We start from the raw sequence: 240,333 nt of genomic DNA, 5'->3' as shown, positions 1-240,333 counted from the left end.
CCACACTGATTCTACAGTGGGCCAAGCTTCTTGTCTCTTGCTAGGATCACTGCAGTAGCTACCTATCTGTTCCCTTGCTCCCATTCTTGCCCCTTTCCAGCCTTCAACCCAGCATTCAGGGTGGTTCTGACAAATGGGGTTAGAGCATGTTACTTCTTTGCTCAGTATCCTCCAGTGACTTCCCAAGTCATTCCAGGTAGGGGCTGACAAGGCCCTTGACAATGCTTATTTCTCTAAACTCATCCAGTACTCTTCAACACCTGCCTCCCCATATGCACACACACTCTGATCCAGCCACACTGGCCTCTGGCTTTCCCTTGGACAAATCTACTCCTGCCTCAGGGTCTTTGCACTTCTGTTCTCTCTGCCTGGAACACTTGTCCTCCAGATATCTGTAGGGCGCATTCCCCATCTTCTTAAGGTCCTTGCTGAAATGTTACCTTTTTAATGAGGTCTTCCTTGACCTGACCCTCTCTGCCTTGTCCTATATTCCTTATTTCCTCATACTGCTTAATTTTTCTTTGTAGTACTTATCAGCATCCAACATACCTGTATTTTACTAGCTTATTTATTTTTATTATATCTCTCAACAAAAATAAAAGCTCTCCAAGGACAGAGATTACCTGCTTTGTTTACTGCTTTTTCTCTTTGTGCCTGGAACTGAGCTTGGCCCAGAATGATCAGCCCGCAAATATTTGTTAAATGAATAAACCAAATGAATGAATGTAACTGATGTTAGCTTTACCTACTATAGCCGACCTTGTAGGACTCAGTGAAATTGAAAATAAGTAATAAAGATACAGCTCTTGGCATAGAACAGGGGCTTGTGCACGCATAGGTGTGTGTAGCAGGGAGGAGATGTGAGCGGGCAGGAAACAGCTCATCAGCCCGGTTAGTGTCTTCCCCTTTGGATAGGTGCTCCTCTCCTGGCTCCTAAAGCGCCAGGTAGGGGTGCCTGGGTGGCTCAGTTGCTTAAGCATCTGACTCTTGATTTCCACTGGGATCATGATCTCGGGGTCGTGGAATGGGGCTCTGTGCTCGGACCTGTGGGGTCTTCTTTCTTGTCCCTCTCCCTCTGCTCCTCTGCCACCCCCCCGACCCTGCTCTGCTCATGCTCTCTCTTTTGCTATCTTTCTCTCTCAAATAAATAAAATCTTAAAAAAAAAAAAAAAAAGGACCCAGATAAGCTGTCATGAGCTTGCGTTTCTGGTTCAAGATCACCAGGGTGTTGGCTTTTTTCTAGGGAATTCTGGGTAGGGATTGATTTGGGCCAAATACATCACATACCACTTGAAACTTACCACTTTTCTAAGCAAAAATCATACCTGAATCCAAGTTCTTATAAGCTCTCCCTGCCATCTCTCTGAATTATCACTTAATCCAACGACTCTCAGTCTTTTTTATGCATTTAATGTAATTTTTTAAAAATTATTTTTTAATGATTGTTTTTTGCTTTTAGACCTCAGAAGCAGAGCTGGCTTTCCAACCATTCATAATCGTTACCCTCAGAGGTCCATACTAGACCCCACTCCTCTTTTTGTCTGTCTTTTCCTCTTTATCCTCATCCTCTTGCCAGTTCCCCTGCGACCCCAGTCAGCCTCTCTCTCATGTATTTGCAGTTTTTTATTATTTATGGGTCCATGTAAAACATGTAGGGTGGTTTTGTATATAGATTTTAAATTTATATAGAGTGTTGTGTATAAATTCCTTCCTTCTCTTCTTTTTCTACTCAAAACTATTTTAAAGGCCTCTCTTCGGGCGCCTGGGTGGCTCAGTGGGTTAAGCTGCTGCCTTTGGCTCAGGTCATGATCTCAGGGTCCTGGGATCGAGTCCCGCATCGGGCTCTCTGCTCAGCGGGGAGCCTGCTTCCCTCTCTCTCTTTCTGCCTGCCTCTCCGTCTACTTGTGATTTCTCTCTGTCAAATAAATAAATAAATAAATAAATAAATAAATGTCTCTCTTCAGTGCTGTATGTGCAGAAGTTTCATTGTTTCTAATACCTGTTTTCTAGAATTTCACATTGTGAATGAAAGTCTGTTGTTAGGTTAATTTTTATCTGTGGAAAACCTTCTCTGTTGTTGAAAAGCTTAGAGGATGATTTCCTTATCATCAATGTTCAAAAGTCTCAACAAGACACTTGGAGGTATATTTTATCTCCACACGTCTTTACAGCAGAGGGCAGCCAGCAATTGGAGGGGGGAGTTTTGGATGTCTTGAAGATGAGGTGTCTGAACAGCCTCCCAGTGGAGACACCAGACAAGATGTTGGATGAGAGCAGGTGTCTGGACTGGACATAGATTTGAGGGTCATGTGCATGTGGATTCTAGTTGGAAAAGAAAAACACCAGTGCATGAGATGAAAGATGGAGGAGGTTGGGCAGGTGGGGAGAGGAGCAGGCTGAGCTCCTGAAAACAGGTGTTGGAGGTCTTATTTTTAGGTAAGCAATTGTTTTCCTCCCCTTCGTTTACAAAATTCTAATCAAATATTTCAAACACTAAGAAAATTATAGATGAAAACACAATAAATACCTAAGAGGCCACCATCCAACTCTATTGACTGTATCTTTTGCCGTGCTTATTTCAGGCCCTTTATATAGGAGCCTTTTCTTTCTTTCTTTTTTTTTTTTTTAAAGATTTTATTTATTTGATAGACAGTGATCACAAGTAGGCAGAGAGGCAGGCAGAGAGAGGGGAAGCAGGCTCCCCGCTGAGCAGAGAGCCTGATGTGGGGCTCGATCCTAGGACCCTGGGATCATGACCTGAGCCGAAGGCAGAGGCTTTAACCCACTGAGCCACCCAGGTGCCCTGGAGCCTTTTCTTTTTAAAAAAATGTTATTTATTTATTTAACAGAGAGAGACACAGCAAGAGAGGGAACATAAGCAGGGTGAGTGGGAGAGGGAGAAGCAGGCTCCCCGTGGAGCAGAGAGCCTGAAATGGGGCTCGATCCCAGGACCCCAGAATCATGACCTGAGGTGAAGGCAGACACCTAACGACTGAGCCACCCGGGTGCCCCAAGTTTTTATTCTTTAAAGCATATTACAGATGCATACGCAAAACCCTTCTAGCCTCTCTCCAGTCCAAATCACTGGAGTTAATGATCATTCTACTTTGGGGTTATCATTTCCAGTCATGGTTTCATACAATTTCTCCATAGTTACTTACCTATAAGCAACATATTATAGCATGAGGTGTTTTGCATGCTTCTAAACTTGAGATACTGTGGCATCGTACTGTTCTTCATCATTCTTCAGCTTGCCTCTTTCACACAGCACTGTTTGCAAGCTTTGTATATGTAGCCCTGGTTTATTACTCTTGGTTGCTGTAGAGTACTCCAAAGATGAATATGCTACAATGTACCCATTATACTGTTGAAGGACATTTGTGTTGTGTCCAGTTTTTGGTTATTCAGACAGTCCCGCAAGAGACTGCACCTGTGGTTTTGGGCTACTGGTCACACTTGGGTCACTCTGGGGACTCACTGGAGAGGCTTCAGGGATGTAATGAGCATCTGCTGTCTGCTGGGTATGGCGAAATCCTAGCAGGGAATCCTCGTCACAACCCACAGAAAATTAATACTTCTTTACAAATAAGGAACGCAAGGCTCAGAAAGGAGGGTGAGTCACTTATCCACAGGATACAGGTAGTACATGGCCAAGCAGAAGGGCATTCTTTCCTGCCTCTAAGCTCCTCTGGCCTTGACCCTGTCCCTTCTTCCTCAGGGAACTCACAGCCTCAGCCTTGGGGGTGAGGGTGCAACTAGAGCTTTCCTGGGCTGGCGTTTCCGCTGGCTGGAACCACACCTGGACTTGGTGCTGCAAAGGGTCCTGTCTGTGCTCACTGTCTGGACTGGCTTGGCCCAGAGACAGAACAGATAGGTGTATGACGCTGGCCACTGGGCTGTTTGTGCTGAACATAGAGTCAGGCTTGTACCTGCTCTGGGGCTAGAGGTTCCTGGGAGGCAGGACCCAGTTTTCTCAGGCTTGGCAGAGCTCCTGTTCTGGCAGGGGTTTGTAGGGGCCTGGACTTGCTGTCAGGAAACCTAGGCTCTGGGCAGGTCCTATATCTAACTTGCTGTGTGACAAGACCCAGGAAAGTCACTTAGACCCCTTGTGAAGTGAGATGATAGCCTCAGGGGGTGCTTATCTCATTCATGGAGGCAGCATTTTCCTTTTTACGTACCTGTCCCTCCTGGGCACCGTCCCAGGGAGGCTGTGAGAACACACCAGGTCTAGGGGGCTCTGGAACCTACATACTGAAGGGCTGGGCAGACGGAAAGTGTCGTCTCTCCAGGCAGACACCAGGGGGCGCGCTCATACCGTGTGATGCGGCCCGCCAGGAATTGGGCTGCCGGTGACACCCCAATCCCTGGTGTCTGGGCAGCCCGGGCAAACGCGCGGGAGGCAGCAAGGCTCTTTTTATGGGAGTTTAAGCTTTAAGATCAGTTTGGTATGCAGGCACCTCAGAAGCTCCAGGTAATGAAGCCCGAGCCGAGGAGGAGGAGGGGCGCAACACTGTGTCCCAAGGGGCTGTAGAGCACGGGTGGGGAAGGGAAGGAAGAAGGGATGCTGTGTGGGTGCCCACCAATGCTGCTCTCGGGCTGATGGCGTCAACACTTTCTAACCCCGGGGAAAAACAAGCATTTTCCACCTCCCAGGCGAAAGAGTATAATGTAGAGTCAACTGCAGGAGATCCCCAAATGTCAAAAGGAAAAATACTTCATTTTTCCTCTGATTCCTCTCCAGACCTTGGAGAGGTGGGAACAAGGAAAGCGACCCTACCCCTACCCCAGCTGGGAAGTAGCAGTGCTTGTATAGGGGACCCATTCTTCTGCTCCTAGATCATAACATTTTCCAACCTCAAGTATCCAAGGTCCTTCTGTCCTGACAGTGTAGGTCCTTTTCTGATTCTAAAATTAATATATACATGAGGCATAAAAATAAAGCAATACTGAAATTACCATTAAGAAAATGAAAGCCCTCCCATAATTGCTTAACAAAATAGTCACCGTGAACGGCACTTTTCACATTTATTTCTATTCTATACATACACTAACACACATATTTATTACAATGATCTTTACAAAAATCATTGACTCAAACAATAGCACTATTCTTTAACTTGCTTTATTTCTCACTTAGACATTGGACATACTTAAAGTCCATATTATCTCTCTGCCTTATTTATTTATTTATTCATGATAGAGAATGCAGGGGGAGGGGTAGAGAGAGAATCCTAAGTAGGCTCCACACCCAGTGAAAAGCCTGATGCTGTGCTCGATCTCATGACCCTGAGATCGTGACCTACGCTGAATCAAGAGTTGGTTGCTCAATGGACTGAGCCACCCAGGTAGCTCAGCTCTGCCCTACTTTTAATACTGGTTGTACAGCGCACTGATACACTTAACTGAGCCAGCCCACCACTGATGGACCTTAAGTTGTTTTTCCATTTCTCCTCATGACAAGTATTCTTACAGGCATTGTGCTCCCTGCAAGTTACTCTTTAGGAGAGATTCTTAAATGAGCACTTTCTAGGATGAGAGAGACACTCGTGTGAATGTTGGCTGATGCTGCACTGTGCTCCACAAGCTGACTATCTGGCCCGTGTGTCCACCCACAGTGCGGCCGAGTTCCTGATGGGTTTCGCCACAACCTCCCTGGAGGTGAGGCTGGAACCCTTCAACTCTTGGAACTGATGGTTGCCTGACGTGGTCACTTCTGGAGGTCCCGGCAGCTCGCTAAGGAACCTTAGGGGAGGGTGAAGAGGAAGGAGGGCCCACAGGTCAGGGAAGAGGATTTGTTTGTTGAATTCAACAATATCAATGGCATGAGAAAGGACTTCATAACTCCAACAAGAGCAGTGATTCTAAAGCGGCTTTACCTTCCAAGGGGTGGGGGTGGAGCAGAGGGTCTAGTTATTGGAGTGAGGCACCAGTGAGGGTCCCTGGGAGGGGAACCGTGTTACTCTTGAGGGAAAGGGGCCATGTCAGCACAGATGCCTCAGGGACCAGTCCACTGCTTTTTTCAAACTCTAGCATCTGTCTGGAGGTGGAGGGAAATTCTATGCTTGGCCATACCTCCCAGTTCCAAAGGAACATATAACCTGTCTTCGAAGGAGAAGACAGATGGCTAAGGCCCTTCACAGAGGATCCTAAGACCAAATCAGATGCTGAATTGGTTCAAAGGGCCTCTGAGCTGGAGAAACCCTGGGGGCTTTCTGGAGGAAGTGGTTGAAACATACATGTACCTTGGTAAATGAGCAGGATTTGGACGCTCTGAGAAGCTTGAGCAAAGGTCCGGGAACAGGAAAGAGCAGGGATTGAAGGTAAGTTGGGTGCGCAGGGCAGGAGAAGCTTTAGCTGGGGATGTGGCAGAGGCTGGTGTGGGGGGTGTCCTACGGACCGGGGTGCCTCCCCCACTGCGCAGGCCCGGGGTGCTCCGCCCTGGAACTACTGGCGCAGCCGCAAAGCTGCCAGCCCTCCGGGTGAGGGGCCCATCACTCTCGTCTTCACAACTCCACCTTTGGCTCTTTTTCCTTCTCCAAACCTGAGGTTCCTCACCTCACCTGGCAGACGGTGAACTAGGGGTGCGGGAGACGCGAGGGTTAGTACCAGCCCTGGGAGGCAAATCAGGGAGGGTCAGGGTGTTGGTGCCTAGGGTTCCTCCACTCCCCTTTCCTCTTCCCCTTCCTCTGCCCTTTTCTTGCCTCGCGACCCCTCTCCGGGCCTGCTCTCTCCCGTACCCTCTTTCTCTCCCTTCTCGCCCCGTGACCTTTTGTTCCAAGCCAGTTTTCCGGGAGTTGGTCCTCCACGTGTGCGCTCATTAAGGAAAGGGTGCAAAATTCCTAACACGGGAAGAATTTAAAAATGCTTTGCTCCGTCTCCGGGTGCCTGTCTCCTCGGAGCGGCCCCCTCCTGCTGGCGGCCCTGGCTGCCAAGCCTCTCCTGGGCGGGGCGCAGAGGTCCCGGTCGGCGGGGGAGGGGGCCCGGGCTCCCCCAGACCCCAACCCGCCCCGCCCCTCCGCCCAGCCGCAAGCGGCAGAGTCACGGCCAGACCCGCGCCGCCGCGGGCTGAATCGAGCACGGGGGATTGAGGCTGCCGCCCCGTGTTTGTCCAGCGTCCGCCCCCGCCGCCGCAGGCCCTAATCTCTGATACACTTGCGAGTTGGTTTCCTGCCCCGGGGCCCCGGCTCCCCGAGCAAACAGGCCGAGCGCGGCGCTGCATCCGAAATGTGGCATTTGAGTCGCTCCGCGGGAGGAAAGCGGGAGCGCGGCCTGTCGGGGGTAATTGCCCTTCTCCGCCCCTAATCCTCCTGCCCGGCCCCTCCCGCCCGCTGCGGCCCATTGATTAGCGCCGTAGCCGCGGGCTCAGCCCAGTCCCGGGAGGAGCGCCCCCGCTCCGCACCCCGGGCCTAGGAGGCGGCAGGACCAGCTCCCCGCCCCTCACTCCCCGCGGCCTCACTCTCTAGCGGGGCTGTCTGGACTCGGAGGCGGAGAATGTCCCTGGAAAGGGCATTGAGGTTGCGGGGGTGGATAGGGGAGAGTGAGGTGGAGAGAGGAGAGGATCAGCCTCAACCTTGCCCAGGCACACCCCAGTCTGGGGAGGTGATACACCCCCTCACCTCCAGACCACGCTGTCCGAAGCATGGTAAGGGAGGATCCGCAGGGGCTTGGCTGGACTTGATCCCCCGAGAGCTGACTGTGGAGCTGGGGGTTGACAGGTCCCTATGCACCCCAAACCACTGTCAGGCTCCCAGGGCTTCTGCGGGTGGCCAGGGCCCACTTCCTGTGGGTTGCCCCGAGGTGCGGGGGAGGGGGGGGTCTTGCAGCGGCCTCCTTCCAACCGTTCAGTCACTGAACCTGGTGGTAGAGATGAAAGGAGTCCTGAGCCCAGAGCGCGCCAAGCGGAAAAACACCTCTCCTATTCGCCTATTCTGAAGTCCCTGAAAACGCCAGTGCAGTGGAAGAGAGAAATAGGGTCATATGGGAGCCTTTGGGGGCAAACCCACTGAAGCCTGAGAGATGGCCTCACAGGGACAGGACTGTTCTCAGCTGGGGAGAGTTTTCTTCCCTTTCACTTTCCAGCCTCCCATGCAGGCCTCCAGGATGCACCTCTTTCTCTCCCAGAACAGCCACCCCAGGCCAGGAAACCTGAGGCTTGACCTTCTGGTCTAGGCCCCTGTCTGGGCCTAGCAGACAGTTGGAAGCTTGGCTTCTCTGTGTCCTGGCAAGCCTTGTTGCTGTAGCCCTTTGGTGGGGATGGGGTCCAGGGAGCAGGGCCTCCTCCCACACCCTGAGGCCCAGAGAAGGAAAGCCAGCGCTGGGGGCAGATGCTGGGCTGGGGTAAGTAGAAGGCTGCAGGAATGGACACAAAAGCAGCAATGGAGGAGAGAAAGCAGGTGAAGAGGGCCAGACAGTGACCAAGCACCTCATGCCTACAGACCTCCCTTACTGTTAACACCCTTGTACAGAGCTGGGACCAGGGTGAGGGAGGTGAGGCACCCCAGAGGGCACAAATTTAAGTAGGTGCTCCCTTTCAACATTGTGCAAAGGCAGGGTCAGCACCCTGGAGGGAGCGCCTCCTTGCCTTACCCTGATCTCTAGCCTTCCCTCATTGCCCTAAGGGAGCACTCCCCCCAGCCACAGGGAGCCCCAGTCACTGCCTATCACCTGCTGATTTGCCTCCTAGCCAGGCACCACCTTGACATCATCCTCACTCTTCACCTGGTTGGCTTCGGCTGTCTCCCAGAGCTGCCCAAGATGGGGATTTCACCCCTCTGAGACAGTGCCCAGGCAGTCTACTGTGTGCCAAACAAAAATATTGCTGATGATTGAATAAATGACCCAGAATCTTCCATATTCCTCGCCCTAAGTCTGAAATTTTCCCTCTGGACATGGCCAGCCGCAGTGGCCACCCTGAGCTTGCTTGCTTTACCTTGAACCCCATTTAATCCTCAGGCCTTCTGCCTGAGCGTGAATTTGCACAACTGGTGTGTTTGTTCTCACATCCTCTGTTACTAAGCCCTGCTTCTCTCTCTAGCCAGACACTGACTCCCTGAGGACAGGGCGCAAGGCTGGCCTGGAATTCCTTATGTGGCCTGCAGCACTCCGCCCAGGGTGGCACTCAGTGTATGTGACATGGTGAGCACCTGGGGCCCTCCCACCCATCCGAAGACAGGACAAGTCCTCACGCCTTATTTCTGGTTGAGGCGAGGGTGATCAAGGTCACATGTCTCTACAGTGACAGAGCTGGGCTGAAGCCCGGAGCCTGTGTCCCAGGAGCAGGGGAATCTCCACCTGGTGTTGAATAATTGCATCAGGCATATTACGAGGGTGTAGTACTGCCTCATGTGTGTAGGTGGGGCTGGGGAGCCTCAACTTTCTCCTGTCATACCAGGTGCATGGCCACCAACTGCAGGGAATGTGATAGAGCACGCGCGAATGGGTGGGCGTGTATGTGATATCTGCTAGGGGTGCGTGTGTGGTGTCTGCTGTGTACGGATGTGTGTGTGTGCCTGGGGACGTGTGTGTGTGGTGTCAGTGGAGGGTGTGTGAGGATTCTGTTGGATCTGAGTGTAGGTTGGTGTGGGGGGGGTGTTGGCTGTGTGTGTGTGTGTGTGTCTGCTGAGTGTGGGCGTGTAAGTAGTATCTCTTGGGTTCTGTCTGTGTGTTTGTAGTGTTTGCTAAGGGTGAGGGTAAGTGGTATCTGTGGGGTGTGTCTGCAGAGTGTGTGCAGTGCTGGCTGGGAAGTCTGTGTGTAGTGTCTGCTCTGTGTGCATGTGGGTGGCTGTCGTGCCTGTAGGCTGTATTGTGATGCTGCCTTCCGGAAACTTCTGTGTAAAATGCCTGATGATATCCCCTGACCAGTTAGTTACCTTATGCCTGGGCAGAGGCTGCTGCCCCTGTGCCTGGGCTGGCTAGGGAGACATGCCCGGGGGGGCTGGGGGTCCAGTGACTCAGGAGGTCAGGAAGCTGAAGGACAGCAGTAATTGACATGACCAGGGTGCATGGAAACCCTAGCGAGGACAGGCACTGGCTTCAGTGAGTGGACAGAGGCAGCGCCTGAAGTCTCAACTCTATTGAATACAGAGGGCAAGGCCCCTGCACCACACAGATGCTGGGCAGGGAAGTGGACAGTACATGTCAAGTCTGGATCTCAATCCAGGCCACACATTCAGTCTCAGCACAATTCAGAAGGAGAAAGTGCTAGGAGAAGGCTGCACTCAGATGGTTGGGCAGGCAGGGTAGAGACGTGAGCCAGCTCTGGATGGGTAGCCCTATTGGCATCCTTCCATGCAGAGGTGGCTCCATGCCCTGCTGGGCACAGGACTCAGTAAAGAAAGCAAGAGCAGGATCTCAGCCCCACTGCCCACCTGACCATGTACCCTTGTGCCATGTACAACCTGCCCAACCATACACAGTGACCCTGGGGCTTGGCCTGGGAACCTGCAACTTCTGCTTCTTCTGGAGCAAAGAAGATGTCCTCTGGGCTTTGGAGGGGAGGGAAAGCCTGACTGACTGGGGTGGGGATGGCTTTGCAGCAGGATAGCTGGAGGCCAGCTGCCTGGGCATACTCTCTTCTGGACTAGTCTTCACAGTGAAGGCAGGGCAGAAGGTACCAGCAATCCAGATACTTACTGCTCCACAGAGCGCCAGAATGGCCATTCATTGCCCACGGAAGACCTATGACAGGGAGGAGACTACAAAAGAAAGTAGCAAGATGGCTGACCAAAAAGAGCATTCAGAAAGGAGTCTGGTAGAGGAGAGAAGCCTCCCAACAGTAAACTGAGTCACCAAGATGACCCAGAACTAGATTTGTCACCCCTGACTACTAACTTCTTTCTGGTCTCATTTCTGTCATCCAGTTCAGAGGGTTGGGATAAAATGACTTTAAGGTTCTTTTCCCCATGACTTTGACACAGACATAACTTGCCCGGCCTGGGGCTAACCAGATGAGGGTCACACTAGCCCTGTCCCCATTCACAGGGAAATTGGAGGTGGGGTGGGGGTGAAGAAGGTGGATGGCTCAGGACAGCCTACGCCCAGACAGAAAACCCAGCCCAGAGTCCCATCTTGCCCTCTGGAATACTATGCTCCTGTGTGAACAAAGACTTGAAAGGACTGTTATGGACTTTTAGCTCCAGGGAAGGCTATGCCTTTCTAACTCAATTCTAGGACTAAATTTGGAGCTGACATCTATAGACTTTCAGGGCTGAGATTCTGGGAAACTCTGGCCAAACTCCAGAGCTGATGAGAATAGTAGCCTGTGACTATTGTTTTGGTTATTGGGGCCTGGAGGACAGAGAAGGGCAAGAGGCAGAGAATTCGGGCCTTTGGAGGTGAGAGGAAAGTGGAGGAGAACAAGCTGACAGCCTTAGCGCCGAGGAGGGAGGAGGGAGCGAAGCAAGATTTTTCACCCCTTCAGTAAAACAAACAAAAAAATTATTTCTATTTCCTTCTCTGAGATTAATGATAAACTGTCTGTCCCCTAAAAGAAAATGATAAAGACTCTAATTTTACTTGGAGGCTTAGAAATGCCATTTCTACGCAAAACAGGGAACCCATAATCAGACTTGAGCGGGGCAGAGCTTTGATGGAAAATGTTTTCCTCTCTCCCTCTATTTCTTCCCCTCCTTCCCCTCGCAAAGCAAGATGCCCGACAGCTAAGAACAATGCTCAATAAAGTGAAATAATATTTTAGTCAAAATAGGCCGAGACTGCTCCCAGCCAACTGTAAATTAGCATTTTGAGGGCAAATATGCAGACAATTTGAGATAATGAAGCCTGATTATTCAATCCAATGAATGTTAACTAGGGAGCAGAGGCTCCACTGCCTTATCTCACTCCCTTCGATTTATTTTTTTTAATCGTTTCACATTTGAACTCTTTATTTGTTTCTGTTTTATGCACCTCCTCCTTCACACACACACACACACACACACACACACACACACACACACACACTCCCCCTGCCTTCTTCCCCTCCTGTGCTCCTGCCTAGGCTGCTGAAGAGGACCGTGGGAGATGGCCTGTCTGTGCACCTGGGATCCCAGCCTGGCCTTCCGATCACCTCAGCAAGCCCCACGGAGCACCCATTGTGTGCATGGCCCTTTGTGGAGTCAGAGGGGACTGGGGGGGGGGGGCAGGGGCGACAGGCACTGAACAGATGGATGACAAAGACCCTGCTTCTCTGAGCTTAGAGTGGGCCCAGGCTGTGGGGAAATCACACAGGTATATAAAGGAATGGGTCTTTAGTGTGTGAGGTGCAGGAATCTGGGATAGACAGGAAATCCAAAGAGCAGGAGGAATTCCTTTTGAGGTCTTCCACCCACCCTCCCTGAAAAAGGCCCAGAGGGAGCTTCCTGCTGCCCATCCCCAGGAGTCGTGCATGACACTTTCCTTAAATTAGTCTTCATTCCGGGTGGGACTAACTTCATAGTTTGCTGGGACCAGTGCAGAATGAAAAGCCAGAGCCCCTGGTTAAAAAAATCATTGAGCATTTCCAGATGGAGACAGCAGAGCATTAAACCAAACATGGGGGCCTTCTTCTGAGCCTGGAGCCTGGGCAACTGTGCAGGCCATCCACCCATGCCACAGGCCCTGGCTCTAGGAGCGCCAGGTGGAGGTAATCTAAGCAGACTTTCTGGAGGAGGAGTGAGGCGGGAACCCCCAGTTCCTGAATACAGTGGCTGTTCTCCAGCCCAGATATTATGTTTACTTAGTGGTGGAGAAAACAGCTCCCAGCTGGGCGAGGAACCTTTCAGGCTCTAGTGCTTACCTGGGCCTCAGCTTTCCTCTTCGGCCTCGGCCCTGCTCTTTCCCTCACCAGTGCCTGCCTCCCCCTTCCGGCCTCTTTTCCTATGGGCTCCAGCCTCTGTGCGGGCCCTGCAGCTCCCCTTCCCTCTGTGCCCACTGAGCATCCCTCACAGTGTGTGCGCAGGAAGCCTCCTCCCAAACATGGCCTTACCCTGGTCTGCCCTCCTCCTCAGAATGCCCACTGCCACCACACCTCCTGCTCACAGCGGGCCTCGTTCACTATGTCCAGACCATTCAGTGTGTCTGTTCGTGCTGGGATCCTCACCTGGAGGCTCTTCTTTCAGCCCCCTCCTACCCCTCTGTGCCCCGCCCCCCGCCCCATCAACTCTGTTTCCTTCTCTCTCTTCACACTCAGCCAAAGAGCTCTGCTCTCAAGCAGCCTGGTTCTTCTGCCAGCTCTGCCCTTTACTGCCATGTGCTGTCGGGCGGGTTATTTCTGAGCCTTTGTTTTACCTGTGAGTATAGGGGGATGGACTCAACCCTGTCCCCTGAGGTGCACGGGAGGGGGGAGTGAGCTGGTACAGGGGGCCGGCCCTCTTAAATGTGCACATGTTAGCTTACCGCTCTGGGAGGCCAAAGCGTGTGCTGCCCATCTCAGAACTGCTGTGCCCTTTGGAGTCCTCGACACGTATGGTGTCCTGCAGTCTTGTACAGTTTCTTCCACCTGGCTGAGTTTTCCCCAAGTGGTGTGGTGGGCACTGAGAACGGGCTCCTTCAGGCTCCCATGTCATCTCTTTTTTGGCTGGAGAGGTTGGAAAAGGAAAAACTGCATTTCCCAGAATCCCTTGCAGCTAGGGTTCTGGAAGTGAATAGGATTCCACCTCTCAGTTATACCATGGTATCTGGAAGGTAGGGTATGAGAGCGAGGCTGTTTCCTGCCTCTGGTTGTTTCTGGTTCTTTGTTTTCTGCAGCAGCTTCCCATAATCCATGCTCTAGCTTCTGGGTGGCAGAAGGCAAAGGCAGTGGTGACAATGGCAGTCGCAGCTCAATTCTGATTTTGTGATCTCTGCACTGCAGATACAGTGGTTTTAATACAGTGGTTTTAAACCAGGTTCAAACCAGCTCAAGGGATGGTTTCAGAGGGGGTAGTGCCACCAGGGTCAGTTCAGAATTCTTCTGGAAATCATTCCTGGGTGTTCAGGTTAGAACCCACTATTCCGGCCCCTCCAACAATGTTGAAAGTACCTGATTCTCTGTATTAAATATCTCCTTATTTAAAATGCCCAGAGGGGTTTTCTATAGAGCCTTGATAGGCACAGGTTCAAACCAGGCCTTTTTTTCCTCCTAGACACTCACAGCATACCACCTAATGTAGGTCTCCTTCTCCTAAAGAAAACATCATACCAGCAGACCTAGCCTCATGATCGGCCTCTGAGCTGCCCAGCTCATGTGCTGGTCACTGGCATTCATTCCCTGCCCTTCCCTGCTCTGTTCTGCATGCAGGGAGCACCCCCACCCAACCATGGGTTACATGTCTCAGGCTTCTCTGTCCCCTGGTTTCCTGTTGGGTCCAGCCAAGGCAAGACACTGGAGGGCAGGAAGAAGGAAAAGGCCAGAGTATTTCATGTCTTCTCTCTTTTTGCTGACAGTGGCATCTAATCTGTGCAGCCAGCTTCTGCCAGACACTCCCCGCAGATGGCTCCAGCCCCCAGTTCTTGGCCCTTCCAAGTCATAGCTCTGGCCTGACGGGTCCCAGCTCTGGGCTCTGGGCTCTGGGAGTCACCCTCCCCTCCAGTGTCCGGGTCCAGGAGTAGGAGCAGCTTCTTGCAACCTTTCTCCTTGAAGTTGCCTTACCTTCCGCTTCCCAGTTCTCCCCACATTCCTGTGACTGGATTATCAAATTAAATCCCCTCCAAAGTGAGCTACCTGGTGTGAGTGGGTTTCCTGACACTGTGCTCCCCAGACGTGCCACGCCAGTAGTGGGGCCCCTGAGCCACATCTGCCCTCCTCACCGAAGCAGCCTGCCCTGGCCCAGCCTGAGGAAACATCTGGGCAGAGTCCTTCAGGGTCCCATTCCCCTGCTGGGGAGTGGGGGGGTGGGGGAGGAGCCAGGGTGAATGGCAGCTTTCGCCAACACCTCACTCTTCTCTTCTCTTCTCGACATGTTTACTCACAGGCTGTCTGGAAAGTGAGAATCCTCCCTAATGGATGTTTCACCCAATTAAATAATTAACTCAGAGTGTTGCTAAGCATCCTTAGCAAATGTCTTCCAGTCCTGGAGGCTTCCTCATGCCAGGCCGTGGCTGCTGCCAGCCGGGGCCTGGCCAATACCCACACAGAAGAGGCTGGCAGGAGGAGCCAGGAGGCTGTTTCCAGACCCTGAGGGAGACAAGTGCCCTGGGGAGGGAAGGGCAGGAGGGGTGCTTAGAATAGGGAGGCTGAAGCTCATAGGAGGGGCAGTAGGCCATGGCGTAAGGTGTCTATAGGGGAGAGGCTAAGTATGTTAAGGTTTATTCATACAGGTTCTATGAACCTGAACCAGAACCGAATCATTGCCTACTACCCACTCAGTCCTTAAAAGAGATGAATGTGGGATGGGTAGCAAAAGATCCAAGATATGATAAGTGGGAAAAAATGTAGATACCAATGCATACAGTTTAACTCAGTATTAGTAAAAATAACATGCACATGAATGCACGTACCTGCATGTCTATGAAAGAGAGCCAGAAGGAAGCACACCACACTGCTTCCGGTGGGGGGTGGGGGGCTGAGCCCGGAGTGGAGTGAGGAGAGGTGAGCGTTCCCTCCTACTCTCTGTGCTCCTGAAATGCTGGACTCTTACAACCAGAATATATTCTTCTTTCATTTCTACAATTAAAACAAACAAACAAACAAAAAATGTAATAAGGACTACTGTTAGAAATAAAAAAAAAAAAGCTATGTTTAAAAATATGGCACAGAGGGAGGATGTAGGGGTTATTATAAATCGAAGACAATGGATTCTTAACCTTAGATTACTGAATCAGTATTTCCCAATCATTTTGGCCTCATGTCGTAGTGAGAAGTTCATTTTTAGCAGATCCCAGTACGTGTGTGTGTGTGTGTGTGTGTGTGTGTGTATATATATATTTGAAATAGAAATTCCACAAAATGATGTTTGCATTTGGTACATATCCTGCAGCTTAGTATTTTCTATTCTTTCCTAATTTTCTTTTAGAAATACTAGTTGTGAGCCTCCAAATAGGTTTCGTGAGTATTAATGGGTTCCAGGCTAGTGTGGAAAACACAGCCTAAACTGATGGGTCTCTTAGGAAAGACTTGGCCATCAGGTCCTCTGGCACCCCTTCCCCCAGGGAGAGATTTTCTTCACTGGCAGGACCACGAGAAGGAGGAAGGCCACGCTGGCTGGGTATGCTACCAGCCCACGGGTCTGTCTTGGACCCGTTATGAACCAGAATTAAACCATTATGAACCAGAACCAAATCACTGCCTACTACCCACCTAAGAAAGACAGGAAGAAATGAGGAAGGAAGGAAGAAAGGAAGGAAGGAGAAAAATGAGGGAGGAAGGAAAGAGGTAGGCAGGGTGGGAGAGAGAGAGAGAATCAAAAATTTCCACATGAGGGAGATCATCTCCACTGGAATAGCCCAGTCTTGAAGATGGAAACCAAATCCTACCAAAGTTCAAAACTCAAGTCCTCAGTGCTAGCAGTGTGGCCTTGGTCAAGTTTCTTAATCTCTCTGCCTCTCAGTTTCTTCATCTGTAAAGTGGGCCTAGATAAAAATACCTCCTTCCCTCAAGGAGTTGTAAAGCCCAAATGGGTGAGTACATACAGAGCCCTAAGAACAGTGCCAGTGGTAAGTGTAGGCTTTTACTGTTCTGCTTTCCCTCTTGACTGCTCCTGCTATGGAGGTGGGGCAGGGGGGAAGTGCTTTGGAGGTCAACTGCCTGCAGAAATGAATGAAATCTGGGAGAGCCCATTTCCACCCTCTCCCCTTGGCAGGGCAGTGGGCTGGAGCCGTGGGGTTGAGGGGAGATGGAGTGTGGCAGGCTCTGATGGGGCTGATAAGCCACGGCTCCCGCTCCCTTGTGATTGCGCCGTGGGGGCTTGGCCCCTGCCCTTGACTCCACCGCTCCCACACACTCCCAGAGCCAGAATTATCTCTGCCATCACCGCCCCCAAGCCAGTCCCACCTGCCCCCTGACCTCAGTGGCAGGGGTGGGAGACAGACATCCGCTGTGGATTCCGGAATGGCTCACCCCACCCTCTGGCTACCAACCCAAAACCATCACGAAAGTGGGGCTACTGCTTCTCACCTGGTCTGCACCTGGGCACTCCTCCCCTGCAGCAGGTGTGCAGCTGTGGCCAGCCTCCCTCCTCCCTTCTCCAGCCCAGGGAAAACCTCCTTGAAGCACCTGGCTCCCTGAAAGCCCTTTCTGTGACCCAGGTTCCTACGCACAATCCGCACCAGTCCTATCTCGGCCATCACTGGGCCAAGGCCAGCGTCTTCAACTTGGTCATCCAAATATCAGGGCATGGTGCTATCTATTTAGAAACCTGGAAACCGCATCCAGAAGTGTTAAAAGTAACCTTCTGAGCAGCCATGTTTCTTCTTTTAGAATTAGAGCGGAGCAAAACAGTATACAGTAAATGGATAATTTCTGATATACAGTTGTATGAGTTTTGGCAAATGGACAGAGCCTGGAGTCAAGATATAGAACACTCCCATTGCCCTCCAAAATTTCCTCCTTCTGTCTTCTTTTAATGAGCTTCCCCTCCACCCAACCCCTTACAATCACTCTTTTGTACTTCTTCCCTGAAGTATTGCCTTTTCCTTAAATGCCCTGTACTTAGAATACTAGAGCAGGTAGCCTTTGACGGTGTCTTCTTGCACCCAGCATAATGCACGGGAGGTTATTCGTGTGGTTGCGTGCGTCAACAGTGTGTTCTTTTTGATGGCTAAATAGTATTCTATGGCATGGGTGGACCACAGCTCACCTATCCCTTAGAAGTTCATAGGTATTTGGACACTTTCTGATTGGGGCTATAATTTAAAAAGCTGCTATTTGGACATTGGTGTACAGGTTTTTGTAAGAGTGTGTTTTCACTTCTCTTGGGTAAATACCTAGGAGTTGGGTGGCTAGGTCATATGCAATTTATTTCAAAATAAAGAGAGAAAATCTCCTTCTTAGTCCTCTGGCTCTCCAGGAAACCTCCCTTAACTTTTTCTTTGTGTTTTTCCAAAAGGGTGTATGAGTGTGTGTGTGCATGCATGAGAAAGAGAGAGAGAGAGAGAGAGAGAGAGAGGGAGGGAGGGAGAGAGGACATACAATCTTTAAAAAAAAAAAACCCACAAATGATCAGATAATACACATAATTTGCTTTTGTTGCCTTTTTCACTTAATGGATCTCAAAGATTTTTACTTTCTTAATTCATATGCTTGATTCATTCTTTTCTGTAGCTACATAGTGTTCCATACCTGGGTGTACCCTACTTTATTTAGCAAACACGTATTGATGATTTCTGTCTTTGAAATTACCATGTTGTCATGAACATCCATGAATGTGTTTCTTGTGCCAGTGTTGAGGCAACTGTAGGATAACTCACAGGTTGGGTTCTTTAAAAGAACACTATACACCGCAGTCACTGGTGGCTCCCTTCCTCGGCCCATAGCATTATGACCTGTGTCCCCACACCACCAGGGAAACTGCTCTCACCAAGGCCGCCACTGGCCTTCATCCCTCGACCTCCTGGATTCTCTGAGGCAGATAATGTTGCTGACTCCATCCTTCTGTTTCAAACATTCCTTTCCAGGGCTTCTGGTCTCTCTTGGTTCCCCACCTCTCTCATGGTATCTTTCCTGTTTTCACTCCCGCCAGCCCTGCTGCAGACATTCAGCGGGATCCACTGGTGTCTCTCCTGCCCCCACATCTTCGGCCGCACTTGCTTCCAGGTAGCTCCCACTTTCTGTCTGCAGTCCTGACCTCTGTTCTCAGTTGTCAGTTTCCGGACCACACTGTGCGATGGACACCCCAGACCTAACGCAGCATCTCACAACTCTCCAAAGCTTGTCCTAACCTGCCTGCCCTGGCTTTATATATGGGTCTGCTATGCTGCCAGGAAACTGGGAGATCTAGTGTCCCCCTTTCATGCACAGACATGCACTGTATCCCCTCTACTCTTTTCTTCCATTAATTATTCACCAAAAGTTGTCCTTCTCATAGTTCTTCCTCTTCTAATCCGAGGACTGATTACACCCTGCATCTGTGCTTCTCATAACAATGTGCCAGGGACTGTGCAAGAATTACCAGTCAGATGCACACTCCACCCCATAGCATCTTATAAGAAAGATGCTATTAGCCTTTTAAAGCTCAGATTCAGTAACACATCTAGGAAGTAGTGGACCCGGGGTTTGGCCCGCCACCCCACCAGCCATCCAGAGCCTGTGCTTGTGACTATACCACTGTACCTTCTTACTCACCGAGACTGTCTTATTATGGATCATCTGGCCCCCAGACCTTACCAAGTCCAACTGTCACTCAGCTCACAGACTGATCTTCCTAAAATACTGCTCTAATTACACCACAGCTCTGATCAAATAAGTGACTTCACTGCCTCTAAATAGAGCCCTGATGCCAGGCTTGCCACTCAAGGCCCTCTGCGCCCTGGGCCCAATCTGCCCATCCCCACCCCCCACGTGCACACAAACCTCCAGCTGTTCTGGTGTATCTTCTCATTCCCACATGTCCATCCTGGCTCACACATGACCTTGCTGGGGGTGTCATCACCCCTCTTCTCAACCAGATCTGTCCCCTCCCTTATGGCTTAGGTAAATGCCACCTCTTCCAAAGTTCCCCACATCACAGAGAAAATACTACCTTAAAAAGGGAATGCCCTCAACACTTGCCCCAGAACTTCTTCTCTCCTTTAACTTCTCTCCTCTTTAACATGAATTCCAGCCTCTGCTCCCACTCCAACCGGTCTTATCTTCCCAGAGATCTCATTTTAGAAATTATGCTGGACTGAAACCAGTTTGACCAAAATCAATCTGAACAGAATACCTATTTTTTTAAAAAAGATTTTTATTTATTTATTTCACAGACAGAGATCACAAGTAGGCAGAGAGCAGACAGAGAGAGAGGAGGAAGCAGGCTCCCTGCTGAGCAGAGAGCCCGATGTGGGGCTCAATCCCAGGACCCCGGGACCATGACCCAAGCTGAAGGCAGAGGCTTTAACCTGCTGAGCCACCCAGGCACCCCCAGCATAACTATTTTGTCAAAAAAAAAAAAAAAGAATATTCCAGAGTCATTTAAAACTCAATTTCTTTATGTTTGGATAATGAATAGGTTTACATTGTTAAAAATTCTAAAGATAAAAAGGATACAAAGTAAAATCCCCCCCTTCCATCTCCCAGTCACCTGATTTTTTTTTTTCTCACAGGAAACAAACATTATTAGTATCTTTTTTTTTTTTTTCAGATCTATTTTGTGGGGGGACTTTCTCCTCGAGTGTGGGCTGGACTTCAGGGCTTATTTGTGGTGTAGACTTCCAGGACTAGGGAAGCCTCCCCCCTTGCCATGCTCTCACAACACACTTGAGTTGCCATGTCGCAAGCACCCTCAAGTAGCCTCTGGAGAGACAAGGAACCGAGGCCTCCTGCCAACAGCCACATGAGGGAGCCATCCTGGAAGAAGAACCTCCAGCCTCGGGTGAGCTTTCAGATAATCACAGTGCCCACCAATATTTGACGGCAACCTTGTGAGATACCATGAGCCAAAACCTCCCCAGCTGAGCTATTCCCAAATTTCTGGCCTACAGAAATGGTGTGATAACACAGAAGTTGCTTGTGTCTCCCAGCAGTCACCAAGAACTCTGACTTCTCTAATACTGAACCATTGTTCCCAGGGGAGAGATACGTATTTAGGTCTTGTGAGCCTCTGGTCACATTTTCAACTGATCAGTATATAACCTTGTTCCATGTGTGTTTCTGTTTAAGAACACCATATTTAATATATATATTATCAATTTGTTAACGTTGAACTCATGGCCAACAGCACTATAATTTATGGATGAACAAGGGTTATCTAACACACATTTTTTCTGTAAGCTTCCTCGTGCTGAAGACCGTTAGATGGAGCCTAAGCACCATACTTGGGGGCTATTTTGTTGGAAATCACCCATAAAAAGTACAAAAATGTGAAGAACATGGCACTAAGAAGACTGTGACAAGGGTACCCGTTTACAGTAGGAGAGCTGAAACAAGAAGGGGGAGCATCAGCTGGTTCAGTCTCAGCTGGGAAGGTGAGTATAAATTTCTCCTTGCTCAGAGCCTAGCTGCTGAAAAGTATTTTCTTTTTTTCTTTTTTTTTTTTTTTAAAGATTTTATTTATTTGACAGAGCGAAATCACAAGTAGATGGAGAGGCAGGCAGAGAGAGAGAGAGAGGGAAGCAGGCTCCCTGCTGAGCAGAGAGCCCGATGCGGGACTCGATCCCAGGACTCTGAGATCATGACCTGAGCCGAAGGCAGCGGCTTAACCCACTGAGCCACCCAGGCGCCCTGAAAAGTATTTTCAAGTATTGATTTTGGGCTTATAAATTAATTTTAGCAAGTGGGTAAGTTCACAAATACAGAATACATGAATAATGAGGACTAACTGTAAATATCTGTTGTTTGAGGCTATTAAGAACTGGGGTACTTTGCTCTGCAGCAGGAGGGATATAAAACACTTACCCTAATATACATGCTGTGATCCCAGTTCTTGCCAAATAATGATATAAGCATAGAAAAGGATTTGGAACCAAAAATACAAATATGAGTGACTTTGGGTAAGTGGAATTATGGGTGTTTTTTGAGAGCCATTGTTTGATGGTATATTCTGATTTCTCCTGAAGTAAGTATGTATTACTTTATGATAAGAAAACATAGCAAGACATTTAAAATTATCTTGTTACAGGTTGTGTTTGTTTCAATTAGTTACCTATTATCAGACAATGATTTTGCAGTAAATCCCATATTGTTAGACATTCATATGACATAACCAATCCCTTCTTGGATATTTAAGTAGTTCCATCCCATCTCAAACCAGATTACTTTTGGATCAAAATTTTTGGGGCCACATGTTATAGTTCCTATTCTATCACTCTCTGTGGTCCTTTATCTTTAACCTCCACTCTTTGATTCCTTCCCAATCCTTGCTCTGGTTTTTCCCATTAAAACAAACAACCCTCTTCTTTCCCCAAAAAGCTACATTCACAGCTTCCCTTTCCTTACCCCCAAACTCTTGGTCCACTGTGGTACACCTTGTGCTGTATCCATTCAGCAAAAGTGTTCCCCCATGTCCTGTGGCTACGTCTAATAGATACTCCTTGGGTCCTTTATTGCCCTAGGATTTTCTGCTTTTGCTCCCTCCCTGTCTCTTCTGGGTTTCCACACACTGCCTCCCTTTCTCCCTGTCTTCCTGCTCCTCGGTGGCCCCTTTAGAGCCAGCGCTCTTGGGCCTTGGTCCTCTTCCCTCCTCATTCTACACCCCTCCCCGAGGAGCTCCCTTCCCCCCTCGGCTTCAGTTACACCTGTATGTTGAGGGCTTCCATCAGGCCCCGTCAGCTGTCTGGTGTCGAGCCTGAACTCCCACCTGTAGGTCAGCTGTCCTCCGGGCCTCTCACTTGGATGTCTCAGAGTCACGACACCCGGCTCGCCCCCACAAGGCCCATCATCCCCTTCCCCTAGTCTCTTCAGCTTCTTCTTCCCTGTCGCCATTCCAGTCTCTCATGTGAGGAGCTTGGGAGTTACTTCCTGTTCCTCAGACTCCTCAAAAGTGCCTGACACTCAGGAGCGTTCAATTCGTATTAATTTTATGACTTAATCAACCACCAAGCCCAGCTGATTCCACCTTTTGAGTGACTGTAAAAACTGTGGGCCTCCCTCCACCACCTTCTATTGTCTGTTATTTCTGTTTCTCCATTACTCTGTGGGCCCTATCTCGGAGGCGGCAGAGCTGTGAACCCAGGACACCGGAATAAGATGCTGTGAGAGTGTGAAGTCCAGCCTGCTCTCTGGGCACCAGGCAGTGGGACCTGGCACAGAGCAGCCCCATCCTCCTCCATCCAAGGGGAAGGGGTGCCATTGAAGCTGCCTATCCTCAGGGCTGCCTCCAAAGGGGCATTTCTTTCTAGACACTGAAAAGCAAGATGAGATCCATCCCTGTCCAGTGTCTGGTCCAGCAGGATGCACATCCACCTTACACTGGGTCTGGATGACTGAGCCCAAGAGAAAAGGGACTCCTGCCTTCGGGAGGTCCCATGCCAGCTGTGAGCTCGGACAGGAGGGAGAAGCAGCGAGGGAGAGGAGTGGAGGAGCGGTGTGCATGGTGAAAACAGGGCGGCAATGAGGATGGTCAGGGTCTGCTCGCCGACCTCCCCAAAGGGCAGCCATTGCTGACTGGGGCAAAGCGACCTTATCCCACCAACACACACGTCCAAGAAGCCCCGCGTTCAGGCCAGCCACTCTGGGAACGTAGCCGCTGGAAGGAATTGTAGTTCTCCAAATGACCAGCAGAGGGCGAGCTCAGTTCGCCTCTGCTCCGTGCGGGGCGGGGTGTGTGAGGTAAGCTCTGAGGGGAAGGTTCCCAGAAGCCACAGAATGTGGGGAGCGAGTATGAGGGAGATATGAGCTGACTTCCACGCTTCTCTCATGTATGACGTCCCAAACTCATGAATAGAGGAGAGGAGAGGTGGGGTGGTAGTCAGGCAAAGCGAGTGGGTTTTGAACCTGTGGAATGTGACCTCCTGTGGGAGATGTGTACTGGGAAATTAGGACACAGTTCTGGAGCGATGAGGGAAGACTGGAGTTAAATAAGCAGATTTGGGGTCACAGGGCAATGGTGCAATGCCTGAAGTATTGCCCATGGAGCATGAGCAAGAATTATTTATTTATTTGACAGACAGAGATTACAAGGAGGCAGAGAGAGAGAGAGGAGGAAGCAGGCTCCCTGCTGAGCAGAGAGACCGATGTGGGGCTCGATCCTGGGACCCTGAGATCATGACCCGAGCCGAAGGCAGAGGCTTTAACCCACTGAGCCATCCAGGTGCCCCAAAATATACTATTTCTGATGAAAACTAGAAACTATAAAATACAGTGCATATACACTTAAAATAGTTAAAATGGTAAATTTTATGTTATGTATATTTTATATAATAAAAAATAAGAAATACTATAGGATTTAAATTAATTTTTTTTAAAAGTTGCACCACCCATGAAGAAAACTCTTAAGCATTGCTTGAAAGAAGAAAAGTGAAATAAATGAAGAGACACACCATGTTCCCAGATGCTGTTATTGTTTGGTATTTTAAGTCTGTTTTTACGCCCTGCGACCTAGACATGACTGGAATTATTTTATATGGGCCACATGACCCACATGTTTACCGATTTCTCTGTTCACCTTTCCTTCTTAAGTCTCTGCCTTTCCTTCTAGGATTATTTTCCTTCTTCCTGAAAGAACATTCTTCAGCAGTCTCATAGTACAGATTTACTAGTGCTGAACTCGGTTTTTGTTTATCTAGAGATGTCCCTAGTTCACCTGGTTCTTCTTTTTTTTAAAAAAAGATTTTATTTATTTGTCAGAGAGAGAGAGAGCACAAACAAGAGGAGCGGCAGGCGGAAAGAGAAACAGTCTCCCCGCCGAGCAAGAAGCCCAACGTGGAACTCCATCCCAGGACCCCAGGACCATGACACCGAGCGGAATGGCAGACGCCTAACTGACTGAGCCACTCAGACATCCCTCACCTGGTTCTTCAAAGGTAGTTTTGCTGAATATATAACTATTGTGACCGTTACTTCCTCCTAATCCTTCAGTATATTATATTGCTATCTTCTCTATTCCACTCTTGCTGTTAACAAATCTTTGTCAGCTTAACTGCTGTTTATTTGTGCGTGATATGACTTTCCTTTCTGATGGCCTTTAAAAAGTTGTTTTTTTTTTTTTGTTTTTTTTTTTTTAAGGAAAATTTCAAATGCACCCCAAAGTAGAGAGAAGAGTTTAATGAACTTCCACATTTCTAACACCTGGCATCAAAATTTAACAATATTTTGTCAACAGTGTTTCCTCTAATCTATCTCCCCTCCCTGAGGCATATTTTGGTTTTGTTTATTCTGGAGCCTTTAAAGCAAATTCCATGGGTGCCTGGCTGACTTAGGCGGTAAAACATGTGACTCTTGATCTCAGGGTGGTGAGTTCAAGCACCATGTTGGATGTAGAGATTACTTAAAAAAAAAAAAAGTTAAAAAAAGAAAGCAAGGGCGCCTGGGTGGCTCAGTGGGTTAAGCCGCTGCCTTCGGCTCGGGTCATGATCTCAGGGTCCTGGGATTGAGGCCCGCATCGGGCTCTCTGCTCAGCGGGGAGCCTGCTTCCTCCTCTCTCTCTCCGCCTGCCTCTCTGCCTACTTGTGACCTCTGTCTGTCAAATAAAAATAAATAAAATCTTAAAAAAAAAAAAAGAAAGCAAATTCCAGATATATCTATATCTATATCTATATCTATATATATATATATCAGACTGTGTCCTTGATAGTTAATGATCTTTTGCTTTATTTCTATGTTAATCTCTTAATATCATCTAATTCCTCATGCATGTTCAAATTTCTCTGATTGTCCCTGAACTTTTTACAGTTGGTTTGCTTGACTCAGCATTCTGGCAAAATGCTGTCATAGCTGCACTCCTATTGCATTATGCTAAGAGGCACATTGTGTTTGGGTTATTGTGCTTTGATGTTAAATGCATCCATTACTGAATTAGAGGGTGTGAAGTGGTGATTTCCTTCTAATTCTGTTATTCCTTATCCATTTATTAGATGGTATTAATCTATTAGAAATTTCTCATCAACTCGTTGATTGAAATGCAGTTGATGTATCAAGGTAATTATTGAGGGTGTGTGTGTGAGATTATCAAATTATGGAAGTTTGTATATTTCACGTGCTCAATATGCAATCATTATTACTTATTATGATTTCTTTTTTTTTTTAAAGATTTTATTTATTTATTTGACAGAGAGAGATCACAAGTAGGCAGAGAGGCAGGCAGAGAGAGAGGAAGGGAAGCAGGCTCCCTGCTGAGCAGAGAGCCTGATGCGGGACTCGATCCCAGAACCCTGAAATCATGACCTGAGCCGAAGGCAGCGGCTTAACACACTGAGCCACCCAGGCGCCCCACTTATTATGATTTCTGATGTGAGATTATCCCATCTTTAGCAAGTATTCCTTCAGGTTGGCTTCTGTATCTTTTAACATTACTCTGGTAGTTATTGACAATTTTATTACTTTAAGAGTTAATGAAATCTCCCAGGTACATCTTGTATATTTCCTGTCCTAGAACTGGAATCAGCCATTTCTCCGGGGAACCTCATTCTTTTTAGTGAGAAATGGTATTTAGAGAGCAAACTTTGGTTGTTGAGGGTGCTTATTGCTGCTGGGTTGTCACATCTACAGAGAACAGAGCTGGAAAATGCCTATTGTACCTATTATTTAGAAAGAAAAATAAGGCATGAGTTCATATTGATGTTTCCAATTCAATTTTAAGATTACAAAGGTTTTTAACCAAACTTAAAACAATTTTTTCAGGGGCGCCTGGGTGGCTCAGTGGGTTAAATCCTCTGCCTTTGGCTTGGGTCATGATCCCAGGGTCTTGGGATGGAGCCCCACATAGGGCTCTCTGCTCAGCAGGGAGCCTGATTCCTCCTTTCTCTCTCTGCCTGCCTCTCTGCCTAGTTCTGATCTCTATCTGTTAAATAAATAAAATATTTAAAACAAAACAAAACAATCTTTTCATCTCTGGCTGCTTTTACAACTCTCCCTTTGTCTTTAGTATTCTTCAGTGTCCTTATAAGCATTTGGGGCAGATTTCTTCTTATTTATCCTGTTTGCTATTATGTTGTGCATCATGTATTGTAAGTTCATTTATTTCATCAGTTCTGGAACACTCTTCCTTTTTCTCTTCCTATATTGCTTCTATTGCATTCTTTCCATAATGCCCTCCTGCAATTTTAATTAGACAGATGACAGGCTTTTTCATTCTGTTCTCCATAGCTCTTAAATCTTCTGCCACAGTTTTCTTCTCCCATTTCTATTTGTTGTGTTTTAAGTAATTCCTTCAGCATTTTTTGTCACTATTTCTCTTTTCAGCTGTGTCTAATCTGTGTTTAATTGTCAGTGTTCTCAATGAGGTGCTTTTTTAATGGTGGTGTTAATATATGTTTATTTATGAGAAACCAGAGGAAGATTACATTTCATCACCAGCTGAGAGATTAATTAAGTTATTTTATGTACATAAAAAGAATATTATGAAGTCTTTTACTGGTATTCATGAAAAAATACAATGTATTAAAAATAATGTATAAATAAAAACAACAACAAAAAAAAGAGGGATTGCTCTAGACTAAGAGAAATTTAAGAGACACAATTACCAAAGGCAATATGTGGGTCCTAATGCAAATAGACTTTTTTTTTTTTGAAAGCAGAAGGGTAAAGGTGCCTGGGTGTCTCAGTGGGTTAAGCCTCTGCCTTCAGCTCAGGTCATGATCTCAGGGTCCTGGGATGGAGCCCTGCTTCGGGCTCTCTGCTTAGCAGGGAGTCTGCTTCTCTTTCTCTCTCTCTGCCTGCCTCTCTGCCTACTTTTGATCTTTCTCTGTCAAACAAATAAATAAAATCTTAAAAAAAGAGAGAGAGAGAGAGAGGAAGAGTGGGGAGAGGCAGATGGGGAGGGAGAGAGGGTCTTATGAAGGCTCCCTGTTGAGCATGGAGCCCAACGCAGAGCACAGTCTCACAATCTGAGATCACGACCTGAGCCAAAATTAAGAGTCAGATGCTTAACCAACTGAACCACCCAGGCACCTCCCCAGCAAGAAAGACAATTTTGAGACAGTTGGGGAAATTTGAATATGATTCTAGTATTAGGGAATTCCCAGGAATTATTGTTAATTTTGTTAAATGTGATAATGGCATTATGTGTGTATAAGAAAACAGCTACATATTTTAGAGATGTATTAAGTATAGAATTTATTTAAAAATATTTCAGCAGCAGCAAACATGCACCACATACAAGAGGTAAAGATGATGCAAGTTTGACAAAATTTTGGTGATTGTTGAATCTGGGTAAGAACCGTATGGGAATTCATTGAACTCTTCTTCCCACTTTTTGAGTATATTTGAAATTGTCCAAGGTAAGTTATTTCTTAAATCTTTAGGGAAAGGCTATTATACTATATCCTGTTAATATCTACAAAATCTCCCAAGTCTTACTGTGATAGAATACTTTACAAATTCTGTCTGAACATTTTTTTTAAAGACTTTATTTATTTATTTGACAGACAGAGATCACAAGTAGGAGGGAGGCAGGCAGAGGGAGAGGAGGAAGCAGGCTCCCTGCTGAGCAGAGAGTCCATGTGGGGCTCGATCCCAGGACCTTGAGATCATGACCCAAGCTGAAGACAGAGGCTTTAACCCACTGAGACACCCAGGTGCCCCTGTCTGAACAATTTTTGATTAGTCTTTTTTATTTATCTCTCACAGTAATAATCAATAAAAATGCTGTGTAAGATTCTCAAAATGTCATTACTTTGGGATCACTGCAGTAGCATATATGGTAGATGTCACCACCATCACCCAAACAAAACAAAACATGCTGCCTTCTTCTATGTGAAGACTAGTAAAACATCTCACCTAAATTTTCTTGATTTTTTTTATTTTCCAATATGAGGCTCATTTCTGAAAATATTAATGCTTTTGCTGCCAACCTTCCAACTCAGCTATAAGATTTTTTTTCTGATATATGTGATAACAGTGATATATGTTCACTATGCAAAATGTTTACGACACATAAAAAGATAGACGAGGGAGAAAAAGCACATTTAGTCAAAATGCCCATATGCTGCACTGAGTATTACTGAAATATATTTCCTATCATCCTTTCAAATATATGGTCTTACTAAATACTAACTGAATACAGGAGAATATGCATTACATATGTGTAAAACGCAAGGAATAAAAGCAAAATGAACATCAGGGGATCCACCACTTAGTTAGTAAACCACAGCTTTTGAAATCCTTACTGCTCTTTCCAGATCCCTGTTCCTTTTCTTCCCAAGGACATTAAGGTGTTTGAACTTTTGTGTTTTCATTTCTCTACTTTTCTTTAGAGCTTATCACATATATATTAAGCAGTTTCATATGGTCCAAACTGGTATCCACTCTTAGGCAATATATATTTTTTTATTTAGTTTGGCTTTGTTATAAATCACACTGAAGTTGTTTTTCTGCAGTTTGCTTTTTAATGGTCATGAGACTTGTTCCTGTTGGTTTGTATAGCTCTATGTCTTTCTTCTCCCCACTCAAATGTGTTGCATGGGCTGCCGTCTTCTCTATTTTTATTTTTTCTTCCACTGACACAGGATTACACTCTTATTTCTGTGCATAATTTGTATAATTGAGAGAAGAGTATGGATATAACCGATATTTCTATTTGTTTGTTTTCTTTTTTCTTCTTTTTTGAGATTTTTCTCATTTCCACTGAGCCCAGCAAAAACGTCATGTTTTGTGTGGTCTCTTATTATTTTGTAGTGGGGGGCCCTTCCTCAGGGCCCTTCCAGGCTATACTCCTGGAAGCGGGAGCCTGTAGCACAATTTGTAGAATTCAGATGTGGAACAAACTGAACGTCCATTGGTAGGGCAACAATTGAATGAACTATGGATTACTGGTACAGTGGGCCACTCTGGAAGAGTTTAAATCAAGAACAGATGGATCTGTGTGTAATGACATGGAGAACTGCTAATACAGTGAAATGAATAAAATAAGCCAGAACTCTATGTGGCATGATCCAATTTATATGTTAGAAAAATTCCCAAGTCAGGGATGCCTGGCTGACTCAGTCGGTTATGTCCGACTCTTGGTTTTGGCGCAGATCATGATCTCAGGGTTGTAAGACTGAGCCCCACATGGACCTCTGTGCTCAGCAGAGAGTCTGCTTGGAATTCTCTCTCCCCCTCCCCTTAGGCCCCTCCCCACCACTGGTGTGCTTGTGCACTCTCTAAAATGAATAAATAAATCCTTTTTAAAAAATGCAAAAGTCTAAGTCAATATACATGGAGGCAAATAAATAGAAACAGGCCTTGAAGAGTCCCTAGCCATGTGTTAATAATAGTTACCTCTGGGAGCAGGAGGAAGCTCAAATAGGAGTGGGGGGCTAAAGGCTGAGTTTTTATATACATCGGTGTGCTCGCCTCGGCAGCACATATACTAAAATTTATATACATCGGTATGGTTTGATTTCTCCTTTTTTTTCTGGTACAAGAATACACTTACATATTACTTCTGCAAATTCACTGTTAAAAGGGAAGTTGTCTGCAGTGTCAATTGCCTCAGAGAGGCCAAGGCAGGACTGCAGAGTCCACTGAATTCGGCACCAGAGGCTACTGGTGACTTCATGAAGAGCTGCTGCTGAGGTGGATGGCAGGCTGCAGGGGTGAGGAGAGAGCCAGAAGCAGCATCGAGATGGGAAGTGCACCTGTGTAAAGGGGCAGTGGGGCAGAGAGGAGGAGCAGGTGAGTAAAGGTTCTTAGAAGATAGAGTTTGGGAGCAAAGACATCTGCCTGAACCAGGTGTGAAGGATGAGATGTGGCTCTGAACAGGAAAACAGGAAACTAGTGACAGAGTCCTGAAGGATCAGGAACAGGGTGCCTGGGTGGCTCAGTGGGTTAAGCCTCTGCCTTCGGCTCAGGTCATGATCTCAGGGCCCTGGGATCCAGCCCCACATCAGGCTCTCTGCTCAGTGGGGATCTTGCTTCCTCCTCTCTCTCTCTACCTACTTGTGATCTCTGTGTCAAATAATAAATAACATCTTTTAAAAAAGAAGGATCAGGAACAGGTTGAGAATGGTAGATGGGTCAGGATGGTTTGTTCAGGGAGCAGCCCATGCTTATTATTCCAGGACATCTGTGGCTCATTTATCTGAGTGTGTGTGCTTGCATGTGATGCCTTGTGTGTGTCGGTCAAGGAACCTTGCAGAGTAGGATTGCTGAGGTTGAATGGTGGACCCTTGTTTGGGGCAGGGGCAGAGGAGGTTGCTGGGCCAGCTTGAGAGTGTGCTGTCAGAGGCAAGTTAAGTGATGCCTCGTGGGTTCCAGTTGCATCCGGCTGAATAAGGAAGAGAATGAGGAAAGGAAGCACCCGATACCATGCCCGGCGCATTTGTAGATGGTCTGTCAGTACTCCTTGACTGTTGTCAAGGGATTAGAAGGCTCAGCAAGATTGAAGAGCACCCGTGTTGTGAGACTAAGGGTGTAAAAACTGGAGGGGTAGGAGGTCATGGTCAGAAAGTGGGATATTGAGAGGTTGTGATTTAGACAGTGGGATGGTTTTGGTCATGACCAAAGCTCAGCTAGGGCTGGATGGGCTGGGTTAGGGGACAAGGTCTGTTTAGGAAATCACAGAACAGGAGGGTTTTATGAGTGTTGGGAGATCTTAAGAATTGGAGTGTCCTCCCCTTCCTAAGAGTTCTCAGCTTTTCTAGTTTTTGTCTCTGACCTCCCTCCTCATTGGTCTTTGATTGCACATTCTCCTTTCCCTGTGCCTTCCCTTGCCATTTGGTTAACTTCCTGGCTGAGTTGGAGAGTGCCTGAGCTCCTGGGCACACCTACTGCCAAGTACTTACAACACCTCCAGATCTGCTGCCTCCTGATTCCTAGATCTTCATCCTGTGCGTGGGCTGTTCCTCAAGTCCTTGAGATTCTTGTGATGACGGGAGCACCTATTCGCCTGCTCAGAGAGAGAGAAACTATTACAGTTAGAATGATTAGGTATTTTACAGTTGTTCAGAACCTGTGACTTGCCAAAACGTTTTCAGAAGCACCATTTCTTTCTACTCGCATTATCTCAGGAAGTTAACATGATACAGCAAATATGAGCTGAGGGAGTCTGGTGGGTGGGGCAGGAGATGGCACCTGACTGTGGAGACCTTAGAGGTTGGAGTCTGAGCTTTAGATATGCTGGGCCAGACAATTGAATTTTGTGGGACCCCCAAAGTGAAGAGTCTCACCAGGACTGACTCATACTGACCAAACCGATGAGAAATTGGTACACACGCCAGATCTAAATTTTTATTTACAGTAAGGACTATATGTGCCTTGTATATCTACAATCCTGCCCTGGGAGATCTCATCCAGGCTCATGGCTTGAAAAAGCACGTATGCCCTGATGTTCCCAAGTATGTATCTCTAGGCCTAGTCTGTTCTCTTCCTTATCTATCCAACGGCCTAGTTTATCTCTCCTTTGAGTTGACTACTAGGCATCTCTTGGCTGCTCCAATTCCTGCCAAGATGAGAATTCACTTGGGCTGCTGGCTTCCTCCCTGAACTAAACACAGGAGGAATTATAGAGGGCAATGCAGAATCCAGGAAATAGCAACAAAGAAGAAATGCCTGGGGAGCTAAAAGGCTGTTTAGAACTAGACTGTGTGCGTGTGTGTATGTGTGTGTGGGTGTGTGTGTGTGCGCGCGCACGCACATGCTTGCACACAGAGTAGCTACAGCCTGAGGCAGAGGTGACAGTAATCGTAAGGACACAAGAAAAATGGACTTTCAGCTCTTGCTTCTCCCACACCTTTGCACTAGACAGACATTGCTTGCCTTCACTGCAGAACTGCAGAGACAGTGGCTCAGACCATGGTCAGGGTGTCTGTGGGGAGGAACTTAGAGCAGCATGAAAGCCCTTTCAGGGTCAAGAGTTGATAAATTAGGGGAACAACTTTTTTTTTTTTTTAAAGATTTTATTTATTTGACAGAGAGAAATCACAAGTAGATGGAGAGGCAGGCAGAGAGAGAGAGGGAAGCAGGCTCCCCATGGAGCAGAGAGTCCGATGCGGGACTCGATCCCAGGACCCTGAGATCATGACCTGAGCCGAAGGCAGCGGCTTAATCCACTGAGCCACCCAGGCACCCCAGGGGAACAACTGTTTTTGAGTATATCTTCACTACCTCACCCTTTGTCCTCTAAATATTGAGGCTGGCCCTCCCAATCACTGCAGGCAGCTTCCTTTCAGCACAGGTTGGAAAGTAAAATTGAGGCCCCAAGTAGTTTTTGGCTAGGTGAAGTCAGTTAGAACTGATGCCATGCGCTTGTTTGATGCCTACGGTGCCCCACTCGAGATCTGAGTCCCTGTTCTCTCCTTGAACTTGACAGCCTAACTGATACTGAGTGGCCCTCAGTCCCTCCCCAAAAGGCAGTATGGAGCAGAGTAGACAATACCCTTGGGGAATATGGACTCACAAGCCTAACTAGTGGGACACTCAAAGCATAAAATTAAACCGAAAGGAAAGTAAAATGCATCATGCATAACATCAGAAACAGGAGGATGAAAGCAGGTGTATTAGTACACATGGACCAAGAAGTTCACATCAGCTCTATAAATATACAAGTCATATTAGCAGGGGGAAAAATTTTTTAAAAGAGCCAAATGAAAATATTAGGAATGAAGAAGGTAATATTTGAAATAAAGAACACAAAAAGTGAGATATATAACAGGTGAAAACTAAATTAATTGGAGATGATCATATTGAGAAACACTCCAAGAAAGACTCATTAAATACTGAGGAGATGAAAACTAAAAGTTAGGGTGAGGAAGGTAGAGTTAGAAAGCCCACATCTGTAGCAGAGTTCAGAAGGAAAAAAAATGAAAAGGGATAGAAGAGTATATTTGAAGAAACAATAGACACACATTTTTCAGGTTTAAAAAAAGGTGAATGATCAAACAAATAAATAAAACTAAAAAAAAGAAGAAGAAGAAGAAGGATGAATGACCTCACCTTGAAAGGGCTGTAGAGTGGAAAATGAAGGAGAGAAGGGAAAACCCACACAAGGTACCAGATGGTAAAATCTAAAAACACCAAAGAGAAAACTTTGAAAGTACTAGATCAACATTAGATCTCTCATTGACAACACTAGGTGTAAGAAGATAGTGGAATAATATTTCTTAAGTACTTAAAAAAATAACTTTGAACTGATGCTTTTACATCCAGTCAGGTTGTCATTCATATATGAAAAAAATTCTGAGGCAGCCAGGCCTCAAAATGCTCACCATAAAAAGACCCACATTGAAAAGCATCTCTGGAGGGCCAGAAAGCAAGGACACATGAAAAGATAAATGGAGTGACTTCAGATGGTTTAACCTAATATATAAAGCAAACTGTTCAACAGACATTAACAATTGTTAAATCGAAGTGGAGGGATATATTGCTGTTCATTGTATCATTTCTACTTCTCTGGAAATTTGGAAACTTTCATGGTGAAAAAATTTTTAAAACATTTGGAGGCAATACACAAATAAGAAGAGACACAAACCCAGGAGACTTTTCAAGAAATATATAGAGTAAGAGTGATTTGATACGTTGGTAAAATTTTCTGTCATCTAAACAACAGAAACAACAGAACAACAAACTTAAGATTAAAAAAAGGAAAAAGAGGAAATATATTCACGATAGTCCCAAATTAATATTCGAGACAATACTAAATTGATAGTGGATTGGAAGTATAGATAGAAATTTGGCATTTTGATATATAACCCATGGGTCAAAGAAGAAGCCACAAAGAAAATTATTAATCTTTTGAACTGAATAAAAAAGAAATTTTGACATATTGAAATTTATGAGATGTGGCAAAAGCTTTTATAAGGAAATGTATAGCTTTAAACATCTATATTAAATAAGAAAAATGGTCTCATATCAATAACTTAAGCTTCTACTTTAAGATCCTGGGAAAAGGGATCCAATTAAATCCAAAGCAAGCAGAAGGAGGAAAATAATAAGGATTAGAGTGTAAATAAGTGAAACAAAAATAACAGAGACAAAAATCGATAAAACAAAAGGTTGTTTTTTTTTAAAAAAAAGAGTAACAAAATTGACAGATCTTTAATTAGGATGACAAAGATAAAAAAAAGAAGAAGAAAAATATAAATTATAAAATCACTATTGACTTTACAGAAATAAAAAGAATATGAGGGAACATTACAAATTCAGTAACTTGGTTTAAGTAGACAAATTCCTAGCAAGATATAGATTATGAAAATTGAAACAAGAAGAAAGAAAATCTGAATAGATCTATAACAACAATAGTACTTAAAATCTTCTATTAAAAAAAGAAGCTCATTCCCAAAATATTTCACAGGTGAATTCTATCAGATATTTAAAGATGACATAGTACCCATTTTTCATAAATTCTTTTATAAAGTGGAGGAGAAGGGAATACTTCCCAACTCACTGTATGAAACTGTATGTTCTTTATGAACATAGATATGAAAATCCTTAACACAATATTAGCAAATAAAATTCCACAATATATAAATAGAATTCTATTTCGTGACCAAATGGCCTTTATCCCAAGAGTGCAAGGTCAGTTTAACATCTGAAAATCAATTAGGGTAAGTCACCATTTAATAAAATACGGGACAAAAACCATATGATCCTCTCAATAGATGTAGAAAAAAACATTCAACAAAATCCAAAATCCATTAATGGTAACAGTTCTTAAGCTAGGAATGAAAGAGGACTTCCTCAACTTGATAAAGTATATCTAACCAAAACCTACAGTCAATGTTATATATAATGGTGAAAGACTGAATATTTCCCCATAGAAACAAGGCAAGGATGTCAGCTTTTGCCATTTTTTTTAAAAGATTTTATTTATTTATTTGTCAGAGAGAGAGCAAGCGAGAGCGAGCACAGGCAGACAGAGTGGAAGGCAGAGTCAGAGGGAGAAGCAGGCTCCCTGCGGAGCAAGGAGCCTGATGTGGGAGCCGAAGGCAGCTGCTTAACCAACTGAGCCACCCAGGCGTCCCGCTTTTGCCATTTTTAATCAACATTGTACTGGGGGTCTTAGTGTGACAAGGCCAAAAAGCGAAAAATAAAAAAAGGTATCCACATTGGAAAAGAAATTTTAAAAACTGTATTCACAGGTGACATGGTCCTGTATATAGAAAATCCTAAAAAAATCACAAAAAACTGCAATTGTTAAGATGGTAATACTGCCCAAATTGATCTACAAATTTAATGCAATCCCTATCCAAGTTCCAGCTGCCTTTTTTTTTGGTAGAAATTGTCAAACTAATTCTTTTTTTTTTTTTTAAGGCTTTATTCATTTGACAGACAGAGATCACAAGTAGGCAGAGAAGCAGGCAGAGAGAGAGGAGGAAGCAGGCTCCCAGCTGAGCAGAGAGCCCGGTATGGGGCTCCATCCCAAGACCCCGGGATCACAACCTGAGCCAAAGGCGGAGGCTTTAACCCACTGAGCCACCCAGCCGCCCCTGTCAAACTAATTCTATAACTAATGTGGAAATACAAAGGATTCAGAATAGCCAAAAAATTTTTGAAAAACAACAAAGTTGGAGGACTCACACTTTCTGAGTGCTAAACTTACTACAAAACTACAGTAATCTCAACAATGTGGTATAGGTAGTAAGATGGATATATAGACCAATGGACTAGAACTGAGATTCAGAAATAAGCCCTCACATGTAAGGTCAATTTATTTTTTGCAGTGGTTCCAAGGGTATTCAATGGGAAAAAAGTATTCTATACAAGTGCTGGAAAGGATGTGGAGAAACTGGATCCCTCATACATTCCTGATAGGAGTGTAAATTGGTACAGCCACTTTGGAGAACAGTTGGGCAGTTTCTTAAAAAGTTAAAAATAAACCTACTCTTTGACCCAGCAATTCCATTCCTAGGTATCTACTGAAAGAAATGAAAACAGGTCTACACAAAGACTTGTACATGAATATTCATAGCAGCGTTATTCATCATACCAAAGCCAGGAGTCGATCCAAACGTTCATCAACAGGTTAATGGATAAACCAGATGTGCTGTATTCACACTGGAACACCACTCAACAATAAAAAGGAATAATTACTGAGTACTGATACACACATGACCTAGATAAACCTCAAAAACATTATACTAAGTGAAAGCTAGGCACAAAAGACTATATACTGTATGATCCCATTTATATGACGTATACAGAAAAGGCAAATCTATACAAATGGAAGAAGAGCATTTGCCTGATCTGGATTTGGGGGTAGGGACTGACTATAAGTGAGCACAAGGGAGCTTTTTGGGATGATGGAAATGTTCTAAATCTGGATTGTTGGATAATTGCAGAACTCTATAAATTTACTAAAAATAATTGAATTGTATACTTGTAAAAGGTGAATATTATTTTATGATATATACATTAAACTCCAATAAAGTGAGCAGCCAATTATATAAGCCAATTAATAACAAAATCAAAGAAACACACTGATATAACAGAATAATATTAGGGGACTTTAACACCCCCTCACTGCCATAGACAGGTCATCTAAGCAGAAGCGCAACAAGGAAATAAGGGCTTTGGATGACACACTGGACCAGATGGATTTCACAGATAGGTTCAGAACATTCCATCCATCCCAAAGCAACAGAATACACATTCTTTTCGAATGCACATGGAACATTCTCCAGAATAGATCACATCCTGGATCACAAATCAGGTCTCAACTGGTACTAAAAGATTGAGATCTTCCCCTGCATATTTTCAGAGTACAGTGCTTTGAAACTGGAACTCAATCACAAGAGGAAAGTTGGAAAGAACTTGAATACATGGAAGCTAAAGAGTATCCTACTAAAAAAAATGAATGGGTCAATCAGGAAATTAAAGAAGAATTTTTAAAAATTCATGGAAACAAATGAAAATGAAAACACAACTGTTTAAAATCTTTGGGATACAGCAAAGGCGGTCCTAAGAGGGAAATATTTAACACTATAAGCCTTTCTCAAGAAACAAGAAATGTCTCAAATATACAACCTAATTCTACACCTAAAGGAGCTGGAGAAGGAACAGCAAATAAGGTCAAACCCAGCAGGAGAAGAGAAATAATACAGATCAAAGCAGAAATCAATGAAATAGAAACCAGAACAGTAGAACAAATCAATGAAACTAGGAGCTTGTTCTTGAAAAGAATTAATAAGATTGATAAACCCCTCATGAGACTTCTCAAAAAAGAAAAGAGAAAGGATCCAAATAAAAAAAATCATAAATGAAAGAGAAGAGATCACAACCAACAACACAGGAGAAATGCAAACAATTATAAGAACATATTATGAGCCACTATATGCCAACAAATTAGATAATCTGGAAGAAATGGATGCATTCCTCGAGATGTATAAACTACCCAAACTGAACCAGGAAGAAATGGAAAACTTGAACAGACCTATAACCAGCAAAGAGATTGAAGCAGTCATCAAAAATCCCCCCCTCCAAAAATCTCCGAACAAACAAGAGCCCAGGGGCAGATGGCTTCCCAGAGGAATTCTACCAAACATTTAAAGAAGAATTAATACCTATTCTGAATGTCTTTCAAAAAATTGAAATGGAAGGAAAACTTCCAGCTCTTTCTATGAGGCCAGCATTACCTTGATCCCAAAACCAGACAAAGACCCCACCAAAAAGGAGAATTCCAGAACAATAACCCTGATGAACATGAATGCAAAAATTCTCACCAAGATACTAGCCAGTAGGATCCAACAGTACATCAAAAGGAGTATTTACCATGGCCAAGTGGGATTTATTCCTGGGCTGCAAGGGTGGTTCAACAAAGGGTGGTATCAGTCAATGTGATACATTACATTATTAACAGAAAGAACAAGAACCATATGATCCTCTCAATAGATGCAGAAATAGCATTTGACAAAGTACAGCATTCTTTCTTGATTAAAACTTTTCACAGTGTAGGGATAGAGGGTACATACCTCAATATCATAAAAGCCATATACAAAAAGCCCACAGTGAATATCATTCTCAATGTGGAAAAACAGAGCTTTTCCCTTAAGGTCAGGAACATGGCAGGGATGTCCACGATTACCACTGCTGTTCAACATAGTGCTAGAAGTCCTAGCCTCAGCAATCAGGCAACAAAAAGAAATAAAAGCACCCAAATTGGCAAAGAAGAAGTCAAACTCTTACTCTTTGCAGATGTATGATACTCTATGTGGAAAACCCAAAATACTCCACCCTAAAATTGTCAGAACTCATACAGGAATTCAGTAAAGTGACAAGATATAAAATCAGTGTACAGAAGTCAGTTGCATTTCTATACACTAACAATGAGATAGAAGAAAGAGAAATTAAAGAGTCGATCCCATTTACAATTTCACCAAAAACCATAGGATGCCTAGGAATAAATCTAATCAAAGAGGCAAAGGATCTGTACTCAGAAAACTATAGAACACTCATGAAAGAAATTGAGGAAGACACAAAGAAATGAAAAAATGTTCCATGCTCATGGATTGGAAGAACAACTATTGTTAAAGTGTCTATGCTACCTAGAGCAAGCTACATATTCAATGTAATCCCTATCAAAATGCCATCAACTTTTTTCACAGAGTTGGGACAAATAATCCTAAAATTTGTATGGAACCAGAAAAGACCCCGAATAGCCAAAAGAAAACCATAGCTGGTGGCCTCATAATCCCAGACTTCAAGCTCTATTACAAAGCTGTAATCATCAAGACAGTACGATACTGGCACAAAAACAGACATATAGGAGCGCCTGGGTTGCTCAGTGGGTTAAAGCCTCTGCCCTTGGCTCGAGTCATGATCCCAGGGTCATGGGATCCAGGCCCACATCGGGCTCTGTGCCAGCGGGAAACCTGCTTCCCTTCCTCTCTCTGTCTGCCTGCCTCTCTGCCTACTTGTGATCTCTGTCTGTCAAATAAATAAATAAAATCTTTAAAAAAAAAAACAAAACCCAGACATATAGATCAATGGAACAGAATAGAGAACCCAGAAATGGACCCTCAACTCTATGGTCAACTAATCTTCAACAAAGCAGGAAAGAATGTCTAATGGAAAAAAGACCGTCTCTTCAACAAATGGTGTTAGGAAAATTGGACAGCCAGAAGCAGAAGAATGAAACTGGACCATTCCTTTACACCATACACAAAAACAGACTCAAATTGGATGAATGACCTAAATGTGAGACAGGAATCCATCAAAATCCTTAAGGAGAACACAGGCAGCAACCTCTATGACCTCAGCTGCAGCAACATCTTACAAAACATGTCTTTAAAGGCAAGGGAGGGGCGCCTGGGTGGCTCAGTGGGTTAAGCCACTGCCTTCCGCTCAGGTCATGATCTCAGGGTCCTGGGATCGAGTCCCGCATCGGGCTCTCTGCTCAGCAGGGAGTCTGCTTCCTTCTCTCTCTCTCTCTGCCTGCCTCTCTGCCTACTTGTGATCTCTCTCTGTCAAATAAATAAATAAAATCTTAAAAAAAAGTAAAGGCAAGGGAAACAAAGGCAAAAATGAACTATTGGGAGTTCATCAAGATAAAAAGCTTTTGCACAGCAAAGGAAACAGTCAACAAAACCAAAAGACCACCAACAAAATGGGAAAAGGTATTTGCAAATGATGTATCAGATAAAGGGCTAGTATCCAAAATCTATAAAGAACTTATCAAACTCAACACCCAAAGAACAAATAATCCAGTCAAGAAATGGGCAGAAGACATGAACAAACATTTCTGCAAAGAAGACAGGCAAATGGCCAACAGACACAAAAAATGCTCAACATCACTTGGCATCAGGGAAATAAAAATCACAACCACAATGAGATACTATCTGACACCAGTAAGCGTGGCTAAAATTAACAAGTCAGGAAACGACAGGTGTTGGTGAGGATGCAGAAAAAGGAGAACCCTCCTGTTGGTGGGAATGCAAGCTGGTGCAGCTTCTCTGAAAGACAATATGGAGGTTCCTCAAAAAGTTGAAAATAGAGCTGCCCTACAATCTAGCAGTTGCACTACTAGGGATTTACCTCAAAGATACAAATGTGGTGATCTGAAGGGGCACATGCACCTCAATGTTTATAGCAGCAATGTCTACAATAGCTAAACGATGTAGAGTCCAGATGTCCATTGACAGATGAATGGATAAAGAAGATGAGGTATACATATACAATGGAATACTACTCAGCCATCAAAAAATGAAATCTTGCCATTTGCAGTGACATGGATGGAACCAGAGGATATTATGCTAAGCAAAATAAGTCAATCAGAGAAAGACAATTATCATATGATCTCACTGATATGTGGAATTTAAGAAACAAGGCAGAGGATCATAGAGAAAGAGAAGAAGAAAGGAAACAAGATAAAACGAGAGAGGGAGACAAAGCACAAGAGACTCTTAATCTTAGGAAACAAGGTTCCTGGAGGAGAGAGGGTAGGGGCATAGGGTAACTGGGTGATGAAGGGGGAGGGTATATGCTGTAGTAAGCACTGGGTATTATATAAGACTGATGAATCAGAGACTTGTATCCCTGAAACAAGTGATACATTATATGTCAATTAAAAAATAAATAAACTCCAATAAAGCTGTTAAAAACAAAAAGGATCATGGGTTCAGGGACCAGAGAATTGGGATAATTTAGGGATATTTTATTCTAGCTGGGGGAAAATCTGTTATAGGTTCAAATCTGAGGGCTCTATCTACCTGCAAACCTGTGATGGGCTGAATAATGGCTCTAAAGATACTCAGATCCTAATCCCCGGAACCTGTGAGTATAATCTTAAACGGCAGAAGAGACTTTACAGATATGATTAAGTTAAAGGTTAGAAATGGGAAGGTTATTCTGGGTTATCCAGATAGGTAAGCCTTCCATGTAATCACAAGTGCTTTTGTAAGATGGAGATAGAGGGAGTTTTGACACAGAGCTAAGAGCGAATATGGAAGCAAGAGGTGGTGGAAGGAGTCATGAGCCCCGGAACACAGGCTTCCTCCAAAAGCTAGGCAATGCAAGGAAGTGGAGTCTCCCCTAGGGCCTTCGAAAGGAAGGTGCCCCTGCTGACAGCCTGACTTTAGCCCAGTGAAACCGAGGGCAGACTCCTGGCCTCCAGAACAGTAAGGGAAAACATCTGCTGCTTAGGGTCCCCAAGTTTCTGGTAATTTGTTACAGTGTCATAGGACACTGTATAATAGCCAACGCTAAACAGATTTCATATATATTCTATACATTTTGAATTAGTTGGAGAAAAACTTTTAAATTTCATATTATATCTGGATTTATGTTTTTCATTTTTTTTTTTATGGGAAAACGAGGCAGCATCGATCTTTCCTGTCAGCATAATAGTGATCGCCCCAAACCGGGTCATGTTCCATCAGCTTCGCTGTCTTCCCATGATCCGCTTTCTCCTCTGTCTGCCTGGCTCCTACAGGCTTATGAGAGTTTGTGCCTCTGACTTTAGAATGATTGCCGTAGCTTTCTGCATCTGAGGACACTGCCCTGAGTGTGGTATCTTCCTCACTAGCATGGATTATAATGCTGTCCTTTTTGAGAGGGTCAAGAAGGAAAGAGGGGTCACTTATGAAGCTGCCTAATTAGTTCACCCTGTGTCACTTAGCACATCTGCTGACCGTGAAGCTCTTGTCCACATTATCCTAGGAGCTCATCTTATCAAGCTTCTGGCCTTTCTAGACTAGAAAGGGTGGGGGAGTCTCTCACGTTCACACAGCCGGGTTTTTCCACTTTAGTAAGGACTGATCCATTACCTCTTGGGGTTCCAGGACCACTACCCTCTCTTGAAAGGTGTTGTTAGCATCTTGGAGGCCTCTTAAGGGAGGCAGGAGGGGGCCACTGGGGAAGCTGTTCTTGAATCTGAGATGTGAACACAGACCCTCTCAGTGATTCGCTTCAGCACAGGGGAGAGGTTGGCAGACCTCGCTGAAATCTTGGGTGAATTACAAGGCACAAAAAAGAAATCTTAAAAGTAGGTATTATCTTTTTAAAAAATTAACATATAATGTATTATTTGCTTGAGAGGTACAGGTCTGTGAATCATCAGTCTTACACAATTCACAGTACTCACCACAGCAATACCCTCCCTAGTGTCTATTACCCAGCCACCCTATCCCTCCCTGCCACCACCCAGCAACCCTCAGTTTATTTCCTGAGATTAAGAGTCTCTCATGGTTTATCACCCTCCCTACCCCTCATGACCCCTCCCCCTGCCTCTCAAATTCCTCATATCAGAGAGAACATATGATGATTGTCTTTCTCTGACTGACTTATTTTGCTTAGCATAATACCCTCTAGTTCTATCTGTGTCCTTGTAAATGGCAGGATTTCTTTTTTTTGATGGTTCTATAGTATTCCATTGTATATATATACCACATCTTAAAAGAAGGGTTTAGAACACTCCAGTATTCAAAAGCCAAGTATCTCCACTTCAGCTCCTTTCTGGGCACTCCCGCTCTCCTATCCCTCCAGAAGATGAGCCAGACAGCAGTGCCAAGCACCATGAAGGCCTGGGCTCCTGCAGACCTTTCTCAGGTCAGATGCTAATATCCATCTTTCCACACTCTGACCTTGCCTCTTCCAGAAAGACTCACAACTTTCCAGAAACCTACCCATTTGCTGCACCCGTGCCCTACCCAACAACACTCTAGCCCTCACCAGCGCACCTTCCAGCATCTGGACTATAGCTTGTGCACAGCCTCGTGAAGCAGCCCCACAAAGGTTTCGGCACTGCCAGTGGAGGCCGCTCAGAGGTCTCCATTCTGAAGAGGAAATTCACCTCAGGACCTTTTTGGCTGCTTTCCTCCTTCCAATGTCCTGTGGGCAACCACTTTGACCAGGTTATACCACCCTGTTGCCCAAAACATGGCCACAGACACTGCCTGGTGTGAATATCATTTGTTAAAAAGAAACATATTCCTAATCCATGAATTGTTTTGCGTTGGCCATAGTACAAAATTCCAGCTCATTAAAGTGACCCACAAATCCTGGCAAGGTAGCTTCTGCCTTTTCCTCTTGCCATCCCACTCAGGGCTCAGGCCACACCAGCCTTAATACTCATAATGGCATAAATACTCCCAGCTATGCCCTGTCTTGGGCCTTTGCACAAACCCTTCCTTCTTCTTCTTTTTTTTTTTTTTTTAAAGATTTTATTTATTTATTTGAGAGAGAGACAGTGAGAGAGAGCATGAGCGAGGAGAAGGTCAGAGGAAGAAGCAGACTCCCCATGGAGCTGGGAGCCTGATGCGGGACTCGATCCTGAGACTCCCGGATCATGACCTGAGCCGAAGGCAGTCGTCCAACCAACTGAGCCACCCAGGCGTCCCCAAACCCTTCCTTCTTTATGCAAACTCTCATGGGATTCTTTTCCACTTCTCATCTTTCTCTGGTCTTTCCTAATGTAATTTCCTCAGGGAAACCTTCCCTGACCTCCCAGCCTGACTGAAGTTTCCCTACATTCCCTGTACAGTTCCCTACCTAGAACCATATACTGCGGATTTGTATAAGCCCACACTCTCCCTTCTCAGCACTTACTGTCATTTGAAGTTTTATGTGTTTGGTGTGATGTAGTTATGGCGTCCCTCTGAGAGTTCCTCCCCTCATGAGAGGAGCTTCTTGAGAGTCCATGTCATCTGTCCCACAATTGTTGAAGCAATAGATGAACGAAAGGGAGCCATTTACAAAGACACTTTCTCCCCCTCCAACTCCAACAATTTAAAATAAAATTAGAGCTTCTTACTGTTTTGAACCTTTATATATATTTTTTAAAGATTTTATTTATTTATCAGAGAGAGAGAGCACAGGCAGACAGAATGGCAGGCAGAGGCAGAGGGAGAAGCAGGCTCCCCGCTGAGCAAGGAGCCCGATGTGGGACTCGATCCCAGGACGCTGGGATCATGACCTGAGCCGAAGGCAGCTGCTTAACCAACTGAGCCACCCAGGCGTCCCTGAACCTTTATATTTAAAATAGGATGCTGGATGTATCTTTATAATTTCCCTAACCAAAAGGCCCAAAGCTCAAGTGTCTTTCTCAAAATAAAGGTGAAGTCAGTCAGCAGAGATGATGTCCAGGAACACAAAGAAAGCCCGATGTTAGAAGACCACAGCTCCTTCCAGATGGGTGCTGAGGGGCTGAGTCCTCTGGGACTTCGAGGCCAAGGTCTCTGCAGAGGAACATTTTCTTCAGCACAGGGGCCAGGGTGGGGAGGCTGGCTCTGAGATGAGGGATGCCAAACGTGTAGCTCTCCTTTCCTCAGCAGCCCACAGAGTGCTGTGACCTCTTCATCTGTTAGTGGATAGTTAGTCTCCACCCCAAGTGGTTTGCTGTTTTGAATCATCCAGAAATGAACATCTTTATACAAAGATCTTTGAACACTTGTTTTATTTTTAATTAATTAATTTATTTGAGAGAGAAAGAGAGAGTGAGTGAGCAAGGGGGCATGGAGGGAGAGGGAGAGAGACTCTCAGGCTGACTCTGAGCTGAGTGTGGAACCCGATGTGGGGCTTGATCTCAAGACCCTAAGATCACAACCCTAGCCGAAACCAAGAGTCAGATGCTTAACTGACTGAGCCCCCCAGGCCCCCCAGATCTTTGAACATTTGTGTGAGGATTTCCACAGGGTAAGTTCCTAGAAATGGAATTGCCAGATTAAAGGGATGACCCATTTGTTGATAGGTATCACTGAATTGATTTTCAAAAAGGCTGTACCAGTTCAAACTGACACCAAGGGTATCCTTTGGCTACCCAAGCTGGATACCACTATTGTGTTAATTTGTAATTTTAAACTAGTAGTGAGGTTAGACATTTTTTCATATGTTTAATTATCCTTTGTATTTCCCTGTGAACTGTTTATTTAAATTATTTGAGCAGTTCTGGTAGAGCCTGAATATATACATTTTAAAAATACTCCTATGTTTTATTCTATTACTTGAATGAGGTTTTATTTATTTATTTAATAAAGGTTTTATTTATTTATTTGACAGAGATCACAAGTAGGCAGAGAGGCAGGCAGAGAGAGAGAGGGAAGCAGGCTTCCCGCCGAGCAGAGAACCTGATGCGGGACTCGATCTCAGGACCCCGAGATCATGACCTGAGCTGAAGGCAGCGGCTCAACCTACTGAGCCATCCAGGCATCCCATATTTTTGCATTTTTAAACCCTATCTGAAAGTATTTGCTTTGAGTCAGCAAGTTTCTCCCATTCAGTTATTGTTATATGGATAGATAGATTTTCTCTTGTCATCTTTTATAATTTCAGATTGTTTTTAATACTCCCTTGCTGCTTTCTATCATTTGCTTTCTGGTTTTTTTCTTTATTGTTTCCCCCTACTCCCCCCAAATTTGAAAAACGTATCTTTTAAATATTAATCTTCATTTTTTTGACTTTTAAATAAATATCCTTAGGTCTGTATAACTGCAAAGTCACTACTCTCAGAAACCAAGAGAGCAAACAGAGAAAAAATAGAGATATTGAAGATCTAAAAATACAACTAATACATTTGATGTATTATGTTTGGTATTCCACACCCAGGAGAGAATTCATATTCTTTTTGAGCACAGGAGGAACATTTGCATTGGCCATAAAAGGAGCTGTAATAAATTTCACAGAATCAATTACATATCGGTCATGTCATCTACCCATAATGCACAAAATTATAAATTAATAACAAAAGCGAGGCTTAAAAGCACATGCCTCTTGCAATTTTGCTCACTCCACTCTCCACTCAGATCTCTCCTACCTGCCCTTCCCTCCTGGATTGGTAGATGACTCTGGGAAACTTGTAATTCTCACTCTACTCAGCCATTCAGGTTCTACAGGTCTCCTTAAATGTCCAGTTCCTAGGCTAATTTTCTTCATCTGGAACTCCTCCAGGTACCCAGCAGAAACAAAAGGGTCATTTTCTGAATTACTGGGATCTTCCCTCCTAAGAATTTTTTTAATGGCAACTTCACACACAGCCGCCATCTATTGGCTTTCATCCCCATCTCCATGAAAAAGAAATAAGTAAGCTACAAATACTGTGTAAATACCCTTTTTCTCTCTCCCTACCTCCCCTACCTTTGGGGCATGTTTTATGCTTTTTGTTCATTTCTGAAATCAACAAATATGATTGAGCACCTACTACATGCCTGGTACTGTGGAGGAAGCAGAGGATAGAAATAAATTAGCCAGTGTGGTCCCTGCTCTCAAGGACCTTATGGTCAAGCAGAAAGAGTGATGTGAAAGCAAATAGCATTTGTATTGCAAATTAGCATTGCCCCTGTGGACAGTAATGAGAGCCTGTGGTAAGGAGATTTTACCTAGCTAGGGAGGCCAGGCAAGCCAGGCAAGGCTAGAGTGACAGAGGGATGCTGGAATGATATCAACAGAGGAATAGGAGCTACTTTGGCAAAGAGGAGAGGAGAGTGTGCCAGGCAGAAGAAAAAGGAGGTGCAAAGGCCCTGTGGCAGAAGAGAGCAAGGTAAACTACAAGAGACTGAAAGGACAACTTGACTAGACCACTGTAAAGCAAGGAGAGGCTGTATAGGTGGGTCATTTGGGTCTTGCTGGCCCGGCAGAGATGGCTGCCCTTATTCTAAAAGCAACGAGAAACGATTACAGTTTTGTTTTATTTTTAATTTGTTATTGTTAAATATAACACAAATTTTGAAAATCAAATAAAGCAAATGTATCCTTTAAAGAATTGTTATTAAGTAAACATCACAGATAGGAGGAGACTAATGAAACATGATGAGCAAATGCAGTGTGGGATCTTGGATTGGAACCTGGGACAGAAAAATTATGTTAGTGGAAAAATTGGTGAAATCTGAATAAAGTTTGTAGCCCAATTAAGGATATTGTTGGTTTCTGTTGGTTTTTTAGTTTGGACAAATGTATCTGTAAAATGTTAACATCAATGGAAGCTAGGTGAGGGGTGTATGGGAACTCTCTGTACTATCTTGGCAACTTCTCTATAAAATCTGATGTTATCCCAAAATTTAAAACAAAATTTTAAACCATTGACAGCCCAGGCTGAATTGAATGTTTATTATCACACTGAAGCCTTCTCTCTTCCATTTGGTTTCCTCCTTCTTTCCCAGACTCTTCTATGACTCCAAACAGACCACCTGGTGCCCACATCCAAATTCCTACTATCTAATCTGTCCTCCCTGGGCACCAGGAGCTGGGAATGAAACCTAGACGTGTCCCCAGCCGGAGACCAAAGTGGTCAGAGGCTTCATTCCTGCTTGGCCACTTTCAAACTATAGGATTTTTTTTTTTAAGATTTTATTTATTTATTTGACAGAGAGAGATCACAAGTAGGCAGAGAGGCAGGCAGAGAGAGAGAGAGGAGGAAGCAGACTCCCTGCTGAGCAGAGAGCCCGATGCGGGACTAGATCCCAGGACCCTGAGATCATGACCTGAGCTGAAGGCAGCAGCTTAACCCACTGAGCCACCCAGGCACCCATCAAACTATAGGATTTTGAACAAAACTCTTCCTTGCCTTGGTTTTAGTCATCTGTAAAATAAGCAAACCATTCTCATGTATGTTCATGATTTTTAATTGCCTTAGTCCTGGAATCACTTCTCAAAGGAGTCTGATTCTTTTCCCTGAAGAATGATACTTAGAAACCATAATCTGAGTGGTGAATGGGCTCACAGTTATTGGTGTGTTTACTAATTTTTTAAAAAAGATTTTATTTATTTATTTTTGAGAGAGAGAGAGAGAGAGAGAGTGAGCGAGCAGGGGGAGGAGCAGAGGGAGAGGGACAAGCCGACTGCAAGCTGGGTGCACAGCCCGACATGTGGCTGTATCTCACAACCCCAAGATCATGACCTGAGCTGCAAGAGCCAGATGCTTAAACCAACAGAGCCATCCAGGCACCCCAGGTTTACTTATTTTTTAAAATGTATTTTGCTTGTTTCTAGGGTTTTCTTCTTTTTTCTTCCTTGCATTGTTCTTTTTGAAAAACAAAACAAAACAAAACAAAACTGGGTTGTTTATCCTGTGGTTTCCTACAGGCTGGTTTTTGTTGATTGTATCTCTGAGTTGTTCACATTTTTCTCTGTCCATATAGTTCCTGTAAAGAGGCTTGATCAGATTCTGGTTAGATTTTTTTGGACAAGACTACTACATAGTCTTGAAGAACACATACTACATGTGTTCTTCTATTAGGAGGCATGTAATTCCTGGTTTTCTCTTTTGGTGTGATTCAGCAGCCATTGATAATCACTGCCTAGATCTATTTATTCATTAAGGGTCGGACATGGTGATACTCCAATCCAATCATTTCTTCCCCATTCATTTGCTGGAACACTTCTATTAAGAGAGTCTTCTCCTCACTTACTATTTTGTTACAGTTCCTATAGAAGTGGAGAAGCAGGGGCGCCTGGGTGGCTCAGTGGGTTAAAGCCTCTGCCTTCGGCTCAGGTCATGATCCCAGGGTTCTGGGATGGAGCCCCGCATTAGGCTCTCTGCTCAGCGGGGAGCCTGTTTCCTCCTCTCTCTCTCTCTGCCTGCCTCTCTGCCTGCTTGTGATCTCTGTCAAATAAATAAATAAAATCTTAAAAAAAAAAGAAGTGGAGAAGCAGCAGGATTCTTTCCCTTTATTTAGCAGCTTTCAAAATAAAGCAACATCTGTCACCCCATTTTTCACCAGGGTTGATTTTTCTAATCTAGTCAGGTAGATGGGTGACCCCTTCTTCCCAACCACTACATGTGTGTGCTTCCTGAAGCTGTGCTCTTGGTCTCTCAGTAGAATAGTATGACCTTCCCTGACAGAGGAGGACCATCCTTCTGTCGAAGGTATATGAGTAGCTGTGCTAGAATCTCCAAACGAATTTTCTTAGCATCTTCTAATGATAAGAAATGTAACTTTAAAAAAATCAGTATAAAGTCATAGATTTAAATATATTTAATGTATTTCAATCCATTGATTATTATCCTTGGCCATTCTCTATTTGTTGCACCTTTGGGAAGTAGAAGTTTCTCAAGTTGGCTTCTGAGTCCTTTCTGACAATCTTAGTAGTCTGATGGCTTTCTTCCAATATGGCATCTGGAAAGCAGGCAAGAGGAGGATGCCATCTGTAGCCTTTAGGTTTGGTGGGAGCAACTCTGCTTAGGCCCACCTTTGAAGAAGAAACCCTGTACCTTCTAGGTTTCTGGTTAGAGCCTTGACTGGTACAACAAGAGAGGAACTACAGAAGATGGAGGTGGGTAAGATGATGAGTACAACTTTTAACTTTGTCATGGTTTGAATTCCCAAGTTGAAGTCCTTACTCCCATTACCTCAGATTGTGACTGTATTTGGAGATGGGGCCTTTACAGAGGCAATTAAGGTAAAATGCAGTCATATGGATGGGTCCTACCAAATATCAAGTGACAGGGGTCCTTTATGAGGACAGAAGATTAGGACACAGACAACACAGAGACCAAGGGACAGCCTTGTGAGAATGCAGCAAGAAAACAGCCACCTGCATGCCAAGGAGAGAGGCCTCAGAAGAAACTAACTTGTCAGCACCTTGATCTTGGACTTGTAGCCTCCAGAACTGTGAGAAAATAAGTTTGTGTGGTTTAAGCCACCCAGTATGAGGCATTTTGTTATGACAGCCTTAGCAAATTTATATGAGCTTGTTGAGTTTGAAGCATCTGTGGATGTTGGAAATGTGGATCTGGGGTTCAGGAAAGAGGACTGCGCTGGAAGTAGACATGTGAGAGTTGGGAACACATATATAAGTGTGGATAAAGCCATGTGTGTAAAGGTGAATCTCTAGGGAGAATCTGAAGAAAAGGGAAGAGGGCTGAGAAACCAATGCTAACAAATGGAGAAGAGAAGCCCTTGAAGGAGACCCAGAGGTGGTGGGTTGAGGGAAAGGCAAGAGCAAAATCATGAAAGAATGGAGCCCTGAGGCAGAGCGTGGGGTTGAGGGAGTTTGGAGAAGGTGGTGGTTAACTACTAAATGCCAAAGAGAGGTCAAGTAAGATAAGGGCTGAGGGATGGCCTTGGGATTTTGCAGTTAGGAATGGGAGGAAGCACAGAGAGCCAGGCTGTAGCCAGGCTACCCTCCATGTAGGGTTGTGAATGGAGAAGTGAAGCAATAGAAACCAGGAGGGTAAATCATCTTCAGGAAACCTTATGGAAAGGGGGGACATGGCAGAAGCTGATAGTGAGAAGGAATCTGATATTTCTCTGTTTTTCTTGGGAGGGATTTGATCTTGTTTATATGATGAGCAGAAGGAGCCAGTGGATAAGAAATACCAAAATGGAGAAGGAGATGGAAACTGGACTTCCCCAAGGCAAAGAGGGAAATTAAGCACATAGGGACAGCTCTTCCCCTGAGATTGGAGACATATAGGTGGTTTTTTGTTTGTAGGTTTGGGGTAGGGACCTGGAAATGAATATTCATGTACAATTTTTTATGCGGATGCCTGTTTTCATTTCTCTTGGGTATATATGTGTATATTTCTATTCTGATGAAATTCCTGGGTCATATGGTAACTCCCATATTTAACTATTTGAGGAGCTGCCAAACTGTTTTGCATAGCGGCTGTACCCTTTTACATTCTCACCAGTAATGTATGAGGGCTCCAGTGTCTCCACATCCTGACAACACTTGTTATTATCTGTCTTTTTTGTTATATCCATTCTAGTGGGTATGAAGTGGTCTCTCATTGTGGTTTTGATTTCCATTTCCTAATTGCTAATGTTTTTGGTTTCTTTTCATGTGCATATTAGCCATATGTCATAATAGCCATTTGTCTATCTTCTTTAGGGAATATCTATTAAAATCATTTGCCCTTTTTAAAGTTGGGTTACCCTTCTATTGTTGAATTGTGAGAGACTTCTTTATATATTCTAGATACTCGTCTCTCATTAGATTTATGATTTACAGATATTTCCCTCTGTCCTGCAAATTGTCTCTTTATTTTCTTACTGGTGTTCTTTGAAGCACAAAAGCTTTTAGTTTTGATGAGGTCTAGTTTATGTATTTTTTTCAATTTTTTCCCCCTTGGTTGCCTGTGCTTTTGGTGTTCTATCTAGGAAGGCTTTGCCTAACCCAAGGTCATGAAGATTTACTCCCTTCTCTTCTGAGGGTTTTATTGTTTTAGTGCTTCCATTAAGTCTATGATCTATTTTGAGTTAATTTTTGTGTATGGTGTAAGGAAGGGGTTCAACTTAATTATTTTGCATGTGAATTTCTAGCTGCCCTACCACCAGTTGTTGAAAAGGCTCATCAAATAATCTTTGCACCTTTGTGGAAAAATGAATCGACCATAAATATAAGTGTTTATTTCTGGACTCTCAATTCCATTCCATCGCTCTATATGTCTTCCCTTATTCCAGTACCATACTGTCCTGATGTATAGTGTGTTTTGAAATCAGGAAGTATGAGTCCCCCAACTTTTCTTTCTTTTTCAAGATTTATTTGACAATTCCAGGTACGTTGCATTTCCATATGATTTTTAAGACCAACTAGTCACTTTCTACAAAAATAGCAACTGGAATTTTGGGGGGAAATGTGTTGAATCTGTAGATCAATTGGAAGAGTATTGCCATTTTAACAATGTTGCCTTCCATCCGTGAACATGGAATGTCTTTCCATTTATTTAGGTCTTTGTTAATTTCTTGAATGATGTTTTATAGTTTTCAGTGTATAAGTTTTATTTTACTTTTGTTAAATTCATTTTTTAGAATTTTATTTTTTGATGCTGTTACAAATGAATTCTTTTTTTTTTTTAAAGATTGAGAGAGAGAGTATGAGGTGGGGGGGGTAGGGACAGAGGGAGGGGGAGAGAGAATCCCAAGCAGACTCCATGTAGGGTGTGGAGCACAATGAAGGGCTCGGTCCCAGGACTCTGACATCACTACCTGAGCTAAAACCAAGTTGGAGGCTTAACTAACTATGCCACCCAGGCACCCCTGAAATTGTTTTCTTAGATTATTTTCAATTGTTTATTGCTATTGTATAGAAATACAATTGATTTTAGTATTTTCAGCCTGTATCCTGTAACCTTGCTGAACCCATTTATTAGTTCTAATAGTTTCTTAGTGGGGTCCTTAGTATTTTCTATTTATAAGATAATCTGCAAATAGAGATAGTTTTATCCTTTCTTTCCTATCTGGATAGCTTTTTTAAATTTTTCTTGCCTAATTGCTCTTGCTACAACCTCTAGCATAATGTTGAATAGAAGTGGAGAGAGGACATCTTTGTCTTATTCCACATTTTAGGGAGTATACCATGATTTTAAATGGATGTTGTTTGTAATGATGCCAATTTTTCTCATAAAAGTTTCTCTTACAATTCCAAAAAGCATTAGATTTTAGGTGGAGGAATACACAGGTGAGAGTAACAATAAAATCTTTGAAATAAAGAAGGGAGTGAAGATTTTCTCTTCTATTGTAACAATGCGTTAAAAAGGCAATGGCAATTAGAATGGCACTGGCAGCAAGAAAGAAATCTTGGAATAGAATACAAAGTTCAGACTCTGCCTACAGTATATATAAGAATGTATATGAGAAAACTAATGGCAAAGGTATAGTGTTTTATAATAAGTATTGGGAAGCATGGACTGCTATTGAGGGAGAGAGGATTAGGTTTTCAAATCATTAAGATAGCATGTAGAAAAATTTAAAGATAATGAAAAACAAAGAAAAAGCCAAACAACTTAAAAGCTAGAGAAAATATAAGTGGATATTATTGTACCTATGAGTGTGGAAGAACTTACTTGAAATAATAGAGGAAATTTGAGATTTGACCACATAACTTATTTTGTCAAACTTATTTGCAAAAAATGTAAGAGATAAAGTGTTATTCTTTTTTTTTTTAAAGATAATTATTTATTTGAGAGAGAGCGAGCATGAAGGGGGGAGGGAGGGGCAGAGGCAGAGGGAGAGCAAGGAACATGACAATGCAGGGCTTGATCCCAGGACCCCAGGACCCCAAGACCATGAATGAACCGAAAGCAGACACTTCATTGACTGAGGCACCCAGGCGCCCAAGACAAAGTGTTAGTCTTAACATAGAAAATGTTAATATAAATTAATAGGAAATTAAGAATTCAAAGAAAAATGAGCACAGAAAATAGATAATTCAGAGAACAGACAATTCAGTAAAAAGAAATATAAATGACTAATAACTGAAAAAATGTTCAATCTCATTGGCAATCAGAGGAATCCAAAAGAAAGAAGGATATACAAGCTTGTGATTTCAGCCAAGATTTCTAAGTTGATAATACTCCTTACTGCTTAGTGTGTGTTGAGATACCCCTCATATTAACCCTATGAGCTGACTTCTCTTATTTTTTTAAATAAAGATTTTATTTATTTATTTGACAGACAGAGATCACAAGTAGGTAGAGAGGCAGAGAGAGAGAGGAGGAAGCAGGCTTTCCATGGAGCAGGACCCTGGGATCATGACTTGAGCTGAAGGCAGAGGCTTTAACCCACTGAGCCACCAAGGCGCCCCCGACGTCTCTTATTAAGCCCATTTTATAGTTGTGGAAACTGAGACTCAGCAGGGTTTCGTGATTTTCCTAAGGTTATAGTGCTGGGGAGTGGTGGCATTAGAATCTGAACTTGGGTTGTGTGACTCTGTTATGGTGAGGGGCCTAGAAAACAGATGCTGGAAAGGGGAGATAAAGAACAGGAGAAAATGTAGCCTGAAGAGCCAGGCAAAGATACTTGAAGAACCTATGTGGAAGGGCAAATCAGTTTTTATATTATTGTGGAGAGCAATAAGTGGAAATTACATAAAGGAGCACTTTTTTATAGGAAGAACTATCCCTAATGGACTAGAGAGCATGAGCGCACCCCACCCTAGGGAGGCAGAGGAAGCCAGAGGGTGTGTTGGGCGGTCTCATGTTTTTGAGGAGGAAGACTTCAGTAGTCAAAACTTCAGTAGTCTTCACAGTTTCTGCTCTTTTCTCAGTCACAGAGAGTTAAAAGACCCCACCCCTTCCTCCTAGGGCCAAGTGACCTGCAGGGGAGCCCTGCCCATCTTCACTGGCCTCCTATGGCTCCAGTCCCAGGCCAGCAGGAAGCCTGAGCTTGCCAAACTGAGTGAGCCAGGGCAGGAGGAAGCAGAGTGGGAGTAGCCCATTTGAGTTCTCTTGCCCTTTCCTGCAACTTTGCTACTCCATGGGGGGGAGGTGGGAGGGGGGAGGTGACAGCCGCGTAGGTGTGTTAGAGAAAAACAGGGAAATAGGAGAAATGGAACCATTAAAGAAGGGTGACTAATATATGTTAGTTGCAGTATGGAAAAGATGTCTTCATTTGTAAAGCCCTTGGGGAATCCATTCTTTTTAAAGCTGGGGTTTCATCCTGAGTGCTATCCTGGTTAAGTCTATTAACACTTTTCATACCTTAGTTTCTTTATCTGTGAAGTGGGTATGACATTTCATGCTTTATCAACCCCAGATGATGTACTGCCTATCAACAAGCGGGGGTGACAGCTGAGTGCCACAGGCAGTAGTCACTCAGACTTGAGTTCAAGTCCCTTCTCTGCAACTTCCCAGTTAGAAACTTAGAAAAAATTACCCAAGCTCTCTCTGCTTTAGTTTCTTCATCAGTGAAAATGAGGGTAGCAATAGCACTTGCCTTAAATGCTTGTCTTTAGGGGTAAATCAGATAATAATGTAAACGGTAGAACCAGGACCCCCAAACCCACTCCAAAGATACATTACAGTTGCCTCACAACCCTAATGCATACAAATCAACAGCAGAGTGTAGGGAAAAGGTTTGATAGAAACACAACAAATTGCTAACCATGTTTATTTCTGGATGGCGAGGTTATGATCTATTTGTTTTTCCTTTATATTTTTTGGCATTTTCCAAGCCACTTTTATAATAAAAAGAAAAGCTGTGTATGTTCAGATGCCGTGAGATCATTGCAGTGGTCTCCACTGCATTAAAATCTTTGGCAGTATTCTCTCACAATCTTCTCAGCAACTGCTTCAAGTAGGCATCATTATCCCCATTTTCTAGATGAGGAAATGAGGCTGGTAGACATTAAAGAGCTGGTTTAATTTTCAGATCTTATTGCTGCTAAGTGGTGGACAGCCAAGGTCCATAGGCAGACCTGGCTGTCTCAAAGACAGGTGCTGGACACAGGCCTGGTGGACCATGGGGTTCAGTGCCCAGGACTCTTCTGCCCCAGTTTTCAGGAAGCAGGGGCAAGGAGGTAGGCTGTCAGGATTGGACCTGTGGTGGGTGCATTTCCATGGATCCCCAGTGACTGCTGTACTGGTTCACCCCATCCATATTCTCCTGGAGAATGTGGAGTTGGGATTTTTCCTCCTCTCACTGCAAGGGAAGTCAAGGGAGGATCCCAGAGAGTCTTCCCAAGAAGAAACGCAGTTTCCACCATAAAGGTATCCAACAGAGGGATTAAAAATAATCGGATAACCACACAAGACTGGGGGAGGGAAGTGGGTGTGAAACATACCATCTATCATAGCCAGAAGGCAATAGATAATGGCCCTCTGGCTAAATCCATCTATGTAAGCATTTTAGGGGGAGAGATGGAGGTACTACCAGTCTTGAAAACACCACTGGCCAAATGTGGATTTTCTCTGGATCCAGGCAGGGGTGAGAGGGAGACTTTTGTTTTTCATCATAAGAGCCTCTGTCCTATTTGATTTTTTTTTTTAGCTATATGTGTTATATCTTATTTTAAAAATTATAATTTTAAAAAGTACAGTGGTCATCTTTGTGGATTCACATCCCACCTTGGCCAATTAGGGATCTTGGGCAGTTTAGTTTCTCTAAACTGCAATTTAATCTTTTGGAAAACAGGAATAAAAACCACAGTCACCCAGAGGGTTGCTCTGAGGATAAAATGAGGTAATGTATATAAAGTACATGGACTAGCACTGGCCGAAATTCAGCATCTGTAATTACTAATCATTGCTATCATTATTAGTAATAAGCCAAGCGTTCGAATAAGACCCTGTGCTTTGCACACAGGCACATAGTAGGCACTTAATGCGTGGAAGTAATTGTTTCAAACCCTCTCCTGAGCCTGTAATTTTCGCCAACCGGTGACGCAGAAGCCCAGCTTAAATATTGATGTGGTTACTGATTTATTCATCAGTCGGCTCTCCACCGCAGTGTCCGCTGAGGGCAAGCCCAGCCCTCCCGCCCCCCGTGGCGCGGTCTCGCCGCAGCAGTAGGACCCTGAAGGAGGTTGGAAGCGGCAGCAGCTCACAGGCTTCCAGCTCGCCGATGCGGGACTGTCACGTGCCGGAGCGGGACTCAGTTCTGGTTTCACGCAGCATCTTCCCGGGCAGGGGCTGGCTGGAGCATGGGGAACGCGGCTTGGGATGAGGGGGGCCGCGGGGTACCCCCCCACACCCACTTGCCTCGGTTTACGCCCTTGAGCTCGCGGCAAAGGGCGCACCGCCCCGGCCAAGGTTCGGGGGTCCAGCTCCCCTGCCAGCCCCGCCCAGCGATCTCTCCTTTAACCGTTTCCGCGCCCTCGGCCACCCACAGGATGGCCATCCCTGGAGGGGCGGGCCGGGGCAGGACTTTCGGAGCAGGGACAGCTCGGAGAAAGATTTGGGATTGGCCAGGAGATGCGGAGCGGGATTTTCATACCCCACAGAGGATGCCGAGCTCCCGCAAGCTAGGCGGGGTTCCGCGGGCGCCCCCAGCCCGGGGCGGGGCCAATGCGGGAGCCCCGCCCACCCCTCTGCGGAGGCCGCACCCCTTGGTCCCAGTTTTCCTCTCCAGCTGCAGGCGGGGGTGTGGAGGCCAGTGCTGGGGCGCGAGAGCCAGGCCCCCGCCGCACTGCCGCACCGCCTCGCGGGTCTGGGTCGCGGGGCGGGGACGGGCGGGAGGCGGGGCGCTGACGTCGCGGCGCGGCCGGCGGCCGGGGAGGCGGGGAGGCGGCTGCCAGCTCGGCCCAGCCCAGCCAGCAGCTGCGGCGGCCCGGTGGCGGTGGCGGCGGTGGCGGCGCTCGGAGCCGGCTCCTGACCGCCCTCCGCCGCTGCCCGGCTCCTCTCGCGGTCCCAGTGTCTGTGGCCGCTTCTGCCGGCCTCGTCTGCCGCCTCCGCCATGGCCCTGGTGCGGGGCGCCGAGCCAGCCGCGGGGCCCTCCCGCTGGCTACCTACGCACGTCCAGGTGACTGTGCTGCGGGCCCGCGGGCTGCGGGGCAAGAGCTCAGGAGCGGGCAGCACCAGCGACGCGTACACGGTGATCCAGGTGGGCCGCGAGAAGTACAGCACGTCGGTGGTGGAGAAGACGCCGGGTTGCCCGGAGTGGCGCGAGGAGTGCTCTTTCGAGCTGCCACCTGGTGCCCTGGACGGCCTGCTTCGGGCGCAGGAGGCCGATGCGGGCCCGGCTCCCTGGGCGGCGGGCTCCGCCGCCGCCTGCGAGCTGGTGCTCACCACCATGCACCGCTCGCTCATCGGCGTCGACAAGTTCCTGGGCCAGGCCACGGTGGCGCTGGACGAGGTCTTTGGCGCAGGCCGCGCCCAGCATACGCAGTGAGTAAGGGGCGCCGAGGGCGCGGAAACGGTTAAAGGAGAGATCGCTGGGCGGGGCTGGCAGGGGAGCTGGACCCCCGAACCTTGGCCGGGGCGGTGCGCCCTTTGCCGCGAGCTCAAGGGCGTAAACCGACCAGTTGCTCTTTTGCATTTTGGGTACCCTTCCTTGCGACGACGGTCTGTGCTTGGCTGCTGGTGTGTCCTTGCGAAGCCTAGGGGGAGATATAACTGGTGGGCTAGCCTTCCGAGTAGATTGCCAAGTAAAGTTAGGGGTGGGATCCAGAGGCCCTTGGACTGTGGGAAACTCAAGAAGGAAAATTTGGGGGCCTTTCTTAGGGCCTCCGGGCCTGTCTCCCTTTCCTGGAAGGGGAGGGGCACTGCAGCCGCCTGCCCCAAGCCAGGCCCGCAGGGGAGTGGAGAGGCGCTGCCTCGCCTTGTGGGGGAAGGAAGGTGCAGTGTTCTACTTGAGGGCGACATTGACCAGAGATGCCCCACTAAAACTGGAGATTGCAGAGAGCATCTGCTTCTTGCCTTCTTTGCTTCTTTGGATGCCCTCTGCCACCTAGAGACAGAGCCTCTGGACCCCTGGCGCTCTGTGTCTCCTGTTCAGAAAGCCCGAGAGCCTCCTAACTAAAGGAAGGAAACCTTTCAGTGGGCTTTCAAGTGTCCTACCTATCCTGCTTGAGGTGAAGGCAGCGTCATGGTTAATGCACAGCAGGGGATAATCTCCCAGCCACTTCCACATGGAAGGGCCTGTGCGTTTTTTAATCATTTGTCTTGGCCTTGTTTAACCTTCCCCGGTGTTAAGATCAAGGCTTCAGACTTGGAGCCCCATTTCCTGTTTGGACTTGGGCAGGGTCTGAAAGCCAGTCCCCAGGACTGACTACCTACTGTGGATCCTTTTGAGGGGTTAACTGGGGTGATACCTCTCCTGGACCCCGTGGGCCCTGGATGGGGAGGGTAAGATGTGCCCTGGGCATGCCCTGGGTGGGGACAGGTGCTGAAAAGGTTTGTCCATGTGGAATGGCATCTGAGTAAATCCAGAAAGGCTTATTAGAGAGGCATGAGCCTGGTACAGACCCATGTGAGAGCAGGATTTGGTTAGAAAGGATCTGACCTTGAACATTTTTCAAAACCTGTGTATGTAGGAAAGGGCCTTGGTGGCTCTGCGGGCTTGAGTGGAAGATGGTTAGCATGGGGCAGGTTCCAGGCAGGCCTGTGACCTGGCTCCATCGCCCCCACCCCTGGCCTTCTCCTCTTCTTCCCTCCTGACTTGCTGTTTGGTCGTGGAATCATGTGGTATAGTTTGGCCCTTGTTTTGTTTTTTTTCCTCCCCTTTTCTGTCCTCTCCTTCCTTTTTGCCTGAGGGAGGCCAAGGGTCGCGGTGGGGCAGAAAGCTCTCCTCTGGGTCTCTTAGCCCTTTCTTTCCCCCAAGCGGCTCCTGTCCCCAAATTCATTCCATCCCTTTCTTTCCTAGTCCTTCAGTCTCCACCACTAGGCTCATCTGACCAGACTGGTGGATGACACTGCTGGTGGCTGGGGGAAGGGGAAGACAGAAAGTCTCTGGGCTTGTGGGGAAAGGCCTCTGTGAAGTCAGTGCCTCAGGATCGGGGGAGCTTTGATTTTTTTCAGATTCTGCCCTTGCTTTCTTCTTGGCCTTTGAATCTTCCTTAGCTGAACTGTTTGTAGGCCCAGGTGGGCCTGTTTTCAGCCAAGGACAGTCCCTCTTTGGGAATTTGACTTGCCACCCCATTCAGATCAAGATTAATTTACTGTATAGAAGTCATCATTCCCACCAGGATCTTTCCAAACCTACCCCCTGCTTTCCTCTGGTGTGTTGACCTGCGTTATTTATAGAACGTGGAGGGGGCAGGAGAGGAGAGGGGCACTCCTGGTGGGCAGAGGCAAAGTCTGTGAAATGTGCCTGATCTTCCAGTACACTGGACCTAACAGCGTACCAACTGACGGAGGGTGAGGGCTGCTGCTCCCACTCGGGTCCCCACCACCAGCCTCTGATTTTTTTTTTTTTTAAGATTTTATTTATTTATTAGATAGAAAGAGAGAGATCACAAGTAGGCAGAGAGGCAGGCAGCGGGGGTAGGGGGGAGAGTGGGGGTGGTGGTGGAAGCAGGCCATCCCAGGACCTTGAGATCATGACCTGAGCAGAAGGCAGAGGCTTAACCCACTGAGGCACCTAGGCGCCCCATGCGGCCTCTGATTTTAATGGCCATTTCTGGTGACATTTCCTGGGAGCACCCCAGCATGAGCTACTGAGATAATGAGTCGCACATTCCCCAGTGGAGAGAGGGCAAGACGGAGAGGATCAGGGTGTACCCACCTCAGCTTTGGGTAATCTTGGAAAAAAACAGTATCCACTCTAATGCCAGGAGCCAGCTGTGGTGGTTTCAGGGAAGACAAATGGCAGCCCTATGTTGCCAAGACAGAACCTGACTGGCGAAGGGCAGCCTCAGGATTATGGGGAGGGGGCTGTGGAGCTACAAGAAATAGATTCCGGTTTCAAACTTCCCACCTTGTGGTGAGTCAAGTAAACGCTTTGTGCCTCAGTTTTCTCATCTGTCCAGTGGGGCTAGTGTAACAAGACTGATGTAAGGCCTGAAATGAGAATGCAGTTAAAGCACCTAGGCGTGGCTGCTGGTGAGTGAACAGCAGTGATAGTGGAGGGAGGTTTTGATAACAGTGTCTGGTAGCTTTGGTCTGGAAGATGTCTCTGCCCTTGAAGAGCCTCTCATGTGATGGGGGAGACAATACAGAGCTTAGAGCCTGGGTTTGGGAAAGCCCCAGGAACATGGGTGGCAAAGTACCTATAGGAGTAGGAGAGCTGCTGACAAAATAGGCTGGCCCTTTGCAGGCCTCCATTCTTTTTGCTGCTAGAGGTTTGAGAAATTAGGGCTGGGCTTGGGCTCGGCAGTGCTCAATCCAGACTTATGCCAGCTTGCAGGCCTCCCCAGCAGCCTGGACTGCAGCTGTCCCTGCCCTCTCCAGAAGGCCAGATCGTCCAGTGTTTCCGAACATGGAGGTGGCTTTCATTCCCAGTTCTGTGACTTATTAGCAGGCAAGTTACTTAACCTGTTTCCTCATTTCTACAAAGGTCACAGTTATAATTATGGAATGATAAGATTAAATAGGACCATGTCTGAAAAGGCCTTGGTATAGTGCTAGACCTAGAGTAAGCCTTCAAAGGGTAGGGGTTGTGGTTTCTCTGAGGACCTTGGTGGGGTGGATGGTATGGGACACCTCAATGTTCCGTGATGCTCCTTTGTCAAGGTGTGCTCTTTGAGGTCAGGATTTCACCAGAGGCTTTCAAAGAACTGAAGAGGAAGTTCTCAAAACATAATTTAACATGATACATGAGGAAACTGATTATGACTTTTTCCCCTCAATGAAGCCATTCATGGATCATCATGGATCTGAAAATCCTCAGATGCTTCTCCACTATTTCCTTTCTAGTTTTTAGCTCTAGTACCCTTGGTGGGTTCTGTGTGTGGAGGGGGTGTTATGTATGAAGTAAAAGAGTCCCTGCCCTAAAGAACCCCCATCCTGGGCCCATCAGATTGATGGGTAGAGCCTGGCCCCTTGGGGAGCCTGAGTCTGGGCTTAATTTGGTTTGGGACCAGTTCGTCTTTTTTCCTCCCAGAGAGTAAAACCGTTGGGCAGGCTGCTCACTGTGGCACCCTGAGATTTTGTCGGCCCTGTCAGGGGCCATTGATTTTATGGAGGGCTTCTGGGAGGCCTGTGGCTGCCCAGGACCACTGCAGTTTGAGATAGTTGTCTTCTGCCTGACTGATCACGGCGGCCCGAGATCCCCTCAAAGGTGGTGGGTTTGGGGGCACTGGGGGAGGCACCTGAAGGAAAATGCAGCCTGCTGGCCTAAGGTTGGGATGGTTTTTGAGGGCTTCCATTCATTTCTCAGCCTCCAAACAGCCTGCACCTTCCTGTGCATGTGACCCTCTCGCCACTGGTTTCCAGATGTGACTGCTCCCCAGGAAGCAGCTGAGGCTACAAGGGTCCTGGTCCCAACCCTAAGGTTCAGCTCCGGCTCCAGCCCCAGACCTGTAGGGCTGCTGGGGGAGTCTGCTTTGGCCGGGAGTGTTCCTGTGGGGAAGGGTGTGGCCCTATTTAAAAGCCAGTCATTAGGGTGCAGGAGACTCCAACTCCCTTAGTTCTGGGGTGGTTTTTATTTGGGGTTGCTTGAGCAGCAGTGGCTAGGGGGGAGGGGAGGGGAGGAAGTGACTTCTACATCAGACTGGGCGGCTCCTGGTTGGCACAGCAACTTCCTCTTCCCTCAGGCTCTGGCCCTGGGTGGGAGCCCTGGCTCTGCCCTGTACTGCTCTCCCTGTAGCCAGCCAGGGATAGGCATAGCTCAGCAGATCCGTGGCCCCGGGCGGCCACAAGGGCTGTCCTTTCCTCCAAAGGGGGCTGCCTGCTCCGCCTGTTATTGCTGCTTCCCTGGTGCTGTGACGCTCTTGCCTACACGAAATGACTAGTCAGGCCTTGTCCAGATGTTTCCCCTGCCCTTCCCACCCTGCGCTGGGGCAGATAATTAACACAATGGCAGGAGCTCTCTGGGAATCAGTACTCTCTCTGTTTTTTCCTTGTGCAGGGCCAATCCTCTGCAAAATGGTATCGTCATGAAAAAGCATTGCCCTTTTCCACAGCCAAGTTTAAAAAAAATAAAATAAGTCTACATGTGGGTCCTTTCTATACCTGGCAGTCCTGCCAGGGAAGAGTCTTATGGTTTTGCTCTTGCTAACCCCCTTAGGTTACTTCTTGACTCAGGAAGGATGGCAGCCAGTGAGGAGAGCTGAGCTTGGCAGGTCGGGCTGAGGCCCCTGTGTGGGGCTGGGCCCAGGCCTCTCCTTAGTGAAGGGGAAGCAAGCAGGGCCCCTGCAAGTTCCAGAGGAGCTGCCCAGAGGAGGAGCTTTGTCCCAGGCCACCTTGGCCTTTAGCTGGCCCAGGGGTTGGGGGAGTCAGCGGGAGCACAGCCCTTCCTTGTGGAATTCTAATGTCAGAGCTAGCAGAGGGCTTAGCCCTGTGGGGACTGAGGCTGGGGAGGGTTGGGGCTCTGTTAGGCCTGGCAGAGCTGTAGGATTTAGGGTAAGGGAGAGATGGCATTTGGGGCCCTGTGTGCCTCCCAGGTTTCTGTGGAAGTGCCTGTGGGATTTTAGAGAGAAAGGGGGACATTTCTACTGGGATAGGGGAGAGGGCCTTGTGGTTTATCTGTGGACTGGACTGGGAGGGGTGGTCTCATGCAAAATCTTTTGTGGAGAGCCTGGGCAGAGGCCTGCAGGGGCCACTAGGTGCGGTGGGGTGAGTTCCGAGGAGGAGAGGACGTGGCTATCCCAGCCTGCATGCCCGGAAGGTGCGGCTTAGTTAGGAGAATGAACCCCACATTTGGAGGAAGAGCCGTAGGCAAGTGCTGTATTTTCAGGCCTTGCCAGGGAGCACTGGAGATATTCAGAGCAGACGGGGCCGCCGGTCTTAGCCGTGGTCAGGGACGCCTCCTTGAGGAAGAGACATACACTGAAGACCTGTGAGGTCCTCCCTGGCAGCATGTAGCACTGTCTTGGGGGGCTGTTATGGGCTCCTTAGCGAGGCGTACCATCAATGAAGCCCTTTGTGCTGCCGTTGTCCTAAGGACTCAACTTAGCTCACAGGAACCCCTGGAGGTGGAGGTACTTTTACTGTTTAACGGATGGAGAAACAAAGGCACGGAGAGGTGAAGTGACTTTTCTAAAAAGACACACAGTACAAGGCAGAGTCAGAATTTGGACCCAGGCACTTCACCACCACTCTGTACTGCCCAATCTCAGTTTCCCTCCATATCTTCCGTGAGCTAGCTCTGCATAGGACCAGGGCTTGGCCGCTGCCTTCCTGAGGGTTCCGCTGACCTCCCCGGAGCCCATCTCTGTGGTTCTCCCCACGGCTCTGTAAGCGTGGCCTGCTTCTCCTATGTGAGGCCTTGGCTGACTGGGGTAAGCGTGTTTGAGCTGTGGCTCCGAATCTGGTCGCTTCTGCCTCCCGGGGCTGGAGGTGTTGTGGATTACTTCCGGAAGGAGGGTATCAGCACCAGCAGAGTGTCTCTCAAGAGCTTGGGAGAGGCCTGGGAAGCTCTGCCTTGGCCCCGGGCACCCCCACCCTGGGCAGATTTGCTCCCATTGACTTGTGCAGTAGAGCGGAGCTTGGGAGCATCAGCAGATACGAGAGTTTCTGACCTTTCTCAAGAATCACATGCTTGTTTTACTGAGACAGAATGCTCTGAGCCATCTAGGGTCTTACAGCAATGCTGTCATTTGCCTTTTTTTTTTTTTTTTCATTTTTTCTTTTCTTTCCTTTTGTTAAGTATCTAGGAAGCTATTAGGAGACGACCACTGTGCCTAGGTCAGGGCTTTGGAGAAAACAAGAGAAAGAAATGTATAGCCCTTTCCCTAGAAGGGCAAAGATGTGTTTGAGACTAGATTTATCCAGGAAGGATAATTACCCTATAAAACAGCATGTACAGGTGTGAGAGAAAGAAAGGGTCAGGAGAAGGGTGAACTCAGCAGGATTGGAGTGATCAGGGTGGGCATCCTGGGGGAAGCAGGTCCTGGAATGACCATTGAGGCTGTGATGGAGACTGGGAGAGTTTCAGGGAGACCAAGACTGCCTTGGAAAAGGGGAAGTGAGTGTCTTGGGGCTGGGCGAGGAGAGGGAGTGGAGGAGAGCCGATTTTTCTTTCCCCTGTGTCTCTCTCAGCAAAACAGCCTGACTTGACTTTTTTTTTTAGTTCACCTGGTTCAAATTCTGAATGTACAGAATGTATGCAATGAAAAGTCTCCCTTGCCCTGACCTTGAGTCATCCAGCTCCTTTCTTCAGAAGGAACCAATATTGCCAGTTCTTGAGTATCCATCCAAAGTTATTGTATGCATTTAACATTTGTTTGCACAAACGCAGTGTTCTCTGCACATAGGTTATACCTATGATCAGCTTGACTTTCCCACACAGGATGTTTTTTTATTGTTTCCACCTGTTGTGCATCTAAACCAAGACCCTGGCTGAGGGGCGAGGCTCTACTTAACTTTGTTCTCCGTGACCCAAGACTCTTGTTTGGGGTGAATATGGGGTTAGGAGCAAACTGGGGAGGGGGTGGGAGTAAGCAGAGTTTCTTCCTATTCTCCACCCCCCATCTGACTGAGACCACCTGGGAGAGGTCATCTTACTGGTTCCCTCCTTCTCCCTGGGCAGGGTCATCACTGGCTGGTCCTGGGCCACCTTGCTCCCATGGGGCTGATGACAGCTTATAAAAGGCCCTTGATAGACCATGAACCCAAATCTTAATGTGTGGTTTGGCCTATTTTTCAGAGTGCTTTCCTGGCATCACCTCATTTCATTCTTTCCTAAGGGCAGACAGGGTGACCCCCATTTTTTACAGATGTGGAGACTGGGGTCTCAGGAGGGGAAATGACTTGTCCAACATCATGTGACTTGTGTGACCAGATTATGCAGCCGGATTTCTGACTTCTAGGTGCGGTGCTTTTTTCCCTACTTCATGCTTTTGGCTGTTACATATTTTCTGCTGCTATTAGGGTGGTTAAACTTGTTTCTAGGCATTTTAATAGCTTTTTCTCTGCCGAGCGAGTATGGTCGCTGGCCAGTCTGAGGCCAGCTGATAGCAGCAGGCCTCTGGAACCCACAGGAGTAGGGGGCATGAGGATCTGCTGAGATGTTTGCTCCTGGAAGGGTGGGGAGGGGGACCTGGCTGGGTTCTGAGGTGAGTTAGGCAAGCCATGCTTACAGAGGCTGGGGTGGCTCAGGAAGTGATGGGTCTGGGTTCTGAGGACCTTCGGTGTTAGAGTAGGTGATAGAATCATCTCGGGGCTTGATAAGAGGCAATATCCTGCAGGAGGACTGTGTCTGGCTGGCAGTTTTGCTGTAGAGACCAAGTCAAAGGGTGGGTTTGATGGTGGGTGTGGGGAGCCAGAAGTTGGGCCTGAGGCCCTGCTCAACTCCTGTCTGATAGCATGTGAGGAGGAATGCTCATGTGGGGGATTTGAAGGCCTCCGATGGAGGAGACTCTGGGGACAATGTTTTCCAGCTGTCCCCCCTGCCCCTCACTGGCTCTTCTTATTGCCCCACTGTTACAGGGGTGAAATGGTGGCTTTAAACCCTCTTAGTAATTCAGATCCATGGACTAGATCCTGGGTCTCCTGCCTTCCCGCTATGCCCTTAAGATAATTTTTTTCAACTGATTTTTGGGACTAGCTAAGCCCTTGCCAATTCCATCTCATTTATCCAGCAAGTATTGGAATGTGTTCCATATGTCAGACCCCGCCCGTGGGCTTGGGGGATACAAGGTGAGTGGCAGTCCCTGCTGTCACTAAGGACAGAGAGCTCAGGGCCAAGGCCTGCTGCCAGAGGAAAGGGGCCCCTCCTGCCTTCCCCATTGCTCCTGTCCTAGTTTTGGATTCTTTTTTCTTTCTTTCTTTCTTTTTTTTTTTTTTTTAAATTTCTGTTCTGGACTGTTATCCTAGCTGCTGCTGCCTTTTTATAAACCAGAATGCCAGTTTATTAATTTAGGATGAGAAATTATTACGCCTGTGGAGGCGTGAGGAGTTGTTCAGGTCAGCCCAGCCAGGGGACCTGCCCTGGCTTGTGTCGGCTCCTACCTGTCACCCCTGCCTCACCTCAGTGCTGTCCCTCTCCCACCGGTCCTATACTCTTCCTACAGTACAGCCTCCAGCAGGCCCTGTCCTTGATTATACCCTATAGGCGCTCTTTGGGGTCCAGAACAGAGCTTGGTCCTTTGGTGTGGTGTTTGAGGCAGTTTCCTACCTACCCCAGGGCACCTTTCTGCCTCACTTTCCCTGTCAGCCCTGGCATCTGCATATTTTGTTTCTTCCACATGGAATGTCTGTCTGGCTCTTTGCCTCTTTGCTCCCCTTTGCTCAAGGCCCAGGATCAATGTCATGTCCTTCACCACCCCACCCGAAACCATTTTACTACTTTGTGCATTTTTGCAGCATCGATCACTTTCCTGATTTGTGTGGCTATCTTATTTCCCCACCAAGATGTGAGCTTCTCAAGGACTCTCTCCCTTTCTTATTCCTGGCAGACACTTGCGAAATATTTTGAGTGAAGGCCTAGCTGAGGCCTCCCATGGTTGGGTGGATTTCATGGGCGAGAGCCCTGTGCCTCTAAGAGGGATGATTTTGCATCAAGTGCCAGACCCTGTGCTTGAGTGCAGCCATGACTGGGCAGGACTGAACTCACGGGGCAGCACAAGGCTCAGAGATCAGGGCTCAGTCTCAGGACATGGAGAAGAAGCCCGTGTCCTGGCCCAAGGCTACCCCCGAACTCTGGGGTCTAATTGAAACTGCACTGTTAGTTCCAAGTGGGACCCGAAAGAGAGTGTCAGTGAGTCCGTGCTCCCTAACATAGCCACAATGCCCTTATCACACACAAAATCTACAGTTCCGTAACAATCACCCAGTGTCCAGACCATTCCCAGTTTCCCCTGATATCAGAACTGCTTCTTCATGGGTGGTTTGTCGAGTCAGGATCCAGACAGGGCTCCCATCCTGGGCCTGGTCAGGACTCCCGGGATGACGGTCTTTATCTCGGCCCCTGCCAGAGGAGGAGCTGTCTGTGAGGCTGTCTGACACTGTGGCCCCAATTCTCAGACCCCTGAGCACTAGTTGCTGGGTCTGCCAGGCCCAGTCCCCATGCCCTGCCTGCAGGCAGGAGTCCTTCCATCAGCCACGCCATAGCCCTGCTTTCCATGTCCCTCCATCAGCGAGGCCCCAAGTGGGGCAGCTGGTCCCGTTAGCCCGACCCAGTCATCATGAAGGTTCCCATCGCCTTGGTTCTAGCATTCACGGAGGAGTGTCCCCATGGCCCCCGGTTCTGCCTTTTCCTCCATGTCTGTCAGGAACCGGGCAGCAGGAAGAGCTTTCCCTCTCAACTCTTTGGTCCCTCTGGATAGGAATGGGCAGGATGGTGCCATTTGCTAAGGAACACCAGGACCGGCAGGTGTTTGCCAGCATTTTTCAGTTAGCGGTGACTTTCAGGTGAACTGCTCCCCCTCGCCCCAGGACAATGTGCATGATACTAGTCATCTACCCTGCAGAAGTTTCCTGCCAGAGCGGAGATTGAGGGCCTTGTGAGCCCAGGGATGGGGGCAAGAGGCCATTCGTCTTTGGGGTAGCAGGTGGCTTGAGGACAAATGTTTTACCTGTACAGCATCACTTGAAATGGCTGATGGCTGGCCTGGAGTAGGGATACAGGGCCAGATAATGTGAAGGACAGATATTTTGCTGTTTTCTGCTGCTACTTTCCCCAACATCGACTTTTTGGGTTGCATATCTTCTCTACTCCAGAGCCCTGCAGCCCCCTATTTGTAGTAACTCTCCAGATGGGGAGAGTGAAGCCAGGGAGGGAGAACTGGGTCCGTGTATCCCTCTCTCCTTTGTGCCGGCTCCTCACTCTCCCTTCTGGAAGATTCTCCAGCCAGTACCTAAGGCCTCTTAGCTTCGTTTGCCTCGGGGTGGGTGGGGTCTGATGCCGGCATCTGCCAGCTTTGCAGGACCCCTCAGCCGCAGCCTAGTGGTAGCTGTTTGGTAGCTGGAGATGAGCCCTGTCTCTGGGGAGGCTGGGATGGCATCTGGGGCATCAGAGAGAAACTGTACCCCTAGGGGTTATAGCTGGGGCAGGTGAGGAGCCCCCCGCCAATGTGAGAGGTTGTGGTTTGGGAGGGGTGCGAGCTAAACATATTTGCTGGCTCCCTAGCTAGCAGGTGTGCTTGGCTGTTTTCGTTTTTTGGGGTCACCTTCAGCAGCGTGCAGGGTATCCGAGGGCTAGATGGAGCACTGTAGCATGACGCTGGCAAGACTCAGGGCCTTGAGCCAGCCTCTGGCCCCTGGACAGGCCCTCTCGTGCCCCTGGGTAAGACATGGGGAGCAGCGCCTCTCCTGTGCTTTGAAATCTCAGCCTGGGTGCCACGTAGTGGAGCAGGAGGAGGCCTGCCTTTCTGCTGCCTTTGTCCCCTCCCTACTCTAGAGCAGATACTCTTAGCCCTTTCTGTGCCGTGGACCCCTTTGGTCTCTGGTCGAAGCCTTTAGACCCCTTCTCCAAAGAAGGCCTTCAAATGTGTAGGATTACAAAGTACACCAGTGATACTGACATTCATTTATCACTATATGAAAGCATTTGCTGCAGTAACATGTCCTTTATCCCTGTGCTAAGTGATAGAGTGCAGGGGTTGTCTAATAACGTTTAAGTTCAGAGTACTGGTGAGTAGGAACCACATTCTGTGACATCTGCCACGGCTGTAATGGGATATGAGGATGTCTGGTTTCTCTTGGTGACCCAAGAGTTGTGCTTGCAGAGAGGGGCAGTCTAGTGCGGTGATCAAGGTCAGAGGCTCTGGAGACGGAGCTTGAGTTCATATCCTGGCTCTGCGGCTTGCTGACAAGAAGTGTGACTTACCCCAGCTGACTTCTCTGTGCCCCTATGTCTGTGTGGGCAAAAATACGTGAGCTGACACTTGAGTGGCAGGTCTCATGTGCTGGGCCCCATTCTCTGAGTGCTCCACAGATAGCCTGCTTTATCCTCATAGTGGTCTTGTGAGGAGAGCAGACATGCGTTTTCCCCGCATGATATGTAGGTATGAAACACAGAGAGGTTAAGTCACCTCCCCCAGGTAATACAGGTGGTGGGGCTGGGGCTTAAAGCAGGCTGCCTGGCTCTCTCAAGGTCTGCCTCCCACATCCACCTCACAGGGTTGTTAGAAGGATTAGCAAGATACGGTCCAGTGTGGTGAGTGCCGAGTATAGTGTCCAGCACACAACAATCGATAAAGGAGAGGTGTAGCCAGCTATGGGTGAGAAGATTCGTGTCCTAGTGGTGGGCTAGAGTGGGGTCAACACCCAGCCTCCCTTCAGAGACCGCCATTCACCGGGCTGCACGACTCCCAGACCTGGCGGGTGCCTTCTCTTTCGGGGAAGTGAATGAGACCCTTCATTCAGAGCTGCGAAATGAGGGTGTCAGGATTAAAAAAGGCCCCCTTCTGGAACTGTCCCCTCTAAGCTTGGCACTTGGGGCTCCTGCCCTCAGAGGCCTCCTGTTGGAAGTGGTAAGCAGGGAGTATCCTCTTTGCTTTTTTGGGAGCTTCTGGTCTCCTGGGTGAGACCCATGGGTTTGTAATGAGAGAAGCATTACCCAGTTGTTCAGTAGTGAACAGGGACAGACAAGTTCTTAAGTCAATTCATAGATTAATTTGTTAGTTCATTGAACAGATGTTTGAGTGGCTGCTATTTTAAGTGTTGGGGACGCAGAGATGAGGCGAATACAATTGCTGCCTACAGACTAGGGGAAGACAGACGTCACACAGCCATGTATACGTACATCGGTGTCCTGTGTGGGACACACACACACACACACACACACATGCACACACATGATGTACACTGAAGAAACAGAATAAGGCAAGGAGCACTGGCAGCGGAGGGACTCAGGGAAGACTGAGGAGCTTCAGATGAACTGATGCCTGATGGGAGGGAGGGAGGGAGTGAGTGAGTGAACCGTGGCCTGAAGACCGGGCCTGTGTCTCAGGCAGAGGGAGAAGCAAGTGCAGTGGCCTTGCGGTGGGAACAAGCCCGACAGGTTCAGGGACATCAAGAAGGCCAATGTGGAATGAGTGACTCAGAGAGTGGAGCCAGGACTCAAAAGATGGGACTTTTTCACCATTCTGAGGAGGAGGCTGTGATGTGTGTCTTTGCAGGAGGAGCAGGGAAGTGAGGGGACCGTCACGTCCAGCAGGGCGATGGGGTGAAGGGGGAGCATTCTGGCTATAATTGGCCCATAGAGCCAGCAGAGTTCAAAGTTGGGATATGGGCTGTGAGGGGGGAAAAAAGAGACCAAGATGGCTCCTGGGTTTGGGGATTGAAACAGGTGATGTGTGGGGGCTCAGGGAGGGTGCCATGATTTGGATCATAAGCTGAATTTGGGACTGATAAGAACTGGGGATGAGTCAGGCGTGCCTGGACCTGTGTGTCACAGCCCCTGCTGCCCCTGGCTCTGGCACATGTGAGTTTGACATCAGCCCTAGGTCACTTAGGGTGTGTGGCAGCCATTAGCCCAGCTGCATTGTTCCCTGAGAGACAGGTGGAGGTGGTGGGCGGAGGAGTAACTAAGGCCATAATCCTGGTAACAGCTGGGTCCACTAGTCCCCCCACCCCTTCTATCCCGCGTTTGTCCTCTGCCCCCTGGGTGTGTTTGTGTGGTGGTAGGGGGGCTCTCTCGCAGGGGAAGAGGCTAAGGGCTGAGTCCTCAGTCCAAGCTGGGCCTGCTGAACTTTGGTCAGGTGCCTTGGGAATTTGGGGGAGGTTTGGCTGATGAGCAGGTGGCCATGAAGGCCTCTCCATGGTTCTGTGCCCCCCAGGAATTCTGGACTCTGATGGCCACCGGGGAGGCTGGGCTGCCCTCAGACAAGGTTTTCATGGCCTGGACACAGGACAAAACCCCAAGGTTCCCTTGGTGACCTTCCAGGGCTGTATGCCCCTGGGATCATGCCTGCATCTGTGGTGTACATCCAGGCTTTTTCTGGCCTCCATCCCCTCCGGGTGTCAGAGGACTGAATGTTTGCATTCAGCTGTATGAAAAGTGCTACCTCTTTTTAAAAAATTATTTTTAAAGATTTTATTTATTTATTTGTCAGAGAGAGAGAGAGCACAAGCAGGGGGAACAGCAGGCAGAGAGAGAAGCAGGTTCCCTACTCAGCACACGGAGCCCCATGCAGGACTCGATCCCAGGACTCTGGTTTTGTGACCTGAGCTGAAGGTAGACGCTTAACCAACTGAGCCACCTGAGTGTCATGAGAAATGCTTTTTTTTTTTTTTTAATTTAAGATAGATCTTCTTCTTCTTCTTCTTCTTCTTTTTTTTAAAAGATTTTGTTTATTTATTTGACAGATCACAAGTAGGCGGAGAGGCAGGCAGAGAGAGAGAGGAAGGGAAGCAGGCTCCCTGCTGAGCAGAGAGACCGATGTGGGGCTCAATCCTAGGACCCTGGGATCATGACCTGAGCCAAAGGCAGAGGCTTTAACCCACTGAGCCACCCAGGCACCCCCGAGAAATGCTGTATCTTAAAGGTTAAGGGCATGGGCTGAGAGTTGGGCATCTTGATGTTTAGATTCCAGCTCTGTCACTTACTCTCTGGGTGATTTGGGCAAGTGACAGAGCTTCTCTATAGGTTAGTTTCCTCAAGCCCAGAACGGGGATAATGGGCCTGGCCTCCTGAACAGTGTGGATAGTAAAGGGGGAGCTATTGGTGTGGATGGGGGGGTGCCAGAAGACTGGCTCTGCCGGCTCTCTGACCCCATCACATGTCTTCCCGTCTCTCACATGTGGCCTGTGGCAGGGCAGGCCTCCCCTGGAAACTGTGTGGAAATGGAACCTCTCCGATGCCCTCGGCCTCCGTGGCGTGACTGCCAGCATGCCTGGGGCAAGTCCCAGACAGTGATCCTCTCTGCCAAACCCTTGTCTCCTGAGTGCATGCTGCCTGGGCCTTGGCACACTCAGGTGCCCCACCTGCCATGACTCTCACACCATCTGAGAGTAGATGGGAAGCCTTGGCTCCAGGCTGACCGGCGGCCCTGAGAGGAGGGTCTCCCACTGGAAGGCTGAGGAAGCAGAGGGTTAGGGAAGTAACCTGGTAAGTGAGGGGGCCAGGTGTGCACTGAGGATGCAGAGCCCAGCTCTTAGTCACCAGGCTTTGCCGCCGCAGGCATCCAAGCAGGGAGTGGGCAGAACGAGAGGGAAGCGAGAGGGAGCGCAGGCAGGGACCCATGGAGGCCTTGTAGCATCTCGAGATTTGCTGCGTGCACCATTTATTTCCTTTGTAACTCCGTACCTGGGGGGTACTCAGTAAGCATCTGCAGGGAGCCCAGTCCCACTAGGGAGACCCCAGGCACCCAGGAAATGACAGTACCTGCTAGCCGTGGAGCAGAGTATAGCCTGGTCTGGTTGTGGAGTGAATTTGGTTCAGAGTGCGTGTGCCTGGTCAGAAAGAGGAGGGATCTGGCCAGGCCAGGATGCTGCGGCTATGAGGTCTTCCTAGAGGAAGTGGGACTTGGGCTGGACCGTAGGACCCTGCAGTCACATTCTTGGTGGGAGCCCCAGTCTGTGTGGATGGGATGCCCAGTGCCTGTTTGCTCTGGGATCTGCTGCGTGTGGGGCTCTGTACAGGGAAAGTCTCCATCGCTTCATGGAGGAATCATCAGCCCACGCCAGCAATGTCTGTGGCCTTCTAGCCTGCAGGGAACTGTGTGCCACAGGGCCTGGCAGGTCCGACATCTCTTAGGGGGCCATCTGGAGAGGCAGGAGGAAGCAGGAGCCAGGGGTTGAGGGGAGGGATATATCGCCTTTGACAGGGAGCTGGTGTTTGTGTGGCTTTGCCGTCCTTGCCTGTGGGGGTCACACTACTGGGAGAAGGCCTGCTCTTGAGTCCCAGGGCACCCAAGGTGCCTAGCAGGGTCCAGTGCAGTGCTGCCCTGGACTGGTAGGGAGGTAGGTGGGTGACAATGGCTGGGGCCCACCTGCCATTCAAAGCCTAACTCTGCTCTGGATAGGGAAGTCTCAGAAAATGGTAAGGGAAGTCTTTTCTTCTCACTCTGGCCTTTCTGAAAAGCAGGTCAGAGAGAGAGACAGACAGGCAGACCAGCAGACGCAAATTCCCTGGGGAAGAGCCGGAGAGGCAGAGAAACAGAGGTGACCTTATTGGGGGGTGGGGAAGGGCAGGAGGCAAGGATCCTTTGGGCAGAGGACACCAAGTGTCTCCATGGGCTAATGATGCTTTCTCCCTTCCGCTGAGGGGGTGGGACAGAGAGACCAGAAGCCTCTTCTGTGGCCCAAGCAACTGAGGAGTGGGTGTTTACGTGTCTCTTTTCCCCATTAGGACAGAATGTATGCTCCTTATAAAAAATTCAAACTGGACAAAAATATTAATATTCTATGATGTAGACAGTCATTGTTCCCTGCAGCTGCCCACCCCTCCCAGATAGTGACTGTTAATGCTGCGACTTGGGGAGGGAGCAGCTGGGACTGTGAGGCCCCTGACCTTTACGCCCTAGCAAGGATGTGTGTGCCTGCCCATTCCAGTTACCCAGAGCCTAGGGGGCTGTGGTAGGTCCAGACACTACTCTTTTGCCCCACATCCCAGGATCTCCCTGTGCTGCATAGGGCCTAGTCTAGGTTTGGGGAAAGTGACTAGGGCTTGGCCTTTCAAGAGTTGAGTGTCAGGCCCAGGGTGGGCATTGGCTTGAGAAAGTAGGGGTGTGAGGATGTCGATGCAAGCTGGTTCATGTTTTCTAGTAAATCTCCCCTCCTTCCCCTTCCACCCCCAGGTGACACATGCTCTGACCTCTGTCTTCAATCTGTGTCTCTGAGCTCTCTCTCTCCTCCCTGCACTCTTCCCACCCGCCCCCTGCCCCTGCTTACCATGAGAGCAGGACCATGTGCACCCATACTGGGAGCATGGCCGTCTACCCTCCCTGGTTGTGCCGTCTGTCCTGCTGCAGCCCGCCCAGGAGATGGTCTCTCAGGTGTAGGAGGGAAAACCAGCAACCCTGGTTCCCACTGCTTGGGGCATGTTGTGGGTCACCCGTTAGAGGCCTGGCTCATAGCCCATGATGGGCACACGAGGGTGCAGTCTTGATGGACAGTCCCAAATGGGTGCAACTCTGTATGCCCCTGGGAAGAGCTCTTTTCATACCAAAGATCCCCCCACTCCCAACCTGTTTATGCTTGAGAAGTTCAGGGAGCTGGTGCTGGTGCGGGGACAGATCTTAGGGTTGGGCAGAGACTGCCAGAGCTCTGACTAAGGCAGGTGCGGGGGTGGTATAACATGTAGTTTCTGTGTGTGTGTGTGTGTGTGTGTGTGTGTGTGGTGTAGTGTAGTATGCAGTGGGGGGTGGGGGTGGGTAGTGTGGGGTGTGTGTGTGTGTGTGGTGTGTAGTGTGCAGTGGGAGGGGTGGGTAGTGTGGGGTGTGTGTGTGTGTGGTCTAGTGTAGTGTACAGTGGAAGGGGTGTGTGTGGGGGGGTGGGTAGTGTGGGGTGTGTGTGTGTGTGTGTGTAGTGTGCAGTGGGAGCAGTGGGAGGGGGGGTGTGGGAGGGTGGGTAGTGTGTGGGTGTGTGTGGGGGGGTGTGTGTGTGTGTGGTCTAGTGTAGTGTACAGTGGAAGGGGTGTGTGTGGGGGGGTGGGTAGTGTGGGGTGTGTGTGTGGTGTAGTGTGCAGTGGGAGGGGGGTGTGTGGGAGGGTGGGTAGTGTGGGGTGTGTGTGTGGGGTGTGTGTGTGTGTGTGTGTGTGTGTGTGTGTGGTCTAGTGTAGTGTACAGTGGGAGGGGGGTGTTTGGGGGGTTGGGTAGTGTGGGGTGTGTGTGGTGTAGTGTGCAGTGGGAGGGGGGTGTGTGGGAGGGTGGGTAGTGTGGGGTGTGTGTGTGGGGTGTGTGTGTGTGTGTGTGTGTGTTTGTGGTCTAGTGTAGTGTACAGTGGGAGGGGGGTGTTTGGGGGGTTGGGTAGTGTGGGATGTGTGTGGTATAGTGTGCAGTGGGAGGGGGGTGTGTGGGAGGGTGGGTAGTGTGGGGTGTGTGGGTAGTGTGGGGTGTGTGTACTGAGTGTGGATGACTTTGAGCCCTTCAGTGACCCAACTGACATCACTGGGCCTCGTTCCACCTTCGTGCTTCACTGGCTGCTTCTAGAATTCCAGGCGGAAAACTCTCTCTCTCCGAATTTTGAAGGCACGACTCCATAGGGTAGCCAGTGTTGGGAGTGAGGACCCAGGGTTATTCTAATTCCTGAATGTACAAACCCGTGTGTCCTGTGTCTGGAAGCTTGCAGGGTCTCCTTCTCCTCTGCCTGGTGTTCTTTCTTCTTTTGTTAGCATCTCACATTAGTGTGGCACCCTGTTATAACTGATGAACCAATCCCAACGCATCATTATTAATTTGAGCCTGTGGTTTATATTATATATAAAACTTTGTCTTTTCTATTTTGTGGGTACAGCCAAATATATAACAACATGTGTTTACCATTACAGTATCCTACAAAATAGTTCCACTGCCCTAAAAATCCCCAGGGAGTTGTTGATTTTCAGCTTTTGCTCAGCTTTTCTCTTGTTTCGTGGATAGGAGGGAGGACTCCCAGGTCCCTCACACGTGGGAGCAGCCTCCTTTTTCTTTCTTGACTCGCCAGGTAACTTGGTCATGAACCTCCTTGCACTGACCTAGCATCACCTCATTGTTGCCCTTCTACTTTCCAGGAGATTTCCTCCAACTTATCTGGAACACATCCTTTGAGTGCTGTATTAAGCTCTAATGTGCGAGGGAGGTTATGCATTCTGGGTGCTGGTGTGAGAAAGGGGGACTGATTTTCAGTCAGTCCTGTTTTCAGCCCTGCACCAGAGCCCATCATTTGGGCTTGGTGTCCCTACGTCCAGAAGGGTTCTGGTTCAGTTTCTCCGTGCAGCATCTGTGCTCATATCTGTGGGAGAGGGGGTGGGGCATGGCCTGCTGAGTAGAATGGGAGGGGACCCTGGTGGGGGTGTCTAGGGGCTCCACACAAGACGCTGTGTGGAGCAAAGTGTGCTGCCGCTGGCCAGGAGTCTGGTCAGGCAGGAGGATTTGGGCAGCAGAGGAAGGAAGAGCTCCATGCACACCCCTCCCCTGTAGGGTGGCCTCCACCTACCCTGTGCAGTGGTCATGTGTCAGGGGTCTCTCTGGGAGTGTGTAGTGGGAAGAACATGGCTTTGGAGGGATGGAAACTGGCTCTCCATCTCCTCTCTCCTTTCTGACTGCTTGCTCTTGGAGATGTTACTTTACCTCTGAGCCCTGATTTCCTGCTGTATAAAGCAGGGTCATGGTTCTGACCCCCGAGGCTTGTTGTGCGTATGTGGGAGTGAAGACCCTTGTAGTCCATCGTGATACACATGAGATGCTCAGCAGATGTGAGCGCCCTTGCCCCCACCCCCAAGGTCTCTTACTTGAGGCCCCTGTATGCCATTGTGTGCAGAGGTGTTCCTGGTGGGGTGTGGACCAGTCTGTGAGTGAGTGAGGTGTGTGTTCCTGTGAGCTGGTGTTCCAGCCCTGTGCGTCTTTCCTGGGCTCACGGGTGGCTCAGAGCAGAGCTTCGGCTGGGATGAGCCCAGGGAGATGATTTAAACTGGGAGAAATGTGGGTGGGTCCATCTACCCCAGGGGCCTGGATCGTTAAGAGTTCTTCCTACACCCAGCCTCACCCCTTTGGGCCTCAGAATTTCAGATGGAGTGGGGAGGGGCAGCGGGGAGATCTCTGAGCCCCCAGGAAGGGGGATGGGAGGGCAGCATGGAATGGTGACTGTGGCCCTTCCCAGTAGCACCACAGAGATTCCCCTGCTCAGGATGTGGTTTTCCCCAACACGGACAAGATGTAAACACTTTCTTAGCTCTGCCTATGGCTCAGAAGGCCAGGCCTGGGTTGTGCAGGAGAGGCCATGCGGGGTGCCTGCAGGGGAGGGCGGGCTGCCTGGGTGCTGACCATGACCTGACTGCAGCTCCACCCCGCCCCCATTCTTCCAGGTGGTACAAGCTGCACTCCAAGGCGGGCAAGAAGGAGAAGGAGCGTGGAGAGATCCAAGTCACAATCCAGTTCACTCGAAACAACCTGAGCGCCAGCATGTTTGACCTGTCCATGAAGGACAAGCCGCGGTCCCCTTTCAGCAAGATCAAGGACAAGATGAAGGGCAAGAAGAAGTTTGAGCTGGAGTCTGCCTCGGCCATCCTCCCAAGCAGTGCCCTGGAGGACCCCGAGCTGGGCAGCCTGGGCAAGATGGGCAAAGCCAAAGGCTTCTTCCTCCGCAACAAGCTGCGCAAGTCCTCCCTGACGCAGTCCAGCACCTCTCTGGGCTCGGACAGCACCCTATCCTCTGCCAGCGGGAGCCTGGCCTACCAGGGCCCGGGTGCAGAGCTCCTGACCCGCTCGCCCAGCCGCAGCAGCTGGCTGTCCAGCGAAGGAGGTGCGTGAGCAAGGGCCCTGCCCCGCCGGGGAGCAGATGAGGGTTGGGGGGCGCCGGGCCAGGACCCAGGCTGCTCTCCCTGCTGCTCACTTGTGGGTGCTTCCTTTTCAGGCAGGGACGCCACCCAGTCCCCCAAGTTGCTCACTCACAAAAGGACCTACAGCGATGAGGCCAGCCAGATGCGAGCGACGCCGCCCCGATCTCTCCTGGACCTGCAGGGCCACCTGGAGACTGCCTCCCGCTCCTCGCTCTGCGTCAATGGGAGCCACATTTACAATGAGGAGCCCCAGGCACTCCCACGGCACCGCAGCTCCATCTCAGGCCCGTTTCCACCCTCCGGCTCGCTGCATAGTGTGTCTTCCCGGCCCACTGAGGAGGGCGCTCGGCCTGCAGATGACTCCGGGGGCAGAGGCAGCCGCCGCACCAGCATCTCAGAGGTGCTGCTGGGACAGGAGGAGCTGAGCTCTCGGGCCAAAGTGTTGGTCCCTGGCACCAGCCGCTCAGGAGAGGAGGAGGGGGCCCGGCTCCCTGAGGGAAAGCCAGTACAGGTTGCCACGCCCATGGTGGCCTCCTCTGAGGCTGTGGCTGAGAAGGAGGGAGCCCGGAAGGAGGAGCGGAAGCCCCGGATGGGTCTCTTCCACCATCACCACCAGGGGCTGAGTCGGAGCGAGCTGGGGCGCCGCGGCTCTCTGGGGGAGAAGGGGGGTCCCACCCTGGGGGCCTCCCCACACCACCCATCCAGCGGGGAGGAAAAGGCCAAGAGTAGCTGGTTTGGCTTGAGAGAAGCCAAGGAACCAACTCAGAAACCCAGGTATGTCCTTGGCAAAAGCAGCTTTGCTCTTCGGGGTGCATGCTGGGGTGTTTGCAGCCTGGATCCTGGGGCAGGGAGTTTGGAGCCGATGGGGCCCTTGGGCAGGCTGCTGTGGCTCTGGCTTCGCATGGTTGAGTGGTGGGGAGTACCACTTCCCCAGGCTGAGGCTCGTTGTTGGCACATGGACACAGGTAAGTCGCAGGGGCACAGCGCTCTGGGGGCCATATGGAATGAGGAGTCCCATCTCCTCATGGGTCTCCCTTCGCCAGTTGGCACGCCTGCCCCCGAGTGAGGGGGAGGAAGGGGAGAAAAGCAGGGAAGGCCACTTGTGTCAATTCTTGGCTTCCTAACCTCCACCCCTTGCCCTCTGGCCTCAAGGTCAGGAAACCTTGGCAGGTGAAGAGGTGGGACGGGGCCTATACCTCCAACTCTCCCCTCCCCCACCCCAGCTGCCTCAGCTGGCTCTGTGACCCCAACCTCTGCGAGATGCCATCAAGTCACTGATGCCCCCACCCCTTTCTTCATACACTCATGCCTAGTTGTGCCCCTGGCCTGGCAAGGGGCTATAGACAACTCCCTTAAAATCTACTACCAACCTTCTGTCCTTGGACACTGTTGGGGCTCTGGTCCTCTGTTATCTCTTGCTCTTGGGGTATGGCAAGCTGAGCACGGCTGCTGTGTTCTGAATGTGCTGAGTCCCACCCTCGGAAGGGATGCAGGAGTCCTTGAGCTCAGGCCCTGGCAGAGCTCTCAAGAGGGTCCTAATACTAACTAGGATTTTGCACCCAGTTCCACTGTGGGGGCTGGTTTCCCACTCCCAAGCTGATCTCTGACACCAGTTGGGTGCCCTGCAGTTCAGCTCAGTGCTGTCACTGTTGACCCGGAGATGCCTCGGTCCCCACATAGGCTCAGAACTACAGGATTGACACCCCACCTCTACCCCCAACTGGCTATTTCAGATGCCTGTCGAAAGTCCAGGCTGTCATCTGTGCTCCTGACCAGCCAGCTATAGATCGGAGGTCCTAGTGACTGCCTCCTTCCTTGGGTTTGATTCATTTGCTTGCTTCGTTCTTAGAACTCAGGAACATTTTGCTTTCAGTGGTTTATTATAAAAGGCTGTAACTCGGAGCAGCTTGGTAGAAGAGATGCACAGGACAAGGTCTGGGGAAAGGGCACAGGACTTCCGTGCTCTCTCCAGGCACCCCACTCCCCCTGCATCGGGCATCTTCAGTGCCCGAACCCCATCCTTTGGAGTTCTTGTGGAGACTTCCTCGCACAGGTGTGAGTGATTAAGTCATTGGCCATTGGTCAGTTCACCTTCCAGCCCCTCTCCTCTGCAGAAATCAGGGTGGGACTGAAAGCTCCACCCTTCTGTTCACACTTGATTCCCGCAGCAACCAGCCTTAGGGTCCTCGGGGGCTTTCTAAAAAGTCCCCTCATCAACACAAACCCAGTTGTGGTGGAAAGGGGCTTGTTACGAATCACGAGACGCCCATTTCACTCTTCCTGCTCTGCAGCATTTCAGGAAGGGAGGACAAGAGACCAGACATTAAAAAAGATGCTCTTTCTCAGGAAATTCCAAGAGTTTTGGAAGCCTTGAGTCAGAAACTGTGGATGAAGACCCATACACATGAGAAGTATACATTTGGTCATCAGATGACCGAATCGCAGTATCCCAGCCCCAGCCGCCACCCCGGCCCTTTGTCTCCTCCTAGCTCTGAAATCCGAGGCTGCTGTACTGTCCAGCAGGGAGCAGGGAGGGCCGCCAGACATAGGTCCAGCGAGCAGACATCCCCACTTTTCAAGGGCCTGGGGCTGGCTCTGGACAGGGAGCGTCTGTGGCCGGACAGCTAATGTGGCCGGCAGCTGTTTCTGCTCTCAGTCAGCCTGCCCTGCTCCTGTTGACAGGTCTGTGGGTAGCAGGTGGGGCACCAAGGCTGGGCATGTGAGGAAGGGTCCAGAGAGAGGCTCCTATAGCCACTCCCCAGCAGCGGGGAGAAGACTCCTGTGGTCCTGGCTTTTCTCTCACTGTGCAATTCGGGTCCACTGAGAAGGGTGGGGAAAGAAATGCCAGGCCTTTGTGGGTTCGGGCCTGGCCTCCTGGCGCCTCTTGTACACCTTGCAGCTAGGCCAGTGGAGTGGCTCAGTCTCTGGCTGAGCCGCTCTCTGCCTCCCCTGCTGGGTACGTCAGCTTCTGTCCCTGCGACCCAGCCCCTGCTCATCAGACCCCAGGGGATCTGCTGGCCACCTGGAGCCGAGGGAAGATGGGCAAGAAGGGGATGGATGGGCCTGCTGCCCTGTGATGGCTTAGGTTTGTGGGTGGTCCTGCGGAGGGAGGTGGCAGGAGGCCCAGATAGAGCATTTGCTGGGAGGAGCTGGGTGGGGGGGGCTGGGTCAGATGGAACATAGACCACGGGCTCAGCATGTCTGTAGATCATCTCAGGGCCTTCTCCAGGACAGATAGACACTGGAGGACATCTCTCGTGAGCTCATTTCTGTACATGTGCCCAGGCTTTGGGCTCAGACCCCCTGCAGGCCAGACTTTGAGTGATGTTGGGGTTGTCCTCACTCTTGCTTACAGTCCTGCTTTCCTTCTCCTGTGTCTCCATGTCTCCCAGCTGCCCTTCAGAGTCAAGTTGGGTCCCTGGTGGCCATAAGGCAGCTGAGGTTTTTGCCCTCCTCCTTGAATTCTGAGCTTGTCCTCAGCAGGATGGAGGGCATCCAGGGATCCCTGCCCTCCCAGGGGCTCATTTGAGGGCGTAGCTGCAGGGGCAAGGGGTTCTTTGGGTAAAGTGGGCTGGCCTGGATAGTCTCGAGACCTGGTCATTGAGCCTGGCAGCATTGCCCTGGCCCTGGGCCTTGACAGAGCCAGGAAGGTGGCCAGAAACAAACAACACTTGGCCCTCGCCCAGAAGGCTTGCTCTGGGCTTTTGAGGAGAGAATGAAAAGTGAGCTAATCCATGGCGGGAAGCTGTAGTCAGACACCCAGAACCGGAGTGACTGAAGGTAGCTGCAGGTCCCTGTCTGGGCTCTGGGGTGTGTCCACAGGCCAAAGGTTCTGGGTGCCCGTCCCCCCCCCCCCCCCCCCCCCCCCCCCGCTGTGCTACCAGTGCGATTGCTGGGTGCTCCTCACTGGAAAGGGCAGCGGCGCCCTCTAGTGCTCCCACGCGGCACTGGTGCCCCACGGAGAGGCCTGAAGCAATCTTTTGGGCACACAGCAACCAGGAAAAAAGTGGCTGTTTTTGGAGAAGCTAGTGGCTGGGAGAAAATTAACGAGGGTGTGCGGGGTTGAAAAGATGGTCCTCATTTTCGTCCTGACCTGGCTGTAATCTGCTGGGTCCCATGGCTGGGTGTGTGCCTGGGTTGGGGAGGGGGTGGCGACTGTTGAGACTAAGGTCTGAGCCGTGGGACCTTACTCACCGGGCTGTGAGCCATGAGTCCTGAGCGCAGCCACGAGACACACGTACCGTGTGTCTGAGGACTGTCAAGGCCATGCAGGCTTGTCTTTGTGTCTATTCTTCTCTGACCCTTTTGGAGTATAAGCTCCCTGTGGGCAGGCCACCGGAGCTTGCCTGCCTCGTCCTCCTCACGTTGACCACAGAACCCCCTGTGTACAGTAGGGGATCAAGTGTGGGATGCAAGTATTTTTTAACTGGGGTAAGTGTGGTACAGCATGGGGGCAAGTATATCGTGGTGGCCTTTGGGCGTCTGTGCATCTGTCCCGGCCCCTCACTGGAAGTAGGACATCGAGGTCCTGACAAGCCCGGAGTGTGTGCTAGCTGCTGAAAGCTCAGAGTCTCAGTGGCATTCCCCATGGGGTAAATGAGGGACATGACATATGTCCAGTGACCATGAGCTAGTGTGGCCATCCATCCTGTTTGGGCCTGTTTTCCTGCTGTAGTTAATACTGCCCTTTTACCGTGGTAAAAATGTCCTGGTTTGGAAGGTAAATTATGTGGTGTCCCTACTTAGAGTTTCTTGGGCCCTTCTCTGTCACCTCCTTATGCCCAGATGATGGGGGAGGGTATGTCCAGTCTTCTGGACACCCTTTCTGGACATCAGGCCCCTCTCAGGAGGGCCTGGGGCTCCTGCCTCTGGAGGGAGGGCTGAAGGGCATGTCAGCTGGGGGGGCATGTGCCTCGAAGGCTGGCTGGCTTTGGCCTCTCAGGGGACTGCCCGGTGGAGAGCCTTGGCACATACACATGCCACCTTGGAGACCAGTGTGTGGAAATGACAAGGACATGCAGCTCCTCTCAGCCTGGGGAGGAGCTGTTCATCAGCTGCAGGGCTGGCCTGGTGATGCAGTCTGTCACCCAGCCATGGCCATGTTTAAGCGGGGGGGCTGCAGAGAGAAGGGGGGATTCCTGTGTTAAGGTTTTACCAGCGGTCCTAAGGTTCTTGCAGGCCCTAAAGTTTTATTCTCTCAGGTTGTGGGGGCAGAGACATTTGGACTTCTCATTTCTTCCCCCAACCTTGCTCCTTAAAGAGAAGATAAGTCCTCATATGTTGAAGTCCTCTCCGTGTGCTGGGGGGATGGCACTGTGCTAGCTGGCTTGGCAGGCTCTGTCCTCAGAGCATAACCTGCAGGGGAAACCCCCTATGGGAATGGGTCTCTGATCTGTGCCAGCTGGAGTGGTAGGGAGGGGACAGGTGTGCCCCTGGTGTGGATCCAGGGTAAGGGAGGTATGTGGGGAAGCGGGTGGGGGTGTGTGTATATCGTTGGGTAGAGGGATGGACAGGGTGCTCTCAGAGGTGCCACCGGCTTTTGGGAGCCTGCTGGGCCTGGCACCTGGAGTCTCTTCCTCTAGGGAGAGCTCTTCGCTGGTTCCATACCAACGGGTTTGTGTGTACCTCTGGGGAGCCAGTGGGGGGGAGGGTGCTAGCCTTGCCTGGGGCTCCCAGCCTACTTCCCTGCTGCTCTCCTGCCCTGCAGTCTTGACAGCCAGCCAGATTATTGTCAGACCACAAGGGTGAGTGGGGCCAGGCCAAGGGTAAGGGGGCGGGGAGTGTGCAGAGCTAAGCCTGGTGCTATTTAATGTTGATGGAGCTCTCTTCCTCCACACGCCTTTGGTCACTTGTCAGACAGGTTCTGGAGAGAGAGGAGGCTCCAGCAGTCCTGTTCCTGTGGGCTGAGTCCTGCTGGTAGAATTGGTCTGTGTCTGGTATGGCTGCTCTAGTTGGGGGGCGGGCTGGGGGCAGGGCTTTGACCCACATGGTGGTGGTCTGTTGCTCTCCTTCATCCCTGAGGTAGACACATAATGCCTGGGTCTGACTGTGGCCAATTTGGAGTAAAGGGAGAAGGGCTGTTTGTGGGGGTTGGGACTCCGGGCCTAGGATTTGACCGCTTTCAGTATCTTCACTATGTCAGGACCACAGAGGCAGAGAAGTGCTGGGGGAAGCCTGGTGGGGTGGGAGTCAATGGGACTCTTACCTTTCTCCCCAGCCCCATGGCCCGATCTGTAAGTGGTAGTATGAGGCTGAGAAGTCATCCTTGAATGGGGAGTTATAGGGCGCAAGAGTCAGGAGAGTCTCTGGAAGCTGGGTTCTTCAGAGAAAGCCAGGGTTTGGGACTCGGCTGTGCCCTGCCCATGAGGTGAGAATCCCAGACTCCCAGATTGTCTTGGGAAGCCCACCTTTGCTGGAGTCCTTCCCATTGTCTGCCCCCCAGTGTTTGTAGACAAGCTGGCCCAGACTCTGCCCAGCTCTGTGTGCGGCCAGCTCTGTCTGGGCCCCGGTTCCCAGAAGACTTCTGGGAGCTCCAGAATTCCTGGCCTCGTTCCATAGGTGCCCCCCCCAACCCCAGCCTGCATGCCTCACTGGTTGGCTGGTAAAGCCTGGCTTCTTCCACCCCCGGACTTGCCCCCCAGTGTTTTCCCGTGAGAAGCAGCAGCTTGAGTGGAGAAGATGGAGGTATAGGAGTCTCCGGGATGTTCACTTGGGCAGGGATCAAGGAATGGGGGTCTTGGGGCTTAGAGTGGGAGCTGGAAGATGGGAAGCAGGCAGTAGGAGAGGCCCCCCAGGTCTGGGCCTGACAGGTGGGCTCAGCCACGAGACAGCTGCCAACCACTGTCCTTACCAAAACTGGGGCATGGACTGTCTTCCTGGTTTTCTGTCTGCTGGGGTCATCCCCAGGAAGCCAAGAGCTCTGGTTTCTGTGTCTGTTTCTGTGCGTGAGTCAGCCTTGCACCATGGGCGAGGTGCAAGTGCAGGGCCATGCTCCCTCCCCCAGAGGCCAGCCAGTGTTCTCCAGCATCTGTGGGAGTGTAGGGCCACTACCATGGAATGGTTTTCCCAGGGGAGCCAGTGGTCTGTGTGTGAAGACCCCAAGAGGCCCCAGATGACCTCCAGAGTCGCTGCTGCTGCTACATTCCAGCCCTCATCTCCAGAGTGGAGCTACTTTCAAGGCTGGCCCGTGGGTGCCCTTGGGGAGGGGCACCCTCAGGTGGGCACCTGACAGGAGCTAGCCTCAGCAGCAGGATCTTGCTGTCCATATGGGCAGGTGATAGTACCCCTCCAAGAAATGGGAGAGGCAGGTTCTTTTGATGGACACTTTGTCCTGTCTGATGCCTGCCGCGTCATTACCTCCTGTTTCTGCAAGAGGTCAGTAGAACCCATCTGTTCCAGCCACCCGAATCCCAGGGACCCTGTGGGGTTCCATTTGCGCTGGCTTTGCCCAGCCGGATTTTGAGGCCTGGCCTTTCTCTGGCCTCTTTATTCTCTTCACGCAGCTAGTATTTCTTTCTTCTCTGTCTTTGAGCGGCTGTAAGACACCTGATTGGTTCTGTGGGCGTTAAGTCTGGTATTGACAAGACTCTTCAGCCTCTGGGCCCCTGAAGAACCTTTGGTGGAGGCTGGGATCCTGCCTGGACATGGGATTACATGAGCTCTGCCCAGCGTCTCCCTCCTTGGGCAGCCCCGAATCATATTATGTGTTGGGGTCTTCCCTTGGTCCCCTGGCACACCGGCCTGAACCCAGCCCGTGTGGGTGTGGCATGCGGTACCCGGCCCGAGGCAGGTGTGGGGGGGGTGGGCAGGCGAGGGGTATTCAGCAAGGCCGGTTCCGGTCTTGGCATTAACCAGGAGGCTCACGGTTTTGTCTCCCTCCACAGCCTGGACGTGTCTCCTCAGGTAGAACCTGACCCAGCTGCTCTTCCTCACCACCTCCCCTGCTCCCCCTGTGCTCCGGCCCTCCCCACTCCTCCTCCCACCGCTGCTCCCATGCTAAGCACTAACCTTTTTGCAGCCGCCTCCCCTGCTGCTGCTGCTGCCACCGCTGCCGCCTCCGCCGCCCCCGAAGCCACCCCATCTGGATTCTCGGGTCTCACCAACCCGTTCCTCACCTCCATGCAGAGCAACCCTTTCTTCGAGGAGCTCCTAGCCGACATAGCACTAAACTGTCCTTCACCTGCTCCCTCTCTCCCCAGTGCCTCGAGGCCCAGCCCCACCCCCCTGGCCTCCCCTGGGAAAGCCCCGCCTGAGTGGGACGACACCTTCAACGTCTTTGCCGCCAGCAGGCTGCGTCCAGAGGCCAGGAGCAAGATCCTGGCCCCTGCAGGAGGAGTGGGGCTGGAGGTGACTGGGCCACAGGAGCAAGGCCGCGGGGCCGTGACAGTGAAGGTGGCCGAGCCCCAGGGGGCCCCTGGGGGAGGAGGAAGAGGTGGGAGCAACGTGTGGCTGGAGCCCAGGCTTCCTCTGGACTTGGGACTGAACCGCCGGAGCAGCAGTGTGGCTGAGCTGGGGCCCCTGGGGCCAGCTGGGGCCAGCCTGCCCTCTTCGTCCGCCCAGCTGCAGCCAAGAGCTGCAGACTCCAAAGCAGACAGGGAGCCGCCAGCCCCTGGAGGGGATGCAGGGCAGAGTCCGGCAGACAGTGCGACGTCTCTGTTTAGCTCCCCTGAAGTGATCAGTGTGTGGGAAAGGCTGCCTGGTCCCGACGACGCCCCTGAGGTCCAAGAGGCGGCCTCCGGAGGCAAAGGCCAGCTTTTGCACGAGCTCAATACAGTCGACGATTCGTGGCCCTGGGATATGCTCACCATCTCTCCTATAGCCGAGACGTCTTCACCAGTCCTGCGGGGAGAGTCTGATGAGAAGATGCAGCCAGAGTCACTGGAACCTGTGAGCCCTGGGGGGAGCAAGGGTCCTGTCCCCCAGGAGCCGGAGCACAAACCTAAGCCGGTGTCAGACCGGGAGCCGCAGCCCGGCAGGCCACCTCCCAAGCCACCACGCCTCTTCACGCCTTCAGAGTCCCAGGAGAAGGAGGAGGAGGTGGCAGTGGCGGCGGCTGCTGCAGGGGGGCTGAGAAGCAGGGGGGCAGAGACAGGAGGAGAAGACAGCCTTCCAAGTCCACTGGTTGCTGGTCCACGGGAGGCCAAGGAGGAGGGCCAGACACCGGGGGCAGAGTCTGACAGCCATTCTTCCGGAACCCTGCCGTGTGGGCCAGGCCTGCAAGATAAAGCGGAGGGTGCCGGCCCTCCCGTGCCTCAGCTGCCCTTATCCCCGCCCACCAGCTGTCCTGAGGGTCCCACCCCCGTACCCTGTTACTCAGAGAGCGTGGCTCCTCAGAGTCTGCAGATCTGGGGGGCTCCAGAGAAAGGAGAAAGCCCTGAGGGTCCTGAGGCCCGGAGGCAGGGACCAGTAGAAGAGGGGCTTGGACCCCTGCTAGATAGCTCCCAACACACTGACGTGTGGGCATCAGAGGAGGACGCCTTGAACCCCTTCTTGTCTCAGGAGAGCCAAGACCCCCCCAGTCTCCCGTCCATATCCCCTCCAGGGTCCAGGGAACCTTCCATCCTCTCTGGTCCAGAAGAGCTGCCCACTCCCCCAGAGCCTGCTTTTCCACCACCCCCTCTCCCGTCCTGGGCCGGCCACCATCATGGGGGCCCCAGCCCTCCATGTTCCCCTCTGCCTGGAGCTCAGCCCCTGACTTCTTCCTCCCCAACCCTTGGGGAGCCAGCCTCCTCCCCCGGGGGCTCCCCTGCCCCACCCGGGGAAGACCACGCTGCAACCACCCCAGCCTCCCCGCTTGTGCTTCTGCCCTTGGAGACACGACCAGCTGAGGAGCCACAGTCCAGCGCCAGGTGAGCTATCACCCTGAGAAGACTCTGCAGGAGAAGGTGGGAAAAGGAGGCAAAGCAGCCCAGGGGCCGAGGTGTTCACATTCCAGCCTCAGCCCTTCCAGGGGCAGATGGAGCGTTTCTTCCCCGAAAGGCAGGAGAGGGGAAGCTTTGAAGAATGGAGCCCTTCAGTGAGACTGGCTTGGAAGCTGTCTCCTCCCAGGGTCCTTGGCCAAGCAGAGTGCCCCGCAAAGTTTGAGGTACAGGGAGTGAGGAATGGAGTGGGCAGAGCCAGTGTGGGCTGGCAGGGGAAGGGGGGAGAAGAGCTCATGCCCTCGGCTGCGAGGGGCACTGGGTGCCGGGGCAGTGACACTTGTCAGATGGGAGCCACAGGGAAGTGGGCTGTGGGAGGCAAGAGAGCCAGAGGAGGGACTGGTACCGAGCTCTGTTGGAGAGAAAGCCCAAGCGCTGTTGAGGACAAAAAGAAAAATGAAACGACCACACCCCTGCCCCCAGAAGAATCGGTCTGTAGCCCTATCAGGTGCCTCATTGGCTTGCGTCTGCGCCTTTTCAGGGAGTGGTCCCGAGGTGCTTAAGACAGGCCTGCGTGGCCTCTGGATGCCTCTGTGATTGTGGTCACTGTGGCATTGGTTTGTTTAAGAAGAATGATGAGGCTGTGACCTCCTCACTAGGTTGATTGGTGAGGGATGGCCAGAGCTGAGGTCAGGAGACACAGGTCGCTTGGAGTTGATGGGGGCAGCGAAGTCCAGAAGGAGGCTAGTACCCTAGAAGCCCTGCTGAAGAAGTGGGGGGAGCAGAGGTGGCTGCTCTTTCTGCTGAACAGGGCAGTGTGAAGGTCCTGGACTGGAACCCCTGCCTGCCAGCTCATACAGGTAGTAACCCCAGTTCACTGCACCTCCACGCTGTGTCAGACACTGCATAGAGATGAGGAACACTGTCCCCATGGTGTACCTGGACAGTTCCCAATCCAGTGAGGGAGACAGACAGGCACCCATGAGGAGCTGGCCTAGGGGGCCCCTGCTGATACATGAGAAGTGGGAGGGAAGGAGTCTGGGCTACCCTGGGCTGCTGTGCTAGTGGCACGCAGTGAAGCCGTCCCCAGAGGTTGGGAAGAGGAGGTGGTCACGGTGTCTTTGCAGTGATGAGAGAGCATCCTTAGCTGGCCTTGCTGTATTCTAGTCTCACTTCTGCTTATACTAACTACCTTTGGGAAGCTTCATTCCCTTTATAGTGGGCTTCATGTCTGAATTCAGCATGTCCCTCCATCCTCAAGTAGATGGGCCAAATAGAGCTGTCCCCATTTCTCAGAGGAGGAAATGGTCTTAAGATCTCTGGGGTCCAGGCTCCCTCCAATGTGTGGGGCCAATCCGATTGAGAGCCCAGGACCCGTTCAGGGTTTCTGTATGCCACCTGGCTATTCCTTCCCTCCCTGGGCACAGTCTGTGGGTCTCAGGAGAGCAGCTTTTTTTTTTTTTTTTTTTTTTTTTTAAAGATTTTATTTATTTATTTGAGAGAGAGAGACAGTGAGAGAGAGCATGAGTGAGGAGAAGGTCAGAGGGAGAAGCAGACTCCCCATGGAGCTGGGAGCCCGATGCGGGACTCGATCCCGGGACTCCGGGATCATGACCTGAGCCGAAGGCAGTCGTCCAACCAACTGAGCCACCCAGGCGTCCCAGGAGAGCAGCTTTTAAGCTCCTGTCCCTAATGCAGACTCCTAGGTGGGAGGAGAGACGTTGGTTTCCCTGCTGTCGGCCCGCCCCCCCACCACCCGGCCTCTCTGCCACTCGTCCCAGGAATCCATGGCCCTATCCTGAGTAACAGAACTGGCTTCTCTGGGCCTGGGCTGTCCCTCTTCTGACAGAGTCCAGGGCCTTGGGCTAAATCATTTTGCTTCCTACTTCTAAATAGTTCAAAAGCTCTGTGAATTGACCATAGATTTTAAGAGGTCCCTTGGGGAAAGGTTAATTGATTTGGGGTCCGGTGCTAGCAGTTTGCATACCTGTCACAGGTCTGGGGTGCTGAGGGATCCCAGAGCGGGGTCCCTGTAGTCAGCTTAGGGGAATCAGGAAAGTTTCCTAGAGGAGGTGGCCTTGCATGGCTTTGAAACACGAGGAGGAGTTAGCCGGCCAGCCGGTGAAAGGCCAGCAGGCGAAGGGCAGGTGTTGTGTAGAGGGACCACCTGAAGGTGAGAAAGAGCGCTTTTCCTGGTTTGCAGCAGTGTGTGGAGTGGAGGCCCAGGAAGAAAGGGCATTCTATTCTAATCTGTTCTATTAGAGACCGTGTTTTCTTATCTGATAGGGAGCCAGTGGAGGCTGTTTGAACATCGAAGAAGCTGAGATCACCATCCCATTAGAATAGAGCAGTGGTTGGAGGTGGGCAAGACTCCCTCGAGGAGATGAGTGGCAGCAGGTATAGCCGAAGGCGGTGTAGCCAGCACTGACGGGGAGCAAAGGGGCCAGGGCGAGAGAAGGTGAGGGGCAGCAGGTTCAATGTTTGTTAGCCCTGGAGCTGAGGCCTGGGAATCAGGGATTCCCCAGGGTCTGGCTGAGCCATACGCTGCTGGGAGGGGGGACACAGGAGAGGATAGGTGTAGAGGCCAGTGCGGTGAGCCCAAGCTGGACCCAGAGTGGAGCCAGCCAGCCTCCAACTCTGTGTGGGCCTAGAGCTCGGGGCTGAGGTCCAGGCTGGGGATGACATTAGGGGCGGTGGGGGCCAAGGTGGGAAAGGAAGGGATCCAAGGGCAGGCTAGCGGTTAAGACTGAGAAGAGACTGCGAGAAGTCAGAAAACCAGATGGAGGTCTTGGTGGGAAATGAGGGAGAGCAGGCCAAAGCAAGGAGTGGTCCAGGAGTCAAGTCCACAGAGAGGTCAGTGAGTGGAGAGCTGAGGGGTTGGTGGGCTCGGCAGGAGCACTTGTGCTAGGCTGGTGGGGCCAAGGTCCCCATTCTGATGGGTTGAGGAATCAACAAAAGGTAAGAACTTCTAGAGACAGTGCAGTCTGTGTGCTCTGGTGGGGCTGGGTAGAGAGGAAGGGGAGCTGGGGCATGACTGAGGGCAGAGAGCCAGGTGTCTTTCTCGGGCCATTGTCAGTACTGATGGGGAAAAAACAGGTTTAGAGACAACAGCAAAGTGTCCCAGTTTGCTCAAGTCTTTCCAGGTTTTAGCACTGAAAGCCCCACAGCCTGTGAGTCCCCAGTCGTGGGAAATTGTAGACCCTAGAAGGGTCGGTCAGTCCCCTAGAGAAAGGTTCCAGTGTGGTAGAGGGAGGGAAGCAGAGGGGGTGGTCCTGGCAGAGGCTGGCTGGAGGTGCTGGGAAGGTCGTGGGCCGGGCTGTGCTGCTCCTTTGAGGGGGGCAGGCCTTCTGAGGGAGTAAAATGGAGAGGAGTGAGGAGAGCAGTGATGGAGGAGGGAGGAAGGCCTGCTGAGGAGCACTGGTGGCAGCTGCCCTGAGGCCTTCTGGTGAGGGGCAGCTGCTGTCAAGTGCTGGTGCGCCCCCCAGCCCGTTTCCGTTATGCTGCTCCCTACTCCCCGTAACGCCTCTCCTTTCTGTCTCCGCAGTCCCCACCCCGTGAAGCCGCTCAGTGCTGCTCCCGTGGAGGGCAGCCCAGACAGGAAGCAGCCCCGCTCCAGTCTGAGTACAGCTCTGAGCAGCGGGCTGGAGAAGCTCAAGACAGTCACATCCGGCGGCATTCAGCCTGTGGCTCCAGCCCCCCACGTGGGCCAGACTGTGGACACCAAGAGGCTGAAGGTGAGGCCCGAGAGGATGCCAGGCATGTGGTGCGGTGGAGAGCGTCCAGGCGGCCCGAGGTCAGGAGCTGCGTGCTGGGCAGGGTGGAGGGAAGAACAGGCCCAGTCCCCCACGCCGGAGCCCTGAAGCCAGTTAGGCGGTCTCTTGCATTGGAGACAGAGGCCGCTCCGGGGCCTATAGGGTGAAACCTGGGTGTTGTTGGGTGGGTGGGCAGGTAGGCCTGAGGCCGCCCTGCTCACTGTTCTCCCCGGCCTCAGGACTCAGGTGTGCTGGACCAGTCGGCCAAGTACTACCACCTGACCCACGACGAGCTCATCGGCCTGCTCCTGCAGCGGGAGCGGGAGCTGAGCCAGCGGGACGAGCACGTGCAGGAGCTGGAGAGCTACATTGACCGGCTGCTGGTGCGGATCATGGAGACCTCACCCACACTGCTGCAGATCCCCCCTGACCCTCCCAAGTAGCCCTCCCCACCCCTGCCCCTGGGAGGGTCACGTGGACCCACTGCCCAAACTGGGCCTGCGCTTCCCTCCGTCCCACTGAACTCACTCTCACCCGGGCAGGCTGCTGTCTGTCCTCCATTGTCACTCCTTGCTCCCCCTGCCTCCTGCCTCTGTGGGGGGTGCTGGAAGAGGGGCCCATGGGGAATCCCATCGCAGACATCAAGTTCCATGTACAATTCATGTGTCTTTGGGAACCCCCCGTGGGTCTTCCCCACCTGCCTATTTTCATGTCCCTTAGTTTTGGGGGCTCCAGGGAATTGGAACAAAGAATTCAGCCCTCAAGTCAGAGCCGGGGTGAGCAACAATTTGATATGGCATCTGGGACGCACTTTATTACCCCACAACAACAGTCATTTCATCCAAGGCTAAACCCTTGTCCCCGTTGTCGTCTGTGTCCAGCCCCTAGAGGGCTCTCCTAGCATTACTGGGGCTGTGGCAGGAACCAGGCTGCCCAGTTTGCAGTTCTAGGTAACTGGAGCCTCGTATCTGTTCCCTTGAGAGCAAGGAGCATGATTTGGTCTCGTCTCTGCTGTGTCCCGATTCTGTGTGTTCCAGCAGTTGGCAGAGCGAGGGCCATGTGGACGAAGGGAGATGGAGATGTGGATTCTCCAGGCCCCCACCGCCCTCCTCTTCTGGTCTTCCCATTGAGCATCTCTCATGTGAATGCATGGACAGCTGGGGAAAGGGTGGGGAGAACACTCCTTGCACACCCCTGGGCTGTGGGCCCCTCCGCAGGCCTCGGGGCTTTGGGCTGCTTATGTTTGGGGATCAACCCTCCATGTTTGTTTTTGTTGCCTGTCCAGATGCCAAAACTCTGTGCTGCTGCGGGGTTTGAACTTTTGGAAACCAATTAAAATGTGCCTTTTGTGGGTGGGGTCAAGAACCTCTGGATGTAGACCTCTCTCTCTCTCTCTCCATTTAGTGTCCCCCCTCCCTCCCTCCCTCTTGAGCACATGGGGCCAGATCTGTCAGGCCCTGGGTATGGGAAAGGAGGATGGGTCAGCCTTGCTGTGCCCTGTGCCCTTAATTTCAGTTAAGGGCCTGGCGAAGCTGCCACTGCTCCTTTAATGTTCCTGCCACCTTCTCTTCGTCCCTCAACCCCAACTGAGAAGGTTCCTGGGATAACAACTACATTCTGGAAGTAGGAGGTCCCATTCTGCCTATACTTAGGAAAAAGCCTTCGTTGCCCTCCCGTCATCTGCTAGCTGCTCTCCCAGCCTGTCCCTTCTGCTCGTGGCCTTGCCCGGCTTGGTTGCAGTGCACTTAGAAATGAAGTGTCTGTCCTTTGGCCCAGCCCCTGGTATGCTTGCAGAAAATATGGCAGGCTTCCCATGGCATCTGCAGGGAACCTTTAGTGACTTGGGGTACCCTGTTTGAACAAAGGTTTTGGGGTGAGGAGGTGCTGAAGGAGGACACTGTTGACCCAGCAAGGAGGCAAGAGCTCCTCTGGGACCTCTTTTCTTCCCGAGAGGACCTATGGGATCTCTCTGAAAGCCTTGGAAGGAAATGTGCACTGTGGGTGATGTCTTCTGCCAGGATGAAGCAGAGGACCCCCCCACACACATGAGGGGAAAGTCCCTGTAATGTTATCTACCCTAAGGATCACTTATCAAAGCTGAGAAAGTGTCCACAGGTGTGCAGGTCTTGGGTCATGTTTTTGGGGGGGTCATTGGGAGTTGGGTAGGTATCTCTTCTGGGGGAAGGAAGGGGAGACCTCTTCTACTACATATTCTTCCGGGCTCTACTCATTATTAACCCTGACCCTGATCTTCTGCTCGTCCTTGACCATGGCCCTCCAAAATGCCCAGGGCAAGGATGTCTTCAGGAGAGTTGTGAGTTGAAGCCCAAGGTTCTTGTCGGACGTTTCTGCTCCTGGCCACAACGTGGAGAGTTGCAGGCAGGGTGGGCAGAGAGCAGGCACAGTTCTGCTTTGCTGTTTGTCTTCCTAGTTGTAACTCTTGTTTATAAAGAGCTTGTTCTTCATGTTTTGAGCACTTTATGAAGAATAAAAAGTTCCCATACTGCAGGTGGCTCAGTGGTGTTCCTGTTTTGATAAATGTATGAAAAGGAGGCTTTCTGGGGGAGAAGGCAGGTGATGGGGTTTTGGAGTGTCACTGCCTCTGTACTAACACTAGGGGCAGCACAGCATTGCCCAGTGGCCTGGACTCAGTCTTGTCTTTGCCAAGAGACCTACATTCCTTGAATACTGTGGGAGAATACAGAGGATAAAAGACCTGATTCTTATTCTGAGACTGCTTAGTCTGGCTGGGAAAGATACAAATCCAAGATACAAATGATTCTTCATGGCTAGTGAGCACCACTCTCTGGCTTTAGGAATAGTCTGTTTCTTATGGTTCTTGTAGGCAGATGAGGAACTGACTACTTTAGATCGTGCATTGTCCAGAAAGACATGGGCAGGCACGAGCCAATGCTGCACCTCACCACCTCACCATGAGAGGAAGAAGACCTAAAGTGGGATTCCCTAAGGTCAAAAATATTTCTACTGTCCTCTTGGGTAAAACAGACAGCTTTCCTCCCCTCCCCTAGCCTGGCTCACTGACCAGCTAATTCAGCTAGGAATCTTCTACTCTATATTACACAAGTGGGTTTATTATCATCCTTGCTGGTGTCTTGCCCTGTGTATGTGCTGCTCTCTCTTACCTAAAGTTCTTGTAGTGCCTAATAAACATTACTGAACCCCCCTCCCCGCCCCCAATTCTCTCCTGCTTGGGAATTAGACTGGGGATGGATCTTCCTTAGTTTGACAAATAAAGTGGAGCCTGCCCAGGCTCTGAAGCTCCCACTGTTTAACTCACACAGCGAATATTTGAGTCCTTGCTGCAAACCCTGCCAAGCCTGGCACTGAGGACTCAGCGGTAGAACACCTCCTGTCCTATGGACCTTACAGTAGGAAACATACGCAGAACCATAAGTAACTGTAAGTACCTAGGCTGCAAAAAAGTGCTGGGTACTATAGGAGCGGAAGTGGATTATGGGGAAGTAGGGTGATGGATCGGGAAATGCAATGTGTAGGCTGAGGTCAGAAGAGCAGGGGTCAGGCAAAGATAAAAAGTTACGGAGTTCTCTGGGTTCACAATGTTCAAGGGTCAGGGGCGGGGAGCGCCCAGCATGCTCTGGGTGTCAGGATGGCTGGAGAGCACAAGGGGAGGGGGCAAGGTAGCCACAGAAGGAACTGCATGAGGATTCCGCAGTGCAAGTCCTTGCAGAAAGCTTTCCGGGATTAACCCTACACATCCTGGAGTCCTTGCCCATCTGGTCCCCGGTTGGACCGCTTGAGTAGGGAGGGCTCTTCTGGGCTAGCGCCCCAGGAGCGATGCCCTTCGCAGTAACTAAACTTCTAGAGGCAGGTAACCGGCGAGGGGTAGCCCCGTGGCCCCCTGTCGGAACCTTAGAGCCGTACCCGCACACTCTTCCCATGCTGCCGAGCCCTGCAGATCTGGCGGCAGGAACCGAGACTGGGTCTGAGTCGGTGCAACTCTCCGCAGTCTAGGGTTGTCAATCCCCGTGACGGGAAAAACTACGCTCCCCACAACCCCTTGCGCCTCCGGCTCGCTGCGGTTGCTTATGGCCAATCGGGAGGAGCAGCTGTGGCGGGGGCCGAGGAGGGACATTTTAAAAGGGCCGGAGATTGCAGGCGTCAGTGGCCATGGCGGATACAGCGACCACAGCATCGGCGGCGGCGGCTAGTGCCGCTAACACCTCGACCGATGCACCTCCTTTCCAACTGGGCAAACCCCGCTTTCAGCAGGTGAGGACCGGGCTATGGTCTGAGGGTCGGCGGGTGGCCCAGGGAGGGCGAGCCAACTCCTCTCCCCAATTCCCTTTAGTCCTAGGGTCTCGGACCCGCGGCCACCGGGGAGCCTGCAGCTATTGCCTCGGGGACCTCGGCCCCAGCCATCCCTTTCCCATTGGTGAGCAGGATGGGCGAGGACTCCCACCTTAGCTTCCTATTGGCCGCCGGTGCCGTCACTCCTCAGATGCCCGCGCCCTCCAGCCTTTCCCGCCCGAGGCGCACTGTGATTGGTCGCGGCCGGTCGCGGCCCGGGATCTAGGGCGTCCGGGTCCGAGCGGCTGCTGCAGGGTCGCTTTGGGCTGTGCAGCCAGCCACTCCCGGCGGAAAGTTCGACTCCGGCTCTGGATGATAAGTTGGCGTGGCGGAGATGCCCTCTAACTTTCCGTGGGTGGGGACTGACATTCTTTGCGAGCTGCTGGCGGAGCTCCCGGGCAGCGTCCGCACTCCGCGGTCATGCTCCCAGCCCTCGACCCCCAAGCCAGGTCCGCAGGGCGCGAAGGTTTAGGGCCACGAGCCGAGCCGTCCCCGCGGCCCCGGCCACCCCGGTCCTTTCCAGCGGGGGATCCGCTGACGCAGCGAGTCGGCCGGCTGGTGCCCTGCCGGGGATGGAACGAGGACATGCGGGGAGAGCCGGGGTGCGGAGGAAACGCTGTGTCATCCCCTGGGGCCGCGGGCTGTTAGCGAGAGTCCCCGTCCCCGGCAGCCGCCTCAGCCCCCTCCTCCCGTGCGACCTCCGAGGCGGGTCTCTGGCGCCGGGGCCCTGGCGCGGCCGAGAGCTTGCCTCTGTCCGACCCTGTCGGTCTCTTCGGAGCACGGTGACAGTGGCCCTTTTATTCGGGGACCCCCGTCACGGCCACGTAGACGGGGATCGAACCCACAGCCCGGACGTGCGGCCGGGGCTGAAGGCTTGGAGGGGCCATTCCCACGTCTCGGGCCGCCTCGTACCCTCGGTCCTCCACTGCCTCAAACGCCGAGGAAGTGGACTTTATTAGGAAAAGGGCAAAGAGGCTCGGCTGAAGCGAACCGGCCCTGCCTTGGGTGGGGGGCAGCGGAGGCAGACAGAAGTTTGCAGGAAGAAAGGAAATTGTGCAAAGGTCGGTGCGGTGGTGCTTTGTGTTTTGTGTTTTTGTTTTCTTGGTGGTGGTGCTTGTGTGGGAGAGGGACTGGGGCCAGGAAAGTGGTGCACCGAGCTTTGCTGGTAATGAAGGAACTGTCCCCTGAGCCTTCAGAGTGAGAAAATGTCCCCACTTTTAAGACAGGACTTTAAATTCCTTTAAAGAAATAAACCATCTCAGCATGTAGTTGTCGGAGGCAAGACTGGCATCCTCCTGCCTGTGTAGGATGCCCCCCTACTGTGAGTCGGTTAGGGGCGCCTCTCCCAGGACTCTGGTGACCCTTCATTGGCTGTCCCCCTTTCCCAGCCCGCCCTCCACTTTCTACTCATGCCTCCAGGATCAGGCAGGCCCCCCCTTCTCTGGAAGAACTTTACTGCCTTCTTCCTGTGTGATATTCCCCCTGGTGGGACCAGGTCACCGACTCACTCAATCCTGCACCCCCCTTGGCCACCCCAAGTGGGATCCTTTTAGGTCAGCCTTTAGTGACGGTCTGTCCTGTGTTCCTCTAACACTCATGTGTGGTTACTTGTTCGCAACCCTTGTGTGCATCTTTTGAGGGAGGGGGCTAATCCTGCCCTTCCTTGTCTCCGTCTTATGCCAGGGTGGGGCTAGACACATAATAATGGCTGAATAAAGGCTTGTGGGTTGTCTTTTTTCTGATACCTGTTTTGGGACATTCAGTCACAGAACGCACAGTTATTGAAGACTTCCCAGTGGCTTTAATGACTGAGGCCTTTGCTGTGATCACCGCCAGAGCTATAAACGCACATTTGAGATTCCTCCACTCAGCCATTGCTGGTGGATCTTTTTTTGGCACCGATCTTGAGGGCACTGAAAGCGTTTGCGGTATTTGCTTTGGAAGCTCCCCTCCTCCAGCATAGTGACTTGCATAAAGCACAGTGGAGGTGATTGTCCCTGTTAAGGAACTTCTCTCTGTACCCTGCCCCGCCCCCCCACACCTCCTGCTCCTCCCACACCGTTCCCCACTCTGCAGGCAGCCCAACTGCCACCCAGTTGACTCCCAAGAAACCTGCAAATCCCCTGCGTACTTCCCTTTCTCAACCTCACCCTCCAAACACAGCTAGAGGCCCAGTGTTCTCTAAAACAGCTCTCAAATCCACTGCCCTCCCCTGCTGGAATCCTAGATCAAGCTCCCATTATCTACATCCTGAGCCACTGTGGAAGCCTAACAGCTCTCCCTGCTTCCCTCTGGCCCCCTTCCAATGCTTCCTTTTTCCCCTTGGCAGTCTCAACAATGCAGGTCTGATTGGGTGACTCCCTCCCCTCCCTACCGCCACCCCCACCGCACACTTGAACATTCTCCAGTGGCTTCCCCTTCTTCTGAGATAAGGAGCTCACTTTTGGAAGGGCCCCAAAGGCTGGCATGGCCTGCCCCTGCTGACCTCTACTCTCTGAAATCAGAACCCCTCCCCTGCTAGCCCTCCTTTCCACCACAGTAGCTGCTTTCAGCCACTTGAACCCTGAGTGGCTCATAATCCAGGGTCTGACTCCCAGAGCCCACACCAGGGACGCCACCCTCCGTCCCCAGCTAGTCTCATCGCTTGCTGCAAGACTGGGTGCAGAGGTCTTTCCTTACTCGCTAGTGTTGCCCTAGAGCCCATCTTCCTTCCATTCTTCAACGATCTCTGTGCAGGAGGACTGGGGGAGACAGGACGTTGAGCAGTGTCAGAGGGTAGAGAAAGAGGACTTGCCTTGCTGGGCTTTGGTCTGTGACCACCTTTCCTCCCATAAGATGATGAGAATAGCTAAGCATTTCTCCAGCCTTTTGGCATGTCGACTCAGTGAATTTTCACAACTCTGTGAGGCAGGTACAATCATCCCATATATGATAGGTAACGAACCTGCAGCACACGGACAGATTAACACTTCTGAGGCAGTCTCTCTCCAGGATCCTTGCTTGTTTGTTTTATTAAGGTTTACAGACATGCAGAAGTGGAGACAGCTGTCAAAGAAAGATCCAGCCATCACTGAGCATCAACAATGGCCACTGTGAGACTAGCCTCATTTCATATATAAGCCCCCAATCCCAACCAATGAATTCTTCTATTTTTTTTTCTAAGAGTTTATTTATATATTTATTTGAGAGAGCACAGGCAGGGGGGAGGGGCTGAGGGAGAGGAAGAAACAGATTCCCCACTGAGCAGGGAGCCCTGAGCAGGTTGCCTGATGTGGGGCTCCGTCCCAGGAACCTGAGATCATGACCTGAGCCTAAAGCAGATGCCCAACTGACTGAGCTACCCAGGTGCCCTCCAACCAAAGAACTTTTTTTTTTTTTTTAAGATTTTATTATTTGTTTGACAGAGATCACAAGCAGGCAGAGAGGCAGGCAGAGAGAGAGGAAGGGAAGCAGGCTCCCTGCTGAGCAGAGAGCCCGATGGAGGGCTCAATACCAGGACCCCAAGATCATGACCTGAGCCGAAGGCAGAGGCTTAACCCTCTGAGCCACTCAGGTGCCCCAACCAAAGAACTATTTTAAAGCAAGGCCTAGACCGCCCATCATTTCATTTTAACTGCTAGTAGATATCTCTAGAAAATAAGGACTTATTTTTTTTTTTTAGGACTTTTTTAAAATAAATTTTTTTTACTTCTGAATAATTTTAGACTTACATAAGACAAAAAGAGAACAGAATTCCTGTATAACTTTCACCCTATTTCCCCTAATAGGATCATTTCATATGACCCTGGTACAGTTGTCAAAACTAAGAAACTGGTGTTGGAACATTACTATTAACTATACTTCCAGACTTTACTGGATTTCCTGATTTTTATACTAATGTTCTTTTTCTGTTTCAGGATCCCATCTGTGATCCCACATTACATTTAGTTGTCATGTCTCCTTAGCCTCTTCTGGTCTGTGACAGCTTCTCAGACTTTCCTTGTTCTTAATGACCTTGATGGTTTTGAGGAGTACTGGTCAGGTATTTCGTAGGGTATCTCCCAGTTTGGGTTGGTCCAGCTATGGTTAGACTGGGTTAGACTGGGGTTATGCATTTTGGGGGAAGACTATCACAGAGGTGATGTACCTTCTTTCTCACATGGTATCAGAGGGTTTTAAAAATTTGTTTTAACAAACACAATACCATTAATACACCTAAAATAATTATTTCTTAATATCATCAAATCAGTCACAGTTTGTCTTAGTCTGTTTGGGATGCTCTAACAAACTCCACAGATGGGATAGCATACCAACAGTAGAAATTTACTTTTCACAATTCTGGAAACTGGAAGTTCAAGATCAAGGTGCTGGCAACTGATGAAAGCCAGCTTTCTGGTTCATAGACTATTCTAGGTATAGCCTCACATGGCAGAAGAGTAGAAGGATCTTTCTGGAGTCTCTTTTATAAGGGCACTAATCCCATTCATGAAGGTACCTACCAAAGGCCCCACGACTTAATTCCATCACTTCACCTCACACTGGAGAGGCTAAGAGTCAACGTGTGACTTTAGGGGGAATACCAACATCCAGCCCATCAAGCTATTCACATTTCCATGATTGTCACATCATTTTTAAAAAAAAAAGATTTTATTTATTCAGTTGAGAGAGAGACAGAGACAGAGAAAGCACAAGCAGGGGGAGAGGCAGAGGGAGAAGGAGAAGCAGACTCCCTGCTGAGCCGGGAGCCTGACATGGGGTTCAATCCCAGGACCTGGAAATCATGATCTGACCGAAGGCAGACACTTAACCATCTGAGATACCCAGGCACGCCTGTCTCATCATTTTTTAAATAATTGGTTTGTTCGAATCAGGAACCCGGAAGCCCCACACATTATATTTGACGGATAAGTCTCTTCTCATCTATTGGTCCTCCTTCTCTCTTCTCTTCCTCTATGTGTTGGAGAAGCTGTCTTGTCTTGTTTGTCTTGTAGGGTTTCCCTCATTCTGAATGTGACTGATGGCAGTTCTGTGGTATTATTTAACATGTTCTTTTGCCCCCTGGGCTTCCTATAAACTTTAAGTCTATACTTTGTTTTGTTTTTTAAATTTTATTTATTTATTTGAGAGAGAGAGAGAGAGAGGAGGGAGGAATGGGGAAGGGTAGAAGGAAAGAGAGAATCTTAAGCAGGCTCTGTGCTCACAGCCTTGAGATCACAACCTGAGCTGAAACCAGGCGTCCAGTGATTAACCAACTGCACCAGCCAAGTGCCCCCAAGTCCATGCTTTTAACCACTACCCCATATTGTCTAGCAAAGGGGTGGAAGACAATAGGACAGCTCCCAGGGAAGCTCTGTGACCTGACTGTGCTCCCTTTCCTACTTGTCTGCTCATTTGCTCCCCTGAACTTGCTTTGGGCCCAGACACCATTTTTGGCAAGTCGGGTCTGAGGACCGGGAGCAAACACATGTGCTTCTTCCCATCTGTGTTTCAGTCTACCCAGAAATGAGTTGTTTTTCATTTTGTTTTGTTTTTAAACTTCCTGGCTTCTTTGGGAGAGTCACTTAGCTGCGAAGCTAACTGGGGCTGTGAGCGTGCTTCGTGTGTGCATGGGAAGTTTGGAAATGAACCAAGGCAGCAGAACAGGTCGGGGCATGGGGCTCCTGGCTGGAGCAGGAAAGTGCACTCTTCACTGCCAGGGTGAAAGCTGTGTGTGGGCTGAAAGTTGGGAGATGGTAGGGAGGTTTCTTCAATAGTTTGCCTGAACTCCAGTTCCAGAATGAACCCAGCAGGAAGTTATGTGTTTTAATCATTTGCATCCTATAGGCTTGACAGTGACTGTTTCCGAGGCTGGTCCTGGAGCTAGTTTGTGCCGTGGACAAGGTCAACACCTTCTAGTTCAGTGGCTCTCAGTCCCTGCTGCATGTTAGAAGCACTGGGGCAGGATTTTCCATGGACACTGATGCCTGGAGCCCACCCCAGCCAATAGAATTTGAGACCCTGGGTAGAAGACCTCATCTGGGGATGCCCGGGTGTCTCCTCCTGCAGCCTGGCTGAGGGGTATTAAGCCCGCCCAGCCTTTCTGCCTTTGGGCTATAGGTTCAGTGCCTATTTTATTCTTGATCCGGAAGAGTCATGACTTAGAGATCTGGTTAGGTGTATATTTATTGGAGGGCTGCCAGTTTCTTATAGGCCTTGGCCCTTGGCTGCTGCTCCCAAGGCCCGTTCTCCCCAGCGGCTACGGAGGTGGGAATGTCTGTGCTGCAGGTCCTGCTGAGAATAAGCTGACTCACCTTTCTTGTGAAGGGGAGGAGAAGGAATCACTTGGCTGACTCATTCTTCCGGTGATGTAAAAGGGAAGGAAAAACCTCCACTGGCTGATTGGGTAGAGATGGGGGCTGAATTTTGGAGGGGAATAAAAAAGGCCATACACTTTAAACTTTTGAGAAAATAAAAATAACCCAGACTGAGAAAGTGAAACGCTTCTTTGCCATTTTTCAGTCTGGAATGACAGACAGAGAAACCCCCTCCCTACAAAGAATTAGTGGTTCTCCCCAGGACCCCTGCAACTGTAAATTGTCCCAGTGATTCACTTCTTTGAGTGACCTCTCCTCCATACTCACTGGGAAGTAGCATTCTCTGAGACCATAAGCTGCCAGAAACTTTGCTTTTTAAAATAATACTAGTGGCGGGGCGGGGGGGAGAGACGCCTGGGTGGCTCAGTCATTAAGTGTCTGCCTTCAGCTCAGGTCATGATCCCAGGGTCTTGGGATTGAGCCCTGCATTGGGCACCCTGCTCAGTGGGGAGCCTGCTTCTCCCTCTCCCATACCCAATGCTTGTGTTCCCTTTCTCGCTGTTTCTCTGTCAAATAAGTAAGTAAAATCTTTAAAAAATAATAATATATCTGTAGGAATGAAACATTCCCCTCTTGAGAGGTGGGGCTAAGGCACTTTGACTCAGATTAACCCAAGTGCAGTGCTTTAAATAAGCAATTTCTAGACACAACCTTCCACATTTATCTTAATTTTATAGTTTCTAAGGAAACAAGATCTGTGGCCATTTCTCAGTCTAGACCTAGATGGACCCCTTTCCTCATCTCTTTGCTTTGCTTTGCTTTGGGCCTATTAAAGCACCATGTCGGGCGCCTGGGTGGCTCAGTGGGTTAAGCCGCTGCCTTCGGCTCAGGTCATGATCTCAGGGTCCTGGGATCGAGTTCCACATCGGGCTCTCTGCTCAGCAGGGAGCCTGCTTCCCTCTCTCTCTCTCTGCTTACTTGTGATCTCTGTCTGTCAAATAAATAAATAATATCTTAAAAAAAAAAAAAAAGCACCGTGTCATTTAAATTTTCCTCCATTTTTGCCCAGAAAATCCCAACTCAGTTTCCCCCGTTTGGTGATGCACCACAAGCTTCCTCTGCTATATAGCCTCCCTCACTGCAGTGAGTCAATAGATGTAACTTTGTCCCTGGGCGGAGGGTGTCTGAGGCTGACTGGATAAATACACTATCATCTGTGCTTAACACTTACGACTCAGAACCCCTTTCTTGAATCTCAGGTCTCTGCTTCCAGTATTTACTGCAATGTTAAATCCAGAAGGTCCTTTAAGTATTTCAAACTCACATGACCAGCAAAGAACTTTGGTCTTCCCTCCACTAAGTCATATGCTTCTTGTTTTCCCTGTCCTAATTAATAGGCCTTAGTATTTAACTAGAAATCAAGGCATTATCCACATTCTGTTCTTCCTCCTTCTCCCGGTCAGGCGGCCCCTTGCTATACCCCAGGACTCAGCGCAGTGCTAAGCACACAGTAGGTCCTCAGGAGCTCATTGGTGAATGAATGAATAAAACCACAGAAGTCTGGTGAAGTTGCTTTTCTTTTAATTTTTTGAAATTTTCCTTTTTTTTTTTTTTTAAAAAAAAAAGATTTTATTTATTCATTTGACAGGGAGAGATCACAAGTAGGCAGAGAGAGGGGGGAAGCAGGCTCCCTGCTGAGCACAGAGCCTGATGTGGAGCCTGATCCCAGGACCCTGGGATCATGACCTGAGCCAAAGACAGAGGCTTAACCCAGTGAGCCATCCAGGCACCCCAATTTTTTGAAATTTTCTTCCAGGTGGTAAGATTGTTTTGGGCTCGGGGTGGATCTTTACCTTGTTCACCTTACACTTCTCAGCTCAGCTGTTGGCACACAGTAGGTATTTAATGCATATAGACTGAATGAATACAGTAATACAGCTTGTTCCCTAGGCACTATAGGAATTATTATTATTTTTTTTAAAACATCAGAGCATTCCAGGCAAACCCTATCTGTTCTTGGCCTTGCCCTCTTTTTCTAAAATGTCATCTATCATACTTCAGTCCCTCCTCTTGGCTGACATTGATGCAGTTTCCAAGTCCAGCCTTCACGCATGAGCACCCTTGTGGCCACCCCTCTCTGCTTGGTAAACTCGTCTATCTACCCATGCCAGCACCTCCGGGAAGCCTCCTTGACTCACCAGGAAGAAGTCATCTGTGTCCTCACTGTGCTTTATGATGCTTCATTTAAGGTCTGGCCACAGCATTTTGTAGTGACTTGCTTACTTGTCTTGCTTGATGCACTCAGCTTCTCGAATGCTTGTTCACTGTGGTGTTCCCTGAGCCCAGCTCAGAAGGCAGTGAGGATATCTATGGAGCAAAGTGTTTTACCTAGAACACTCTCTTAGTGGCCACGGTGGAGAGTGACACAGGGGGCCAGCAGGGCTCGGATAGGATGAGGACAGCGCCAGACCACAGGGCAGTCAGAGACTAGAAGTCTCCACTGGACCATCTTTAGGAGGTTGCTTCACTTTGGCTGTTCTTCCAGGCCCTCCCCTCTGCCCCTGCTGCTTCTCTTCCCTACTTGGGCCACTAACTGACACCCTGTTGACCCTTTCAAGTCCTAGGCTCCCTTGGAAGTCTCCCTTGGAAGCCTGGCCTGAGCTACATCCCCTCCAGGCAGCCTCTGGGCCATAGGTGTCTTACCTGCCCACTCATTCATTCTTGTGGCAGGGATGTGGCCGAAGCCCCTTCTAGGTGTGAGACAGGAGACTAGGATCCAGGCAGGATGAGACTACGGAAGGAACACCCAACAGCCTACCTCCTTCAGGAGATTGTAATCAAATAATAGAGTAGATAGTATTTTAAATTAAGTACGTATTTTTAAAATAGACTATTACTTCTATATATTATACAGAATGCTGCTTCTTTTTTTCTTTTTAAGGTTTATTTGTCAGAGAGAGAGTGCACAAGCAGACAGAGCAGCAGGCAGAGGCAGAGAGAGGAGCAGGCCCCCTGCCAAGCAAAGAACCTTATGCAGGACTTGATCCCAGGACCCTGGGATCATGACCCGAGCTGGAGGCAGCGGCTTAACCGACTGAGCCACCCAGGCGTCCCTCTTTATTTCATTTTAAAAAGAAGGAATCATCTATATTCCTGTTACCCAGAGTCAATCCCTGTTAACATTTTAATATATTTTCATCTAACTTAAAAAAAATTTTGTACTTTCTATTTTTTTTTTTAAAGATTTTATTTATTTACTTGAGAAGAGGAGAGAAAGAGTACAGGTGGGGAGGAGGCAGGGGGAGAGGCAGGCTTCCCAATGAGCAGGGAACCCTATGCGGGCTCTATCCTAGGACCCTGAAACCATGATCCAAGCCAAAGGCAGAGACCCAACTGCCTGAGCCACCCAGGTGCCCCTGGACTTTCTATTTTGAAACAGTTTTGATCTTACAGAAAAGTGGCAGTAAGAATAAAGAGAACTTTCATATACCCTGGGCCTAGGTCCACCAGTTTTTGACATTCTTGTTGCACTTCCTTTATTATTCTTTTTGTCTACAGGTGATCAGAAAGTCTAGAAACAGAGCAAATATCCATGGTATCATCAAGGACATCTTCAGTCTGAAAAGAAAAGAACTCACATGAAAGTATTCACTTTCCAGATTGCACTGCTGCCCGCTGTGTTGATACATGTAATTTTTCTCAGCCCCTTGAGAGTGGGTTCTATCCATTGATCCCTGACTTCTTTCATGTATCATAAGAACCAGGCATTCTGAGATTGCTGTCTTCATCCCCTCGAGCGGGTATAACAAAAATACCATAAACTAGGCGGCTTATAAACAACAGAAATGAACTTCTCCCAGTTCAGGAGGCTAGGCTGTCTAAGCTCAAGGGCCTGGCAGATTCACTGTTCACAGATAGCCGTCTTCTGAGATCTCACATGGTAGAAGGGCCAAGGGGCCCTCCGGGGGCTCTCACAATGGCACCAATGTCATTCATAAGGGCTCTACCCTCATCTAACTGCTTCCAAAGGGCCCCACCTTGAAATACCAACACTTTGGGTGTTAGGTTAACATGTGAATTGGTGGAGAGGCACAAACATTCAATGTCTAGGAAGTAGAGTTACGACATTCAGGAATCTCACATGGTTCGACTACTTTTTTTTTTTTTTAAGATTTTATTTATTTATTTGACACACACACAGAGAGAGAAATGATAAGTAGGCAGAGAGGCAGGCAGAGAGAGAAGGGGAAGCAGGCTCTCTGCTCAGCAGAGATGCAGGACTCGATCCCAGGACCCTGAGATCATGACCTGAGCTGAAGGCAGCGGCTTAACCCACTGAGCCACCCAGGCGCCCTCGACTACTTTTATTAATCTGTGATCCCTGTTCCAAGTTTGTCAGTTGTCTCAGTAACGTCCTTGAGAGCATCTTTCTTTGACACAGTCCAGAATTGCAGATTACTTGTAGTTGTTTTGTTTCTTTGGCTTCTGTTCATGCGGACCCATTCAGGTTTTTGTCTTGATGACAGTGACATACTCAATGAACAGGCTGGTCATTTTATGGAATGCTCCTCAACTTGGGTTTTCCCCATGTCTACTCCTGATTAGCTTCAGTCCCTCCAGAATACCCATTGAGCGATACTGTGAATTTCTCAGTGTGTCATATCCAGAGGTACATGATGTCCATCTGCCCCCCGTTTGGTCCTTTGAGCATGTCCCCACCATTTTGTGGGCTGGCAGCTTCATCACATTCTGGCCCAACAGGATGAGCCGGTTCCAGCTTGTCGCTTCCCTTCCCCAGCCCTGGAATCAGCCACTTCTGTAAGGCCCCCCGGCAGGATCTGGTAGACCAGGGCCTGGATGTCATTGTGTGTCTTTGCTATCCACTCACTGTCCATTTAGCTCTATTTATCTCCTTGTTTTTTTGAAAGTTGGAATTATCCTGTTTGTATGCATTTCATGAAATCATGAGTATTTTTTCCTATCATAAATGTCTGAAAATATTATTTAGATAGTTACATGGTGTTGAGTCATATGAGCGGACCATTGTTTGCGGAACAATTCACCTTCGCAAACAATGCGGAGGTGAGCGTCATCGGCCTGTACTTCTAACCAGACCTCTGAACATCTCTGGTTGTTTCCTTAGGCTAAATACTTAGAGGGGAAATTTTGCCAGGATGGCGGTGTGAGCATTGTGTATAAGTGGGGTAATGGTTTAGGCCCTTTGAATTACGAGAGGTTAGAGAAGCAACTGTTTGAGTTAAGGAATAGTACTGAAGCTTGATCTGGGTTGTGAATGGCAATACCTCAAGAGGGTGGCAGGAGGGGGTGGAGAGGGTGCAGGGGGGTGTCAGAGCGAGCAGAGAGTGGAGGCAGCATGGGGCCTCGTATGTACAGGGGACTTTCAGGGAATGGGTCCTTACTGGGAAGAGAAAGCAGAAGGTGGCTGTAGGGTCTGGTGTCCTAATGAGTAAGGGGAGGGAGGGAGTGTGGAGCTTCTGCTTCCTTCCCCATACAGAGGAGGGTACTGGGAGAGCTGTGGGGCTCTAGGGAGGATTTGGGGCAGAGCCCGGAGTGAAGTGAGGCATGAACCTCCAGTGTTTGCAGCTTCCCCTTTGTCCTCCAGCTTGGCATCTTCTCACCCCCTTGAGCTCAGCTTTTTCCCTAGGGCAGAGGGCCCAGTAGCAATGTTTTTCGTTGCTCGGTTTCCTTTCATTGTGGGCTAATGCCCGTGGCCTGCTTTGCACAAAGCCCTCCTTTTCTGGGGCCCCTGCTCTGGGGCGAGGCCAGGGCAAGCAGGCCTCCATCCTGAGCCTCACAGCCGCTCCAGGGCTAGGGGGAAAGGACGGCTTGAAGTCTGTGAGCTGGGTCCGGTCATCCTTGAGCTTTGCCTGTGAGGAGCTTTTCTGGGGGTGGAGCCTGAGCTGGACCTTGGGGAGGGACCCTCCCTCTGCTTGAGAGGTCCAAAGCAAAGGCAGGGAGGCCTGTGGTGCACAAGGAAGCGTGGGAGAGGCCTTCCAGTCTGTGTGCTCACTGGTGCTGGGGAACTGTGGGAGGCTTGGAGAGGATCTCAGGGAACTGGGGGACGAGGGAGGAAAACAGGAGGTACTCTGGAAAGGCCCCAGGACAGTCACCGAGTACCTTAATGGTCTTTATGAGTTGACTTTAAAAAGACATCAGACCTTGGAAAGCTGGCGTCGGGTGACCGAGAAGTTGAGTCCTCATTGGCATTTATCACATGGGGAGTCCTGGGGGCAGTGGGATCCCATGGATGAGGGTACGCTGTGGGGTGTGGCTCATGGGGGCTGGAGGATGGTCTACAGCAGCTGATTTCCTCTCCTCTCCCCCCACCCCCTTCTCCAGACGTCCTTCTACGGTCGCTTCAGGCACTTCTTGGACATCATCGATCCTCGAACACTCTTTGTCACTGAGGTAAGTCAGGGGCATCACTCTCCACAGAGGCCCCCATCCCTTTCGAAGATGTGTGGGTCACCTCTGTGTGGGCCTTATACACATGATCTAATCCCATTTGCACCTCACAGCAAAGTGGATATATAGCACCATTCCAACCTCAAACTCCAGTGAAGTTATTACCCAGGACCTGAAGGACACACTCACGACCAAAGTTTGAATGGTACAGGTGTGTTTAAGTGGAACGAGAAAGTATCCTCTTCCTGCCCAATCCTCTCCTCTCGTAGGTAAGGTTGGATTTCCTGAGGTAGAGTTTACTTTCGGTACATGTGCCGTTCGGCCTTCTGACAAACATATGCAGTCATGTCCCCCTCCCACCCCACCACAAACCCCTAGAACACTTCCATCCGTCACACTATAGTGTTTGCTCAGACACTTGCTCCCCTGCTGCTGCCAGCCTCTGGCTACCACTCACCTGTTCTCTGCCCCTGCTGTTGTCCTGGTTTAAATGTCCTAGAGTTGTCGTCCTATGGTACGTGGCCTTGAGCGTCTGGCTTCTTTCCTTGGCATAATCATTTCGAGATTCATCCACGTTGTGGCGTGTGTCGGGGCTTGGTAACTTCTTACTGCTGGGTCATAGTCCATTTAAAGGATGTTCTAGAATTTGTTTTTTCGTCCACTTGCCAATGGACAGCTGGGCTGCTTCTGGTCTGAGGCTATGAGAAATAAAGCACCGTGAACATTCTTCATGCGGACGTAGGTTTTCATTTCTCATGAGAAAATAATGAGGAATGGCTCATTAGCTCATGTGGTAACTGTGGCGAACGTATGTTTAACTTCATAGGAAGTTGTCAGACCGTTGTTCCGAGTGGCTCTCCATTTAACATTCCCATCCGCAGTGTTCCAGGTCTCCACATCCTCACCAACCTGTGGTATCGTCCAATTTAAATTTAGTGCCAAATTTATCTTGGCCATCGTAAGAAGTATGTCTTGATACCCTTCAAGTGTGCGGAGCAATGCACACGCATATGAAGCCTCAGGTTGTTACGAGGGCCCTTCTGTGAGCAGGGCCATGTTGCAGGCATCTTACATGCTTCGGCTCATCAGCTTGACACAAAGCAACGCTACAAGGTAGAATGGTTCTAAGTTCTGTTTTACAGATGTGCAAACAGACAGAAGTTAGGTCTCAGGCCCATTGTGCTGGCCGGTGGTGGAGCCAGGGTTTGACACAGGTAAGCTTGTCTCCAGACCCCTTATTCTTAGCCAGTTTGCATCCTGTTTGGGTAACACTCCCAAGATTACCCAGTGAGCAGAGGGCCTGAGCTCCTGTGCTGGGTCTCCCCCGCCCCCCATCCCGAGCCTTTGAGTTGGCTTGCCCGGTGTGGGAAGGGGGTCGGGGGAGGGGTGGTGCTTCTCTGCACATCTCTGTGGTTGGCTTGCCCCAGTCCCAGACTGGATCTGTCTTCAAGGTCAAAGCTATGATGGAAAGAAGCACAAGGCCTTCTGGGCACCTGGGCAGAGAATAATCCCCAGGAGCCCTGGGAGAGTCTCCCAGTAATGCGAAATGTGGGAATTACCCTGGTGTGTGGTTGTTTCCTACACACCTTTCCTTCCTCAGGGAGGACAATGGGCTCAGGTGTTTCACTGGCTAACTTTACCTGCCCCACTGGGCCTACCAGCTCTGAAGGGCAAGGCCGCTGTACCCTGGGCTCTGTTGGGTTTCTCCTCAGGAGTAATCAATGTGACTGTATGAGAATTTGGAAAAGTAGCACACTAGAGAAACTACTTCCCTAGCCTAGGTTATGTGTCTTTTTTAGAAAGTTCCAGAATGGTGCAAAACTATATACAATTGTAACATCTGTCCCAACAAAAATGCCACCTGCTTGTTGAAGAAGACGACAGGGGCTAGTGCTTAACTCCAAGGATAGGTGCAGAGGGTGGTTTTGAGGCATGTCGAGAAATGGTGGAGGGAGACAGAAGGTCAGGAGGCCCTTCAGGGCTCCCCAGATTACCACAAGCAGGCAGCAGCTTTGAGGATGGATGGGTAGCTACAAGGGGGCGACCTAGCGGTCCCAGTGGGCCTCCATCCCCCACTCCCCTGTCCACCCTCTTCTCACTCCCAGATGATTTCATTTCCTATTCTTCTTGTACCACATCTTTCTTGCATTCTGAATGGCCCCAATATTCTCATACATCTCTAAACCACTTTTGGCCTGCATCCCCTATCAGCAATTGACATGGCAAAACAATTTAACGATTTACTGCCTAGAAAATCACTGATACAACAGAAACTTTGGAATGTTTTTCACATTTCACCTGTGCCCTCCCCTGGTTGGGGACTGTTTCCAGCACCACATGCCTGCCTTTTGGAAAGATTTTGCCCATAGAAGATCGTCATCTAAGCCCTGAAATCTCTGGAAGGGCCACGACTCACTGGGTCTAGTCCAGGCAGGTTACTTAGCAAGGCCATGGCAGGGAAGGGATGAGAAATTGGAAGCAGAGTGGAGAGCCCATTACCCCAGGTTCTCCGCCACGAACTGTGATGCTGCCGGGAGGGCCAGGCTCCCCTTCTTCCCGGCTCCATCCACAGGACATGATTCATATCTACAGAGAACTGTTTCTCTCAGGGTCCTTGGCTGGGTTTCTGGGAGGGAGAGTGAGGTGGTGGGCACCCCACTGAAAGAGATCTGGACAGGCCTGTCTGCCTGCGACAGGGATAGGTTTCTGGGGACATGAGGAGGTGGTTCTGGAAGCTGGTAGTTCTTGAGGTAGAAAGATTCTGGGCAGCTTGAGCCATCTGGTGACCTGGTTCTGAGAGGCATTCGCTGAGTCGATGGATAGGCTCATCTTGAGAGAATTTTGCAGCAATTTGTTTGTCATTTATAACTGACCAAGCTTTAAAAAGATTCCAACCCTCATGTGTAATGAGGCAGAGGCAATTTCATTCACTGTAATTTCTCTCAGGAAGAAGGCTGTCTTTGTCATAAGGACGTCTTGAGCAAGGCTTCAGGGGAGAAAGTTGGTCTGCTTGACAGAGAGGAAGAATGGGGCTTTTCTGATCCTGCCAAGAGGAGAGAGAAGGAAGAGGGAGAAATATGGGAAGGAGAGCAAGCATCTGGGATGCGCTGAGAGGCCAGTGGCTGAGGCTGTCTTGAGACTGGTCATGCCTACTGAGTTGTGAAAGTTGACATGTTGTACTGTTGCTCCCTCCGCCATCATTCCTGGGAAGTTGCCAGTAAAGTCTGCCTGGTTCTTGAAATCGCTGCAAAAGTAGACTATTTGAGGGGCGGATCTTGAGGGGCGGTGAGTCTCCTGTCGGGGTGCGGTGTGTGCAGGCTCAGACCAGAGGAAGCAAACCACCAGGAGTTGGCAGAAGCCCAGCGTTGGCTTTGTACCCACGTCATGGAATTCGATCTAGCTCTCTGAGGGCAAAGGTGTACCAGCTGACATTGAAGTTACTTTTAATTATCGACTGAAGATGAAAGGAATTTGCTATTCTGAATTCAATAATTATTTAAGGGAATGAATGGTTGACAGATTATATTATCCTGAAGGGCAGAGAAAACTGACTGAAATATTGGTGTTAATAATATAGATTCTGTAGGACTATTGGTGTTATAATCGGAAACTATCTGGGTTATATTACAGGATAGAATAGATAAGTAATTACATTGACGTTGGGAACCAGGTTTCTCACCGTGGAGGTAGGGGGCTACAGATCTGGAGTAGGGGAAAGGACAAAGAACTATGTGATGTTTTATTGAATCAGAGGTATGGATATGAACTCATGACTCTCTCTCTCTCTCTCTCTCTCTCTCTCTCACACACACACACACACACACACTGGTATTTATATTTCCTGGTTTCCTTAGTCTCTTCATTAAAAGGGCCAGGAAGCAATGACCTCTGGTGACAGTGAACACACTTAGCTCTCAGATCTTGGTCTCTAAATGCCACAACCTACTAAAAGAAACTGGAACTTCTTGGAGAGGTAGCCAGATCCACATCTGGGACAAGGAGAGCAGCTACAGCAAGTAGGAGGGAGCTCAAAGAATGATGGAGACACAGCAGCTGGCTTGAAGGGAAACCCAACAGTCACATTTGGGAGAGTCTGAACATTAAGAAGAATACAAGCAATGGTTATAACACACTAAATAATCACAAGAGTAATACTAACACATCTGTGACTCAATAGTAAGAGTAACAGGAAGGAGGAGGAGAAATCCGTGAATCCATAGTAATACTAGCACTGGTATGGGAGAGGGAAGCTCACCTTCACTGAAGAATGTCAGCTGATAAATGTAGAAGAAAATAGCCTTGTATAACCCTCAGTGAACTAACTGCCCCTGGCCAGGACCGTTAGGGATGCCTGCACAGAGTAAGGAGTTGTAGGGCAATGGGATAGGGATATGCGTATGCTCTCAAATAAGTTTCACCCTGAAGATTAGTTAGCAAAGGGGAAAATTTACCTTTATAGTGAAGAGCTTGCAGGACCCCACTTTAACCAGGTGGCCAAACTTAGCATCAATAGCCATGAAAAAACTGACATTGGATACCTTCTGATGTGATATGATCCTGGTAGTAATCCCTAAATACTGGAATAAATGAAAGTCTGAAGAAGGAAATAAAAATAACCCATAATCCCACCTGCCAGAAATAGTCACCATTGATCATTTGATGTATGCATATGTACAAAATTAGAATGATTTATATAATATGTGTGTGTATGTATGTATATATCTATATATAGATATATCTATATATATCTATATCTCCTTATGTAGGAGATATACAGAGAGAATCATGATATATATGTTTATGTTTACATAACATATATGTATACATGATATATACACTTTTTTCCATGTAGCATATCATGAGCATTTTTTGTTGTTATTAAATGTTATTTCAAAATATATTTAATAACTACATAGTAATCCATAATATGATTATTCTATAATGTACTTAATAATTTTCTCTATTGTGACCCACTTGGGTGGTTTATATCTTTTGCCGTTATAAATAGTACTGCAGTAAATATCCATGGACATAAATTTCCCCTTATTTCTCTTTATTTTCTTTGGATAAATTCCTAGAAGTGGAATTTCTGAATGAAAGGCTTTTAAGACATTTGATATGTAATGCCAAATTGCCCTATAGATTATACCCACCTGTATCAAGATTATATCAGTGTATAGTCTCAGTAGTAATGAGTGATGAGGTTGTATTTATTTTTGTCTTTTAATTTTTCATTGTAATTTTTTTTTAAGTAGACTCCATGTTGGGCATGGAGCTCAACATGGGGCTTGAACTCATGACCCTGAGATCAAGACCTGAGCTGAGATCAAGAGTCAGATGCTTAAGCACCTGGACATCCAGGTGCCACTCAACCAAATACTTTTTTAATTACAATGTTTCTCTACACTTTCAAAAAATTTCAATATAGTCAGTATACAATATAGTGATTCAACAATGCTATACATTATTCAGTGCTCATCATGATAAGTGTACTCAATCCCTTTGAGGAGGTCCATTTGAATACTTTCTAGATAGAACTTGATATTCTAATTTTAAAATCGTTCATGGAATTTTTAATAAAAAATACTCAAATGTCAATACCTTTATACACTTCAAGTTCTAGCCTATCTGCATGCATTTTTGGCATACTATTACACTGAACACTTTTTATTTGCTTTTTTCAATCATTTCTAAGTCTTTATAGTTTTTAATTTACTTTAATGTATTCTTTTTTGTTTTTTTAAAAAGATTTATTTATTTATTTATTTTACAGAGAGAGAGCGTGAGTGGGAGGGACAGAGGGAGAGGGAGAGAGAGTCTCCAAGCAGACTCCCTGTGAGCGAGGAGCCCGGTGTGGAGCTCTATCCTAGGACCTTGAGATCATGACCTGAGCCGAAACCAAGAGTTGGATGCTTAACTGACTGTGCCACCCATGGGTCCCCTTTATACCTTCTAAAAATCAAGTTTTAAAGTCTAAAAAACCATCCCTGTTCAATGCTTAGATCTAACCCATGCGTGGTTCCCTAGCTTTGGCTTTTCCAAGAAACAGCATTGGACATATCATTTTTCACTTCTGCTACATTTATTTTCTAGAATAAATTCTCAAGAGTAGGCTATCCAGGCTGGAAGGCTGAATGTTTCTAAAGTTCTTGGGCTAGCTGGACAGAATTCTATCTGCCACGCATGGGCCCCCTGAAGGTGACCAGAAGTTTCATAGGGAAGACAGAGCCTCTCCCCATGTATCCCTGGTTCCTTCTTCCCTTGGAACCTCCAGTGGCCTGGGGCTTCAGGGAGCCAAGAACCAATCTCAGCATAGACATTAATCCTGCAGTCCCAGGACTGTAAAGAGGGAACAAGAAGGGGGCTTAAGAAGGCTGAGAGAAGACAAGAGAAGGGCCTGGGACTCTGTCTGCATTTAAATCATTATCTTCTAGCCCCAATTCCCAGGACTTGGGGCCACAATAAAAATAGCTCAAGCAGTCATTGCAGGCAAGGTAAGAGGGTGAGAGTGAACGGCCCTGCCTTGGGCAGGTGCAAGACTGACGCAGGTGAGAACAATCAGATACTGATCAATCAAGGCCTGAAGTGACCTAAGCTGCTGCCCTCCCCTCCCCCTGCCTCCCATCAGCCATCCCTGCTTTGTTCTCTCACTCACACTCCATTGCCAATTCATTCTCCTCACCCCTGATGCTGCTTTTCATTCTCTCTCTCTCTTTTTAAGTTCTGCAAGCTCTGGGGACTCCCGAATTCCCCACTTTGCCTAAAGTTTGAATGCTCCAGTTTCTGTGTCAGATCAGGCCTGACTTTGAGTAAGAGTAAAGAAGACCCTTCCTTTTCTTACCTGAGGTGCCCTGTCCCCATAGGCCTCCGCTTTGGAGGATGTAGGCATTGCTTTGAAATCATTGGGAGACCCTTTCAGTTACTCTTATGAGGACTGGATGGTCTTCCATGCTGATGTCTTGTGGAAATGGCCCAGAACTGGGATGGAGGGTATTTCTAAGTTGCCTCCCACCTACCCTGTGACCCTGGGCGTGGAAATGCCCTTCCTTTTCTGGCCCCAGTTATTTCAGTGAGGGGGTAGCCTAGATGGTTCTATAATAGATACATGCAAAGGGGTATTCTTATCCACATCCTTTGTGAATACGGAATGGTCTCTTGTAATTCTGGGATGGTCAAATGAGCATCACCATGGAGGGACTTTTTGCTGACTTTCTTCCCAGCTTTCCTTTTTGTGTCCTTTCCTTCCTGGGTCCCACTGTCCCAGGCAAAATCTCTTGCCCTCTCTGGCCACCACTCTAACACTCCATGCCTGCCCCTTTACTTCCTTCTTCTGCCCCTCAAGACTTAGGGCAGGACCCTCAAGGCCAGGTTCCTCCTCTCTTTGAATTCTCTGCCCTGGAGCAGACCTCCCAGGTGTCAGCATTTCCAGAAGGACCTTCTGGAAACCATGCCCCAATAAAATACAGGAGATAACCTCAAGGTGACACTTTTTGGCAGGTGAGCTAAAGGCAGGCAAGCCAATGAGGGGGTCTGGGAAGCAACCAGGGCTGACCCTCCCCCTGGCCCATGGCTCTAGAGAAGGGCCTGCAGCCTTTCATCCGCTCCTTGCTGCCTTTGCATCTGGGGCCTGGCTGCCTGTTTGTTTCTGGTTGAAAAGACTTCCTGCAAAGTTCACCTGCCAGGGACCTCCCGCTATCCCCACCTCTCAAGTGCCCAGGGCTCCTCTGTCAAGCCTCACAATGCAGGGGGTGGGGGAGGGTTTAAAGCAGGGAGACCCTCCTCCCACCCCTCAGGACTCCCGGGTAATGACCCCGTTCTCTGTAGTGAAGGGCCTAGCCCCCAGAAGAGTTCAGGCGTCAGGGACCTCTTAAAGCAAGTGTCCTGGGGTTTGGCTGTCCCACAGAGTGGCCTGGAGCCCTAGCCCCGCAGCCTCTGACAGAGGGGCTGAGGCTTAGTAAGGCCCAGACAAGAGAAAAGCATGTTCTAGCTTCCTCCAGTCCTAATTTCCCAGACTCGTTCTTCAGGAACTTTGGATTTAGTTCTCCCTCAACTCGTGCCAAGATCGGGGCTCTCTGGAACTTATTCCTGTGGCAGGAGGCCTCCTTTTGATGACTGTGTCAAATGAAATGGAGCCTGGCCAGGTTGTTATAGGAACTCGGGAGAATCCCTGGAGTGGGAAAATAATGAGAACACGGGGCCATTCACCATTCAGCGCTGGAAAGTAGAGCAGTCATTGTCCCATGGCAGAGGCCGCAGTGTGGGAGGAAGCAGGCTTGGGGTGGGGAGTTCGCCGCATCACGCTTTCTTGGGGGGCCGGTGGGAGGGCAAGGCACACAGCAAGGGTCTGACTAAACTCTGGGTGGGAAGACTAAACTTCTCATGTTGTAGCCCTGTGACCTGAAGCAAGGTAAAACCATCAACATGATCCCATGTTGTTGAAAAACAAACACATTAAATGCAGAAGAAAAATCCCCTTCACTCTTTATCAACCCTTCTCATCTCTGCAGTGGTTATCTCAGCGGTGTATTGATGAGGGATTTAAAATGATCTTTTGTGCTTCTCTATTGTTTTCTGACATTCTCTCTAAATAGTATGGGTTAATTGCCCCTCCCCTCTCCACCCCTGCCAAAAAAATCCCACCAAGCTGTCTCCATGTTGGAAATAGATTCTGTGAAGAGACTACGGAATTTTGGAATTGATATGCATACCTTTGAGAGGGAAAGGCAGTACCTCCCCCTACCCCAACCCCACCCAGTAAGGCTGCTCCTAAGCAAGAAGTTTCCCTGATGTCCCATATTAGACCTATGTCGGCCGCAGATGCTTCTGAGGCAGGCCTGATGGGTCAGGTGGGCCGGCTGGCACGTCTGGGCCGGCAGTCAGTCTGTCTGTTCCATTATAGCAGGTGGCTCTTCCTTTCCTGTCCTATGGGACTGCCCTGCCCGATGTCTCAGCAAACACCCTGCCTGCCCCATGGTTGCCCTTCCTGGGGTGGCATCCTGCCTTCAGACCCGGGGGCTTCTGCAGAGGTCTCTTTGCATTTCCATCCTCAGCTAACCTTGCCCTTCTATCCAAAGGGGAACAAAAGAAAAAAAAAGGGGATGGGGGGAACAGGGCAACTTCACTGGGTTTCTTTGCCCATACTGGGCAACCCTGATGTCTGGATCCCTCAGCCAACCTTGTCATAGGCTGCCTTCTATGGCTGTTGACTGTTTCTTAATTTTTTGAGGTAGAGCATACATATGGTAAAATGCACCAATCCCAAATTTATGGCTTACTCCATTTCGACTTATGTTTATACCCATGTAACCACCACTCAGATGAAGACATAGAACATTTCCATGACCTCAAAGGGCTCCCTTATGCCCTTTCCAAGTCAGGGCCCTGCCTCCCCCTCTCCCCTCCCCCAAAAGTAACATTATCATGACCTCCACACGGTTAGTTAGATCAGCTTTGCCTGTTCTTGAACTTTATACATACTCTTTGGCATCTGACTTCATTAAGTATATCAGCCTTTCATAGTGATATATCAAATCACCTCAAAATGTAGTGGCTTAAAACACGACTCAGTTGTTTTGCTCACAGTCTTCAGTTTGGGGAGGGCTCATAGGGGACAGTTCATCACTGCTCCATGCGGCGTCCACCAGGGTGGTTTGATGGGAAGCCGGAAAGTCCATTTCAAGATGGCTCCCTTGCATGGCAGGCGGGTTGGTACGGACTGTCAGCTGATAGCTCGGCTGTAGCCATGGGCAGCGCCTCGGTTCCCATCCAGGTGGGTCTCTCCATATGCTGCTCAGGCCTCCTGACAGTGTGATGGCTGAGTTCCCAAAGAGCGACCATCCTAAGAGAACAAGGTGGAAATGCAAGACATTTTTGTGACATAGCCTAAGAGGTCACATAATCTCACTTCAGCCGTACTCTATTTGTTGAGGCAGTCATGAAGTCCTGCCCAGGATCAGCAGGAGGATACATGGACACATGGATTCTACCTCTTGATGGGGATGTGGTAAGGCTCTAGAAGAGAATGGGGCTTGGCAGATAGTAGAGTGTCCCTTTTTGGAAAATACATTTTGCCACAGTATGTCTGTGAGATTCATCCATGTTATAACATGTGTTTTTAGTTTGCTTTTTAAATTGTTGCATAATATTTCATTGTGTGCATGTACTATAATTTACCTGTCTAGTCTAGTACTGACATTTGGATTGTTTGCACTTTGGGACTATTTGAATAGTGCTGCTATGAATATTCTTTTTTTTTTTTTTTTTAAGATTTTATTTGTTTGAGACAGAGAAAGAGGGAGCACAAGCAGGGGGGGCGGCAGAGGGAGAGGGAGAGAAGCAGGTTCTCTGCAGAACAGGGAGCCCGATGTGGGACTCGATTCCAGGACCCTGGGATCATGGTCTGAGCCAAAGGCAGACGCTTAAGGACTGAGCCACCCAGGTGCCCCTGAATAGTGCTGCTATGAATATTCTTATACAAATATTTTGGTGGACAAAGGCTGCCTTCTATCACTGTTGCTGTCTCTTTAGCTTTTAACATTTTACAGATGATACAATTCTATCTTCTTTTTTCCCTCTCTCTCTCCATCAGTTACTGTAGCCCATATGCACTTTAGTATGTAAATCTCTGCTAGTGTTTTAAAAATGTTGCAAAGAAATTGTATGAGTATTACATAAATATGTTATCTTTATAAAAACTTTCAATATTATAATTAAGATTAAATTTCCTCCTGATACCCCTTGCCAAATCTGGACCCTTTCCTCCTACCCTAAGGTAACTCCTGTCACTAATTTGGTGGGTCTCCTTCCAGAGCTTTTTTGATGCATTTGCACACATAAATATTCTCATAGAAAATATTGGTTTCTCTGTGTGTGTGGGCTTTGTTTGTTTGGTATAATGAATGGCATCATACGGCTCTGCAATTTACTTTCTTGCTCAAAAAAAAAAAAAATGTTAGAGATGGAATCACATACAGATCTTCACTTTTTAAACTGCCCAGTAATGTTCCATAGTATTTTCAGACCACTGTCATTTAGCCATTTTCCTATGGAAGGACACTTAAGTTGTATCCTTCTTTATTGTTTGCAAGGGAAAGAGTTGTAGGAGCCTTGGATTTGTGCACCTCAGTGTCTTTTTTCTTTCCCCTGCAGAGACGTCTCAGAGAGGCTGTGCAGCTGCTGGAGGACTACAAGCATGGGACCCTGCGCCCAGGCGTCACCAATGAACAGGTGATTCTTCTGGAAGTGGAGAAGGAAGGCCGCCAAGTCACATTCCCTTCCCTACAGCCAGAACCACTCTCTTTCCTTCATTATCCACTTCTACTACTACTACACAGCCATGTAGATTTCTGGCTTTCTGGAGGAGACACTCAGGTCTTTCCATACCCTGGGTCTCGTGGGAAGCATGGAGGCCGATAAGGCAAGACAAGCCCAAAGGCAGTAGTTTCCTGGAGCTGAGTATATATCTCTTCCCTGTTTCACATTTAGTGATGTCACAGTGGTAGCTTGAAATCAGCCATGTGGGAGTATTTATACTATGGAAATGGGCAAATGCTACAAATCAGGACTTTATTCTCCAAAGAACTGACTTTTAAACAGTTACTAGTATACTACTACACAAAAGTTCAGGTTGAGAATAGGAAAGACATGGGAGAATAGTGGAGATTAGGCTAGAACATAAATTAATCTTTTTAAAATGTATATCAGGTAGGAACCTGAACTAGAGCTAAGTGAACGGTTACAGGTTGTGTTCAGTTTGGAAGAAAGGTAGAGGGATGCATTGTAGGACTTCTTCAATGATTATAGAGACTGATGGTTAATATGCCAAAGTTTTTCTTTCTGTTTGTACACTTTACTTCAAGATCTTTCAAAAAATTAATTTCAGACATTTTTTCCCCAAAGTAATATGTACACAGGGGTGCCTGGGTGGCCCAGTTGATTAAGCATCTGCCTTTGGCTCAGATCATGATCCCAGGGACCTAGGATTGAGCACCTAGTTGGCTCCTGCTCAACCGGGAGCCTGCTTTTCCCTCTCCCTCTGATGCTCCCCTTGCTTGTGCTCTCTTGCTTTTTTGCTCTCTGTCTCTCAAATAAATAAACAAAATCTCAAAAAAAAAAAAAAAAAAACCTCAAAACCAAAATAATATGTATGCATAGTTCAAAAAGTCCAATAGTACTAAAATACCTGAAGGAGAAATAGTATGCTGCCCCCATCTTTCCTTAATTCCCATTCCTTTTCTCCAGAGATAAATACTTTTAGTTATTTCTTCAGATAGAAATCTATGTCAAACTAATATGCTTATCCATAGTCCTATTTCCACCCCCCCCATAGTCCTATTTTTCATTTAGTCATTTTGTATTCACCTGATTCAGCTATCTTGTTATTTACGCCCATTGAAAAACACACATCTCGGGGTGCCTGGGTGGCTCAGTCGTTAAGTGTCTGCCTTTGGCTCAGCTCATGATCCCAACGTCCCGGGATTGAGCCCCTCATTGGGCTCCCTGCTTGGCGGGAAGCCTGCTTCTCCCTCTCCCACTCCCCCTGCTTCTTTTCACTTTCTCGCTGTGTTTCTCTCTGTCAAATAAATAAGTAAAATCTAAATGAAACAAAAGAAAACAACAAAAACCACAAAAGCACGCCTCTCCCTCATCCTCATCACTCTCCTAAAATAGTTATTATGGATTTGGGGGTTTATGGATATTCACTATTCACATTATTACCATGATATAAATAGCATTTACTGGGTTTTGTTTGTTTGTTTGTTTTCTCTCTTGTTCAACTTTATGTTTTATCTGGAGGTAATGATTGCCTTAGTTTTTCACATTGGTGTGGTTTTCTTTATTCTGTCTCTACCTCTTACTACATCATTTAGCAGCCTTTTGATATTTTTAGTACCTCCTTTCAATCTGAAGACTCCTGTCCTTCAGTTCTATTTACCCCCCTGAAATTTTCCTTTCTGGTGTCCATCTCTTCCAGCTCCAGGGCTTTCTGTTGGTGTACACTTTCATTTTGGTGGAAAATGGGTGGTGGATAGCTCTTTCAGTGGCTTCCTATAAAAAGTATAAATGGGAAGAAAATTGTGAGCCCTTTTATGTCTGAAAGTTGTATTTCTTTCTTTTTTTTTTCTTTAAAGATTTTATTTACTTATTTGACAGAGAGAGAAATCACAAGTAGGCAGAGCAGCAGGCAGAGAGAGGGGGAAGCAGGCTCTCCATTGAGCAGAGAACCTGATGTGGGTCTCGATCCCAGGACCCCGAGATAATGACCTGAGCCAAAGGCAGAGGCTTAACCCACTGAGCCACGCAGGTGCCCCGAAAGTTGTACTTCTGCTCTCAGACTTTTTTTTTTTTTTCTTTTTGAGAGAGAGAGTCGGGGAGGGAGAGAGAATCTTAAGCAGGTTCCACGCCCAGCACAGAGCCTAATGCAGGGCTTGATCCCATGACTTGACCAGAAATCAAGAACCAGACCCCAACTGACTGAGTTATCCAGGCACCTCTACACTCAGTCTTAATTGACAGTTTGGCTGAGAAGAAAATTCTAGGTTGACAGATATTTTCTTTCAGAATTTTGAAGATATTGCTCTATTGTCTTCTCACTGTCAGAATAGCTTTTGGAAACCTGATGCATTTCATTTCTGATTCTTTTCAAGTAACCCATTTTCCCTCTTTGGAAATGTTTAGTATGCTTTCTATTAAATTTATTTCTGAAATTCCACAATGACATCTCTTAAAATTCACTATTTTGGACTCCTGGTGACCCTTTTCAATCTGAAGACTCCTACTCTCTCAGTTCTAACAAATTTTCTTATACTGTTTCTTTGATAACTTCTTCTTATTCTGGAACTCCTATTAGTCAAATAGTCAACATTTTAGATTGACACTTAAATTATCTTATATCTTTTTCTCTTCTCTTCCATCACTTTGTCCTTCTGTGTGGCTTTGCAGGAAATTTCCTTGAGTTTATTTCCAACATGTTGGTTGAAATTTTAACTTCATCTAGTATAATTTTAATTTCCAAGAGCTCTTAGATTGTTTATTTTTAAAATTCTTCTTGATAGAATTCTTTTCCTGTTTTGTGAATACAGTAGCCATCTCATCTCTCTGCATTCCGGAAGCCAAGGAGTGGAGGAGGCTGGAGTCCCAGTATTTGCTTTGCAGATTTTCAGTAATTTCCTGCTTTGAATCTCACTCCTGTCCTCCACTGTGTTCTCAAGTCTGGGATCACTTGGGTTCAGTTTCTCCAGGATAAGCCTCTAGCATCTGGGTGAGAGTCACCTTCACCTATGGTGAAGGCCTTGGGATCTATTGGTTTGAGAACAGACTTTTAACCAATCCCCTGTGTTTAGCCTTACGATTAGCCTTTCTTTCCTACAGTGCCTGGTCCCTCCAAGTCCTGAGCTTTGCTGGTGTTTGGAGGCCAAAGGACTGGCTCCTTCAGGACGGAGTCTGTGGATGTTTAGGGGATGGTTTCTTCCTCTCGACTGGATCAGTTACTAACACTCTACTGATTCTCCATTCAGAAACACGTTGCTGTCCGTCCTCTGCTGTTGTCTCCTCTTCCATTCTTTTGGTAACTCTATGAGGCACTGCCCTTGCCTTCTTCTAGTACCTTTAGGTGCAAAGCCCATGCCGGGGCTCTGGGCTGCCAACGTGACACACACCATTGCCTGGCTCAATGTTTCTGGGGTAGGTGGCTTAGCCATCAGCTCTCCCCAACCCAATTCATTTATGTATTTATTTATGTATTTCCCAATTCATTATGTATTTATGTATTTATGGAGCACCTGCAGGCCAGTTTTGGTGCTGGAGCCTGGGGAGGGAACAAGGAAGAAAGTGGATGAGGTTCTCGCTTCATGGATCCCCAGAATCTAGGCAGTGATTGTGAAAAGCTATGATACTGTGGGAGAGAAGAGGAAGGCGTAACCTGCCCAAACAAGAATATCTGGAGGAGGTACTTGTCTGAGACTTGAGGGATGAGAAGGGGCTGGCCAGGAGAAGTGCTGGGGTAGGAGCTGTGCAGGTGAGGGGACACATCACGAGAAGAGACAGCAAGCCCTTCCAGGGGAGGTCCAGGAGAATGTGCTGGATTGTGGCCTGACCACTTGAAAGGAGGGCAAAGGTGTGAGCTGATGGAGCACCTTGGCCAGACGTCCTTGTGCAGGCCCCGGGGGAGTGATGGGAGACGGGGCAGTGCTGGCTAGGCAGGGTCTGTCTTCAGGCATCTGTGCTGCCTTTAGGAAGGACGGGCCACAACCAGATCATCCCTAAGCACACTGCTTCCTTGTGGGCTGTGGCGTGGGCACTGAGGAGCCTGGGTGGCAGGACCTGAGGTGCCCCTCTCTAGGCCGAAGTAGTGCTCAGACCTCTGCAGTTCCTCTTGGACCTGTCGGGGTGAGTTCAGCCCCCTGGCCCTTCCTCACCAACCTCCCTCTGGCTGAGGTTGTTCTCTTGGGACTCCCTCCAGCCTCCAGAGTTTGGGGAATAAGGCCATGTTTCTCCTCTTTGCTGCCTTCAATAGCTTAAAGTTGCCTGTCCTGTTTCCTGGGCCTCTTTTGTTTTCTGTCCTGAAAGCCCCCATGTGCCTCCAGAGAGCCTGGAGGAGGGGAGGTGGGGTGGGGAGCGGGGATCTTGGCACTAGTCGTGCTTCCCAGTTCTGGCTCCTGTGGGTAATGCCTGCAGCATCCATCTGGCGGCTGGGTAGCCTAGTGCTCTAGGTGTGAGCTGCTGCTCGGCCCCCTGACTAATCAGATCCTCCCTCTCCCCGCTTGCTGGTGCCCCTGGCTCTCCAGAGCAACAGGGATTAGACTCTGTGGACTCAGGGGTCACAAGTCTTCCCTCCCTGGGCCTCCTCTACCAAGCCGCACCCCCTCTGGTCTCCACAGACAGGAACCAAATAGCTGGGTGACGACACAGAAGCCCAGGGAAGCCCCGGCAGTCTGGAGTTAAGGACGGTTCCCTGTTCCTGGTCCAGGCAGGCTCAGGTCATGAGTCACATCCAGGCCCAGGGTGGCTCTTGATCTCAGCCTGGACAGCGCCTCATCTGCCCCGGGCTCTGTGGCCGTTCAAAGCCCTTTTGTAGGCATGTGGGTCAGAAGCCTGTGGCTGCCTCCCGGTGCCGGTGGGCCTGTGCCCAGAACACAGGCCACACTGGGTCACCTGCCTACTGGTTTGTTATCCAACCGGCCTCCGGTTAGGCCATCTCACCAGCGGGTCTTCCCAAGTGGATCGCTACTCTGTTCACTCCCGATGGCCTTTGTTTGGTCTTCTGTGAGTGGATGACTGACATCTCCTCCAGAGACTGTTAACTTGTTAAAAGATTGCTATTCCAGTAAAAAATTCGCCCTTAGGATAAAATAAAAGTAAGTATAATTTACTCTTTGGGCTTGACAAGTAGTAATTCTATGTGCTAGGAGCCCCAGTAAAGACCATAGCTATCAGCTGCCCAACTAAACCATAGATGAGAGCCCAGGCAGCTGGACTGGAGTTCTGGATGTTGACTCTGCTGCAGGCACTTTCCATGCCGGGGTGTTGCGGTGATGGTTTGGTGTGGGTGGAGGTATGTGGGGTGAGAAGTCAAAGACTCCCTCACGGTGACAAGCCGCCACTCCCTTGGTGCTGACCAAGTGCTAGGCATTGCACTGAATATGAGTACTTCACACGTATTTCAGTAAATATTCACAGGAACCCTCTTTGGTAGGTGCCTGTATTAACCCCATTTTACAGGTGAGAACACTGAGTCTCCGGGAGCTTACCTTTCTTACCTTAGGTCCCATAGCCAGGTAGATCCAATGCCCATCTTTCACCTGGTACTTGAAGGTGGATTTGGAAGGGAAGGGGTCCTCTGTGGAGTGGCCTGGTAGGTACAAACGCGGGGGGCAGACGAGCTTGGCATTTGGAAGGTCTGGAGCCCAGTTATATCCGTGCGGTTCACACACGGTAGTGCGGGCGCCTGCCTAGCTCCCTGTATGTGAGAGGGGCTCCAGGTGATGGGCCCAAGGCGGGAGATGAGCACAGCCTGTGGCTGCCCTCCCGCAACCAGCTCCCAGCACAGGCAAGGTGGCCACATAGAGGCGGGCACAAGGGGCTAGTCCAGAGGCTAGACTGTGGGACATTCATGCCAAGGCAGGTAGGAGTCCGGCAGTGAGGGAATCTGGAGAATGCAGGGGTGTGAGGAAGGCCTCAGGGAGGGGACACAAGTGGTTGGTGTGGCATGTAGACAGAGACCCTCTGCAGTGAATGGGACCAGAGGGAGAAGCGGAGTGGAGCAGAGAGAGAGAGATGGGGTCGGGGGAGGGAGAAGAGCAGGGAGACAAGATGAGACCAGAGAGAGGAAGGTGGAGAGGTGGTTGGGAAGTTACAGACTGCAAAAGTGTTGAGAATCAATGTGCTGTGTGGGGCAAGAGGAAGCTTCAGGAAGCTCTTGGGCAAGGGAGTAGCCTGAATGCATCCCGGGGTAATGTCGTTCCAAGGGCCAGGTGGTTGGGGGAGGTAAGTGCCATTAGGGACACCAGCTCGGAAGCTACTGGAGTGGGCAGGAGTGAGCTGAGCAGGTCTCTAGGAGCCCCTGTAGACTTCTGAGTGCGGCTTTTGCCCATTGTTCCACATTCCCCAGGAGCCAGGGACCGGCTTGCCTTATTAAGTGTCTGCTCTGCACCCAGCGTAACCTATTGGTCACCCTAGGGGCCCCACGAAGGGAGGATTCTGCCAGCAACCTGCCAAGGAGAAAGGCCAGCTGGTGTCAGAGATCCTGCAAGTCTCTGCTTCTGGCAGAGCAGAAATGGGGTCAGCTGTATTTGGGCTCTGCTGAAAATAGCAGAGAAAATCCCAGGGAGTCAAAAATACTTGCACCCCGAATCTTCTCTGGGTATCAGCAGGTTTGCCAGAAGCTGGCTGAAAGGAAGGCTTGGCTAACACCTCCCCTTCCTTACCCTGACCTCTTGCTTCCAGCCTCTGGGATCCCGGTCAGAAGTCCACCCCGCTGGGCTAGCCACAGCCCGGCCCTTAGCATTAGCGTAGGCCAGGCCAGGGAGCAGTCATAGCTGAAGCATTTGTAGGATGTGCTGGGTGTTGCATGGGTGGCAACACCTGTGGCTGCATCACTGGGCTGCGGCATTGTGGTGGCCTCCTGAGGGGGAGCCCTGTTCTACCTGGGGCCCGCTGTGTCTTTCCAGTACAGTACCTAGAGTCATCTGTGAACACATACATCACTGTATTTGCTTCTTGGTTCTAGGGTTTCTCAGCCTTGGTGTGCTATTGGCATCTGGGGCCAGAACATTCTTGGTGGTAGGATGGTTAGCAGCGGCCGTGGTTTTTACCAACTAGATGCCAGGATCCACTCCCTCCCACGTCATGACAACCACACATCGCCAAGGGTCCCCTGAGTGCAAAATCACCCTTCTGTACGAACCACTGCTCCAGAAACTGCGTAGCATTTCTGCTTTCCACTCAAAGTAAAAGCCACAATCCTTAGAAGGGCCAGCAAAGCCCCCATCCCTCTGTGATCTTCTCTCCTACCACTCTTCTCTTATTCAGTCCACGCCAGTCATGCTGGCCTTCTTTGCTATCCCTCATACATGCTGGGCATACCCACTTTTGCCTCAGGACCTTTGCACAGGCTGTTCTGGCTGCCAGAACAGTCTCCCACTGGATAACTGGATAACTCCCTCCCTCCTTCAAGTATTTCCTCCAGTGTTACCTGAATGAAAACTCCCCAGACCACCTTCCCTACTGCTGTACCTCCTCCCTCCTGCCACCACACACACGCCCTCTATCCTTGCCCTGATGCACTTTCCCATGTTTTCTGAAGCACCCACCCTTCCAGTACAATTTGCTTATTATTATTATTTTTAGTTTATTGTGTGTTGCCCCTAGAATATAAGCTCCAGGAAAGCAGAGATTTTTGGCCTTTTTTGTTTGTTGATGTGTTCTTAGTGCCTAGAGTAGAGCCCAGCACATGATAGGTGCTTAGTAAATATTCCTGTTGAACAAATGCATTTTCTTTAATCTTCAGGAGAACCTTGTAAATAAGTATTCATATCCCCACATTACCAATGAGGAAGTGAAGGTACAAAAGGATTAAGTAAATTGCCCCAGATCACACGGCCAGCAAGTGGGGGATCTGGAATTCAAACCAGGCTTTGACTCCAAGGTCTGTCCTCTTAGAGAAGCTGCATGTGTACAGAAGTGACCGCTGCTGGTCTAGGGGGAAATGTTCTTTCTCCTTTCAGGAATCTGTAGGATTGGGAGGTGGTACCTTCACCCCACATAGACTTGCATATGTACGAATTACCTGGGAGTCACCATGACAACAAAATTAATGGTAAGGAGTAATGGGATTGGCCCAAATGATAAATTAGGAAGTTTTTTTTTTTTGTTTGTTTTAGGGAGGCATCCTTTGCTTTACAGAAGGATCCCCTTCAGGCTCTGTTTAATTACCTTCTGGAGGTTGTTTTAAATAGGCTCTGTCTCTGCTGCCTTTAGAGGTTTGGAGAAGCAGCTTGGAAGGAGGCAGAGGGGAAGGGGAGTGAGCCAGACTGGGGGCGGTTTCTCCTCCATCTGGGGTCTGGGCGCCGGGGGTATGCCCTGCTCTGCCCCGAGGAGGCAGGGTTTTTCCTTCTGTGGCATGTTTGGGGCCCACCCTCTGGTCCTCCCCTGACCCCTGTGCCAGGGTTTGGGGTTCGAATAGATTTAGAGGGCAACTCTGCTGAGACACTGGCTGCTTCTGAAAGCAGCCAACTTCTGCACTGTTCCAGCAACCCCTCACCCAGACTGCTTCCCCTGCCCCCACTCTGTCCTCATTGCCAAAGCCGAGAAACCAAGCAAGGTCCAAGGTCTCCCGGCCACACCGGTTTGTTGCTACAGCAAATAAGGTTCAAAGGATTGGGGCCATGCATTTTTACCTTCCACCAGAGGTGCAGAGGGCCATGGGCTGAGCCTGGAGGAGACAGGCCATGTGGAGGAATTTGCAAGTTAAAGTGCAGCTGTTTCCCGGGCTGGAGAGAAGGACTCCCTGTCCTGGCTTCTCAGTGTGGCTAGACTGTCCACTGCGCCTGTTTGTGCTCCCATCAAATGCTTGACCTCCCAGGCTGATCCTTGCCTATAACCTGTGTGCAGGACCGGCTTGTGAAACATCAAGCTAGCAACCAGCTCTCGACTTGTGATTCAGCTGCCATTCCCGCCTCCAGCATCCGACTCATGGGTCCAATGAGTCCCCGGGAAAAGCCTGGACCCAAGGTGTCAGACCCGAGTTCCTTGTCCTGCTCTCTCTACAGGCTGGGTCTGGCCTAGTCACACAGGAAGGGGCCCTTCCTGCCCTCTCTCCTGCCTGCTTAATTAAAAAAAAAAAAAATCTAAGTCTAAGGTGTGCAGTGGCTCGCACAGGAGACTGTGCACATTAGTAGCTGAACCAAACCCCAAATCCATGACTCGGACTGTTGCCGCCAAGATCAGGTCATGACTGGGAATTTTAGTTTAAAATGAAGATGTCCCTCCCATCTCACTGGCCTCCTGAGGTGGGAGCATTGCTGGATGTCAGGAAAAGAGCCTCAAATGCTATGTTAGCTTTCATTTTTCCTTCTGTCTCTGGAAAGCCCTCCCTGAGAAACCTGGGCGGCGGTTTCCTATAATCCCAAATGGGGCTGCCTTAGTTGGGGTTAGACTAAATGCTGTCATGAAAAGATCTCAAAATGTCCCAGCTCAAGTGAGGTAGAAGTTTCTTTCTCTCCCTTCAAACAGTTCAAGTTCCAGGTAGGCAGAGGGCCCAGCTCCACAGGACCACTCAGGGACCCAGCCTACTTCCAACCTGTTTCTCCCTCATCTCCATGGGCTGTCTTCTCTGCGTGGCCCAGCCTGGGCTGCGGCCACGAACTTGCTCCGGTTCATGGGAAGGGGACAAAAAACATGGTTATAGGGGTAGGGGGGGGGTTGCTGGGCAGGGAGAGGCCCATCTCATGTGTCCTCAGATGCCACTGGGAGCCTCAGTCACGTGGCTGAGCCTAACTGCACGGGAGGCCACTGCCCACCACCATTCTATTATTTTGGGAGGAGGAGACACAGATTTTGTTGGACACTTGACAGTCTGTGCCATAGAAGTGACTAAAGAGCTTAGAAGTTGCAGGCCCCATTTCTAGTTTTCTAGTGATGACTCTTAATTTTCCAACAGTTATTTTGAATGGGGAACATGTGAACAATCTACAGACTTCTAAAGCTGTAAAGCAAGTAGAGGATAAAAGACAAGTTTCCCCGATTGCTCCCTTCCTCTCCCTAGAGTAACCTTTCGTTTCTTCTGTGTCCTGCCAGGGATATCTGCGTCCATTTATCCTTTTCCTTTACATGCTGATGCCAGGATAATGATAAGTTCCGGGAAATTCACTGGAGCATGGTCACAAGTAAAAGTAAAAAGATGGGACACATAAGAGTAAAAGATGGGCCAGCCACAAAAGGGACAGATGCTGTATGGTTCCACTTTCATGAAATAGCTAGAGTGGTCAGATTCACAGAGACAAGAGAGCAGGGAGGTGGGTGCCAGGAGCTGGGGGAGGGAGGAGTAAGGTATAGGACTTCCTGGGTATGGAGTTTCGGGTGGGGGTTCTGGAAAGGTTCTGGAGGTGAATGATGGCTGGCGGTACAAGAAAGTGAATGTACTTAGTGCCTCTGAACTGCCACTTAAATATGATTAAAATGGTAAATGTGCAGTTATGTATATTTTTTCAGAAAAAAAAAAAAAGATGGAAAATAGCCTCAACGTCCACTCGTAGGATATAGTTTACAATACATTCATTCAAGGTTTCTGTTAGGAAGCTGAGGGCTACTCCCCACGCTCTGTTGCGGAAAGAACCCTACAATATATAGATGCCTAAGGGGGAGGGACGGTGTGCACCGGTGTGCTGACATTTAGAGACGGGTGAAGGCGGCGGTCAAGACTGGGGATTCGGGAACCAGACTGCTTGGCTTCCGAGCCCACTGCTGCTTGGGACTTTGGGCAAGTCAGGTACGTTGTCGGGGCCTCAGCTTCCGTATCTGTGAAGTGGGGGATAGATGAGCCCCCGCTTCCTGGGGGTGTTGAGGAGATTAGATACGTCAGGAGGTACAAAGCCCTCAGGAGGGGGCCCGACACATCCCGCTTGTGCATTAAATGTGAATGAATGAGTGAGGATGAATACATCTGAGTCTGAGGTCACGACACCTTGGAGGTGGCTCCGAGCTGTGGTTTCCTCACCTGGCCTATAGGACAGGTTTCCAAGTGTGAGAATCGAATAAGTAAGGGGAAGGAAGGTGCTCAGCCAAAGGGAGAAGCATGGAATTAGCGTGTGAAGCCATGTCATTGCCTGTCTCTGTGGCAATGGCCTGTCCTGGGCTTGTGGGTGTCAGGGGGGTCACTGCAGGATGGGGAATGCGTCTGTAGCACTGGGCCTCTGGCCTTGGGGGGTAGAGGGGGCAGTCCTTGAACTTGAGGGGCTTGGTCGTGGTCATGGGTTGCCAGCTCTGTGCCGCTCAGTCGAACTTGGGCAGGTGGGGAACAGGAGGGACTGGCGAGGGACACTAGCCCCCCCACCCCTGGCTGCAAGGAGGAGTTTTGGGGACCCCAGGAGGATGTCGGTTAACCCTCCTCCTCTTCTTGTGCCTCAGACCTGGCAGCCACTCTGGCCTGTCCAGGCATCAGTCTGCCCCAGAGGCCTCTGGAGAGTAGGGAGCACATAAGCCTGGATGCCAGGAGGCCTGAGGGGGCCCATCTCCATCCTGCCACCAGCCCCTAGGACCCTGCTGAGTTACGCAATCTCTTGCAGATGAGTTGGTTTGTCTGAAAATAATCTGTCCATCTCCCTGGCGTGTTGTAGGAATAAGACACTAGAGATGAAACTGCTTTGAAAAATAAGTCCATTAAAAAATATATTGCTCACTTGAATGACTTCTCTGTTTGAGGCTTTCACGAAGCATGTTCTGCAGCCTGAGTATTCTAGATACACACATCTCATCTAAACCTCGGTGTTTGGGTGAGCCAGGCGCTGTGACCAACAGCCCCAGATTTCAGGAACTTACACACTAAGGTCTGTTTCTCTCCTTCACTGCTGCTCGGACACTGGGCTCCTTTCCCCTCATGGCTGTGCTGCCCCACCAGCCTCCCGTGGATCCTCCACAGGAGGCTGGCCAATGTCACCTCTACCCCCACACGCCAGCACCCCTCATCTGAGCCTTCCTGACGGTGAGGGGGGCTGGGGATGCGGGCTTCGCGTGTGCCCAGAGGGAAATGCACCCTGCCGTGGAGCAACCAGTGTGAACCACCAGTGTGGTTCTGCCCTCCTGTTACAAACCTCCATTGTACTGATGGAGACACAGAGGCACACAGGCGAAGTAATTGGCCCAGTGCCACACATCCAGTAAGTGATGTGAACACAGGCCCGCCTGATTTAAATACCTGTTCTTTACACTGTTCTTTGTTGTCTTAGACCCATGTTTGCCGCTCAGGTTGTTCCTCAGAATAATGGGGAATTTTTCCTTCTTTCTCTTTTTCTCTTTCTCTCTCTCCCTCCCTTCCTTCCTTCTTTTCTCCTTCCTCCCTCTCTTTCTTTCTTTTTCGCTTTCTTTCTTTTAGTATTGTATGAGATCTTACATTTTTTTAAAATAAAATTTTAATTTTAGAATAGCTTTAGATTTTCGGTGTGCTCAGCCCTGTGGGAGATGCCAGGGGGGTGGGGGGGACAGCCTTGGAGGACAAGCCCCTCCCTCCAAGGAGCTGGACCCAGAAATGGGAGCTTCGGATCCTAGGTGGGAAATACGAGAGGTCAGGAGTCTGTGCACAGGGCCTGGGGTTGCACCGAAGGTGGTGCTGGGATTGGAGATGCACTGCATAAAGGCACTTCCTGGGCAAAGGGGATCAGCCTTTTATCACTTCATTTTACCTCTTTGCTGTTGCGCTCTGATTTGTTGGTGTCTTTGGTAACAGGATTCTGCATTTGGTTTTTCTCCCTTCTGTCCCCTTTTTCCATACTTAGAATTTTTTAAATTGACCACTTCTAATATTCATTGGTCTGGAATCGTAAAAAATCAAATATGTTTGTAACATGTCAGGGTAATTAGGCTGCGAATGAAGGGTTTAGGGACTCTGATGGAAGTAAAATGCATAAACGTGAGCTCCTCAATCTTATGCTTCTGTTTCTGCTACCCAGCGGCCTTCTGCTGCTTCATTTATATTCCAGATGACATTGCCACGTAACTGAAGCGTAACTGAACTGTGCTGTTGTTAAAGCCAACTTCAACTGCTGGCTACCTCTTCCCTCTCCCCTCATACCTTCTTGCTCCTTTAAAAATGCACTGCCTTTGGGGTGCCTGGGTGGTTCAGTGGGTTAAGCCTCTGCCTTCTGCCCAGGTCTTGATCTCAGGGTCCTGGGATCGAGCTCTGCATCGGGCTCTCTGCTCAGCGGGGAGCCTGCTTCCCCATCTCTTTCTCTGCCTACCTCTCTGCCTACTTGTGATCTCTGTCTGTCAAATAAATAAATAAAATCTTTAAAAAAATGCATTGCCTTTGCGTTGCCCACATGCACATTTTTATTTACTATGTTTTCTTGATTCTAAACATTTCATCTTACCACATTTTAACGTCTCTCAAATGGATGAGTCTTAATGGATGGAGGTCTTGGGATGGTTTATAGTTTTCCTTCTCACTGGCACATGACAATACCTCTTAGGATCAGTGATATCTTAGACTCAGTGAGGTTCAGTATTGATATCGTTTGAAGGAATTGGGAATGGCTCTGTCGGTCCAGCCTGTCTCCCACGCCCGTGTGGGAGAGACAACCTCACCGCTCGTTTGAAAGCAACTTTCTTCCTCTTGCAACCTTCTTACAAGAACCACAACAATAGGGATAATAATACCCACAGCGGTTAGCAGCCATAAAGCACCTACTCTGTGCCGAGCACTGCTCCAGGCACCTTTCCCAGACCTCTTCCGTGATGGTGGAGGCACCACTATTACCCCATTTTGCAGGTGAGGAAATGGAGGCTCAGAGGAAGGAGGGGCAAAGCCAGGAATCTGGGCAGTCCATCCAGCTTTGAAGAACTCATGCTATGATGCTTCTAGTGATTCCGGGAGACAATGGAAGTGTCTTGATTCAAATCAGGGCTTCATACCTGGCTGTACCTTAGAATCAACTAGAACATTGGTGGACGAATTTTTCAAGTAGCTTTACAGCACAGCCAGAGGAGAGAACCCTTGGTTTGCATGGTCTGCGTGAGATCCCCTGGTTCTGCTGTCCTGGGATGCCTGATGCCACAGCTCCAGGGAAGCCACCAGGCTTGGGGGTGCCAGGGCAGCCTGAGCCTCTTGTATCCTTTGGGGCTAGATCTCTTGGTTAAAAAATGTAGTTTATGAGACTGTCAATTGATACGGGCTTTTAATTTTTGTCCTTTATTTTCTTTTCCTTCTCCCCCCTCCCCCTCTCTCCCATCCTTCCTTCCTTGCAGCTCTGGAGTGCACAGAAAATCAAGCAGGTAATTCTATTTTGGATTTGTTTCCTTCCCTTGGCCTGCTCTGCCCTGGGGATTCACGGTTGTGCCCCATTAGCCAGCCCAGCTGCCTTGCCCTTTCTCCTTCCCCCATAGCCAGGGCCCGAGTTTCTGACTGCCAGAACTCAGGCCCCTTGCCTTTCCCTGGGCCCCTGAGCTCCTTCCCTGTGGGGGCCTTCCACAGAATCTTTACATGCCTACCAAATACCAGGCCCCGGGGACAGAGGATCTGCCAGGTGGACGTAGTCCCACTCCCCTGCATTCAGCTTTGAGTGAGTGTCAGGGAAAGTCCTGTTGGGGGCCCATGTTCTGGTGTTCTCTTGCCTTGAATGGTGGGAAAGGACTCACCGGCCAGTCCTTGGGGAGCTCTCCTTTCCCTCTCTCCTCCCTCTCTTGTCCCCCTGTCCACTCCCCTCCCCTCCCCACAGTCACCCTATGCCTTGTTCCCTGCTCTTGCCAGGCTATTCTACACCCAGATACCAATGAGAAGATCTTCATGCCCTTCAGAATGTCAGGTAAGCCCATGGGACCCTTCTGATTCTGCCCAGCCTCAGGTGCTGACCATGGTCCCAGCTCTGGGAGCACCCAGGGGCCGCAGTCCATGGAGGGACGGAACCTGTGACGTGCCGAGCCACGTTTTCCCCTGCATGTTCCATGTTCCCCTTGGCTCAACTTTACAGACCTCTGGCCAGGCCTCAGAATCACCTATGGGGCTTTAAAAAAAAAATGTGCCCGTCTTCCTCTTCTGCCTGGGTGGTGGGGGTGGAGCGGAGGCCTCCATGGGGGAAATCGGGTGCCCCCAGCTAGTTAGATACTACTTACTTAGCGACAGCCTCAGGGGTGACACTGGAGGTAGAGTTGGGCAGGCCCTGCTTTCTGTGAGTCATTCCTCCCTAACTTTCCCTGTGCATATCGTGCTCTTCCCCTCCAAACCACGCTCCCTTAACGGTGCTTAATCCCCAGGCTCCCCTCTACTCCAGAATGCTGCGTTGGCACGAATGCCCATCCATGGGAGGTGGATCCCTGTTCTGTGGAGACCGGTGGCGGAGGGGGTGGCATGGGGGAGTGAGCAGAAGATCCCTGCCACCAGAAAGTCCCTGCCCTGGGGTCACGAGATGGAGAGCTCTGTATGCCCAGCTTCATAGTCTAGAGGGCGCTTGCACGCCCTGAGCCCGGGGCCAGCTGTCCATCCTGCCTGTAGTTTCGAGAGGCTCCAGGCCTTGTCCAGAGTCACACAGTGGAGGTCAGCGTCACACCAGAGTGCTGAGGCCTACTCCGTGACATTTCTCAGTGCACTAGGGCACTCTGGCAGGATTACGGGGAGGGCTGCTGGCTGCTGCCTCAGAAAGTCCTCAGGGGACTAGAGAAAGGGTCTCCCTCGGGGGCTGTTCTCAGCTGGCTCAGTCAGGATCCTCACGCCCAGGGAGCCTGACCTCATGTGGGTGACAGAACACACAAGCACGTGACACCATTGTGCCCACTGAGGCAGTGAGTGCCCCCTGAGCCTCCATGCTTGGCCGGGACGGGGTCCCAGGCACCACAGCCTTAAGTGTCTTGTAGCTGTGGCTGTTGGTGCACACAGTCCCTGCACGTGGCCACAACAACCTCTCACCTGGGGCCTGGATTCTCTTTTGTCACATTCCCATCAAACCTTGGATCTGTCTCCAGAGGAATGTGGGCAGCAGAGTGACAGTTCACGAACCCTTGCTTTAGATGACTCAGATAAGCTGTGGTCCCTCCCCCAGCTGACTGACTGCCGTAAGTCAGAGGTCAGGGACCCGAGGCTGCCCAGTGACAGCAGAGTGGGGGCTGTGGAGGGAGCCTCCCACAGCGTGGGGGCAGTGAGCAGTGAGGAAAAGGTGCTCTATCCTGCCCTCCTCAGGGTGTCTGGCCAGGGTACGAGAAAGTTACAGAGGACCTCTGGCATGTAGAGGGTTTGGGTTAGGGTTAAGGAGTTAGAGTTAGGGTTAGTGTGTGGGGAGTTCCCTTTCCAGAATTGGTCATGATGCCGGGGAAGTAAAGATGTGTGCTAGAAAGGCAAGGTCAGAGAAAGAGAACATTCCAGAGCCTTTGGAAGCTGTGGAGTGTGTGGAGTGGGTGTGGGCCAGGAATGTCATACCTCATGGGGGAAATCATGGGAGGAACACTGAGTATAGCATGATGACCCGCCAGCAGTGGGCAGCCTGCCCTTGGCAATGGGCCCCTGAGTTTTGGAGGGGAGTGAGAAGTGTCTGGCTAAAGGGGGACAGAGAGAGGGCTGCAGAGGGACACAGGGGAGCCCTCTATCCTGGGGAGGGCTGAGCCAGGAAAAAGTTCGGGGGCTGGAGAAGCCTCATCAGGGCCACCGACGAGAGTAAACCCAGAAGCCTCTTCCAGTGTCTCTGTCGAGTGGTGGGTAGGATGGCGACGGTGGGACCGGAAGACCTGACTCTCTTCTTTCCCCCCTTCAGGTTACATTCCTTTTGGAACGCCAATTGTAAGTATCACCTGCAAAGGGTTTTCTTCTCTAAAACATTTTTTTAATGTATAACTTTACAGCATTGGTCATAAATATTTGAGATATTGATTGAGGATAAATTCCTGGAGGGGAATTATCAGATAAAGTGGCGTTTAAGTCTTTTTCTTTCTCTTGATGCGTATTGTCCAGTTTCTTTCCATAAAGGCGTGCGTGCCCACATGCAGCCAACACAGAGCCTCAAGGTGCATTCTCCCTGCCGGCTACCATCCCGAGTATCGTCACCAGGACTTGCTAGTCACAGGCGAGTTTTCCGAAAAACTTAGGAAGTCAGAAAATAAGCATGCCTTCTGAAACCTAAACTTTAAAAAGAACTCAGAAAGGAGTCAGTATTCTTTTTGCTTAGTTCTGGAATCAGGGTTAGGTTTGTTCTGTTTAAAAAAAAAAAAAAAAATATATATATATATATATATATTAGAGCAAAACTAATATACAGCATGGTAGGGTTTTACAAAGCAAACACAAGTAAGGCTCACTGAGGTAGGGTTAGAGCATTAGCAGCCCTCAGCACCCTCTCCCACAGCCCCCAGTCCCCCAGGGAATCACTTTTCTGACTTCCCCCACTGTGTTCCCGTCCGGCCTGTTACTGACTGTTATGTAAGTGAATCGTCAGGACGTCCCTGTCTGGGTCTGGCTCCCTTCACTCAACATGGTGAGACTCATCCGTGTTGTTGCATGTCGTAGTCATTTCTCATGGCTGATGGGTTCTTAGCCCTGTTGTTACAACTATATCAAAATTTATCCATCCTACTTTGGGTGAACCCTGGGGCTGGTTCCGGTTTGGAGTTCACACAACAAGCAGTGTAGCTTTGAATGTGATTGTACAAGTCTTTTAGAGGCTGTTTCCCCTCATTTCTCCCAGATGATACCACAGGATTAGAGAACCACCGAAGGCAGCTCTCGATCCTAGATCTGTGATCAGGACGGGGGTGTGTGTGAAGTGTTGTGTGGTCTCTTGTGAAGTGAAACATACATTAATATCCAGTGTGAGCCAGTAACTGTGATTTTGGGCATTTACTTCAAGAGAAGGAGTACATAAATGTTAATCGTTGCTTTCTTCCTATTAGCATAAAGTTGAAAAACAAAAGAATGACCAACAGATACTAAAACCATGAGTGAAAATCTAACTGGAAAGAGAGTTGTCACCTAGTTGCAGTATTTCCCATGTATTTCACAGATATCATTCTTTCTATATTTATGGGCAGGCCCTCTCCTGTGAATAAGAGTTTTCCCCCTTCTGCCTCCCCCTTTAATGTTTTTACAATGATCAGTATGTTCAGGGCAATTTTTTTGATTCAGTAACAATTTACTTCTGTTATTATTCATGTTGATATACACATTGTGCCAAATGTGACGATTAGGAACCCTTTAGAGCTATTTCTCTGTCCATATGATGTGTCTTCCGTTTCCTCTGAGAACTTCAAAACTTCCTGGCACGAGGTGTGGGTGTTCCAGACCCATCTTGTACTTGCTGAGCCCCAGTCCTGGAATTGTGTGTTTCTCCAAAGCGCTCTCGTTCTGTTCAGGGGAGAATGGTGTTTGGACACCAAGATCTGGATGTGAGGTGCGCTCACCGTTACTGGAGAGTCATTGTTTCTAAGCCCTCTTAGCATTCAGACTTAGGAGATATGACTTCAGAATGAGGAGTTCGTGCCAGTAATTCCAGTCCAGCATCTTAGCCGTCTCGCACTCCTCCCATCCCGTATTTCTGTCTCCCTTCTCCATGAATGAGAATCCAACAACCATATATGTACTCGCTTACCGAGTCTTATACACAGATGAGAGCATTTCAGAATTGCTACATCAGCCCTACCCCCACTAAGTGTATTAACTTGAGATTTCTTTGACCTTCTTAGAATATATCCTACTGAAGGTATACAGAGAATTGTGTTCAAAAGTTATTTGAATTGTGTGTTTCTTCTGTGTGGTTGTTATTTGTTTGATATACAGTTGGGTTTATTTGTTGTTGGCGTTCGGTTTTAGTTGCTTCCTCCTTCTTATGATTTTTTTTTTAAGATTTTATTTATTTATTTGAGAGAGAGAGAATGAGAAAGAGAGAGTGCATGAGAAGGAGAGGGTTAGAGGGAGAAGCAGGTTTCCCTCTGAGCAGAGAGCCTGATGTGGGGATCGATCCCAGGACTCCAGGATCATGACCTGAGCCGAAGGCAGTCGCTTAACCAACTGAGCCACCCAGGTGCTCCTGATCTGTTTTTTTTTTGAAACTTGTAAAATATTAACATCATTCAAAAGTCAAAGCTACATTAAAAAGGCATGATACAGGGGTGCCTGGGTGGCTCAGTGCATTAAGCCGCTGCCTTCCGCTCAGGTCATGATCTCAGGGTCCCGGGATCAAGTCCCGCATCGGGCTCTCTGCTCAGCGGGGAGCCTGCTTCCTCCTCTCTCTCTCTGCCTGCCTCTCTGCCTACTTGTGATCTCTGTCAAATAAATAAATAAAATCTTTAAAAAAAAAAAAAAGCATGATGCAAATTCCATTCCCCTCCTTATCCCTTTTATCTCCTCCCCCCCCCATCCTCTGTGGGTAAACAATTTTGTCCTTATTTCTTTTTCTAAAAATGAGCAGATGCAAACATATTTCCCCTTTTTTCTTATACAAAAGGTCGCATTCTGCAAGACTCTGTGCACAGTGTTTTTTCCCACTTAATGACATATTCTGGAAATCATGACCCATCAGTTTATAGAGGTCTTCATTCTTTTTTTTTTTTTAATAGCTATATGGTAGTCTACTATGTGCAAGTACATAATTGATTCCGCTAATTTCTTGCATATGGAAGTTGAGACTATTTCCACTGTTTTGCTATTATGAAGAATGCCAGAATGGGTAATCCTGGGCATATTGTTTTGATGCTGTTAGAGATATATCTTGAGGGTAAATTTCTAACTTCTGTGAAATGACTAATTAAATAGACATTTCTGGAACCACTGAGCAAGAAAAAAGAAGATGCAAATAAACATATTAGGAAAAAAATGTACAATAACTATAGATACAATAGGAGTTTAAAACCAGAACACACTGAACGATCTGGGGTAATAAATTTGAAGACATATAAGAACAGGACACCTTTCTGAGGAAGTATAGCTTCCCAGAGATCGCCAAGAGGAAATATCGAGTTTGAATAGACTATGAATAGAGAGAATTAAATAGTTGTTTAAAATACATGCACCAAAGAACAAACAAACAAACATCACTAATAGACGCCCACAGTCTTCCCGGTGACCACTCTTGGAATAATAGCCAAACTCAATTTTCATTTAACTCCTAAAAGAGAATTAAAAAGAGGAAATGTGGGGTGCCTGGGTGGCTAATTCGTGAAACGTCTGCCTTCAGCTCAGGTCATGATCCCAGTCTCCTGGGATGAGTCCTGCATGGTGCTCCCTGCTCGGCGGGAAGCCTGCTTCTCTCTCTCCCACTCCCCCTGCTTGGGTTCATTCTCTCTCCCTGTGTCTCGCTCTGTCTTCCGCTTAGGTCATGATCCCAGGAACCTGGGATTGAGCCCCGCATGGGCTCCCCACATGGGCTCTCAGCGGGGAGCCTGCTTCTCCCTCTCCCTCTGCCCTGCTTATGTTCCCTCTGTTTCTCTCTCTCTCTCAAATAAAGAAATAAAATCTTAAAAAAAAAGAAAGAAAGAAAAAGAAGAAATGTCTCCCAATTCATCTATGAGGCACTTTGAGACAAATACCAAAGAAGTAAATTGAAGAAAGAAAAATTATAGGCTAATATCACTTATGAAATTGCATCTAGGAGTCTAAGTGAAATAACAAGTCGAATCCAGCAATGCATTAAAACATGTTCATCACCAAATAATTTTTAACCCACTGAGCCACCCAGGCGCCCCATCACCATCAAATAATTTTTACCATGAATGGTAATATTAGAGAATGTATTAGTATAGTTCGTCAAATTAATGGAAATGGAAGAAGAAATGTGATAATCCTGGTAGATTTAGAAAAATCATTTGTTAAGATAAAACATAACTCCATTTATGACTTTTTTTTAAAAGAGTGGGTTAGATTCAGAAGGGAACTTTGTTAACTCATAGAGGTTTATCAAAAAAATAAAATCTCAATCCCAAAGCAAGCACCGTCCTTAAAGATAAAACAGATAAAGGTAAATTCTTAATGTCTGGAACAGCATAAGAATACCTATTTCCAACATTTTCCTGGGAGACTAAGGACTACTAGAGACCAGAACTACTATTTTAGGGGCTCCTAGGTGGCTCAGTGTGTTAAGCTAACTCTGACTTCGGCTCAGGTCATGATCCCAGGGTCCTGAGATGGAGCCCCGCATTGCATCAGACCTTCTGCTCGGCAGGGAGCCTGCTTCCCCCTCTCTCTCTGCCTGCCTCTCTGCCTACTTATGATCTCTCTCTCTTTCTCTGTCAAATAAATAAATAAAATCTTAAAAAAAAAAGATCTACTATTTTTAAAAGATATCTGGATGTTAGACCAGTATAAAAAAATTTTGGGAGGCCCATGAACCTATAGAAAACATTTAGAACATGATATATTTTTTTAAAAAAGCATTTACAATTGCACTTAAAACTATAACGTATCGGAGCAACATTTCTCAAGGTTTGTCTCCTGAGACAAGGGAAACAAAAGCAAAAATAAACTATTGGGACTACATCAAAATAAGAAGTTTCTGCACAACAAAGAAAATCAACAAAATTAAAAGGCAGCCTACCAGATGGGAGAAGATATTTGCAAATGATACATCCAATAAGGTATTAATATCCAAAATATATAAAATACTTACATGACTCAACACCAGAAACCAAATAATCCATTTAGAACATGGCCAGAGGACCTGAATAGACATTTTTCTAAAGAAGACATGCAGATGGCCAACAGACACATGAAAGGATGCTCGACATCACTCATCCTCAGGGAAATGCAGATCAAAACCACAGTGAGATATCACCTCACACCTGTCAGAATAGCTAGAATCAAAAAGATGAAATAGCAAGTGTTGGCGAGGATGTGGAGAAAGAGGACCCCTCATGCACTGTTGGTGGTAATGTAGACTGGTACAGCTACTGCAGAAGACAGTGTGGAGGTTCCTCAAAAAGTTAAAAATAGAAGTACCGTATAATCCAGTAATTCTGTTAACCTAAAGAAAATGAAAACACTAATTCAAAAAGATACATGTAGTCCTATGTTTATTGTAGCATTATTTATAATAGCCAAGATACAGAAGCAATTCAAGTGTCCGTCCATAGAAGAATGGGTAAGGAAGATGTGGTGTATGTACATACACACACACACACACACATACATACATGCCATGGAATATATATTTATGTGTGTGTGTGTGTGTGTGTGTGTGTGTGTGTATGGAAAATATGCCATGGAACACATCATGGAACATTACTCAGCCATAAAAAGGATGAGATCTTGCCATTTGTGACAACATAAAGGGACCTTTAGAAAGTATTATGCAAAGTGAAGTAAGTCAGACAGAGAAAGACAAACATCATATGATGTCACTTATATGTGGAATCTAAAAAAACAAAACAAATGAATAGCCAAACAGCAGAAGCAGACCTATAAATATAGAGAACAAACTGATTATTAGCCAGAGGAAGGGGGTGGGGGAATGGGCAAAATGGGTGAAGGGGAGTGGGAGATACAGGCTTCCAGTTACCGAATGATTGAGTCCTGGGAGTGAAAGTCACAGTGCAGGGAATGTAGTCAGTGGTGTTGTGATAGTGTCGCGTGGTGACGAATGGTAGCATCTCTCAGTCTGCCTCACTCACGCATGCACAAAGATCCCCGTTTCAGTGAATATTGTCTTGAATTCTACTTCATCTGATATCAATGTTTCCGTTCCTGTTTTGTTTATTCACCTTGTAAATCATTGCCTACACCTTTATATGAGTGACGTTTGATTTCTGTGTCGTTTTGTATTCTATGTCTTCTGACAAACTATCGCTGAATTTTACTTCTTTGCCCTAGTGTGAGAAATATGGTCTTTCAATTTTTTTAAAAAAGATTTTATGTATTTATTTGACAGAGAGACACAGCAAGAGAGGGAACACAAGCAAGGGAGGTGGGAGAGGGGGAAGAAGGCTTCCCGCTGAGCCGGGAGCCTGATGTGGGGCTCCATCCCGGGACCTGGGATCATGACCTGAGCTGAAGGCAGATGCTTCACGACGGAGCCACCCAGGCACCCCTGGTCTTTAATTTTAATAATAAATGGAACACATTCATATTTGTTCTGCCCCTGGTTATCGTGACCACTTATCCCAGCCTTCGAGTGTTTGGTTGGTTTACTAAGCTTTGCTATCGTTTTCACTTCTTTTCCCGATTTGTTCTGGAGTGATCTTTTCAGTGGTCCTTTGGTTTCTTAAGTGGTTTGAAAGGGGAAACATCTGACTTCTCTGTAATTACTATTGATCTATAGTATTTTACGTACTGGTTCCATTACATTTACCCTATCAAAATCAATAATTGAATAATAAATATGACCTTCTCAACCCTCCCCACATACGAAGAGACTTCTAAAAGATTCGTTTACTTATTTGAGAAGGAGAGAGTGTGTGCATGTGAGTTGGGGGAGGCATAGAGGGAGAGAATCTTCAAGCCGACTTCCCTCTGGGTGCAGAGTGCTTCTCGAGGTGCAATCCCATAACCCATGAGAAGCTTAAACGACTGAACCACCCAGGTGCCCCAGGAAGAGACTTTTAACATACTGTTTTACTGCACCCTCTACCATTTTACCCATACACACCTGCCAAGATTTTGGAAATAATTTGAAATTTCATCAGATTTTTGAATCCTTGCTTAATTAACACCTGTATGAAACTTCACAATTATTTGGGCTCAGTGTGTGTGTGTGTGTGTGTGTGTGTATTCTATGTTTGGCTGGAGCACTTCTTTGAATAATATTCAGAGTGTGTGGGCAATATACTTTTTGAGTCCTTGCATATCTGGAAATGTCTTATTTTTCTCTCTCATACATGAACAATAGTTGGCCTGATTCTCTTTTCCTTTGTAGGTAAACCTCCCCCACTCCCCTTGGGATCTTTTGGTATTTTTCCTCTTTATCTTTGGAATTCAGAAATATCCTCAGGATTTAAAAAAATCTCCTCTGTATATTTTATAAAATTATACAAGTAATACATGAATATGTTCTTTAGAATTCAAAAATACCACCAAGACTTTTTTAAAGAATATTTTAAAAGTTATACAAGTAATACATGAATATGTTCTCTCAGCTCTAGAATTCAAACAATACCAAAAAAAACATAGAAATTCCCCTGACAAGGCTCAACCCCAAATCTGCTCCCAGAAGTAACCTCTGTTAGAACTTTGGTGTGAACTTTTAGGCTTTTTTCTAGGCATTCACATATATTTAAACATTCTCTTTTGTTTTGTATTTTTTTTTCCATTAAAAATACAATAGTATGCCTATTTATCTAGAATTACCTTATTACACTTAGCAGTTTGCCTACATAAAGATCTGCTTCATTCCTTCGTTTCTTCCTGCTGAGTAGTATTCTCTCCCCAGTGATGGATTTTGGTTGTTTCTGATTATTTGCTATTAGAAATAACAGTGTTGTGAAAAATCCTTGCGAACTTCTTTTTGCACAAGTATGAAGACTGCTCAGAGACCCATTCTAGAAAGTGAATTTGCTGTGTAAATGGCTGTGCCGTTTACATTTTTGATAGCTATTTTACGTAACATTGGTATTCATATTTTTAGACTTTTCAGTATGCCAACCCATGGGAGAAAGGTAGCATCTCACTATGGTTTTAATTTTTATTTCCCCGAATACCAAAAAGATTATGCTGCTTTTCATCTATTTATTTACCATTTATACTTCCTCTTCTGTCAATTACCTGTTCACATCCTGTCCATTCTTCCATTAGTTGTATTTTCCTAATTGATTTGTAAGAGTTCTTTATATATTTGGATAATAATCCTTTGAAATATACACATTGTAAATCTCTTCTCCCTGCTATTTCCTCTTCACTCTTTGGTGTCTTTGTTGTAGAAAGTTCTAATGTTGATGTTTTTAAATATAATGTTCTTCCCAGGGGTGCCTGCGTGGCTCGGTCCGTTGAGCGTCTGACCCTTCATTTCAGCTCAGATCATTATTTGAGTGTCCCGAGATTGAGCCCCACATTGGGCTCCAAGCTCAGTTCAGAATCTGCTTGGGATTCTCTCTCTCCCCCTCCATGCTCTCTCTCTTTCTGAAATAAATAAATAAGGGATGCCTGGGTGGCTCAGTGGTGTAATCATCTGCTTTCTGCTCAGGTCATGATCCCAGGGTCCTGGGATCAAGCCCCACATTGGGCTCCTTGAGCAGCAGAGAGCCTGCTTCTTCTTCTGCCTGCCACTCCCCCTGCTTGTGCTCTCTCTCTCTCTCTGATAAATAAATAAAATCTTTGTAAAATTAAGTAAAATAAATAAAGAAAATCTGTAAAAAATATATAATGACCTTTCCTTGGATTGGTTTTGAGTCCTGTCCCCCTTTTCACCTCCGTCTCCTTTATTAGAATAAGCAGATTTGTGAGAGTCGCGTCCCGGAACCAGCTCTTGGATGTATTTATCAGTTCTTCTGTTTCCATTTCCTAATTGATTCATTTCTGCTTTTGTTTTTGTAATATCCTTTTCTCTTTTCTTTGGTATGTTTGTGGGATTTTTGTTGTTGTTGTTTTGGTTTGTTTGTTGTTGTTTTTTACTTTTTACCTTGAATGCTTTATTTATTCTCAGTCTTTCTTTCTAATAAAAGTGCTTAGCGGGGCGCCTGGGTGGCTTAGTGGGTTAAAGCCTCTGCCTTCAGCTCAGGTCATGATTCCCAGTGTCCTGGGATTGAGCCCCGGCATTGGGTTCTCTGCTCAGCAAAGAGCCTGCTTCCTCCTCTCTCTCTGCCTGCCTCTCCACCTACTTGTAATCTCTGTCTGTCAAATAAATAAATAAAATATTTTTTAAAAAAGTGCTTAGGGCTGTGAATTTGCTTCTGATTGAATCTAATACCTGGCTTTATTTAATATGTGGTCATATATGGTGATCTGTGTTTTTATTTTCTAAATGAGTTTGGAATTAAAGATTTGAATCCTCTTTAATCAATTAGATAGTCAGAAGAACACATTTTATTTTATTTTTTAAAAAGATTTTATTTATTTAGAGAGTGAGCGAGAGTGGTGGGGGCGGAGTGGGGGGGAGGGAATCTCAAGCAGACTCCCTGCTGAGCACAGAACCTGACATGGGGCTTGATCTCATGGCTCTGAGGTCATGACCTGAGCCAAAATCAAGAGTCAGATGCTTAACTGACGGAGCTACCTAGACGCCCCCAGAAGAACACTTTTTAAATCACAAGTGATTGGCCTTTTAACATGTATTCTTTTCTCATTGTTTTCTACTTTATTGTATTTTGTTATGACCTCTACAATTCTGCCATTTGAGTTGTATTGTGGTTTTCTTTGTAACATATTATACGATTAGATCTGCTGGGATTAGGACCATCTGCAATTAAAAAGTTTAAAATACCAGTGGCTTAAATAAAATAATTTATCACTCTCACACATCAAAGAAGTTTAGAGGCAGGCAGATTCGCATAATGCTACCAGGAACCCCGACTTCCATTTTTCTACACCATTCTCAGTGCTGGCTACCATCATCAGAATCACCTCATAACCCAGTACGTTGTCAGAGTTCCAGCCATCACATCTACATACAGGGAGGAGAAAGATGGGAGGAGTAAAAGGATGTCCTTCCCAACTGAGTCAGTTCCCTTTAAGGAGACTTCTTCAAAGTCTCACACAGAAGTTCTGTTTACCTTTCATGTAGAATCCCCCAACTATAGGGACTATACTATACTATATATATACTAACTATATATATACTATATATATACTATACTATACTATGAATATAGTAAGTATAGTATAGGGACTCCATTACTAAGTAAAAGGGGAAGAATGGTTGATACGTAGGCAAAAAATTATGCCATAATAATTTCAATAAGTATTCTATCAGCACTTGAAAAAGAAAGATACATCACTTAGCAGTATTGTCTCTTTACCAAACCAGAGAAGTTGAATTTGGGGTTCATTTCCCCATAAGAGGCCAAATGGACCCCTTAGTTATGCAATCAATGTCTCTCCTAAACTAGGATGAATCAGCTAACCCAAGGGACACCAGCACTGTCTCTGGCTCACCAGGTGTGATTGATGGCACCCCATCATTTTCTATTCTCTTCTTCCTGCCCAAGACGAGTCAGTTATTTCCGGGTCACTAGAGCCTTGCAGGCATCCTGGGAACTTAGGTGCTGTCCACTCATTTGTGCGCAGGGGTTTACTGCTGAAGCAGATGCTGTGAATGTCCTCCAAGGACCAGTCCTCTTCCAGTCCAGAGCAAATGTCCCTTCTGTGAGTGAATGTGTAGGGTATGAGAATAGGGTGCCCCGGCCCTGAGCTCCTGTGTGAACACTTGATGGAGGAGAATGGGCGGCATGAGCTAGGACATCTCCCAGCAGGCTTCAGTGGCTGCCGGAGGCAAAACGACAGTGCTCACCTAGCCCCACTTCCTAGTCCCAAATATTCATATTCCAGGATTCAGAATAGCTGGCCCAGAGACCAGGTCCTGAGAAGGGTCATTGGATGAGGAGAATCCACAGCCTTCTATCTTGGCCCTTCGATGCAGATCAGCAATCCTAGAGCTCTTGGTCCCTTTCCTTCCCAGACCACCGCCTGGCCTTGTATGGAAGGTTCACTGTGGCTGTTCCAGCCCTTCTACCAGAGCCCGCTCCCACTGGCCACTTCAGCAACCCTGAACCACCCCTCCCCCAACTGCCAGCACCTGGCAGCATTGAACATCTTAGCAAATGCCTGGTCTGAAGGGGAGTGAAGGTTCCAGTCCACACCTTAGGGAAGCCCCTGGTGTGACAGAGTACGTAAGAAACATATACACGCAGAAGCCACTCAAGTGCTTACCAAAATAGAAATGGGGTGCTGGCGAATGTGCTAGGAACTGGGTCCCTGAGTGATGAAGGGGAGGGGTGGTTAAGGCTGGCAGATGCCTCAGCTGACATGCTTCTGGAAACAACATCCACGCTTCCTGCCTAGGTGAGCATCCCGGGCTCGACCCCCGTGTGGTTCCCGCCTTGCCTGAGAGCCCCCCCACCCCCACCCCACTCACTCTCTGGAGCTCAGGAGAAGCGAGCTGGTTTTCTCCCAGAGGCTGGTGCCAGTTTAGTCAGCAGATTTCACAGATCCACTGGCACCCATGTAGTGTCTTATTTTAAGCTTAACATTTGAAGATGGGAACTTTTCCCCCTTCGGTGTGTGGCAAAGAGATCCCAATTTATACACAAGCATGGTGGCTAAGCCAGTGCACCAAGGCTCTTCCCGAGGCTAGTGCGGTCGGTTCATGGCACCTCTTCTTCGGGTACCTTCCCCAAAGAACCCCGCCAACTGTTGTTGCTTATGTCGGGCAGTTCTGTTCCCAGGTTTCCACTAAGTGGTGCGCAGCACTGTCCCTTCCATGCACGCGAGGCTGGGGGGAGGCAGGGCTGCTGTGGCGGTCCCCGCTCTCTCCTCCCTGCACTTCTCCACCAGTGTACCCTGCACCCTTGACTTCTAGAATATCTCACGTGCCAGGAGCTAGGTTTCTCTTGTGGGCTTGAGCTCCTCCCGGGGGCTCTCCGTGCCTGCCTCCTCTGCTCCGAGCCTCCCGTGACTCCACTGTCCTCCTCTCCCTTCCCCCTGTCATTCTGGAAGTCTCAGAGCTCAAGGCCCCCATCCCTCCTCTCCAGCCGGGAGACTGAGAAGGGCATACCGGAGCACCCAGTCAGTGAGTCGAGGACCCTTGCGTCGCTTCCAAACCAGATCCCTATCTTGGGACCTTCAGAGCTGGGATTCTATGCGCTGAACCCCGTGGGTTTGAACACAGCCGCTGTGTGCGTGGACTTAGAAACCTCAGAAGGCGCTGGTGTAGGTCACTTCGTCACCGGAGGGGGGAAGGGTAGACCACAGAGGGTTCACTTTGCGTGAGGATTTGGCTGGGTCCCAGAGTCTTCCTGGTGTCTCCCAACCCTCCTCATCCCAGACTCTGCTTTTTCACACATTTAAATGCCAATCACAATTTTCTTCCTGGCCTACCTCCATTGTAACCTGCCACCAGTCAGTTGGGCCTGGTTTATACCCCACAAGAGGTGTTGCTCGGTTAAGCTAGAATCAACCGGTCAGGGACAAACATTCCTTTGACCAAAGATATTCTCTTTGACTGGCTGGGATCCTTTAAATATCACCCCCTCATGCACTGAAGTGTTACTTTTCAGATCGTTAGCCACATAAATCAGAAGATGGAGACAAAGTAGAAGGAAAAAACAGGCACATTGTTGAGTACTGGGGCCCGTGGCAGGTCTTTGAAAAATGAAGAGGAGCCTTTTCAAATTGAGTGAGTCAGGATGGAGGAAATGGGTCTGATGCCAGGGGCCCGTCGCTTTACCAGTGAGGACTCCCAGGTACGTGATAAGTGAACGCTGATGTTCGCACCCCTTCTGAAGGTTCTGGAAGCTCTTGAGAAAGACTTTAAACAGATTCTTACTATTGAAATGAACACTGCAAAGACGGCAGGCAGGGTGCTGGGGGAGCGTATGACAGGGGACCTCACTCACCTCAAGGGCCAGGGAGGGCTTCCTGGAGGAAGTGACAGCTAAGCTGAAACCTAGAGAATGAGGAGGGATTAGGCAGGTAGAGATGGGGTGGGGCAGACAGGGACAGTTGCTGGACCCGGTGCTGTACTCATCCCCTGACGTGGGTTTCACCACCTGATTGTTTTGACACACACAGTTTCCTCCCTGGGTCTTCTGTACTTTTAAAACATCGTTCTGCTATTCCTTGAGTCAGTGTTGCATGGGTGGCTGCCAAGGAAGTGGGAGCTGCTCAGTTCTCTCTTTCTGAGCCCCAGGATCACAGGACACAGAATTGTGACCAGGGGCCCTGCTCCCCTGTCTTTGTCTTCTGCTGTTCACAGCCCACCTCTGGCCAAGTGGCTCAGGGTACCTGGTGGTGCCCGTCTCTCCGAGTGAGACCTTAGCTCTCTGCAGAGGTTAGAATCCTCTGAAGGAGGAGTCCTGAAGTGAAGATGTGATTTTTCTTGTGGGCCATTTGCTATATGGGTGCCATTGGCCCATTCTGGATTCTGTCCTGTGATGAGGCTCAGGCCCAAAGCACCCTTCTTCCTGGACTGGCCGGGGCAGCCCCAGAGTTGGGCGATTGGTCACCAGGTGGAATGATAAGCTAGGCTGCTCAGGAACCAACATCACTAGTGAAGACGTAGTTCAAGAGCACTAGTTACAGTACAGAATTTTGGACCACAAAGCACGCACATTCACTCTTCATATATAGCAACTCCTGTATTAAACAGCTTTTGCTACGACCGTGCTGGGTAGCAAATACCAACAGAATTTCTGTGGCGACCGTAAGCATTTATTCTTAGCGGGTCTGCAATTACTGGGGTTCAGCTGGTCTACACCATGCTTGACAGAGGCAGTCCTGCTTCTCATTACAGGCCTGGGGTCAACTGGGAGTCATCCACCATGGGCTGTGCCTTGCTTCCCATGCCTTTTACCCTCCTCAGACCAGGACAGTAGTCAGGGTGTGTCTCCTTGTGGCCATGTTAGACGCCCAAGACGACCAACAGAAACACAAGTGGCCTCTGCAGCCTGAGCTCTGGGCCGGTGCGCCACTACCTCCTCCCACTTGCCCCTGGTCCAGAGCATGGAAATACGTTCTTCCCATGGCACGGGTATGAATGCAGGGAGGAGTGAAGAATCGGGACCAAAAACTCAATCTGCCCCTCTCTCCAAAGGCCCACACCGCTGTGCAATTCAGACTTTAATAAAAGGAGTAAGGAAGAAATTGGTGGTGGTGGTCATGGTCACAGCCCATCCCAGATGTTTTCCCTGACCAATAATTCATGTTACTTATTTTTTAAGATTGTATTTTTTTAAAGACTTTATTTATTTATTTGACAGATAGAGATCACAAGGAGGCAGAGAGGCAGGCAGAGAGAGAGGGGGAAGCAGGCTCCCTGCTGAGCAGAGAGCCCGAAGTGGGGCTCGATCCCAGGACCCTGGGATCATGACCTGAGCTGAAGGCAGAGGCTTTAACCCACTGAGCCACCCAGGCGCCCTGTATTTATTTATGTTAGAGGTGGGGGGAGGAGGAGTAGAAGGAGAGGGAGAAGCAAATTGCTCACAAGCATGGAGCCCAATGTGGAGCTCAATCCCACCATCCTGAGATCATGACCCGAGCCGAAATCAGGGGTCAGATGCTTAACTGACTGAGCCACCCAGGCGCCCCCAAGATTTAATGTTCTTAATAATGAATTAGCAATATTCTTCTAGGACGTACAACCAAGTGTGGGCCCAGCTTGGTGCTGAGTACTTTGGGGGACATCGGAGAGAAAAGCCCTGATTCTACCTTCAGGAGATCCCCATCCTTGGAGGGATGAGGCTTGTGTTGGAGACATGATGGGGGCAAGATGATGCTCAATTATGTAACGCGGATCGTGGAGGTCAGACAAAAGAGAGACCGGCAAAAACTAGAAAAGAGTGAGAGAGGAGGAGAAGAACGATGCCTTCCACTTTATACTTAACGAGTACTTGCTGCACGCAGACACTGGACCAAATTCCTCCCGTGCCTGCCTCCCCCCATGGTCATCCAGATAAGTACCAGGGCGGTTGCCATTTAACAGATGGGGGGAAAAAATGGAGGCATAAAGAGCTCAAGTAACTTGTGTGCGGTCACGTGGCTGGTAAATCCTAGAACCAGGATCTGAGTCTAGCTCTTCCTGTGACCAGAGCCTGCGCGTTAATCCCCAGGGCCCATGGCCGGCCACTTGAGGAAAGGGAGGCAGCAAAAGCGGACAGATGTGTGAAGAGGACAGCTGCCAGGGGGCGGGAGCTGCGGAGGGGACCCCAGCCGTGTTACGAACTATAAATGGGAGCACAGATAGGATGTGCGATTTGGCCAAGGTCCTGCAGCAAGATCGGGTGGAGGCTGGGCTGGAAATTCTGGCTGTTGGCTCTCCTTCCACTCTCCCTGGTACCAGCCGCTTTCTGGGCGCTCTCCACCCGTCTGCGCGGCCACGCCTGAAGCGTTTCCCTCTTGGAAGAGGTGCAACCCACTGGCATTGAAGCCGGGTGGACTGGCTCCCTCTCTCTATCCATCTCTTTCCTCCTTTCCCCTGCCATGTTCTGGAAAGGGCAGCGTGCGGGAATGTGGGCAGGTTGCACCAGAGATATACATCTGAGAACTGAAGGAACATTTATTTTTAATTTCGACTTAAAAAGAAAAAAGGAAGTTATAAAATATCTGCTCTTGCTCCTGGGACTGTGCAGATGGTGCTGCGTGTTGCCTAATAGGGAACGGGGCTGGCACCCATGTGCTCCTGGCCCCGGCAGCCTGACTGTAGGACCTGCAAAGTGGGATCCCTGTTCCCCTCGCCTCAGCCTCGGATGGTTCCCCTGGGCCCTGTTTGGGGGCCCAATGCAGCAAGACTTTCCGCTGCCTCTAACCTCACCCTCCCAGGTCTGCTGATTCTCCAAACCTCCTCCTTTAAGGAGACCAGTCTCTTGGCTGTTCCTGCTCCCGTGAGCGTGCACTCTCGCCGCCCCCCACGCACACGCGCGCACACACACACACACACGCGTGCACGCCTCCGCTCCGTCCCACCACCTCCTTCAGCAGCCAGAGCACACTGATCTCTCCTTCCTGAGCTCTGGTTGGGATGTTTGCATTTATCCACTTGACATACCTAAGTACCTGATTCAACCGTCTGGTCATTTTCATGGCCAGGTGTTATAAAGGATATTCTCATCCATTCTCTCGTTTGGTCTTTGTGGTTAAGTGCCGTATATTCCTCTCTTTCTGTATTCTCCATTGAGAGCACCATGGAACCTGGTGCCTAGAAGATGCCTGGAAATGGGCATGGAGTGTGACTCTTCCTTTGTGCTCCAGTGAATGAGCTGGAAAAGGGAGCCCTCAGATCAGAGAGTTGGAGCCCTCAAGCCAGGAATCAGGAGATCTTTCTGACTTTCTCTAGCTTGCTGTAAAGCTTTAGGCAAATCACTGAATTTCTCTAAGCCTCAGTTTCCCCATTTGTAAAATACAGAACCTAATCTCTCTTTTGTCTGAGTCCCAGAGTTCTGATAAGGATCCTGGTAAGTGACATAGGGGAAATGCTTAGCAAAATCAATCAATAAGTCAGTCAGTCAATCTCTTTAAGAACACATAAGAGGTCAGAGGTGTCCAGCATGGTTAGAGCAGGGTTTTGGGACAGGAGGCTGGCCAGGTTTGGCCAACAAGAAGAGCTCACAGATTACAAGGGGTGTGTGTGTGTGTGTGTGTGTGTGTGTGTGTGTGTGACATAGCCTGACTATTATTTCTATTTAGTTTAGGGCTGTGGTTTGTTCTGGAAAAGACTTGATGTCACATTAAAAAAAAAAAAAAAAAAAAAAAAAAAAAAAGCCTGCCACAGAAAATACAAGTGAAGACAAAAATGAAAGAGTTTAGGAAAGGGAAGAAGCTAGGAGTGACATTTGGGCATAAAATGCATGCAGTGAGGGCCTGTGCCCTGGACAGATGTGAGCCATGGAGATCTGGCCTGAGGTCCTTGACAGTTGGTACAAAGAGAGACACGGTTAAATGCTCAATGTCTACAAGATAGATGCAAACCAGATGCTCAGAAGTATACATTTCTGACCCCAAGATTAGAAAAGTGTCCCCCAGGGGAATTCATAAAAGGGACTCTCTGCCATGTAAGGAGCAGTGAGTGTCCTGAACTATGGTTGTCCCAAGAGGCTGTATCTTATGACATTCCTGATGGTCCAAGCTCAGGGCAGGGGATGTAAGGGGGATCAAGAAGGAGAAGACAGCGTGGTCCATAATACACACGTGCTCTAGACCAGGTCAGGGCAATGAATGGCTGAGTTCCCAGCAGGGAAGAACAGCTTTCATCTCTTCAGGCTTTAAGAGGTGGTCAGATAGGCACAAGTGTACACAGACATCCACATATGCACACACTCTCTGGATCCCATGGTTGGCTCCCAATTTCAGGCCTCTCCAGGCTCAGCTTCCTCTCTGTGGTCTGGCTCCTGGTGGCTGGAGCCTGACTGGTAGGAGGTCCTGGGTCCCCAGCGATACTTCTCTGCCGGGCTGGGTGAGGAGGGATTCCCTTTACAGGCAGTGGTGCGATCTCAATTGACTTCATACCTGCTGCTTGGAACCCGAGAATAGAATTTTACACCAAGGTAGGACCTCCAAGCCCAACCCCTTCACTGTATAGGTAAGAAAGCTAGAGTCTGAAAGGGGTCTGTCTTTGGCCGGAGACACTGTTAGCTGGAGACCACACTGGGACGGGGCCAAGGCTGGGCTCCAAGCTCTCCTGGTTCTTACTCCAGTGCCCTAAGCTGTTGCCACAGAGAAAAATCAAACTGGGATCTCCTTTTGGGGAGAGAAATCTCGTAATTCCTCATTGGAGCTAGGGAGTGGCTTTACATTATATAATTTTATTCAAACTGATATGGGCCAATAAATATAAATGTGTGTGTGTGTTTGCTGTCTTAAAACATTTTAATGTTTAAAACATGATTTACAAATGCTGCTGAGGATGTCTAGAATTTGATTTACTGCATAGTATTGAATGTTTATACTTGCTCCTTACAGAAATCCTTGCCAAAGAGCCATTTTATCTACAGGAATAATAAATAAGTCAATATGTGATGGTTGTGCACATTTTTCCCATATGCAGTGGTACTTGGTAGACGTTATTTTGCACACAAGCACTCAAAAGGTAAACTCGAGAGGGACATGTGAATCCCTGAAGGCCAAAGTTTGGCCAGTTGTCAAGATGAGACAATTCATCTTGATGTAAACCAAAAAAATGGAATCAGCAAGTCTAGCTCTTAAGTGACATTTGGGCTCTGGGAATAATGAATCCACACCTAGCTACCGGTACTCAAAATGATTTTTATCTGGGGTGCCTGGATGGCTCTGCCGAGTAAGCATCTGCCTTCAGCTCACATGATCTCAGGATCCTCATGATCTCAGGGTCCTGGGATCGAGCCCCACATTGGGGCCCCTGCTCAGTGGGGAGCCTGCTTCTCCCTCTGCCTGCTGCTTGCCCCTGCTTGTGCTCTCTCTCTCTCTCACAAATACATAAATAACATCTTTTACAAAAATGATTTTTATCATCATATTTTACTTTTTTGGAAGTTTCATTTATTTATTTGAGAGAGAGCATGAGCTGGGCGAGAGGCAGAGGGAGAAACAGACTCCCCCCAAGCTGCAGGAGCTCCATTGCAGGACCCCTGGGGTCATGACCTGCGCCACAGGCAGACACTTCACTGACTGAGCTCCCCCCAGACACCCCTATCATCATATTTTAATCCTCACAGAAATCCTATGGGGGTGGCGAGGGTATGAAAGAGCAAGGTTAGCTGAGTGGAAGTAAAGGTGTTCCTTTGGTTTGCTTCTTTGTTTTTATTGCCCCTCTGCCCCCAATTATGGAAACAATACATGTCCAGTGTTTAAAAGAATATAGGAATATTCTAGAAGACTGTGAGAAACTGTCACCCAACCGCCAGAGACTTCTACATGCTGGGCTATGGATTTTCACATGGAGATACGGATATGCCTATGTTTGTGTATATGACAATGTGACTTCTTTTCTTTACCAAAGTGGGATTGTGCTGTGATATAGTTCCTCAACCCAGTCCCCGTGCTTCGCGCACCCTCCTGCCGCCGTCAGCGGTCTACGTGTATCCCTCGTCCATCTCAGTTTGCACAGATCCGGTTTACTTTGCTTTGTGGCTGTGTCATTTTTCTTGGCAAATGCATAGGGTGTTTCTTTGGCTTTATCCAGGCTCTCCTCCTCTTTTCTCTCGCAGGTAGTGGGTCTTCTCTTGCCCAACCAGACGCTGGCATCCACTGTCTTCTGGCAGGTAACGGTCCCTGGCCAAGAGGGCTTCTGAAGGAAGGACCCACCAAGTGCTCTTTAGAACTCCCTGGTCCCAGTGTCTCCCCTCAAGGCCCCTCGGGGAAAGTCACCCCACCTCCCACCCCTCCCTGACTCAGTGGCCCCTGGGGGAAGCCCGGAACTCAGATTCGGCTGAGCAGGTCCCAGTAGCCCACGCCTAGGCCACCTTCCTTGACTCTAATTTTTGCACAAGGGGATGAGGGCTTCTTTGTGGCTGCCCCCTGCTCCTTGGCTGTTTGTCCCGAGGCCTGTGAGCTCAAGGCCCTCAGCCTCATTTTGATATAAGCCTCCCTAAATCTTCAGGGAGGGTAAATCCACCACCAACCCCAAGGTGGAGAGTATTTGGTACAAGACACTGGGCTGGCGAATTTTTGAAAGAGGTTCGGGGCTGTCGGTAATTCCCGGGGCTAAATGTCCACTTTCTGCCCAAGAAGTAATACAATAAGGGTGATGTGTCAAAGGCAGTGAGGCCATGTGGGGCAGTGAACACGGTGATTCTGGGAGAGGGGACGGTCTCTGGGTTGGGAAGAACTGCCCGCAGGGGCAGGACCCCTATCCTTGTTTGCCAGGAACTGAGGGGTTTCCCGGGGTTTCCATGCTGCTGGGCAGGTGGGAATGGTCGGAACTGTAGACAGAACCAGCCGTGAGCTGGAGACAGCATCCCGTGTCTTTCTGGAGGCTGTGGCCACCCGGGGTCCAGGCCCGGCTTCCACCCCTTCCCTGACGTCTCCTCTCCCCCGTTCCCTTTCAGTGGCTGAACCAGAGCCATAATGCTTGTGTCAACTATGCAAACCGCAATGCCACCAAGGTGAGCGCCGCAGACCACCCGCACCCAGTGGCAGGGAGCAGGGTGGGGAGACCCTCCTCCCTACAGTGTGGCCTGCCACCATCGGCGGGGTGGGGGGAGGGTTGTTCCTCTCTGTTAAGACTTGTGCTCTTCTAAGCACCTGATTTAAACTGCCAACCCTTCTCGAAGGGCCCCACCGGGGAGGGGCTGTTCACATGAAGTGAGGAAGGCCCATAAAATGGGAATAGAGTGGAGGCGGTGAGAGGGAGGAGCTCTGTTGGCTTCAGCATCTTCCTTGGGCAGCTCTTATCCCCCAGATCTTGGATTAGGATGGCATCAGCCACATGGGGACTGAATTCCCTGAAGCTTCCTCCAAGCTCGCCTGGAAGCTGCCTTGGTGCCCCCAGACGGTTGGCTGTAGAGCGGAAGGGCTGCTCTGGAGGGGTCAGGGGTTTGAGGAGACCAGGCCCTCCTCCCCGCAAGTCCCCTGTGCTCCTGGGACAAGCTCTCGCTGGAGGCCCTGTCACCCTTCCCTTGTCTAGGAAGGAGCTGTGCTCCTTCTTCCCCAGCAAGGCTGTCTGTCTTGCACTTCTGTACCAAGGCAGGGAGAGGAGAAGAGGAGTCCAGGTACTACTGGGGGCGCTCAGTTTGGGGAGGGGAAGGTGTGGGCATTCTCTAACCCTAGGGCAGAGCAGGGGAGAGCTAGGGGCTGGCCTGGGTGGTTGGAACTTCTAGGCCTGAAACTCTGAGGACGCCCCCTCCCTCATCTAAACCTTCAACCCGCATCTGGCCTGTGTGATCCCCATGTGTAGAGCTCTGCTTGGATGGCTCCCGTCTACCTTAAACCAAACATCCCCCAAATTGCAGTCAGAGCGCTGCTAAAGGCAAATTCTGTAGCTCCTTTTTAATGTGATCTGGGGCAACTCGGGTTGCATTTTTCTGTGGAAATGTTGAGCAACCATCATCTGTTGGCACGGCCACCTGGTCTGCCACCTGGGTTGACCATGCGCGGAAGAGCCAGCCAGGTGTAGCCAGCCATTTCCGCCTCGGCGGGCTTCCGGGTGCCAGCAGCCCACGTCCAGCATTCGTTCCTCCGCTGGCCCTGCTGGGCTCAGCTGTGGATGTCCCATTTTGGCCCTTGCCATTTTCTCCCTCCAGCCAGCAGGGCTTGCCAGGGAGCTCTTGAGAACAGGGCGAAAGTGCCGTGGGCCCTTCGGACTCTCCCGGGACATTGCCCCCCTGCATTTCCATGTCTGGAGCTATGCAGAGGGAGGCCCGGGTCCCTTTGGCTTCCAGAGGGACCTTTGCCCACTCACCTGCTGGTGGGCAGGGACGTCTCTTGCTGGCTAGGGCTCTTGGCAAGGGTGGGGTATGGCTGCTTTGGGCACCCAGTGAGCCTGGAAATCTCTCTCTGCCTTCCAGCCTTCTCCTGCGTCCAAGTTCATCCAGGGCTACCTGGGAGCTGTCATTAGTGCCGTCTCCATCGCTGTGAGTAACTCTGTCCCCACTTCTCTGTCCTGCTGTGCTGTGGGTGCCCCCTCTCCCCAGCAGCTCCGGCCACACCTGTCTGAGGTCAGGGCCAGGCGAGGGTGTGGGAGACAGAGAGTTCTGTGGGTGAGCCACCAGGGCAGGCTTTCTAGGCAGAGAAGATTCTGGTGACACTTTAACAGAGAGACATGAACTTGAATAGAGAGAGTGCTGCAGATTTTGGAGAGCAGGTGGGGAGGTGAGGCGGTGCCCACGAGTGGTACAAAGGGCCGCATGCTCCAAGCTGAGGGCAGGGGGTCTGTTGCTAGAGGGGTCCGTGTTTACCCAGCACCCTCCTCAGGGGAGCTGCTCTTCTCTCTCAGTGACATGGCTGATGGAGGAAGAGAGTTGCTCAGGAACAGTTGCAGGGCTGGGCCACAGGCTGGCTCCCCTTTGCTTTCTGCCTGAGTTCCCAGGGCACTGCTGTCCCCTCTCGGTGGCCTGGGTCAAGTGGCCACATGTCCACTTCCCCTTGGAGGCCTATGAGCTCTTCAAGACAGGGCCGATAGGTTCGTTTGAATCCCACAGGACGGGAGCAGCTCGGAAGTAGACTAGGTTTGTAAACCGACTATGTGAGTGTAAGGCTGGATCCCAGAGGAGGGCTGAGCGCAGATGACACAGTGAGGGGCCTGGGCCAGAGCCAGAGTGGAAGCTCAAGTTCTCAGGACCTTGGCTACACTCATCCCACTCTTGAACCCACCCTCACACCTCCATCTGTCCTCTCTCATCCTGACTGGGGGCTCTCCAGAGTGGACTCCGGAGGGTAAAATTCACTTCACAACTTTGTCATTCCATTCATCATACAATAAACACATGCAGTTAGTAAGAAAACACTTAGAAAATGCAAATAGAAAAATTCACATGTAATGAAGGAGCTCACATGTAATCCTCTTTTTTGTAGATCCCACTTTCCTCATCTTTGCCTTGTCATTAAATATAATACTTGTTCACAGCTGTGTACTCACCCGTTGTACCATACGCCGTCATTGCTTTCACTGTTCTGGGAAAGTGGGGATTTGGGATTGTCTTGGGGTGGCTTCATTTACTCTGCTCCCAGGCAGACCACCTTCTCTCCAAATGCCCTGTGGGGGAGTGATCCCTGTTTCATGCTCAAGATTTGAGCTCCCTCCCCGAATCCTTGTCTTAGACCCAGCAAAAAGGCAGACACTGCCGAATCTATTCGCATGGCTTGCCCAGAGACCACAAACCCTACCCTGCTGGTCCTCAACCCAGCCGAGACATCATTTGGGGTTATACAAATTGGCCGTCCCCGATTCTGGGGGGTGATTGGCAAAGGTCAGGGCTCTTGTGAGAAGAAGGAAAGGGACTCGGTTGCCTCCTCCTTGCTTTTTACAACAAGAGGAGCTGTTGGCCCTACCTAGTTCAGCAGCTTGAAAATCCCATTTCCTTCTTTGAGGTGAAGGGTGAGGTGGGGCGGAGCGGAGGGCAGGAAACCCCGTCAGGGATAATACTGAGCAGCCCAGGAAGAGTTTCAGTGATGGTGTCACTGTCCTGGTGGGACGGCCTCCTCCTGCAGGCATGGCGCTCCAGGCTGTTTGCATCCCCACTCCTCACTGTCCCATGCAAGGGGCCTGTGGTCATTCCATCCCTATCAGACCAGCCCAGATTGTGGGGTGGGGGCTCTGATGTGGAAGCTGCAGTTGCTGGGGACTGGAAACCCTCCAGGCTCTCAGAGCCAGGGTCCTACCGTCAAGGACTAGGAACCTCACACAGGGGATTGTGCCCTCAGGGACTGTGCCTATGCCGGGGACACCCTCCTTCCAACTCCCTGCCTAGCTGCAGAGTGCTCAGAGGCTTTTCCTGACCATGCCAACCCAAACTGTCCCCCCACCCCCAAGTCCTAGAAACTTCCGTCCTTCCCACACACTCCTTGTGTCCCGTCCTGTCATCTTGCCACTGGATTACAAGTTAAGCGGGGACAGGCCCTGTGTCTTCTCCCCCACAGAGGGAGCGCCAGCACTGCTCCATAAATACTTGTTAATTAGGTTGCTGATTGATTGCCGGGCTCAGGAGGCCCCTCTCTGCCTAGATCCCCGGTCTCAGCGGTGGTGGCGTCCCTCTGCCTGACGTCTTCACACAGTGAGGGTCTAACTCCGGCAGATGGAGCGGGAGTTTCTGACTTGGAAAATCTGCAGCTTGCTTGCTTTTCTTTTGTGTGTGTAAATCACAAAACCTCCAAAGAAAGAGGCTTTATTTTATTTTCCTTTCCCTTGTTCTCTGGAACCCTGGGCCCGCGGCCTCATTAACCGATCTCTGCTTCAATTAGTGACAAATCCCCTCCCAGGGAGAACCCGTTAGAAGGCGATGACCTGCAAACAAGTGTCACGGCCCCAGTGGTTGGCCCAGCTCTGGCATTAATTAAAACGAGTCCCTACAAGCAGGCGGTATGGATGGGGGGGGCTGACAGGCTGAGGGCAAATCCCAGGGACTGGGGACAAGCCGGAGTGGAGGCCAGGCCCGAGAGGCCAGCCTCCTCCCCGGACCTTTCGTCTTCCTCAGAAGAGCCAGCGCCCTGACCTTGGCCAGCCATCCCCAGAACCAAGGACCCCCAGTATGCAAGACCTCCTGAATAAAGTCTCACGGTGGCTGCGGGACCCCAGTGCAGGGGTAGCAGCCTTTTGGTGAACTCTCTAAATAGATTTGGCAATGTCTGGCTTCTTGCTCGAGAATAAAAAAGAAATTTTGTCTTAAGTTATTTTTGAAATCTAACAGTTTGCTGTCTTTTAACAAAGGAAGCCTCTGTCAGTCGTCAGTGTATTTGAGTTTGGGGATTCATGTTGAGCCCTTCTGTGGTCAGCTTCCCCAGGCGCTGGCTACACGAGCTTGAGACCCACTCCCTCTCTTCAGGGGTGTGTTTGTCCCTTCAGGCATTTGGGAGGTCCTGGGCGAGGGTGGTGCACAGATTGGTGTGTCCTTCAAGATGTGGAGAGGAGAAGCTGAGGATTCTCTGTGGTAGAACCAGAATTATGATGAAGGCGACCTTTGGGTGTGGTGGGAACTAGGGAAGGGGCCCCTCAGTCACATGGGGCCAACTCTTCCAGGATAGAGCAGAGAGAGCCAGGGCAAGGTTGGGAGGGGGGTCCAGGTGGAGGGCACAGCACGTGGAGAGGCACACAAGAGAACATGACGGATTCCGGAGTGCTGGGGAGATGAGTGTAGCCACCATGGGACAAGGGATGGGGATGAGGTGATGGGGAACTGGGGAGGAGCAGGGCCCACATGGGAGTTGAGGTGCCACGTCAGCTGCCCTGCCTCAACTCAGGGAGCTGGGGTGTCGCAGAGGGTGTAGGCAGAGTGGGTTGGAGGAGAAGTTGTGGTAGGGTGGCAGGCCCAGCAGATGACCTCCCTCATGGACAACCAGGTCCTGGATGAGAATGGACCTGTGGCTGGAGAGGAAAGCTCGGGGCTGAAGTCCTACTTGCTAAAGTCAGGAGGGGTTGGTAGAGCCAAAGTGTGAGAGAGGCTTCACGCCTGGTCCTCAGACCCCTCACCTGCAGCCAGGTCTGTGGGTGGCTGAGGTCTTTCCCTGTTGGGACATTCCTGGTCTCCATTCCCCAAGGGTCTAGGCCCTGAGGGATCCTTTCTGTATAGGATACGGTAATTGTCTGTTAACCTTTACTAGATACTGGAGTCCAAGGAGGTGTTCGAGGGCGGCTCCCTGGGCTGAACCCCTCCCCCTCCCAGTTCCCATCGGCCACCGGCAGCTCCAAGTCCCAGTATTAAAGTAGCAAATAATCACAAGAATCCTAATGGCTAACATTTTTGGAGGGCCTTCATGTGCGGCACCACTTAAGTTCTCTCCTGATTTCACAGACAAGGAAACTGAAGCATAGAGGTGGACCAGTGACAGAACTAGGATTCGAACACAGATTTAGTCAAATACTATTTGGCTAATACAAAGACCCCTTTTTCTTCCTGCTCCCACTGTGGCCTGAGGAGGAGGGAAAAGTCAAACCGTGTTCTTGGCTTCTAGTTTAGAGGAACTGTTACCATGCCTCCTGGCAGTTAAGTCTGCCCCCGGGTACCCTGGGAACAGCAGGGACTGGAAGAAAAATTTTGAGAGGCTCTTCAGGTGTAATGGGGTTAGACCCTCTTTCCAACTTCATACTTGGTTTCTGCACCTGTGCTTTCTGGCCAAGGTTGCGTCAGCAGCATGTATTTGTCCCTGTTCCAGAGCATGCAAGACCATGTCTGGCTGGTTCTGTGCTCAAGGGTGGTTCTGTGGTACCTCAGAGTGTTCCCTGTGATCCAACATGTACCTCACAATCTTCCCTGGGATCCAAGTTGTACCTCAGGGTGTTCTCTGTACTCAGGGTCTACTCTCTCAAGGTGTACCTCAGTCTGTTTTCTGTGGTCGAGAGTATACCTCAAGGGGTTCTCTGTAGTTGAGGTGTACCTCAGGGTGTTCTCTGTGATCCAACATGTACCTCACAATCTTCCCTGGGATCCAAGTTGTACCTCAGGGTGTTCTCTGTACTCAGGGTCTACTCTCTCAAGGTGTACCTCAGTCTGTTTTCTGTGGTTGAGAGTATACCTCAAGGGGTTCTCTGTAGTTGAGGTGTACCTCAGGGTGTTCTCTGTGATCCAAGTTGTACATCAGAATGTTCCCTGTGATCCAGGGTATACCTTAAGGTGTTCTCTGTAGTTGAGCTGTAACTCAGAGTGTTCCCTGTGATCCAGGGTGCGCCTCAGCGTGTTCTCTGTAGTTGAGCTGTACCTCAGAGTGTTCTCTGTGATCCAAGGTGTACCTCAGGATGTTCTCTGTGGTCAACGATGTACTTCAGGGTGCTCTCTGGGATCCTGAATATACTTCCGGCCCTGCTGTCCTTCTCTGTGCCTAATGGAAGTAGGGGCCATTAGCCTGAGAATCCCAGGTCAGACTGTTGTCTCACTGCCCTCACTGTGATTGGCTTTCGGGTTGGAGGGCCCATTGCATGGACCCTGTAGCAGAATCTGAAGTTTTCCAGAAGTCTGCAGATGGTGATATTGGCAGTGGTGAGTCCGACATGAATATCAGTTCTACATCTATTCTATTCTGGGGAGGACAAGTTGTTAACCCCTCCCATGTAAGGAGTCTGATGTAACTTGTTTTCCAGTAGGTGGCCAGCAGGTCCCTGCAGGACATGGTTCAGGGGTCAGGATTGGTCACTGTTGCTAGCAAACAAGACGTTCAGCTGCCGCTGAAGTTAACTGGCATTTTAGCCCATGTATGACTCTGTCCCAGCCACCTTGGCCCTTTGTCTGTGGATGCCAATTGACCTCCATAGAGGGTCATAAAGTCCCCGTGATTACCAAGAGTTTATGCTACAACAGGCGCCCTCTGCTGGGCATTTTTGGCACCTCTAAGATTCTTCGACCCACCCCAGCCCTGGCCCCACTAAGGCTCACAAAACCCCCTAACCATCCGCTTACATTATTACCCAGCACCCAAGAGTAGATCTAGTTTTGGAACCTCATGCCATCTCTCCTTTCAGGCATGTTCTCTTCCCCATTGTTCTCCACGACCCGTCGGTCCCCTTATGACAGGTGCTAGTGGAGTCCACAGCTGGCTACAGACCCCCTGGTATTTCTTACTTCAGAAGTTCTACTGAGCCTCCTCCCTTCTTATCTGGCTCTACCTCCCACTTACCCTCAGGTCTCAGTCAAGCTCCCCCTTTCTCAGAACACTTCACAGCCTTAGGGCCACCCGCCAAAGCAGTAATGCGCCGTCCGCTCGGGAGGACTCAGCCCCGCGTGTGTGGCATCTGGCCCCACAGAGCTGTGTTTGCTAAGGTGGACAGCAGAGAGTGCACAGGATAGATCTCCTCTGTGGCTTTTTTCCTCCTGCCTCAGAAACCATTCCCTTGACTTATTCTAGAATATGTATTAAGCACCGACCCATGTCCCCAGGTACCAGGAATTCAGTAAGGAGTAAGAGACACAGGCCCTGCGCCCAGCACTTAGGACCTACTGGGAGAGTAAAAAGGTCACAGGTAAAAGCATTTCTGTGCTATTCAGTTTTTTTTTTTTTTAAACAAGATACATGTATTGCTTTGAGTCCCAACATTTGGAGAAGGTGAACAAATATAAATCACGAGACTGTGATCGGGACAGGGAAGGAACAGGTCTGGGTTCTGTGAGAAGCTGCGAGAGGGGCGGCCCGAGGGAAGAGGAGGCCTCTCTGACATTTAAGCTGAAAGGTGAGGAGGCTGAGGCCAGCAGCGCCGGAAGGCGCTGGGAGGAGAGGTGACAGCGGGGAAGGAGGGAGGGAGGGCGGGCAGGAGAGAAGGAGGAAGAGAATTGGCTCATGGGAGGAGCAGGGCAAGGCGAGGTGGCTGCGGCCTTGCAGGCAGGGCCCTGTGGGTCTCTGAGAGCAGGGAGCAGCCCCTGAAAGGCTAAAGCAGGTGGATACCCATCTTTAGAAGACCGTCCTGGCTGCTGTGTAGAGAGTGGACTGGAGGGAGCAAGAGCGGAATGCGGGGCGGGGCGGGGGGGGCAAGTTAGGAAGTGGACAGTTGTCCGGGGAGAAGAGATGGGTGCTTAATGGTAAGTGGCCGGAGCAGAGAGAGGGCGTCACGTTCAGATCAGCTTCGCGCACTGGGCTGCATGTAGGGAGGGGGAGGCTCCTGTCCAGGAAGATTCCTGGGTTCGGGCGTGAGTCGCTGCTGGGAGTGGAGGAGGACAGAGGGTGGGTGAGGGAGAGCAAGCAACCTTGATCTGGGGCATGTGAAGGTGGAATGGCTGGAGCCCGTCTAGATAAAGGCGTCCTGCAGGGGTTTGCAGGCATGGGCTGAAGTTGAGGACACAGCTGGCATGCATTGCTCAAGCCCGATCCTACGTCTCCTCGCTGGCCTCACAGAAAGGAGGCTGCTGTTGGCCTGGGAAGGACCTTGGTGCCTAAGGGGACATGTATCAGCAAACTCAAGACACTGGAGATCTTGTGTCACTAAGCCCCCACCCCAGTCTGCTTCGTGGTGCTAGCTGGCACTTAACCCACCTTGGGGATTCTCAGGAAGCAATCTTCCCTCTTCTGCTCCTGTCTGCTGCCCATGGCAAATTCACTGGCCTGGGAGCCAGGACTTGGAGAGAAGTGTCCAGAGAGGGTCCGTGGCTTCCTCGGGCCACTGCTGATGTCCCATGGGTCCTGGGCTCTTGCTTCTCCCGGGACCCCTGTCTGCTGACCACAAGGGGACTGTCGTGTGTAAAACCCACACCCTGTTTGTTTTCCTCTCCACCAAAATGGAGCCCCTGTTTGGCTAATTTCTATTTTGTGGCTTATTTGGAGGCTGTTAAAACAGACCCCGGGGGACCCTCAGCAGTGATTGTTCCATATCTCATTATCTTTCCCGAACCCGATTATTAGCTCAGATTTTTCTGATCGCTAGCTGCTGTTCGTGATGAGTTGTGTGCCATTAATGCCAGCTGGTTCCCTTAAACAGGACCCACCATGCCAGGGAAAATGAGCTGGCATTCAGAGCCACCAGCCACTTGGCTTTTTAATTTTAATGGGCTCCACCAAATGTTCCAGGCCAAAGGGCCCCTGAGGAATCAGCACAGACGGGCTCCCAACCCCACTATGCAGCCCAGCCTGGTTCCTTCCCAGGCTGTGGCCATCCTAGCTGCTGGGACAGGAAGGCCTGAGTTGGGGGCTATGGCAGGAGTTGGGGGGGAAGTGGTCTTTTGCTTTCCCTGTATTTGTACCTTCCTGCTCTCTGGCTCTCATCAGTTGGGTGAGCAGGGTGACCCCACCAGCCCCTGGTCTCCTCACTTGGCTAGTCCCCTGCCCCTTCCCCGGCTCAGGCATGCTGGCCATGCTCAGGGATGAGCATGTTGGGAAGACCCCAGTGGGCTTCGGGGAAGGGCAGGCCAGAAGAGATCTGGGATCTGGGCGTTTCTTTTCTCTTCTTTCCTCCTCCTCTACCATGCCTCCCACACAGAGTTGGGGGAGACAGCTGGGACACTCACTCTGGACTGTGCCAGTCCCAGTAGGAAGGCTTGAGGACAAGTCTGAGTATTTGCTACAACCAGTGGCCACTATTCCTCATCCTTCCATTATACTCCAGCCCTCCTTGTCCCCAAGAGGCTGCCAGGTGAATGTCCCAGCTGCCTGGTGGCCTCCTGGAGGGCTCCTGCTTTTTCTAAAAGAATATAGGGGTTGGGCTGGGGTTTGAACTTGGGCCTTTTGTTTTATAGCTGGGGTAGGGGTGCAGGCAGGGCTGGATCAAGGGTCCTATCTTCCCTGACTGGGGCTGCCCTCCTCTCTTCTGGGCCGCAGCCTCAGGCTGGTCTTTTCAGAGCCGATTTTGCTATGCAAACACATCAGACAATTTAGGCTTTGATCCTTAGATCTAGATCCTTAGATCCATCCTGAGATGGAAGACACTTTTAAAGTAAAGAACAACAGTTAAGAGCAAACCTTTGAAATTAGCAGACCCCTGAGTTCAAATCTAACTTTGCATGCCTCACAATAGCTTTAAGTCCTTAGGTAAAGTTCCTTAACCTCTCTGAACTCATCTGAACTTCTTTGAATCTGTGAAAAGAAGCAACATGCCCTATCTAGAAGTCTTGAGGTGGGGGTATAATTCAGACGTTTAATGGGAATGTGCTCAGCTCATGGCCTGGCACCTCCCCTTGCCCCCTTCCTCCTCTTCTCCCACCATCAACACCTGCCTGTGTGTCCTCCTGCCTCCCTCTGCACTTGCCCTCTCTGCACTCTATAGGAACATGGGCCCTGGCATCTGGGGGTTGGGGAGAGTCACAGAAATAGACAGTCACTGGTTGCAGAGAGCTGAAGAGCTTTGGACTCGCTGAGCTCCATCTGTGAGGCAGGGCAGCCTGGAAGCAGGGCAGCCGGACCTAGTGTGGGCCGGCAGCCCCCCAGCCTGCCCTATGGTCTCAGGGAAGTGTATCCAAGTTGCCACACATCTCCCTGCCTCCTAGCCTTTCCTTGAGTAAGCAGAAAGCACAAGAATTGGACTCTGAGGATAGCAGCTCGAGGCTTCCGATCTAGACCAGACCCCCAAGAACCCAAGCTGGATTTGCCTGTCTGGATTCTAGCTCCATGGGGCCCTGGACTTTCTGTCTGCCCAGGTCACTACACCATTCTTGCTTTGACTGCTGCAGTCACCCTGCTGCCCTGGTGGCCTTCCCCAGGCTCTGGATCTTCCCCAGTGACCTGGAAGGTCAAGGCCAGAGGCAGGGCTGTAGGTGCATGGTGGCCTGCTAGCTACCAGGTGAGCCCGAGCTGAGAGCTGGCTGCCCCAGGCCTCCTTAGTCCGGCAGTCCTACAGAGGCCCCTGCTGCCCCTCCTCCCAGGAAAGATCTACAGGGTGGGGGCTAGCTCTGGCCTTTGTTTGGGGGAGCAGTGGCCTCTCTACACCCGTTTCTGGTCTGGCCACGTGCATCTCGCCTTTTCTGTCTCTATGCCACATGTGCTTGTGCTGTTTTCCCCACCACAATTCTCTTTCTTCTGCTCTGCCTAACCCACGTTTCCCTCCTCCAAGCAAGTCCCCTTCCAGCCTTTGCTGATCTCCATCCATTCATCTGTTTGTTGGTTCGTGCATGTATGCCTCAGTCCCGTTTACTGAGCAAGTACTACATGCCTGCCATTGTCCTGAGTGCCAGTTGTACAAAGATGAGAAAGGCATGGTCCCCCCATCCCAGTCCAGCAGGAGCAGTGTGTGCTGGGGAGGAGGGACTCAGGAAGCAAGAGGAAGCAACTTCCTGCCTAGGAGAGGCGACCTTCTTACACAGCTTCATTCATTGAGGTCTCTTATGCCCTGAGCTCATGCTAAACACTAGACATACATTCTTACAGCAGCCCTGGGATGCTGTAGGTATTACCATCCCTTTTTACAGACAAGGAAACTGAGGCAGGGAACGGTTCAGTGACTCCCACTGGAAGGATTGCTCAGAGGTGGGCCTTATGGAACAGATGTGGACTGGGTAGAGAAGGAAGGCATTCGGGCCATCGGGACCAGCATGGGCAAAGGCCCCCAAGGCTCCCATAGCATCTGGAGAGCAGTAAGCTGGATTCCCGGAAGGAGAAGGTAGGGGAGCCACTTGAAGGAGATTGCATGTTTTCACACAGGTCATGGGGAGAAGCTGGTCATGGTAGATGTGGTTGGACCTGTGTTCTAGAAGGACAAAGGACAGCATGGGGGACGGAACAGAGTAGGGAGTGCACAAGGTGAAGGCAAGGGGAACTCCAGTGTCTCAGGCTGAGGTAGGGGGTTGGGGTCAAAGTGAAGAGGGCATGAGCCGGGGATGTGCACTGCGCCCTGTCCTGCTCCGGCCTCTGCTCAGCTTAGCTTGGCAGTCACCTGCGGGCACGTGTGTGGGTCTCCTCCTGAGCCCTGGTGCTCAGGCCCATGCCTGAGCCCACAGTGGGGCCTGAGAAAGGGGCTGCTCAGAGGCTGAGGTGAGAATGAGGGTTCCCACACTTAATTTACTTGCCGATTCTGTGCTCTGATAACAGCAGCATTTCTTCTTCTCTTCTCTGAGAGGTCTGAGGCTTTCCCCTCAGCCTCCCTCACAGGCTGCTTAACTGGGATGACTGGGCCGTGTGACGCTTTGCATGGCGGCACTGGGGCCGGGTGGCAGCAAGCAACGCTGAAGACTTGGGGTCCGGGCAGACAGTGCCGCTCACTCTCTGCTCCTGCCCCAGCCTGCCAGGCCCCTGCCGCACCACGCACGCACGTTCTCTCTCTCTTCCGAAGGTGGGCCTTAATGTCCTGGTTCAGAAAGCCAACAAGTTCACCCCGGCCACCCGCCTTCTTGTCCAGAGATTTGTGCCGTTCCCCGCCGTAGGTAAGACCTGCACCTGTGCCGAGGCGCATGCGCGGGTGGGCGGGCACCTGAGAGTCACACCTGGGTGGGCGGGGCTGCAGGGATCTTGGGGAGTTGGACCGCCTTTGCAGATCGTTTCTGACATCAGGGGTCTCCTGGCGTGGGCGACTAAGCAGAACATGAGTGGACAGAAGTCAGGGTGACCGGGGCCCCGCTGGCAAGCCCTGTGACCGAGATCCTGCTTTGAACACCAAACTAGCCCACAGGCCCCCAAAGAGCTAGTAGACAGAATGCGGTGGATCCTATGAACTTGGCTGGGAGAAATATCTACACTAGCCTCGAACTGAAATTTAACATTTTCTTGCATTGTGACTGTAGGCAGCAAACCACAGTAATGAGAAAGTGACTTTTTCACCCATAGAAATCACAGATATTTTCATGTCCCATTACAGTTGTTACAGGAATTCCAAAATACTCTTTATGTGCAACACTAAGTAAAAATTATGGTATTTATTCATTCTGCTGGTAGGTCTTGTTTTTTAACTTATTAATTAAAGAGCATACCTGTTACTATACCACAATGAAAAAAATAGTTTGATAATGTATTCCAATATAATCCCTTTATAATCCTGGGTGTTTTGCTTCACGCATTTGGGGACATTATTTGGAGGGGGTGCATGGGCTTCTCCTGGTCCATGACTGTCACAGGGATTCCTGGCATAAAAGAAGGCCCAGAGCTCTTTCTAGTCTAGTGTTCTGAGCCCATGGGTATTGTGGACCATTGAGGTTCTGGAGGCCTCCATTTGTAGTCAGGTAATTGTGGTACCTGTGTGTGTGGGGGGGGGGATTTCACTGCCTTTGGCCGAGACTTTGCTGGTTTTGGAGGCTCTGAGCTCCCAGAAGATGCCTTGGGCCATCCCATCAGGCCCAGCCTGGCTCTTGAGAATCCCACGCCTTGCTTGGAAGTGGGCGCTGCAGTAGAAAGTTTTTTAAAAACTGAAAAGAAACGGCATTGACAGAAGCATGAGGCAGTGTGTGATTCATCATCAAAAGAGAAGTATACATTTGAACCATGATACCAAGTTCAAGTGTGATGCCAGAGGACAAGGCCGGGGGGCAGCCCAGGAGCGGCGTGAGGTCCTGTGACCTCCCGGGTACCAAGGCTAAGGCTGAAGAGCCAGAGTCAGATCCAGGTTCATTGTCCCGATCTCATGCTTCACCTCCAGGGCTCAACTTCCCCACCTGTAAAATGGGAGTACTAGTACCTACCTTCCTATAGCCCAGAGCTGTGAGAGGATCAGACTACCACCGACCAGATTCCATTCATAGGAAAGTGCTTGGGAGCACCTGCAAAGCCCCTTCGAGGAGGTGGGAGATCATTACCTGACAGCCTTGTTCCTTATTGGCCAGAGGCTAATGAACTCCCAGGCCCAGCTGCCCGGGTGAGCCTCAGCTGACCCAGATAATTGCTATAGCAACTCCACACTTTTAATGAACTCTCAGCTATTTCTGGCATGGGCCACTAATGGAATAACTCTTTAGATCTGACTTTGTTAAGGGGCCTAATTGAGCGAACAAGGCTGCCGATCTTGCGTTCCCCACTCTCCTGGGCTGGAGGGTCAGAGGCAGCCTCAGAAGGTGGGCGGCTCTGAGCTGCACTGGACTGGATCTGGGACTCAGCCGAGATGTAATCTGTCCTTGAGCCAAGCTGCAGACAAGGACTTTGCCACGGGTCCATTCCAGCCTGGCTCTGCTGGCCATCTTGCTGGATGACCTTGGGGGTGGTCCTAACCTCTGGAGCTCCTTCAGGAAGAAAGACCCCACTTTCCGATTTAACCCTGTCTGCCATCCCCACCGGAGACTTTCTGACGCGTTCCTCTTTGGACTCCAGCCTGATTCTCCTTCTGGCTGATCTGAGAGGAACCTGGCAGGTCCAGCCACTATTGAGGGGTCTTGAGATCTCCCTAGCCAGTTGCACAGGTTGCACACAATGTGGTTTGCCGTCCTGATAGTCCTAGTTTGCCAGGATCTTGAGAGCAGCAGATCCTCTCTGGCTGCTTCCTCAAGGCTGTTTCCCGAGTCCTGGCTGTGTGCCTGCCTTCCTTCCACCCCTAGCCCCGGTTTCTCCTCGCCTACACAGAGGCTTCCCCCTCCCAGACCCCTGATGTCCTCCCAGGCCCGTCTACAAATGGCGCCTGGTAGATGCCCCTGGTAGATGCCCATACGGTGGTGTGCAGGATAAACAAGCATGGCCCTTCACCGGCTTTGGGGACCCTTGTTCTCTCAGGCTCTCCTATAGCGCGTGCATATGGCTACCCTTCACCTTATTCTCAGGCTTAGATGGCTTCTCTAGGCCTCACTGTGTGCTGGCAGGGCCTCGGTACCTCCGGGCAATCACCCTGCTTTCCACTGCCGGCTAGGCCAGGCCAGGCCACGCCAACAGCAAGGCCACCAAGAAGCTTGCCCAGGACTTGCTTTGCCTGGTAGAGGGTCCATTGTCCTTCAGACCCTTGGGGAGGCAGGACTCGGAGCCTTTCGTGCCCACAGGAAGGAGGAGGTTGAAGTGACAGGATTAAGCCCTGGTTGGTGGAATGAGTATGAGCGTCCGAGGGGAGGAGGGGGCGGTGAGTGTAGAGCAGAAGGGCTCTTGAGGGGGAAGGGTCCTGAAAGGGCCTGCCTGTGTGCCCTGTGCTCAGAGATGACATCCCCACCCCCTCCTTCCTGGCCCAGCTGGGAACTCAGGCTCAGGGAAGGAGGAGGCTCCCGGGCTCCGTTGATTCTTCCCATTGCCCTGCCAAGTGAGTTCTGCCCTGCTCCAGCCTGCAGTTTGGGAGACAGGAGGACACCTTCCTTCGCTGGGCCCCTGCTGCCCCAGAGTGAGGCCTGAGACTCTGGTCACAGGACACCTCGTTCCCCAACTTGACTCTACTGCCCTTACCCCTCTCTGGCCTTGGACCAGCCTCCACTTCAGCCCCTCCCCACTGGGATGTCTGTGACAGACTCTAGGCCTCCCCCGGGCCTGCAGGGGCCCTACCGTTCTCCAGGTCTTCCCCAGCAGGCCTCTGTTCCCCCTCGTTCCCCACATTATCTCTCTGGGAGGACCCAAGGCAGGGTGAGCCATCCCCATTTTAAAGAAGAAGAAACACATCCCAACTCTCTGAAAGTTATCCCAAGTTGGCTACAGCCCAGACCGCAAAGGCCCAGCCCAGGCTACTTTCAGTCCCCTTGGATAGCCTCTCACCCACCACTGAGAAACTGAGGGATCTGGCCCAGACGCACCCCACCAGGAGCACCCCACCTCCAGGCTGACCCAGGTTTTTCAGCGGGGGTTGTACGTGTGTGTGTGTGCACACACATGTGCCGAGCACATGAGGAGCCCTGAGGATGCCCAGAGCCCTTCTCTCCCTCACGGTGGTTCCAGAGCCTTGCTGTGCCCTGGTCCAGAGCAGCCATCATGTTGGAAATCTTGGTTTCTATTTATACATGGAGATGCTAGGAGAGCCGGTGAGCCCAGGAGCATGTGTGCTGGCATCGAAATCGATTGGGGACTGGTAATTAATTTGTTTAGACCTTAATTAATTCTCCAGTTCTTTCTTATTTGTGGACTGTCACGCTTAATTGTGTTCAGGAGCTCGAGCTCAGAGCAGGCCCTCCATTAATTGATGGTTGCTGTGAGGTGGGAGTTAATGGTTTGGGGAGCTGGGCAAACAGTGTAATTAAAGGTCAGTAGAGGAGGCATTGGAAAAACACCCCCCCCCCCAGATCCAACTGCCAGTCTCCATGAGCAGAGTCCATTCCAGGAGAGGCAGGCCCTGCAAACAGCCTTCTCCTGAGGCCTTGGGCTGGGAGCTGGCAGGAGAGACCAGCAGGAGGAATGAGGGATCGCAGGTGCCACGAGGGGACACTGGTGAGAGGAAGAGGCATGGGGCAGGGAAGCTAGCCAGGGGCCAGGAGGTGGGGGATCCCCAGATGTCCCCAGGCCAACACATCTCCGTACCAGGCTCTGCATATGTGTATGCAGGGGTGAGGGAAGGAAGCCCTGAAGGTCACACACACACCCCTGCCCCACCCAGCTGCCTGGTCACATCCACTCCCAGCAGGGGCCTGTGGGCTCTGAGCTCCCTGAGGTGAGGCCCGAGCCTCAGTCTCCTCACCCCTTTGCCGGAACATGACTTCTTCCTGCACTGTCCCGAGTCCCTTATGTTAAATGTCACCGCATATTCCATTCAGGGGAGTCTGTTCCTCGGGATGTCTGGGCAGTGCTTGGGAGAAGGTCTTCCGTCCACACATCTGGCCCACCCCATCTCCTCACTCCCTTCACCCCCCCCCCCAGGCCACTGGGGTCTTGGTGTCATGGATTCCCCCTTTGTGGCTCCTTGCTTGGTGTTCAAGCCACCTTGCTTGCCTTGTCTGGGAGATGACCACGGCAGTGTGCCCAAGCCCCAAGGGTTAGTCCTGGCCACCCCACCATGCCTCATCCCCGTGGTTAGAAGACAGCAGGGTGCACCTGTATTAGCTGAGCCTGGGATGTGCGTTCCTTCCATTCGGTCAGTGACAATGTGGCATCCACAGCCCTTAGGCTCCTCTGGTCCCTTCCTTGACCTGGCCTCTGCTCATATTCCTTTGGAGCTGTGGTGAATGTTTGACCTCCCATTTGCCTCTCTCAGGGGCCCCAGGCCTTTGCACATGGCCCTGTTTGCCTGGAATCTCAGCTCTTCCCATTAACTTAGCCCCACCTTCTGCCTTCTCTGGACTGCCAGGCCTTTGTTTCTCAGCTCAGACACCTCCTCCTCCAAGAAGCCCTCCCTGGTAGCCCCAGTTAGGGCAAGACCACAGCACCGTGTGTGTGTCTGTGTGTCACCCGGACCTGCCCATTTTGTTCCTGAGTTTGCCTCCTTCATCAGACTGTGAGCTCCCCAAGACAGGGACTGGCTCTCATTCATCCCCAACCCCCAGGCTCACTGTATACCTGGAACATACTGTTCAGTGTGGGTTTGTTCAGTGATCAAATGAGAGCTGGGCAGAAAGGCTTTGAAATTGGGTACCCATCGTGGGAGCCCACCACGATGACACTGGTGGTCACATTCTATGGCTCCTTGGACATTCATTCTGGATTTGTTGTTGTTTTTCATTAAAAAAATTTTTTTTGAATGTTCTGTTTTCTTATGTAAGTTTTCTCTAATACCGTCAGTCATGCTTTTGGTTGGCAAATCTAGGGTGGGTGACCAATGAGCCACCTTACCAGGTCATCCGGGTCACATTCTCCAACCTTTCTGGGTTGGGTCTGGAAGGATGGGTGAGCTGGGCTGGGTGCCATAAGCACGAGCAGCCCTAGAGCTGACATGGGCCCCCAGTGTGTGTCAGGGCCCAAGGAGACATGGGTCGGGAGGCCACGTTAGCCAGAGAGAAGTCTCTAGTGGGCTCTGTCTTCCATTTCGTCCCCTTCCGTTAGAACTGCCTTGGTCACATACAACTGTGGGTCGCATTCAAGGAACAGGCACAGCAACTTGGCAGTGAGTATGATGAATTCGTGGGCAAGAGGTGCGGGATCTAAGATTGCAAGTTTTGATGTAAGGCTTGCTGTTCAAAAAAATGTAGCTACACAAGTGTAGGCTTGCCCAAGACCTGAGTTGGCCAGAGTGCTTAGGATAAAGATCTGGGGATTTTGTGGGCTGTGTGCTCAGAATAGGTCTGCAGTGTGGTATATGGCTCTGAGGAGGCTCACTCAGACTTCAGCTGCATTACTAGAGACAGAGAGCCCTGAACAAAGGAGTCTGTGTGGTTCTGGACCCCACCTCTCAAGAGATGCTCACACATAAGTGGGAGTATAACGACAGCAGGATCCTCTGAAAAACTGACAGTCTTGTATTGCAGTGAGCTGCCTGACCCCCCCTTCCCCGCCGACCCGTTAGGGAAGCATCCAAGTAGCAGCCTGGCCCAAAAAGCTATAAGGGGCACTCCTGTGTGATCAAGTCACCTGTTCCTGGGCAGCTGGCCCCAGACCTGGCATACAGTAGGTGCTCAGTGAATACTTACTGAATGAATGGCCTTCCGGGTCAGAGATTTTATAATGAGTGAAACCCGGATAGCAGAGAAATCTGCTTGGGTGGGAAAGGCAAGGCAGGGGAGGGGGTTATGAATGTGGGAGGCTTGCGGAGGTGGGTGGGTGAGCGGGGCCTGTACGGGAAGGGCCAGGGCCAAGGGCTATCTGGGCCCTGGGTGTTAGCTTGGAGTTGGAGCTTTATCCTATGATTAATAGGGAACTGCTGAAGAATTTTCAGCTAGGGAGCAACTGTGATAAAAGGGAGTTTTCCAGAAGATGAATGCGTTAGCAGGAATCTTTGGTGAAGTGATCCTGAACTTCAGAGTCGGCCTACACCTAAATTGACAGGCTGATTTTTCAGTCCCGAAATTCCCAGTCCTGAGTGTGTGACACGTTAGGATGGGTTGTGAAACTCTCTCCAAATTCTCAAGCTATTTAAAAGAAAATCTGTGTCTTACACCGCTGCCTTTCGGGTGGAGTATTGGAGAATATCATGAAATCAGGCAAATACTAGGGTGCACGACCCTATTGGATAATCATCCCTCCTCCAGAGGCAGGGCTGGGGCTGTATTCCGGTGGGACTGGCATGAGTGTGTGTGTGTGTTTTGGGTGGTGACGTCCATCCATTTCCACATGTAGCTACACCGAGTGTGTCTGGCAGGGCCACGAGAGCCGGGCTAGAGTGGTTTTTGCCTCTGGGGAGGGTGCGGGGAAGCTAAGGGCCAAAGGTTGGAAGGAGACTGGCTTTGTTATTTACCCTTCTGCACAATTAGAATTATTTACTGTGTGCGCATATGTCCCACAAGGTAGGAGAGAGAGCGAGAGAGGAAGTAGAGTGGGGGGAACTTTGTCCAGGGTCACACTGGACCCAAGATGGGAGCTTGTCTCCTGGTTGCCACTGGAATGTTTTTGTTTTTGTTTTTGTTCTCATTAAAATGGTTCTGGATTTTTCCCCCCTGATAATGTATGATTGTTTTCTAAAGTAAACAATCCTACTTTGCTCTCCATGGTAAGTCTGTGTATATTCCTCCAAATCTGAGTAAACATCTAAAAATGTAGCAATCTCTATTTATTGTATCTCTATATAACATAAATATGCCTGTATAAATATACATTTAATATAAGTGAGATCATACCATGTGTACTGTTCTGTAAACTGCATCTTAACCTCAGTAAGTTTTAGATGCCTTTATAGAGCTGTCCTAAAATCTCAGTGTATCCTAAGAACCACAATAGTACCACACTACACAGCCTCTTACGTGTGTCCCTGTGTACACAAGGAGGAGCTTCCCCAGGACAGAGGTTTTCAAACAGCCGCCTGAGGGGGAAGGGGGCTTTAAAACATGCAGAGACCTGGACCCTATCTCAGATTTAGTTTCAGTGTCGAGAATCACAGTACCTAGAAATGGAATAGCCACGTCAGAGGGCATGCGCACACCTAGCTTTGCCGCATATTGCCAAATGAGCATACTGGCTTTTTACTCCGCCTGCAAGGATTACATTTTGGTTTCCCTACATTTGGTGTTATCAATCTTGAAAATTTTTTGTCCATCTGAAATGGTTCTTTTCTCATTTTAATTTGCATTTTTCCAATTCCCAGAATGGTTGAGAATTTTTTTCTTAACTTTATTGGGCATTTGGGTTTTCAAATAGAGAAGAGAGAAAAGGGGCACCTGGGTGGCTCAATTAGTTAAGCATCTGCCTTTGGCTCAGGTCATGATCCTGGGGTCCTGGGATTGAGCCCCTCATTGGGCTCCTTGCTCAGCGGGGAGCCAGCTTCTCCCCTGCCTGCCATTCCCCCAGCTTGTGCTTACTCTCTGTCTCTGTCTCTCTCCCTCTTGCTTGCTCTGTGTCAAATAAATAAATAAAATCTTAAAAAAGAGAGAGAAAAGAAAACCCATATTTCATACCATACACAAAGATAAATTCCAGAGACACCTAAATGTGAAAAGTACAATGTTTAAAGCTCCTAGAAGAAAATATAGATGAACCCTGGGGAGGAGCAGAGACATGAAAAGCATATACCGGAGGGGGAAAGGATTGCTTATTTGATGACATGTTATACTGCATGCCAAAAGTCAACAAAGTGAGGAAAAAGAGCCGCACACTATTCATAAACCATTTAACCGATGAGGATTAGTCTCCAACACATCCAAAGAACACCCGCAGATAGATTTTTCTCTAGATTAAAAAATCTATCTTTGAGTTCACGTTCATTGAGTTTTTACTATTTCTTTCATGAATTCCTACTGAAATATTTTTGGGGTGATTTTGATAACTACCTTTTTCTCAACAAGTATTAAATCTCTTTATACATTTTATGAATATTTTTGGCCAAAAGTATCAGACCCAAACTGGCTTAAACTAATAAATGAAGGTATTACCTCACAGAGGTCGAGTGCCAAGTGAGTCACCCCGGGCCCTTCCTTCTACCTCTGTGCTCTTCAGCCCCTTTGGGTCCTAAAATGGCAGCAGGAAATCCAAGCAGCACTCACAGACTCACCACAGCCCAGACGTCATCAGGAGGTTCTGCCTGCTGCCTCTTCCTCAATGAGAGGAAACCCTTCCTGGAAGTCCCCTGCAGACATCCCTCATTGGCTGGGGCTGGTCACATGTCCCTTCCTCCATCCATCACTGGCAAGGGAGGGATTTACTACAATTAGTTAAAACTCATCCTCTGGGAGTAAAATAGCTGTTGGGAGTCAGTCACCATGACCTTCTGCTAACGAGTAGTAATGGCTCTTTGTCACATAAAATATATTTTCCCAGCTTCCTATTTCTTAAAATTCACAGATATCAGGGGCCATATTTCTCAATGCTTAGATGCCTCAGTTACAAGGGGCATGAATACAATAGCCTTTCGGAAGAGTAGAGAACTGTATTCCCTGCTCACGTGAATGAATAAACAAGCCTTCACCACACAACCAATCTTGAGTCACTTTCTTCAAGATCAGAGTTTGAATCTGAGCCTCACTCACATTCTCCACTTCTCTTTTGGACTTGGGTTGTTAAACCCAGCATCACAGCCACCACTGCTTTCTGTCACCCTGCTTCTAGTCTTGGCCCTTTGGGCCCCTTTAAAACCAACAGTATAATTTCAAAGCATAGAGAAATATGAGGGAATTTTCTTTTTTGGTCTGCATTTCCTACTTGGTTATATTTGAGGTTTCATTTTTTTTTCTTTACTTGAAGGAAAAACTATTCCTGAAGTTAATCAGCTTCTTTAGGAAGTTTCTCACCTATAGCCCCCGGAAGTGTGGGAACCATGAGTAGGTCACACCGATCCCTGATTGCTTTCAAATGTCTATGATCTACTTAGGAAGTTTGGCCGTTTCTTTTCACTTCTTAGACAAGGAAAGCCCGGTTATATTCTCATTGCAAAAATTCAAATGGTATTTAGAAAAACAGGGTTAAAAAAAAAAAAAAAAGAAGGTGGAAGTCTTTCAACAACCCCTAATTCCTAAATTTATTTCCCTTCCCAAGGGAATCACTGTGTGAGGTGTGAGCCTTCTGGAATGTTACCTGTGGATTTCCGGGCACACAGTAGGCGCATCCCAGTTATGAGGTTTTACATAGAGTTAATCACTCTGTACGTACTCGGTAGCTTTCTTCATATAAGTTTGTTTTGGAGATCTTCCCATGTGAGTTCCCTAATGGTGGACATTTAGGTTGTTTCTAATTATTTGCTCTTACAAACAGTGCTATAATTAACATCCTTGTAAATGTCTCTTTGTGCATATGGGCAAGCATTTCTTTAGGGTAGCTATCTATGGTTTGGCAATTTCTGCTGTCTTTAATTGCATTGCCTGGTATCTGGCAGACGATCTTCTGCATGTACAATAACTTTTCATGTCCGTGCTCCATTATAGTGTAAGTTCTAAAAAGATGTTTTAGGCAACAATTAGGAATCTAAGTTTAAGTTCAGATTCTGTGCAGACTGCTATGGGTAGCTGAGGTGACACTTGAATGAACCTCTACACGTGGCCAAGTTTACACATGCACGGGCCGCGGGTAAGGGCTTCCGCTCCCTCCACCCCGACGTCCATTGTAAGGCACCTCATGACTTCTAAACCATTATAATGTGGGGAAATGCCTCTTAGAACCAAGGAGTGAAGATATTTTGTTGTCCCCAAAGGAAAAGCCCAATATCCCACGGCTTCCCCCTTGTGTTTGAATGGTCCTGTCCTGGGAGATGCAGTAACTGCTTTACCGAAAACTCGTTTCCCCCATGGGTGGGCATGTTTCTGGACTCCTAACCCCGCCGGTCCGTGCCTCCGTTCCTGTGGTAGATCAGGGGGTAGGCTCCCCCGCTGTCTCCTTTTGGAGGACTTTTTTTTTTTTTTTTTGCACATTTGCCTTTCTGTCTATTGCTCTCTCTTCTTCCCTGCACTGTCCCTTTTACACAGGGTGCTTCATTAGCTGTTCGCAATCTGCATGATTTTGCATCACGATGGGTCTGATGTGAGAACATCTGCAGCAGTCAAGAGCATATTTTCCTCAGGACTTGACACTGAGCTTGCCATCAGTGTGAAGCGATCTCCCTCTCTCTCCCTCTCTCATCTTGTGACATCTCTCAGCAGAGCTTCTCCAACATCAGTTATGCCTGAGTCTTGAATGGCGTCAATCCGAGTTGAAAATGTGCCAGCTTTCTTAACATGATCACTAACAGACTGCTTAATTAACCTGCTGATACTGTCAATAATAGATCTTGCTGGTGTGCTAGAAAGGAGACCCATGGCCCACGGCTGGTCTCTATTTCTCTCTCTTTTTTGTTTGCTTCGGCTCTCAGTGCTCGTGACTTGGGAGCTGGACTTGCCAGGAGTTGGGATAGGAGGGATCAGGGAGCCTCAAATGGAATACAGCAGAAATGAATGCTCTGGATGAGATCACAGAAATGAAATCACTGAGACCGTCTCATGTTCTCATTGCTCTAAGACGGGGATAGCTGGTCACCTGTGCATACAGCAGGTGCTCAATAAAATGGACCACCAGTATAGGTCCAACAGAATATACTGCGGGGCATGTGCCATTTGAGTAGTCAGGAAGAACTGTGGGCATTCTGAGGGAGGGAGCTGGGGGTGCCATCATTTTAGGGTGTTTTTTAAGGATTTTCTCTGTCTTTTTTCCATCCAGGTAGCTTAGAGGAGGAGAGGCCTTACTTGTGCCTGAACTGTCTTGGAGGGGCTGAGGGGAAGGACACTGGGTTTTCACTTCTTTTCCTGCTGTGTGTTTCATCCCAAGTGGTTTTGTGTTTGAACCAAAGTCCTACTCCATCAGCTGTGGCTACATTCTACACTGGAAATGGCAGAGAGCAAGCAAGATGCTACCATGAGTCTGGGACTGGTGAACCACCACCTCTAAATAATCTCTGTCCCCTGCACCTGTGCCCACATGGGCACGCCTTGGGGCTAGAGATGTTTCAGCTGTCCCTGGCTTCCCTAACCTGGTGGGGGCTTGGGTGCAGAAGCTAACGTTCCATGTGAGCTCAGCCAGTGCCCATAGATTCCATAGCGATGCTAAATGCAGCAGGTCCTTTTATAACCAGGGAAACCTGGTAAGGGTGGTGGCATCGGGTCACAAGAATGAGCTGGTGGCTCCTTACTTCAGGCGGATTCTCACCACCTGGACCACATTCCTTTAGCTTTGCCTCTCCCACAGCGGCAGTGCTGGTGTGGCAGTGATGTAAGCAGTTCTCAGAGGGCAGAAAAGCCCAGTATCTTCTCTGGTGGTTTTGTTGGATCTCCTGGGAACCACCCGCCTGGCTGCCCCAAAGGCGTGAGGGGTGCAGAGTGGTCCTGGCGCCACTAGAGGGCGAGGCGCTAACACTTGGCCAGGTGTCCACTTCCCAAGGCCACTCTGGGGGCCATTCTGGGCCCTAACCCCTGGACTGGCAGCACCCGGGGCCGCAGGAGCTTACCCCTGAGAATGAGGAGGGCAAGATTCAGAGCCAGGACTGTCACTCAAGCCCCACTGGCCCCAAATCCAGGCTCCCAACCCTCTCCTTCCTTACCTCCAATTCACCTTCCATCTTCTGTCTGTCTCTATGGAAGACAAGGGTTTCTCAATGTCAATGTCAGCACTACTTGCATTTCGGACCAGATAACTCTTTGTGGTGGGGGCTGTGCCCTGTAGGATGGTGAGCAGCACCTCTGGTCTCTCCACCATAGACGACTGTAGCCACCCCCACCCCAGGTCGGGATCATCAAAAATGTCTCCAAACCTTGCCAGATGTCTCCTGAGCTCGCCCCTGGCTGTGTGAGGCAGGTGAGCGATGCTGCCGGAAGGACAGGAGGGACCGGTTGCAGGAGAGGTCTGCCCATGGTTACCACTGCGGCTGAGTGTCGTGTGGAAACACAGGAGCTACTCAAGGACGGCATATGTGCTGTAAATACATTTTAGAGCTGTATTCGGTTTCCTGCTTTGCTTCTCCAAAGACTGCAGAGCATCTTGGCCCTCCTCTCTGTTTATTCCACCTCCCCAACGTACTGAAACGGGAGACTGAGTCTCAGAGACCCTCAGGGCCTCAAGCCGCCCCTCACCTGCGGCACCCCGTCCCCCAGCTGCAGGCACCCTCGCCGCCTGCTCCCCAGCCTTGGCTCGGGCACCAGGAGCATCTGCAGTCCTCCTCCCACTCCACCTGCCCACTAGGCCCGGCAGCCCCGCAGCTCCCCAAACCCTCGTGCCCCCCCACTGGAGGGAGTGGGGAAGCAGCAGGTGTTGATGCTAATCAGCGTTCACAGCCCAGAACTGCAGTCGCTCCCAGGCTCACACACTCCCCAAAATTAAACACTCATTATACAAAATTAATTGACATTAATTAGCAAAAATTAAAACTTTAAACACAGCAAGGCGCTTTGGGGGGAGGAGTGAAGCAGGCGGCCTCCACATTTGTCACCCCCCCACTCCCCACCCGCCCACTACCCTCAAGTCCCCCCACTTTTAGCCTGGAGCTGGGTTGGGGGAGGTCAAGCTAGGTCAGCCCCGGCCCGGCCCTGCGAGTTCCAGTTGAGAAGAGCAGAGGGAGACTCCTGGGGCTGGCCACCAGCTGACATGTGGCCCCCAAGCTCTGGCATCCAACGTTTAACTGAGGAGCTGGGAGCCCCCCTCCCCCCGCCCCCCACCTCAGCCCAGGTCTGTCATGATCTCGTTGCCCAGGGACGGAACCCAGCCATCTGAAGTGACACTGTAGAAGGCTGGCCTTTATCTCTGCTTGACCCCCCCACCCCGGACCCTCCTGTCTCCTGGGTCCTCAGAGGTTTAGTTCTGTCCCACTTTGCTGTGTGACCTCAGATAAGTCACCCGCCTCCCCTGAGCCTCACTTTTCCTTCCATATGATGAGGGGGCGGTGCTGGGAGAGCACTGAGGTTCCTGCCTGCTCCGACACCTGCTGTCAGAGAAGCAAATCTCTGGGGACTTGGTTCTCTCTGAGGAGCAAAGGGCTGAATGGTGGGGGTGGGGGGTGGGAGGGGCTCCTCAGGAAAAGACCAGAAAGGCAGCCCCAGGGACGGAATTGCTGGTGACAGAACATGGGGCACTGGCGGAGCGTCTTCAAGCCAGGGAGCCCTTGCTGATGGACGTTCACTTTGCCTGCCTGCCAGGCCCACCCCTTGGGGAAAGGCAGGCAGCTTCTTTGAAAACTTGTCGCTCTCTAGGTCCTGAACCTTGTCCCCTTCCTCCCTCCCATTGGTTATTTTCTGCCTTAGCTCACCAGGTTCTCAAGGGCCTCTGAGTCCCTCAGCAGGCTAAGGGAGGGCGATGAGCTGCAGAACCATACCTTCACCCATTGTGTCCGAACACAGACGCGACACTTCCTTGGGACTATTGCTGCTAGGGGCCAGGAGGCTTGGGTGCAGCCTAGTGATGTTCTCCACCAGCTAGAGTGGCATTCTCCCCTCTCACTCCTGCCCCCTGCTCCCCCCTCTCTCTCTCCAGCCAGTGCCAACATCTGCAACGTGGTCCTGATGCGGTATGGGGAGCTGGAGGAAGGCATTGATGTCCTGGATGGTGACGGCAACCTCGTGGGCTCCTCCAAGATTGCAGCCAGACACGTGGGTCATCTGGGGGGCTTGGGACACCAGTGGGGAGGCCAGAGACTGGGAGAGGGGTTCATTCCTCTGGGGCTTCTCTGTGTCCTCTGTCTCCTTGACCCATCCTGCCTCCCATCTGCATCAGCCCTGGGCCTCCAGGTCTGGCCCCTGCCACGCCTATCCCCACATGGTCCCTCCTCCCCATCCATCATTGCCACTGCAAGACACCCCATCTCTTGTCCCAGCCCCTCAGGACCTGGCTTCTCAGATCTGTTAATTGGAAAGGGCAGAGGAGATGCCCTAGAGCTTTCTTTCCCCCACCCCGGGACCCAGGGTGCTATTCCCTGGGCCTTCATGTCCTCCCGGGCCAGAAGAGAAGGCATAGATGTAGGTGGCTCGCCGTTCTGGGCTACCAGGGTGTTCTGCGGGTGCTGCCTCACAAGGGATCTTGTGTGGCTGAGGCGGGGGTCTGGGGAAGAACAGCTCACTGCAGGAAGGCCCTCTCCCATCTCTCACTTCACTGGCCTTACCCACTCCGCCAACTGTAATTTATTTAGAAAATTCTAGCACTTTTGTCTTTTTCCCCATGCTTTCCCGGCCTTTGCCCAAGTGGTGGTGACTGGCTTGTCTTTCTCTGGCCTCTGAGAGAGGGCATGGGGGGTCAGCCATGAGTAGCTGAGCATTCACCCCTGCCCCAGCCACTACCCCTCATCAGCTCCCACGATGGTCCCCAAATGTCACCTGTCAGCGAGACCTTCTCTCTAATCCCCTACTCGGGGAAGACCCTTCTCTTGTCCCAGTGCTCCCCTCTCCACTGGTCTCAGAGAAAGTGAGTGCCCATCCAAGGCTTGTGAGGGGCAAAGGGCTCGGTGGCCCCAGGGCCTTTGCTGCACCCTCTGCTTCCTTGTGCTGGCTCTGGGCACCCCCATCATTCCTACACCTGTCTAGGAGACTGGAGGGACCTTCTCCCAGGCCTTGCAGAGGCTGATCATGAAGGACTCAGGTTCCTGAGAGAAATTTTCAGCCCTGAACCACTCCATCCTTGAAGGGGATTTGGCCTCAGTTTCCTACCCAACCCCAACACCCCATCCAACCCTAGTGCTGCCTCTGATGTGCTAAGAAGGAGGCCAGCCATGGTAACTCTCTTCATGGTGCAAACAGCAGGGAACCCCGGGCTCTTCTTCAGCCCTTGGCTTCCCTCAGCTTGGCCAGGTGAGCCCCTTGTGGTCTGGGAGCTATGAGCTATTCCTTGAGTCTGCTCTGAGGGCCAGGAGCCCATGGCCTTGAAGGAACTCCCCACAGTGACCATCAGGGTGCAGACCAGCCTCTAAGCTGTGCCTTGACCCTGCCCCCACTCCCCAGGAATCCCAAGGGACCTCCCAGAGCAAGGACCCCAGCAACCCCATATGGAGACACAGCAAACATTCAGCACAAGCATTTCCTGCTTACAAAGCTGACCTCTTGTCACTGAGAAAGGAGCCAGGAGATGCAAGATCCTCCAAATCGTTGTGTTTAAGGGGTGTCAAGAAGGGGGAAAAAAAGTCAATCCCAGAATCTCTGTCCTCCTTCAGCACCAAGAGACTCACGCAGCTCAGCAGGTCCCAGCTGTTTGTTCCAGGCCTCCCAGCGCCTGCTTTGTTTTTAGAGCATCTCGAGTCCTCCATATGCTTCCTCCCCAACCCCTGCGCCTGCCACCCAGGCACCCCCCTGGGCACAGGCCCCCTTCCCGGGGCCGCTTCTGTGTTGCCACCCCTCCCCAACACGTGGCAGGTGACACGGATCTGCTCTTTTCAAATCTGCGCGGTGGGAAGATGGGGGTGGCTCTCCTCTGGTGTTTGGAATCAGGCTTCGTGAGCAGCTCCCTGAATCATCCCATTCCGCCAGATGTGCTTAGCAGCGGCACACACACCTGGGGGCTCCAGACAGGGCTTCACTGCCAGGTGGCTGTCCCCCACCCCGGGGAGCTCTGCTCACCACAGCCTCTGCTTGCCCCTCAGGCCCTGCTGGAGACGGCGCTGACGCGAGTGGTCCTCCCCATGCCCATCCTGGTGCTCCCCCCGATCGTCATGTCCATGCTGGAGAAGTGAGTTGGGGCAGCCAGGAGAGAGGGGCCGTCCCTGGGGAGGAGGGTGAGAGGGAAGGGGAACCAGCTGGCCCAGGGCAGGGGACGAGAGCAGCTGGCAGCCCGCCCTGCTTGTGTTTGTTCAGACACTCCCCGGCAGTGCCGCTGGAACTGGGAAGTAGGAGGATTATGGCAGGAAGACCAGATTTGGGTTAGGACCACACTGTTCAGGCATCGCACCACGAGGCAACTCACCACCTCACTGAGCCTCGGTTTCTCCTTTATAACATCCGAGTAGTACTAACCTCCCTGCCTTCCCCCAAAGCATGTTCTGAGAACGCATAGTTGTCATGACTATAAAGCTAGAAGGGGACACGATCATAGGAATGGTGCCGTGATCCTTTTACTTAATGAGTGTGAGGTTGAATCATGAAGAAGAAATGCTGCTTGAGGGGCAGGTGAGGGGCCGAAGCGGGGAACCAGAGCTGACCTTCACGTAAGTTTGGGCAAGCTCTGAGGGTCAGGGTGAATCTTGGGGGATGGCAAGGGGCTGAGGAGGGTTCTAGGTGGAGACAGCAAGATGAATATAGGCCCAGAGATGCAGAGTCTGGGCTCACGCAGGTAGAAGGGAGGCGGGGAGCACTGCCTCCTCTCCTGGCAGCCCAGCCTCAAGGCATAAGGACAAGTTCAGGGGTGCTCTAGCTGAGGCTCGGAAGCAGGACTTCCCTATTCCCACAGTACGGTTTATAATAACAGCTAATATTTATCAAGTGTTTACTCCAGTGCCCTCTCAGCCAGGTCTCTGCCTAAATGCCAGCTCCCCAGACAGTCCCTCCCTGACCACCCCATCAAGATCAGAGCACTATGACTCCCTCTTCCCTCCATTGCCTTATTTGTATTCAAATAGCTCTTAGCAACATCGGAGACTCTTTACCTAGCTGTCCGTTATCCGTCTGGTCCACTAGAATGCCATCTCCGTAGAGGCAAGTTCCTTCTTTTTATCTATGGCCCTGCGCAGCATCTGGCACAATTCCTGGCATGTAGTAGAGGTGTCGTGTTTGTCAGATGAGTGAGTGATCTCATTTACCCATCATGACAGTATGGCTGTCATGTACAGAGCTAAGTAGAACAGTCCCATTTCACAGATGAGGAAAGCAAGGCAAAAAGAGGTTATGTCATCTGCCTGTAGGAATCCAATAGGAAATGACCGAGCCAGGAGGGAGCTGGGAGTGCAGGTGCAAAGCTGGGCTCTTCTACCACGTGGGCGGCTTCAGGGCTTCGAATCACATCATGTGATCAGCATGTCTTTGCATCTTGTCCTGCATGGAGACAGGACAGAAGCAGATTTGGGGTCCTGGTCTCAGGAAGCCTCTATTTTGATAGGAGAGATGGGCATGACCCACACACAGGTCAGCTGGAGGTGGGACTGGGCAGTATGTAAATGGACCCAAGGTGACCTTGAGGGCAGGGAGCACTAGACCAGAGAAGGGCTGCCGCTGACTCTGAGAGCAGGGCAGGATTTCTGTGGCAGGCTGGCTTTCTGGGCAGGGTGTGGGTCCGTTGTGTGGGAAATGGAGGAGTCTAACCAGAGGGAAACAAAGTGTGCTCAGTGGGACCTGCTGACGGGGAGCCCTGAGCCCAGCCAGGGAGATGATCCCTTACTCCTCATGGAAGAGGGGGAGTTGTGGGAGCGACCCGAGCCTGTGACATGTTGAGTATCAGGATTCAAGAAAACCAGTCTCATGTGGGAGATCTGGGAGAGAAATTGCTTTGGTGCCCACGGCCCTTGAGTCCGTAGCTGCCTCATGAACTGAGGCTTTGCCCCAACCCAAGTGACTGTGAATGACTGCCAGTGCACAAGAGGAGACCACCAGGCAAATAAGGAAGGCGGGGCTTCTGTCTTCGAGGCTGCTGAACCCTGGGCCTGGGGTTTTATCTGTGATGCCTTTCCATTTGGCATCTGAGTTGGGTTTGCTGGAAGTGGAGTGGAGGGATGGTGAGTTTGGGAACTTAAATAGCCTAGGGAAGTTGGCTGGGATTTTCTAGTTCTAAACCTCCCAGCCTGGGATCTGCCCAGAGTCCAGGTGGCCATGGGTCTGGCTCAGCTTGGAGTCTGAAGAAGGCCCTCAGGTAGGTGGAAACAAGTTGGCCATTTGGTTCTGGCAGCCCTGTACTGGGTTAGTCCTTCTCTGATGTGCCTGAGAGGGTCTCTGAGGAAGAGAAGCAGTCGAGCTCAGGGACCCTGAGCAGTATCAAGACCCAGGCTGTGCCCTCAAGGACTTAGTAACCTCACATCCGTCCAACATAGCACAACTGGTTGACAGGTCGGGCAGGATTATGTAAAAAAGCCAGCTGAGTCTCCTGGAGGGAACACGGAACTGACACGGAACTGGGGTTCCTGCTCCAGCACTTTAGGCTAGCCTAGTCAAGGGGACTCCCCGGGCCTCAGTTTCTCCCCTGGGGAAGGGCAATGCAGGGGCTCCTCCCCTCTGGGAGCCCAGGTTGGTGAGAGTGAGAGAGTCGGGACAGCCAGGAGAAGAAGACAAAAGAACACTTACAAAGCAGCCTTCTTGCAAATTAATGGAGTGCAAACTAAGATTGCTCCAAGTGCTGAGGGAACTCACGGCCCGTGGGGAGACAAGCTGTCGTGTGGTACAGCGGCCGCCTTGCTCTGCCTCTGGCCTCAGCTCCTCCTCACTGGGAGGAGCACCTCGAGACAAGGTCCCTGGGGTTCCTGCTAACAGAAGAGAGGTGGGAGGGAGCCCAGCATGTCCAGGTGTCCCTGTCTCTAATCTAAGACCCAGAGGGCAAGAGTCTCAAGTCAGAGACAGAGGACTCCATCCCCAGCCCAGAGCGCTGGGGGAGCACCGAGGGTGTTACCCCCGCCCCCTTCAGCACACACGCTGTACCTTCTCTCCGGCTGAGGGCACCCACTCAAGCTTTACCCTCCTGAGAAGGAAGCTGGTGTTCTCCTGGGCCTGGGAGATCCATCTTTCCCCATAATGCCACAGTCTCAGAGGCAGGTGTCCCTGCTCTCTCCCCCCAGCCCTGCATCCCTCGCCCTGGAGTTCACCTTCCAGTCAGGTGGGGTCTCAGTGGGGCAAGGGTTCCGGGGGCGCCCTCCACTGTGGTTCCTGAGGCCGCTCCCCAGCCTCCCTCCTTCCCTGGGCTCCGGGTCTTTCCTTTCTCCAGGCTTTCGCACACACGCACATCTCTCCATCTGCATATTTCAACTCCCCCAGCTGCCTTTCGATCCCTCCCTGCCATTTCCCTCTCCTCCTCCCCTCCCCCGTCCTGCTGTGTTCCCTCTCCCAGCTCAGGGCTGGGATTTCAGGGGTTCCTGTTTGGCTGAAGTCTCGGGGCTGCCTGCTTCCTGAGTCGGGAGCACAGGCCTGGGGCTTCCTGGACCCCTTTTCCAGAGGCAGATTTCAGCCAGCCACCCCAGAGAGAGGAACCAGGGTCACAGCCCTGTGTGGAAGGAGGCTGCCTGGGGTCCCTGCTGGGAGCTCCTGAGGATGGAACCCATGGCCTGCCCCTCATCTGCTGAGGAGGAAGCTTCACTCTTCCTCCCTATCACCCTCTTTGCTCTTGGTGCCCCTCCAGGCTATGCTGCCAGGGACTTCCACACCCTCCTCTCCCATTCCCCTGGCTCTGATTCCCCACCAGGGACTGAGGTTCGGGTCACTGTCACAACTGGTCAGGAGGGTAGCCTAGCCCTCCACAGCCTCTTGGCAGGGGCGCTCCTATGTAAATCTGGACAGGGAGCCTGGGTCCCCACCTCCTTGTCCTACCAGAGGAGTTGATCTCAGTTGAAAAGCTCTTAGAGCCCCTACCAGCCAACTGACTGTGACTCCCAGGGAAGGCAGGAGGCCCTGAGGCCAAGTCAGTGCGGGGTATGAGGCTCCCCTGGAGAAGGGAGAGACGATGGGGGCACTGGACTAGGCTGAGGGGAGAGTCATGTGGGCCTTGACCTGCTGCTCTTAATCCTGTGAAACTGCCCTCTCTAATAGCCCATATCAGACTGAATTCAACAGCTGGGCAGGTCTTGGGGTCTGGGCCAGTGGGAAGGGCTAGAGGACATCGTTAGGATCCTCCCTCCTTCTTGCACTAACAAGAGCAAAAACAGCAATAATAAGCCACAGTTACTGTGCACTCACTGTGTCCAGGCCTCTTATCTGCATAGAATTTACAAGTGATTGGAGCTTTATTGGTACCTTAGCAGAACACCCCAGGCCAAGGTTTCTCCAAAGTGTGGTCTGGGGATCACCTGTTTTAGACTCATGGAAGGCTGAAGTGCAGATTCCCAGTCATAGCACCAATAAAATGGAGATCTCATCGGGGTAGGGGGCTCTTGGGGGTCTGCATCATGAAGCAGGTGCCTAGACACCAAAGTTTGAGAACGGTGACTCTCAATTTTGCTGTCTGCTCAGGGCCAGCTGCTCTTGGGATTCTTGTCCCAGGAGGTGAAGGCGGGGTGGGGTTTGCCTGCCCCCCGCCCCCCACTGAGGCCCTGCCCCTCAGAGGGTCTCTCACCTGCCTGTGGCCACAGCCAGCCCTGTTGCAGCAGAAGAGGGCCAGAGCCTGATTACATCCTGTCCATCCCAGGAGCCGGTCCCAGGCATGCAGAGGCTAACAGTTATTGAGCTCAGATGTAGTGCCCACCCAACATCCCCTAGCAAAGAGTCCTGTCACCAGTTCTGCTGGCACAGCTACTCCAGGGCCTGGAGGGAGGCATTCCATATACTCCTCCCTCCCAGGAATCCTGTTGTGGGGGGTGGGGGCCTGCTGTGACACGCTGGCCATGACCTTGGTGAAGGGTTCTGAGGGCAAGAGCTGGGGGCTGTGCAGAGTGATAGCACTCTTAGGGAGTCAAGAGCCCAGGCAGCGGCCCGGCCTGCCTCCTGGAAACCGTGGCCATGACCTTGGGAGCCTGGCCTGCCTCCTGCAGATGTGGCCATGACCTTGGGCAGCAGCCCAGCCTGCCTCCTGCAGACACGGCCGTGACCTTGGGCAGCCCGGCCTGCCTGCTGCAGATGTGGCTATGACCCTGGGCCAGTCACTGCCCTTCTCTGTGGCTCTTGGATCAAACCAGACCAGGTGGTCAGTGGGGTGTGTTCCGTTCCCGTACTTGGCTGTGTGTGTACGTGTGTGCGTGCTCGTGCATGTGTCCCCGTGTGTGTATATATGTGTGTGCAGGCATGTGGGTGCCATATGTCTCCTACCCTGGACCTGGCTTCTACTCTGGCTTTTTCAGTATTTTCTTATGCCTTGCCCTTGAGAACCATCTTTCTCTGTTGTAAATCTCCCCAGGGGTGGGGGCTGATAGCCTCCTCTTGTGTCTCGCCCATATGTAGCCTTTTTGCACAGGGCTGGACACAGGGTGCAATGGGTGCCCCCCAAGTACTCACTTATGATGTATGATTGAGAGTTCAATCAGCAGTGTCCTTCAGGACAGGGCCTGGGGAAAAGGGTGCCAACTGGGGAAGGCCCCAAAGACAGAATTCCACAACTATTTAGCTACATACGGACTGGCACTGGCCCCGGACCATGCTGCCCGGGCCCTGGGACTCTGAGTGGGACACTGCAAGGTAGCTGACAGCCAGCTCAGCCTGTCTTCTGGTCTCATGGCGCTCCCTCCTCTCTTCCCCACAGGACAGCTCTCCTGCAGGCACGGCCCCGGCTCCTCCTCCCCGTGCAAAGCCTTGTGTGCCTGGCGGCCTTTGGCCTGGCCCTGCCGCTGGCCATCAGCCTCTTCCCGCAGATGTCAGAGGTCAGTGCAGGGAGGGTGGGGGGAGGGCGAGGCGGGGAGGGGTGCAATGTTTATTAACAGGCACTTATTCAAGTCCAGCTCCTTAGCCCGGAGCTAGGCACCGGGGTTAGAACCACAAATGAGGCAAGTCCAGACTCTGACCTCTCCTGAGCCCAGAGCCAAGTGGTGAACATGACAACTAAACAGGGACTAGCAAATGAAGGACAAGGATGAGGAGGGGATGAGTCCAGCTGGATGTGGGAGGACAGAGTAGACCCAGCCTGGAAGGAAATGGCGTTTCATGGGGCCTGGAGGATGAGCTGGAGTTGGCCAGAGGGGACACGTTGGGCTGCATCACCTAGAGTAAAGGTGCTCAGCAGAGGCAGCACACAGCACAGAGCTGAGGAAATCCCGCCTCACAAGCAGAGAGTGAGCAGAGTGAGGCGGGCCACGGCAGTTGGAACTGGACACTGGGAGGCCGAAGCCGAGAGGGCAGGTGTCTTCCGAAAGGCTAGGCAGTGGAGGACTGAAGATTCCTGACTATGAGCCTGGCTGGAGCTCTGGAGGAGAAGGAGCCATCAGGAGGCGCTGGCGGGTGTCCAGCGAGAGATGGTGGCGGCTTGGACCAGGCTGCTGGCAGTGAGCATGGAGAAGTGAGTCCTTGAAGGGAGAGGAAGGATTGTGAGGCTCTCAGATGGGGGAGAGAGAGGGGGCCCTCGGGGCGTGCGTCCAGCTCGCTGCTTTTGAGCGAGGGGGCAGACGTAGGCACTACTGAACGAGATGGAGACACGAGGAGGGGCAGTTTGAGGGAGGATGGCATGTCCAGTTGGACTCATCAGAGCTGATGTAGGTGAGGAAGGGGCGCTGGAGGCGGGGTCCGAGGAGCCCGTGGAATGTGCAAATGGGGCTGTCCTATGGGCAGTCAGCTCTGGGTCTAGAATCCAGGAGAGAGGCCCGGGCTGGAGGGAGGAGAGTAAGGCCACCGGCACGAAAACAGTCCCAGCAGCCAGGGGGCGCGTGGAGAGAAGAGGTCCTGGTGCGGGGGGTGGGGGTGATCCAAGGACCGGAGGCCAGAGCTAAGAGGGGCCAGTAGGAGGTGGGCCGTGCGCAGGGCAGACACTCATGCTAGGCTGAACTCCACCAAGCTGAGGAGTGTCCGTTGGAGTCTGGGGCAAGGAAGGCAAACCCTTCCTCCAGGGGTGGACCCAACTGAGGGGTGAGGAAATGGGGTGCAGGACTGACCCCTCTGGCCAGAGGCTTGGCGCCCCAAGAGAAAACAGAGAAACAGACCTGCAGCAGCAGCAAGAGGTGGGATCAAGAGAGGCTTTTATTTGCTTATTTTTGCCTTTTTTAAACAGAGAGACTGGAGCTTGTGTATATGTTGGAGACAGTGTTTGGGGGCGGGGAGGTTAAGGAAGCTGTTCTGATGGCTTCTGTGTGCTCAGGACCAAGCAGAGAAGGACGAGGGTGGAGGAGGGGGGTGCGGTTTGGGGACATGGAGACATTCAGAGGGGAGAATGGGAGAGAGAGCTGACCAAGGAAGTCAGAGGACCCTGGTAGGCTGTGCAAGGGGTCTACGGAGGGGATGGCTGAGGGAGGACCCAGGGCTGTGGGCTGGCCAGGGCCTGTCTCTCTAGAGATGCTGGGGGCTACAAGAGTCATAGGGCTCACCCAGCAGGTTTCATCCGGCTGGATGGGGGCATTCGGGGAGTCTGCCATCGAGCGGAGCAGCGGGCCCCAGAATCTTAGCTGGGTGAGGGTGATAATGGGCGAGTAAGCTGAGCGGGGAAAGCCAGGTTTGATGGGGGGGCAGGTTCCTGGAGGGAAGTCGGAAATGTGAAAATGAGGGGCCTGGACTGTGGGGGCTGAAGACCCAGGGTCCTGAGGAGGAAGTGGTGAGTCAGCCTCCAGGCCCCGAGGTCCTGGGAGGGTGAGGATGGGAGTCACTTCCCTCTACTGAGCCCCTGAGATTTAGCAGGAAACAGACACCAGGCCAAGGCACGCTTGGGTGGGGAGCCTGGGGTGTGATATGTGCCGGGAGAGCCTTCAGGCCCAGACCCAGCCTTCCCAGGAAGCCAGGGGTACCTCTCCCCCGCGACAGCTAAAGAGCTATTACCTGATGTCAGGGGACTCTGAAGGGAGCCAGGGCTCTAGATTGCCTGGAAGTTGGAAAGATGGGAGAGGAGGCACTTCCCGGTGGTCTTGGCATCCCCGTCTTGGAAGGACTGTGCCCAGCACTCCCCCAGGCAGTGGCCTCTCTCTTTACAGCCAGGCAGAGTGTGCAGCCCTTGGTGAGAGTCAGAGGGGCCTGGAGGCTCCACCGTGCTCAGAAGCTTCAGGTGGGCCTCAGAGCTCTACCTGTCTGCATGGGGAGGGACTCCAGGCAGAGAAGCCTCATGGTACCAAATCGAGGACTCACACAGTGGACGGATTGCTCAGGGTCATGCAGCTTACCATCCTCCTGGGTCTGCTGGGGAAACGGAGGCCCAGAGCAGCCCAGGCACCAGCCCAAAGTCACAGAAGCCAGGGGCCGATATGAGAGGAAACCCCAGAGACCCAATCCCAAGCTAGAGCTCTGGGGGAAATGCGACATCTGTTTGTTCTACAGGATTTTCTCTTCTCCCTCAACTGCTTTTTCTGTCCTGGACTCCTGGAGAGAGGAGGGAGCTAGGGGGGCACCCTCGGGGGGCCTGGGGGTGGGGGAGAGTCTCGGAGTGCTGTGGGCCTTCAGCAGGTGTTCCTCTGAGGTTAACAGTGGAGAGATGGCCCCAGTCCGCCCACCCGAGCCGCTGGCTGTGGCTGTAAGAAGGGGTCTCTGGGAGTAGGCCTGGCCTCACAGAGGCTCCCTGTCAAGGTCAGGGCTCCTGTCTTCGCTCATGCCTGCCTCAACTAGGCACAGAAATTAGTTCTTCTGAGTGTCTAACCAGAGTCCCTCTCATTGAAACCCAAGCCTTTTCTCTAGGCTGGGAAGAACGTCATCATTGCCTGAGAAGTGCATTCTCTGAGAAAGGAGGGCAGGGTCGTGGGCTCCAGCGCCCCTTCCTCACCTACATCAGCTCTACCAGGATGCAGGCCCGTCTGGGCCTTATTGGGTATTTTGAGGCCTGTGACCTATGGCACCGAGGCCATCAGCCCATTGGCTGAGAGGACCTCGTTCCCCCATTCACCCTCCCAATTAATTCTCTCTAACAAGGTAGCTCTCCTGCCTTATGGGGATCGTGTCTCACATCCCAGAAGCCGGTGGGATTTGCCACAATACGTCTGGACTTGCTTGGGCTGACCCACCCTTGCCAAGAGCCACCAAGGTTGTCAACAGGAGTAATAGCTGGAACGCTAATTAATTAATTAGGGGACTTAGAGGTAGAGTTCAGGAACTTGTTTCTAGAATGGCTGGCCCGCAGTGATTGGTGTGGAGTTTCCAACCTGCTAACCCCAGAGGTTGAAGAAAGAACTTCAATCCTCCCTTCAATCCCTGGGAGAGAGTTTTGCCTGCTCTTTCCAAACTCATGTTTCTGCCTATTAAAACGGTGCTAATTTTGAAATGAAAATTGCAAAGAATAATACTAGTGACCACTTGCCAACCATCTCCTAGGCCAGTCATCATGCTGGTGACTGCTTGCCTTGTTGTATTAAGCCCTCCCTGTGCCCTTCACGTCCGAGGCATTAGTGACTCTTAAGGGATGTTACCTAAACCGTTAGATGTCCGCGTCTCAGACTCGGGGGAGAGGTTTTGGCTGGAGATGTGGAACCTTTGGTGTATGGGGGGAGCTGAAGCCAAGGAAGGGATGAGGTCATTGTGGGAGGAAGGAAAGGCATCAGGAAAAGGCAGGAGCAGACAGGGGCCTGGGGAGGATGCTGAGGGAGTGCCTTCATGGACCCTGAGGACAAGGGCGTTTCAAGGACGAGGGGCTCTCCGCAGAGTGAGAGGGACCAGCTGAAGAGCTCAGCAGCTGGGGGTGGGTGTAGGAGACAATGTGGTCCAGGAGGCGTATGGTAGTCAAGTTTCTCTGTGTTCAGAGAAGTGAGCTCATGGATGGGAAAGCACTGGAGAACAGCAAAGAAAATTCCACTCCCTGGGTGTTCCAGGAGATGGGGATGGGAGCCTGGAGAGGGGCGGTATGGGGAGGAATGCGCAGGAAGGAATGCACATAGCCCAGGACAGACAGGCATGGCCCTGGGTCTGGTCAGCAGAGCAGCCTGCTTGGCTACGGAAGGGAAACAAGGGTCCAGAACACAACTGTCCTATGAAGTAGGCACCAGTATTATTCCCTATTTATAAATGAGGAAACAAATGAGGCATGCTTTTGCCCAAGGTCCTAGGTTGGTTATGACGGTGTCGGCTCTATACTCCTAGAAGGATTTTAGAACCCCTCCCCAGCCCTCCTCCACCTCACTATAAAGTGAGAAGGCCCGAGTCAGAGCCCGAGATGACTCCCTGCTAATGTATCCATAGGAACATTCCGGCACCTCAGCCAGCCCTCCTACCCTTCAGGGAGACCATGTTCACAGGGACCTTCTGGAGGAGGTATTTGTGCCTTTAATCTATAACCCAGAGCTGGGGGTGGAATTCAGGGGGTTTGTGTAATGGGCCAGTAGGTGGTGCAGGGAACCTCCTTAGGAAGTTGGATGTGAGAACAGGGGTGTAAGGGCTGGCCTTCCTTCCAGGCCCCAGGCCTGGCATCATGCAGGGAGTGTCGGGTGTATCCTAGCAGACCCTGGGACCTGTAGATTAAGGCTGTGGGGGCATTGGCCAAGGCCGGCTTAGTTCAGGCTGCACCCAGGCATGGACTCATCCACACCTAGATTCTGTTCCCCACCCCAGAGATGCTGGGCTGCCTCCCCCTTCTTGTTGTACCTGGGAGGGCCGTGCCATAGCCCCTGGTCTCCCAGAGCCTCCATTCTGAGGGGATGGACAGAAATGCAATGAACAAAGAATGTCAGGTGCTGATGTAATAACATGAAAATAAAGTAGAGGGCTGTGTGGGAGTTTGCCCATGGGTGATTCGTGGATTGTGGAGGCCTCCGTGGCATGTGGGGCCCGATTCATGGTGGCCTTTCTGGAGGAGAGGCCTGTGGAGATTGGGGCCCTGGGTTCCAGCAACGGTGGTCATCTCTGTCTTGCCCCAGATACACGCATACACACACACACACACACACACACACACACACACAGAGCTCCCAGGTCCCTAGAGGGAGATGTCCAGGGTCCTGTTTTCATGCTCCCAGTCTTGGCTGCCACGGGAGGCTGGACCAGGGGATGGCGAATGTCCCTCTGACTCTGACAGCAGTGTTCCCCACCTGGGAGCGCTTCCAATCCCATTTAACGAACCTCATGTCTCCTTGGAGCAAGAAGCAGTACCTTGGCCAAGTCCTCTCCCCGTGGCCCTGCCTGTCTCTGTCTCTCTGTCTTTGTGCCTCTTTCTTCCTTCCTCGATTCTTCTCAGACGTCCCCCCCTTCCCCAACCTCATTCCCCTCTCTTTTCCCCACTACTCCCCTGGGAGCTCAGGGGCTGGGGGACGGGGCTGCACATACAAGCCGGAGCCATTGTTTGACAATCTGTTTTTGTCTTCATCTTGTTGGCAGGCGGCAGGAGAGGAGCAAAAGGTTAATGAGGCACTGTGCAGCGGGCTTACTGCGCGGACGGGCGGGCGGCGGGCGGGCGAGCCAGCCGCGGTAACAGGGAACTAATTAGGAGCAGTTTAACAGGAGGAAAAAGTGAAATCTCCTCTTCACCAACTGTCAATAATTAGCTGATTTGGTGAGGCTGAAATGTGTCCACAGGAAAAGGTGGGGCTTTTCTGGGGATGAGTGAGGTGTGGGGGAGAGAGAGGGGGCCACAGGGGGCTTTGCCCGGTCTGTAGGTGGAATTGGGGCTGGGGTCACCCCACATCACCCAGGCCCACCCTCCTCCCCTCTGGCTGGCATTCCCTCAGCCTCCACTATCCATATAACCTTCTGAACCTCAGAGACCTCAATTTCCCCAGCCATAGGGTGGCAGAGCTACGTTTCTTCCCGGCTCTGCACATTAGGATTCTAGAAGTGAAGCCACAAGGCTAGGGCCGAGGTCTAGAGTTGGAAGGGCTGAAAGCAGGCTGTGTGATCTTTAGTCAGAGGCTGACCTTCGGATGTCTTGTCTGCAGCATGGGTATGCCTCTGGGAGCCACCTCCTGGGGCCTGGTGTGACTGGAGAATGCCTCTGGTGGGCAGAGCCTCGCCTTCCTGGGGACATGCCTGGTGGCCCCTGGACCCTCCCTCAGCTCTTCTGGCCTCCCAGCAGCAAGCGGGACTGGAATGGGGGCACAGGAAAGAGGGCGTCTGCGCTTTCACTGGCGGCAGGTGGAGGACAGAGCTCTGGGCTGCTTCTGAGGGCTAGGGGCTCTCTGAGTGTGTGTCCCTCCTATCCGTGCCAGCTTTTCAGGCACCAAGTGAGAGGCAAGGAGTCAGGTTCACTAGTAGCTAGGGTTGTATCCTGTCAGGCCTGTTTGCTCTGTTGGCCCGCCCGACTGCCCTGCCGGTGGTTTTTCGGCCTTTGCTCTTTGGCCTTCCCTGACAACTCAGCAGGGGACCCCCTCACTCACCCTCCCTCTGCCCCTCCAGCTTCTGCCAAACACCTTGTCTGGAAGAAAAGACATCATCAGAGGTCCCCGGGGTTCCTGCTCAGAGCCTCCCATGTCAACCCTGCCAGCCCCACCCCCTCCCCCAGCCTAGCCTCTCCTCACCTCAGCCTTACCGGGTCCAGGGCACGAGAAGGCAGGATCTGAAGAAGGCAAAGGCCCTCATCATGTCCTCATACTACTCACAAGCCGCAGCTCGCCCTGGCCCCAGAGGGTGGCTCTTAAAGGCCACCTCCCTGCTGTAGGTAAAGTATCTGAGGGTCAAGTTCAGCCTCCTCTTCTCATTCCCCACCCTCTACCCATCCTTGGTCCCCCTTCCAGATTTAAAAGTTAAGAAACAAAGAGACATGTCCTCCCTATGTGGGAAAAGAATATGGGTGACCCCAGTGGGCACCAGAACCTCTTCCATCTCTCTCCCCATCACCAGCTCTAAGGAAAATGGTAGCTTTGGTGAACCAGCTTGGCTGGAAGCTGTGACTCACCAGAAGCAAATATTTCCCCCAGCTTGCCTTGCTTTCTCTGAGAAGGCATTTGAGCTCCCCACCAAGAATGGGGAAGAGGTGGGAATGAGCTCAGTTCTACATTCAGGTGGTTCTAGAAATGACTCCTCCTCCAGGAAGTCCTCTCTGATGAGCCCCACTAGGCTCTGTCTCACCTCGCACAGGTAGACTCTGGTGACATGTGTTTCCTGTGTCCCATCTAGCTCCTCGGGTCAATAGTCCTTTCTCCCTCCCTCATCAAGGTGGCCCTAAGGCTGAGAATGAGCGCTCTATGAAAACTTGACACAGAGCATGTTGGTTGTATTTTTTGGTTCCTGCTTCTCCTGCTCTTACTGATGTGAGGCCAGAGGCAAAGTCTAGAGGGCATTGTGTCCTTCCCAAGTCCACAGATTTTCACCTTCTCCCAGAGCAGGGGCCTTTTCCCCTCTAATCTCAAATCCATCTCCCACTTTGCTTGGAGATGTTTGTTTGGGGTTTTTCTCATTTACTGGTTTAATCAGTCTTTACTGAACTCCAAAGTGGGCTATTTTTGCCGTCAGAAATCTGCCGCCTCCCCGCCCGCTGCTTTCTTGGAGTTTGCCCACAGGACCCCCCAGGAGGGACGGATGGGAATGGCAGAGCCACTCAGAGCCCAGGAACGCCAACGCCACCTGTCATGTCGCCTGTTCCCCACACCCCCGGCCCAAACCTGTGCGTGCACACAGGCCCACACACGAACGTGCACACACATGCCCTAGTGACAGGCCTCAGCAGGGCCACCTCTCTGCCTAGCCCTCCTGGTTCTTTCTAGGACCTTCTAGAAAGCCTCGCTGAATTCAGGACAGGGAGGGAGGAGGCTTGGTTTTATAAAGCTGCTGCTGAGAGGATTAAAAGCATCAGTATGTGTGAAGCAGCATAGGACATGCCTGGCCCACAAGCAAGGGCTCAGCCTTGTGAACCGTGAAGGGGGACTCCCGTGAGCAAGCCTGGGCCTGGGCTCTAGGAGAACCATGGGGTTTGGGCTTCCTTACGCAGCAACACACAGGTTTTCCAAGATTACACAGGGCTCTCTCACCTGTTTCTTGATATTATCCTCATCTCAGTCCCCGGAAGCAGAAAATCTTCCCACCGCACATACAGGTAAACTGAGGCCTCAAAGCCCAAACGATGGAAGACAGAGAATGATTCCCAGATTGGTCCACCAGGGGGCACCCAGGAGCAGCACAAAGCTCCAAAATGGGGAGAGGGTCTGAGCTGTTCCTGGGTGCACATTGCACAGGGGAGATGGAAGAGTATAAGACGGGACTCCTGCATTTGGGGAGCTTCGGTTCAGTTGGATTAGACTTTTATCAAGGACCTACTCACTTGAACTGGGGTGAGGTCGGGGACTGCTGTATTCGCAGATGGTGAGTGAACAAATTGCCGGGGACTGGGGATGTGAAGGAGATGGAAATCAGTGCCAGGGGCACCAGGGGGCAGCAGCAGTGGATTTGGTCTGAGAAAGTCAGGGGAGACTTCCTGGAGGAGGCAATCTTAGAGAATTAGGGCTCTTGCTTGGACCTAGAGACTTGGGCCTCAAAGGCTAAACATACAATGTTCTGGAAATGGAGAGCAGCCAGTAGGTGAGGAACCTGGAGAAGGCCCCAGAAGGCCTTTAGTGTCCAGCCAAGGAATCTGACATTCGTTGGGAAGGCAGTGGGGGCCCAGAGCCAGCATCAGAGGCCTGACCCAGGGGGTCTGGGCTCGGGCCTCAGCTGTTCCCCCAGCCCTGTCCTAACACGTCTGCCCTCCAGGACACTTGAGTCAGCTTCACCAAAGATGGGGTCTGGACTTTTGTGTGTGAGCAGGACCTAAGGCTAGCTCAGCCCCAGAGAGAGAGAGCGTGGGCTGTGCTGTCCAGTAGGTTCCAGGCCTGAAGGGGCCTTGGGTACACAGAATCCGTCAGGTGCCGGCCTGGGCATTGGACCCCATGTCAATGTCACCACCACCTGCGGATGCTCAGAAGCCCAGAACCCTGGCCAGGAGCAGGAGGCAGCTTTGAGCCATGTCACAGGGTCACACTGAACAGCCCACCCCCCAGCCCTGTGCCTTTGAAAAGGAGGCAGAATAGCCACCAGAAGAAAGGCAAGGAGGAGGAAGTTCTTTGTAGTAGGTAAAAGCCCCTGAGAATGGGGCACAGGCCAGGGATCCAGTTTCCTGTTTATGTCTCGGCACCTTAGCTCCAGGTTCAAATATGTAAACTATCCGCTGGCCGGCTGCAGGTGTGTGTGCTCCCAGGCTGGGAGGCAGAGGTGGCCCCACACACATTCCTGACTCTGGCCCCCCACCCTAGTGAGCCCAGCCCAGCCAGCCCAGCCAGGAGACAGGCAGCTAGCTCAGGGTTAACCCTTCCTGCACCACCAAGGAAGACCCTATGAGGCTGCTCTCGGGGACTCTGGGGCCAGTGGAGCATTGGGGTGCTCAGGGGAGGCTGGGTTTCCTGGACACGGTGCTTCGTGTTTTCTGCCACTGACTTTAGATGCAACCAAAAGTTGGGGGCTCTCTGCTGTGAGTGTCTGGCTGAGTGTGGAGGATGGGGTGAGGGCTCAGATGTGATGGGCAGGAAACTTTAGCTGGGTGACACTACTTTTCTCATGGCGTGGTGGACATGTCCCTGGCAGGCCCACAGCTTCCTGGCACTGCCAGTCCTGGGGCTGGGGGGACAATCACACAGGACCAAGAACTTCTGCTTCCTCCCTGGGCTCTGCAGCCCCCACTCTCCAGGGCTCTGGCTCCCCTCCCCTGCTGAACGAAGGTCAGTTCCCTGAGGAGGTGTCTGTCAGATGAATGGAGGGACCTGTGTGTTCCTGCCTGCCCGCTGCTACCTGCCTGGGGCTGGGTCACCCCTTCCCCCTGTGGCCACTCCTTGCCCAACCCCTTCTCTCCTCATCACTTTCTCCCTCAGAGCTGGTCTGCGCTCAGTACCAAGCCCCAGCCGTTGGCTTATAACCCTGGGGCTTCAAGCCTTTACTGGGCTGCTACTAGTGTCCCCCAACCCCACTGCACCCACTCCCCTTTCCGGGCCTTGGCACCTCCCTGATTCCCCAAGCCACCCATGAGCCTCTGTGACCACCACATTATTGATTCTGTTGCCTATATGGTACATAAAGCCAGCCTCTGCTGCTTGTCCATTAGCCCCCCAGCAGGAGGGACTCCCCAAGACCACAGCACAGCCGTTGGTCTCTGTCCCTGGTTGAGGCAGCAGCAGGGAGCTCTGGTGCCCTCACCCAGGAGCTGAACCATATCCGTTTGTCAGCAGAACCCTGGCTGTGATTTCTGTGGGGGAGACCCAGCACCCCCACACCTCAGAGAGGACCTTCAAGCGGCCCAGCGTCCTCCCCCAGTCATCCTGACACCTGTGAGTGCTGCCATTGCCCAAGCCCCAGCCAAGGCTAGAGGAGTCTAAAGGAACAGCCACTCGAGTTGGCCCAGGACGGGGGCAAGAGTCTGGGCCGGGGGCCAGCATTGGGCTGGGGGCAGGAAATCTGGACTCCAGAGGTCACCACATCCCATCACAAAGGCCGAAGTCTTTCAGCCTTCACTGGGACCACTCAGGAAACTGTTTGCCTGGTACCCATGCTGCCTGGTGCCAAGTGGCACCCTCTGTCACTGTTTCTGCTCCCTGGGCTGGTCCCTCAAGGCCACCATCATGGGCTTGTTCCCTTCGCCCGCCCCTCAAATGTGCTTGTTCTCCAGGCCTGGCGCCCTCCCCTTCCATCTGCTCTCCTGGGCAAGCTCCCCCACTCCGGGGGCTCCGGCTGTGCTTACACATCCCTGCTCGCTCTCCCGCTCAGACCCCTGCCCAGAGCTCCAGAACCCATACCCTGTCTGCCTCCTAGGCCTCTGCACCCGGGGGTCTCAACATGGCCCAGCCTGAGCCCGTCCCCCTCCCCCCTGACCCGTCCCCCTCCCGTATTCCCTGCCTCAGAACGGCGTCACCAGCCACCCCAGCTCCTGAGCTAGAATTAGGAGTCATCCAACGCACAGTCATCCTCGACACCTCCCTCTCACCCCCACATGGGATTGGTCATCAACTCCTATGGATTTCTCTTCAGAGACGATCCCAGTGCCACCCGCCTCACAGCCCCTCTGGCAGCATCACGGGGCAGGACCTGGCACCTCTCATTCCCACAGCTGCCCCCTGGCTTACCCTCCCGTCCATCCTCCACATCTACGGCCACCAGCATTTCTAACAGAGTCTGGACTGCAGCCTGCCCTTGCTCAGAATCCTCCCTTGGCTCCCCATGGCCCCCCACTGGCACACTCATGAGGCCTACAAGGGCCTGTCCTGACACCACCTCCATTTCCTGCCACATTCCCTATACGCGCAATGTCACCGTACCAAACAGGCCGTGCTGGCCGGCCGATGCTCCTCCCTTCATCCACCAAGCACTTCCTACCGTCTCGTATCAAAATCCTCCATTTTCTTCCTGGCCTACCTCCTCTGAGAAGCCTTTCTTCCTCGTTCCTTCATCAATACATGGTAACCCCCACCCCCTCCCCAGTTTCCATGGCACCTCGTCTCTCTGGGATCCATGTGCTTTCCTAAGTGACTCCTCCCCTAGACTTTGAGCTCCTCAAGGGCGTGGAGGAGATGCCTCGTCCATCTCTGTGTGCCCAGCCCTGGAGGATGGCGTTGGCTGCCAGAGACATCTGATGTGAGGGCTGATTACATTGAAACAAGAAAAAAAGCCTTGGATGGCACTCTGTCCCCAAGCCTCTGCTCCTGAGTACCTCAGCCACCTTCCCCTCCCCAGGGCTTTTCCTCTGCCCAAACCTCCCGCCTGCATCCCTCCTACCAGCTGCCCCGGGCACGGTGGGGAGCCTGGGGGGTGGGGGTCCCCGGTCTGTGACAGCAGCGCCCCGCTGAGGGGAGGAGGCCTCAGTCTGCTCCTGGGCCAGCGCTCTCCAGGGAATGGGTCGAGTGGGTCAAGTGGGCCGTGGCCCCGGCCCGTGGTCCTCCACCGCGGTGGTGAGCAGCCTCTCCGATTTTAATGCGGGCCTCAGTGCTTCGGTGAAAGCCGGCATGGGAAGTTGCTAATAATGGCACTAAAATAAAATATGCTACATCTGTTATGGGTAGCAGAACAAAATTAGCTGCTCACACCTCTGACATCCAAGATGTCTTAACTTAAAATACTCCTTGGCTTACTTTACATCATTTACTGATTATATTTAAAAGAAATACAATTTTGCAATTACTGTTCTTTCCAGTGTGATATCTGTGCATCATTTTCCTTTTATGTTTATATATTTCTCCTTCATTAGTGCAGTCTGAAGGGTGATTAGGATTCTTCAAACATTTTACAGAGGTTAAACGTTGATTAAGATTTAATTATTACTGTAAATAGCTTGGAATGACATATGGTGCAAAAGCCTGACATATGTGCATTTGAATAAATGAAGTGCTATTTCCCAGGATGCCTCAGTAGCTGTTTAACAGCTTTCCCGAAGGGTTATGTTACACCTCATGGTAAGATTGCTGGGATGTTATATTTTGTTGGTTTTTGCAGCTGAAAGCTAAGAACAGTTTTCCAGTTTTTTAAAAACATTGAATATTTTAAATACCTAAATTGTTTTGCACAAATTTTTGCTAATTTGTCTAACTAGGTTAAACATTTTCAAAAGCATTTAGATTTTTAAGCGTGGGCGCTGTGCATTGTGTCAGTGGCAGCATGGGGACGAGGGGAACTGGTGGGGTGGAGGGGACTCGGAGGCCGGCAGGGGTAGGGAGGGAAGAGGTGGCTTGAGGAGAGGGGCTTGGGAAGAGGCCTGGGCCTCCAGCCTCGCTCTTGTCTCTTTGGCCCTCTCCAACGGCCAGAGTCTGGGTATCAGGGTACCGTGGACGACAGGGGAAGGGTCCCCCTTCTCCAGGAACTCCACCGTGCCCAGCAGCTCCAGTCCGCCCTGAGCTCCCTCTTGCCTGGCCTCTGAAGGGCCTGGCCCCAGGCATGACTGTGTTCTTTGAAGGCAGGGCTGGTCTATGGAACCTTCTGCCTACACTTCAGGGTTGTTGGCCTCGACATAGAGCAGATACCTGGGAGCAGGTTCATCTGAACTAAGCCACGAAGGCTTAGTTGACTCTGCGCTTCCTTGACTCTGCCCAGGCAAGAGATCAGGCCCTGGGGGCCCTCCTCACTGAGGTAGCACCTCTCTTTCCGGCTCCCTCAAGCTGGAGCCTCAGGCCTCCCTACTGGCTTAGTCCCTGGAGCTGCAGACCAACCCCTGGGCTGCCGTAGAGCCTCCAGGGGAACCTTCTCCTCCCAGGGCCTTGTGCCTCCCTTCTTCCCATTCATTTATTCAACACTTACTGAATACCTCCTGTGTATTGGCATGAGGCCTTGAGGATGCTGGGATGAACACGATCACACCTCATGTTTGCTGCCTCATGGAGCTTGCGATCTAGAGTGGAGGGGGCGGGGGAGACGAGTGGACAGTCAGCCTCAGCAGCAAGTGATACAACTGGGATATGAGAAACGCCGGGAGCTGCCAGGGGCTGGGGAAGTGGCCATACCCAGGCTGGGGGAGGGAAGATATCTAAAGCTGCCTGTTTGGGGGGAGCGTGGGGAGGGGGAGGAAGAGAAGTGGGGACAGAGGAACCAGCTCAGGCAAAGAGTCAGGCTGGGGAAAGCCCAGTGGACCCGAGTCCCTGAAATAAGTAGGTGTGTGTGGTGTTTCCAGTCCAAGGGGCAGGGTAGAGTTGGGCAGGGACTGGACAGCACAGGAGTCTAGACTGGGTGCCTGAGGGCAGCCATTTTGTAAAGAGCAGACGGGTGGCCCAATGCAGTTGAGAAGGCTCACGCTGTCCCAGGTGGGTGGACTGGGGTGGCAGGGACTCAAGCGGAAGGGCGCATAGAGGAGGCGAGGCAGTCCCAGGGCACCATTAGGTGGTGGTAGGGGGAGCCAGGGTGGGGCAGGGGGAGATGGCGACCTCAGTTGTGATTTAGATCTTAGGGTTGAGTTCAAGGGCCTATGAGATACACGTGAGGTCTGGTAGGCAGTCCCCATGGGCCCAGGATTCAGGGCAGAAATAATGGCGGGAGACCCCTCCGATCTGGGAGTCACCAGGAGGGTTGACTCACACACACCCCCCAGGGGTTGTGCAGGGAAGAGGGCCCACCAGGCTGAGCACCAGAGACCCTGACAAGGGTCCAGTGGATGTCACAAAGCATGGGGGCGGCAGTGAACTTGGAGAGAAGGATTTTTGTGGAGTATGGTGGGAAGAGAAGCCAGATTTGCTGTGCGTTGAGAAGTCAGTGGGAGATGAGGAGGTGGAAAAGGCCAGTGGAGACAGTGTCTTAAAGAAATGTGCTTGCTGGGGAGGAGAGAGACCAGGCAGTAGATGGAGCGTGACACGGGGTTAACGGGATGTTTTATCAGGTGGGAGGTTTTGTCAGTGTTGAAATGCTGGTGGTCAGGAGTCAGTGGGCTGCGAAGGTGGGAGACGGGGAAGACAGTCTGGGAGTGGGCTTCCAGAGTGGGGGTGGGGAAGGTGGACCCCAGGAGGTTCTGCCTTCTGAGGGGAGGGGTGGCAGGAGGGCAGGCGTAGGACAGTGTGGATGGGTAGTTCATGGGTTTGGTGGTGGGATGCTAAGGGGTTCCTTCCGTTGTCTTTTGCTTTTTTCTCTGAAGTAGAAAGAAGGCTGTGGTGCTCAGAATGAGTGGGGAGCTGAGGAGGGTGGGGATGTTTTCAGGCACTTCTCTGTGGAGAATGGGAGAAAGGGTTGACTGGGTGAGGGGATTGGCAGGGAGAGGTTTGCTGGTCACTGTGGGGGTCCAGGCCCAGACTGTGGCGCAGTGTAGGCCCTTGGAGATGAGGAAGACGCAACTCGGAGATCAGAGTGTAGGACGCTCACACACACAGACACGCCGCCAGAGGAAGAGACAAGACGTAGACGGGAAGGGATACCGTGAGCCCCTCGGGAGGAGGGCGGGAAAGAGGATGTGTCGGTAGGTGGCAGAGGGGGAGAACTGTGGACACCAGCTTGCTCCTAATGCTACTCCCAGCTTCCAAGCTCACCCCTTCCCTCCTGCCCGCCTCCCTCACCTTTCTTCTCTGTTCTCCCTCTCTCCTCAGATCGAGACATCCCAGTTAGAGCCTGAGATTGCCCGGGCCACGAGTAGTCGGACAGTGGTGTACAACAAGGGGCTGTGAGTGGTGGCCAGCCGGCCTGGGGCCGGAGTGTGATCCAGGCCGGGGCGGGGGGTGGGTAGGGGAGAGATCGGGCCTGGGGACGGAGACTCCGGGACTGCAGCTGCAGGGAGGGGGGCTAGCTCACCCCACCGGTCCTGAGCCACCTGGGGGAGCACTGGACCCCCGCAGAGGTAGGGAAACTAATCTATTTACATGTTAACACATGGGAGAGGAATTCTGACACATTTCCTATAAAAAAAAAAAAATAATCAAGTGCATTTCTGGGCCTTACATGGGGTTGTCAAAACTCTACTCAGCACAATTATGTGTGAAGCTGAAAATTTGTAGAGTGTCCACGGGGTAGATTTAGGATCCTTTTATACTTTGGTTTTCTTTTTTCTTTTTCTTTTTTATCAGAATCACGTCTGAGCCTTGGTGGCCACTGCCTGGATACAGCAGCTGGCCAGTGGTGGCATAGGAGTGGGCCTGGGGGCTTGTTGGTTTGGCAGTGGGGCTGGTAGATGCAAGATAGTCTGGTGGCCATGCCCTATGGCTCCCTGGGCTGGGCTGGGCTGGGCTGGGCTGGGGACGCAGTCTGCACCTCATAGGATGAACCAGTATGACCGAGGTCCTCAGGAGGTGGCCGAGGGAGTCAGGGGCACTGGAGGCCTCTAAAAGATTTTGTGGGCAGTTGGCTCTGAGTGTGGGTGGTCCTCATCCATGCCACAACCTGCAGAACCAATCCCTCCGCATGAAGCTCAGTGCCAGGGGCTGGGTCACTCTTCATAGAACCCTGCTGATCCATTTGAGGCCCCTGAAATGACCCCAGCTCCAGGCAAGAAGCCCCAAGAAGGAAGGATGTTCGGCTGGAATTGTGGGCCTGCACTTCGACCTCTGTGGAAAGATCCTCCTTGTAGTCACCAGGCTGGAAGTTGGGCTGAGCAGGGGTAGGAGGCTGGAGCGGGAGCCTGGCTGACTGCCATCTGGGGGGTGGGGAGGTCTCTCCAGCCCCCACCCCCAGGCTGCCTGCCCCCTCTCCCCGCTTCCTGAATGGGAGGGTCTTCTGCCTGAGGATGGAGGCCAGGTTTCTAGGCACCTGAGAGTCAGCCTCAAGCCAGTGATCACATGCCCGTGGTTGTGACACGAATGGGCTGCTTGGAGAAGTCTGCTTCCCTCTCTGAGCCTCTACTCCATGGCCAGAACCAGAGGACTGGATCAAGGGGTTCCACCGGCTTTTCCCACTGGACTACGTCTTTGCCTGTTCCACTCAGATGCTGGTCATCCCAGGCACATCCCCAATGTGGACACTGGACTGGGAAAGGGGCAGGCCCCTTTGGGAATGGCCAGCAGTTGGCCTCAGAACCTGGACCTTCACTTTCTGTATGTGAACCCACATCCCGGGCACACTTGGCCTCTGCCAAACACTTTTCGGTTCTGAATGGGGAGCTAGCGTGGGCGGCTGCGCCTACGTGTGGCTCCAAACCCATGTGCCGCCTCTCCCCCTGCACTGGCCCCCTTGCTGCTGTCTCCTCCCACTGGTGGGCCAAGAAGAGGAGAGGTCTGCTGGGGCTCTGCAGAAGGAAGCGAGGCCGAGGTGGGGGTGGATGGGGCAAACAAAGGGGAAATGTGGGCCTCATTGGACCCCTCAGGTGACCCCAGCTGGAGCGGAGCCCTCAACACGGCAGCCCTGGGTGACTCCACCTGGGGAAAGACGTGGCTGGCAGTGAACACTGGCAGGAAAATCTAGTGTGGGGCTTATGGCCACGGGCCATGGGATGGGCCGCTCTTACCATCCTCAGTGCAGGGGTGACACCAGGTACCCCCTCAGAAGCCCTCACTGCCCTCACTCCCAGCCAGCATGCTCTTTCTGCAGGATGCTGCCCTGAAGGACCCCCCCCCACCATCTTGAGGAGCAGCATCCCCTCCCTACACACCCCCCCTTACCCCCAGCCAATCAGGAAAGGGTAAAAGCAGAACCAGTAGGGAGAACAAAACAGTAGAGGGAAAGGTTGCACATTGTCAGAGGGGCAAGTATTTTTGAGCTAATCCTGCCATGATATGACTGGGCCAGTGACAGACTGGGCATGTCTGGGTCCCCTTTTGAAAAGCTCTCTTCTAGCTCACTCTGCCTCACCTCTCAGTGTCCTGTTCTTGTGCACTTCACCTTGGGACCAAAAATGCTCACCCCAGCCCCACTCCCACCCTCTCTGGAGGCCTAGAAGAAATGGGAGTCTCTCTGACTCCCCCCAGTGCTGGCTGCCCTGGCACGGCCCCATCCCAGTCCTGACCCTGTGGCCTTGGCATCTCATAACCAACTTATTTTGTCTCCCGGATCATTTTTGGCCATGCTCCCAAATGCAATTTCAGATGAGCTAAGGGGACTTCTCTTTGGGGAGGGGATTGGCAAAGGATCTGTATAGCTCAGTGTGATGGCGGAGGTCCAGTGGGCCATGCTGCTAAGATGAGCCTTGGCTTAACTGTGGAAAACACCACGAGGGAGAACTTTTGCCCAACATCCATCCCCCACTTGGCAGAGGTCAGAGAAAGGGAGGCGTCGTGGGCAAGACTGGCTCATGACTGGGGAGGAGACTGGGCCGGGTCCCACAGCTAGGGGGTAGCCGGCCCTGCTGTGTCAGAATACAGGGCACCCCTGCCACCCCAGTTCTCTAGGCCGTGTACTGGCCCACCTTCTCCCGGTCACTTCTGACATTCCCTCAGACTTCGGACGCCCTTCTCCCATTTCCAGAGAATAATCCGATGGTGCGGGTACCAGGAGCCCAAGATGTCTGGATGGCAGCTGGGGCCAGGTGGCCGACAGCCCCCTTTTCTACTTTCTGATTGTGAGCCCGCTTGGTTTTGGTCCTGAGCCCCTGCAGGCCTGGGAGCAGGGTGGGGTCCTGAGGGAAGAAAAGCCAGAGGCCAAAGGCAAGGTGGTTCTCCAGCCCCGGGGCCGGGTGTGAGTGAGGCACCGGCATTCGTGCCTTAGTCACACCGAGGAGACTCTGCAGTGTCTTTTTAACCTTCTCAGAAAATTTCTCAGTCTTTGATTTATGTAATACTAATGAACTGTGGGCAATAAATGATGGATTTAAAGCCTCAGGGCTTGGCTTTGTGGCTTGTGGGTGGGAGCGAGGGGGTTACAGAAGCACAGTGAGGACAAGCCAGTACTGCCTGAGAGTTGTGGGAAGGCCCCTGAGGGAGGGGCAGACCTAGGCCCTGGTCCAGTCAGGCCCACTGGGAGGCCCTTAGGAAAAGGGAGAGGAAAGGATGGAAGAGCATGTGAGAGCAGCAGGCGGGACAGAGCGGGTGGGCTGAGCTCTGCAGAAGGACCCCTTTTTACAGGGCAGATGCTGAGCATTCACTAAGGGTCCCACTGGAGGAACTTGAGCGGACAAGAGATTTGGGTAGCTTCTCCTACTGCTGATCTCCAGGGGACGGGGAGAGGGAGTGCAGTGGGGAGGGTAGTTCCCGGTCGCCTGGCGGCCCAGAGAGGCTTCATAGGGAGGCAGGGTTTGAGCCAAATGGCAAGGTTGCAATATCTGCAGCGGACATGGCACCGGCCTCGGACACTCTGCCCCTTCCTAGCCGCTCCACAGTCGCTCAGGGCCAGGCCCCAGCTGCCTCCTGACAGTGCTGGCTGCTCTTCCTTTAAGCAGCCCCCAGAATTTCTAGGGGACTGAGACCTGAACTCTTGCTTCCAAGGGACTTCCAAGCACCTTCTACCTCTGCAGGGAGCAGCTGATGGCCTCCCACGCCAGGGGGACCATGTAGTAGAGGTGAGGTGCATGGTCAGGGTCAGGCTGAGAAGTGAATGGACCCAGGTTCCAGCCCCAGCTTGGCCACAGCTGGACTCTCTGACTTCCAGCCAGTCTCTTCCTTTCTTTCCCCAATTCCATCTTTCTGTCCCCAATTCCATCACATGTTCACGGAACATGTTCTCTAGCAGAGCCATGGTGTCCTTAGCCATAAAATGTCAAGAACAGCATCACTTGCTGGGCTGGTGTAAGGACTGGAGAGACCAGGTGAGGAAGGCACCCAGATTCTTCTCTTATGCCTCCCAAGTGTCAGGAAGGCGGCTGCCTTCCCTCACCTGGGCACTGGGCCTCCCTAGGCGAGTGGGAGGAGAGAAAGGGGTGGGGGTGGGGTCTGTTCTCAAAGCGATACTTCTAGGTCACGGGGCTTCTGGTCTCTGGGGAATTTCTTTGTGGAAGAGCCCCACTGGCCACAGCCCCCATTTGGGAGGGGTAGGGGGAGCAGCGGAAATCCTTGACTCTCAGGACAGACACAAATCCCTCCTGGGAGCTGTTTGTTGTTTTTAGCTGGTTTGGGGGCTCAGCTCCTGCCCAGCCCGGAGATCATTAACACTCCAGGAATGTGGCTTCCCCTGGCCCCATTCCCCACCTACTGGCCCCTAAGGCCTCCCTCCTCCCACTCAGGCCATGGTTAGGAGGGTCAGAATGCTATGGGATGAAGCCAGTGATGAGTGAGGCTTTCTCAAGGCCCAGGGTCATTTTCAGAATGGAGCTCCCTCAGCCCCCCACAGCTGCTGCCGCTCCTGCCATCTCACCCACACCCCTGCCACTGATTAGCCCCTTAAACGGGAAAATCGCAGCCACTCCCAATAGGACTAACTCCCATGTGCCCTTGCTTCCCTGCAATGCCAGGTGTCTCTGAGGGCAGTGGCTGAAAAATGTCCATTCACTTCTCATGCCCCACTCCAACGTAGCTGTTGGCAATGTCGTCTAAGCTCAGAGCCTGGCTCCTTCCTGTCAAGGACGGGGGCCCCACACCCCAGTTCCCTGGGCCTTGTGGGAGGGTAAAGGGAAGGAAGGAGAAAGGGAAGGTAGATAAATGGCTGGCAGACAGAGGCACCAGGTGCCCCCCTTGAGAACGCCAAACAGATCCAGTGAGGAGGAGAGGAAAGAAGGCTGCTCGCAGTCTCTGGCCACCCGAGCCGGTTTTCCTCTTCACAGATAAGCATGGCGGAGGGAGGGACAGTACATCAGGGGCTTCGCTCAGTCCAGGGGTGAACTGCAAGCTCAGTGTTGGGGAATAGGGGGCAAGACAAGACACTGGAGGTAGAAGTGGGCCAGCTGGCAGTCACTGGAGGCTTTAAGTAGAGAAGTGGATTCATCCGACAACAGAGTAGAGTGGGTCATGGACACAGGCAAGACTCCTGGGGAAACCAGCAGAGAGTCAAGGTGGGGGAAGATGGAGCCTAGACCAGGTGGTGGAACAGGGATGGAGAGAATGAAGAGCTCAGCTCAGATCTTGGTGATTGATGGCAGAGAGAAGTCAGAGATGGCCCCAGCTTCCTGGCTCAGACAGCTGAGGACATAGACCATGGTGCCATTTCTCAGAGCTAAGGGACAGAAAAGGAAGAACAAATCTATGCGTTTGTTTTACAGGTTATTAGAAGTTCCTGTGAGAGACCCAGGTCCAAATGTCAGGATACGGTTGGGTGTGCTTGTTGGGAGCTCAGGAGCCAGGTGGGAACTAGATACGTAGTTTGGCTTGTTAGCCATTTATTGAGAGCACCTAGAGCTAAAGGAACAGCAGCAACCACCCAGGGGGAATACATGGGGTGAGAAGAGGGAGACTTGGGATGGAACCTTGAGGAGCCCCTTTGAGGCCCAGCCAGAGACAGAAGGCTGCTAAGCAGTTCAGCCACAAGAAGGGTGTTATGGGCTGAATTGTGTCTCCCTAAATTCAAATGTTGACGCCTCAGCCCCCAGTACCTCAGAATGTGACTGGATTCAGAGGTAGGATCTTTAGAGAGATAGTTAAGGTACAACAAGTTCATGAGGGCGGCTCCTAATCCGATGTGACTGGTGACCGTGTAAGAAGTGGAAATTCAGACACAGACACCCATAGAGGGAAACTCCGCATGAACATGAAGATAGCCATCTTCAAGCCAAGAAAAGAAGCTGCAGGAGAAATCAACCTTGCTGGCACTTTGAGCTCAGACGTCTAGCCTCTGGAACCGTGAGAAAATAAATTCCTGTCATTTAAGCCGCCCGCCCGTGGTGTTTGTCCTGAGAGCCCCCGGCCCGTTAATAATGCTGGGGTAAAAGGAAGTGTGAGGAGAACGTGGGATCCCAGAGGATAAGAGATGAGGATGCTTCCAGTGTGTGTGTGTGTGTGGGGGGGGGGGTGTCCACATACTGAACAAGTGCTGGAGATGACAGAAGAGGCACACACAGCGTATGCCCCGGAAGGACCTGGAAAGAATAGTCTCAGTGGAGTGTGGTCAGGCAAAAGCCAGATCTCCATGGGCTGAGAAGTTAGTAGGACTCTGACTGGCTGCCAGTGTACCGTAACTTGTAAAACAAAGAATTTCCAAGAAGTGAAAGTGGGCTGTGAGCTGGGCGTTGAGACATGACAATGGCTGCAACACCATGTAGGGCCAAGGGAAGGCATTAGAAGGAAGACTCGGGCATGTGGACAGTAACGGGTGAGAGAAGAGGAACCTGGGGAGGGGGGAGAGAGAAGTGAGGCCCCCAGAGAGGAGAAGGGCGAGCCGGTAGGAGAGAAGGGTCTCGGGTAACAGGAAGGAGGTGGAGAGGATGGGCTGGGTGGTGGTGGTGGAGGCTGGGGGGTGAGAGGCTAGCTTGCCTGGCCCTTCCAGATCCACATTGCACCACTCTCCACCCCCTCTCTGTCCTGGGAGGCTGACTTGTATGGACTTGCCATCTGGCTCCTCTGATTGGGAGTCCCCAGTGAAGGATTTGAGGAGAGTGACCCTGGGGGATTCACTCCCATGGCCTCTCCTGCCTCCTTCAGCCCCCGCTACTGAAGACCACAGCTCCTGTCTGGGGCCATCTCCCTCCATCTGTCCTCTCAGGTTCTGATAACTGCTCCTGCCCCTGCCTTTTCTGGTCCCAGGGCTGTGGGCCATTGTCGTTAGCCTTGGGGCACTACAACATCCATTGCTGGGTTCCTAGCATTTGTGAATTGTTCCTTCATCCAACTCTCCTCAGACTGCCCCATTTGAAGAGACCACCTCTCTCTTCCTGGCCTCCGATTGATATGAAGGTGTTCACTTCCAGAGCTTCTCATTTCCCTCTAGAGATGGAAATAAGGTCTCCTGTTGAGGGTAAGCAGGAAAAGAGGTTTGGGGAGAAGGGTGACTGTTTGAGACACCCCTGTGGAGAAGAGGAGTGGGTTTATTAACAGGGGTGAGGCCTAAACGGAGGCGGGGACCTTGGACTTCAAGGGGTGCCATCCAGCGCTCTTGCCTGATGTCCTCACAGATTCAGCTGCAAGGGCAGACGGGGAAACAGGTTCAAGAAAGTTTGTGATTTTTGCCAGCCAGGAGCGGCCTGTGAGAAGGTCAAAGTGTCGATGTAGAAGAAAATTGAGCGAGTGAGCAGGAAGAACATGGGGTCTGGTAGGAAAAGGACATCTGAATGTGCGATTTGAGAGAAGGTGTGATTCCGGGGTCTCTCGTAAGCCCTGGGAGCAAGAGTGGTGATGAGGGGAGTAGGGAGTGCGGGCCTGGGGCGCTGGGTGGGTCATTCATGGAGCGAATGCCTCCCCAGGTCTTGGGGAGACAGGAAGGCCATAAGCCGGTGGCCACAGCCTGACAAATGAGGGGGTACGACTGGGACAGGTGGCACACCCCGCCCACGTGCACCACCGCACGCCCACACACACCCACACAGTCACACTCGCGCACACACGCCCACAGCCCTCCCAGACACTCCCAGACACCCTCACATGCACTCACCCTCACACACACCCCAGACAGCAGATGGGGCGCTCGGGTAATTGGTTAAACCTGTTCCCGATGTCTGGCTCCGCATTGGCAGCGCCTGTCTGACAGGGAAGCTGGCTGGGCCTGCACCACTCAGCCTGCTGGCCTCCCTGCCCCTCCCCCTGCAGGGTTGCCCGGGAGCAGGGGCTCCCGCAGAGGCCTGGGCCCCAACCCCCACCCCCGCCTGGCTCCCTCCTGGGCAGAACCCAGCTCACTGGGCCCCGGTTCTGGGGAGCCCCACGGGAGGCAATCACGGCGCCCCTGAGGAGGAGCTGGTGAAAACCACGGCGCCCCTAAGGAGGAGCTGGTGAAAACCCGAGTGCAGGGACGCCAAGAGCAGGAGCCCTGCGGCTACAGAGCTGTGGGGGCTAATCTCGGAAAGTTCCATGGACGCTGAGAGCGTCCCTGAAGCGGAGACACGTGGCTCGGGCCCTGAGAATTAAGAACGGCTGCCCCGAGTTCCCTCCACTTAACCCCATGCAGCATGGGGTTGCCTCTTGTCAGTGTCTCAGCCATTTGACCCTGCAGGGCCTGGGAGGCCAGCCCAGCTGAGGGGACATGACAGTGCCAGGCTCCTTCGGGGAAAGCCAAGCCAAGTAGCCCCTGTCCACCTGTCCACCTGCAGGGCCCCAATCTCCAAGAGCAAGGAGCAGTGGAGGGAGGGACGGGAGCGTCATTCCTCGGCTTCTTCTCCCCTTCCCGGCTGCATCTGTGTCTCTTCGAGAGAAACTTTGGTTTGTTCCCTGGAGAGGGCCCAAAAACTCCCAAATTAGCAAACCTGGCAAGCCGGCAGCTCAGAAAATAGTTCATCCTGATTCCATGTTTTTCAGGCTCACAGAAGCCTTTATTAATGAAGTCACAACACCAATATTTACCGTCTGCAGGGAGAGGCACAACACGGGGGATGGATGGGAGTGCGGTGGGGACTCCCGCCCCGCCCCTCACGGGCCTGGCCTAGGAAGATTGGCAGGTTTCCTTGGGTCCTTTCCAGCCCTTTATCTGGATGACAGGGGCGGCACTGCTGTGATCCTCACGCACCCCCTCCCCCACCAAGTGAGAGAATCTGGAGAGGAACAGTTCTCCCATTCCTCTGCCCCCACCGGTGCCAAAAAGATGCCTCCCCTTCTCCACCTCACCCCACTGGGGTGTACGTGCTCCCCAGAGGTTATCTGCCTGCTTGGCAGGGAGAGAACGCACCTTGAGGTTAGGACGTTTGAGATGTAAGGAGTGTGTTTCCTGGTGGAGGGGGTGGGGAGGGCCATTGGGATGGGAGAAAGCCCTTTGGTTTCTAGCATTGACCGGACCCAAGCGAGATGCTGACAGTCCCAGCAAAAGGACCTTCTGTGCTTGGACCCCTGCATGTGCCCCAGGCAGCAGGTCTTCAACATGGACGTCAACATTGATCAAGCCCCCAGCACATTCCAGGAGCCCAGAGAAACACAAGTAAAGGCACAGCACAGGCGAAACCCATGGCTTACTGGGGGACAGGGATGACGGGCAAGACTGAAGTAGAGGGCACCAGGAGTGAGGTAGGAGAGGCCAAGGCTGAGAAAGAAGTCGGGGTAGAGCGGGGGGCCTAGGATGGGCATGGCACAGTCCTGTGTGCTAGCCACAGTGTGGAGGGACCTCCTCTTTGACATCCACACAAACCTCATTAGGCCTACCACTCCTTCCCTTCCCTCCCCTCCCCAAGCCCTGGGAGCCATGGGCACTGCTTCCCACGGTAGAAGAAACCTTGGCTGTTTGCCAAAGTGGGCAGCCCTGAAGAACTGGTGGGGAGATGAGTCAGTGGTGAATGTGTTGGATTCGAGGTGCCAGGGGGCCTGGAGGCAGCAGATGTGGGCAGCAGGCTTGGTGGGTCTGCAGCTTGGCAGGGGTCAGCTGGAGGGAGTCCGGCGAGCCAGGAGAAGTTCCAGACATAGACGTGAAGCCCCAGGGGCAGGGCACAGTGAAGAGGCAGGAGGCACAAGGACCGGCCCTGATGAGGATAGGGCCGACGAGGCAAGGACAAGACAGGAGGACGGAGGGGCAGGTGACAGTGTCAGAGGCACTGAAATGAAGGCAGGGGTGTGGGAGTCAAGGAGGGAACAGCCAGAAGAGAACGGTGTAAGTAAAGCTGAACAGGTGGCAGCTGAGTTTGGCCCCAGTGGTGCTGGTAATCGGTGATTGGTGATGTCATCAGCACAGGCAGAGGGTTGGGGAGCACACGGGAGGTGAAGAAGCGGAGACAGGTCTGGATGTCGTAAGGGCAAGGTTGTTAGGAATACAGGTCTTGCGTTTTAAAGATGAAGGAATTGTGACAGGAGGAAAGGCTAGCAGACGAGCAGAAGGGCAGGTGGACTAAAGAGCTCAGTCGAGCCCTGCCCTGTTGCTCTTTCCCAGCTAGAGGCCCTGCGTCCTTGGGGACAGGTGGTGGGCTCAGCCTTATGCCCCATCTCGGAAGCTTTCCTCTGCATGGTGCGGGGGTTGGGAGGGGAGGGGTGCTCTGGGAACGGATGAGTGTCCCAGCGGGGCCTGGGATGGTCAGCTTCTGTGAATGGTGCTCTGCCCCCAGCCCCCAGTACTCCCTTTCACTCCCAGTGTCCCCTCACTTGAGGGAGCCCCCAGCATCTCTCAGTACATGCATCTCTCAGCACGCAGAAATGGGCATATTCTGTCTCTCCCCTAAGCCACCTGCTCCTGCTTGCCACTGCTCCATAACCTTGGAAAGGCCTGAGCGTAGTTAGCCTCCCTTAAGACACAGGTTGATCTTTCCCCACGTCTAGCCTCAGTTTCCCTTTCTCTAGAGCTGGAGTTCAGGATCAGGGTGGACCACCATCAGAGGAGAAAAGGTAATGGGTTGAGTCTCCCGGGCCCCGCCCCAGGCTCCCAGGTGCTGTACAGCCTTGCTCTGCCCGTCCCCACTGGTCCCCAGAGCCCGAATCCACCCCCCCGGCTCACAGGCTCTGGGGGGTGGAGCTGGATGCCCATGTCATTAAGAGAGAGACTTTTATTATTCCCATAGGGAAGGGAGATACAAGGGAATCACTAAGAACTACAGTGGGTGCCTGGAAAATAAATTAAAACAAACGCATCAAAACAAACAGGAGATCAGAGAAGTGGAGAGTGGCTGGGAGGCTGCTGTGGCCGGCCTGTCCAGGCAGGCGGGCTCTCTGAGGAGATGGTGGAGGAGTCCCAGGCCTCAGCCAGCCCATTTCTTGTCCCTCTGTCAGCAGTGGCCCCAGGCTCCAAGCCCTGCGAGGCCGTGGCTCGAGGCCTCCCCGAAGCCTGGCGGGGGAGCGGCCAGAGTCCAGCTGGGCCCACCTGGGGGCCCTGGCCAGCAGCGAGCAGGTGCTCTGCTCTCGTGGATCCGTGGCTGCCCACCCTAGTCATTGGAGGTGACGTCGATGTCCTCCCCGTTGGCCTGCTTCGTGGCGATGCGCCACCGGTTGATGTGGTGGGAGCCCTTCTTCTTCTGCTCAGACTCCGGCCCCTCTTCCTCCAGCTTCTGCCGCTTGTACTTTGTCCTCCGGTTCTGGAACCACACCTTCACCTGGGCCAGGGAGGGAGGGGCAGAAGTAAGAAACACCCAGGAGGCTCCCAGAGCAGCTCCTGGGGTCTCAGTGCCCAGGCTGAGCTGGGAGCCAGATGGGGAAACCAAGGCCAGGGTCCTCTCCTCTGGCCAGGTGCTGCCTGCTGGATCTGAAAGACTACGCTTCCAGATGTGAATGAGGTGGGGCAGGGAGAGGACACATGGGGCCAAGATGGGGCCATCTTCCAGTCCCTCTCGCAGAGGGCAGGGAGCAATCACGGAGCTGCTGAGCGTCCTGTAGCCACAGCACAGCAGAGGGGAAGAAGCCAGGCTCTGGAGCCCGGCAGGCCTGGGTCCCTACTCGTTTCTAGGAAGACATAATAATCACTCTTTCACGAGGTGGAGGTAAAGAGTGAGTAGGCGAATGTATAAAAAGCCATTGCATGAGTCCTGATGAGCGCCTGTGGCCCTGATGTACCCCCACCCCCAGCCACCCTGTGCTCTTTGCAACACAATGAGGCAGAGTGGACATGGCTAATAACCAGGAGGTGATGTCCACTCCAAGAGCGGTGCCCAGGACAGCCAGAGTACTCCTAGGGTCACATACCCTGCCACTCAAGGTTCCAACTAACACTAGGTCAACTAACTAGGTCAATCAGCTTCTCCAGAGGACCCTGTGAACAAGGTCAGGCGGAATTCCCCCCACCCCACATCAGAGGTCGAGCTGGGCAGGTGGATGGCTGCTCCCTCGGGGGGCAGCTACTCATGGTGGTCTGAAACCCACTAATGATGCCTCCTCCTTAGACATAGGGGTGTCTGCAGCCCGATTGGGGCCAGTGCTCTAAACTTCTTGCCCCTGAAGCACTGGCCTCTGCAGCCCATCCAAATATAGGAACAGGTTACACAGGAGAAACCACAGGATACAGAAATGAGCTCCTCTTAAACAGAGAGGGCCCCCTGCTTCTGTGTCAGGCAGTGAGAGTCCTGACAAGGGGAGGGTTCAAAAGCCAATAGCTGTCCTCTGTGATCGTGGTTGGGGGGGGGGGCCTTGGAGGGACAGGTAAACAATGCTAAGCTCACCTCCTCCAGGAAGCTACCCCAGATTTAGCCATATCTCTCCTCACCCCTCACTTCTCCCACCTCCCCAGCATTTGCTCAGTGTCCAGGATACAGCCTTTAACATTCTCTTACGCACAATCAAGGAGGGCTCCCTAACTAGACCTAGTGCTCAAGATGGTGGAGGAAGCCTCACTCAGTCTGTCCGCTCCTCCTGGCCTTGCAGAGCCAGGCCATCACCCGCCCACCCCCATCCTCAGAGATGGCGAAAGTGGGCCTGAGCACAGATCCTTTGCTAAGTTTCTTCCCTGTTCTGGGCTTACGCCCCTCATCTGTAGGAAAGATGTTTTTCTGGCGGCTTTGCAGCTCCAGGGCACTTCCTGGGCTTTTGCTCCCAAGGGTCCCTGGGGGAGGTGACACAGAGATGGCAGAGACATGGATGGTTTCCTGAAAATGAGAGCTCATTTACAAAGCCAGCAGGTGCTGCTGGCTGCCGCTGGGTGACCCCTGGTGTCCCTGCCGGTGGTGAGTGGGAGGTCGTGTGTGTGGAATGATGGTGAGAATATTTGGTTTTGGCAGCAGCAGGGAATGCTGAGGGAAGATCCTGGAACCCTGGGTGGGGACAGGGGCCATCCTCAGAAGACGACCCACTCCAAGAATGGTGGAAAAGCACAGGCTGTAGCTATAAAACAAGGCAGTGTTGGGCCAAAAGCAGGCCTTGTGTCAGGGCACAGGAAGCAGTTTCCTGCCCAAGATGCTCTGCCTTCATGCTTCCCAGGCACGGCCCCCTGTCTGCTTCATGGAGCCCATCCAGTCCAAGGCTTCCCCTAACAGCTCCCTCTCCCCAGGGAGACTCTGCCCTTTAATTTTAGAGCACGGGTGGCGGGCGGGGGCGGGGGTCATGGAGCTAGGGATAGGAAGAAATGAGGCCCCTGGCCTCAGTGGATACAGTAAGGGAGGGAGGAGCTTCTTCCCTGTCTCTAAGGCAGGGGGCAAACCCACCGCCTGCCTGTCTCACCTCAGACAGACAAAGGAAAATGGTAGATGCTCTGGGGGCAAGACTTCTAGATCCCATAACCACCTTTCTGGGGTACAGGGCAGGCTGGGCTCTGGGTGGATCTCAGCACAGCTGCTTCTCACCCCTGACTGCCCTCGCCCCCCATCCGAGAGCCCACTACGCCAGCCAGGAGGTTGGGTGAGTGCCGGGGAGGCCTGGATGCGGAACCTGAATGGCATTATCGAGGGCCCGTAGGGCTGGCCAAGGGCTAAGTGAGCCCAGCAGAGGGATGGGGCAATTGGGGAAGCTCTGGGCAACAGCAGGACAGCTGGCCCCTTTCTGCATCTTCTCTCTCCCACACACACTCCAAGGGTCCTTTCGGGAAGGAGACTTGTCTGGAGTGGGATGGACCCAGCCTGCTACGCTCACCCCACAACACTGGCCCGAAGAAGGAAAGTTCTCAATGGTGGAACTCCAGGCACATGGTACATTTTCTGGCAAGAGCCACCTTTCCTGGCCCACCCAAATGAAAGGGCATCCTGAATATTTTCTCCATGAAAACGACCAGGGTCAAGGAGGCAGCTTTCTAGAAACAGGGAGGTAAACTGTCTCCTAAGGCAGACTGGCTATCTTGTGAACAGCCTTAGGCTGAGTGACCAGATGCTGTTTACAAAGACTGTAATAACAGGGGGCTGCTTATGACTTAATAATGTCAGTGAAAAGGGCAGGATACGGTTTGGGCACAGTGTGATCACAACCACGGGAAAACAAAATCTATGCATGGGGAAAAAAGACTAGAAGGAAATGTACTTAAAGTGTGGGTGACATTTCTTTCTTCTTCCCACTTTTTGTCTTTTCCTTGATGCATTACTGATAACAATTAAGAGTTATTTTTTTCTTAGAAAAAAGAAAAAGAACTGGGCTCTGAGTGTAGTAGGAGGCCAGAATGACATTACCCCGGAATCCAGCGGGGCGATCTGGGGACACCCCAGAGCCCTCTCCCTGGAGGACAGAGGCCCTAGAAAGGAACCAGGTCATGCAGTGTGCGTCCCGCTCTGAGGGCTAGCTTTACGAAGCTGTATTTATTCTGTACCCGCTTCCCCACCATACCCGCACACTGGCCCCGGACACCATTGGGATGTTGGCTGAAGAAACCCCTCCCCAATCTGTGACTCCTATGGGTTTGGAGAGAGGTTCCTTGTGGCCTCCCAAGACCCCATCTCACCAACTGCCTCAGTGTTTCAGAGAAGCCAGATCCTTCCAAGCTTCTCCATGTTTACATGAGTTTCCCTGCCTGGAGTACTCTTGCTTAGCCTTCAAAAGCCTACTCAGATGTTCCTGGACTGGGACTGCCCTGCTGCCTGTCTGTGCTTCCCGAGTAACTTTCCCTGTGTCAGCACCAGGGACCCCAGCAGTGCATTCATTTATTTCTCAAACCTCTGTCTCCTTATCAGGCAGTGGGAACCTAGAGAACCAAAGCAGTGTAATAGTGTGGACTGGCATCCCCATGGGCATGTGCTGGTCTGTTCAGCAAGCTGGCCACAGGTGAAGTACCTGGCCCTGTGCTCTGGGCAAGAGGTGCCTCAGCCAGACATGGAGAGCCCGAGAAAATCAGTGGTGGAGGGATTGGGGTCTAATCAGAAAAGCGGTTTGGGAAGTGCGATGGCTGGAGAGATGGGATTCTTTTTAGGCATAGTTCAGTGGACACTTCTACAATAGGGTCAATTCTTAATTCTCCATGTTGTGGACTGGGTTAACCACTTCTAGGGAGAATCTGGGGGAGGGAGGGAGACTTACTGTTGGGAGGCACAGGGGTCAGCATGAGTCAAACAGGATGAGGAAGGTGCTGTGGAGGAATGAATGAACGCATGCGTGCGTTAACAGAGGACCGACTGATGTATGTAACATTAATGAATGAAGGTGTGCATGTATTGATGAGCAAATGAATGGACGAAGGAACTAACACACAAGCAAACTACAGCTCCGGCCAATTATTTCACTTTAGTTTTGAGTAACCTGCTATTTGAATGACCCAGATTTGGATCCCTTCATTTCCAGTGGTCCCCAACTTTAGCCAATCCCAAATGGAGGAGTCTGTGGCTCCTGCCTGCCTATATTCAGGAGAATACTTGTCCACAAGGTATTCAAACACCCTATCAAAGTAATAGCCCTCTCTGCTGGGGATCCATTTCCTATTATTTGATCATAAGAGCTACTCCTACTCTCAGGGTCAAGCCCAATGCCATGCTAGGCCTACCAAACTGAGGGAGGTCACCTCTGACTCTTCGTCAACCACAGCGCAACTCGTCCTAAGCCTTCCTGCCTCCTCCTCTGCCAGATCATCTGGATGCTTGCCCTCACTCTCAGAAAGACATCACAGAGTCATCTGCCTCCTTAGGACTAGGCCCTAGGGACTACTCCAGTCTCCCTCACCTCCCCTGCCCTATACTGCCTCCCACTGGACTCTGGAACTTGGGTGATGCAGAAATTCTTGGAAAAGAACCAAGACCTGGAGAAGAGATGAGTCCATCTCAGAACCGACAGTGAGCTAGTAACAAATGTCTCTTGAACTTCCCTAGAATTCAAGGCATTTGGATATCTCCTTCTCAACCATCATCTCAAAAGCAGAGTTTTTCAGGGACATCTGGGTGGCTCAGTGGGTTAAAGCCTCTGCCTTTGGCTCAGGTCATGATCCCACGGTCCTGGGATCGAGCCCCACATTGGGCTCTCTGCTCAGCAGGGAGCCTACTTCCCTCTCTCTCTGCCTGCCTCTCTGCCTACTTGTGATCTCTGTCTGTCAAATAAAATTAAAACAAACAAACATTTAAAAGCAGAGTTTTTCAGAGCAGGAATGGACCCCAAGAAGTCTCCTTACCAATGCCCCAGAGGGAAAAACCCACAGGCAGGTAATCAGACACTCTTTCCTTCTGAGACCTCCCCACCTGTTCTTGGGCCCCAGGATGGTAGCCAGACTTGACACCTCCTGCTACATCTTAATCCACCCACGTCAAACCCTCCCCTTCCTTCCCACCAATGTAGAACCCTGTGCATCCCTCCAAACTTTCTGGGCCTGAGGTCTTCTGGGACCATTCCACCCCTGCAGGTCTCCCCTCACTTCCCTCAGCCCACAGCTGTGACTTCAAGGAGACTCTAGTAACTCCTTGTGCATATTCTGCCAGCGTGCATACTTTACAATTTCCCCCCATCACAAATCTCCAAGGCCGAGGACTCCATTTCTGCACCCCTTTGTCACAGCTCAACTGAACTCAAAGCCAGAGAAGGTGAAGAAGCACCTGCTGAACACTTCAGAGCAGGAGGGGCAGCTGGAAACACTGACCGGCTGATCAGCCTGGACTCCTTCCCCATACACCTAACATGCCACCCCCACGTGTGCACATAAGCACCCGAGCCGCCTTCCATGCCACATATATGTGATATCACCTGACTTTGGGCATCAATCACACTGCCTGCATGTACTCTACAATGTAGCACATACATGTTACACACACCCATTACAACACACACACATTCACTTCCACTCACAACTCTGATCTGACCCCAATCCGGGTCTGCCCCACCAGGACTAAAGCTTAGGACATCACCCCGTCATCCAGATCAGACTCCAAAGCAGCGCCACAGCAGTGAGGAGCAAGTGATCAGAGCCAGAAAGGAGAACGAGCCCTCTCCCAGGACCACTGCCTCCATGCTCTGGACTGACCCGTGGCCTTCCCTGCATAGATACCCAACACTCCACCAAACATACAAACCTGCCCCGACAAAGAAGTTCAGCTTGCCCACCTCCCAACACTCCATACTAAAGCTTTGAGCATACAGAGACCCCTGAGCCCTAAATTAAGACCCACACACTGATTTCCTTAATCTTACCAGGAGTTTTACCCAGTGGATAAAACTAGAACATCTAAAATAAAGTGCAAGGGAAGAATAGAAAACAGAGACACAGGGAGGTGTCAGTGACTACAGAAAGCAAGGGAAATGACTGATAAAAATTAACACATGGAGATGTGTACCATCCACAGAAATTTGCCTCTTTATTCCACACATGTTTATGGAGCATCGACTCCTTGCTCGTCACTGAGCAGGACCCTATAGGGTATAGAGAGAAGCAGGAAGGCTTGACCCTTGGCTCCCAAAGCTGGCCTGTTGTTCATCAGAATCACCCAGAGAGCTGTTTTAAAAACATTTCCTGGATCCTATCCTGGAACTTCTAAGAGAATCTCCTGAATGGGGCCCGGGAGTCTGTATGTTGAGATTTCCTTGCGAGATGGAACTAGCCAGTCTACAGAGTGACATTTGGACGTGGTAGATAATTTCGCAGCAGCACAATCCTATGCGTATTATGATATACTGGAGAGGTACTGTGAGCTCTGAGAACTTGGAGGGAGCACGATACAGAAATACAGAGGAGAATATAGATGAGACAGAAACTCAGGGCTGGAAAGAACCATGGAGTTCATTTCATTAAATGTTACAGATACAGCAACTGAGGCCCAGAAAGAAGACAAAGACAGAGCAGATGACACGATAGGTAAGCAAATACCCTGTCAGTAGCTAACTAGATCTGTATAGAGGGAAGCTTGAGAAGGATGGTAGGTACACAGAAGATAAAACAGAATAGATGATAAGGAAATAATAAACAATTGGGTGAGAGCTAGTGTTAGTTAGGAGGAAGAAGAATGTAATTAACAGGAAATAGGAAGTATAAATTAACCAGCTTTGGAGAGGCATTTTAAGGAGCTCAGACAGAGAAGTATGTGGCTAGATATAAAACAGCTATCTGTACAGGACGGATTGGAGAGCTCCTAGAGACAAATGTAGTTAATGTAGTTACTGACAGTAGAAATAGATGGCAGGGGACTGACGGCAGAGATGGGTGTTTGACAAATAGCCAATAGTTGGAAATGATAGGTAGGCTTGCCCAGTATATACTGAAAGATGGATAATTAATTAGGTAGCCTAAGTCCAAATGATAAGTTACAAGAGGGACAGAAAGACAGCTATGATGGTGAAGGAGACCAGATATGGCAGAAGAAACACCAGACTAATTCAGGAAGCCCAGTCTAGGGGCTTACTGTAACACTAACCAACTTGATATATATACTACTTTACACAGAGGGAAGGGAAGGACTGGGGATAAGAATTCATATTATTTGAATTCCTATTACGTGCCTTTAATCCTCAAAGAATCTATTTTCCAGATGAGAAAATTAGAGCTTAGAGAGATTGAGTAACTTATACAAGGTCACACAGTCAATTAGAAAGGAGGCAGATAATAAAATCCAATCTGTCCTCCTAGGGAGCTCTGCCCACCCCATCTCTCTATCTCAGTCCTCACCTGAAAAGAGAAGCCTTTACAGGATGGTTTCTCAGGCTCAAGCCTCCCGTAGTTCTACTGCGGTTTTTTTTTTTTTTTTCCATATGCTAAAACCAGCTCATCTATAGATAGAACGAGATTAGACATGAGTTTTGATAGTTAAACTGGATATACTATATTATTCTACCCAGTTTTGTTTTAAATGTGTTTGAAACATAACAAAAATGAAGGAAACAATCATTACATTTACTAACTGGCATTGTGGGGAGCAAATAGGCAGCTAGATTCGGTTTGAAAGAAAGTTAATTAAAAATGCCCTCACTGAGCTAAAAAATTAAAAGTTTAAAAACAATGACATTATTTCAACAAGTGTTAATCTGTGGGTGGGAGGATTATAAACCGTTTTGTTTTCTTACACTTCTGCAATTAAAATTTAATAACTAATACTTTTTAAATGATGTTAACTATAAACACCATTCATAAATTGACACCTTGTTTTAGACAACTTTAAAACACTGTTTGCCAGGAGGGAACGGGGGTATTATTTTATTAACTTCATTTTTTAGCTTATATTTCTTCTAAACATTTAAAAAATTAACTTGGCTGTTTTGTAAGCTTTAGCTCTGCAGTTAGAACAGCCCAACCAGCAAATCTGAAAAAGCACGGGCCCTTCAGTAGAGGAGAGAGTAATGTGTGATTAAATGGAGCATCAGACAGATAAGACGTCTTGACAATAGAAACCAAAATAGAATGTGAGGACCAGCCAGTGATGTCTGCTGGGGGACTGGGGAGGCACTTAGGATCTGGATTCCCCACTGGGCCCCCTTCCTATTTTCACTACTCCCCGGGAGACTCCAGGCTGTCCCCCTCCCCCCAAGACACCTACTCAGGGCACTAGGATGGAAGATAGTAGGGGCCAGACCATCAAAAATGGGGAGAGGATGATAAAAAGCCAGAGGGCCCCCCGGGCAAGCAAGCGGCATTCTCTCATTTGCACATCTGGGAGCTTTGAGGGATGGAAGGGAGTACCATCTCCCAAGGCCCATCCAGACACTGAAATCAGCCTCCAGGGCAGCACCCAGCCCCTACAGCTATATCGGACTCCCAGGAACCAAGAGCTCAGGCGGTCCTTCCACACAGCATTTATTTAAGGCAAAGTCTTCACTTACAATAAACCCAAATCTGCCTCCATAGGACTCTAATCTAGTTCTTTAATTTTTTTCTTTTCTTAACTATCAGTTACAAAAATACTCCGTGGTTACCCTAATTTCACCCAGTTCAAAACCTCTCCAACGCCACCGGAGTGTTCCCTCCCCAACTCAACAGCCCTCCAAGTGTTTGAACGCAGTCCCTGAGTCCCCGAATCTACTTTTCCACCATTCCCACTTTCTTCCCATGTCTGCGAGCCCCAAACACCAGTTTCCAGAGCCCTAGCAGCCTGCCTGCGCAGAGATCAGCGCCCCCCTCCGACCCCAAGCAGGGCTGGCCCCTTCCTGGCTGATTCCTCGGCTTTTGATGTTTATAGCCTGAAGACACGTGGGCTTTCTCCCCACACCACAGCCGCTGGTGGGCAGCCCAGGCCTCTGCCAACTGGGCCCATGAACAGCAGCAAAGCCGGTGCGGGGGGGTGGGAAAGGGCCGGGCCTCCCACAAAACCGTGAGCACCCCAGAGGAGAGGCGGGAGAAGAGCCGCAGTAACCACAGGGCTGAAACGGCTCCAGGGGACACTGGGACAGCTCGGGAGTGACTGCGGCGTGGCCCTGCCTCCTCCTGAGAACCCGGTGCCTCCTGTGGGCTTTGAGAGCAAGCTGGGCTGTGGTTTGAGTCCAGAGTCCTGGTGGGTCCTTAGAGCTTGACAGAGGTTCTGCGGCCTCGGCGAGGCTAACCGCAGCGGGAGGGAAGGGGCTCTAGAGATAGGTTTTGCCGGAGGGCCGCGGGGGAGGGGGGCTAGGGGTGGCTTTTGGAACTCAGTGGGACCGAGCTCCGGGGAAGGCGGGGGCGTGAGCCCCGGGCCCCTCCTGCACCTGCCCGCCCCCACCTGCACCTGGGCCCGCGGTCTGAGCACCGGCCGGCGGGGTGGTGATTACCTGCGTCTCCGAGAGGCTGAGGCTGCCGGCCAGCTGCTTCCGCTCGGCGCCCACCACGTAGTGGTTCTTCTCGAAGGCGCGCTCCAGCCGCAGGAGCTGCGAGGGCGAAAAGGCCGTGCGGATCCGCTTGGGCTTGCGCGCGAAGGGGCCGTGCAGAAGCAGCCCGTCCTGGGGCACGTCGCTCGCTGCGGCCGCGCCGCCGACGGCAACACAGCAGGTACAGACAGAGAGAAGGGGCGCCGTGAGCCGCAGCCAGGCCGCCGGGCTGCCCTCGGGAGCCGGCCGAGCCCGGCCCTCTGGCCCCACTCGCAAACGCCCTCGGCGCTCCGTTGCCCTCTCCAATTCTTGGCTCCCGCCCCCACTTTTACCCTTTCCCTTGTGCCGCCCCTTCCTTAAGTCCACTCCTCTCTCCTCCCCCATACTTCCTGAGGGTTCGAGAAGCTACCCCGTCGGTCGACCGAGGCCTGGAGGAGCAGAGGAGCGGATCACTAGATGGGCCAGGAGGAGGGCCCAGGCCTAGCGAGGCGCCTGGAGCAGCGAAGAGGCCGGGGTAGGAAAAATCCCTTAGCTCCCTTTGTCCCCTGGCCCTGCTACACGAGGAGGGACAGGGCTGAGAGTCACGAAGGTGATATGGGGAACAGTGAGGCTGCTCACCACCCTTATGCCAAAGACATTTTCAGGAACTTGCAGGGACCCAAGGCACTCTCTTTTCACACCTGTTTAAACCACCCTTGCAGCTAAATGCTCAGGCCACTAGCCCTCTGAAAATTCCTGCCAACAGGCCCAGGCTCTACCTTGCAAGTGGTAAAAATAGGCCAGCAACTAGGTCAATGTCCAGGCAACACCTAAAGGTCTAAGGTCAGGCTTCTGCCTCCCCCTTCCCCTCATATCTCCCCCAAGCCTTCAGGTAAAGCTCACTGCCCCCAGGAGACTCCTAATGCTCTCGGGTGGGAAAAGGCCTTGCTTCATCCCTGAATAGTCCCGTGCTGAAGAAACACGTGTATAAATATCTAGATGTCATCTTTCTCTCTAATATATATAGATATAGATATATTGGTTTCTGCATGGGCGTGTGTAAATATATGCTCCAGCCTCCCTACTGTCTTTTTCTCCCATCTACCATACAGGATTTTCAGAGTGTAATTGTCCCTTGGCAAGTGTTGGCCATCATGGGAACTCAGCTCCTATCAGCAGGAGGAGGGGCTGACCCTGGGTGGGATAAGGCCCCCTGGGGTTGTGAGGTCAGGAAGTACAAAAGCCAAAATGAGCCTCCACCTACCACCCCACATTCAGTAAACCCCCCACCAGGTCTTCGTGCAATCTCTGGCTTGGTTGCACATGCTCTCAGACTTGAAACAGGCCCTGACATCACCCGTGGGTCCTCATGCAGGGGCAAATATCAGTACCCTCGAGCCACTGACATTGAAGAGCCCCAGATGGAATGTTTTCACACGTTTAGTTGTTGAAATTGACTGGGCCAATGAATTTCTCCAGCAATGGCCCACTGGTTTTACCCAGTTTGACCTGTTGTTTTGTTTAAGGCAATTGTTTGTATCTCAGCTGAGATTTTCCATTTCTGGAAATACCTCTGTAAGGAAAGTAAGGGCACATCATAGACATGCTATTGCTAAAATTCTCCAGGTAACTGTTCATGTCCCTCTGCTGGTGGAAACTGACTGGTGTTACTTTCTCCAACTCCTTGGGCTTTGGATGCTTACACAGGTGACTTTTATTGCTGGGTTTCCACCCCCTCTCCCGTTCTGAACAAGGTTGCCAGAGGGGAAATGAAGTCCCCTGACAATCACTTTCCCGTTTCAAGTGGCTGGATCTGTGCAGCTACAAAAGGGAGTGGCATCACACCTTGGGGAGATGGAAGGGGATGCTCTGCCCAGTGGGCCCTTCAAGGTGGAGGCAGGCCCAGGGCTGTTAGGCCTGAATGAAGGAAGTTTAACTGGTGGTGGTGGAGGGGATAGATGATCAAGGGAAGTGGTCTGGCAGAGAGGAGTAAGAAGGAATGAAAGGAGGAGCCTGATCCAAGTAGGAATAAGAATTAAAGTCTTAAGTGGGTACCAGAGTGATAGGCCAGAGAAAGGTGGAAGGGGCGGGTAGGAAGCAAACCCTTCTTGCTGATGTTAAACTGCTTCAGCACACGGTGTGGTTCTGAGCCTGGGTGGAGTCCCAACAGTAGTTTTGCCTCTGGACAAATAAGCTGGGCAGGGAGAAGGCCTCGCTCATCCCAGAGTTCCAGTGTTGGCCTCAGCAGCTCAATCGGCCCAGGCTTGTCAAAAGTGAGGTGGCAGCCTGGAGAGACCCTATAGATGGGAGTGAATGGGGTGCAGGGATGTCAGGGACAATCTGTGGCTGGGAGAGCAGGACTGCAGTCTGCCTCGGTGTGTATGGTTTGATGGTTGTTTTGTAATTCTGGGGGTATGTGTTGGCCCCTTGCATGGTGGACTTCTCTGTGTTTGTCTTCATAAACCCAAAGTGGAGGATGGAAGCAATAAGCTTACTCTGTCCTTGTGCCATACACACATCCCTTTGCCTCAAGTCTGGCTATTTTAGGAAAAGCTAGGCTTGGTTTACTGTCATGCACTGTTGGGGCAGATAGACTGTGTCCTTCAGGCAGAAACACAGGGGTCCATCTGACCCAACCACGAAGAAGCAAGGGGCAGGAAAATGACTCAGTATACTGAAAGGTGATGACAGACTGGATTTCAAAAGAAGCAAGGTTTTTTTTTTCCTGAAAGAGAGAGGGGGTTTAGTGCAAAACTAACTATCCAGACAAACTGATCAAATAGCTCTATGTTTCTGTAAGGATAGAGTGATGCTTTAGGTGCCTAAGTTCCTGGGCCCCTCTCTTTAAGGGTCTCAACAGTTCCTACCGCAGCTTCAGTTTTCCTTAATTGGACCACAAGAGCAGAACAAGCTTGGGGCTGGGGCCAGTGTGGCCCGTTTCCCTGCAGTAGTTCTCACCTCTGGCAGTGGGCAGTCAGTTTCAGACAAGGAGAGGTGGAAAAGTGGAAGGAGGATGACTTCAGCTTCCCTGGAGCCAGGAGGAACTGAACCCCACCCCATTTTTCTCCGGCCTCTCAATGCAGGGAAGGCAGGGACTGGCAGGAGAGACTCCCAGGACTGAGGTGGCCGGATGTGGGAACTAAAGGATCCGAAGTGCCCGCGCTAGCCGCTGAACTCTCTTCTGGAGAGGCCGCGGCCGGCCAGGAGCTCTGGGCCGGCGGGCTGGGCGGAGGAGCCTGGGGCGACGAGTGGGAGAGGCCGGCCAAGCAACGGAGATAACCTCATTCCCCCTCCTCCAGCCGAAACAAAGGCGCCCTTTGAAGCACCGGCCCATTACCGACGCGGATCCCTGAGGGTTGGGGCTTCCCAGGCCCCCTCCAGACGCCGTTCCCGGCCTGGAAAGTTCCTGCGTCCGGGAAATGGCACCGAAGTGCGGCCAATTCCCGGTTTCCGCCGGCTCCTCCCCTTCAGGCCTCGAAGGCTACGGGCTTCAGGATCCCGCCGCCTGATCCAGACCATCCCCCGTGGGCTCTTCCTCTTCCACCGCCTCGCTCCGCCGAGAAGCCGCTTCCCCGAGCGCTGGCCCGCGCTGCGCACGGAGCGCAGACATGTTCCTTTTCGTTCGTGTAGGGTTTCGTTTCTTGCATTAAAACGGGGCTGAAATGAGCATCGCAGAGACCCGGTTCTCTAGAAAACGCGGCGCCGGAGGGCCTGGGACGGCTCGGCCCGCAGCCCCGAGGCCCAGCTGGGACCGCCAGGCTCACAGCTGCCGGGCCGCGCATGGAGCCGCGGCGACGAAGACCCGACCCAAAGCCGAAACGTCTCAAGGTCGGCAAAGTCCTTCCGTGTCCAACGGATTTCCGAGTTCAAAAATGCGGCCACACATGGCTCCATCTCCGCGTCCAGAAACGGTTCTTAAGAGAAAATTTCAACCGTTTTTGCAACTCGACAACGTGCCCGCCGGGACTGATGGCTCAGGGAGCCGCGGCAATTTCTGAGGTTTTTCGGAGAATTCATGTGGGCTCGATTGGCTGGGAATGCTCAGAGCCGGAGCTGGATCTGTCGCGAGCTGTCCCCGGCGCCCCCGTGCCCGCAGGGACGAGGCCAGAGGCGGGAAAAGCATCTAGGAGGGCGTGGGGCGCCGGGTCCGAAGCCGAGGGCTCAGCGGAGGAGGCCTTCTCCGGATGATCAGAGACCCCAGGGCTTAGGACCGGCTCTGCCCTCTCCTCAGAGCCCCTGTCCTTGCACCAGCCTCCTAACCACGGGTCATTCTACTGCCCCGGCCCGACGGTTCAAAAATAGCCACGACTCTCAGATCGGCCCATGGGTGGCAGGTTTTGAGACCCAGGCTGGGCTGGGCCCAAGGAGCACCGAGATGGTTTACTTAGTTTTGAATAAAACTTCAATCATTTATAGCAATAAACAATCGTTGTAATTGACAGATTTCATGCCCAAAACGGCTGACACCATAGACTCCCTCCCCCACCTCATGATTTAGGCAAATCTTTGAAATCTGAGGGGAAACAAGTCTGCCCACAAAAATTCTTGTTCAAGTAATTACAACCTTTTATATTGTTGGGATCTGCTGGGTCAATATCTACTTGTCAGATGGGACTAAGCAAATTGACAAATTGGACCTGGAAAGCAGCTTCCCATGAAACAGTTCAGCAGCTATAGCCAAAGCTTCAAAAAAGATCATTTTTCTTCTGTTATCTAGATAATGGTACCAAGCATCTGGTTTACTTTGACTGTGTAGACCGCGGTTTATCCTCAGATTAGGTTGGCAGCCGAAGCTCTAGCCATATCCTTTTCATTGGTTTCACTAAAAGCCGGGTTACCTAGCTCTGAGTCATGGAACCTCAAAAGGCTGAGGTCCAGTCCGGTCTACACTAACAAAATTAAACTGGAAACTAAGCAATTACTGTACAAATTAGGTCATTCTTTAAAAAGAAAAACAGGCAAGAAAAGAGAAACAAACTTTAACAAATTCCAGGAAGAAAACGAACTCCAACAAATGCAACTCTTTCCTTCGGGAAAGTCAGATAATGGAAACGTGTGTGTGTGTGTGTGTGTGTGTGTATGGTGTGCGCTCCTCTGCGCGCGCGTTTGTAAGGCTAGTGGGGGATCTTCATTAGCAAACCCGTTGCCCTGTGAAGACGTGGGAGCTTGGCTAGCCTGCGACCTTAAAAGCCCCCGCCCTCCTACTTGGGAGGACTGCCTTGGGTCCCGCAGCCGCCGGGTGGACTCCCAGAGTTGGCGCATGGCGATGGAAGCCGGTTGCTACTGTAACCCTTCCCGACCCTGGGTCCGAGAGGCACTTGTGACTCGACAAAGTCGGGTCGAGGTTGTTGAGAAACACCCCAAGACGGTGGAGAACTCCTCGACGGAACATTAACTCTCCAGTGTCTCCTTCCCGCTGCCCCTTCTCTCCTTAGACCCGGGGCACGCGCGTGGACTTTGCCCCGCTGGTACGCGCCAGCGAGGGCGGATATCTGGGAATTGGTGGTGGATGTGAGAGGGAAGTAGGGTCCCAGGTCCAGCCCGCGTAGAGGGAGGGGGCGGCGGGCGCTGCGGTCGCGGCGCTCTCTGGACTGGGACTGGCTCAGCACCGAGAGATTCTGGCAGGCCGCGGGGAGGATCAGGAGAAGCTCCAGGGATGCGCCCGGGTCTGGCGTCCGAACCCGCACCATTTTCTGGGCAAGCCTGGAGGTCCCAACCTGGCTCTCTGGGAGGGAACCCAACGCCGCGGAAGCGCGAACGGATCCGGCGCGGCTCTTCCCGGTTTGGGAATCGGCCTCTGCGGCCCCCCACAGCCTTGTTTCAACAACTTCTGAACAGCCCCGCACGCCCCCGAGCCTCCCCCGCGCCACCGCAGCGCCGGCGCTGGCCGGCCGCCTAAGCGGGCACAGCATGGGCACTCACCCTGGAAGCGGTGGCCGAAGAAGCGGTTCCGCAGGACCCAAGGGTAGAAGTGCAGAGGGTCCCGGTGCTGGGCGCCGAAGAAGGAGTGCGGGGGCTGCAGCGGGGAGGCGCCCAGCTGGTGCGCCGGGTGCACGGTCAGCGCGGGGTGGTTCATGGCCTCGGGGAACACGAGCTCGGGCCCACCGTACAGCGAGCGACCGGCGCCCGCGGCGGCGGCGGCGGCGGCGGCGGCGGCGGGGAAGCCGCTCACGAAGGCCGCCTCGGCCGCGCCGGGGTGAGGGTAATTGAGCGCCGTGGGCCGGAGTGGCTCCTCCGAGGCGGCCGCCGCCAGGGGATGGGAGCCGGCGCCCCCGCCGCCAGTGCCCCCGCCGGTGCCGCCGTCCTTGGCTACCAAGGACTCGATGGTAAAGCCACGCTTGGCTGTGGGCTGGAACATGGTCGCGGTCGCCAGAGCCGAGCGAGGCAGCCGGGCTCTGGGGAGCGCTCCGCGTCCTGGCGCCGCCGCCGTGCGGGGTGTGCACCCAGCCAGGCACATGCACACACACCAGCACCCCTCACCTCCCCCGCCCGCCCGCCCGCGCTCAGACCCTGCAGGCGAGCCAGGCGCGGAGAGGCGAGGGGCGTGAGAGCGAGCGAACGCGGAGTCGGGCCACCGCGCGCAGCTAGGCGCGCCGGCCTCTGGGGCCGAGCGGGCAGCTCCCGGCGCGGGCACTGGCGCGGGTTCCGTGCGATGCTGCGAGCTGCCTCTACGGCCTGGGGGCTGAGCCCGGCCCCCTCCCTCCCGAGTCCAGCCAGGACAGACCCCCGCCCCTGGTCCTCCCAGCACTGCCCAGCTCAGCTTCGGCCGCTGTACTGCGAGGCGCGAGTTAGCCGGCACCTGCCCCGCGCTCGCCCATTGGCCGCCGCTCACCTGCCCCAAGGTGGGGGGCGGGGCGGGGCGGGGCGAGGGACGGCGGGTGGGGAAGGAGCCAGCAGTCGGAGGCAAAAAGCGGACTGGAGCCTCTGCCGGGCTGTCTAGGCCTCCCCCCAGCCCCAATCCTCCCCTCGCCACGGGCTTCTCTTCGCGTCTCTGCCCTTTTAGCTGAGTCTGGCGATCGTCCCAACCGTCTCAGCCCACGCGGGAGCCCAAGAAGGCGTCCGAGGGGCCTGGGGCTTCGGAGAAACTCCAACCCCACTTCCCGATGTGTAACTCAGTTGAACCCTCTCCAATTCATCCTGGGATGTCGTTTCAGTTCTCAGGCAACTTGGATCCGAGCGGATGGTGGGAGGGTGGGTTTTTTTGCCCGATAAATACATTCTCTGCTAACCAGGTCACTGCTCCCCGGGTCTCGGGGACCCTCCCGCTCACCCACCGTCTTTCTCCTGGGCCGCGTTCTGAAAGCCGAGGCCTTGCTCGTGAGGTTTCGCGTTTTCTGAGGGTTGCGGGGGACAGCTCCAGAAAGGGGGACGCCCAATTCTTTTCACAAGGGGCCAGGCCGGGGACAGCGCGAGAGGAGCTGCTGGAGTGGTCACTTTGCAGACCTCAAGCCGCAAATCTGGGTTCGGAAGCACCTCCTTGGCCCAACCACGGCGGCCGCCTCTGCTCGCACTGGGACGGCGGGCCTCAGCACAGGGCGGTCTGCTGCTTTCCTCGCCTTCTCTGGTCGTGGGGCTCAGGTGCAGGCGGGCCGGGCCAGGCCCGAGCCTCGGGCCTTAACCTGGAGCTGGCCGAGCAAGTCGACCCTGTCTCCAAGAATACACACCAGCCATCCCCGGAACGCAGCGGCCTCCTGGCCTCCCCTGACCCTCACCTTCCACCTGCGACCGCGGAGCCTCGGACGACTCTGCTCCGTCAGGTTTCCATTTCTTGCAATAATTTCCTGGGGGTGAGTGGGAGAGGAGAACCAGTACTCCGCAAACTTTTTCACCCGGGCCTTCCAGGCCGCAGTAAACACCTCCCCGAGGCCTAGGAGGGCGCCGGGCAGTGGTGGGGAGGCTGCGACCCGGACCCTGCCAACGCACTGCGAGGAGGGGACCGCAGCGCGCTCAGCTTCCTCGCCGCCGCCGAGGTCAGTGAGGACGGCGCGGCCGCGGCCGAGTGCGCAGACCTAGGTCGGGCCTGCCGACGCCCCGAGGCCAGGGGTTCCGCGTGCCGCGTGACTCTGCAGGGACTCCAGGCCGGGTCTTGGGAGTGGCCCGCCTGAGCGCCGGGAGCCCTGGTCCGCGAGAGCGCTTCGGGCGCCCTTGTAGCCACAAAGCGGGTTAAAGTCTATTTTCCACTCGACTGCTCCGAAAAGCCCCCGCGCGCCGACGCCGTTCCGGCCCCCTTGGGCGAGGTGGGGAGGGGGCGTAGGAGGGGGGGCGGCGAGGCGACAGCACCCTGCAGCCCTTCGTGTCCGGGGCAGCCCGGAGCCGAGCGCTGCGGAGCCGCGGCAGAAACGCCTGCGGAAGGAATCGGTACCGAATCCGCGGCGAGCGCCTGTGCCCTCTTTTGCGACCTCTCTGGCTCTTTTTGGCTCTCTTTACCGGTCTCTCTCTCTCCAGTTTCCTTCTCAGCCTGTCTATCCCCCTCCCTGTCTCTCTGCTCCACCCTCCACCCCGACTTTTCATTTATTTCTTCCTCCTCCTCCTTTGCTGCAGCTTCAGTCCTGGAAAGGGGAAGCTCCGAGTGGAGACCTAAGCAGGCCACAGCACGAAGGGGGCGAGGGTGCGGAGCTGGGCAAAGGCACAGCTCAAGTTTTTCCGCTTTATATAGAAGGGAATAACTGGGTATTTTGTTGAAGCAAGATCCCCGCGGGGACGTGAGTTCAGTTGGATAAGCAATGCCTGGGCCTGTGCTCTGCAGCGACAGGGGGCTGCCACGGAGAAGACAGGAGCCCGAGCAAGTTAAAGCCTCCCAGGAGCCTTGCGCCCCTAGCCAGAGATAAACCCCATCGGTCCAGCCGCCAGCCCTCACCTCCTACTCCACTGAGAGGCTGGATGGTGGCCGCGAACTCGATAAACTGGGCAAGTAGAAGAGCTTGCAATCTACCGGGCCTTTCCTAGACTTGCATCTACACCGGCCACATCTGTTTTCATCTGTATGGTTCTGGGGATACATACTCCTGTTAACTTGATAGGTCTTTATAATAACACCTTCCCTTGTGGTGGTGCTTGTGAAATACTTTGACATCTACCCGTCTAGTCACTAACCCCATTTTACACGTGGAGAAAGAGAGTACGGGGGACCGGTGACTTGAATCTGGTCGCAGTCTGGATTGAGTTGGGACAGCTCAGTGATCCCGGTCTGGCTCGGGTTCCACCCTCAATCCATTCGTGCCCCTGCAGCTGCCTCTGACTCCCTAGGCAGGCGGCCACAGGGTTAGGGTGCTAGGGGCACTAGGTGCAGTTCTACTTTCATCCTCCCTCCCCTCCCCCCTCCCCCCCACCTTTCTCCGGCATTCCTCTCCCTTAATCCCCCAACCTCCCTCCATCCTTTCCCTCCCTCTGCAGACATTTACCCCTTACCAGGTTTCCTCTATTTCCGCTCCTCTTAGGGCCTCTTCCTCTACTGTCGCTTTTCCCGCAGTAGGTTAAGAGAAGAACTTGTCACCTTCAGGGGGTCTCTAAGCCTGCTGCTATGTTCTTGCCCCCTTGGCCCCCTGGCCCCCATCTCTTCCTGTGCCTTCTCACTTGCCCAGTCTCTGCCTCTGATGCCCCCCAGCTGACCCGGTACATAAATGCCTCCTCTTCTCACCAGAGGATGACAGCCCACCTTAAACCAAACCTGCTGCCCCCTCTCCCACATCTGTTCCCCAACCCTGCCTTTCCACCTGTGGGTCCTCCCTCCCAAGTTGCTGAGTTCTGCGCAAAGACCGATTGTGCCTGCCTTCTTCAGGCTAGAGGGTCCTCCCACCCCACACAGCTGCTTCCCTTTCATTCCAAGCTTGCCTGCACCCCCCCCCCATCCCCCTGGACCACCCATCCTAGCTCTGGACCCTTGTCATTTTTCTCCTCCTTCCCTCCATTTCTGGAATAACCTGGGCTCAAGTCCTGACTCTTCCACTTACTAATGTGAGACATGGGGCCAATAGTCTTGCCTCAGCTTGCACATCTGCAGAAGGGGGTCCTCTGTGAGGATGAGTGAGATTAGTATGCCCTGCACAGGACCAATGTGTGACTCCAGGGAGGCGCTCAGTAAACGTTACTGTCTCTGCCTTTGCCCATGCGGGAAACTTGGGAAACGTCCTCAGATCCTCACTCTCTGATCTCCCTCATCCATCCTTGACTCCCGGTCTCAGTCTCGGAGTCAAGTACTTCTCAAGCCTAACTCCTCTCCCTTTTTGTTCCTTTGCTGGCTAACTTCATTCTTCACCACTCAGTTCACCTCCCCCTGCCCCAGGGAAGACCCACCCCCACTCTGACCCAGCATCCACCTGCAGAATGGAGTCACCAGTGTCTGCCCCCTGACTCCCAGGCTATGACCCCTCCACCTCCACCCCAAGCTGGGGAGCGGTGGCATCCATCACAACCACCAGCTTGGGCTGGGAAAGTTTATCCAACAGAGCCCTGGTTCTCCTCCTCAGAGTCCTGGGTCTGAAGACATCCCTGGCCATTTCCTTTCCCTCTCATCCCCCTCCCTCCTCTTTAGCAGACTTCAGCTTCAGGTCTCTCTGCCCCACAAAAAGCCTTCTGTCCTCCTGTTTTTGCTGACTGCTTTTCACCATCTAACTTTGTAAGTTTTAATCTTTCTGACTCCCTCAGTTCCCCTTGACTCAATAAGGCTTTGCAACGTGACTTCCACCGCCATCCCACTGGGGAGATGTTCACCAAAAAAGCTCCAACACTTTGACCGTGGTGTTATTACAATAGCAACACGTGCTTATGGAGGCAATAATAATCCTAACAACCTTAAGGAGTTATTGTGAGATTGAATGAGTTATACTCCCCATCTAACGGGCTTACAGCAGTGCCTAGCACCTAGTAAGCACTCGATAAATGTTAGTTATTAATTTTATACAGTTTTGCTGTCCAACATGGAAGCCATATGGCCACTGAGTGCTTAAAATGTGGATGGCCCAAGTTGAAATATTCTGTAAATGTAAAATACATACCAGATTTGGAAGGCTGAGTGTTTTGAAAAATCTAAGATATCATTAATATTTTCTTGTGTTGGTTACATGTTATAATGATAACATTGATATATTGGGGCTAGAAACATATTATTAAGGTTATTTTTATCTGTTTCTTTTTATTTTTAAAATGTGGTTGCAAGAATGTTTAAAATTATATATGTGGCTCACATTATTTTTCTATTGGACAGGGTTTTTATAGAAGACACAGGTAATCCAAAGGAGGGAGGGAGGGTAAATGTGCAAAAGGAAAAACAGAACTCATAATTATCATATCCTACCACCAAGAAACAACTATCATGAGGTTCTTACAGTATATTTTTTCCAGTTCTTTCTCTCTCTATTGCTTTCCTTTAAAAGGAGTGGGGTGGGGTGGGGTGGGGTGGGAGAAACATACAGTTTTTGTAACCTGCTTCTTTATCTTTATTACTAACCACAATCCTCTTTGTATGCATTAAATATTCTCTATGATTGGACATTTGTGCTGTTGACAAATTTGCGCTATTTTATTTATAAAGATTTTTATTTATTTGAGGGAGAGAGCGTGAGCAGGGCAAGGGGAAGGGGCAGAGGGAGAAGCAGACTCTGCTCATCAGGGAGACTGACACAATGGATCCCAGGACCCCAGGATCACAACCTGCCTTGAGCCCAAGGCAGATGCTTAACCAACTGAGATACCCAGGTGCCCCTTGACTAATTTTCTTTAAAGATATATATATATATATTTGACAGAGATCACAAGTAGGCAGAGAGGCAGGCAGAGAGAGAGGTGGAAGCAGGCTCTCTGCTGAGCAGAGAGCCTGACGCGGAATGCGGAACTTGATCCCGGGACCCCGAGATCTTGACCTGAGTGGAAGGCAGAGGCCTAACCAACTGAGCCACTCAGGCGCCCCACCCCTTGACTATTTTAAACAAAATTTTGACCAACACCCCCATAGCTCCATCTTACCACCTCTTCAAGAGTATTGTTTTTCTATATACATTTCTAGAGGTATGATTTCAGGAAGTATAATTTCCAGATGCGTAATATTTAACTCTTTTGACCCATATTGTCACTTTGATCTCAAAAATATACCCATGTATTCCCCCGTGAGCAGAGTTTAAGGGATTTCCTTCTTTTTTTGAAATGCTCATCCAGACTCCATTTCCAAATTCCTGTCTTTTTTAGTCATAATTGTCTGTGGGCTTTTCAGCATTTGACTTCAACTCCCCTTTCTTTTGGAAACTCTCTCTTCCTTTGATTTTCCTAACACAGTATCTACCTGGTCCTGCCACCTCTGAGAATTCTTCCTCCATGGGCTCCCCTTTCTTCCCCTGACTGTGGATGTCTACTAGGTACCTTTGTCTAGTCTATCCTTCTTATCTATCTGTCTATCTATCTATCTATCTATCTATCTGTCTGTCTTCTAATCATCCATCATCTGTCTTTATTCCCACAGTTTCAAGCAATGTCTACATGCAAACTCTTACAGGTTTATAAACCCAACTCTATTTTTCCCCTGATCAAGTCGCTAGTTTTCAGTGCTTGTGAGATAACCTTCCTGGGGGGGTCCCACAGGCTCCTTGGGCACTCACTATACTCCAAAACTGAGCTCCACCTCTTCCCCACCAAATCTGTGCCTCTCTCTGTCTTAGCCTCTCCTGATGACAGACCTATAGACTAGGACATCTAGTCTCAGCCCCTAAGGGGCATCTGTGTTATCTTCCTCTCTGTCACCGCCCAGCATGTCACTCAGTCCTCAGATCCCTTCCTTTCTTGCCATTCCCTCCTCTACTGCTCGACTTCAGGTTCTTGTCACCTTTCTCTGGTGACTCTCTTAATGATAACCATTTGTTGTCTCTCCTCTTCTGCAATTCATCTGACTTGTGGCTGCCAGATTTCTATGACACAACTCCATGTAAAAATGTTTTCACACAACTGTGGGACCCAAGAGCAGTTTCTTCACCTCTCTGTGACTCAGCTTGTCACCTGTAATCTGGAGATAATAATAGTACCTGGAGAGTTGTCGAGAGAACTAAAATGAGGCAATTCATGTAAAGCTATTAGTGCATAGAGAACTCAGTAAATTCTAACTGGTAGAGCCACCATTTCTAATGAAGTTCAAACTCTTATCTTGACATTCAAGGCCTTCCATGAGCAAGTGCCTACCTTTCCAGCCTCATGTCCTCTACTAACCTGTGGGTAGCCCTCACTGTAGCAACACTGGCACCATCCAGGGTATTTGTCAAGGGAGTCCTAGCACTCTGTCCCCTTCTGTGCATGCCCTACTCACTTCCCCTCCAAACTTTGCTCAAAAACATTACAACATGTGTCAGTCCAACTTCTGAGAGGAAGGGAATTGGCAAAATTACTTAGTAAAAGTACATGAAGTCAACTACATAGAATGCTAACATCATGAGAACTTCCTTCATATGTTCCCAATACTGGCACAACTGCTTGGCATGTAATAGCTGCTCATTAAAGATTTGTCAACTGACATATGAATTTGAGAGACATGATTTGAAAT

General features: G+C 50.8%; 3 protein-coding genes across 7 annotated transcripts; 2 read left to right on the top strand and 1 right to left on the bottom strand.

Annotated features, from left to right (window-relative positions):
• The first annotated feature begins 57,478 nt into the window (after nt 1-57,478).
• Nucleotides 57,479-94,267, top strand: RAB11FIP5 (RAB11 family interacting protein 5). 3 transcript variants are annotated; one of them, XM_004742192.3, is made up of 6 exons: nt 57,479-58,073; nt 77,677-78,113; nt 78,225-78,924; nt 86,034-87,998; nt 91,552-91,741; nt 91,999-94,267. In XM_004742192.3, the coding sequence occupies exons 1-6, from the start codon at nt 57,643-57,645 to the stop codon at nt 92,200-92,202; spliced, it is 3,927 nt and encodes a 1,308-aa protein (XP_004742249.1). In that variant the 5' UTR covers nt 57,479-57,642; the 3' UTR covers nt 92,203-94,267. The 3 variants fall into 3 exon arrangements, with proteins under 3 accessions (XP_004742249.1, XP_004742250.1, XP_004742253.1); XM_004742193.2 differs by having other exon boundaries at nt 57,480-58,073; nt 86,349-87,998; XM_004742196.3 differs by lacking the exon at nt 86,034-87,998 and having other exon boundaries at nt 57,487-58,073.
• A 1,548-nt stretch (nt 94,268-95,815) lies between these two features.
• Nucleotides 95,816-209,159, top strand: SFXN5 (sideroflexin 5). Of its 3 annotated transcripts, none has more exons than XM_045079005.1 (15): nt 95,824-96,010; nt 108,721-108,789; nt 119,935-120,012; nt 134,242-134,268; nt 134,744-134,798; nt 136,734-136,759; nt 155,722-155,775; nt 156,562-156,618; nt 158,020-158,085; nt 168,843-168,933; nt 182,888-183,003; nt 184,980-185,065; nt 190,697-190,814; nt 206,004-206,077; nt 206,478-209,159. In XM_045079005.1, exons 1-15 carry the CDS (start codon nt 95,909-95,911, stop codon nt 206,536-206,538), a joined length of 1,080 nt encoding a protein of 359 aa, XP_044934940.1. In that variant the 5' UTR covers nt 95,824-95,908; the 3' UTR covers nt 206,539-209,159. The 3 variants fall into 3 exon arrangements, with proteins under 3 accessions (XP_044934942.1, XP_044934940.1, XP_044934941.1); XM_045079006.1 differs by lacking the exon at nt 95,824-96,010 and adding an exon at nt 108,128-108,250; XM_045079007.1 differs by lacking the exons at nt 182,888-183,003; nt 190,697-190,814 and having other exon boundaries at nt 95,816-96,010; nt 206,004-209,159.
• A 5,473-nt stretch (nt 209,160-214,632) lies between these two features.
• EMX1 (empty spiracles homeobox 1) lies at nt 214,633-234,520 on the bottom strand. The gene is made up of 3 exons (XM_045079004.1): nt 232,737-234,520; nt 226,800-226,984; nt 214,633-217,348 (listed from the first exon to the last, which is right to left on the bottom strand). Exons 1-3 carry the CDS (start codon nt 233,269-233,271, stop codon nt 217,181-217,183), a joined length of 888 nt encoding a protein of 295 aa, XP_044934939.1. The 5' UTR covers nt 233,272-234,520; the 3' UTR covers nt 214,633-217,180.
• Between the last annotated feature and the right edge of the window lie 5,813 nt (nt 234,521-240,333).

This window comes from Mustela putorius, unplaced genomic scaffold, assembly GCF_011764305.1.
Source record: "Mustela putorius furo isolate JIRA1106 unplaced genomic scaffold, ASM1176430v1.1 tig00000281_pilon_pilon_pilon, whole genome shotgun sequence".
Taxonomy (NCBI): Eukaryota; Metazoa; Chordata; class Mammalia; order Carnivora; family Mustelidae; genus Mustela; species Mustela putorius.
The sequence above is the reverse complement of the archived record's forward strand: the minus strand, read 5'-3'. Positions and strand labels throughout refer to the sequence as shown.

What these genes read in the sequence shown, in the direction of transcription:
- EMX1 (XM_045079004.1), bottom strand. Translation starts at nt 233,271, where the DNA reads ATGTGCCTGGCTGGGTGCACACCCCGCACGGCGGCGGCGCCAGGACGC. An exon ending in CTTCGGCCACCGCTTCCAGG is followed by an intron (nt 226,985 to 232,736) that starts GTGAGTGCCCAT and finishes GCGCGGCCGCAG; the next exon opens with CGAGCGACGTGCCCCAGGAC. An exon ending in TCAGCCTCTCGGAGACGCAG is followed by an intron (nt 217,349 to 226,799) that starts GTAATCACCACC and finishes TCCCTGGCCCAG; the next exon opens with GTGAAGGTGTGGTTCCAGAA.
- SFXN5 (XM_045079005.1), top strand. Translation starts at nt 95,909, where the DNA reads ATGGCGGATACAGCGACCACAGCATCGGCGGCGGCGGCTAGTGCCGCT. An exon ending in GAACACTCTTTGTCACTGAG is followed by an intron (nt 108,790 to 119,934) that starts GTAAGTCAGGGG and finishes TTTCCCCTGCAG; the next exon opens with AGACGTCTCAGAGAGGCTGT. An exon ending in GTGCACAGAAAATCAAGCAG is followed by an intron (nt 134,269 to 134,743) that starts GTAATTCTATTT and finishes TGCTCTTGCCAG; the next exon opens with GCTATTCTACACCCAGATAC.
- RAB11FIP5 (XM_004742192.3), top strand. Translation starts at nt 57,643, where the DNA reads ATGGCCCTGGTGCGGGGCGCCGAGCCAGCCGCGGGGCCCTCCCGCTGG. An exon ending in GGCCGCGCCCAGCATACGCA is followed by an intron (nt 58,074 to 77,676) that starts GTGAGTAAGGGG and finishes CCATTCTTCCAG; the next exon opens with GTGGTACAAGCTGCACTCCA. An exon ending in CTGGCTGTCCAGCGAAGGAG is followed by an intron (nt 78,114 to 78,224) that starts GTGCGTGAGCAA and finishes CTTCCTTTTCAG; the next exon opens with GCAGGGACGCCACCCAGTCC.